A 288358-nucleotide genomic window follows, 5' to 3' on the forward strand; every position below is an offset into this window, starting at 1 on the left:
AAATTGGGCGTGAAAAATTATTCAGTCCCTTTACTTTCAATGCAGCAAACTCTCTCCAGAAGTTCAGTGAGGATCTCTGAATGATCCAATGTTGACCTAAATGACTAATGATGATAAATAGAATCCACCTGTGTGTAATCAAGTCTCCGTATAAATGCACCTGCACTGTGATAGTCTCAGAGGTCCGTTTAAAGCGCAGAGAGCATCATGAAGAACAAGGAACACACCAGGCAGGTCCGAGATACTGTTGTGGAGAAGTTTAAAGTCGGATTTGGATACAAAAAGATTTCCCAAGCTTTAAACATCCCAAGGAGCACTGTGCAAGCGATAATATTGAAATGGAAGGAGTATCAGACCACTGCAAATCTACGAAGACCTGGCCGTCCCTCAACTTTCAGCTCATACAAGGAGAAGACTGATCAGAGATGCAGCCAAGAGGCCCATGATCACTCTGGATGAACTGCAGAGATCTACAGCTGAGGTGGGAGACTCTGTCCATAGGACAACAATCAGTCGTATACTGCACAAATCTGGCCTTTATGGAAGAGTGGCAAGAAGAAAGCCATTTCTTAAAGATATTCATAAAAAGTGTCGTTTAAAGTTTGCCACAAGCCACCTGGGAGACACACCAAACATGTGGAAGAAGGTGCTCTGGTCAGATGAAACCAAAATCAAACTTTTTTGCAACAATGCAAAACGTTATGTTTGGCGTAAAAGCAACACAGCTCATCACCCTGAACACACCATCCCCACTGTCAAACATGGTGGTGGCAGCATCACGGTTTGGGCCTGCTTTTCTTCAGCAGGGACAGGGAAGATGGTTAAATTTGATGGGAAGATGGATGGAGCCAAATACAGGACCATTCTGGAAGAAAACCTGATGGAGTCTGCAAAAGACCTGAGACTGGGACGGAGATTTGTCTTCCAACAAGACAATAATCCAAAACATAAAGCAAAATCTACAATGGAATGGTTCACAAATAAACATATCCAGGTGTTAGAATGGCCAAATCAAAGCCCAGACCTAAATCCAATCAAGAATCTGTGGAAAGAACTGAAAACTGCTGTTCACAAACGCTCTCCATCCAACCTCACTGAGCTCGAGCTGTTTTGAAACGAGGAATGGGCAAAAATTTCAGTCTCTCAATGTGCAAAACTGATAGAGACATACCCCAAGTGACTTACAGCTGTAATCGCAGAAAAAGGTGGCGCTACAAAGTATTATCTTAAGGGGGCTGAATAATTTTGCACGCCCAATTTTTCAGTTTTTTATTTCTTAAAAAAGTTTGAAGTATCCAATAAATTTCGTTCCACTTCATGATTGTGTCCCACTTGTTGTTGATTCTTCACAAAAAATTACAGTTTTATATCTTTATGTTTGAAGCCTGAAATGTGGCAAAAGGTCGCAAAGTTCAAGGGGGCCAAATACTTTCGCAAGGCACTGTACTTCTTAAAAAGCTCTGGTGGCAGGCTATCTGGTCCTGGAGCTTTGGTGTTAGATAATGAGTTCATAGCCACTGTTAGTTCTTTTACATTTAACAGGGTATCTAGCATGTCCTGTTTGTGAAATGTATGTTGGCGAACTAAGACAAGATCTAGAAATGCAGATCACTGATCACAGTGGTCATAATGAGGCATAACTCTGGTGAAAGGATGAAAATAGCAGCAGTGGTATCCAGAGCTTGTCCTGAGGATTAATAGCTATGGACTATGAAAGTGGAGTCTCTATGATTTTGTACCATGGGCTAACAAGCAACATGTTTTTCAGCTTCTAGAATAGAATAGAAAAACCCAACTTCTCAGCTTTTATCAAGAAGGTGATTTTAAGAAAATCCTAGCTATCTATTCACCTAGTCTGGGTGGCTAGGTTAGGATCTGAGGTATATTGATATTTAGCTTCAGAGAAGAAACGCAATAGCTCAGTCTCCAAGTTCCTGGTGGTTGTTTTAATGCAAGAAATGTCTTAATCAGCAAGCACCGTAGGTATGCCTTGCAGGTGTCCCTGACTACACACAGGGGAGCAGACTCCCCATAAAGGAAAAGAATATCCATATGTAAAGAGACAAGCTAGAGGCATTTTGGTGGGGAAAGTAGGACACCTCACAAAGACTAGACATATAGAGGTGAATAGTCAGATAGAGAGATTCCTTGACACAGGCATGCAAGATTGTACAGTCATAACAACATAGTAATTCCCAAGAGCTAAATCAATTCTGGATAAGGACTTATGCTTTTTCGAGAGACCTAAGTATTCAAACTCTGCGTTGCATTGTGATCTCCAAATGTCTATTAATCCCAGCTCACTAAATTCAAGTTTCGGAAGTTTCAAACGGGATTTGATGATACCCCCGCAAATCAAACTTAGGCACATTCACCCATTCCTAGACAGAGGACTGCATTAACATTCAGCATTGCAATTAACAGTATAATAAAATTCCCAACTGTGTAATAATCTTTCACTTTTCCAGACCAGAGAATTGACCATTACCATCTAGATGTAAATGTCTTTATTTTTCCGGATGGTTCTGTCCATCTGAGTAATAGGAACACTATGAATAATGCATTTTTGAAAACAGAAATGTGCCTTACAAACATTGAGAAAAGGAAATACTCCTTTAGCCCCAGTTCACACTGCTGCGACTTGTCATGAGAATTGAGAGTTTAAAGTCGCGTGACAAGTCGGCATTGACGGCAATGAAACCCTTCTAATCGGTGCGACTCAAGTAGCTCTGACTTAGAAAAAGGTTACTGCACTAATTTGAGGCGACTTCAACACGACTTGCATTGACTTCTGTTAAAGAAGTCGTATGCAAGCTGCAATGTCGTCCTGCACGGATATCGGATTTAAAGTCACGCAGTGTGAACAAGGGCTCTTTTCATTGTTTGTGTTTAGATATGTACATGTAACAATGTAGTCTCTACATAACTGACATCTAAGACCCCGTTCAGACAGGGGCGACACGACTTGTTGGGGCGACCTGTGAAGTCGCGGTGCACCTCGGCGCGACTTGCACGGACTTCATATCATTGAAGTCAATGCAAATTGCCTCCAGGTCGCCCCAAAGTAGTACAGGACCCTTTTTCTAAGTCGGAGCGACTTGTGTCGCTCCTATTAGAATGGGTCCTGTGCTAATCAATGGCGAGGGACCCACCGCGACTTGTCAGATGACCAAGTTGTCTGACAAGTCGCGCTAGTGTGAATTGGGACTTAACTTAACTGTTTTTAAGAGGACAGAGTGACTGCAAAGTATGTGCTTGCTCCCTCTTTTGGATAGTCTAATAATCTCTATATCTAATAGAGTAGCAAAAATATGGAAAGGTAAGAATGTAAATATCTGGAAGTCACATTAAAACCTATGATTTGGCCATGCACTGCAATAAATAAGATTCATCCAATTTCCAAGTTAAGGGATACGGTGAAGTTCTCTCCCCACCCCCAGAATTCTGACTGAACAGTATTTGCTCCAGCAGGGGAAAAAACTCCTTCCTGATTCCCTGAGTGGCAATTGGATGTTCCCTGGATCAACTTTACCTATAAAGTACCCAGTTATATTATGTACATTTAGGAAAAAATACAGGCATTTTTTAAAGGAATCTACTGAGCTGGCCAGAACCATCTCTGAAGGGAGTCTATTACACATTTTCACAGCTCTTACTGTGAAGAAACCTTTCCGTATTTGGGAGATGAAATCTCTTTTCCCCTAGACGTAAAAAGTGCTCCCTTGTCCTCTGTGATTACCGTAATGGGAATAACTCAACACAATGTTCACTATATGGATCCCTTATGTATTTGCACATGTTGATCATATCCCCCCCCCCCTTAATCTCCTCTTCTCAAGAGAGAATACATTCAGTTCCTTTAATCTATCCTCATAGCTGAGCTCCTCCATGCCTCTTATCTGTTTTGTTGCCCTTCTCTTTCACCAGTTCCCCAATATCTTTTTTGAGAACTGGTGCCCAAAACTGAACTGCATATTCCAGATGAAGTCTTACTAATGATTTGTACAGGGGCAAAATTATATCTCTCTCTCTGGAGTCCATACAGTACCTCTCTTATCACAAGAAAGGACTTTGCTTGCTTTGGAAACTGCAGCTTGGCATTGCATGCTATTATTAAGCTTATGATCTACCAGAACACCCAGATCCTTCTCCACCATTGATTCCCCCAGTTGTACTCCCCCTAGTATTTATGATGCATGCATATTATTAACCCACTAAGTGCATAGCTTTACATTTATCAATATTAAACCTTATTTGCCCCATAGTCGCCCAATGAAACAGTGCAATGAGATCGGCTTGTAAGTTGGAGACATCCTGTAAGAAAGTTATTCCACTGCATAGCTTGGTGTCATCTGCAAAGACTGAAATGGTACTTTTAATCCCAGACCCTATATCATTTATAAAGATATTAAAAAGTAAGGGGCCCATCACTGAACCTTAGGGTACACAACTGATAACCTTAGACCATTCAGAGTAAGAATCATTAACCGCTACTCTCTGAATTCTGTCTTTTAGCCAGTTTTCTATCCATTTACAAACTGATCTTTCCAAGCCTGTAGACTTTACCTTACACATTAGCCGTGTGTGGGGAACTGTGTCAAACGCTTTTCCAAAATCCAAGTATACTACGTCCACAGCCACCCCTCTGTCCAAGGTTTTACTTACCTTCTCATAAAAAGTAATCATGTTTTCTCCAGAATGCTGACTGAACAGTATAGTAGCAGAAACAGACTGATGAGCTCATCTCTTGGCTCACACTGCTCTCTCTTCCAATCAGCATGTTCCCATTAAGCACGTATGCATACAGCACCCCCCCAGTGCTGATTCTCCCTCTCCCAGTCTAAGTGTTTCTGTACAGGCATCAAAATAAAATCAAGGTAAATCCACATGCTTATACTAGCTAAATAAAAAAAATGAATGTGTATATTGATAAATATAAAGCAGCATTCATTTCTATAATTTATGTCTCTCTGGAGTTCGGCTTAAAAAGAATTGTTCTCGTGAATCCACCATAAACTAGTGTAGGGCAGATATATTTACATTAGCTCACTCATATACTGTACTACTAGATGCCCAGTCAGGTCCAAACATATCAGCCTCAGTTAGAGTTGTACAGTGTAAATAAAGGTTATAACTTCGTTTTCAACAAAACTTGAAGTTCAACGTTACTAAAAATGATTTTCTGTGGCTCGAAAAAACTAAAAGGAACTTGCTGTGATTGACGGTAATTTTTACTAAGGAATAAGAAATGACCCCAGTAAAACACAGGTACTCCTAGACCTTGTAACCAGACATGGCATAAATTGCTCTTATAATGTTTTTGGTAAATTGAATTCTCTATGACACGCTGCAGCGAAAAGAAAACACATTTAACAAGTAAGCTTTGTGGCATTTTTCACACATGGTGAAATCACAAGACAAATCATACATTTGTCCTCAGGCTTATGCTAAAGAAATCATATTTAACTACATTTATAGGACATTCTGTCACTGTATCAGCTCACTTGAACTAACAAATAACATCTCCCTAGGGCACATTATACGCTGTCTGCTCAGTGGGGCTGTACAGAAATACCATCATAACACTGTTTTTTACAGTAATTATATATATATATATATATATATATATATATATATACACAGTATCTCACAAAAAAGAGTACAACCCTCACATTTTTGTAAAGATTTTATTATACCTTTTCATGTGACAACACTGAAGAAATTACACTTTGCTACAATGTAAAGTAGTGAGTGTACAGCTTGTATAACAGTGTAAATTTGCTGTTCACTCAAAATAACTCAACACACAGCCATTAATGTCTAAACCGCTGGCAACAAAAGTGAGTACACCCCTAAGTCAAAATGTCCAAATTGGGCCCAATTACCCATTTTCCTTCTCTGATGTCATGTGACTCGTTAGTGTTACAAGGCCTCAAGTGTGAATGGGGAGCAGGTGTGTAACATTTGGTGTTAACGCTCTCACTCTCTCATACTGGTGACTAGAAGTTCAACATGGCACCTCATGGCAAAGAACTCTCTGAGGATCTGAAAAAAAGAATTGTTGCTCTATATAAAGATGGCCTAGGCTATAAGAAGATGGCCAAGACCCTAAAACTGAGCTCCAGCAAGGTGGCCAAGACCATATAGAGGTTGAACAGGACAGGTTCCACTCAGAACAGGCCTCGCCATGGTTGACTAAAGAAGATGAGTGCATGTGCTTAGCGTCATATCCAGAGGTTGTCTTTGGGAAATATACGTATAAGTGCTGCCAGCATTGCTGCAGAGGTTGAAGGGGTGGGGGGTCAGCCTGTCAGTGCTCAGACCATATGACGCACACTCCATCAAATTGTTCTGCATGACTGTCATCCCCGAAGGAAGCCTCTTCTAAAGATGAAACACAAGAAAGCCTGCAGACAGTTTGCTGAAGACAAGCAGACTAAGGACATGGATTACTGGAGTAAAGTCCTGTGGTCTGATGAAACCAAGATAAACTTATTTGGTTCAGATGGTGTCAAGCGTATGTGGCAGCAACCAGGTCAGAAGTACAAAGACAAGTGTATCTTGCCTACAGTCAAGCATGGTGGTGGGAGTGTCATGGTCTGGGGCAGCATGAGCGCTACCAACACTGGGGAGCTACAGTTCAATGAGGGAACCATGAATGCCAACATGTACTGTGGCATACTGAAGCAGAGCATGATCCCCTCCCTTTGGAGACTGGGCCACAGGGAAGTATTCCAACATGATAATGACCCCAAACACACCTCCAAGATGACCACTGCCTTGCTAAAGAAGCTGAGGGTAAAGGTGATGGACTGGCCAAGCATGTCTTCAGACCTAAACCTTATTGAGCATCTGTGGGGCATTCTTAAACGAAAGTGGAGGAGCGCAAGGTCTATAACATCCACCAGCTCCGTGATGTCGTAATGGAGGAGTTGAAGAGGACTCCAGTGGCAACCTGTGAAGCTCTGGTGAACTCCATGCCCATGAGGGTTAAAGCAGTGCTGGAAAATAATGGTTGCCACACAAAATATTGACATTTTGGGCCCAATTTGGACATTTTAACTTAGGGGTATACTCACTTTTGTTGCCAGCGGTTTAGACATTATTGGCTGTGTGTTGAGTTATTTTGAGGGGACAGCAAATTTACACTGTTATACAAGCTGTACACTCACTACTTTACATTGTAAATAGTCAAATATTGAAACTGCGCTTATCCTTAGTAGATTAAAATTCAAATATTGCAAGTACAGTCAATAAATTTGTGACTCCTAAGCTGTAAACAAGGTGACAGTCTAAAGTGCTGGTAGTGCAACACAGTGCAGTATTGAGACTGCACATAAACAGAAAGATCCAATCAATGTGACTTCTGTGCTGTGAACAAAGTAACAATAAGGTGCTTAGAGTGCAACTAAGGTGCAAAGAAGATAAACTGATGCTTCGGTCTCAGTTAAGACGATGCAAGTGAGGGCAGAGATATAAAATATATATATTAATAAATAAATAAATAACAGATGTTAGGAGACCTCCTGAAGAAGTCACGTGACCGTGACGATACGCGTAGAGACATTAGACTGAATCAGGAAGTGCAGCATCGCAGACGGCTCAGGACTCACAGCCCCACCGCGTGTCATTGAAAACTTTACTGTAAGTTACTATATTTTTTTCAAATAAAGTGTTAAAATCACTACACCAGAAGGAGTTCTCTGTCTATCCACCCTTATTTACGAGTGTATAGGAACTGTGATGTCCCCCATCCCCCTGGAAGACTGAAAGAGTACACAGAATCCCATTTGCCAGCTGACCCTTGGTAGCTATACTACTGACACATCCACCTCCCCCCCCTCCAGCCTGAGATGATTACATGAACACAGTGGAACCCATCTGTAAATGCTGTAACCTTAAAGCAGTAAGGTAAGGGTGTAGCACACCCAGAAGAATTAGTTTGCTGGCTATTTTCACCGTTCACCACCTGGTGTTGTAATCACCCATTTGATCCCATCACTTGATTGCACATCACCCCCACTTTATGAAGACCTATTGCTGTTATTTATAATCTACTTGATATATGGATTCATGGCTAGATTTTCTTATAGTTCTAGCTTTCGCCTATTTACTTGATTTGATCCAGAAGGAGAAGGGTGAGGGAGATCATGTGGGAGTGTGATTTATATGAAGGGACATGCCCCAGAGTCCTGTAAATTTTCTCAGTATGTGGATGTAAAATTAGCAAGAGTTGGTAGGAGCAGTAAAAGGGAGAGGACAGAAGACGGGTGAATTATATACAGTGCCTTGCGAAAGTATTCACCCCCTTGAACTTTTCAACCTTTTGCCACATTTCAGGCTTCAAACATAAAGATATAAAACTGTAATTTTTTTTTGAAGAATCAACAACAAGTGGGACACAATCATGAAGTGGAACGAAATGTATTGGATATTTCAAATTTTGTTAACAAATAAAAAACTGAAAAATTGGGCGTACAAAATTATTCAGCCCCCTTAAGTTAATACTTTGTAGCGCCACCTTTTACTGCGATTACAGCTGTATGTCGCTTGGGGTATGTCTCTATCAGTTTTGCACATCGAGAGACTGAAATATTTGCCCATTCCTCCTTGCAAAACAGCTCGAGCTCAGTGAGGTTGGATGGAGAGCGTTTGTGAACAGCAGTTTTCAGTTCTTTCCACAGATTCTCGATTGGATTCAGGTCTGGACTTTGACTTTGCCATTCTAACACCTGGATATGTTTATTTGTGAACCATTCCATTGTAGATTTTGCTTTATGTTGTGGATCATTGTCTTGTTGGAAGACAAATCTCCGTCCCAGTCTCAGGTCTTTTGCAGACTCCATCAGGTTTTCTTCCAGAATGGTCCTGTATTTGGCTCCATCCATCTTCCCATCAATTTTAACTATCTTCCCGGTCCCTGCTGAAGAAAAGCAGGCCCAAACCATGATGCTGCCACCACCATGTTTGACAGTGGGGATGGTGTGTTCAGGGCGATGAGCTGTGTTGCTTTTACGCCAAACATAACGTTTTGCATTGTTGCCAAAAAGTTTGATTTTGGTTTCATCTGACCAGAGCACCTTCTTCCACATGTTTGGTGTGTCACCCAGGTGGCTTGTGGCAAACTTTAAAAGACACTTTTTATGGATATCTTTAAGAAATGGCTTTCTTCTTGCCACTCTTCCATAAAGGCCAAATTTGTGCAGTATACAACTGATTGTTGTCCTATGGACAGAGTCTCCCACCTTAGCTGTAGATCTCTGCAGTTCATCCAGAGTGATCATGGGCCTCTTGGCTGCATCTCTGATCAGTCTTCTCCTTGTATGAGCTGAAAGTTTAGAGCAGGGGTCTTCAAACTATGGCCCTCCAGTTGTTCAGGAACTACAATTCCCATCATGCTTTGTCATGTCTGTGAATGTCAGAGTTTTTCAATGCCTCATGGGATGTGTAGTTCTGCAACAGCTGGAGGGCCGTAGTTTGAGGATCCCTGGTTTAGAGGGACGGCCAGGTCTTCGTAGATTTGCTGTGGTCTGATACTCCTTCCATTTCAATATTATCGCTTGCACAGTGCTCCTTGGGATGTTTAAAGCTTGGGAAATCTTTTTGTATCCAAATCCGGCTTTAAACATCTCCACAACAGTATCTCGGACCTGCCTGGTGTGTTCCTTGTTCTTCATGATGCTCTCTGCGCTTTAAACGGACCTTTGAGACTATTACAGTGCAGGTGCATTTATACGGAGACTTGATTACACACAGGTGGATTCTATTTATCATCATTAGTCATTTAGGTCAACATTGGATCATTCAGAGATCCTCACTGAACTTCTGGAGAGAGTTTGCTGCACTGAAAGTAAATGGGCTGAATAATTTTGCACGCCCAATTTTTCAGTTTTTTATTTGTTAACAAAGTTTGAAATATCCAAAAAATGTTGTTCCACTTCATGATTGTGTCCCACTTGTTGTTGATTCTTCAAAAAACATAGTTCTATATCTTTATGTTTGAAGCCTGAAATGTGGCAAAAGGTCGAAAAGTTCAAGGGGGCCGAATACTTTCGCAAGGCACTGTAAGTTACATGATTTACTGTGACAAAGGTTTTTTTTAAACATGTATTTCAAAGAGAGAGCACAGAACACGTTGTTTCATTTTAAAGTCCCTGTCCCTGTTGTAAACTCCAGCCTTTAAAAAGAAATATAAATCCTCTGAAAGGCAATGGCATAATGTGCTGGTATGCATTGCCTACTAGAACATTATGAAATACTTACTGTGTCACAAAGCCCTCCTGCAGTGTGCTTCCACTGCTAACAGGGCTTCCAGCTTCCACAGGTGCTCCTTATGGGTTCACTGGTTCTGGTTTCGGTAAATGGATGACGTCACGGTTTATGGCACAGAGCTCTGAGAGTACGGCATGGATATGCCCTCCCTTCAGAGCGTTTGTGCCAGTGACGTCACCGTCTGCATGCAGTGTGAATATCTCCTAAACACCCCAAGTTTAGGGGATATGGACGGCACTTACAGGAAAGCCTTATTATAGGCTTACCTATAAGTACAATACCAAAAGTAGGGTTTACTGCAGTAAACTGTATACAGTACTGTACAGGGCAGCCATCAGGGGGGGGACAGCCCATACACTTGTAGGGGGCCCAGGGGTTCCAAGGGGCCCAGCCGCCCAGGCCACAACCAACAAGACCGAGATGTTGCTGCTGTAGTAACTAGCAATTGCTGAAGCATGGCAGCTGCAGAGTAAGCCGATGCAGCTGAAGGGATGTCTCTTTGCTGGAAATATGAGGCTGTCTCTTTGCTGGATTGTGATATCTCTTTGTTGAATATATGAGGCCGTCTCTTTACTGGATTGGGACGTCTCTTTGCTGAATATATGAGGATGTCTCTTTGATGGATTGGATTCATTTTCATTCATTAAGTTGTAAGAGTGTTAAAACAGAAGTGGGTGCACTGAAGGACTCAGTGGGATGGCCAGTGGGCAGATTCGGTGGGCGGCCAGAGGGCGGGCCCCGCAAAATGTTGGAGGTCAGGCTCAGAGGGGCCCAGGCCTAAAGCTGTGTAAGGGGCCCCAACATTTCTGATGGCTGCTCTGGTACTGTATGAACAGAGGAGAATTCAGGGAAGAGTCATTGATTTATTCACTTGTGTGTAAATGTATTACCTTAGCTATTGATCTCTTCGAACAATAGAAATGTTTAACAGATGAGCTAAGGAGTTTCTGGCAAGTGTAAAAAAGGAGCAGAGAGCTTCATCTATGTACTGCATATGAAACTACAAAGCATCCATATATACAATATACTTCCTACTGACCTGTTTAATAAACTGCCCTAACAGTAATAAATAATTAAAGAAAAAATAGACAAAACCATTATACATTCTTTTTAACAATAGTGATGAGGGAATTAGAATGGATTTGTTTTGTTGGCTGTTCATCCAACCCATCTTCCAAAAATGTGAACTTTAATCCAAACCCTACAGAAATCCGTTGGGGGCAAATCTTAAATAAATCCTGGGGTGGCTTAAAGAAGAAGTGTTGCTCTGTGTCTGCTGCAATTCACACCGAACAAAACTGATCTGACTTTCATAGGGAGGGAGCCGGCACACAATTATTTCCCCAAGCTTGGCCCTTCTAAGCCACCTGACCACAGTTCAGAGGCCAGGAAGTGCATTTTTGGCATGTGCTTGAACAGTGCAACGATAGTAAGGCATTTTCTCGAACTGTGAACCCTTTGGGTTTATCCCAAGATCATGCTCGACCTGCACCTGAATTTTATTCCTAATTATGATCACATTAATGATCATGATATGCAATATACTATAAATAAATTATGCTTAAATTAGATCTACAGTATAGTCACTGCATACACTTTTATTTTATAACATCAGCATTAATTATTGTTAACAATCTAATATACGCTTACTTTAACCACTTTACCACCAGAGGATTTTCCTGCTGTACGTCCAGGCCACTTTTTGCGATTCGGCACTGTGCAAATTTAACTGACAATTGCGCGGTCATGCAACGCCGTACCCAAACAAAATTTACGTCCGTTTTTTTCACAAACAGAGCTTTCTTTTGGTGGTATTTGATCCCCTGTGCGATTTTCATTTTTTGCGATATTAATAAAAAAAGCGACAGTTTTAAAAAATAACAATATTTTTCTACTTTGACAGTTAAAAAATATATTTAGGCCAAAATGTATTTAGCTACATGTCTTTGACAAAAAAATTCTCAATGATTGTATTTTTAACCGCTTTAAGACCGGAAGATTTTACCCCATTCCTGACCAGGCTATATTTTGCGATTCGGCACTGCGTTACTTTAACGGACAATTGCGCAGTCCTGCTGTACCCAAATTAAATGTATGTCCTTTTTCCCCCACAAATAGAGCTTTCTTTTGGTGGTATTTGATCACCTGTGCGATTTTTACTTTTTGCGCTATAAACAAAAAAGAGTGACAATTTTGAAAAAATAACAATATTTTTCACATTTTTTTATATGAAATTCCCCCCCAAAAATGTGAAAATCTAAATTTTTTAACATTTTAGGCCAATTTGTTTTCTGCTACATATTTTTGGTTAAAAAAAATCGCAATAAGCGTATTTTGATTGTTTTGCGCAAAAGTTATCGCAGCTACTAACTACGGGAAATTTATATCATTTTTATTGTTTTTTAGCGGCGATCTGCAATTTTTTTGCGGGACTGCGACATTGTGGCGGACAGATCGGACCCTTGACTGACATTTTTGACACTTTTGGGGGTACCAGTGACATTACTACAGTAATCAGTGATATAAATATGCACTGTTACTGTAAAAATGACACTGGCAGGGAATGGGGTTAACTTTTATTGGTGATCAAGGGGTTAATGTATGCCTGGTGCTTACTAACGTGTGTGGGGGGAGGGGACTGTGTGACACAGGCACAGATCGCAGGTTCAGCTATGCTGAATCCTGCAATCTGTCCCTCCCTGTCACTTAGGAGATCCGCCTGCTTTGTTTACACAAGCGGGTGGATCTCCACACTCGATCCCCGACGATCGGGGAAGAGTGGCGGTGATCACCGCCGCTCCTCCCCTGGCCCGACTCCCCCTGTGTCTATGTCTGAATATAGCAGGAGTGAGCCTCCGGCGGCGCGCACGCGCCGCCCACAAGGGGAGGAGTCCAGCGACGTAGGTCTAAGTCACTGGACAATATTGAGCCACTTTGCCGCAGTAGGGTCAACGTGACCAGTCGGCAAGTGGTTAAAAATCTCCTTTTATGTCATGAGTGCTGCCTGTCTGCTGACCATCTCTTTCCCCAACTTCCTGGATTCCCTGAATGGTTTGCAGTTTCTCCACTGCTCTTTACTTTTGATTTCTAAGGACTATATATCCCATGGTTCCTTGCTGTTCAGAGGCAGTGATTCCTGTACTGGTTCCGTCTCTGTAGTTCAGAAGGCAGACTCCGTGAATTCTGGGACAGTGCAGTGCCTATTTACAGGTCATAGTGAATACATGTCACAAATTTCAAAGAAATAAATGCATGGTGATCCTCACAAGATCATTCAGAATAACAGGAGTGGGCTTAAAATAATTGGAATACAATGTACATTTTACATTTTGACCATAGATACACTTTAATATTGGAGTTCCAGCTATCTCAATTTATATTTTGGCTTCCTTGTCCCAGATTTTCCCAACTGCCCACAAGTATGTCAAATTTTGAAATATTACTGTTTGAAGATTCAAAGTAGCCTACTTTTTTTAATGTAACCTTACACTGTTCTGTTAATACCAGTGAATGCTATTCTGTAATCCCTTTGCAGAAGAAGCTATACAGTAATCCCCATTTACATTAATGTATGTAAATAGATAGTGAAAGTAGGTTATCAGTACAAAAAAAGCTGGCTAATAATGCTAAGGAATACTAAACAATTCTAAAGAAAAAACAATACATTAAAGTTAATGTGTTTCCATAGTGGAAGTATGGTGTACAGATTTGATATTTCTGTATTTTTGTATGTGTAACTAACCCTTTTACTAATTTTCTGTTTTTTATTTTAACAATGGAATTCTATGTACACATTTATTTTGTAGAATCTCCCACCAATGTATGTATTGTTGGGCATACATGTAACTATAAATCAGGCATCACTAAATGGCAGACCACGGTCCGGATCCGGACCCAGTTAATGTCTCATCCGAACCCCTGCGGTCCCACCCTTTAGAGTCGTTCTGCCCACAGCTATCACCACTGCCAGTCTCACAGAGCCAAAAGCTGGACGCAGGACAGCTATAGACAGAGGGTGGGGGCTACCCCAGTTAGCAAGCAGGTGATTGGCAGACATGGGATTAAGTCACATATGTGTAAGTCACAAGCAAGTCTCATGTCTTAACCTTCAAGTCTCAAGCAAGTCCCAAGTTACCGTGGCGAAAAGCAAGCAAGTCAAGTCGAGTCCCTGCTAGAAGTCAAGCAAGTCAAGTCAAGTCATTTTTTTTGGTAAAGGTCACAAATCAAGTCAAAATACTGATCTACCCCAATTTTCACCTTTAAATCAGTTAAAAGTCAGTGGATAGGAAAGGTTTTTTTTTTATTTTCAACATTAACAAAACTGCTTAGTGCTTTTTTCTTGGCATATTAAAGAAACACTTTGAATGCCAAAAACAGCTCAAAATCCTTCATCCGGTCAAATTTTTTTTTTAATAAAAATACCCCTGGGACAGTTAGGGCTAGTGCATTTCAGCAATGATAGCCTCTGAACTGTTCCCGGGTTCACTTACCATTTAGCAGAAATACTTACCTTGAAAATGTCTTGTCCAGCGCTGCCATCTCAGGTGTGGGCAGCTGAAGCCAGAGCGTCCTCTTCGGTGTCCTCTTCGGTGTTCTCTTCGGTGATGTCGGAGTCCCAGAATGCCCTGCACCGGCCCTGCTTGTCACTTCCGGTGCAGGCGCGTCACCCCTGCACAGCTTCTGGGCATGCCCAGAAGCTGTTTAGCAGGGAATGACGCACCTGCCCCGGAAGTGACGAGCGGGGCCGGTGCAGGTGCATTGATTCCTGGGAGCGATGACGATCAGCTCCCAGAAGTCAATGCAAGCACATTCATTTTGCTTTTACACATCTTGAGAAAATGCAAATATTTAATAACTTAAAAAAGTAAAGTCATTTCGAGTCATATGTCTCAAGACAAAGTCAAGTTTCAAGTCATGAATACCAAGTCAAAGTCAAGTCGAGTCTTTTATTAATTTTAGTCAAGCAAGTCTCAAGTCCTCAAACTGGTGACTTAAGTCTGACTTAAGTCAAGTCATGTGACTCAAGTCCCCCACCTCTGGTGATTGGTTGCGAGGATACAGAGCAGTCATCGCACAAACATGCGATTCGGACCTCTGCTGGAAGAATATTTTACTGACTGGACCTTTGTAAATTTTAATTCAATACCCATGCTATAAATGATTGAATTCCCATAGATTTCATTGGGATAAATCATCAATCGCGATCTACCCGTCAACCTCAGGATGGTGACAGATAGATCGCCGTCCCTTCCTTGCTGACCCCTGAATCCTGGAAAACAGGGGTGGCAGGGGCAGCATTTCCTGAATTCCCCCTATTTTCCTCCTGAGGCAGCTGAAAGCTGGCTTCCCTTCCTATACCTCCCACCAGAATGCAGCTGCCACAGGAGGAAAATACAGGGGATTCAGTAAATGCTGCCCCCGCCACCCCTATTGTCCAGATTCCCCTTCTTTCCGCTGCTTGGGCCCCCAGTGTGCTCTCCTGATCCCCACTCCCTCCACAGCAATAAACTATGTTTACTATGATTCTGTTTGTGAATAAAGACGAAGGCTGTGCAGAATTCTTCCTGTCCATTCATTCTGTGCAGCTGAGGTTGCAGAGATGGAGATTGAGGACTGTGTCCTCAGTCTCATTTCTCTGTCTTAAAAGTGAGACACCATAGGTCTGTTTCGACCCCTGCTATTTCATCAAAGCCCCCCAACAAATTGTAAAAATCATAAAAATAAAAAAACTACTGAAAGTGTCCACTGCCTTACTAACACCAACCTATGCCCTACTGACACTATCCACTGTTTTACTGACACTGTCCTCTGCCCTACTGACATGTCCACTGCCCTACTGACACCATCTACTGCTCTACTGACTGATGCCATCCACTGCCTTACTAACACTGTCCACTGCTATACTGACTGATTTCATCCACTGCCCTACTGACACTAACCTCAGCCCTACCGAGACACTCACTGCTCTACTGACACTGTCCATTGCTCTACTGACACTGTTTACTACTCTACTGACACCGTCCACTGCCCTACTGATACTGTCTTCACACCATCTACTGCTCTACTGACTGACATTGTCCACTTTTAAGGTAGGCTAAGTTTACAATACAGTTTGCTGATGGATGTGCATTGCAGTTCAGCACAGTGCAACACAATAATGTGACGTGTGCTTGCAGCATACTGCCAAAAACTCTACAGGCCCCTCTTTTGGTGTGTCTTGGTGTGTTAGGCAACCCATTCAAATGAATAGGCTGCCTCAATGGAATGCACATAAATGTAAGGCATACCATGCCTTTGCAATCGTTCGCACACTGCAGTGATTTGAATGGGCCCTCAATGAATATTATTGTGTAGTGGTCCAATCACCCATCTAGTACAATCAGTTTTTTAAACTCACTTTTGTTGACAGCTTTTTAAAACATTAATGGCTGCGTGTTGAGTTATTTTGAGGGGACAGCAAATATACACTGTTATACAAGCTGTACACTCACTACTTTACATTGTAGCAAAGTGTCATTTCTTCAGTGTTGTCACATGAAAAGATATAATAAAATATTTACAAAAATGTGAGCGGTGTACTCACTTTTGTGAGATACTGTATAATCCTTCTTTAACCACTTTACCCCCAGCCACTGTGCTGCTACTGCGGCACAGTGGCTCGTTCCCGTCCAGCGACGTAGACCTACGTCGCTGGACTCCTCCCCCTGTAGGCGGCGCTCGCGCGCCGCCGGAGGCGCGCTCCCGCTGTTTTCATTCAGGGGAAACGTCGGGGAATCGAGTGAGGAGATCCGCCCGCCTGTGTAAACAGAGCGGGCGGATCTCCTAAGTGACAGGGACTGACAGATCGGAGTGTTCAGCATAGCTGAACATCCGATCTGTCCTTCTGTCACTCAGTCACCTCCCCCCCCACACGTCAGTAAGCACCAGGCATACTTTAACCCCTCCCTCTCCAATAAAATTAACCCCTTCACTGCCAGTGTCATTTTTACAGTAACAGTGCATATATATAGCAGTGATTACTGTAGTAATGTCACTGGTACCCCCAAAAGTGTCAAAAATGTCAGTCAGGGGTCCGATTTGTCCGCCGCAATGTCGCAGTCCCGCAAAAAAAATCGCAGATCGCCGCCATTACTCGTTAAAAAAAAAAACACCAAAAATGACAGAAATCTTTCCCTTAGTTAGCAAACGCAATAACTTTTGCGCAAACCAATCAAAATACGCTTATCATGATTTTTTTTTACCAAACATAGGTAGCAGAAAACAAATTGGCCAAAAATTTTAAAAAAATTTGATTTTTACATTTTATTTGGGGGGAATTTCATATAAAAAAATGTTAAAAATATTGTTATTTTTTCAAAATAAACGCTCTTTTTTTGTTTATAGCGCAAAAAGTAAAAATCGCACAGGTGATCAAATACCACCAAAAGAAAGCTCTGTTTGTGGGAAAAAAAGGATGTAAATTTCGTTTGGGTACGGCGTTGCACGACCGCGCAATTGTCAGTTAAAGTAGCACAGCGCCGAATCGCAAAAAGTGGCCTGGACGTAAGACAGCAAAATCCTCCGGTGGTAAAGTGGTTAATTTTGGTGATTATTATGTTGAACATGCACATTGTTACATGTGCATGGTCAGCACTAGGGATGAGCTAAAGTTCAGGCTGAATTGAGTTCAGCTCAGACTTGCGGGAAGCTGTCACATGATAGCAGATTGCAGGCCTAATTATCTGCAACCATGGAATTCCCCACTGCATGTAACAAAGGGGCAGATACACTGTTGGCATAATTGACTTGCAATGGTCACATTGGATATTGTCATTGACCAAATATGGCCATGTGGTTGTACATGGTCAATGATGTCACTAGCATGTGTACTTTTTTGTTACATGCGGCTGCATGGTGGGTAATTTCATGCAGCTGAGTGGGCTGGCCACCTGCTTTCATGTGACAGTTTCCCACAGGTTCAAGCAAAACTGAGCTTGGCCTGAACCTTTTAAATTCTCCATCATTACATTCAAAATTGGTAGATTTTGGCAAAATACAATGGGGTCAATTAGAAAGGCAAAGTTTAATTATTTTTGGTGACTTTTAAGGGTGCAAAAGGCTCATGAGGGTTACAGAAGTTCTTCCAACTATCCTGGACCTGCTCGTGTGATAAAAATGATCCCTTATTAGCCTATTTACAGAAAAAAGAGCAATGAAAGTAAAACAGAACATGTAAACCACACAAATAACAATCAAATAGATAGAAAGAAATCAAACACAAACAAAATTAAATTAACTGCCCTAAATACCCTAAATCATTCTTTAACAAATTTTGCCTAAGCATCTAAGCCAAACTGAAAGTTTACAATTTAGTGAAATTTCATCTAAACAGAAATTGGTAGATTTGCAGTTAAATTATTTCAGCTGAAATCACTTTCCTTATCCCTAGTCAGGATATTTTAAGTGCTCAACATCCCTGCTGTGGGATGTTTTTTAAAAAAAGGATAAGTCACATAGAGGTCAGTTCACTAAAGCATAATACATGTGATATTCTAATTACCGTGGGTTATTACCTTACTATATTGTTAATAATTAACAACACTCATTTTTTTCTAACCGTGTTTTGTATTTAACCAAGTCCAGCATTCTTGTTTCTTTGCCAAAACCTCTTCTCGGGAGTGGGGACCAGACTTGACTGCTGATCGGTCTTGTTGCCACTAGTCTTCAGGACATCATTATGTTGCTACAGTTTTCTGGACCAAGCCAATGAGAAGTGTCCATTCAAGTGACTATGTGGGCATATTTAGCTAGACCCTAATGCAGTGCATAAGGGGAGGGGGGGGAGTAAGTCAAAATCATTACAATTACAAGGAAAAAGAAACAGATAACACCAGAAAATCAAAGCAGTCTCAACTACTTTAAACATAACAACTGTCCGTAGCAAATTGTACATTTTTTATATAATTTATTAGTGTAGTAAAAAAGAAAGAAAAACATAGCAAATGTAAAATACTTTAAGCTAAACTCGAGGGAAAACTAAAGCTCTTCCCTTGCATTGGGGCTGTACCTGCAAAACTTAACTCTTCGTTTAGGTCTAGGGAATTTGTAAAACTTTTTACCTACCTGATCCTCCACTCCTGCAAGATCCTCTGCACTGCTAAGCAAGTCCCCACAGCCTCTTCTCCCCTGTACTCTGGCAGTCTAAAGGCTCGTACACGCTATACGAAAATCGGCCAAGAATTTCCATCCAAAGAACTTTTGTACGATTTTCGGATAGTGTGTGCACAACTTATAGCTGATTCCGACCTTCTGAACGAAAATTTCCAAAGGGACAAGCTCCAAAATTTTTCTAGTATGGAAACAGAACGAACGAATATCGTTTAACGTGTAACGAAACGAAAGACTGCACATGATCAGAAACAACCAAAAAAAAGCCTTTGTCGTACGAGAATTTTCGTACAAATTTTCTTTCATTGGTTCAGATTTGCTGTGAAACAATGGGGAAAATCAGACCATCGTTTGCCTGATTTTCTTATAGCGTGCACCCCACTTAGGGTTGTCATCAAGACCGATGAGGCAATAGCCCTGCACAAGACCTTAGGACACCAAGGAACAGTCTATTTCTGGAGCAAAGCCCCACTGCAAGGGAGACTTTTAATTTTATTGGAGCTAGGCTTTAAAATAATGTTGCTGTAAAAATGTAAAAAAGAATGATAATTAACATATTATTGATACAAAAACGTTTTGTAATTTAAAGTTACATTTTTTTTCATTGAAACCTGCTTATATGCACACCCTACAAGACCCTTTAAGACCAGATAGGCATATATGCAGACTCTCCCACTTACCAGGCAGTTTCAGAAAGGGCATGAGAATGCTTACATCAGTATCCCTAGACCAGATCCAATAAAGGAACTGCAATAAAATGATAAAATGTTTTCATACTTTACTTTACTTGAGGGTTAACTTTTTACAAGTAAATTTCAGACGTATCTTGCTGCATAGTGAGATATGAAAATTTTTTATCTATCTTTTAAATATATGATTTTTTCAGTTTCTACAACTGAACTCTTACACCGCACATAAAATTATTTGTTCTGTTTGTACATTTGCTGTGTTTTTTCTTAGCTTTAGTAGAGTTCTCCCAGGTGCTGACACACCCAGAAGAGAGGTGAAGAAATTTTGGGTGGCCAGCCTAAAGCAGAGAAAGAAAGGTACGCACAACGCCTTCACACAGGTGGTCTGTTAGTACTTGAAAACACACCCAATAATACGATTACGTAACATTAAGGTAAATTTCAAGCACAAATTAAAGTATTTTTTCACTGTCATAGTAGTTAAAGCTGGCCCTTGAGACCAATTCTACCCTTTTATTGGTTTAATTAAATTGATATTGCTGAATTTGTCCCTATAAGGCAAATTTCCCCACAAGTCCCCCTGTCCCTGTGACACCAGAATAGAATGTATGGGAAAATCCATCCAGTGAAGGCACATTTAATTTTTTGTTAGCGGTTTTAACCCTTTGTTTTGCTTGCGTATATCTAGCAAGGTTACTTTGCGGTATAAACAAGGAAGCTCAGACCTCTGCAGGGTATAATTGTACTTTTACTAAACAAAAGCATGCTGTACATACAAACTACTACAATATTAGGAACATATCACAAGACTGGCAGATATAACAATGCCTAACACATGAACAGCCTATAGTCTGTAAACAGCAGAAATACGCTTCTTAAACATACAACCCTTGTCCCAAGAATATCAAATAAATACTTAGCTCTGGTTAGCTTCCAATGGATTTCTGGAACAAACAAGCAAGGCATTGCGAAAATCCTGGCTGCATCATGGCTGTCCCCACAGCTGTTCATCCAGAGAGAGAGCGAAAGGCAAAAGGGGCCTTTTCTCATGCAAATCACTCCTTTACAGTCCTGTACACAAAAAGACCACCCACAGGATGTTGTCATATAACATTTGACCACTCCTAGGTCACTTTCCAGCAACACATGGCTGCATCATCCCCCACAACCACATAGCTCATTAAATATGCAGCAGCCATTTTAAAACTATCTGTGGGTGAGAGAGATTATTATTACACATGTATTGGGAACATTTGTAAAAAAATCCACAACTGATACAATCCACCTCTTGATCCCATACATTGGCAATAATTACCAACATTACAAACATTTCTACTTCTTCACAAAAAAATATGCCTACAACATGCACAAGCTAATTATCTTAAGCATGTACACTGTGTATGCAATAAAAACTTCAACATCTCTTAAAGCCTTTGCCAGGAAATAAACCCCCCGTTCAATGGGAGGAAAAGATTCCCTTTCGACCCCGGTATCATCTGAGCGGTCAGACTAAGTCCCTGGCAGCTACAACATTACTTTAAACAGGGTTAGCAATGTCCTTGGCAGTCTGTGGAAAGAAAATCCTAAATGATGAAAGTTCTTTGTCCTCCTCCTGGTAAATGCTCAGATGTAAGTTCACTCCAATTAAGCCACCATCAGGAAATATTCTGCATCTTCCTCAGGCTCTCATCTTCTGGTCTGTCCCATCCCACCCGGTTTGGTCATTTCCTCTGCCTGGTCCACCTCTCGGTGCTCGGTACCTTAAAGATTAAAGACAAATTAAAGACTGTTATAGGGTGCCCACTGTTGCCTGGTTACATTTTCACTGAAAGGCTTTGACTTCCAACGAAAGGAATAAACTTGCATGTCTCTCCGTGCTGTCCTGCGAATACTGGCCTGCTGTTGTCCAATCGTCACAGCATGGCAGTATCTAGCAAAATGCCCCATTCTATGACAGCAGAAACACTTAATGTGGCTGAATAAACCATTTCCATTCACTTGTTCCCACTTCTCAAACAAAGCTGGTGTGGGGATCCCATCTATTTCCTCTTTAGGAACCACCGCCTTAAGTAAATCAGTCCACATGTTTCTTCTGGAGACCATAGGCCATAAGCTGCTCCTTGGGCTCAATTTGGGTAGGCCCCTTTTCCACTTCATTCAGTTCATCACAAACACTATTCCACATTATTGGACTTGCATGAAACTCATTCAGATCATCACTATCATCAGAATAAGACACATAGTCATCATCTGAAACATCAAACTCTATCTCCTCATCCTCATTGGAGGAGACATCCTCACAATCCCAGTTTTGGGATGTGACAATGGCATGTACCCTGGCTTTACTAACAGGTTTATGTCCCTTTCTTTTCCTTAAGGCATTAATTGATTTGGTTATGAGGGCTGCACACCGCTCTTGCAAATCATCAGCCCTACTAGCAGTTGAACGCACACACACTCTGAAGCAAGTGCTAGCTGATCTTTCAATAACTTAACTTCTGCCTCTGCCTTCTCCCTTCTCTGTGATTCTGTATAGAGGGCATGTAGAAAATACCAACCCACTGTGGACACTGTCCTCTTCTCTGCTTTACTTAAACCAAACCCCTTAAGGCTAAAATCTACAAAATGATCTGAGACTTTATCACCCCAAGTCTTATTCAAGGGAGAAGCATACTTTGCAAATACTTTAGCAAGAGGCTCCTGCTCATTGTCTCTGGCCCAGATAGGTAAGCTGCACACTTCCTTCTGGACACCAGACCTCTCTGCAGCCTTACTTTTCCTAAACAGCTTACACAGCACTTTTACCTAGCACAAGCTACACAATACACCACAGATAAAAAGGTCTGCTTCAGTTGAATTTATAGCGCAATAGCGGCATGAGCCCCCAACTGTTTTGCTTGCTTATATCTAGCAAGGTTACTTTGCGGTATAAACAAAGAAGCTCAGACCTCTGCAGGTTATAAATGTACTTTTACTAAACAAAAGCATCCTGTACATACAAACTATTACAATGTTAGGAACATATCACAAGACTGGCAGATATAACAATGCCTAACACATGAACAGCCTATGGTCTGTAAACAGCAGAAATACGCTTCTTAAACATACAACCCTTGTCCCAAGAATATCAAATAAATACTTAGCTCTGGTCAGCTTCCAATGGACTTCTGGAATAAACAAGCAAGGCATTGCGAAAATCCTGGCTGCATCATGGCTGTCCCCACAGCTGTTCATCCAGTGAGAGAGAGAGCGAAAGGCAAAAGGGACCTTTTCTCATGCAAATCACTCCTTTATAGTCCTGTACACAAAAAGACCACCCACAGGATGTGGTCATATCTTTTGACCACTCCTAGGTCACTTTCCAGCAACACATGGCTGCATCATCCCCCACAACCACATAGCTCATTAAATATGCAGCAGCCATTTTAAAACTACCTGTGGGTGAGAGAGATTATTATTACACATGTATTGGGAACATTTGTAAAAAAATCCACAACTGATACACCCTTTCACAGAATAATGCCATATCACATCTGTACAACAAATAGGATATGTAGTTTTCACTAGGACAGGAAAGAACAGACAGCAATAAAAACCTTGTTTGAAGGTCTCATTCCACTAAACTGTGTTTTTCCTGACAGACTTCCAAGGCAGCATACAATTGGGTAGCCTCACTCCTACCCCATAGAACCCAACTCCAATACATTTTTAGGCTGAGCCAGTGGCTGTGTTTCTTTTTGTCCTCCTCACTCATAAGGTCCATTTTTTTATGAAGTATCCTAACTTTTGGAAGACATGGCAACTGGGGTCTCATGTGGAACAGCCGTGCATATATTGGTAGGGTCCTGTGGTGTCCAGAAGTTCCAGGATGGCTCCAGTAGTCACCAAATGCCCAGCTAACAGCAAGGTGGTGAATGGCACACATGCCTAGAAGATTGACACCTGTAATAATAGAAGCTCTGCCAAAGGCGAGCAGTTGCACTAGGTTGGATGCCCTGCTAAAAGCGGGTGACCTTTAAAGTGTGCCCAGCATGACAGTGTGCTCTGCTGTTTCTGGGATTCGAGTCGCCCTGCGGATGCATTGATTGCTCTGTGGACAAGGTCCAGCGTACATGAGTATGTTTGGCTTGAGGTCAGCAGAAGTGACCAGATGCCATGTGGGCTGCTAGGGAGTAACTCGACTTATGTTAGAAAAAAAAAAAATAAATAAATATTAACTAAAATGAAAACTTATGGATATGGCTATGCTCTAATGTGCATTGTAGCATTTTTTTTTTTTTTTTATCAAAGTTTGGTGCAGTCACTTTCTGTCCTTAACAGATATCTGTTTGTTTTAGCAAGGTTTTTCTTTCTGTGTTGAATGCTCTGTCTAATAAAATCACTTGTGTAGAGAAGTCTGCTGTGGTAGTATTCCTTTAGCAGTGGTTAACCCCTTAGGGGTTTTCTCTCACCTAGCAAACAAACAACTGTTACTTTAGGGGTTATTTATTAAAACTGGAGAGTGCAAAGTCTGGTGCAGCTCTGCATAGAAACCAATCAGCTTCCAGGTTTTATTGCCAAAGCCTAATTGAAGAAGCTGAAGTTAGAAACTGATTGGCTACCATACACAGCTGCACCAGATTCTGAGTGCACCAGGTTTAGTAAATCTCGCCCTTTGTCTCTCTGAACAACTTAAGAAACTTCAGCAGCTGTAGTTTGTATTGGGAAGGTTATTTAATAAATAACTGCATGGCTTATACCGCTATGCCTTGTCTGCTCTATGCAGGTTATAGCTGGAGGGGGGCAGTGTCTTCCTTACTGATACTGTTCCTGGATTGTCAGCCCTTCTGTGGGTCTAATAAAGCTATATGTATTATTCACACCGTAAACTTGGCCTTTGCTGCTCATGCCTTGGCTGGTTAAACCCTGTATGAATTTCCTGCCTTGTTCAGGCATCCAGGGAGCAAGATGACAGTGACCATCAGGTTGCCACGGGTAGTCAAGACACACTAAAGGAGTCTGTTACAACTCTCCCTGTGCAAGAATTCTCTACTCTGATAATGTCAAGATTTTCCTTGTAGGACCAGTCAAATGGACAATTTAACTCTCTTTAAACAATTCCTAAAAGGAATATGCAGCTGAAAAAGATCTTTGATCTCAAGTTTATATTACCTCCTTTTGTGGGCTGCTAGGATGCCTAAAATGGCAGCGGTACTTGCAATGCAAGTATTTAGCACTTCCAAAGGAGTGCATTGCCTTTTTTCCTATTATGTTTAAGCTACAAGATCGTTCTTGAAAAGGGGTGCAAATTGAACAGAAGGACAGAGCAGCAGAATGTCTTAGTGGTCAGCACCTTGCAGTACTGGGTTGCTCAAGTTCAAACCCCAACCAGGACACTTCTACTTGCACAGCAGGATGTGGGAATAAGGCACTTATGGGGAAGAAGTTTTCCAGCAAAATGAGTCACCTGTTTGGATGATAAGGGCTTAGCCGTATACATGGAGTTGTCATTGAAGGATGCTGTGTCCTTCAGGGGTATACTCAATCAGGATGATTGGGTGTGTCCTTGGGGGGGGGGGTGTAGCGTCTTCTGGTGATAGCCTTGTGTTGGACCTATTCCTAAGGGTTATATCTGTCTGCAGTTGCAGCCTGGGAACCTGCCTTAACCCTTGCCTCTCTTCCAATGCAATGGAAGTTGGGATGAAGAATATTCTATCCTAAATAATAATTCTGACAAGTGGGACAATCTGGTCTGCATTGCAAGAGTTTATTCTGCCTCTTCAAGGGCTAGCTTTATCTTGATGGCAAATAGCTGGAGATGATTCTACAAGTAGAACATTCTTGTCTGCATTGCAAGAGTCTAAACAATCCCCTTAAAAGCCTAGCTTTATTTGATAGCAAAACGCGAGGAATATTTCTACAAGTGGGACAATCTTGCCTGCATTGCGAGAATCTAGCAGTCACCTTAAAGGGCTAGCTTCATTTGATAGCAAATAGCTGGGAATAATTCTACAAGTGGGACAATCATGTCTTCATTATGAGAGTCTAAACAAAACAGTCCCCTTCAAGGGCTAGCTTAATTCGACAGCTAATAGCTGTTTTTAGTCTGGTCCTTCCCTCAGAGTATATGCCAGCTGAATGAAAGAGGACTGCAGTTCAAGAGTCAGTGTCTAACTCCAAAAAGGATTTCTCCTGCAGTTCCGGCCTGGAGTCCAGAAAGAATTGAAGAGAGAAAGGGTTCTCAATCAAGTAGTCAGCAAAGAGCTCCACTTCTGGGGGAGAGGTTGCTTACTGGCCTTTTTCATGTTTGTGCCACCCATTCTTATGGGTACCTGGTTGCTATTCTTCTGATAGGAAGATACATCTTTGGTCTCTGACGGTTGGACCTTCCGGTCAAGCACTTCAGGCCATGTTGGTCAATCAGCCACTTTCAAGATTCTGAGGAGGAATGCCAGGAGGAATCCTTTGCTCCAGCAACAATATGCAAGTTCTGCTAGCCAACGTGGTTCTTACTGTCTCCAGGAATGGCAATTCTAATTCCAGCAGATGTGTTTTTAAGAGGAGTACTATTGTTGCTCAGATGGATGCCAATTTCCAACTCCCAGAGCTGTCTTCTGACATACCTCTATTTCTACATGGATTAAGAGGTCATGCAGCATATATGTCTGCTGGTTGGGTTCTCAATCCACTCCTCCACTATACAGATATTCCTGTCAAGTGATCCTGGCTCTTTTTGGGGTGTAGCTAACTTCCTTATGCTGTCAATATCTATCCTTGGCTATGATTGAAAGTTTTGAAACCCTACTTTTCCAACATCATTCCCTTGTTTTTTGGGCTAGTTAGTTCCCAAACGTATGCTGCCATGGAGGTCTGTAAAGAAAACGAAAAATTTACTATCAAATACTTACCTTAGTTTTCTATTCCTGATGGACTCCATGTCATCAGGAGTTCCCTCTCAGAGTCATAAGTAGGCTAGTTACAGAACGCTGCCTCTGGCTCAGCCTGAAAATTTATGGGAGTGGGGCCTATGGGGTAGGAGGGAGAAAGGGACTACCCAAGCCTATGCTGCCATGGAGTCCATCAGGAAAGGAAAATTATGGTATTTGATAGTACATTTTCTATTTTTTATTTCTCTGTGTTTCATTTGCTGAAACTGTTGACATTTCTTCCTCTTGACATGAAGTGAGAGAAAAAATCCAAAATTAGGGACACAGATGAGTCTAAGGGCTTGTTCACACTTGACTTAATTTCTAACTCTATTGCGTTTAGTATGGGCGTTAGACTTACGGTAATGCACTTTAGTATAGGCATTATACTGGTGTTTATGCATTTTAGTATGGACGTTAGACTGGATTTCCCCAATCGCCCTATGCACAGTTTTGATGGATTTGATGCGCATTAAAACCACTCCACAAACACCTAGGGAAGTGACATTACAGTAAATAAACTATTTGAGGTGTGCCTTGTCATGGAGAATTTTTCCCGTGCATTCTATGTTAGTAGGTAAGGCAGCAGCATGGATTCCTTTACTATGTTTTTAATGTAATGTTTGGCTCCAGCAGATTATGCTGATGTATGAGCAATTGGCTGAGCAGAGGAAGAGATGAAGGGCATCCAGGCGCTATTGAGTACATCCAATTGTCTCTCAGAGATACTCTAAAGGGCACTGTCATGCCCTGTATCATGATTTATTTACCTACCCTCAGAAGTTGATGTCAATTGTCTTCAAGCTGCACAAACAGCAGGTGCACAGAAGGAAGTGACTGCAGGACACTCTATGCTCTCCTCTATCATTACAGTGCATTATTGTATTCCTCCTGCATGATTTTTTTTAAAATTTATTTTAATGCACCGAAACCCTGCTGCAAATGCGCTGCAAATGAGAACGCAAAAGTTGAGTAAAAAGCAACTATCGTTTGTTTTTTACTCAACTTTTTCCTCTTACATTGTGGACAATAAACTATACTGTTTTATCCATGGTTTGGTTTCACTTTTAATGGCTCATCCATCCACAGCTGATCCAGGCTACTGAGCGTTGTCTACTTGTCTTGTATGGTTTAATGCTGCACCTTCCAAATGTAAATTGCCAGCTGCACTAGTCCTGGATTATCATTAACTTTATCGCCCTGCCTACACAGGAGTTTGATCCACAGCTCTTAGTGCTTGGGGCACAGTATTTTGTAGGCTGATTTTAATGTTGTGGGTTTAGTAACATTTCAAATGCCTTAGCCAATGTGGTTGTGATTTGTTGCCAGTAAACAGAGAGCAGAGGGTAGCTCCACACTACATGATTTTTATCCCGTGCCCGTGGTAAATTGACATTTGTTGCAAAGCGGAGAAAGAGAAGTGGAAAAAATTCTATGTAAAATTTTCAATTGGACAAATTTATCCTTAGGGGATATAATCAATTTGGTATACTGGGCCACTATAACTTCCCACTCCTCTTCAGCAAGAGAAGAAATATAATTTTTGCATCTTTGAAAAAGGAGTAGGGTCTTAGCACTGTGGTAAGTTACAAGATAGGCAGAAGCCGAGGAAAGGGGTTTGTGACGTTTGTCAAGATCAAGAGTCCCTAGAAGAGATTCTAGTGAGCTTTGTTGGATAATAGGTGGTTGGAGGAATTGATTGGACATGCATGTCGTACTTGGAGATACCTAAAAAAATAACAATTAGGGAAAGACAAATCCTTACTTTAACACACTGAAGGAACAGAGTTCCCCTGAAGAGAAAATATGACTAAGAATGTGGATACCTACTCTTTTCCAAATCAGAGGGTAAGGGACACTGGAAAAATGAGGGAGAGTGGGATTCTCTGAAAGGGGAATATTGGAAGACCAGGGCACATGATTAGGGGACCACTTAAAGGAGATGTACAGCTAAAGCTCGTTTGGCTGTACTTTTTCTGTGGATCACAGGAGTGCACTCCTGTGGCCGTTTTCAGCAGACAGCAGGTTGAAGCCTGCCGTCGGCTGATGTGACGGAGCCAGGCCAGGCAGGGGAAAGATCATAACAATATGGTCAGGATCCAAGCACAACCATGGATTTGCACCTCGCTCAGCCTCCTAGTGAGCCACTGAGAGCCTGAGCCAGCTGCTACCGCCCCCCTCCACAGCCTTTTGCTCCAGTGAGTGTGCGGGGGGGGGGGGTGCAGAGCAGAGAGCATTGACTGACAGTCACCAGCTCTCTGCTCATGGAGCTCTGAGAACCCAGCGATCAGTGGTGTTTGATCGCTCGGTTCTCTTAGAGCCGGTGGGGGACAGATGCAGTATCGGACCGAGTAAGTATGATTCTTGGAAATAAATAAGAACTATACTTTTCTTTTAAGAACTGTCATTCAGGCCCTCACAGTCATCTTCATGGCTTGGGTACCGGCCAGGAAGGAGCAAGTTCCTCTGTGCACTATAGATTAAGGCAGTTGTGGGGATCCAACTATGGATATCTCAAAGTCTAAGGCAGGATTCCCATCGGGGAGGGTAAGTCACCAGTGTAAAGAGAGGACAGATGACAGGAATAAAGATTGGGGAGAGCTAGAATGGGTTCATCTACAGCAGGGATCCTCAAACTACGGCCCTCCAGCTGTTGCAGAACTACACATCCCATGAGACATTGTAAAACTCTGAAATTCACAGACGTGACTGACCAGGCATGATGGGAACTGTAGTTCCCGAACAACTGGAGGGCCATAGTTTGAAGACCCCTGATCTAGAGGAAGCTGTAATTTAGCTAGAGTTAATCTAGGTGGTCCACCTGCCCATATAAATGAGGTAAGCCTGGAGTCTATTGTAATATTCTTAAAGGAATCCAAACTGGGGATTGCCTAAATAGATATAAAAATTTTAGAAGGAAAAGGCATTTTAAATAAATTCATCCTACCTACCCAGCAAAGAGGAAGAGCAGCCCAAACCTTACATTTAGATTTAGATTGCATTATAAGAGGAGTGACATTAAGGTCTATAAAGGACTTTAGTTCAAGGAAGACATGGATGCCTAGTTACCTAAAGTGCTGAACCCATTGCAGGCAAGTAGGCTCAGCCACCTGGGATGCTCCACTATTCATGGGGAAGAGAATAGATTTAGACCTGTTTATTTTAATACCATACTAGGATACAGATTTGTAAAGGTCTGCAGGGTGTCATATATTTACACATTTGTAACTATTACTACCAGTGGTGAACATGACACTCCACAAATCATATGGTAATAAAAGGTACAATAAAGCCATTATTATCTGTTTTTTATTGTTAAGCTGTTGTATTGTATTGTACCATTATCCTCCAATAATTGTAGCAGGTTTTCCAGGCATTGGGCCTGATGTGGGTTTGCCATGTTACCGTTGACACCAACAGCACATTTAAGCTCATTGCCCAAGTGTGAATACTGAGACGATGACCAGTCCAGCATCTTTGGTTTTTAGTTTTATTTTAGGAACTTGGACAGGAGAAGGGAATAAGTGGGATACTCCTCTGGCTCAACTGGGTACAAGAATGGGACACTTGAGAAAAAATGCATTCTAACACTGACTTGACGACGGCGGAATGCCGACCAACGCTTACTGGCGCTTGTGAACACTGACTTGCTGTCACTGAACTGTAACTGACTTCTGACACCTGTTAGCTCAAAAGTCCTTTTTCACTGCTTCCTCCAGTCCTCCCTGACTGAGGTAGCCACTTGCAATTACTGCTGCAACACTTAACACTTTACACTTCAAATTTTGCGGGGTTGTACCGGGATGATGCCTCTAGCTAGAGGCACCATCCTGGTACCGTGGTTTAGAGCCAACAGTCGGCTTTCCGTCAGTAATGACCGATGCGGCTCGGGAGCTGCTCGATCGTTACCCGGGTGGGCAGGAGGGGACGTCCCCCCCCTCCCGCCGCCTTCCGTGACTTTGCCCGGGCCTCCCGTCCTACCGGCACGTCCCACCGAGCACCCAGCCGGTACGTCCGCCGGCTGGATGGAGTCTCCGATGATGTAACCCAGAGGCGGCGCCCATGACGTCACTTCCGGGTTACTCTGCTGCAAAAGGCGACAGATTTAAAAAACGGCTGTATGCAAAAATGCCACTTTTGCCGTTTTGTATACATGAAAGTGTAGTGGAGGGGTCGAGGATCTTTTAGACCCTCGATCCCTCCATAAAGAGTACCTGTCACTGCATATTGGTGTCACAAGGGATGTATACATTGCTTGTGACAGCAATAAAAGTGATCAGATTTTTTTTTTTTTTTTAAAACCTGTAATAAAGTTTAAAAAAAAATAAAATAAATAGGAAAAAAGAAAAAAAAATTTTAGCCGCCCCCGTCACCGTTAGCTCGCGCACGAAAGAAAACGTATACGGAGGTCGAGCCGCGAATTAAATCACTGTTCAAACCACACATGTGAAGTATCGCCGCGATTGCCAGAGTGTGAGCAATAATTAAAAAAAAAGAGCTACACTCTAACTATAAACTGGTAACCGTTAAATAAATGTAAATCGTTGCCTATTGAGATTTCTATTGACCGTAGTTTGTCGCCATTCCACGGGTGTGCGCAATTTTAAACCGTAACATGTTGGGTATCTATTTACTCGGTGTGACATCATCTTTCACAATATATAAAAAAATGGGCTAACTTTACTGTTTATTTTTTTTAAATGCAGTGAAATATGATTTTTTTGTAATTTTCCGAAAAAAATGGCGTTTTAAAGACCGCTGCGCAAATACCGCGTGACAAAAAATATTGCAATGACCGCCATTTGATTCTCCAGAGTCTTTGCTAAATATATATATATATATATATATATATATATATATATATATAATGTTTGGGGGTTCTAAGTAGTTTTCTAGGAAACAATACTGATTTTAACTTGTGAACAAAAAGTGTCCGAAATAGGGCTGGGGCTTAAGTGGTTAATTGCTATATAATATGATATAATATAATATGTTGGCAAACTAAACAAAATGTGTGAAATACACATGAGAATAGGCACAACAGGGATGCTGAAGCTGTAGTTTGTTGTAGTTATTACAACATCATGGATGATCAGCTTGATAACAGTACATGCATGACTCTGTCACATAGCAGGTACAACGGAGTTTAGGAATTGGCATTGCAAGGTTACATCAGTCTCTCCAGAAGAGGTGCAGGAAACTTTTATGTCAGTAAAAGTAACACCAACTAATGAAATGTGCCAGTTTTTAAACACTCAATCAAGGAAATCAGCAATAACTATATATTCTACCCCAAGACACCTGTGACATGTATCATATGCTCATTTGAGAAGACTTTTAATGACTTTGGTTATCTCTGTATACGTTTATGGTGAGTATACTGGAGTATGAGCTCAACAAACAATAAAAATTCTTAGCTGGGCACAAATTTGACAGAGGTGATTTCTCTTTTAAGTTCCTGGACAGCCGAAGAGACCTTTCAGGGGATTAGGAACCATGTCACTCCAAAAGAGAAATCTCTTCTAGATTGTGTTCCTCTATACAGGGCACGTCCAGTTTTATGGGCCCCACATATTACATAGCCAGTGTGTTACCAAGCACAAGTTAACATGCTTTTTTTCTGTAATAAAATAATATTAATAGCACAGAGCTATAATACTTATAATACTTCGTCATTCACTGCATGCGCTGCTAGTGATATGGAGTCATGTCAGAGGTTACTGAGTTTCAAAGAGGGGAAATTACCCCTGTACAAATCATTAGTAAGACCTCGTTTGGAATATGCAGTTCAGTTTTGGGCACCAGTTCACAAAAAGGATATCAGGGAACTAGGGAAAGTGTAGAGAAGGGCAATCAAACTGATAAGAGGCATGGAGGAGCTCAGCTATGAGGAAAGATTAGAGGAACTGAATTTATTCTCTTTTGAGAAGAGGAGATTAGGGAGATATGATCAACATGTATAAATACATACTGTAATTGGTTTATATAGTAAACTTGGTGTTTAGTTATTCTATTTAAGGCCATCACAGAGGACAAGGGGGCACTCTTTACATCTGAAGGAAAAGAGATTTAATCTCTAAATAAGGAAAGGTTTCTTCACAGTAAGAGCTATGAAAATGTGGAATAGCTCAGTAGATTGCTTTAAAAAAGGCCTGGATTATTTGCTAAATGTACATAATATAACTGGGTACTAACATTTATAGGTAAAGTTGATCCAGGGAATATCTGATTGCCTCTTTGGGGACCAGGAAGGATTTTTGTCCCCCGATGGAGCAAATTGGATCATGCTTTGCTGGGGTTTTTTTTTTTTACCTTCTTCTGGATCAACTGTGGGTATAGAATTGTGTAAATAAGATTGTATGATTTTTTTCTCCTTTTATTGGTTGAACTAGATCAGTGGTTCTCAATTCCGGTCCTCGGGACCCACTAACAGGCCAGATTTTAAGTATTACCTTGGGGGATGCAGACTAGAATACTGCAATCACTGAGCAGCAAATGAGATCACCTGTGATGTAATTTAGTTATCTTGCAAACCTGGCCTGTTGGTGGGTCCCGAGGACCGGAGTTGAGAACCACTGAACTAGATGGACTTGTGTCTTTTTTCAACCAGACTAACTAGGTAAATTGTTGGTGCCCGCTTAGCTGGTGCATCTGCGACTGAAGTTGCCAATTTATTTGCGATGTCGCCAGGTACAGTCTCAAAGGTTATGACGGCATTTACAGTTTCCGGGAAAACATTGTTTGATAAGCATAAGTGCGGTTAACATGGTCAACTGACTGAAAGAGACAAAAAGGACATTGTGCAGGATTGCTGGAATGATTTTTGCATGAAGAGTGGTACCAGATTCCTCTATCCAACATCCAAGACTTATATTTTTCAATTCCCAGGAGAATTCAGGCCACCTGGGATGCCACAGGCGCTCCAACACCATATTAGGTAATATTTTCATTCTTTTACCATACTTGTTTCCATAGTTTTGTCCATCTCCTGTACCTGTATATTTATGCTCAAAACATATAAATTCACAATATTCAAATTGCTATACAAAAAACAAAGTGCTAGTGCTGTGATAAAGTACTTAACAGTTTTCTTCACATGCATGTTATACAGTATGTACAAAATTAAATGTATTCAGTCTACATAAAATTCATCAATTCAGAGTATTTCTGCAAACTCCAGAAAGTGCTTAATGATCCTTCAAAGATACATTTCATATGCTAAACATAAAAGTACGCCACACACTTTTAACTATACAATTGTGATCACTTCCATGACTTATTGCACCACAACATTCCAGTAAAGGATCTTTAGAATGATAAATGAATAAATAACAGATTGTAAAATAGTCGACAACCAGTTCTACTTGTGCAATTCTCTTTATAAATGGTGTGCAATCCTTCTTCTGTTTTAAAACACCCTTCTGGGTTAATCACACTCCCCAAACAGAAGACAGCATCTCATCTTTCTTGATGGACCTCATAAATAAATACATTTTAAAATTGCTTTACACCACACACTGGTAAATGTTAGAAGGATAAACCACTTAATGTATATGGGTGTTCACTGTATTTCAGCTCCGAGAGGGAAAAATAACAAAAACCATTGTGCTTTCCTTAAAACAGCTTGCTTTATTAGAAACAATACAACTCTCACATTTTTGTATGCTTTCCTGTGCACTCAATATTAGGCATTCACTGTTAGAGACATTGGGTTCGGGTGCTTCCAATGCTGTTTACAGATGTCTGCTGTGACTTCTCCCACTAAGTGCGTTGACTTCATTATGATTTTTTTCGTATTTTATAATGCTCTTGCTAGGGTAGCTCATGCTCTTTGCAAGTAAGATCAGACATGATCCTTTTTTCCAGTGCAGCACACCACAATGTACAGATGGCATTCATCTGTGCAATGTGGTGCATTTAAACCCATGCCCATCGATGTGTGTTGGCTAGATCCATTGGTAAGGTGCATTCAAAAAGATTGGCGCTGGAACACACAGTGGATTGTGCTTTACCATATGTTGCACTAATGAACAGGAAAATATTATAGAATTACAAGGATGTGAAGTCAGCCTAAAAACTTCCAACAGCATCCTTGTCCTGCTGCTGTATACATTGCTTGGTGGTGTGACCCTTTAGACACAATGGTGTACACAGAGATTAGGGGATAATGTTTATCTGTCTTAGGGAGTTCTCTATCATGCCCTCTTTGTAATTGGTGGATTTCCCCAGTCAGGAAAGAGCACATCAGTGTGTGGCATTGTGTGGTGTAGTACCTTGGAGACCTGGATGGAAGTAGGTTATGTACTCTGTCTCTTGTATCTAGCAGTCTGATAATGGGCAGTGCCAAGTAGTTGGTGCCTGGGTTTCCCCAACCTAGGGAGAGTATGGTAACATTGGTTGTGCTTCCCTGGGGATGATTGAGCATGCTTCCTCTATAAAGTCAATTTGAGGAGGCAGGATCATCGATCTTGCATGCACAGTAGCCTACAAGAAAGTGTTCCTGAGGACACTGCAATCATAATGCAAAGCCAACATTTGAACTTTGAAATAAAGAATGCATGTTGTTCGATCTACACACAAAAACATTTAGTAAAAGAAAGTTAGAATGTAGACTATGGTTGTGCAAACATTAATCATTCCAGATCTGCATGTTATGAGAAAATCTTTAGTAGGAAAAGGGGGTTGACACAGACTACAGAGAGGATAGAGTGATTGAGAAAGCTTGAGTAGCAGCAACGACCAGATAGGATTGCATATTGAAGGTTCCCCCCAAAGAAGCCAAAAGAGAGATGAGTTACCTTCTTTTTGCTAGGGAGAGGCATCAGTGAAGCACTGATAAATATGTGCCCTAGTGATGCCCTGTCCATGGGAAGCTGGATAGGCACTAGTATGGTAATAAAAGCTAGAGAGACTTTTTGAGACTTATCAAGAGGAATGTGGGGCCCAGAGAGTTTCTGAGACCTACATGGAGAACTATGCTGGGAGGTTCTAGCAGTGAAGTATCTGAAAAAGAATTCCCACTGTGGTGCAGTTGTCACTAAAGGAGGCTTTTCCACTGGTGATATATGCTAAACACGCATTACAGTTATAAGTTATTGGTCATGCAACATGATCAGATTTCACAAGTAAGTAGCTCTATAGTTATAATCTAACTATATTTCTAGCCACAGTAAAATCCATGAACTGTGAGAAAGGAAAATAAGCTGTATATGTTTTGTTAATAAAATTCTTTTCTGCAGGAACATAGTACTTATTTGGTCAAAGTGTATTATTAGCATCCAGAATAAGTAGCTTGTGTGACGTTTCATTTAGCCTCTCGTCTTTTCCAGTGTCAGACATATGAGTCAGGATAATTTCCCTGAAGGGAATGTTGTTACAAGCCAAGCTTAGTACATGCATTTGCCTAGAAGCTGCCTGATTAGATTGTGAATATTTCTTCCACTATATCAGAGGAGAGGGATCATTTAAATAAAGTGGTCAAAAGAGATCAGGTTAAGTTTCTGATTATCTGATGATGTTTGCAGTTTTATCGTAGAATTAGGTCATGATGTAGCCAGGAGCCCTTCTGCCTCAACTAACTTAGCGGTCAGCCTCACATGTTTACTTAATTTTACTTTGATATTTGCGAATATGCTGAAGGTTCAAAGAGTGGTATCCTTAATTGTATGCTAAAAAAAACAGCCAATGGACTAGTTTTACACCAATTGACATTGGTCTAGTCAGTCAAGAGGGACTTAAAGGAGTTGTAAAGCAGAAGGTTTTTTTTATCTAAATGCATTCTCTGCATTTGGTAAAAAGCCTTCTGCGTGTAGCACCCCCCCCCCCCATACTTACCTGAGGTCCATCTCTGTCCAGGGATGTCCATGAGTCCCTCGGCAGTCTCTCCCTCCTGATTGGCTGAGACACAGCAGAGATGCCATTGGCTCCCGTGGCTGTCAATCAAAGTCAGTGAGCCAATCAGGAGAGAGAGGGTGGGGCCGATCGGCATGTCTGTGTCTGAATGGACACAAGGAGCTGCAGCTCGGCTCGGTGCCCCCATAGCAAGCTGTGTGCTGTGGGGGCACTTGAAAAAGGGAGGGGCCAGGAGCAGAGAAGAGGGACACGAGAAGAGGAGGATTCGGGCTGCTCTGTGCAAAACCAGCTGCACAGAGAAGGTAAGTATAACATGTTTGTTATTTAAATAAAAAATAGAAAAAAAATGAGACTTTACAATCACTTTAAAACTGATGATATAGGATGTTTCAGAAGAGATGGCTTCAAGTACACCTGACACCTTTGCTAAAGCTGCCTTTCAACTGTAGAGGGTATATTTGTAAAGCAGTAAATTGAACATTCACCAAATAACTGCGGGTAACTATTCCTGGTACATGTGTTTTGAATGGCAGTGATTGATTCACCATTAGTGAACGTCACATTCACTACTTTATAAATATGCCTCTAGGTTTTCCAATGTTGCTGCAGAATTTCAGATTCAAAAAAGAGCAATCACAATTCCTTTAGAAGCTTATCTAAATCAAAAACTAAAAATGTACTGTATATATTGCAGCTTTCCAGTCCCTAGATGCAATGGCTGTATTTGTTTTTTCTTTTTTCAACCTTTTTTTTTCCTTTTTTTTTTAACCTGGTAAGACTGCAAATAGCACATTTCCAGTGTCTTTATGGCTGAGCTTTTTCCTCTACTGCAGTGTTTCTCAACCTTATTCCAGTCAAGGCACCCTTTTAAATTCCACACAATCGCAAGGCACCCAATTCTAAAATGTAAAAACGAATACTTCTGCATAAAGTAGCAACATCCACATGCGTAGGACACCCAACATTAGTGGTGATTTATTCTTTCAAAGCAAATACATCTTTGCACATTGGTAATGATTAGTATGCCAGTGTTTCTCTTCTTGCTCGTTTCTCTCCCTCACTCAGCTAGCGTGACCCTGGTGCTAAAAGTGAGGGGCAGATGCTGATTGTCCACCTTATCAACTGATTACATCATTGGTTGTTAGGACACTGGTGGCTGGAAGGTTGTAATGGTGCACAATGTAAACCTTTGGCTTTGTGTAACTAATAGGCAGGCTTCTTCCACCCATTGGCTTGTTTCAAAGCCATTGTTTCTAATTTTTAGGGACTCGTTAATGACTGGAATAGTACCACTGGATTGGCGTAGGGCCAATGGGATGCCTATATTTACAAAGGGATCAAAGTCTCTACCAAGTAACTTTAGACCTGTTAGTTTAACTTCTATAGTCAGGAAGATACTGGAAAGTTTATTAAAAGACTACATAGATGAGTTCTTGCTGGAAAAAAATATTTTAAGCGACAGACAGCATGGATTCATGAAAAACAGAAGTTGTCAAAGAAACCTTCTTTTTATGAGGAGGTAAGTAAAACCTTGGACAGAGGGGTGGCTGTGGACGTAGTATACTTGGATTTTGCAAAAGTGTTTGACACAGTTCCTCACACAAGGCTAATGTGTAAGGTAAAGTCTAAAGGCTTGGAAAGATAGAAAACTCGCTAAAAAAGACAGAATTCAGAGAGTAGTGGTTAAGGTTTCTTACTCTAAATCAGGGGTCTTCAAACTATGGCCCTCCAGTTGTTCAGGAACTACAACTCCCATCATGCCTTGTCCTGTCTATGAATGTCAGAGTCTTACAATGCCTCATGGGATGTGTAGTTCCGCAACAGTTGAAGGGCCGTAGTTTGAGGATCCCTGCTCTAAATGGTCTAAGGTTATCAGTGGTGTACCCCAAGCTTCAGTGTTGAGACCCTTACTTTTTAATACCTTTATAAATGATATAGGGTCTAATTTCTAGGTACAGTTTCTGGGCACCCTGGTTGAAAAAGGCTGCTCTACTGTATCTATGGAAGGAGCCATGGGATGATTGTTGCTTAGGCTGAACTTTTAACATGTCTGCCCTTGTTCTTCTCCAATACATGGTGGTTCTATGGGGGCTAGTAGTTTACAATACACAATACAGATAAGGGTCAATGTGCTTCAGCGTCACAGGAAGTGCCAAGGACACTGATTGCTGACAAGACCAAAAGGCATTTTCTGTATTTGATGAAAATATTCTTAGCCTGGAAAATAAAAACATATGAAGCCATGTGTTGCTTGGCTATTTTTTTTTTTTTTTTTGGTGAATTTAATAGCTTGGATATGTGAATAGTTTGATTTTTAAGACCATGTGCTGTTTTAGAAGCTAAGTTGGGCACTATAGAGCTGTGCTCCAGATGCTAAGGACTTCAAACTGGCAATGATTATACCTAACCACAGAGCGGAGACGGATCTCTTATCTATCTTCTGTCTTATTAAATCTTTTTTATTTTATTTTTTCTTGTAGTAACTTTGTATGGTGACTTATTCTTACAATTTGCTGCACTATGTATGGCCTTGATCTATGCAAGTTAACGTTGTGCCATTATGTAATGTTACACTTTTGTTATCTTTCTCCTACTGAAACTTAAATAAAGATTAAATTAAAAAAAAAAGGAAGCTAAGCATTCCCTATTGATATGCTAACTAACACGTTTGGTTAGTTTGTGAAGCTCCTTACAGGATATGATGTAGCAGGAAATGGGGGGGGGGGGGGAATAGGAGGGGAGAAGAGGAGGGGAAGAGGAGGGGAAGAGGAGGGGAGGGGAAGACGAGGGGAGGGGAAGACGAGGGGAGGGGAAGACGAGGGGAGGAGGGGAATAGAACAAGCCATGCTATACTTTGCATGCTTTGAATTGTGTATCCTGCAGTTGTATTTGCAGCTTTTCTGTTTAGTAAAACCATTAATAAACTACAGAGTTTTAATAGCTTACTTGGCATTTACCAAAAGAACCGTTAATGGACACCAAAGCAAAATAAACCATCACACTGGTTAGCTGCAATATATCATATTATTTTTGTGTTTGGATATACTTTAATGAAACAAAAGGTAAAAAGGAATGCGCCTTTCCTGCTGTTCTGCTCTTTCCATTTAGGTAACCTATGGATATCACAGCGACATAAGCAAGGCTCGATGGAAATGAACTCACTCTTGTTCTTTTCAAGAGAAGGTGAGTGAAGGTGGGCTTTAGGTGGATCTGTGTTTGATGAGTAGGAGTGGGATCCTGAAGTCATAGAAGTCTTATGAGAAAAGAGACGAAACATTAAAACCTACATGAGTGACGCTAAAGGCCATCTAGAAAGATTAAAAGAAGAGGTATTTTCTTCTCTCTTTTTCTCTATTATCTTTTCTAAGTATCTCATTTTGGTGCAGATTTGCTGAGTTCATGTAATACTGCCATTGGCTTGGGCCATCTTTTGAAACTGTACATTTTTATTTATCCACTTAATAAACTGGACTTTTAATACACTGACTCATCTGGTTGTTGGATTTGGCCCATCTAACCTGGCAGTGAGCACTGGGATGGCTTGATTCAGCAAAGATTCACTGTGAATTGATTATAAATATACATATACATCCTTATCTCAGTATACACATACTGGTATTAAAAATTGACAATCCCTTTGCTAGGAAAATTAAATAAACTTTTTTTTTGAAGATTCATCCTATTCTCTGTTGTGAAGGAATTGTTTAAAGGCTAAGTTCACCTTTAAGAAAAAAAATAATGAAGTCATATTTTTGCAGGAACAATTATTATTAGTTTCTGATTAGCCTAGATCACAGGTGAAAAGTAAGGCTCTGGCAGATATTTCCCCCAGCTTGCCTGCATACAATATATCTCCATACAGACAGACAGTTTTAAAACTGGAGGAAGAGTCAAAAAGAATTACAAGAGCACTCACCAGCACCCACCCAGTTCACGGAGAACTGCAAACTGCCTGCCGTGATGGCTGTCAGTACTTCCTGGCTAGTAGAGTTAAGGACATACTCAGTATACTCATGTTGGAGCAGGTAGGAACAGACCTAACTGCTGGCTGGAGCAGAGATATAGTCCTACTGTAAAGTGTGTGGAACTCTAGTGTATGTGGCCTCAAGCCTGAAAGTGTTATTGCCCACATGAAAGAAGTGATTCAATTGTATAAGTATCTTAGCTTGCAGTATCTCTGGTAGGCCCTAGGGTGCACATGCATTCACATTCCAAAACGTGGATCTTTTTTGACCTGCCGCCATAATTGAAAGATGCAGTTGCAGCTCAAAGGACAGACTTACGGGCCAGAAACAGATTCCCAATCCCACATTTAATTGCTTTTAAAATAAATTTTGATATTGTTCCCAGAAGTAAATCCACCATCCATCACAGTGCTATCAAGCTGTAATCAGCATAGACAAATTGCACCAATGCCTACAATATGGGTGTCTCCTACGCCTGGTTCAATTAGACCCTACCAGGAAGATGAATCCACTTATCAAACTTCAAAGTGATCGCGCCACGGCACAATCTCCTGGAAGTGAAGACAGTCACCTGTCAAAAACAGGTACCCGCTTCACTCCTCTCCCCGAAAGGTGCCAAATGTGGCCCCCGGAGGAGGGGGTGGGGGTTTGGGGAGTCAGATAAGCAGAGCTTCCACTTTTGGGTGGAACTCCGCTTTAAGACTGGATCTGGTAAATTTAAAAACAGAACCAAGTTGCCACATCAGTTTTTTTTTTTTTAATAACATTTATTATTTTTATTTTGTTATCTCAGGGTTCAAACCCCTGCCAGGGTTTTTTTTTTTTTTAGTCTGTATCCCCCTAAAGAGATTCCCTGAAGACAACACTGGAAGTAATTGGAAATTTCTCCAAATTGAGAAGAAAAGGTTTCCCTATTGGAAGGTTTCCCCTTATTTCCTGTTTCAGTAATTAAATGGAAAATTTCGATTTTCCATCACTTTTTGTCCCGGTGACAAAAGACAAAAGAACAAATAAAGAAGGCGAATCCCTCCTGCGGGGACACAGATGGCGAATAGAACCTGACAAATGTTCCAACCCTTCCACAGTCTAGCCACAAATAAGAAAAATAATGTTTGGGATAGAGACACACTTTAACAACAAATTGACTCTGTGGGTAGGAAAATAATCACAGCACGTAGGAGAACGATGCTTGCCTAAGGGTCTATTTAGGTGTTTGCACAAACATTAAACAAGGTGTTTCAGTATTTCAGCCCTGAAACATGGAACATTAAAGCATTTTTTGTTGCACCGGTTATCAGTCTGAGTGTGTTTCACACACCACGGGCTTTAAAATCCAATTAAACAATTAAAGGCCTGTATATTCACTAACTGGGTGGATGTTTCATGAATTTGATAAGCAGAATGTGCAATCTGTTTCTGAATTAATTACATATAAATGTGACAGGTAAATTAATATATTTAGTTAAGCAACAATTATACACGTTATAGCCTGATAAGATATGTAAGAAATTTAGCATCAAAAGTACACACACATATTACAAGATGTATTGATATTCTAGTGGTTGGATACTACCCAACTACCATATTCTTTGTTCTTTGTTCCACCCTGTAATTTAAAGCGGAGTTCCACCCAAAAGTGGAACTTCCGCTTTAGGGAGTCCTGACCCCCCGACATGCCACATTTGGCATGTCATTTTTTGGGGGGGGGGAGCGGGTACCTAGTTTTGACAGGTACCCGCTCCCACTTCCGCTCGGAGCGCCGCGGCGCCCTGAGCGGAAGTTCTCCTCTCCCCCTCCCTCCCTGCAATCTTCTGGGACACGTCAGAGGTCCCAGAAGATTGCCGGCCAATCACGGCGCGCAGCGCGACTCGCGCATGCGCAGTGGGTACCCGGCTGTGAAGCCGCAAACTGTAACAGCCGGGTGCCCACAGCAGTGATGCCGGCGCCGAGGGAGAGGATCGAGGCTTCCGGCGGCCGCATCGCAGGACCGTTGGACAGGTGAGTAAATGGCTGGAACTCCGCTTTAAAGGAAACCAATCAGAGATGGACATTGGTAAGAACCTGAGTCTCTAACTGGTATCTCTTACCCACCAAGGGACCTGTGTCTGTGCAGTTATTGAATATCTTCTCTTTTGTTCAGAGCAGAAATTATAGCTCAGTGTTTGGCCATAAAGCCATCATGGAGGCCAACCTGTCTCCTACGTAAACCTAGGCCAGCGTTTCTCAACCTTTTTTCAGTCAAGGCACCCTTTAAAAATGATGGACAGTCTCGAGGTCCCCTTGAAAAACTATGGATGGTCTCGAGGCACCCCATTCTATAATGTAAAAACTATTTTAATAGTTTACATAATGCAGCAACATCCACACAAGTAGAACACCTAAAGTTAGAGGTGGTTTATTCTTTCAAAACAAATACACTTTTGCAAACTGGTACTGACAAATGTTCCAATGTTTCTCTTCTCCCTCAGTTTTTCTCCATCACTAAGCTAACTACAATAGTGGTATTCAGATGATTTTAGGTGATTATTGGTACATCAAAATGAATGCTACCCTATAAAAGAAGAGTAATAATACTTATCATTCTGCCAGACCTCCAGCTGCTAAAAAATATTTAGCATCTGACACTTCCAAGTGTGTCAGATACCTGATTCCCCTGCTGTATACTATGGTTCTATCCACTACAACACCTCTGCAAGGATTCTGTATTGGAAAAAGAGGAGAATAACCTCCTAAGGCCCTCAAGGGGTTATAAAAAGAGAAATTGATCATCTTGGTACCCACAGACTCCACATAAAATAAAATACAGAATATTTGTTTCTTAATACAGAAGTAAAAAATTAATATACACAGACACATTCATTCATAAAATTCATCTATCCAGACCTTTTTTCTCTCAGAGAATACTGTAGGTGCAGTTACTCCTTGTCTCTGCCCCCCTACCCACCTCTGTCCATGGTCCTTTGGTTCCACCCCCTACCCACCTCCTAGTTCAGAACCAAGTTTCATCTTGTGGTGCTAAATAATTTGTATGGGATTTGTTATTGATAACGAGAATAGTGGTAAAATAGATCCTATGCAGCCAGCAACAATAGACCACACCCCAGCAGTACTAGATACCCCCCAGCAGTAATAGATACCCCCCAGCAACTGCCTATTACAAAATACCACCTCAGCATCTAAAGATCCACCCCTGCAACAATAGACCCCCAACAACATCAACAGATTTCCCAGCAGCCAGCAACAATAGACCCTCCAGCAGCCAGCAGCAATATACCGTACCTCTCCTTGAACAATTACCCCCCCCCGCAACAATCGACCCCCACTCAAATATAGATTCCTGCTAGCATCAATAGACCCTCCAGCATACCCCATTACCCCTTGCCATTACATACATTCAGTGCTGAAGGTGCCGGAACTGCGTTCCCCCCACGTTTCTGTTGAAAAAAAGCTCTGCATCTATCACATATTGACAGAATGTTGCTTAAACAGTATAGAGATACATAGATCACTGATAGTATGACACCCCCTGAGACTGATGAAGGACATGAGGGTGATTACTCCTCTACTTGTTTCGAGGACAAATCTGCTTCTTCAGGAGGAAAGTACAAAAACTATCTGTAACAGAGCATAATACCAATCAAATACTCGTACATATTGAAGAATATAGAATAATAAATACGGTTACAGCATTAGTACATAGGGGTAGCTATATGGTTGCTTACCAACAAGGACCAGTAAGAATCCAGGCAGGGGCACCAACACACTCCCCAAGGCAGACACAGAGGGGCAAATAGCAGGGGCAAGGACAAGCACACCGCCCAATGGACTAAAGATGAAATATAAAATATATGCAAAAATATATATGTCAGCTGTTAGGGGCAAAAAGTCACTAGCTAAGGAAAATTAGAGGGACAAAGTAGAAAATAAAAATGGGGAGTAAAAATAAATAAAGGTGTAGGAGGGAACATGAAGGGGGGAGGGGGAATAAAAACAAAGATGGCCACAGGTAGAGGATTACCATGGCAAAATACTGGCCCTAAAAGGAAATGGTATGATGTAAATGGCAAAAAGTGCATACAATATATAAACACTATCCAGTACTTTATGAACATGGGTCACCAGCAGTTTAAATCATAACCAGTAATTATAAGATGTCCAGGCAATAGATATTTCCGCCCTAGGATAAGGCCCAAGAAAGGGGTGAAAACCCTTCAAACACAACAAACCAAAAAGGTAATAATTCCAGAGAAAAAAATATTCAGGGAGCAAAATGTTCCATATAAGAAATAGATCTAGCCCACTAGATGAAAGCAATATAAAATCAGCCAAACAAGCATTGAAAACAAGCATTGAATGGGACACTGGCTGTCATGCCTTCAGCTTAGGAGTAATTAATGTTATTGGAACTTGCAATACCAATATTGTCCACAAGATGCCACTGTGACAAATACGATTGTTGGACAGTACTTTATGGTATTTCCTGCTCTCTATTGCTGGATATTAGTTCCACCCCTCTGTGAGAAAATCTCCATTTTAGACTTACCTCATGGAAGAGCAGCTTCAGGAATGTGATAGACCAAACGGCACTGACACAAGGCACTAGTGCAGTTTAAATAGCCCGCCTGGCGCCCTTGTGCAGATGCACCCGCTATAGGTTGAAATGAATATGATAAGGAGTAAATAAAAATTCTCCGCTCCCCAAAACAACTCCCCAGAGCAGCATCAAAGTTCAAGCCAGATAGAACTACCAAGCCCAGCATACAATAAAGAGCTAGCAGGAGAGATGGCAGCAAAGGAAAACATAGAGATGTCAAATGATCCAAGAGCAATAGGTATAACGTCTGGCACCCACCTGAAAAGGATCATCTGCACAATATCCCCCCGGCACAGTCCACAGCAGAGGGCACTCCCTCCCTGCAATATATACCCCTGGTACGGCGCATGCATGACATCACTGGACCAGTTTCCCCAAATTATGCATGTGCGCATAACCCGCGCATTCGCACTAGCAAAGACGTGACTGTGACATTCCTGGCCATGGCAAAGTGAAGAAGGAGGCACGAGCCTGGACAGAACTACCAAGGAACCACCCCCTTGCACGGGAATCATATGTCTGCCAAAGGGAAAACCAGTCAAAGCACCATGCCAGGCCAATCAGATACCTGGTCCCCTTAAAGCAACAATAGCCATAATAAACATTAAATATGCATGGTATAAGCAACAACATAAATAAATGAAACAGAATTTAGGTAAGCAAAATGTATGCCATTGGGGACACAATTAGGACTCATTAATACATATAAATGGAGAAACAAAAGTATATCTAGTACAGCCCACACAGGGCCCATACCCAAAGAGCAGGTATTTACAGTCCAGAACATATGGTTGATACATATCAAGTTCCAACAATGCTATAGAAAGGGTTTGTATGTTAATACTTTATTAAGATCAGGAGGAACAGTGTCATTGAATCTCTCTCTATGAGGTGTCCTGTTGGAGGATCAAACAATCCCAATTAGGGTTGAACGAACACCTAGATGTCCGTGTTCGACGGGTTCGGCCGAACTTTAAAAAAAAGTCCGGGTCCGTGTCCCGGACTTTTACCGAACTTTTCCCGGACACCGAACCCCATTGAAGTCAATGGGGACCCGAACTTTAAGGCACTAAAATGGCTCTAAAACACCAAAGGAAAGGGCTAGAGTGCTGCAAATGGCAGCAAAACGTAATTAAGAGCATGGCAAGTGCTCTGCAAACAAATGTGGATAGGGAAATAACTTAAAACAACAAAAAAAAACAGAAAAATAAAACAATGTTCTTCTTCATCTCTGAAGGACGAGGCCCATATGGAGTAGGAGGGAGGTTGAGGTGGTGGTGGATGTGGCGGTGACTAGACATATGCCGGTTTTCGGTAATTCGATATATCGCGGTATTGCATAGCCACGGTATTGTTATTGTGGCATTTTTAAAATACCGAGTTTCTCTGTCAAGTCTGCCTGACTTGTGAATTGATACATTTCAGTGAGCTGGATGACTCATTCACTCACTCAGCTAACACCTTTCAGCATTAAGTCTCCTAACTATAAACAAAAATGATTACATTTGTATCTTTTCCTTCCCTCTGCCAGGGAGAAAGGAAGTTTAACCTCTTAAAGACTGGATCTTTTTCTGACACTTGCTGTTTGCAAGTTAAAATCAGTTTTTTTTTTGCTAGAAAAGTACTTAGAACCCCCAAACATTTTATATATTTTTTTAGCAGAGACCCTACAGAATAAAATGGCGATTGTTGTAATATTTTATGTCACACTGTATTTGCGCAGCAGTCTTTCAAACGCAATGATTAGACTTTAATGAATAAAAAAAAAAAAAAAAAACGTAACAGTAAAGTTATCCCAATTTTTTTTTTTTTTGTTACACAGAGAATCGTGAGAGAATCGTGATCTTTATTCCAAGCTAAAAAATCGTGATTCTCATTTTGGCCAGAATCGTGCAGCTCTAATAAATATATATATACACACACACACGCCTAGCAGCCCACATTACATTATTATATAGCCATCAAGCAGTGTCTGGCCTACCTGGTGATGACTGGTCCTGGCGCTCTGATCCGATGGCCTGGTCTTTAAAGGGGCAAATCCTTGCGATCCAGAAGTGGTTAAACCTGCAGGAGGACCGGTGTTTTTATCTATTAATGACTTTACTATTGCTTTAGGCCTGGTTCACATGTATGCGGGTTGGTGGTTCACATGTATGCGGGTTGGCGGTTCACATGTATGCGGGTTGGCGGCCCACATTTGCACAGGCATAGCAGCCCATTGATTTGAACGGGCTGCTATGCCCTCATTTTCCGCAGAAAAAAGGTGCATGCAGCATTTTTTTTAAATTCAGTGGCCTTGAAATCCATCCTGCTTTTGCACCATGCGACTAACCTGCAGTTCCTGCTCTGGCAAGCTTTCTGCATTTTTTGTATACGTGGGCACGGCATTTAAAAATAAACAGTTTGCGTGTGCAGCAACGGCAGGTAAGTCGCATGGTGCAAAAGAAGGATGGATTTCATGGCCACTGCATTTTTTTAAATTCTGCATGCACCTTTTTTCAGCTGAAAACGCAGGCATAGCAGCTCAAGCCCATTCACATCAATGGGCTGCTATGCCTGTGCAAATGTGGGCCCCCAACCCGCATACATGTGAACCAGGCCTAAAGCAATAGTAAAGTCATTAATAGATAAAAACACCGGTCCTCCTGCAGGTTTAACCAATTAATGACTTTACTATTGCTTTAGGCCTGGTTCACATGTATGCGGGTTGGGGGCCCACATTTGCACAGGCATAGCAGCCCATTGATGTGAATGGGCTTGAGCTGCTATGCCTGCGTTTTCAGCTGAAAAAAGGTGCATGCAGAATTTAAAAAAATGCAGTGGCCATGAAATCCATCCTTCTTTTGCACCATGCGACTTACCTGCCGTTGCTGCACACGCAAACTGTTTATTTTTAAATGCCGTGCCCACGTATACAAAAAATGCAGAAAGCTTGCCAGAGCAGGAACTGCAGGTTAGTCGCATGGTGCAAAAGCAGGATGGATTTCAAGGCCACTGAATTTTAAAAAAATGCTGCATGCACCTTTTTTCTGCGGAAAATGAGGGCATAGCAGCCCATTCAAATCAATGGGCTGCTATGCCTGTGCAAATGTGAACCACCAACCCGCATACATGTGAACCAGGCCTAAAGCAATAGTAAAGTAATTTATAAACAACACCTCCTTCAGGTTTAACCACTTCTTGACCACAAGGATTTGCCCTCTTAATGACCAGGCCATCGGATCGGAGCCGAGCGCCAGAACCAGTTATCACCAGTTAGGCCAGACACTGCTTGATGACCTATTTTAGGCCTGGTTCACAGAGTCTGTACTGACTGACTATATAATAATGTGCATAAGTGAACCAAAGCCCCTAAATTCAGCAATGAAATTGAAGTGAGGTGGAAATTTAATAATTTAAATTTAATAATAGAATACCGTGATAATACCGTATACCGTGGCAAAACCTTAATCAATTAATCGCAGCATGAAAATCTGATACCGTCACAAGCCTAGCGGTGACATAGGCGTGCGCACAGGGTGTGCTGGGTGTGCCTGGGCACACCCTAATCACCTAGGGCACATAGCATTGCCAGTGAGGAGATGGGAAAGATCTCCCTGGGACCTGCTCTGCTCTATTTCTCCTTGCCTACAGGTACATGGCCCCGATACATTACTCTCCCTGCTGGCAAACACATGCATGTGTATTTCAACTTTGGGGTGCACACCTTAATGCAATAGGCTGCGCACACCTATGGGCGGTGTAGGTGGAAGCGGCGGTGGAGGAGGACCAGGGCCGGATTAACAGCATCATGGGCTTGGTGCTGAGGATTTTGAAGGGCCTTAAGGGCCGTGCCTTGCCATGCACCCAGAGGAGGAAGGGTGCAGCCATGCATGCCTAATTCAACATGGGATGCTGTCTCTGAAGCCCATAAACACATCCATGCATCGCCAACTGTCCCTCCTTGTCCGGCCTTCACGCTGTGTGGGGAGGTTCTGAGGGTGCTGCCTGGGGAAGCGAGCATAGAAGCCAGACTTCTGTGTTTACAAGTGACAGAAGAGCGGTAACAGTGAATATGGCCAACCCGGGGCCTATATAAAAGGTAGGGGCCTGGAGCTGCAGCTCCAATAGCCCCTACATTAATCTGGCCCTGAGGAGGAGGACGAGGTAGCCAACACTGCTTCTTTTCAAAAATTTTAAATGAGGGTACACCCCAAAAGAGTGAGAAAGAGCAAAAATGGAACAATGGGTGGGTAAGGTCGGTATCCATTGCTATTCTGCATAAGGTACGGAAAAGTCCCGTGGGATCCATGCCTGGTTCATTTTAATGAACGTGAGCTTGTCCACATTGTCTCTGGACAGGCGGCTGCGCTTGTCTGTTATAACGCCCCCAGCCGTGCTAAATACCCGTTCAGATAATACACTGGCTGCAGGGCACGCCAGCACCTCCAAGGCGTAAAGGGCAAGCTCAAGCCATGTGCCCAATTTGGAGACCCAGAAGTTGAAGGGGGCAGACCCGTCATTCACTACATGTAGGCGTGTGCACACATACTGCTCCACCATGTTGGTAAAATGCTGCCTCCTGCTAAGACGTTCCATCTGAGCTGCTGGTGCTGCTGTTTGTTGTGGCGTGCTGACAAAGCTTTTCCACATTTCGGCCATGCTAACCCTGCCTTCTGAGGTGCTGGCGGTGCCCTGGTTGCGTTGGCGACCTCCTCCTCCTCCTCCTCTGCCTTGTGCTTCCACTGTGGCCCCGCTGTCAGATGGGAATGCCAGCAGCATGGCGTCTACCAGCGTGCGCTTGTACTCGCGCATCTTGCGATCGCGCTCCAGTGAGTGAATTAAGGACGGTACGTTGTCCTTGTAACGGGGATCCAGCAGCGTGGCCACCCAGTAATCAGCACAAGTTAGAATGTGGGCAACTCGGCGGTCGTTGTGGAGACACTGCAGCATGTAATCGCTCATGTGTGCCAGGCTGCCCAGAGGCAACGAAAGGCTGTCCTCTGTGGGAGGTGTATCGTCCGTGTCCTCTGTATCCCCCCAGCCACGCACCAGTGATGGCCATGAGCTGGCCTGGGTGCCACCCTGCTGTGAACATGGTTCCATCTCCTCCTCCAGCTCCTCCTCCTCCTCATCCTCCTCATCCTCCAGAACTGTGCCCCTGCTGGACAATTGCGTCCCTGGCGTTTGCGTGTGCAGGAACCCACCCTCGGAGCCCCTTGCGAATGACTGCCCTGAAAGCCTTGGAAATGTTACCTCTTCATCCTCCTCCTCCTCCTCATCCTGTGCCACATCCTCTTCCATCATCGCCCGAATTGTTTTTTCAAGGAGGCATGGAAGTGGGATAGTTAAGCTGAGAACGGCGTCATTGCCACTGGCCATGTTGGTGGAGTACTCAAAACAGCGCAACAAGGCACACAGGTCTCGCATGGAGGCCCAGTTAAATTAAATAGCGGAATAGAAAATATGATCCAAAAAAAGTGTATGTATATCACACGTACACAACCACACTGGGCCCCAATTACTATTGTTTGTACCCCTAAAAGGCTAGATGAGGAGTAGGGGGAGTATGGAACAGGCAGCACCCTCAAACCTTCAGAAGTATGAGATGAACCCCAACAACTTGGAAAGGTGGATCTCTCTCACACGTACCGACACAGACTATCCCGCAATTCAATTGATCCTCAAAGGTTTTTATTGAATAGCGGAATAGGAAATATGATCAAAAAAAGTGTATGTATCTCGCACGTACACAACCACACTAGGCCCCAATTACTATTGTTTGTACCCCTAAAAGGCTAGATGAGGAGTAGGGGGGGTATGGAACAGGCAGCACCCTCAAACCTTCAGAAGTATGAGATGAACCCCAACAACTTGGAAAGGTGGATCTCTCTCACACGTACCGACACAGACTATCCCCCAATTTAACTGATCCCCAAAGGTTTTTGATTAAATAGCGGAATAGAAAATATGATCCCAAAAAAGTGTATGTATATCACACGTACACAACCACACTGGGCCCCAATTACTATTGTTTGTACCCCTAAAAGGCTAGATGAGGAGTAGGGGGAGTATGGAACAGGCAGCACCCTCAAACCTTCAGAAGTATGAGATGAACCCCAACAACTTGGAAAGGTGGATCTCTCTCACACGTACCGACACAGACTATCCCGCAATTCAATTGATCCTCAAAGGTTTTTATTGAATAGCGGAGTAGGAAATATGATCAAAAAAAGTGTATGTATCTCGCACGTACACAACCACACTAGGCCCCAATTACTATTGTTTGTACCCCTAAAAGGCTAGATGAGGAGTAGGGGGGGTATGGAACAGGCAGCACCCTCAAACCTTCAGAAGTATGAGATGAACCCCAACAACTTGGAAAGGTGGATCTCTCTCACACGTACCGACACAGACTATCCCCCAATTTAACTGATCCCCAAAGGTTTTTGATTAAATAGCGGAATAGAAAATATGATCCCAAAAAAGTGTATGTATATCACACGTACACAACCACACTGGGCCCCAATTACTATTGTTTGTACCCCTAAAAGGCTAGATGAGGAGTAGGGGGAGTATGGAACAGGCAGCACCCTCAAACCTTCAGAAGTATGAGATGAACCCCAACAACTTGGAAAGGTGGATCTCTCTCACACGTACCAACACAGACTATCCCCCAATTTAACTGATCCCCAAAGGTTTTTGATTAAATAGCGGAATAGAAAATATGATCCAAAAAAAGTGTATGTATATCACACGTACACAACCACACTAGGCCCCAATTACTATTGTTTGTACCCCTAAAAGGCTAGATGAGGAGTAGGGGGAGTATGGAACAGGCAGCACCCTCAAACCTTCAGAAGTATGAGATGAACCCCAACAACTTGGAAAGGTGGATCTCTCTCACACGTACCGACACAGACTATCCCCCAATTTAACTGATCCCCAAAGGTTTTTGATTAAATAGCGGAATAGAAAATATGATCCAAAAAAAGTGTATGTATATCACACGTACACAACCACACTAGGCCCCAATTACTATTGTTTGTACCCCTAAAAGGCTAGATGAGGAGTAGGGGGGGTATGGAACAGGCAGCACCCTCAAACCTTCAGAAGTATGAGATGAACCCCAACAACTTGGAAAGGTGGATCTCTCTCACACGTACCAACACAGACTATCCCCCAATTTAACTGATCCCCAAAGGTTTTTGATTAAATAGCGGAATAGAAAATATGATCCCAAAAAAGTGTATGTATATCACACGTACACAACCACACTAGGCCCCAATTACTATTGTTTGTACCCCTAAAAGGCTAGGAGTAGGGGGAGTATGGAACAGGCAGCACCCTCAAACCTTCAGAAGTATGAGATGAACCCCAACAACTTGGAAAGGTGGATCTCTCTCACACGTACCGACACAGACTATCCCGCAATTCAATTGATCCTCAAAGGTTTTTATTGAATAGCGGAATAGGAAATATGATCAAAAAAAGTGTATGTATCTCGCACGTACACAACCACACTAGGCCCCAATTACTATTGTTTGTACCCCTAAAAGGCTAGATGAGGAGTAGGGGGGGTATGGAACAGGCAGCACCCTCAAACCTTCAGAAGTATGAGATGAACCCCAACAACTTGGAAAGGTGGATCTCTCTCACACGTACCGACACAGACTATCCCCCAATTTAACTGATCCCCAAAGGTTTTTGATTAAATAGCGGAATAGAAAATATGATCCCAAAAAAGTGTATGTATATCACACGTACACAACCACACTGGGCCCCAATTACTATTGTTTGTACCCCTAAAAGGCTAGATGAGGAGTAGGGGGAGTATGGAACAGGCAGCACCCTCAAACCTTCAGAAGTATGAGATGAACCCCAACAACTTGGAAAGGTGGATCTCTCTCACACGTACCGACACAGACTATCCCGCAATTCAATTGATCCTCAAAGGTTTTTATTGAATAGCGGAGTAGGAAATATGATCAAAAAAAGTGTATGTATCTCGCACGTACACAACCACACTAGGCCCCAATTACTATTGTTTGTACCCCTAAAAGGCTAGATGAGGAGTAGGGGGGGTATGGAACAGGCAGCACCCTCAAACCTTCAGAAGTATGAGATGAACCCCAACAACTTGGAAAGGTGGATCTCTCTCACACGTACCGACACAGACTATCCCCCAATTTAACTGATCCCCAAAGGTTTTTGATTAAATAGCGGAATAGAAAATATGATCCCAAAAAAGTGTATGTATATCACACGTACACAACCACACTGGGCCCCAATTACTATTGTTTGTACCCCTAAAAGGCTAGATGAGGAGTAGGGGGAGTATGGAACAGGCAGCACCCTCAAACCTTCAGAAGTATGAGATGAACCCCAACAACTTGGAAAGGTGGATCTCTCTCACACGTACCAACACAGACTATCCCCCAATTTAACTGATCCCCAAAGGTTTTTGATTAAATAGCGGAATAGAAAATATGATCCAAAAAAAGTGTATGTATATCACACGTACACAACCACACTAGGCCCCAATTACTATTGTTTGTACCCCTAAAAGGCTAGATGAGGAGTAGGGGGAGTATGGAACAGGCAGCACCCTCAAACCTTCAGAAGTATGAGATGAACCCCAACAACTTGGAAAGGTGGATCTCTCTCACACGTACCGACACAGACTATCCCCCAATTTAACTGATCCCCAAAGGTTTTTGATTAAATAGCGGAATAGAAAATATGATCCAAAAAAAGTGTATGTATATCACACGTACACAACCACACTAGGCCCCAATTACTATTGTTTGTACCCCTAAAAGGCTAGATGAGGAGTAGGGGGGGTATGGAACAGGCAGCACCCTCAAACCTTCAGAAGTATGAGATGAACCCCAACAACTTGGAAAGGTGGATCTCTCTCACACGTACCAACACAGACTATCCCCCAATTTAACTGATCCCCAAAGGTTTTTGATTAAATAGCGGAATAGAAAATATGATCCCAAAAAAGTGTATGTATATCACACGTACACAACCACACTAGGCCCCAATTACTATTGTTTGTACCCCTAAAAGGCTAGGAGTAGGGGGAGTATGGAACAGGCAGCACCCTCAAACCTTCAGAAGTATGAGATGAACCCCAACAACTTGGAAAGGTGGATCTCTCTCACACGTACCAACACAGACTATCCCCCAATTTAACTGATCCCCAGAGGTTTTTGATTAAATAGCGGAATAGAAAATATGATCCCAAAAAAGTGTATGTATATCACACGTACACAACCACACTAGGCCCCAATTACTATTGTTTGTACCCCTAAAAGGCTAGGAGTAGGGGGAGTATGGAACAGGCAGCACCCTCAAACCTTCAGAAGTATGAGATGAACCTCAACAACTTGGAAAGGTGGATCTCTCTCACACGTACCAACACAGACTATCCCCCAATTTAACTGATCCCCAAAGGTTTTTGATTAAATAGCGGAATAGAAAATATGATCCCAAAAAAGTGTATGTATATCACACGTACACAACCACACTAGGCCCCAATTACTATTGTTTGTACCCCTAAAAGGCTAGGAGTAGGGGGAGTATGGAACAGGCAGCACCCTCAAACCTTCAGAAGTATGAGATGAACCCCAACAACTTGGAAAGGTGGATCTCTCTCACACGTACCAACACAGACTATCCCCCAATTTAACTGATCCCCAAAGGTTTTTGATTAAATAGCGGAATAGAAAATATGATCCCAAAAAAGTGTATGTATATCACACGTACACAACCACACTAGGCCCCAATTACTATTGTTTGTACCCCTAAAAGGCTAGATGAGGAGTAGGGGGAGTATGGAACAGGCAGCACCCTCAAACCTTCAGTATGAGATTGTGTTCACTGTACCCCACAAAGATTGAGTTCACTGCACCCCACAATGATTGTGTTCACTGCACCCCACAAAGATTGTGTTCACTGCACCTCACAAAGATTGTGTTCACTGTACCCCCCAAAGATTGTGTTCACTGCACCCCACAAAGATTCTGTTCACTGTACCCCACAAAGATTGTGTTCACTGCACCCCAAAAAGATTGTGTTCACTGCACCCCAAAAAGGATGTTGTTCACTGCACCCCAAAAAGGATGTTGTTCACTCCACCCCAAAAAGATTGTGTTCACTGCACCCCACAAAGATTGTGTTCACTGCACCCCAAAAAGATTGTGTTCACTGCACCCCAAAAATGATTTTGTTCACTGCACCCCAAAAAGGATTTTGTTCACTGCACCCCAAAAAGGATGTTGTTCACTCCACCCCAAAAAGATTGTGTTCACTGCACCCCAAAAAGATTGTGTTCACTGCACCCCACAAAGGATTTTGTTCACTGCACCCCAAAAAGATTGTGTTCACTGCACCCCAAAAAGGATGTTGTTCACTGCACCCCAAAAAGGATTTTGTTCACTGCACCCCAAAAAGATTGTGTTCACTGCACCCCACAAAGGATTTTGTTCACTGCACCCCACAAAGATTGTGTTCACTGCACACCAAAAAGGATTGTGTTCACTGCACCCCAAAAAGATTTTGTTCACTGCACCCCAAAAAGATTGTGTTCACTGCAGCCCAAAAAGATTGTGTTCACTGCAGCCCAAAAAGATTGTGTTCACTGCAGCCCAAAAAGATTGTGTTCACTGCAGCCCAAAAAGATTGTGTTCACTGCAGCTCACACACAGAAAAATGGATGTGGATCACTGACACCTGCCTATCTCCAATCCCACACCACACAGCAATATCGATTGTAGTTTGTAGAACACAGTTTCCCTAAAATTCAGCAGACTCTGTCCCTAACAGGATTGAGAAGAGATCGTAGATCAGGATTGAGTGCAGACCCCACCCCCCACACAGCAATATCAATTGTAGTTTGTAGAAGACACTGACCCTATATAATTCAGCAGACTCTATCCCTAAAATGCCTACAACTCGCCCTGCCTAAACACTCCGACCTGTCCCTCAATTCTATCCGGACACAAATGGTTTTTTCCTGCCTATCTTTCCCTAATCAGCAGCCAGCACGTTGATGTGTGCTCTGTCCCTGAATCTAAGCAGCATAATGACGCCGCTGCGGCTGCCTCGAACTTATAAAGACTTGGTCACATGCTTCAGACGGCCAATCACAGCTACTGAGACATTTGCAGGCATGGCTGGGATGGCTTAAGGCACACCAGTTAAACGATTGTTGATTGGCTGTTGAAAGCCCGCCATGAAAAGAGCGCCAAAGCATGCAAAACCCGGAAATAAAACGACCGAACACGGATTTTTACCCGAACATACAGTAAAGTGTCCGTGTCCGTGTTCGGGTACAAAAAATCCAATTATTCGGTACGAACACGAATAATACAGTCCGTGTTCGCTCAACACTAATCCCAATCAGCACACCGCAGGTCTTCAAGGATTATATTAAGAAAGATAAATTTCACTACTCCAAAATTTAATCTGGGTTGTAAAATGTCGTAAAAAGCGTCCCACAGTAGTGAGTTTACCATTGAATGAGTTATATAGGTGGTCACCAATAAGTTGACAGAGTTCTCTAATTGTTTTGCCAACAAAAAAAGTGTTGCAAATGCATGTCATCAGGTAGATAACTCCTCTGGTCCCACAATCTGCAAATGTACGTGGTGAACAAAATTCACCATTTGGGAGGCTAAACTTGGTACCCTCTCGGATCCAAGGATACTGTATTGATGTAATAGGCAGTTGATGGTTGGTGATGGTGGCATCTGACTCACCAGGAAATGTCAGATGCTGAGGACCCTGCAGCCTGTGTTGAGCTACACGGGTATGAGAGCGGAGAGCTGTGGTATTGGTAGTTTAATACTTAATACTGTTAAGTATTATTCCTCTAATTTTATGGGGTAGCTTTTTTAAATGTGCACGTAAACACATCTTTATTCCATATCCTGACTGGTTCAATCCAAGTGTCGTCCAGTTGACTAATACAACTATCATCAAGGGCTGCAACAGATACACTGACATCAGGGACCTAGGAGAATATGAGGCTTTTGCTGAGACCACATAAGGTCATTTACCTTTCATCAATGCTGACTTACCTTTCAATGTCCTTCCACCATCATTGACAATGCTAATGTGACAGTTGTGAACATGTATAGGTAAAACCAGAAAATCTGTGAGAAAAAAAAAACTGGTTTCATTCTCAGAGATCTTGGACATCAATCCTAAGGTCCTGAGGTTCCACAAAATCTTACGGTCATATTTTGCCATTTTCAGGTATACTTAGATGGCATAAAATGATCTTACTTTATCCATGAATTGCCCAGTGCATTCAAAAGCTAAACCTGCACATGTAAATGACATTGCACAAATCTTCAGCTGACAGAGACCCACAATTCTTTTTATATTGTTTTCCAGTATGTAATAAAAATATGCTATAACAGTAGAAAAAAGCATCAAATTTAATGCTAAGAACCATTTGGGGAACGAAGACCAAAAGGTAAACTGTCTCTTAAAGCTATAAAAAAAAAAAAAATGCCAGCACTCGGGAAGCTAGAACTACGCCACAAAACGAAATACGTTGTTTCACTTACAACTTAAATATAAAAGAGAAAATATAGATTTATAGCATGGATTGCAGTACAATAGCATAACTGTAATAAGGAAATATTACTTCATGCTGAAAATAATTCTGTGATAATTTTAATCACGTGCCCAAGATTTTCTGTTACAGGAATGTCATCCCAATGCTCTATCTTCTTGGCCTAGGCCAACAAGGCCCAGGCCCAGGGCTCCCGCATGAAAAATACTTCTCCCGGCTTTTAGTGTAGCGCCATTCTTATGAGTTGGACTGGGCCAGGTGGCAGGGCCTATGAGGAAAATCGGTCAGGCGCCCCCATAAGCGTCCAATAGACTTGCATAGGTATGGAAAACCTACTTGAAGCAAGCAAAAGCCTCTCAACACAGCTTAGGGTCCATTCGCACCAGCCGCTGCACTGGTGAAGCCTAAAGAGTGGGGTTTGCAGATGGCAGGGGGGGGGGGTCTTAAACAGGAAGGGGTGTGGCTTTGGCAGGAAGGAGTGACTCATATTTAAATTAGGGGGTGCACAAGTTTAGTCAGACCTAGGGCAGCAAAAATCCTAAATACACCACTGCCAACAGACCGTAAGATTAACACATGGCAGCTCTGAAATATATTTTTTACTGTGCACTCATCTATAGTATTTCTATATACTACTGTTCTCCTATAACTGCATATAATATGCTGATAATAGAAAGACATACTTTATAGTAACACAGAGATGGAATGGCTCACAATTCTACAGTACACGGTGGACTACAAATATTTGCAAAAGAATATTTACATCCTTACTGAAACAATAGAAAAGATTTGCAAGATTTTTTTTTAACATACTCTCTAGGGACAATATGTAAACATGCTGCACTAATTCAGCTTAAAAGAGTTCTGAACAAAGCAGTCAGCTGGTAGTCTTGGCAAAAAAAAGTATATAATTAGATACTGGCCTCAAATTTGCATTCAAATTGCACTCCACAAGCCTCATTTATAAAAGCTGATGCAGAGCGTGTTATGGGGAAATTGCACCTTCCAGCCAATCTCATTACAGTTTTTTTTTTTAAGAAAGAGTATAAATATATCATAACTCTGATTGGCCACTGGATAAAACAAAAACATTATATTGTCAAAAGTATTGGGACGCCTGCCTTTACACACACATGAACTTTCAGGGTTCAATATTGAGTTGGCCCACCCTTTGCAGCTATAACAGCTTCAACTTTTCTGGGAAGGCTGTTCGCAAGGTTTAGGAGTGTGTCTATGGGAATGTTTGACCATTCTTCCTAAACCTTGTGGACAGCCTTCCTAGAAGAGTTGAAGCTGTTATAGCTGCAAAGGGTGGGCCAATTCACAATTGAACCCTATGGACTTAGACTGGGATACCATTAAAGTTAATGTGCGTGTAAAGGCAGACATCCCAATACTTTGGACAATATAGTGTACTTTTAGTTTAGGTTTCCAAATATTAATCCTTGGACACTTCATGGTAGCAAACCAATTAGTCAAATAAAAATATGATATTGCATTACCATGGTGGACCTTTAATTTGACACTGAGAGATCCTTTACTAATCCACAGGAAGCCTCTCGGCACATTGAACTGACCACCTATACAAGAGCTGGTCAATACCCAAATCCACTGCAGTAATAATATTTATTTGGAGCCAGTGATCAAATACCTTCTCCACTCTATTACTGACTAATCCAAAATAAAATAATAATGATAAGAACACCCCACCATTGGTCCAAGACATTTTTTAGTTACTTCATGCTGGGATAACACAAGCTGAAACAGCCATAATGGGAGCTCAACAGTGAAAGATCCAGTGCCTTACATCAAAACCTTTAAGCTGTTTTATCTCTTGTTGTTCTAGACTCTATCCATGGTGCCCATCCAGGCAGCGCTGGATTTATAAGGGGGCAAAAAGGGCTATGGAGCGGGGCCCCCTGGGTGTTAGGATATGGAGCAGTTAAGCCTGACTTTAGAGAAAGAAAAAGGAAAGGATGAGGGCTTCTGGCAGCTGTTATACGTTTCAACTTCTCTTATTTTTTTACTATTTGAGGTGTTTGTTTTAACATGACTGTGTCACAGAATTTATTGTCTAGTTTACAAGAGACAAGAGGGTGAGATAAGGAAAATGTTTGAAAAATGTTGGAAAGTGCCAAGCAATAGCCCTGACCACATCGCGTGGGAGTGAAGTTAATGACCAACATTGATTTATTGCAGTTAGAGAGAAGTTCACTCCCCCACTTGACCCTGATTGAATCAAGGGATGAATCTGACACTGCGATCTTGAATAGGGTAAAAATTTGTTTGCAAGTTTTACCCAAGATTTTGAGATTGTTTAAATTCAGGATAGGTGTGGGCAATGGCCAAACGACCAGGGTCGCAGAAGTCGCACTTGCATCCAGGCCCTGGAGTAACCATAGAGTGTTGCCACCCTCTCTCTTAGTGACAGTTTAAATTTAGAGACTGTTGGCTGCAGCTGAGCGGACACTGGTCTCACACAGCCCAGTGAGCACACCCAAACAACCCCTCCCCCCCCCCCCCGAGCACGGACAGGAAAGGAGAAAGAAAAACAGCTGCTCCTCCTACTCCTACTGCCCTGTTCCCCTTGTGTCTGCCCAGCCCGCCCACTCTCCTATTCCCAGTGTGCAGCTGTGCCTGAGGGAGAGGAGGGGGGGCATGTGGGCAGGAAATATGAAAATATCAGATAGAGATTCCTGGCTATGTAAAATATGCCACAGCTTGAGCCACCGGCTACCAGCCTGGGCCCTGGGGTGAGTGTGCGCTGCAGTACACCGTGAATACTAAACTGTCCCTATCCCCCCCATCTCACCCCTATCTGTCTCCTAGCCCCCCCGTTCTTTCAAGACCTTCACAAACTTTCATTTCCAGTTAGCACGTAGGCAGCCCATACATTAATCACTTTTTTTTCCTTCAACCATTAGGCTGAAGGGAAAAAAATAAGATCCAATATCCCCATCTACACATTCCAGGTGAATGGGGGAATCCTCCCACTATGGACCAGTGGCAGAACTATCAGGGTCACCAGTGGCCAAAGAACCTGTTACATAGTTAGTGAGGTTGAAAAAAGACTTAAGTCCATCCAGTTCAACCTATGATGTGTGTGTGTGTTTGCTTTTAACCGTACATTGTATACCCCTGTATGTTGTGGTCTTTAAGGTGTCCATCCAATAGTTTTTTGAAACGATCAATGCTCCCCGCTGATACGACTGCTTGTGGAAGAGAATTCCACATCCTTACCGCTCTTACAGTAAAGAACCCCTTACGCACTTTAAGGTTAAACCGCCTTTCCTCAAGTTTTAGTGAGTGGCCACGTGTCTTATTGTATCTCCTTTCTCTGAATAGTTTGTTCCTTATGCTAGGGTCGCCAGTACAGTATTTGTACATTGATATCATATCCCCCCTCAATCGTCTCTTCTCCAGAGAGAATAGGTTCAGTGCTTGTAGTCTTTCCTCATAGCTGACGTCCTCCATTCCCCTAATTATTTTTGTTGCCCTTCTCTGGACTTTCTCCAGTTCCAGCACATCCTTCCTGAGGACCGGTGCCCAGAACTGGACAGCATACTCCAGATGTGGCCGGACCAGAGTCTTGTAGAGTGGAAGAATAATCTCTTTATTTCTGGAGTGAATCCCCTTTTTTATACAATCCAGTATTCTGTTGGCTTTGCTTGCGGCGGCTTGGCATTGCATGCCACTGCCAAGCCTGTTGTCTACCAGTAATAGTTACATAGTTAGTGAGGTTGAAAAAAGACATAAGTCCTGTGCTGTGCTGTGCAGCTCCTGCTATTGACAGCGCTGGTCTCTGTCTCCACAGCAACGATGGCAGCACATTAGGGCCCAGTGCTGGTTACTTTATGGGGCTGATGGGCGCATGTATGGGAGGGCAAGCACAATTGCTTGTAGACAGCTGAGCTCCCTGCAGGTCGCTTAGCAGTGGTGGCACTGCATAGCTTTCTCTGACAAGCTGATCAGGATGCGATTCAGGTGATGCTCCCAGTTAGATCTAATATTAGATATGATAGTGGTTTTATTGATCAGAACCCCCGCCTTACTGGCATTGAGCCCACATGGCTGCTAAACATATGGTTGATCTATATATGATTGTATGGTATTCTTGATGCTAAAAAATGCGGTTTTATGAGATCTGACTGGGAGCATCACCTGGATCACATCCCTTGGTTATGAGTAAGCGATCAATAGAATCGTGAAACGCGTCAACCTGTCCCATGTCTGTGTGATTTGAGTTCATGGGAATAACCATCTCCAGTTCACTTACTCCAGAGTGCGGTCAATTTTTCTCTTCAAATACTTGATTCCTGGATGGCGGATCTGACCGGCACCGGAGTGTCTTACCTCACCTGAGCGGCTTTTTTCTGTTTGCTACAATTGTTCCTATCGGCATGTCAACAGGTAAGGATATGCAGGGTTACCGCTGCTAGGTGACCTGCAGGGGGGCTCAGCTCTCTACAACCAATAGTGCCAGCCCTCCCATCAGCCCCATGATGTAACCAGCACTGGGCCCTAATAGACTGCTGCCTCTGCCATGGGGACAGAGACGCCAGTCCAATGCTGTCAATAGCAGGGGCAGGACATCAAGAGGAGGCTGGAGATGCCCACGGTGGCAAAATGCCAGGGCCTGGTCGCAAGTGTGACCTTTTCAACCCTGGTAGTTCTGCCACTGTGTTGGACCCTTATATGGAGTTCCCTGATGTGCTGGTGACATATCTCTTGCTTTCTGCCTCCTTGTGGGGGGGGGGGGAGACCCAAGATGGTAGGAAGGGGCTCACTGCAGAACATGTGAAAGGGTCCCCCTGTGGGACTGTAATGAAGGGCTATGCAACAGGAGTAAAGGGCCCAGTATCAGTGTGGAGGGCCGTGGGACCAGAGAAAAGGGACCCTTCAAGGTTTATTACACTGGGGCCCTGAAGGTTGTAGTTATTCCTTTGGGCGTGGGGTTTATCATTAATTTCAGTTACATTTTTTATTTTTCATATAATTTACTTGCTATGTTGAAGGGCCCCCCATCTTGACATGCCCTGGGCCCGTCCAAAGTCGAAAGCATAGTACACACAGGCCGAATGTCGGTTCAATAAAAACCAACCAACATTCGGCCCACTGTGTATGGCACCTGGTCTGACAGAAGCCGACTGTTCGGCCGGAATCTGTCGGACGTGCATGTTGGAAAACCAGCGCTGATCAGAGTGTTCTAGCAGGGGAGGTGTGTGTCAGTTTTGTTTTTTTAAACCCCGTGTTTAAAAACTAGTGGTGTGTACTAGGCCTACACCTGCCACTGGGTCCAGGGGTTCCCTGGCTGATTAGAGCAGCCCTATCACAACCAGAGTGCTCAACCTATTGGATTTATAGAGAATATTAGATCATATCATTACTGGCATCAATATGATATTCCTTTATTATAAATCAGGCCAGGGTCAGGTTAACCAGTTGCCGACTGCCCCACGCAGATTTACTGTGGCAGGGCGGCTCGGCTGCGCATATTCACGTAGTACTACGTGATTATGTGCACGCGGTCTCGGCGCGGTGTCTGATTAGAGTCAGGCAGCGGGAGGAGCGCCGGCGATTGTCTCCACCTAGTCTATCTTATGCAAGGAAAGTCATGTCCCTACTGAAGCAAAACCCTACTACTTACTGACTGAACAAAAAATGACAGGGTTGTGTAGTGGCAGTGGTTTTTACAAGGACTGCCTCAGATTTTCATGGACTGCTTCCAGTAGTAAGATTGGCTGATATCTCGAATGTACAGACTGGCATAAACAATGAACTTGCAGTTTATCACTTTCTCATTGGTAATGACTGCCTTTAGAAGACAATAACACAAGCAAGCAATGAATCTTAAATGCGTGTGGTGATGGGGCTGACACTTTCTGTTCTCTGTTCTTTTATCATTCTGAGAAATGAATATGAGGAATGTTATATGCTTTAGGCCAACACCTCTATGAAAATCCTTCCCAAGCAAGATCTTCTATCTATGTCAATGTTGCTGAACATATTCCCCCATGAGGGCATTAGTGTTTTTCAACTTTGTTGCACCATTTCAAAAAAGTTTGCCAAGTACCCCTTTATGAGTGTCATGTGTAGCACCCTCCTAGTTAGGTGCTAGTCTGTCAGGCAAATGTAGTTCTTTTTGTGCACATCTGTAGTCAGTGGAGGAGTGGCTGATTGCTTTCGGCTGGTTTCTGGAAATAAAATAGGAATGGAATAGCATACCACCCAACTTTTTGAGATGGGAAAGGGGGACACCGATTAGCAAAAAAAAAAAAAATTACTAGTTAATCCCATAACTACTTTTTTATTAATTTTTTTTACACTACTATTCCTTTATATCAGGGGTGGGGAACCTACGTCCCGGGGGCCGTATGCGGCCCTCAAAGTTATTTGGTCCGGCCCTCCGTGCAGCTGAGTCTGTGTCTCTCAGCTGATCTGTCAGAACTGAGCCAATGCTTCCTGTATAGTTCCGGCTCCGTTCTGACAGTCTGAGTGAGTCACAGGCGGAGTGATATCAAATGCACTCTGCCTGTGAACAATAAAGGAAACATCGCCTCTTCCTCCAGCGTGGCGCCGCTGCTAGCCAGCATTTCCCGCCAGCAGCACACACAGCAGTACCAGCCAGAGCCAGCAGTACCAGTCAGAGCCAGCAGTACTCACAGCAGTATAAGCCAGAGCCAGCAGTACCAGCCAGAGCCAGCAGTACCCACAGCAGTACCAGCCAGAGCCAGTAGTACCTACAGCAGTACCAGCCAGAGTCAGCAGTACCAGTCAGCAGTACCTACAGCACAGTACCAGCCAGCAGTACCCACAGCAATACCAGCCAGCAGTACCCACAGCAGTACCAGCCTGAGCCAGCAGTACCAGCCAGCAATACTAGCCAGCAGTACCCACAGCACAGTACCAGCCTGAGCCAGCAGTACCCAAGGCAGTACCTACAGCACAGTACCAGCCTGAATCAGCAATACCCACAGCACAGTACAAGCCAGCAGTACCAGCCTGAGCTAGCAGTACCAGCCAGCTGTACCCACCAGCAGTACCAGCCAGCTATACCCACCAGCATTACCCGCCAGCAGTTCTTTTCAAAACTTACCACCACAAAGTCGACTGCGCTCCAGACTGACCGACGCAAACCTGGAAAACCAGTTGTGAGTAGCAACATCATCAATACCAGCTAACATCACACACCTCACTAAAGAGAAGCAGTTGCAGCCATCACATTAGGGGTAAGTTAATAACATATTGGACCAAATATAACAGGCACATTTTTAAGTTGATAATTTTGTACGGCCCCCGAATGATTTTATAAATACCCAAATGGCCCTTGGCAGAAAAAAGGTTCCCCACCCCTGCTTTATATACTGGCTTTTGAAATTTACAAATTCAGCAATTTAGAATTTGGATGAAAGATTTAGCACTGTGAAACACTGAAAGATAAAAATGGCATTTTATATCCAACTACAGTGCCTTGCGAAAGTATTCAGCCTCCTTGAACTTTGCGACCTTTTGTCACATTTCAGGCTTCAAACATAAAGATATAAAACTGTAATTTTTTGTGAAGAATCGACAACAAGTGGGACACAATCATGAAGTGGAACGAAATTTATTGGATATTTCAAACTTTTTCAACAAATAAAAAACAGAAAAATTGGGCGTGCAAAATTATTCAGCCCCTAATGTTAATACTTTGTGCTGCGATTACAGCTGTAAGTCACTTGGGGTATGTCTCTATCAGTTTTGCACATCGAGAGACTGACATTTTTGCCCATTCCTCCTTGCAAAACAGCTCGAGCTCAGTGAGGTTGGATGGAGAGCATTTGTGCACAGCAGTTTTCAGTTCTTTCCACAGATTCTCGATTGGATTCAGGTCTGGACTTTGACTTGGCCATTCTAACACCTGGATATGTTTATTTGTGAACCATTCCATTGTAGATTTGGCTTTATGTTTTGGATCATTGTCTTGTTGGAAGACAAATCTCCGTCCCAGTCTCAGGTCTTTTGCAGACTCCAGGTTTTCTTCCAAAATGGTCCTGTATTTGGCTCCATCCATCTTCCCATCAATTTTAACCGTCTTCCCTGTCCCTGCTGAAGAAAAGCAGGCCCAAACCATGATGCTGCCACCACCATGTTTGACATTGGGGATGGTGTGTTCAGGGTGATGAGCTGTGTTGCTTTTACGCCAAACATAACGTTTTGCATTGTTGCCAAAAAGTTCAATTTTGGTTTCACCTGACCAGAGCACCTTCTTCCACATGTTTGGTGTGTCTCCCAGGTGGCTTGTGGCAAACTTTAAATGACACTTTTTATGGATATCTTTAAGAAATGGCTTTCTTCTTGCCACTCTTCCATAAAGGCCAGATTTGTGCAGTATACGACTGATTGTTGTCCTATGGACAGAGTCTCCCACCTCAGCTGTAGATCTCTGCAGTTCATCCAGAGTGATCATGGGCCTCTTGGCTGCATCTCTGATCAGTCTTCTCCTTGTATGAGCTGAAAGTTTAGAGGGACGGCCAGGTCTTCGCAGATTTGCAGTGGTCTGATACTCCTTCCATTTCAATATTATCGCTTGCACAGTGCTCCTTGGCATGTTTAAAGCTTGGGAAATCTTTTTGTATCCAAATCCGGCTTTAAACTTCTCCACAACAGTATCTCGGACCTGCCTGGTGTGTTCCTTGTTCTTCATGATGCTCTCTGCGCTTTAAACGGACCTCTGAGACTATCACAGTGCAGGTGCATTTATACGGAGACTTGATTACACACAGGTGGATTCTATTTATCATCATTAGTCATTTAGGTCAACATTGGATCATTCAGAGATCCTCACTGAACTTCTGGAGAGAGTTTGCTGCACTAAAAGTAAAAGGGGCTGAATAATTTTGCACGCCCAATTTTTCAGTTATTTATTTGTTAACAAAGTTTGAAATATCCAATAAATGATTGTGTCCCACTTGTTGTTGATTCTTCACAAAAAATTACAGTTTTATATCTTTATGTTTGAAGCCTGAAATGTGGCAAAAGGTCGCAAAGTTCAAGGGGGCCGTATACTTTTGCAAGGCACTGTATATAGATCAGATCAAAATGAGGGACAAATGAGGAGGAAACATGGATAGAGGGATTTTGATCCACATCAGGGACAATCGCTCAACATCAGGGACAGTGTTGAGCTATGAAATAGGCTGAGTGAGCAGTTTGAATATTGATGAGGTCCTGGCCAATCCTTGCTCAGAAGATGACTGGTAAGAACATAAATAGCCTGGAGCTTGAGCAGTCAAAGTTCCTGTTTCAGGAGGAGAGGCACCCAGCCTGGAGGGCTATAGCCCTCGCAGGCTACTTAGCTGACACCTGCCAAGAAGTTCCATGAGGTTCCAGCAGTCATAAAGCTGGAGGGCCTATGCACGCAAAGAAATCTCTGAGGCTAAGGAAGATGAGGGAGTTTCCCCAAAGATTTGTCTGGAGAGTCCACTTTGCAAATGTCTGTCTGATGCAGGAGGAAGGCATCAAGCTACTCAAAGTGGAGTTCCTTCTGTTTTGGTGTTTATTAAAAGTCAGAAGCTGCAAAAAGTGTAGATTCTGTCTTTTAATAAGCACACACTCACCTGTCCCACGGTCCAGCGATACGGCCGGTGGGAGCCTCGCTTCTCTCCCTCTTCTCCCCAGGGCACTGGCATCTCTAGTCTGGGAACCCGGCTGTGACAGCTTCTGGCTTCACAACCGGTTGCGCACTGCGAATGCGCGAGTCGTGCTGCACGTCCTGAGTGGACGGGCAATCTTCTCGGACCTGTGACGTTTCCCATAAGATTGCAGGGAGGGAGGGAGAGAGGAGAACTTCCACTCGAGCCGCATAGGCAGCCCGAGCGGAAGTTAGAGAAGGTACCTTTAAAATCTAGGTACCCGCTCCCCCATCAAAAAAAAAAATGACATGCCAAATGTGGCATGTCAGGGGGTCAGAGGCCTTTAAGAGGAAGTTTCACTTTTGGGTGGAACTCCGCTTTAAGGACTTGTGAATACAGACCTAAGAGCAGAACCTGTGTGACTGTGTATACAAATGATTAATCAGCGCTGACCAGTAAACAACTGATAACCCCAATTAATTGCTGAATAGCTAGATAAGGGGACCAAAGGCTGCCAACAAAGTGCATTCACCTAACACTCAAAAATGTTCAAAAAAGTAAGGTATGTAGCGCCAAAAGATAATAAATTAAAACAGAGTGAATATCAAATATCAAAAAATCAGTCATATAAAAAATCCATAAATATATAAATGAATGTATGAATATATATCACAATCAAAAGTGCATGTGCTCTTAAATAATGTGATAAAAATAATCCAGGTGATAAAATTAATATCCGTGATAAATAAAACATAACTTAATGAATGATTATTATCATAGTAAAGTGCTCGTGCTAATAATATCTATTGATAAAACATTAGCATACACAAGTGGGAAAAAATATAGTGCAAAGTCCATAAACAGATAAATCAATAATTTCTTCCGTGCTATGCTGGTATCCAGTGACCAGGTGCTGGTGCTTAAATATTATAAAGTGACTTGGTGCATCAATAGTAATGATGGCCACTCACCTTCTGGTTTGGCTCACAAATTATAATGAGCCAAACCCGCTATTGCACACACAGGTGCTACAGTGCCTTGCGAAAGTATTCGGCCCCCTTGAACTTTGCGACCTTTTGCCACATTTCAGGCTTCAAACATTAAGATATAAAACTGTAATTTTTTGTGAAGAATCAACAACAAGTGGGACAAAATCATGAAGTGGAACGAAATTTATTGGATATTTCAAACTTTTAACAAATAAAAAACTGAAAAATTGGGCGTGCAAAATTATTCATCCCCTTTACTTTCAGTGCAGCAAACTCTCTCCAGAAGTTCACCTAAATGACTAATGATGATAAATAGAATCCACCTGTGTGTAATCAAGTCTCCGTATAAATGCACCTGCACTGTGATAGTCTCAGAGGTCCGTTTAAAGCGCAGAGAGCATCATGAAGAACAAGGAACACACCAGGCAGGTTTGAGATACTGTTGTGGAGAAGTTTAAAGCCAGATTTGGATACAAAAAGATTTCCAAAGCTTTAAACATCCCAAGGAGCACTGTGCAAGCGATAATATTGAAATGGAAGGAGTATCAGACCACTGCAAATCTACGAAGACCTGGCCGTCCCTCTAAACTTTCAGCTCATACAAGGAGAAGATCAGAGATGCAGCCAAGAGGCCCATGATCACTCTGGATGAACTGCAGAGATCTACAGCTGAGGTGGGAGACTCTGTCCATAGGACAACAATCAGTCGTATACTGCACAAATCTGGCCTTTATGGAAGAGTGGCAAGAAGAAAGCCATTTCTTAAAGATATCCATAAAAAGTGTTGTTTAAAGTTTGCCACAAGCCACCTGGGAGACACACCAAACATGTGGAAGAAGGTGCTCTGGTCAGATGAAACCAAAATCAAACTTTTTGGCAACAATGCAAAACGTTATGTTTGGCGTAAAAGCAACACAGCTCATCACCCTGAACACACCATCCCCACTGTCAAACATGGTGGTGGCAGCATCATGGTTTGGGCCTGCTTTTCTTCAGCAGGGACAGGGAAGATGGTTAAAATTGATGGGAAGATGGATGGAGCCAAATACAGGACCATTCTGGAAGAAAACCTGATGGAGTCTGCAAAAGACCTGAGACTGGGACGGAGATTTGTCTTCCAACAAGACAATGATCCAAAACATAAAGCCAAATCTACAATGGAATGGTTCACAAATAAACATATCCAGGTGTTAGAATGGCCAAGTCAAAGTCCAGACCTGAATCCAATCGAGAATCTGTGGAAAGAACTGAAAACTGCTGTTCACAAACGCTCTCCATCCAACCTCACTGAGCTTGAGCTGTTTTAAGGAGGAATGGGCAAAAATTTCAGTCTCTCGATGTGCAAAATGGATAGAGACATACCCCAAGCGACTTACAGCTGTAAACACCCCAAAAGGTGGAGCTACAAAGTGTTAACTTAAGGGGGCAGAATAAATTTAACACGCCAAATTTTTCAGTTTTTTATTTGCTAAAAAAGTTTGAAATATCCAATAAATTTCATTCCACTTCATGATTGTGTCCCACTTGTTGTTGATTCTTCACAAAAAATTACAGTTTTATATCTTTATGTTTGAAACCTGAAATGTGGCAGAAGGTCGAAAAGTTCAAGGGGGCCGAATACTTTCGCAAGGCACTGTATATAGTCACCTCATCATTTTCATCTCTCCACCGTCAGGTGAGGATGCATACAGTATGTAAAATAAACACAGCAATCTAATGCTCTCTGTAGCAACTGGTTTATTGGGGTAAAAAATACAATAAAAAATTCACATGAACTGGCACTCAGCCATTGCGGGCATGGACAGCAATAGTGGGTGCTACAGCGTGTGCAGGCTACTCCCCCATACGCGTTACATCAAAAACCACGACTTCCTCAGCAAGAAGTCCCTTGGTGCATTTTTGTTTAGGCTTAGGCCTGGCCTGGGACTTTGTCTGTAGTGCCACAGTGATGTCTATTTCCCTGGGAACTGACTGAGGGAATTGTTCTAAGAAGTAGTCGCAGAGGGGAAGCTGTGCTGTTGTTACTGTTTAGTATTCTTGAGTATCCCATGGCTTCCCATCCTATCCAAGTTACTCAGCAATAAACACAGAAAAAGCAACACGTGTTTATTGAGCCAAAGTACTAAAAGCTGTTGTGAGCTTGGCTATGATTGCACAGAGGCTTTTGCAGGAGAAGCTCTACACATGGTATCTCGATTATCACAGCGGAACTAAACTCTCTCAATCAACAGTAACTATTGTTAATCCTTATGCATTAGTAAATACATGGAAAATAATACATAAAATAATGGCGTTTGGACCGTCTAGATCAGGCATGTCCAACCTGCGGCCCAGAACCCCAGGCAATGTGGCCCACTGCCCCCTGATATTTTTTTTTTTGATGGGGAAGAAGGAATTCGGGTCGGGGGCATGGCCACAGCGGCTTCCAACTAACTGTAGGCAGAGGCTGCCTTGGAAGGGATCATCCTCTAGTTGTGTTAAATTAGTGCTGGGGGGGCGGGAAGGGCGTGGCGGCGTTTTATTACTTATATACCCAAACTATAGTATATATTTTATATGCGGCCCGAGAAAATTTCTCTACACTCAATGTGGCCCAGAGAAGCCAAAAGGTTGGACACCCATGGTCTAGATGCTGAAAGCTGCTAGCCCATTTGTTGGCCACAAACACAAAATATAAAGAATGCAGTACTTTGCTTATTAAACTAAAGTGCACAAAATGTCCTTTTTCCTTTAAAAGATAGACACTCAATCCTTAGCAGGGTGACTAGGAACAGAGATCCCGAGGAGAAACTGCCACCTCCACCATTAACACACACAGCCTCTTACCAGAAGCAGTTGACCACCCTATTACAGAGGGTCAAACACACATTGGTTATCTCCATGCGGCTCCAACCACGATCCCCTTCGTCAGCTATCCCGTCAGGCATTCAGGATTCCAATATTCACGCAGAGGAGTTTCAACTCTCAATCCCCAATCACCAAAATATATATCACAATAAAGCAGATACAACCTCTTCATAGCGTAATATGTTACTTAAAGATTTATTTCATATAAAAAAACCCACTTACATGGTTGTAGTATAAAAAAGCATTGATGGCCGCAGTCCGCTTCCTTTTAGAGCCGCGATGACGTCACACTCCAGGATCCACTGTAGTAATAGTAGTAATAGTAAATACATAAGAAGGTAAAGAAGGTATATTATATTTACTCGTTCTAAACTTTTTTTTTTTTTTTTTACATTTCTCCCGTTATTTTCTGGTTTCTGGCCTAGGCCAAAATGATGTGGCACATTTCAGGAGTCTTCATAAGCATTTTTTTTTCATCTTTTATATTGAGAAGTGGAGGAGGGTCTTTCTCACCTGACCCCATTCTGCCTGCATGCCTGGGCTTAGGGCAGATGGATTCTAAGAAGTAAATGTTACATGAATCATGGATTGATGGGTGAATTTGTTTTAAAATTAAAAATGAAATACTGTAGTGTTTTCAGTTTGAGGTGCTCAGATACAGTTAGGTTTTGCTTTAACAAGTGTACATTATTAAGACCCCTTAAAGTGATTGTAAAGTCTCGTTTTTTATTTTAAATAAAAAACATGTTATATTTACCTCCTCTGTGCAGTTGGTTTTGCACAGAGTGGCCCGGATCCTCCTCTTCTCGGGTCCCTCTGCTGCGCTCCTCACTCCTCTCTTCTGTTGAGTGCCCCCACAGCAAGCAGCTTTAGGGCGTCCCAGCCGAGTCACAGCTCCCTGTGTCCATGCAGGCACAGAGTCGTGACCCGGCCCGCCCCCTCTCTCTCCTTATTGGCTGACTGACTTTGATTGACAGCAGCCGGAGCCAATTGCGCCGCGCTGCTGTCTCTGCCAATGAGGAGGGGAGTCCCAGGCAGCTGAGACACTCCTGCAACATCGCTGGATAAAGATGGGCTCAGGTAAATATTAGGGGGGCTGAGGGGGGCTGAGGGGGGGGGGGGGGGGGGCTGCTGCACACAGGAGTTTTTTTTTTATCTTATGTCATAAAAAACCTTCTGCCTTTACAATCCCTTTAAGGCCTGGTTCACATCTATGCAGGTTGCGGTTTGCACATTTTAGGTGCATTTTGCGTTTTTCAATACACGTTTTTGATCCATTGAAGTCTATAGAACCAAAAAACCAGAAAAAAGTCCCTAGCCCTTTCCATAAAATGCACAGATGTGAACGTGACCCAAAGGAAACCATGTTAAATGGACTGTAGTGTGTTTCTGCAAAACTGAAAATGCACAATATAATGCATGTGTGTGAACCAGGCCTTATTATGCATAAGGCCTGGTTCACACCAGATGCAGTCCACTGTGTTTTTATTCTACATCAAAATGCATGGACAGTGTTTAACTTGAATTCCAATGGCCCTAGTTCACACTGCTGCAGTGCATTCCAGTGCAGTCAACAAAAGTAGAACACGTTGCATTTTTTCTGTATGGAACGCATGTGGAACATGGCAAAACGCATTAAAAACGCATATGTCCTAAATTCAGATTAAGAAAAAAAGTGCACTGCAATACATAATAAATGCATCATAAACATGCATGCAGAAACACATTATAATAATATTTTTCGTTATTAGGAATGATAAATGACCTTGTGATGCTGCCAGTTCTCTGCTTATAACCTTAGCTCTGGTGTGGGGCTGACAACGCTACTTAGCCACTTTTTAGGTGAATGATCCCTCAAAGCGTTGTCAGCTCCCAGAAGCTGTGCATCAATTCCCCATAGAACCATGTGTGGCTGGTTGATATGTAACCACTTGCCAACCAGCCGCCGCAGTTTTGCAGCGGCAGGTCGGCAGGTTCGTGTGAATCACCGTACATGTACGGCGGTTTGCGGGAGCGATCCTGGAGGCACAGGCCCGCCCACTCACCAGCGGGGAAGCCGATGCACAGGGCACCCACGACCGCTCCCTGTGAAAAGAGAATGGCGGTGTGCTGTCGTAAGCACAGCAGACCGTTGTTCTCTCAGGAATCAATACAGGGCTCCTGTGTTCCTCCTATTTAGGAACACAGGTCTCTGGATTGATTGATTTTACAAGCCCACCCTCACCCCACAGTTAGAAAACTCCCCCTAGGCTTACATTTAATCCTTTGATCGCCCCCCTGGTTTTAACCCCTTCCCTGCCAGTGTCATTATTTTTAATAATTATTATTATTATATTTTTAGCACTGCTTACTGTAGTAATGTCACTGGTCCCCCCAAAAGTGTCAAACATGTCAGTTAGGTGTCCGATCTGTCCGCCGCAATGTCACAGTCCCGCTAAAAATCACAGATCGCCACTATTAGTAATAAAAAAATAAAAAATAAATAAAAATTACATAAATCTTTCCCCTAGTTTATAGACGTGAAAACTTTTGCACAAACCAATCAAAATACGCTCATTTGGACTTTTTTTACCAAAAATAAGTAGCAGAATACAAATTGGCCTAAAATGATGAGAAAATTGATTTTTAATATTTTTTGGGAATGTTATATAGCAGAAAGTGAAAAATATATATATTTTTTTTTTTTTCAGAATTGCCGCTCTTTTTTGTTTATAGCGCAAAAAATAAAAATTGCACAGGTGATCAAATACCACCAAAAGAAAACGCTATTTGTGGGAAAAAAGGACATCAATTTTATTAGGGTACAGCATTGCACGACTGCGCAATTTTCAGTTAAAGTAACGCAGTGCTGAATCGCAAAAAATGGCCTGGTCATTAAGGGGCAAAATCTTCCGGTCCAGAAGTGGTTAAAATATGGGATCTTGCGTTCCTGACGACTGTGACATGTGTTTCCAAGACAACTAAATGGCAGCTCCTATACAATTACAGTGCATACACACCTCATGAAACGTCTGAAAGGCCCAGTGCTTTCTGTATGTACAATTCATTCTTTAGATGCTTTGTATGGTGCACATGTGCTGTCAATGTCAAGTATTCATTTTCCTTGGAAACACCAGGCACATCTGGCAGTGGTGCAAAGCTACTCCGATAAACATCCACCAGCCTCACATTGTTCTATGAATGAAAGGGAAATGCAGTCATGTGACAGGGTTCAAAATTCTTACAAAAAGGTAAAAATGTATCGATTTTTATTATTTTACACATTGCATTCTTTATAGAAATCCATTTGAGTTGCACTGATCTGTTTGTTAAGTTGAAGCATACAACTATTTTAAGCAGATGTAAAACTGTTTTTTTTTTGGACCTGCAAGGTAAAGGCATTATGTGCTAGTATGCATCGCATACTGGCACATTATGTGTTAACTTACCTGGAAACAAGCCCTCCAGGAATGCGACGTAATCGCTGGAGGCAGTGTCCATCTTCTCCTGGTCTTCGGCTGTGTGACAGGCCGAAGCCGCGATGACGTCATTCCCGCGCATGCGCAGGGGAGCCGTCGTTCATGGCACGGGTATCTGAAGGAACGGCACGGGTGGCCATTCCTTCAGAGCGCATGCGCCGATGATGTCATCGGCTGCATGTAATGTAAATATCTCCTAAATATGTATTTACAGTACCTATAGGTAAGCCATATTATAGGCTTACCTATAGGTACAAATTAGGCCTAAGGCCCCTTTCACACATACGGTCCGTTCAGTTCATCAGTTCAGTCACATCAAAATGTATCAGTTTTTCATCTGTTTTTCACCCATTTTTCATCAAATTTTCATCCGTTTTTCATCTGTTTTTCGTCCGTTTTAATCAATTTTTTTTACATCCGCTACCAATGTAAAAACGGATGAAAAATGGACCATTTGTCCATTTACATCAGTTTTTCGTCGGATCTGTTTTTTTGACGGATGAGAAATAGGGCATTCATCCATTCCAAAAAACAGACATTGACGTAAGCGGGTGAAAACGGATGTTAACGGATGATCATCCGTTGTCATCTGTTTTTACATAGAGATGCATTGATGTCCTTTTTTCATCCATCAACGGATGGATGACAAATGGACCGTATGTGTGAAAAGGGCCTTAGAGTATACTTCCTCTTTAGCCACTTTAAGACCGGTGTTCCGTGAGAATTACCTACCCCGTGAGAAAAACCTACCCTAGCAGTGCGCATGCTCACAGCCCCTAGTGCGCATGCGCACTAGTCTGAAATGATGACTCTTCCGTGGAAAAAACCTACCATCGCGGCGGGTACATTAAAACAGCTGTACTGCAATATGAGTAAGCTCCGCTCCTTGCCCTGTCACTTCCCTGATCTTGTCTACTAAATATAAAAGCGGCTGGCGGCTCCGTGATTTATGTTGTCATACAGCCGCCGCCGGTTTTATATTTAGTAGACAAGACCAGGGAAGTGTCAGGGATAGCAGTGGAGATCACATGATATTTCTGGCGAGCTGTTTTAATGTAATTCCGCGGCGTTACAGACACTTTCGTACACCGGAAGTGACGAGGGTAGGTTTTTCTCACGGGTAGGTAATTCTCACGGAACACCGGTCTATTCCTGACACTTGTTGTTTAAAAGTTAAAATCATTTTTTTTTTTTTACTAGAAAATTACTTAAATCCCCCTTAACATTATATATTTTTTTTTAGCAAGGACCCTAGAGAATAAAATGAAGATCGTTGCAATATTTTTTATCCCACCATATTTGCGCAGCGGTCTTACAAACGCAATTTTTTTGGAAATAATTTACTATTTTTTTAATTAAAAATGAGGAAAACAGTAAAGTTAGCCCAATTTTTTTCTATAAGTGAAAGATAATGTTACACCGAGTAATTAGATACCCAACATGTCATGCTTCAAAATTGCGCACGCTCGTGGAATGGCTACAAACATTGGTACTTAAAAATCCCCATAGGCAACACTTTAAAAATTTCTACAGGTTAATAATACAGAAAATGGTCACTTCCCCACCTATAACTGGTCTTGTCAGCAAGGAGCACTGGAAGGGCAAATGCTGATCAAAAAAGCCAGGGGGTTTCCAGTCACAACTTACCAACCAGCCTGCGAGTTACAGAGAGGGTCTAGGGACCAAATTATTGCTCTCGCTCTAGCGATCGCAGTGATATCTCACACGTGTGGTTTGAACACCGTTTACATATGTGGGCGGGACTTGCGTATGCATTCGATTCTGTGCGTGAGCTAACGGGGACAGGGTGCTTTAATTTTTATTTTCCTATTTATTTTATCTATTATTTTTTATTTTTACACTGTTTTTTTTTTTATTTTTGATCATTTTTATTTCTATTACAAGGAATGTAAACATCCCTTGTAATAGAAATAAGCATGACAGGACCTCTTTAATGTGAGATATGGGGTCAAAAAGACCTCAGATCTCACATTTACACTAAAAAAAAAAAAAAAAAAAAAGTCATTTTTTTTCATGATGAAAAAAATGGGCTTTTTAAATCCCTTGCTAGGAAACAATGTTTGACGTTGCTCCGGTCCTCCAAGGCCATAGAGTAGAGTGATGGCCATCTTGCCCTCACTCGACTTCCTGCCTGTGAGGAGATCGGACCGGATCGTTTTCCCCGCTACAGGCGGGGCCGGTAAGCGGGGAAAACAACCAGGAAGCGGCGGGAAGGGGGGTGCACCCTTTCCCACTGCCCATAAGGGTGATCCTGCGGTGAATCCGCTGCTGGGACTACCGTTATGTGAAAGAGGACCGCCCGCAGTTTAAAAAAATACCAGGGTTATGGCAGCTATCTTGCTGCCATAACCCCCGGTATTTAATGTCAAAGTACCAACAAAAAATTGTGGCGGGCGATCCACTTGCTGACCTCCAGCGGGACATATACTGCGGCAGGTCGGCTCTGTCCCACGAAATGAAGTAACTGTACGTTGTTTTGCAGGACCGCTATTGGGAGGCGCGCACATGCGCCAATTGGCTACAGGGAGAGCCAATCAGCCAGTCCGGCAGCCGCAATGTCCACCGGGCACCCACGATCGCTCCCCGTGGAGACAGAACGGCGGTCTGCTATTGTAAAGATGGCAGACCGCTGTTCTGTCGGTAATGAACACAGGGCTCCTGTGTTCCTCCTATTTAGTAACACAGGTCTCTGTGTTCATGCACCAAGCCCACCCCCCCCCCCACACACACACAGTTAGAAAGCACACCCTAGGGACACATTTAACCCTTTGATCGCCCTCTGGTGTTAACCCCTTCCTTGTCAGTGTCATTATTAGAGTAAGAGTGCATATTGTTAGCACTGATTACTGTAGTAATGTCACCGGTCCCCCCAAAAGTGTCAAAAATGTCAGTTAGGGGTCCGATCTGTCCGCCGCATTGTAGCAGATCGCCACCATTATTAGTAAAAAAACAACTGTTGCGCAAACCAATCAATTCACACTTATTGGGATTTTTTTAACCAAAAATATGTAGCAGAATACATATTGGCCTAAAATGATGAAACATTTTTGATTTTTATTTTTTTTTTTTTATTGGGAATGTTTTATAGCAGAAAGTAAAACATATAGTTTTTTTTCAGAATTGTGGCTTTTTATTTGTTTATAGCCCAAAAAATAAAAATCGCAGAGGTGATCAAATACCACAAAATACAATCTCTATTTGTGGGAAAAAAAGGACATCAATTTTATTTGGGTACAGCGTCGCACGACCGCGCAATGGTCAGTTAAAATAACGCAGTGCCGAATTGCAAAAAATGGCCTGGTCATTAGGGGGTGAAACCTTCCTGTCTGGAAGTGGTTAAAGGAGACCTTCAGGTGATATGTAGACTACCCATACCGGTAAGGCTTAGCTTTCTCTTTTTCCCCTACAAGAATTTATAAAATCTTGCAGTGCGATTTTTCTCTTTATAGACATTAATAGAAACTGACTTGAAATCGCATCTTGTGTTTAGATGTGTCTGAATACTGCTTTTTCTGTGTAGATTTTTACATATTTCCCCCTTGCAGAAATTGCAGCTGCACCCAATCCCATTTGAAAACACATTAAATTCACACTGTCTTTAGCACAAATCGCAGAGCAAAACTGCACTGAACTCCAGCAAAAATCTGCATGAGAATCACCCCCATTCGCATCACAGTGTGAACCCAGATGAACCATTGATGGCCCTATCAGTGAATATCCATGCTTACCTCCACCCATAGCCCTTTAGATTGACAGTGCAAAGCTCCATCTGCAGGAGCTTAGAGAAATGAGGTAAAAGCCCTGCTTAGTCCCTTCCACCCTTTTCAGTACTTAGGGGTGTCAAACTCAATTTCATCACAGGCCACATCAGCATTAAAGTTGCCCTCAAAGGGCCAGTTGTATCTGTACGACTAGATGTCCAGAGCACCCCATTCCCCTTTGTATCAGAGGTCAACAGCTCCCCCCTAACAGGAATCAAAAGTCTGCCACCCTCCCTTACATCACAGTGCATCCCCTTTACCTTGTGCTGCTGCCTAGAAGAAGCTGGGGATGGTGCTGGGAAGCAGAAAGTGCCGGATCTGGAGGAGGACCAGAGGAGGGCTGGAGACTAGGGGTGGCAGAGATGAGGGGATGTTGTAGCTGTACAGAAAGACACAGAATCTGTATGAGGACTTCTGTCCTCTTTTCTGTTGCCGACTGCTGAGACAAGGTGGAGACAGAGGTGAGGGAGTTTCCACAGCTGCAGGAGAGATGCAAGGACCTTTTAAAATGGCATAGAGGGCCATATTCGGCCCGCGGGCCTTGGTATGTCTAGAGCAGGCATGTCCAACCTGTGGCCCGAGGGCCGCATGCGGCTCGGAACCACAGGCAATGCGGCCCACTGCCCCCTGACAATTATTATTTTATTAAAATTTAATCTAATTTTTTTTTTAATTTAGTTGTGTTTTGTCATAATATGTCATGTCCTTGTTTATACATGTATGAATAAGGACATGACGGTTTCTGGCTGCCTAAGTCATATGTGCTAGGGGTGCAACTATCCCCCAGCACTGTAGACACTGATCTGTAGATGCTGATCACTTCAAATCATTGAAGTGGTCATGGTGGTTAGAGTGTTTCTTTAAAATCTCCCAGGAGACGTAAACCTCTGTATACTGATTGCATTTCATTTGATCATCCTCTAGTTGTGTTAAATTAGTGCAGGGGAGGGGGCATGGCATGGCGCGGCGCGGGAAGGGCGTGGCATGGCGCGGCGCGGGAAGGGCGTGGCAGCGTTTTATTGCTTATATACCTTAACTATAGTATAATGTTATATGCGGTCCGAGAAAATTTCTCTACACTCAATGTGGCCCAGAGAAGCCGAAAGGTTGGACACCCATGGTCTAGAGGGATGCTGGAAAAATCCAGCTTCCCAGCTGCATTTACCATTATATTTAAGAAATTTACCATATTTTAAGAAATTTACCATGCCACACTGCCCTACAATGCCTGTTTATTACTCGGAAAGGAAAAATACAAAAGACTTTAGATGGACTTTAGGTTTCAAATGTTCAGCTTTTGTTTTATAATTAGAATACAAGGACCATACAAATCAGTATGTTTAAGTTATGTTTCCAAAAGACATGGTGTCTACTACTTAATATTTTTGGTGCTGTATAATTTATGGTTTGTATGCTGGACTCAGAACCAAGCCAAACACTGTCCGGTTGATTTACTAAAAGAATAGAAGCCGTTTACCAAGGAAAGGGAATATCCATTTTGTAAAGTAAATCTTAGCAAATAATCAAAACATGACTACCATGTTTCTCCGAAAATAAGACCGGGTCTTATATTAATTCTGGCTACAAAAAACACACTAGGGCTTATTTTCAGGGGGTGTCTTATTTATGTACGGTACTATGTACAATAATTTACATTTATTCAAATACAGTTTGTCATCATAACGATCTTGTAACCCAAAAAAAAAAACGATCCTGATCCTTTAAACCATGATAAACAGCACAGTGCTTGTGTCATTTACCCCCCCCCCCCCCCATGTTCTAAAAAACCTGGAATAAAACAATAAAATGTTTTTAGCACTTTCCACCTGCCATATAGCAAAATGACGGCAGCAAAGCGTCATCTGACGTCCAGCAGGATAAGCCATTTGCCTGTGCCCACGAGGGCGGACAGCATGGTGATCAGTGGTGCAATGTGTCGCTCCTACATTTCCGATCTTGGTAAAGGAGAGCTGATCAGCAGCTCTCCTTACAGGAGGAGTCTGTGCTGATAATCAGGGCATTGATTATCAGTGCAGACCCACCAGGGATGCCCACTAGAGACCACCAGGGATGCCCACCTGTGCCCACCAGGAAAGCCCACCCATGCCTACCAGGGATGTAAATTAGTGCCCATTTGAGGTGCCAATCAGTGTCCATTAGAGATGCCAATCAGTGCCCATCAGTAATACCTGTTAGTGCCTCCTCATCAGTGCTGCCTATCAGTGCCCATCAGTGCCGCCTATCAGTGCCCATCATCAGTGCTGCCTATCAGTGCTCATCAGTGCCACCTATAAGTGCCCATCAGTGCGGCCTATCAGTGCTCATCAGTGCCACCTATTAGTGCCGCCTATGAGTGCCCATCGGTGCCGCCTATGAATGCCACCTATCAGTGCCCATCAGTGCTGCATATCAGTGCCACCTATCAGTGCTGCAAATTAGTGCCTCATTATCAGTGCCCATCCGTGCCGACTGATCAGTGCCCGTCAGTGCAGCCTCATCAGTGCCCATCAGTGAAGGAGAAAACATACTTATTTACAAAATGTTATCACAGAAACAAAGAAAAATGTTTGTGGTGGAATAGGAGATTCGCATCATGGATGTGCAGCCGACAAATCTGCAGCAACTAGGTGATGCTAGCATGTCAATATGGACCAAAATCCCAGAGGAATGTTTCCCACACCTTGTTGAATCTACGCCACAAAGAATTAAGGCAGTTGTGAAGAAAAAAGGGGGTCCCACCCAGTACTAGCAAGGTGTACCTAATAAAGTGGCCGGTGGGTGTATACATCATTGTTTCTAGGCTCTATAACTGTCACACAAAATCTGCTAAATAATACACACTGATTTGGGTTATTTTTGAGAAATGTAGCAGAGTACATGTTAACCTAAACTGGAGAAAGAACGATTGTTTGCAAAACTACAAAAGTGTAATAACGGAAACTAAGAAGTATCTGTTTTTTAATTTCACAATCTTCAGTATTTTTTGTTTATATAGCAGAAAAAAAAGTGGTGACTGAATACCACCAAAAGAACGCTCTATTTTTGTGAAAAAAAAATGGTATAAATTTCATATGCGTACAGTGTTGCATGACTGTGCAACGCCCAGTTAAAGTTGCACGGTGCTGAATAACATAAAATGCACTGGTTATGAAGGGAACAAAACCTTTTGGTGGTCAAGGAGTTAATGTAAAAGTTCTGTCCCGCCCTCATGCACCTCACTCGCCTAGGCAAATGACATGCATTATGCCCACTGTGCCTTCTGGGAAATGTCACGTATCCAAAAAGGCATAGCCCTTCATTAGGAAAGGAGTAGGGGGGAGGGCCTGAGGCCCAGCGGCTGAACCCGGAAGAGTTGGTGTGCCTCCCAATGATGTCATACAAGAGGATGGCAGCTCGGGCCTGAGCAGGGGCGGAATCCAGAGAGGATTCTGCAGAACATAGCTGGATCTGCTGAGCAGGTGAGTATCTGAAATGCTCGTGATGCATTGGGCAATACTGGGCCCCAGGGACCCTACTACACACATAACTTTATTAACCACTTGCTGCCAAATCACTTACTTGTACGTCATTAGGCTTCAAGTGGTTGTACCAGAGTGATGCCTGCAGCTGCAGTACCCTTTTATTTTAAAACTCTCTTGTAATAACAACCGATGTGGCTAAGCAGCTGCTTGGCTGTTATTACAAGCAACGAGAGGGGATGTCCAAACCCCCCTATCGCCACCTTCAGCTGCTAGCCTGGGCTCTCCTGTCCCACTGGGAGACCCGAGCAACCAGCTGGCACGTCTGACCGGAGACCCGAACAAAGCCGGAATCAGCTTTGATCAGGTCTCGGATATGGTAACCTGGAAGCGATGTCATGACATAATTTCTGGTTTACTCTGGAACAAACAGCGAAAGTTTTCAAAAATCAAAAGTATTCAAAAATGCCGATCTTGGCGTTTTGAATGCTTTCAAGTCCAGAGGAGGGGTTTGGGGTCTTATAGACCCCAGATCCCTCCATAAAGAGAACCTGTCACCAGTGTTAATTTTGTTGACTATAATTTTTTCATCGACTAAATTAACATTATTTTAGTCGACTAAAATACGACTAAAACTAAAACAATTCAGGTGACTAAAATACGATTAAAACTAAAATGACATTTTATTTAAAGAAAATTACTCAAAGTAAATCGAAAATTTTCATAAAAATGAACACTACTCTGCTGGCCATTTCTTAATCAGCAACACAATTCCATCCAGAGTCTGTAATAATAGCACATTAAAGTTTAAACATATATTGCACTACCACATAAGTATAAGTAAGTAATCTACTAAGCTGCTGAAAGAGGAAGAATTAAGAAAAAGGCTTTTCTTATATTTTTTCTGAATAATTAATGCTGGTAATATATTCAGGTAATATGTGCAATGACATTACAGCCAATAGAGGGTACAGCTTTTTTGTTTGTTTGTTTTGTTTTATAAAGTTGCACTTCTGTTTGTCAAAAAGCAATATTTTTATTTGTTTATGAAACTTGGTTTTATTTATAAAGATGTTATATTTCACAATGGCTACATCTATGTCTGTAGTGCATGTTTAACCACTTGCCGACCGCCGCAAGTACATATACTGCGGCGGTCAGCCCCTCCTGGGCAAAGTGACGTAGGGGTATGTCACTCGCCCACGAGCCTCTAGGGGGCGAGCGCGCGCCGCCGGAGGCGCGCTCCCACCCCCGCTCGTTCGCCGACTTCCCCGCGTGAGTGACCGGGGGCTCCGATGTCCGCCGGTCACTCACGATCTCCCGCTGGAGAGGGAGAAAGGCAGGCGGCTGATGTAAACACAGCCATCTGTCATTCTCCCTGATGTAACTGCAGAGACTGTACGATCCTGCTATGTAGGATCATATGTCTCTGTGGTTACATCACAAGCCACGCCCCCCCCCCACAGTTAGACTCACGCCCCTAGAGATACATTTAACCCCTTGATCACTAATAAAGTTAACCCCTTCCCTGCCAGTGTAATTTTTACAGTAACAGTGCATATTTATAGCACTGATTACTGTAGTAATGTCACTGGTACCACCAAAAGTGTCAAAAATGTCAGTCAGGGGTCCGATCTGTCCGCCGCAATGTCGCAGTCCCGCAAAAAAAAAATCGCAGATCGCCACCATTATTAGTTAAAAAAAAAAAACAATAAAAATGACAAAAATCTTTCCCGTAGTTAGTAAACGCAATAACTTTTGCGCAAACCAATCAAAATCCGCTTATTGTGATTTTTTTTACCAAAAATATGAGGCAGAAAACAAATTGGCCTGAAATGGTAAAAAATTTAGATTTTTACATTTTTTTTTTGAGAATTTCAAAAAAATGTGAAAAATATTGTTGTTTTTTCAAAATTGTCGCTCTTTTTTTGTTTATAGCGCAAAAAGTAAAAATCGCAGAGGTGATCAAATACCACCAAAAGAAAGCCCTGTTTGTGGGAAAAAAAAGGACGTCAATTTATTTGGGTAGAGCATCGCACGACCGCGCAATTGTCCGTTAAAGTCGCGCAGTGACGAATCGCAAAATAGGTCCTGGTCTTTGAGCAGCCAAATCCTCCGGGGCTTAAGTGGATAAACCTTAATACCATAAAAAAATAACATGTTAATAGATTTTTACACCAGGAGTATATAATTAGTTTGGAAATTCAAGAGAAACCTTTAAGGGTCCTTTCACATGGTCCGTTCTGTCGACGGAGTCCGTTCTGCTCAGTGGGGGGATCAATCCGCCGATCCTGGCTGAGTAGGTGGATGACAGCTCCGTCTCGGCTTTATGTGCAGAGACGGAGCTGTCAGATTCCCCGCTGTCCTCTATGGGGAGACCGGATGGGAACGGACCGCCTGTCCGTTCTCATCCGATCTGATCCGCTGGACGGATGGAAAATAGGGTTTCAATCTGTCCGGATTTCATGGACAGGATCGGATCGGATAGCAGCGGAGGTGTCTCCGCTGACATCCGCTGCCCCATAGGGATGCATGGAGCATCCGATCAGGTCCGCCTGAAAAACTGACAGGTGGAGCGGATCGGATTGCCTGTGTGAAAGGGCACTAAGGCCTCTTGCACACTGCAGCTTAAAAAAGCTCAGTACAACTTTCTTTTTTTTTCTGAGCTAAAATACAGCCCATTCATTGTAATGTGCCTATGCACACAGGGGCGTAAATGAGCGCCGTGCATTCTTCAGTAAGAACAAAATAGAAAAATCTGCATTTTTGGACAGTAATTTACGCCTAATGCGCGCAAATACATGCGATTGCGAACAAATGAACACATACGAACATACTGTTGATCTGAAAAATACTAATTTGCATATTTTACAAGAACACAAGAATGTATTTGTGTGCAAAGACAAAAATTTGCGCGAACGCATTTGCGCGAAAATGCACACGAATTTCAATAAGACAAATACGCCTGAAATTTACGGCTGAAAAAGGAGATGCTCAAACAGGAGTATGGTGTGTAAGAGGCCAAAATAATGCATTACAATTTACCTAAACCCATTCGATTTGTAGTTGACTAAAATGTATGAGATTTTAATCGACTACAATGTACTGGTGAATTTAGTCGACTGAAATATGACTAAAACTAAAACAATTCAGATGACTAAAATACGACAAAAACTAAAGTAGCATTTTAGTCAAAAGACTAAAATATAACTAATAGAGAACAATTAGCTTCAGGCAATATTTAAGGGTAAATTCCTTTAGGCTACATTCACACCTGAGCGTAGCGTTTTTCGCGCGTTTTTACAGCGATTTTACCACGATTTTTGCGGCGTTTTTTACCGCGATTTTACCGCGATTTTTACCGCGATTTTTGTGCAGGCGTTTTTAGATTGAATAGAGATCAATGGAAAACGCCTGTAATCTGCCCAAAAAGAAGCTCATGTACTTTTTTGAGCGTTGGGCGTTTTGTATACAGCGTCAAAACGCTCAGATGTGAACAGGGGCCATTGAAATGAATAGGATTTGTCTTGTTGGGCGTTTTGAGAGCTGATCCTAGAGCAGAAAAACGCCCCAAAAACGCCCCAAAACGCCTAGATGTGAACGGAGCCTAAAGGGATCTACATCCCAAATGAAATATTAAGCAAGCAAAGATGGGGGGCAAAGAGAGGGATTTTGATGGTACCATCACCGGACAGGTACTTAGACCAAAAACATTTATAAAATGTATATAAACAATTTATTACAAAAAAGCATTTGAATATACAATATCACAGAGGAGATATAGATATTGCTATTAAAAACATAGTAGAGCTCCATTGACATTGTACATATCCAGAGGGGGGAAAGGAACTTTCTTCTAAAGGCTGTCCCAATAGGGACAATGTCAATTGAGCTCTACTATCTATATCTCCTTTGTGATATTGTATATTCAAATGCTTTTTTTTGTAATAAATTGTTTATATAAATTTTATAAATGTTTTTGGTCTAAGTACCTGTCCGGTGACGGTACCATCAAAATCCCTTTCTTTGCCCCCCCTATCTTTGCTTGCTTAAAATATGACCAAAACTAAAATGGCATTTTAGTCAAAAGACTATGACTAAGCCCCAGTTCACATATATGCAATGACAGACATTGCATGTGATTCGGAGCGCACTGCTCTGAAAATCCCATGCGATGTCTGTGCAATGCGATTTCAGCCATACAAATTGTATGTTTGAATTTGCATCGGATTGGGACACAACATGCACAGGACCCTTTTATGGGTCCCCAGCAGAATCGGATCGCATGGTGGATCACAAATATGCGATCCGATTCATGTCCGAACTGACAGTTCGCACTGCGATATGCAAACTGATTTGGGGTGCGTCGTTAACTTTGTATTGACACCCCCCGCCATTCGCATATGACAGTGTGAACAGCCTGCGATTTTAATGCACAGGGTTCCCGCATCGCATATATGTGAACCGTCACTAAATCGAAATTTGCTGCCGAAATGAACACTGCCTGTCACTGCTTATTGCTGTCACAAGTCATTCCTTACATTCCTTGTCACAGCAAAAAAGTAATGACATTGTCTTTTAAAGGGACAGTGTAAAATTTAAAAGTAAAATAGGAAAAAAACAATTTAAAGCACCCCACCCATCCCTCTGCGCTCGCACGCAGAAGCGAATGCATATGTATGTTGCGCTCACATATGTAAACAGTGTTTAAACCATACATGTGAGGTATCACCGTGATTGTTAGAGCGAGAGCAATAATACTAGTGCAAGATCTTCTCTGTAACTCTAAACTGGTAGCCTGTAAAAATGTTTAAAACATCGCCTATGGAGATTTTTAACCACTTGCCGCCCGCCTATATACGGCGCCGGTCAGCCCCTCCCAGGCAAAGTGACGTACCGGTACGTCACTAGCCCGGGAGCGAATAGGGGGCGAGCGCGCGCCGCCGGAGGCGCGCTCCCGCCCCCGCTCGTACCCGAAGAAGCCGGCGCGTGTGACCAGCGGACCCGATGTCCGCCGGTCACTCCTGATCGTCGGGTAGAGAGGGAGAAAGGCAGGCTGCTAATGTAAACAAAGCCGCCTGTCACTCTCCCCTATGTAAAAGCACTGATCACTCGGTCCTGCTATGTAGGACCGTTGATCTGTGCTGTTACACACACAGCCACATCCAATGACAGTAAGAAACACGCCCCTAGGGACACACTTAACCCCTCCCTCTCCAATAAAGTTAACCCCTTCCCTCCCAGTGTCATTTTTACAGTAACAGTGCATATGTATAGCACTGATTACTGTAGTAATGTCACTGGTACCCCCAAAAGTGTCAAAAATGTCAGTCAAGGGTCCGATCTGTCCGCCGCAATGTCGCAGTCCCGCAAAAAAAAATCGCAGATCGCCGCCATTACTCGTTAAGAAAAACCAATAAAAATGACAAAAATCTTTCCCTTAGTAAATGCAATAACTTTTGCGCAAACCAATCAAAATACTCTTTTTGCGATTTTTTTTACCAAACATATGTAGCAGAAAACAAATTGGCCTAAAATGTTAAAAAATTTTGATTTTTACATTTTTTTTTGGGGGGGGGGGGGGAATTTCATATAAAAAAATGTGAAAAATATTGTTATTTTTGCAAAATTGTCGCTTTTTTTTGTTTATAGCGCATGATCAAAAAATTGCACAGGTGATCAAATACCACCAAAAGAAAGCTGTGTTTGTGGGAAAAAAAAAGGACGTCAAATTCGTTTAGGTACAGCGTCGCACGACCGCGCAATTGTCCGTACCCCCTGGTCAGGAAGGGGGTAAAATCTTCCGGGGCTTAAGTACCGTAGTTTGTCGCCATTCCACGAGCGTGCGCAATTTTAAAGCATGACATGTTAAGTATCAATTTACTCGGCATAACATCATCTTTCACATTATACAAAAAAAATTGGGCTTAGGCTCCATTCACACCAGAGCGACTTGTCAGCCTGAGAAGTCGCGCTCCCTCGCGGTCCATTGACCGCTACAGGACCAGTTCTAATAGGAGCGACTCAAGTCGCTCCGACTTAGAAAAAGGGTCCTGTACTACTTCCGGGCGACCTCGGAGCGACTTGCATAGACTTCCATTATGTGAAGTCCCCGCAAGTTGCTCCGAAGTCGTTGTGCATGGGAATGCACAAGTCTCCCCCGAAGTAGTAAGGAGTCGTGTCGCCTCAGTGTGAACCAAGCCTAACTTTACTGTTTAGTTTTTTTTTTTAATTCATTAAGGTGTAGTTTTTTTAAAAAAAAATTGCTTTTGAAAGAACGCTGCGCAAATACAATGTGACATAAAAGATTGCAACGACTGCCATTTTATTCTCTAGGGTCTCTGCTAAAAATATATATATATTTATAAATAAAAAATGTTTGGGGGTTCTAAGTAACTTTCTAGCAAAAAATACTGATTTTACCTTGTAAGCAACAAATGTCAGAAAAAGGCTTCTTCAAGTGTAAATAAAGTGGAGTACACGCTATAAGAAAATCGGGCGAACGATCGTCCAATTTTCCTCTTTGTTTCACAGCAATTTGGAACCGATGAACGAAAATTTGCACGAAAATTTAGAATCGGCCGTGGAAAGTTGTGAACACATAATACGAAAACCGTAGGAAAATTCTTGGGAGGAAAACGTTTGCCGATTTTCTTATAGTGTATACTAGTTATAAGACATCAGTAATCAGGAAGAATCGGCTGGACTATGATTGGTTGATATCTCTGACTCTCGCCCTAATAAACTGCCGCACAATTCAGCCCATTAGTCCAAACGTTACCCTGTCCTGAATGTAGCAATACACTGCTACCAATCACTGCTCATTGTCTACATCGTATTAATAAAGCTATTGAGGAAAAAAAAGGAACCTTGAACGATTCCACTACAAGAGGTTAGATATTGGCTGCTCTGTGGCCACGCCTTCTTCCTAGGTTTGCGACATACGGCAGCAGTGGTGCACGCCCATGTGGCCAGACGTCACCGAAAGGAGGGGCTGCGGTGTAGTGCGGCTGCGCTCCGGTGTCGCTCTTGTCTCTGCGGTCGCTCATAATAACAGCAGCTCCATGATGTTGGTGTGCAGTGTCAGTGCTGGAAACTACCGTACTATGGGGGGACAGCCAGGGCGCTGAGGACACCGCCGAGGGATTACTGCGGGCACCGCACAGCCTCCTCTACCACCTACAGCAGGAGGACGTGCCCGGGCACTGGGGGCAATCATCTGAGCAGCAGCTGGAGGGCTCTGCCTGGCCCGGCCTCCTTCCTTCTACACCCGCAGATGTAAGTGAATGGCATCCTCCCTCCTCCGCACCCACTGAGGGCAGCCGAACAACCGCTACTCTGTGCACCCCCACCCTATTCACCCTCCCTGGCCATTCAATGTGTGCCCACCAAGATATGTTATGTGCCTCATCCTTACTGTACAGTGTATGCATTCTGCAGTGTGTGCCAGGCTGTGCCCACCTCCTCCTTTACTGTCCATTCACCCTGCACTGTGCCCCTCATCCCTGGGCATTAAATGTGTGCCCACCAAGAGGTGTGATGTGCCCCCTCCTCCTGTACGGTGTATGCATTCTGCAGTGTGTACCAGGCTGTGCCCACCTCCTCCTTTACTGTCCATTCATCCTTCACTGTGCCCCTCCTCCCTGGGCATTAAATGTGTGCCCACCAAGAGGTGTGATGTGCCTCATCCTTACTGTACGGTGTATGCATTCTGCAGTGTGTGCCAGGTTGTGCCCACCTCCTCCTTTACTGTCCATTCACCCTGTACTGTGCCCCCTCCTCCCTGGGCATTCAATGTGTGCCCACCAAGAGATGTGATGTGCCTCTTCCTTACTGTACGGTGTATGCATTCTGCAGTGTGTGCCAGGCTGTGCCCACCTCCTCCTTTACTGTCTATTCACCCTGCACTGTGCCCCCCTCCTCCCTGGGCATTAAATGTGTGCCCACCAAGAGGTGTGATGTGCCCCCTCCTCCTGTAAGGTGTATGCATTCGGCAGTGTGTGCCAGGCTGTGCCCACCTCCTCCTTTACTGTCCATTCACACTGCACTGTGTCCGATACTCCCTGGGCATTCAGTGTGTGCCCATCAAGAGGTGTGATGTGCCCCCTCCTCCTGTAAGGTGTATGCATTCTGCAGTGTGTACCAGGCTGTGCCCACCTCCTTCTATACTGTCCACCCTGCACTGTGCTCCCTCCTCCCTGGGCATTAAATGCATTCCCACCAAGAGGTGTGATGTGCCTCCCCCCCCCCCCCTCCTGTAAGGTGTATGCATTCTGCAGTGCGTGCCAGGTTGTGCCCACCTCCTATACTGTTCACCCTGTAGTGTGCCCCCCTCCTCCCTGACCAATCAGTCTGTGCCCACCAAGAGGTGTGATGTGCCCCCCTCCTCCTTTAAGGTGTTTGCGTTCTGTAGTGTGTGCCACACTGTGCCCACTAAGATGTGCCCCCTTCTCTTATACTGTATGTTCACCCTGCAGTGTACCCCTTCCTCCCTGGCCATTCAGTGTTTGCCCACCAAGAGGTGTTGTGCCCCCTCCTCCCGTAAGGTGTATGCGCTCTGAAGTGTGTGCCAGGCTGTGCCCTCTAAGATGTGCCCACCTCCTCCTATACTGCCCATTCACCCTGCACTGTGCCCCCTCCTCCCTGGGCATTCAATGTATGCCCACCAAGAGGTGCGATGTGCCCCCTCCTCCTTTACTGTTGAGGCATTCTGCAGTGTGTGCCACACTGTGTCCACTAAGATGTGCCCACCTTCTCCTATACTGTCCATTCACCCTGCAGTGTGTCCCCTCCTCCCTAGGCATCCAATGTGTGCCCACCAAGAGGTGTGAATTGCCCAATCCTCCTGTACGATGTATGCATTCTGCATTGTGTACCAGGCTGTACCTAAGATGTGCCACCTACTCCTATACTGTCCATTCACCCTGCAGTTTGTGCTCACTAAGCCATTAAGATGTCTGTTGTGCCCCCTCCTCCTCGTGCTGTCCATCCATCTATTGTGTGCCCACTAAGCCATTTAGATGTGCTCCCTCCACCTATACTGTCCATTCACCCAGCAGAATGTGCCCCCACCTTGTCATTTCACTCTGAGCTGTGCCTCTTCCTTTACTGTCCATTCACTCTGCACCTTCCTTCCTATACTGTCCATTCACTCTGCTCCCTCCTCCTTGTCCATTCTGTGTATACTGTACACGCCAACATGTGCCCCCTCCTCCCTGACCATGCACGCAGCAGAATGTACCCACAAAGATATGCCACTCCTCCCTGTCAGTTCCCTGTGCCCGTTCCTTCCTATACTGTCCATTCACTCTGCACTGTGTCCCCTCCTCCCTGTCCATATAGTGTGTACACACCAATATGTGCCCCCTCCTACCTGGCTATTCACCCTGCAGAATGTGCCCACCAAGATATGCCCCTCCTCCTTGTCAGTTCACTCTGCACTGTGCCCCTTCCTCCATGACCATTCAGCGTGTATACACCAACATGTGCCCCCTCCTCCCTGATCATTCTCCTTGCAGTCCCCCCTCCTCCCTATAATGTCTATTCACCCTGCAGTGTGTGCCCACCAAGATGTGTGATGTTCCCCCCTACTTCCCGTACTGTCCATGCATCCTGCAGCTTTTGCCCACTAAGTCAGACGTTTGATGTGCCCCCTGCTTTATTTTATTCTCCATTCACCCTATATTGTGTGCCCACCAAGCCCCCTCCTCATCTACTGGCTATGTATCCTGCAGTGTGTGCCCATCAAGTTGTGGGATATGCCCCTTTTCTGCTGCCCATGCATTCTGCAGTATTTGCCAGGCTGTGCCCACCAGATTGTGTGATGTGCTTCCTTCTCCTGTATTGTTCATTCACACTGTAGGGTGCCCACCATGATATGCCACCTCCTCACTGTCCATTCACCCTGCAGTGCACCTTCCTCCCTATAATGTCCATTCACCATGAAGAGTGTGCCCCTATTAAAATGTTTGATATGCCCCCTCCTCCCCATACTATCCATGCATCCTGCAGTGTGTGCCCACTAGGCCAGTAAGATGTTTGATGTGCCCCTTCCTTATTTTATTCTCCATTCACCCTGCATTGTGTGCCCACCAAGTTCCCTCTCCCCTATACTGTCTGTGTATCCTGCAGTGCATGCCCACCAAAAGGTGTGATGTGCCCCCTCCTCCCTGTACTGCCCATGCATCCTGCAGTGTGTGCCCACTAAGCCAGTAATATGTGTCCCTCCTCGCTGTTTGCTCACCCTGCAGTGTATGCCCACTAAGCCATTAAGATTTCTGTTGCCCCCTCTCCTCCTTGTACTGTCCATCTTTCTTGCATGGTGTGCCCACTAAGCCTTTAAAATGTGCAATGTGTCTATTCTTTGTCCATTCAGCCTGCAGTGTTTGCCCACCAAGCCAGCAAGATGTGTGGCATTCTTCCCCCTTCCTGTACTGTCCATTCACCCTGCAGTGTGTGCCCACTAAAACAGTAAGGTGTTTGATGTGCCCACCTCCTCCTTGCACAGTCTATTTACTCTGCAGTGTGTGCCCACTTAGCCAGTAGAATTGTTTTTAATGTGTCAATCTTCCATATATTATCAATTCACCCTGCAGTGTGTGCCAGAGTATGTGCCCCCTAGTGCACTAAGAGGGGAAATGTTCACCTCCTCTATATATTATCCATTGAAACTGCTGCGTGTGCCAGACAAGGCACTGAGCGGCGTGATGTGCCCCCACCACCTTGTTCTTTACATTCACTCTGCAGCATTTGCTAGGCTGTATGTCCACTAAGGTACTGAGATGGATGATGCACCTATTCCCTTGTGTAATGTTATTATTACCTTGCAGAGCCCTGTGTGTGCCCAGTAGGGCACCAAGATAAGTTTTGTGATAATTTTCTGTATGTATGGCCCACTAGACCACTATGATGTGTGATGAACCCCATCCTCCATGTGCTGCTCATTCACTCTGTATAACCCAGTGCATGGCAGTGATATGCGCCCACTAGGACACAAATATCTGATTTGTACCCCTAGACCTACTCCATTTAATCTGCAGGACCTTTTCCATACTAGTGCTATGAGCCCACTAGGTCACTAAGATGTGTATTGTACTCCCTCCTGTGTATACTGTTTATTCAGTATGTAAATATCCATTGTGTGCCAGTGCTTTTTGCCCACTAGGCCATCTAATTTTGATTTACCCTACTTCCATGTACTCTCCATTCAGTTTACACAAACCAGTGTGTGCCCACTAGGCACTAAGTATTCCTCTACCGCTCCTACATGTGTTGTCCATTTTTAGTGCAGAATTCTGAGTGTGCCAGTGCTTTGCCCACTGGCTCACTGATTTGTGTGGTGTACCTTTCCTCCATGGACTGTCTATTCACAATTAAGAACCCATTCTCTTTGTCTACTAGGTCCTTAGGTTGTGTGGTGTACCCCATCCTAAATGGACTGTCCATTCACATTGCAGAATCCTTTGTGTGTGCCATGGCTTTGCCAACTAGGTCACTAAGATATTTGAGATACCCCTCCTCCATGGACTGCCCATTAACAATACGCAATCCTGTGAGTCTCAGTGCTGTGTGCCCCCTGGGGTATGAAGATGTGATGTTCTTCCTTCCTATATATCCATTCAGTCTGCAGAATCCAGCTGTGTGCCCCTGTGGGAGTAGCTGGGATGATATGTGTACCAGTGTTTGGGTAATTTTATTGCATAGCTTGTAGAACTGTACCCTCATATCACTGTACTGTCAGTTCACTTCAGTGATCCAAGTGTGGCTGCAGGGCGAGTGATGGCATTCCTAGTGGTGGATATTTGTATTGCCCAGTCTATAACATGATACCCGCTCCCTAGCACAGGGTATGCCCTGTGTACTGGTAATGTCTACCCGCTAAAGCCATGAGATTATATGAGGTTATATACCCCCGTGCTGCCCAATCCTTCTTGTAGACCCTAGTGTGTACCAGTGAAATGTACCCACTGATGCCTTGAGATCAATGATGGACCCTGTCCTGCCTGTGTTGCTCATTCCCAAGTATGTACCAGTGAAGTGTACCCACTAAAGATAGATGATGGAACCTATTCTCTGTGTTGCCCAATGCCCCAGTATGTACCAGAAAATTGTACCTTTTAAAGCCATGAGATGGCTAATGTACCCCCTCCTCCCTGTATTGCCCAATCCCCAGTATGTACCAGTGAAGTGTACTCCGTAAAGCTATGAGATGATTGATGGACTCTGTCCTCTGTGTTGCCCAGTATTTACCGGTGAAGTGTACCCACTAAAACCTTGAGATAGATAATGGACCCCGTCCTCTGTGTTGCCCATTCCCCAGCATGTACCAGTGAAGTGTACCCACTAAAGCCTTGAGATGGATAATGGACCCCATTCCTTGTGTTGCCCAGTATGTACTAGTGAAGTGTGCCCACTAAAGCCATGTGATGGATGATGGACCCCATCCTCTTGTGTTGTCCAGTCCCCAGTATGTACCAGTGAAGTGTACCCACTAAAGAATTTGTGATGGATAATAGGCTCCCTCCTCCCTGTGTTGCCCATTCCCCAGCATGTACCAGTGCAGTGTAGCCACTAAGGCCATTAGATGGATAAAGGCCCCCCTCTGTGTTGTCTGGTCCCCAGTATGTACCAGTCCCCAGTATGTACCAGTAAAGTGTACCCAGAAAAGACTTTGTGATGGATAATGGGCTCCCTCCTCCCTGTGTTGCCCATTCCCCAGTATGTACCAGTAAAGTGTTCTCAGAAAAGACTTTGTGATGGATAATGGGCTCCCTCCTCCCTGTGTTGCCCATGTACCAGTGCAGTGTAGCCACTAAGGCCATTAGATGGATGAAGCCCCCCCTCCTCTGTGTTGCCCATTCCCTCTGTAGACCCCAGTGTAAGAAGAGGGTGGGTGATCTGATCCCATGTGAGTAAAATGGGAAGCTGTGGTTGGTAAGGGCTGATTTGTATGTGAGGGGAGCCATCTCCATTCAGATAAGCCATTACACACCCATTCACACAGCAGATCTGAGTTCTTTCAGTGATCTCGGATTAGTATGTGTCATTTCATTCTAGATCTTGCAGGTAAGCCATGGCGTTGTCGGGAAAATCATGCCTGAGGTATGCACAGCCTGATTGTGATCTATGCAGGGAATGTGCCAATAATCTGTGCTATTCGCAGCCCTTCATTAGTCACACCTGTGACACATGTGTTGTATGGGTACATTCACAGGTTCCTGCTATGAATGGAATGCAGGCATGTATGGCTTTGTGTAGAGATAACAGGTTTTGGTATTACTGTATTGGTTGTATTGTATAGGAGAGGGGGAATGCAGCAGCAGTAGCTTGACATGTAGATGCTGACATTCATGCCTTTTATTTATTGTGTGCATATCTTTGCTTATTCTGCATGGCCAGGAGCATTTCATAGGTGTGGTGATCAGTGAATAGACGGATGTTTACCCTTTACACTGGGAACACATTTCTCTGCATACAGGTGGGATGGGTCAGATCATTTCTCTCCACATTTTTATTTTTATATTATTGCCTGGTAGCAGATTGTTGTCCTGCTTGAGGCTTTTGCCATTTCCCATGACTGCATATTTTCATTAAGACAGCCGAGCTGATGCAAGATCTCTGCTACTGTGTCTATATGGGCTGTAAATACCTGAGGATCGCTTTCTGTGCACAGCATTTCATTACATGACTTTTACACTGTGCTTCTGTGCAGATATACTGTACAAGTGTATGTTCATATGCATTCCAACCATTGACCACAGATGTCCCTGATCCCAGCTGGCACATGTACAGTAATATGCTATCTGAGTAGCTGCTGATCACTGCACTGTATAGATCATTGCTGCGACCATATGGATGGATTTGTAAAATATAGGTGCTAGTAGCTGTACAAACAAACTCTGTGTATGTATATAATCTGTAGTGAGTTTTTCAAATAATGTATTCGGTTATATTTTAAATAATTATATATATATATAATATATAATATATATATATATATATATATATATATATATATATATATATATATATATATATATATATTATCTATCTATTTATATATTATATGGTTCTGTACCATGAAAAGGAGAAATTTGCCTGAATATATTTACTCGTGTATAAAATTCCTTTGATAATATCTGTATGTGTTCTGTATTACATAAGGGATGAACCTGCCTGAATATGTTTGATATAAGATTCTTTTGATAATATGTATAGGTTTTGTATTTGAAGGAAGTGGATAAACATGCTTTTTTTTTTTTTTTATTCGCTATTACATTTTGTTCTTCTACTACAAAGCTTTGTTGGTTCATTCATGATTCAAGGCCTTTGTGTTTATTTGTAATGTTTACAGCAGTATTTGGTAAATGTGACAATAATACATTTTGTATAGAATTAAATCGAGGCAAAGCATTTTGGACGAAATTTGTTGTTGTTTATCACGTAAGTGCACAAAATTCAGCACCCTTTATCCGTTTTGATTTTCTTAAATGGGAATAAAAGAATACAGTAATAAGATTGTGTATGCTCAAGTATGTAGCCATTGTGAAATGTTCCCCGTCCCCTTGGACGCCTATAACTTGGGTTGGCTAAATGTTATTTACTGTAGGTTTACATGTAAAGAACATTAACTATATGTAGCAAGTTAATACTCTATTCCGTGGTCTCCAAGCCTTGGCACTGGGGCTTAGGCCCTTGGAACAGTATTCCTACCACAGACCCAAACATAGGAGCACTATTCCTGCCACTGACCCCAACAATGGAGCACTATTTCTCCTGCGGACATCAATGATGGGGCACTATTCCTTCTACAATAACATTTGAGCACTTTTCCTACCAATGACCCCAACAATGGAGCATTATTTCTCCTGCGGACATCAATGATGGGGCACTATTCCTTCTACAATAACATTTGAGCACTATTCCTAACACTGACCCCCAACAATGGAGCACTATTTCTCCCACTGATATCACTGATGGGGCACTTTTCCTTCTACACCAATATTTGGGCACTATTCCTACCACTGACCCCCAACAATGGAGCACTATTTCTCCTGCGGACATCAATGATGGGGGCGGGGCACTATTCCTTCCTTCTACACCAATATTTGGGCACTATTCCTACCACTGACCCCAACAATGGAGCACTATTCCTCCCACTGATATCACTGATGGGGCACTTTTCCTTTTACACGAACATTTGGGCACTTTTCCCTTCCACTGACCCCATTAATGGGCCACTTTCCCCCCCACTGACATCAATTATGGGGCATTATTTCTTCTACGTCAAAATTTGGGCACTATTCCTACCACTGACACCATCGATGGTGCACTATTCCTTCCCTTGATACCAACAATGGTGCACTATTCCTCCCAATGACATCAATGATGGGGCACGATTTCTTCCCCCAATACCAACAATGGGGCAATATTCTTCCCACTAATGCCAATGATGGGGCAGTTTTTATTCCCATTGACGCCAGGGAATTTTCTACTCGCGTTGGCCACAGTCCTGTCACCTTAAAGTCTAAAGGACCGTAAACTAGCTCCTTGTTTTGAAAATATGAAGATCCCTACTCTACATGTGTAAGCAAATTACAGTTCTAAAAAACCTTGCTCTTGAGTATAGTTTGTACTTGTATAAGGCCAGGTTCACACCAGTGCACTGCTGTTTGAGTGCAGGGTGATTGTATGCGTGTTTCACATGGTGGTTTTAGGTGTGATCCCATTTACTTCTATTAGACCGTACATCATGAAAGTGCATCAAAGATGAGGCATGCAGGGCTTTGATGCACTTTCAAGAAAAAAAATAGTCTAATAAAAGTCAATGGAATTGTACCAAAAAAACCAAATGTGTAAAACGCGCATGCAATCGTGCTGTGCCCAAACCGCAGTGCACTGGTGTGAACCTTCCCATGAGGGTATGGCAGCAGCCATATGGACTCAGTACATTAGTAGGTTTTATGTTACATTTTTTTATATCTTTTCATCCCATTGATTAGGTCTGATTATGACTAATAAACTTGCTTTAGTTTAGTCTCTAATGAAGGCAAACGCCCATGCCCAGAGTGCTTATGTTGGGTTATTATTATTATTATTATTATTATTGAAAAGTTGGTCCACTTGAAAGATCAGGCTTTCTAACCCAATATTTGTGTATGGCCATCATCTCTGTGAATTTCTAAGAAGTAGAGAGGATCCATAAGCAGTATGTTGACTGTAATTTTAGGGTTGGTGTGATGTGTTAATGGCACAGTTCAAGAAGTCGAACGATGTACAATGATTGGCAAGCTTAGGGAGGGCTCACTTTTGTGTTATAGGGCACACAGCCATCTGGCTTTTCTGAGCACGGATATAGTGCTAGAGCGACAGGAAAACTTTGCTTCCTGCTATTGTAATGATGCAGACTGTGTCTTAGCTCAGTGTGATTAATTTACATAAATTGGAAGGAAAGCGAGTTAGAAGGGTTGTCTATGACAACAAATAGTTTTCTATTCATTGTTTTACAATGCAAGTTGGATAATAAGCAACTAGAGCAGTGCTGATTTAGTGTGTGTGTATACAGATATGCTAGATTGTGCTGTAATGGCGCTTGTCCACTGCATGGAACCGAACGGTTCGGCGCGCTTTTGTGCTTTTCCACTGCTGGTACCGCATGGTATAGTGTAGGAACAGTTCGGTACGGTACGGCGGCGCTTTTCCACTTCCACTGCATGGAACCGAACAGTACGGCACGGTACGGCTCTGAAAAAACAGTACCTACTCGATCGTGGTTCCAACAGGTACCAAACCGGTACCATATCCCACAATCCTTTGCATGCAGTCACTACTAGCCACTGATTGGTCAGAGAATCCCGCCCACCCCGTTGTTATCCCACCCACTTAACTTTAGTACTACTTTAGTGGAAAAGCAAACAATACCGTACCGAACCGTTCCAACACCGTACCATGCGGTACCAGCAGTGGAAAAGCAAGCAGGGCCGAGTAGAGCCGAGCCGGTACTTGCAGTGGAAAAGTGCCATAAATGTCCTATTACTCACTACTAAATGTACCCAGTGATGGTATGCATATGGTGGCAACCTGCTGAGGCTGACCAGAAGATATTTGGTAACGTCCTACTATTTGTATAGGTGTGGCATTTATAGATGAACACCCTAACAAAACATGCTTGTAGCCCCCTGAGTGATCTTTGTCAATTGCTGGAATTGTAGCATGACCAATTATTAGTGCTAAGAACAGACTGATGAGGATCCGTTCCCCATCCGTCTGGCGGATTGGAAGACAGACGGATGCAAACTGGCAGACCCCATAGAGATGATCGGGCTGTGTCCATGTCCGCTCTGCAGACCTGTCATCCGCCTACTCAGTGGGGATCAGCGGACAGGTCCCTTGCTGAGCAGGGGGATCTGCTTGGTGGAGTCTGCAAGGGGTCTTTGGATGCAGAGGGTTTAGAGCCGGTTCACACTGAGGCGACACGACTCCTTACTACTTCGGGGGTGACTTGTGCATAACATTGCACCACGACTTTGGAGCGACTTGCAGGGACTTCACATAATGGAAGTCTATGCAAGTCGCTCTGAGGTCACCCCTGAAATAGAAAAAGGGTCCTGTACTAAGTCGGAGCGACTTGTGTTGCTCCTATTAGAACGGGTCCTGTAGCGGTCAGTGGACCGCGAGGGAGCACGACTTGTCAGGCTGACAAGTCGCGCTAATGTGAACCGGCTCTCAGTTGCTGGTAAAATAACAATATTATTCATAGCTACCTTTCAAACCATAACATACTAAACTTTTATTAAACATAGAAACAATTAGCCCCCGTTCACACTAAGGCGACCTGTGAGGCGACCTGGTCGCCTCACAGGTCGCCGCAGGTCGCCTCCCATAGGGAAGCTGCAGACCCGTTCTAATAGGAGCGACACAAGTCGCTCCGACTTAGAAAAAGGGTCTGGAGCTTCTTTGGGGCGACCAGGAGGCGACCGCCATAGACTTCAATGTTATGAAGTCCGTGGCGGCCGCTCCGAGGTCGCAGCGCGCTGCTCGCACCGCGATCTCGGAGGTCGCCCCGGGAAGTAGCGTCGCGGTAGTGTGAACCGGCGCTAAGAGCCGGTCCACACTAGCGCGACTTGTCAGCCTGACAAGTCGCGCTCCCTCTCGGTCCATTGACCGCTACAGGACCCGTTCTAATAGGAGCGACACAAGTCGCTCCGACTTAGAAAAAGGGTCCTGTACTACTTTGGGGCGACCTCGGAGCGACTTGCATAGACTTCCATTATGTGAAGTCCCTGCAAGTCGCTCCAAAGTCGTGGTGCATGGTAATAATGCACAAGTCGCCCCCGAAGTAGTAAGGAGTGGTGTCGCCTTAGTGTGAACCGACTCTAAAGGGAAAGCTTAAAAGTTTAAGAATCCAAAACATTTCAATACCATGGACAGCAGTAGTAGGTTATCCTGTTTTCATGATTGACCTTGGTTTTAAATACATTAAACTGTATGTAAACCCTTACAATGAACGTATCTTATTTGCTCTTTTCTTATCTGTAAAATAAATGTGTTTGGTTATATCTGTTCAATAAGACCCCTTTCACACTTGTGCGACTTGTTATGCAACTTTGGACATCAAAGCCGCATGACATGTCTTACCCCATGTTTTCCAATGATAACCATTCATATATGTGCAACTTAATGTTGCAGCAACTTCAAAGTGCACTACTTTGGTCCGACTTTCATGCAACACGTCAACTGTCATGCGACTTGAGGGCCCTAGACTTCAACAGTAACCTGCAAAAGTAGCATGAAAGTCGTACCTGAATGTTTTACATGCAACAGTGGGCCTGATTTTTGCAGGGGGACAAGAAGCCACATCCAAGTTGCGTCAAAGTTGCATTCCAAAGTCGTGCAAGTGTGAATGGAGCCGAAGTGCAAAAAGGCCTGTTGATCCTGCCAGACTTCTCTCTTCAATTGATAACTTTCTGTGTTCACTGCTTTTGCTGCGCTACTATCAATTACTGTTGGTTCCAGTTCTCTCTCTAGACTAAAGATCATTCCCCCTCCATGTTTTGGAGGAGAGGTGGATGGGGATCTGTAGTCCTAAAACGTATCCTGTCCCATTAAAAAAAAAAAAAAAAAAGACTGCAGCACCCACATTTAAGGACTGGTAAGCTGCAATATATTTTATGTTTGTTCTTGGGCTTACCTGTAGATATTCTTTAAAGAATAGTAAATTTACAATGGGGAAAATAATTATTTGATTCCCTGCACATTTTGTAAGTCTGCCCACTTCCTAAAAAATGAAGGGTCTATAATTCTCATGGGTGTATTTTAAATGATAGAGACAGAATATCAAAAAAAAAACACAATGTTAATTATAAATGGTATAAATTGAGTTCAGTGGGTAAAATATTTTGTTTCCCAAGCAAAATATGACTTATGCCTAGTACACACGCAACGATTGTTGGCCGTGAATTTTCGGCCAACGTCCGATCGGCCGATTTTCGGCTTGTTAGTATGATGCTTCCGACAACTAACTGCGACTTTTTGGCCGAACAAAATCTGGTGTGCATGCTATCAAATTTTTGTTGGCCGTCAACAGAACCGCCGATTGTTCGTCAGTCAGTACAGATTTCGGCAGACAAAAATCAGATGAGCAAGACTGGGCATGCTCAGAGAAGAAAAAACATATGGAAAGTAAACCATCACATGACATCACTTCTGAAGTTGGTTGTTGTTGGCCGAAAAAATTCGCGTGCAGTCTAGAGCACATTTCAACCAACACGACAACACTGGCCAAAAGACGGCCGATCGGTCGGCCAACAATCGGTGCGTGTGTACGAGGCTTTAGTACTTGGTGGAGGAACCCTTGTTGGTAAGGACAGAGGTAATACGTTTCTTGTAGTTGGTGACCAGATTTTCACATATCTCAGGAGGGATTTTGGTCCACTCTTCATTACACATCTTCTTCTTCTCTAAATCCTTTAGGTTTCTTGGCGGTTGCTTGGCAACTCGACGTTTCAGCTCTCTCCATAAATCTTTTATATTATTAAGGTCTGGAGACTGCCTAGGTTACTCCATGACCTTTAATGTGCTTCTTCTTGAGCCACTCCTTTGTTGACTTGGCGGCATGTTTTGGGTCATTTTCATGCTGGAAAACCCATCCATGACCCATCCTTGGTCTTCTGGCTGAGGGAAGAAGGTCCTCATGCAAGATTTTACAATACATGGCCTCGTCTATTGGCCCCTCAATGTGGCAAAGTTGGCTGTAACTTTGGTAGAGAAACAGACCCCAAGCATAATGTTTCCACCTCCGTGCTTGACTGTAGGAATATTGTTCATAGGGCCATAGTCAGCATTTTTCTTCCTCCAAACAAGGCGAGTTGAGTTAATGCCAAAGAGCTCACTTTTTTGTTTCATCTGACCACAGCACTTTCTCCCAATCCTTCTCTGATTCATTCAGATGTTCATTGGCAAACTTTAGAAGGGCCTGTACATGTGTCTTCTTGAGGAGGATCTTGAGGGCACTGCAGGATTTCAATCTATGTCGGCATATTGTGTTACCACAATGACTGTGGTCCCAGCTGCCTTGAGATCATTCACAAGCTCCTCCCGTGTAGTTCTGGGCTGATCACTCACTTTTCTCATGATTATCCTTACCCCATGAGGCAAAATCTTGCACGGAGCTCCAGACCGAGGGCCGTTGATGGGTATTTTGTATTTCTTTCATTATAATGCAAATAATCGCTCCAACAGTTGTCTCCGTCTCACCAAGCTTCTTGCTGATGGTCTTGTAGGCCATTCCAGCCTTGTGCAGGTCTATAATCTTGTCCCTGACGTCCTTTGACAGCACTTTGGTCTTGCCCATGATGGTGAGGTTTAAATGGAAGAAAGTAAGGTTCTGTGGACAGGTGTCTTTTTTTTTTTTTTTTTCTATACACATAACAAATTGTCGTTAGGAGCACCTTCTTAAATTGACAGGACTTATCTGTGTACCACATGAGAAAATACTGAAGCCAGTCTGTGGGAGACAGAATTACTGTTGGTTGGGATTCAAATACTTATTCTATTCACTGAACTGAAACTCAGTTTATAACATTTGTATCATGTTTTTTTTTTTTTTCTCGATTTTGGTTGATACTCTCTCTCATTTAAAACACGTCTATGATAATAATTCTAGACCCTTCATATCTTTGTAAGTGGGCAAACTTACAAAGACTGCAGAGGATCAAATAATTATTTTCCCCACTATATCTTTGGAGGTTATCATTTATTCAGGTCTATTGGCTAATAAATAAAAAAATTGGCAAAGCACAAAAATGCTGTATTAAAAACACGCAAGCCACGCATAAAAACGCACAAAGACGCTACGCTTAGGTATAAATGCAGCCTCAGAGCAAATTTGTCAAGCCCCGATAGATTTTTTTTATATACACGCGCACACGCACACGCGCACACACACACACCTCAAACAAAAATTAAAGGAACACTTTTAAATCAGAGTATAGCATCAAGTCAATTAAACTCCTGAGATATTGATCTGGTCAGTTAGGTAGCAGAGGGTGTTGTTGAAATTACCAACAGGTGCTAGATGGGCAACAATAAGACAACCTCCGTAACTGGAATGGTTTTACAGGTGGAGGTCACTAATTTATTCTTCCCTACTTATCTTTTCTGACTGCTTTTCGCTAGTTTTGCATTTGGTTAGGGTCAGTGTCCCTACTGGTAGCATGAGGCGATGCCTTGACCCTATTAAGGTTGCACAGGCAGTCCAACTCCTCCAGGATGGCACATCAATATGTGCCTTTGCTAGAAGGTTTGCTGTGTCTTCCAGCACAGTCTCAAGAGCATGGAGGGATTCAAGTAGACAGGCAGTTACTCTAGAAGAGCTGGACAGGGCCATAGAAGGTCCTTAACCCATCAGCAGGACCGGTATCTGCTCCTGTGCAAGGAGGAACAGGATGAGCACTGCCAGAGCCCTACAAAATGACCTCCAGCAGGCCACTGGTGTGAATGTCTGAAAAAAAAAAAAAAAAAAAAAATATATATATATATATATATATATATATATATATATATATAATGAGTAGTCCATCCAGTGACTGCTCACTGTTAGTTACTGGTCCCTAGTATGGCTCACCTCTCTCTATAAAAGATTCCCACGGCATCCCCCGGGATGATAATTATCACCATTTTTATGAATCATGAACTATTTTTTTTATATGTATTGTCTTTTTATATGGAACAATTTAATTTATCAGATCTTGATCCTTTTGCGGGTTCAATTGAGCGCTGCTTATGCTATATGTGTATTTTATGATTTTTAGCATCTCTTTAAATTGCATGTATGTGTGTGTGTGTGTGTGTGTGTGTGTGTGTGTGTGTGTGTGTGTGTGTGTGTGTGTGTGTGTGTGTGTGTGTGTGTATAATAATGTATATGTATGCCTTTCCATCAAGAACGTTGGTATGGGGGTCAGGTGACTCGCACCCCTTCATCTCATGTAATGAGGATTGGCCATTCAGACACCCAGCACTGTCTTGTGGGTTAAGGAGAGAGTCCCTGGACTTGTGTAAGCTCCAAGTCGCAATTTGAAGTTTACAAATGGCTTCCTCTCTTTGTTGTCAGAGGCCCAAGAAAAGGAAAGCTTCGTAAAAGGAGCTGGCGGGGATGCAAATAAATTGAAACCCTTTTTTATGTATGTTTATTTTTACTATTTTATTCCTTTTGTCATTCTAACTTGTAAGCCGAATCTAAGCACATATAGGCACAGTAAGGGCCTTTAGTTTTTGCTAATAAGATTATAGCAAAAGGTGTTAGATGAATGATTCTCCAGGGCTGGCATGGTCTGATCTGTAAGGACAAGTTCAGGAAGCTGCATGTCGCCTTCAGTGACTTGGAGTTGTCTTCCAGTTTCTAATCTTTAAAGACAGGGAAACGCAGCAAAGGGTCATAATGCAGAGCAGTAGTTTGCTTCTAATAAAAGCAACTTGCGGAGACATTGCTGCTGGGTGCAGAACTATCTATTAAACCGGCCTCCTGCTGGTCTTTTATTCTCTCTACCTTTACCTTCTCTGACATGACTCCTGGCAATAAATCCATGTAATTTAGCCTGTCAAACTATGCAGTCAAAACTAATCAACAGAAGTGTTTTTTAGCTTAAAAACAAAATGGCATGCTTTTCATATAGAAGAACCAATGTGAACAATTTTGTGTTTGTTCTTCATATACAGTAAACCTTCGGCAAAAAACTCACATTTTTTTGCTCCCAAAGACCATACCCCATGCATTGAGAACTGCACATGTATAAGAAACCACCTATAAAGAGGAATTGTGTAAATATATTTAGCTTGTATTTCTTTTTGAAGGAGTGTTTTTTTTTTTTTCTTTTTTTTTTTTTTTGGCTGGTTTGCTTAGATTTTTAGATCTGCAACCTACCTTCCCTGTTCTATTGGTCTTCACTGTGAATCGCTGCCTGCCTTCCCAGCGACTATCTTCTCTCTTCAATGGCTAAGATGCATTCCAGCCATTCAGCAAAATACAGCTTCCCCACAGGTGTCAATAGAACTACTGTGCGCATGTGCATTAGGAGGTGTCAGCAGGGATATTATTGCTGAGAAGGTTGTGTGGCGTCAGGCAGGGGGTTGCACGACTCCAGCCTCGTACACACGCAACGAATTTCCGCCGACCGGTCCGTCTTTTGTCCAGAGTGGTGTCGGTTGGTTGGAATGTGCTCTAGACTGCACACGAATTTTCCCGCACGACAGAATTCTACTTCAGAAGTGATGTCATGTGTTGGATTGCTTTCTTTGTGTTCTTTCATCTCTGAGCATGCCTAGTCTTGCTCATAAGATTTTTCCCCATCGAAATCTGTACTAATGAGACGAAAATCAGACGTGTTTTGATGGTCAACAAAAATTATATAGCCTGCACACCAGGATTTTTTCGGCCGAAAAGTCGGAGTCGGTTGTCGGAAGCACCATACTAACAAGCCGAAAATCGGCAGATCGGTCTTCGGACGAAATTTCCCGGCCGAATTTCTACACGTGTGTACGGGGCTTAAGATCACTGGAATGAGGTGGACTTAAGTGGAACTAAACTCACTAATTTTAATGGTTTCCAAAAAAACAGGTACATTGAAGACATGCCTTGAATGATAATAAAGTTACTAGCATGTTTGTTACCTTCCAGCCGAACTGTCAAGCCAACAATTACCTGATTACGTGTGCAACACTATGACAACTGCAGATCAGAGTGAGATGGCAACTTCCTCGGCTGTAATAGTGAGGAGGGTTTAGTTTCACTTTAACCACTTAAGCCCCGGAAGATTTTACCCCCTTCCTGACCAGGGGGTATTTTGCGATTCGGCACTGCGTGACTTTAACGGACAATTGCGTGGTCGTGCGACGCTGTACCTAAACGAATTTGACGTCCTTTTTTTCCCACAAACAGAGCTTTCTTTTGGTGGTATTTAAACACCTGTGCCATTTTTTGATCACGCGCTATAAACAAAAAAAGAGCGTCAATTTTGCAAAAATAACAATATTTTTCACATTTTTTTTATATGAAATTCCCCCCAAAAAAAAAGTAAAAATCAAATTTTTTTTAAAATTTTCGGCCAATTTGTTTTATGCTACATATGTTTGGTAAAAAAAATCGCAAAAAGCGTATTTTGATTGGTTTGCGCAAAAGTTATCGCGTTTACTAACAAAGGGAAAGATTTTTGTCATTTTTGGTGTTTTTTTTTTTAACGCGTAATGGCGGCGATCTGCGATTTTTTTTTTTTTTTTTTTTTTTTTTTTTTTGCGGTACTGCGACATTGGGGCGGACAGATCGGACCCTTGACTGACATTTGTGACACTTTTGGGGTTACCAGTGACATTTCTACAGTAATCAGTGCTATACATATGCACTGTTACTGTAAAAATACACTGGTTGTGAAGGGGTTAACTTTATTTGGAAGGGAGGGGCTGTGTGTATCCCTAGGGGCGTGCTTTCTACTGTGATTGGCTGTGGCTTGAGCTGTAAGGACACTGATCAACGGATCTACATACTAGATCCGTTTGATCAGTGTCTTTACAGCGAGGAGAATGACAGGCAGCTTGTTTACACAAGCTGCCTGACATTCTCCCTCTCCCCCGCCGATCGCCGGACATCGGGTCCGCTGGTCACACGCGCGGGGGGGTCCGTGACCACACCTCCGGGGGCGCGCGCTCGCTCCCTAGACCCTCACAAGCTAGTGACGTAGCCCTACGTCACTTTGCCTGTGAGGGGCTGACTGCCGACGTAGATCGGCGTTAGGCAGTCGGCAAGTGGTTAAAGTGGTTGTCAAGGCTGAAGGTTTTTTTTACCTTAACCATGCATAGAAACATGTAAAAAAACCTTCTGTTTGCAGTATTTCCCCCCCCCCCCGTCCTCCACCCATACTTACCCAAGCTCCATGTAGATCCAGAGATGTGCACAAGAGTAGCAGGTCTCCCGGGTCTCTCCATCCTCATTGGCTGAGACACAGCATTGGGCCCTTGATTCTCTTCTGTCCTGACATTTTCAGAATAGACTGGACACTACAGTTCTGCACCACCTACCTGCGTTTTGCTATTCAAACTGCACTGAGCAAACCCCTTCCTGTCCCCCTTTTGTCCTGCCGTTTGCACTAAGGACTGGAGAAAACTGTGTGCTCCTTAACGGCTGCAAAGGACTGTTCAAACTGCAGGAAAGTGCACTGTGCATGCATAAAGTTAATGACCTGAAGTGGCCACTAGCAACAGGAATTGTGGGCCAGTGTTTTGTGAGAGGCTCCCCACAGCTGCATGTGCAGGCACCATTTGAAAAGGGGGGAGCTGCGATATGTACTATTTGGAGGATATGGAATTGTGTAGGGTTTTTTCTTTTTAAAAAATGCTGCTGTAGTGAACTTTTACCTTTTTTTTTTAAAAGAGATGAATGTTTTTTTTTTTTTTTTGTTTTTTTTTAAAGAATTCTACTTACCTAGGTAGATGCGGCATCGGTCCCCTGGCACCTCTAACACTTAGAACTGAGGGATCGAAAACTGCCAATCGCTTAGTTCTCACAGGTCCGTGAGCAGAGATCTGCTGAGCTGGGTGCCGGTCCAGTCATGTGAGCGGATCCAGACTTCATTGTCGTGGTCTTGCCCCGAGCCTGGACCGGCTCCGCTGTCTGCTGAAAATGGGTTACAAACTGCACTCCTGTGATCCACAGGATAAGTACAACCAAATGAGCTTTGGGTGTTCTTCTCCTCCTTTTAACACCATTTTTAAATGCTGCCACATTGGCAAGAGCTTTGTAGAAAGCTACAACCATAAACGTTTCCTGTGTATTTCCTTTTACAATTTAATGTTTTTTTCCTCACTGAACTCCATCTTTTGCCATGTCCCTATATGTGGCCTAGTGAGTGTTGTCAGGAGTTGCAGACTGGCCTAGACTGCATTTTGTCTGGATATAGGACTTTTATATAGCACAAGTATGCCAGAGTACTCTACGGAAGAAAAGAAGCTTGCAGTCTAATGTGCTTACACAGTCAGGCACACTCTCTCTTTAGTTTTGGTGGAAGTCGGTCATCCACCCAACCAGAGACCCCATGTACAATTCATGCAGATCATGTCTGTGGTGGCATCTGAGCTTTGAAAGGCCACATTACTGCCTAAGGTCACAGAGTTCTGTGTTATTTTGTGTATCGCTCTACATTGCTATGCCAACTGCTCTAGCCTTGCACCTGTCGCACATGGTACTTTAATTCATAAGATCATTCCTAAAATGTTACTAATATTATGCTGGTAACAATATAATGATCAAGCACAGTCGTATGAGGATGTGGCTGTATGGAGGCTAAAGGGCCTTTTTTTGGGATGGAAACTATTGCAACTTCAGGCTGTTCCTGGGGGATTTCATGGCACTCCTAGGACAGCTGGCAATCCTGTAATCCTTTTAGCTTTTCTTTGGTCTACTCTGGGTTCTCTCCTTTTGTGGTTGTGCCTGGAATACAATGGAAGCTTTCCAGAGGTCATGCATACAACATATCAAAAAAACATTGTTTGCCTTGAATGTCACTTTGCAGTGTATCTGAACTCTACCAACTAATCATAATCTGTTACATTTGTTGATAAAATCAGTTCCTTAATTAGGAAGGAAACAAGATTATATTTAGGATTTTTAATTTTTAAATTCTGGTTTATAGCACATAACCCGTTTAAGGCCCGACTTTTTTTTTTTTTTTTTCTTTAAATGCCAGGGGTATTGAATTAAAATCCATGGAGGTCCAGCCAATAGCAGAAGTCCAGATCACATGTTTGTGTGATGACTTAGAGATGCACCGAAATTTTGGCAGCCGAAAAATATCGGCTGAAAATGGTGTTAGCATTTTGCCTATAATGGCGCCAAAAACCCACGTGATTTTACTGTGCTTATGGTTTGTTTTCCATAGGTCGTGTGACACAAAAACGTAACATCAAAAACATAACCTGGGTTTCGTTATTGATGCCTTCTTGCTGCGTTTTCAATGTATTTTAACTGGAAGTTGCATTTTTTTCTTAGCTGACAAAAAATGCAGCAAGCAGGATTTTTAACACCTCAATGAAGCACAACGGACCAGTGTGAAGACATACATAGAATTTTTAAAAGGATACATTTTTCTTGAGCTTTTCTTGCGCTAAAGGTGCCAATAATGGCTGACGATAAGTTCATAATTATTTCAATTCATGATATTAAAAAGTCAAATATAATCCAATTGTATATAAATGAAAATAAGAAAATGTTCATTTTCAGTTTTTGGCCACGTGCATCCTGCATTTTTGGTTTCGGCACCAAAATTTCTATGCAGTGCACCTCCTAGTGATGATTATGATCTTTCACATCCCAGCCTCCCTCTCCTCCTAGGCTAGTTTCCTATGTCTGCAGCTGGGGAACTCACTTGAAATCACGCATGTTCCCAGCCCGCAGATGAATGTGCTACACTTTAGCAGGGTTGCCATAAACTTATGGCGCCCCCACACGTCGGCACCTGTGGCACATTTTTGGGCACGCCAACCCGCATGTTGCCGTAGCACCATGCTCCCCCGTGCGGGAGTTTAAAAAAAGGGACAGGAATTATTTCCCCACCTTTCTCCCGGATAGTGCAACCTATTAAAATTAGTGAGCTGACCTACCCACAATGTGCGCATGCACAGATCTGAACCAAGCCTCATCACAATCCCATTCTTACATCCATGTTCTCAGTCTCCACTTCACATCACAGTTCCATCTCCTTCACATCAAGATCCCCCCCTTCACACCAGCATGCTCTGTGCCCCCTTCACACTCTTCCCCCACACCTTTTACAATAGTATTCTCACACTTCCTTGATATTAACCCTCCCAACAGTATTGCCCTCTGCCCCCCCCCCGCAATGTTCTCTTCCCTTTTTCATCACATCATACCCCACATTTTACTGTCCTCAGCTTCCCCTCACCTCTCTGCTCACAATATAATCCCCTCCCCCTTTTACTTTGCCCCTCACACTGTCCTACCTGGCACAGAAGGTCTGGACAGATGGCAGGAGCTGCAAGCTGGTGATTAGTGTCTAGGATCGCCCAGCATCCTACAAATCAACCAGCTGCTTGTTCATTCAGGCAGCTCCCACCCTCTGTCAAGAACTGTCCTGCCTCCCAATGTTGGCTTTGTGAGGATGACAGCAGTGATGGCTGAGGAAGTGCTGGCTCCTAAATAGCACACCTATGGCGGTCTGGATGGGACAGTGACTTGATCCAGATTTGGACCGCATTCTGTCATTTAGTGATGCCTGTTGTATGCTGTAGTTTGCTCAGTCCAGTGGTGCTTTTCTTGGGCCACATTTAGCTCTTTGGTGCAATAACTGCCCTTACAGTACTATATCTTGTGGACATCTTTGTAGCCATGTTAAAGAGGAAGTAAACCGGCTGAAAAAAAATGTGAAAAAAAAACAGTAAAGACAAAGGCATAATGAGCTAGTATGCATCGCATACTAGCTCATTATGAAGTATTTACCTAAAAACAAAGCCTCCGCAGTGCCGACATGTTTGGCCGTCTTGCTTCCTGGATCGCGTCCTCCGGCCATCTGATTGGCCGGAGGCACGATTACATCACTCCCGCGCAGGAGCCGCCATTCACGCCACTGGGCTCTGAAGGAACGGCATGGGTGGCAGTTCCTTCAGAGCGTATGCGCCAATGACGTCATTGGCTGCATGCACTGTAAATATCTCCTAAACGGTGCAAGTTTAGGAGATATTTATAGCACCTATAGGTAAGCCTTAATATAGACTTACCTATAGGTAAATGTCAACAAAGTGGGTTTTCAACCACTTTAACTGGTAAAGCATTGTGCCTCTTGTATGAAAATATTAACATGTGCAGCATTTTCAGCCACTTTTGCTATCAGCTCGATGCTTTTATTTAAAGGCCTAGTTCTCCTTTAAGAAATTTATAAATGTACATATAAAGGTAAAATGGCATTTATTTTTATTTTTTTACACCAGAGCCTAATTATGGGTGCCATGTCAGGCTCGCGCAGACACTTTCTTCAGCTCACTGTTCGAACCTCTGTATAGGCTTTTAGCTATGGTCTGTCTGCTGCGGTGGTAGACAGGAGTTGTAGTTTATTCATTCACAGATCTCCATTAATTAATGATGTGGCTGTGTGATGGGAGCTCTGCATAGCGGAGGCAATTTGTAAATGTTACAGCAGGTATGAGGAGAAGAACTCCCACCCACTCTCACAGGGGGTTAGCTCTGGGGTGCTTTGGAACATGTAGGTGGCAATATCCTTTTAATAGTACATTTTCAGGGAATGTTTTTTGCATTGCTTGTTGTGGTTCATAAATCAGTTATACTGTAATCAGGAGTTGCAGTATATTCCTGTGTGTTCCATTGCCCAAAGGCTTTTAATATTGCAAAACAGGTTCCAAAAATGTTCCACTGTCTATTATCCAGAAAGCATACTGTACTGTATAGCAGTGTTCTTCTCTTAAAGTGAACCTGTGCCTAGACTTTACAAACTAAACTATTTACATACTGTATTCTGAACAAGCTGTAAAACAAGCACTCATTAACCACTCTTACTCTTATCTTATTAAAAACAGGTTTGTGTGGACAATACTGTACATGAGGATGTGGAATGGTTTTCTACATACTGTATTTTCTTTTTATTATGGTCAAGGCAGAAAATATAAAAATATATTTTTTACATATTTTAGTCATGCGTTATTGCGTGTTCTATTTTCAGAGGCAGCCAACAGGTGGAACTTGACATTTTACCTACTGAAATCAGCCTGCTTACGGAGCTCAAAAGTTCAAGCTTAAATTTTACCCACTAAGGCCGTATGATCACGGGCAGAAAAAATGCCACTGTTCTATGTGTCTGGGGGTTTTTATGCCTCTAAATGCAGTTCTATGTTAGCCTATGTGGCCATGCATATCAGGTGTTTAGATCAGTATTATGAGCAGCATTCATAAGCATAAAAAAAAAATAAAAAAAATGCTATATTCAGAGAGGAGCTTATAATGTATGCGCGTACGAGCGTAAATGTATTCCAATCGCCAGAATAAACTAATATCCAGTTCTGCTCCAGAGCAGTTTTTTTTTCTTTGTTGCAAAAATGTAAAAATCCTAATTTTTGGCAATAAAATGACATAAACTCCCAGAAAAAATTTAATATTTTCTGAAAGCAGAGGCCCTCTAAAATAAAAAGGTAATACGAGCATTTTCATAACTCTAGTATCCTCTTTCTTTTACAATATGAGACTAGAATGAAAAAAAATAAAAAGGGACGATCATTCATCCGATATTCTCATCGTGTGAACAAGGCATAACTTTGACAAAGCATTAGAAAGTTGGACTCCTGAAACTGATGATGCTGTTTTCAGGTTTTAATTTTGGGTTTCAGTCTCTAAAATTAACTTTAATATAATTTGCGGAAATGCCCCCAAGGTAAATAATTGACAACTGGAGCTTTACATTGCTTGGTATCTCCTACAGGGCCGTTCATTTCATTAGCATGTAAGGCTTGCTGCATTGATGGATGTAAATTGGAGTGAAAGCTAGGCCATCTGTTGCAACGTTTTACAGTACTGCATTGGGTACTTGCATAATGTAAAACCTATTACATATTTTAAATAGGAACTTTTTATGTGTGCGTTTTTTTTATTTACATATTTAAATAATTATTTGTATAATTTTTATATATCAACTTTATACAAATAATCTCGTCAATGTGTGTTTATAGTGGTTGTAAAGGCTAAAGGTTTATTTATTTATTTATTTATTTTTCACCTTTAATGCATTCTCTGCATTAGCCCCTGTTCACATGCAAGCGACGCTACTTCGCACCGCGACCTCCGAATTTGCGGTGCGAGCAGCGCGCCGCGACCTCGGAGCGGCCGCCATGGACTTCATAACATTGAAGTCTATGGCGGTCGCCTCCTGGTCGCCCCAAAGAAGCTCAGGACCCTTTTTCTAAGTCGGAGCAACTTGTGTCCAGGTCGCCTCACAGGTCGCCTTAGTGTGAACGGGGGCTTAAGGTATAACAAACCTTTCATGTTCAGCTCAACCCACCCAGAATACTTGCCTGACCCCGACCTAGATCCAGCACTGTGCCCGAGAGCAGCTGCGCTCACACGCTCGGTCTCTCTTCCTCGCCAGCTGTGTACGTGTGTGTGTGTGTGTGTGTGTGTGTGTGTGTGTGTGTATATGTGTGTATGTATATATATATATATATATATATATATATATATATATTAGTAAAAAAAGATACTGTGTCAGTTTTTTTGTGGTGTATGTAGTCTACCAGTCTCTAGCTGGTGTCCATAGCAGCAACTACATGTAGTAAGATTTTTTTATTTTATTTTTTTTTCCACTGGATGGTGATTTAAAGTTTTTTTTATTTTTTTGGTGCCTTGAAATTGGTGTGTATGTATGTGTGTAAATATTCATGAATCTGGAAAGTATTCTCTTTTTCCACATTTTATGTTACAGCCTTATTCCAAAATTGATTACGTTAATTTTTTTCTCAACATCCTAAAAACCATACCCCATAATGACAATGTGAAAGAAGTTTGTTTGAAGTCTTTGCAACTTTATTAAAATAAAAAAATAAATAAAAAATTGTACATAAGTATGCACAGCATTTGCCATGACACTCAGGGTGCATCCTGATTGCACTGATCCTCTTTGCGATGTTTCTACAACTTGACTGGAGCCACCCTGTGGTAAATTCAGTTGATTGGACATGATTTGGAAAGGGACACACCTGTCCATATAAGGCCCCACAGTTAACAGGGCTTTTCAGAGCTAAAACCAAGCAATGAAGTCCAAGGAATTGTCTGTAGACCTCAGAGACCAGATTGTGACCAGGCACAGATCTGGGGAAGGGTACAGAAAAATGTTGGCAGCATTGAAGGTCCCAATGAGCACAATGCCCTCCAGTACCAATAAATGGGAAAAGTTTGGAACCACCAGGACTATTGCTAGAGTGGGCCACCCAGCCAAACTAAGTGTTCAGGGGAGAAGGGCTTTAATCAGGGAGATGACTAAGAGCCCAATGGTCATGACAGAGCTCCAGCGTTTCTCTGTGGAGAGAGGAGAACCTTCCAGAAGAACAACCATCTCTGCAGCACTCCACTAATCAGGCCTGTATGGTAGAGTGGTAAGATGGAAGCCACTCCTCAGTAAAAGGCACATGACAGACCGCCTGGAGTTTGCCAAAAGGCACCTGAAGGACTCTTAGACCATGAGAAGCAAAATTATCTGGTCTGATGTAAGAAAGATTGAACTTTTTGGCGTCATGTTTGGAGGAAACCATGCAACGCTCATCTCCTGGCCAATACCATCCCTACAGTGAAGCATGACGGTGGCAGCATCATGCTGTGGGGATGTTTTTCAGTGGCAGGAACTGAGAGATTGATCAGGATTGAAGAAACAATGAATGCAGCAATGTACAGAGACATCCTTGACGAAAACCTGCTCTAGAGCGCTCTGGACCTCAAACTGGGGCGAAGGTTCATCTTCTAACAGGACAATGACCCTAAGCACACAGCCAAGATGATAAAGGAGTGGCTACAGGGCAACTCTGAATGTCCTGGAGTGACCCAGCCAGAGCCCAGACTTGAACCCGATTGAGAGATCTGAAAATGGCTGTGCACCGACACTCCCCATTCAACCTGATGGAGATTTAGAGGTCCTGCAAAGAAGAATGGGATAAACTGCCCAGAAATGGGTGTGCCAAGCTGGTAGCATCATACTAAAAAAAAAAAAAAGTTGAGGCTGTAATTTGTGCCAAAGGTGCTTCAACAAAGTATTGAGCAAAGGCTGTGAATATTTATGTACATGTACATTTTTTTATTTTTTTTCACTGTGCATACTTATGTACAATTTTTATTTATTTTTATTTTTTTAATAAATTTGCAAAGATTTCAAACAAACTTCTTTCACGTTGTCATGGGGTATAGTTTGTAGAATATCACCATCTCGTCTCAACACCAGGCAGAATGTCACCAGCAATCCAGTGATCTTTAATTTTTTTTTCTTTAAATGTGTGTTTTTTTTCACATTGTATTTGTAGTCTTACAAACCAGTATATAGTAAACAAGAATAGACAAGAAAAGAATTGTGCCATTAGGTGTGTATAGCTGCCATTGCTGTGGCTAGGTTGTGAATAAGTTATATTTGTTCCAATATGTTGGTGATTATTATCAATGGACGGTGATCAACTGGCAAAGCAAATACAGTAAAACCTTGGATTGCGAGCATAATTCGTTCTGGAAACATGCTTGTAATCCAAAGCACTCTTATATCAAAGCAAATTTCCCCATAAGAAATAATGGAAACTCAGATGATTCGTTCCACAAGTCCTTCGGTTTATAGTCTATATACAAAGATTATAGCAATGTGATAGGTTGTGTAACCATAAAATGTCCATCCACAATATGCAGCCTTCCCAAGGGGATTAGAAGCAAAATCTAGCAGAGCTACAGAATATAAGAGAGATGAGAGGAGCCTCTAAGTGTAGCAATATGGTTACATTTAATAAAGGTTCAACATTTAGCAACTCACATGGTTGATGATTAAAAGAGGCACATCTAAGTATGCAGGCATCTGGGGTAAAGCTGTCCACATAGACCATCTTCTGAACCACCAGCTCTCACCACTGTCAGTCTGCAATTGTGACCGGGAAGAATAGCCTGCAGTAGAGTGATCTGAAAGTGAGGCTTTGAATCACTCGTGGAGTGCAGCGGGGAAGGGATGATGAAGATGGCTGTGCAGAAGATGGTCTATGTGGACAGCTTTACCCCGGATGCCTGCATACTTAGATGTGCCTGTTTTAATCATCAACCATGTGAGTTGCTAAATATTGAACCTTCATTAAATGTAACTATATTGCTACACTTTAGAGGCTCCTTTTTTTTTTTTTTTTTATACATGACGCTACTTGTATATCAAGACATCACTTGTATATCAAGTCAAAATTAATTTAAAAAATTTGCTTGTCTTGCAAAGCGCTCTCAAACCAAGTTACTCTCAAACCAAGGTTTTACTGTATTTTAAAGCAGGGGAGGGGAACCTTTTTTCTGCCAAGGGCCATTTGGGTATTTATAAAATCATTCGGGGGCCGTACAAAATTATCACCTTAAAAATTAGCCTGTTATATTTGGTCAAACATTTAATTAACTCACCCCTAATGTGATGGCTGCAACTGCTTCTCTTTGGTGAGGTGTGTGATGTTAGCTGGTATTGATGATGATGCTACTCGCAACAGGTTTTCCAGGTTTGCGTCGGTCAGTCTGGAGTGCAGTCGACTCTTTTTGGTGGTAAGTTTTGAAAAGAACTGCTGGCGGGTACTGCTGGTGGGTATAGCTGGCTGGTACTGCTGTGGATACTGCTGGTACTGCTGTGGGTACTGCTGGCTCAGGCTGATACTGCTGTGGGTACTGCTGGCTGGTACTGCTGTGGGTACTGCTGACTCAGGCTGGTACTGTGCTGTAGGTACTGCTGGCTGGTACTGTGCTATGGGTACTGCTGGCTCAGGCTGGTACTGTGCTGTGGGTACTGCTGGCTGGTACTGCTGGCTCAGGCGGGTACTGCTGTGGGTACTGCTGCCTCAGGCTGGTACTGCTGGCTGCTATTACTGTGGGTACTGCTGGCTGGTACTGTGCTGTAGGTACTGCTGGCTGGTACTGTTGTAGGTACTGCTGACTCTGGCTGGTACTGCTGGTTCTGCTGTGGGTAATGCTGGTTCTGGCTGGTACTGCTGGCTCTGGCTGGTACTGCTGTGTGTGCTGCTGGCGGGAAATGCTGGCTAGGAGAAGAGTAGCAGCGCCACGCTGGAGGAAGAGACAATGTTTTTCCTGTATTGGTCACAGGTGGAGTGCATTTGATATCACTCCGCCTGTGACTCACTCAGACTGTCATAACGGAGCAGGAGCTATACAGGAAGCATCGGCTCCATTCTGACAGATCAGCTGAGGGACACAGACTCAGCTGCACGGGGGGCCGGACCAAATGACTTCGGGGTCCGCATACGGCCCCCGAACCATAGGTTCCCCACCCCTGTTTTAAAGCCTTGTTTCGCGAACATAAATTTTTTATATGGGCCTCACCACCAGTTAGGATGCAGCTGTAATTCATGGAGCTTAATTTACTATGTTTTTATATCAAAATTGTGCGCCAATTAAATATGATACATTTTAAAACCATTTATATTAGCATTAAAGAAAATGGCACTCTGATTTTTTTTTTTTTTTTCTAGGAGTTAGGTTGACCTTTTGAAACTTTTAGCCATTTTAAGTCCTTAAGGCACTTGAGTTGGGTGGTGGTGGGGTGAATTGAATTTTTTAACCTTTGTCAGTTCTTAGGAACGTGTTGTGAAACAAACTGTAATGTAGGCCTGTTTAAAGTTTGTTATAATTGCTCTCCTGTCTGTTCCCAGTAGAAAGTAATTCCCCAAGCAAAGCAGAACTGCTATTTTTATTGCTGGAAATTTCCACTTGGCCACCTGGTTCAGGTGAGCAAAAGCCATGAAACTGTAAATTCAGTTAAATGAGTGCTTAAAATGAAAGCATGTATGTCTGTCTTTTAAGAAAAAAAAAAGGTTTAAATTCTTCTAAAGGCTTTTTTTTTTTTTTTTTTTTAAATATTTTTATATTAATATAAAAAAAGAGGTTATGCTTACCTACTCTGTGCAATGTATTGCACAGAGAGGTCCCATTGCCTCTTTTTTGGCAGTCTCTTGCCAGCACTGCCCTTTTTATTCCTGCAGATGCCCCCATAACCAAAAAAAGCTGTGTGCTATTGGGGCACCTCTGCGGGTGCGATCTCGAGCCGTGTGCATTCATAACCACGCTTCCCGCTCCCTCTAGTCAGTGGCGCATTCGCTCGAATGGTCCGGCGTACCGTGTTGGAACTCCAGAGCTTCTTGCCGGCACCAAGGGCTCATGCGTGGGAGTGATGTCATTGTGGCTTCAGCCACTCACAGCGCCGGAGCCTGTGATCCCTGGAGAAAGGATGGAGACAGATGTCAGCCCTCTCAGCAGTGACCGGGCGCCGCTGAGTGGGCTTTGTTCTAAAGAAAGTATTTAATTATGTGCTAGTATGTGATGCATACTAGCACATTATGCCTTTTTATCTTGCAGGTTTTTTTTTGTTAAGTGCAGTACGGCTTCTACGTTTAGCCAAGCTTTAAGGCTTTAATATAATATCCATTGATCCGCCATTACTCCATGACCACTAACGTGAATAACATTAACTGTCTCATGACAATGGCACCTGAAAGTGGGTGGGAAATATTGGGCAGCAAGTGAACATGTCGTCTCTGAAGAGAATAAGTAGGCAGCAGAGAATAATGGGCAAGCATAAGGAATGGAGTGACTTTGACAAGGGCCAAATTGTAACTCCAAAACTGCAGCTCTTGTGGAAAGTTCTCAGTCTGCAGTACTCTACAGGACCTACCAAAAGTGGTCAAGGGAAGGGAAACTGGTGACAGGGTCATGGCCAGCCAAGGCTCATTGATGCATGCTGGGCTAGCCTGTGTAGTCTAATCCAATAGGTCCCTATAGAAAGGTTTAAGAACACACCGTGCATCTCAGTTTGTTACGAATGGGGACTGCATAGTCGCAGACCAGTCAGGATACCCATGCTGACCCTTGTCCACAGACAGTAGTGCCAACAATGGGCATGTGAGCATCAGAACTGGACCACAAAGTAGTGGAAGAAGGTGGTTGGTTTTCTTTGACATCATGTGGATAGCTGGGTGCTTGGGGAAGAGATGGCACCAAGATGCACTATGGGAAGAAGACGGTAGGCCAGCAGAGGCAGTGATCTGCTACTAGTGGCTTGATGCCAGATACCACCGCATACCTTCATAGGTCTAGTGGAGTCCATGCCTACATTGGTCAGGGCTGCTTTGGCAGCAAAAGGGAGACCTACTTATTAGGTGGGTGGTTATAATGTTATGGCTGATCGGTTTATCTGTGGGCTCAACTGATCTAAACACCTCCCACACTGATGAGCAGTGCATCGGTTATGACTGAATTTACATAAGCTGATGTTACTCTGCCTTTTCTAATTTTTTGCAGGGGTATTGCAGGTAGGACGCACAGCATTTTCCAGTCAGTGTCTGGATGCTGATCTTAAAAACCCTTTGGTCAGTTCATCACCCAATATAACAGTCCAAAAAAATGTGTGTGGCCCTGGCTCATGTGTACTCAACTAGCAGAGGACTTTCTACAACCCTCTGGATGACATGGCAGTGTAGGTCAATCATTTGGGTTCTGTATGTAGGTGTGAGTTACATGATTTCACCAACAGAATTAAAAAAAAAAAAAAAGGAACTTTAGTCACTTTAATATATATTTTAATACATAGATTGTGCAAACGTTTTTAGGCAGGTGTGAAAAATGCTGTAAAATGTAGTGGTTGTAAAGGCTGAAGGTTTTTTACCCTCAAGCATTCCATGCATGAAGGTAAAAATCCTTCAATGTGCAGCTCCCCCCCCCCCTAATACTTAGGTAAGCCCAAACTCGATCCCACAATGTGCATGAGACCCGAGGCTCTCCCTCCTGATAGGCTGAGATGCCATTGGCTCCCGCTGCTGTTAGTCACAGCTAGTGATGCAAGAGCAAGGGGTGGGGGCTGAGCTGTGCTCTGTGTGTCTTATGGACGCAAAGGATTGGCTCAGGATCGAGCACTCAGGAGTGCCCCCACAGCAAGTGGCTTGTTATGGGGGCACTGTGCTAGGTTGGAGGGACCCCATAAGAGGAGGATCAGGACTTCTCTTTACAAAACCACTGCACAGAGCAGGTAAGTATGACAAGTTTATTTTATTTTTATTTTTTTAAATACATTTTTTTCCTTTACAATCATTTTAAGAATGCTTTCAGAAATAGAGGCGTTGATAGTTTATCAATTCACAAAATGAAAAGTAGACGAACAGAAGAGAAATTCAAATCAAATATTTGTTGTGATCATCCTTTGCCTTCAAAGAAGCCTCAATTCTTCTAGGTACACTTGCACACAGTTTTTGAAGGAACTCTGCAGATTTTTCCAAACCTCTTGGAGAACTGACCACAGATCTTCTGTGGATGTAGGTTGCCTAAAATCCTTCTGTCTCTTCATGTAATCCCTGACAGGCTCCATGTTGGGATCAGGGCTCTGTGGGGGCCAAACCATCAATTCCAGGACTCCTTGTTCTTCTTTACACTTAACCACTTAAGCCCCGGAGGATTTGGCTGCTAAACGACCAGGGGGCATTTTGCGATTCGGCACTGCATGACTTTAACGGACAATTGCGCGGTCGTGCGACGCTGTACCTAAACGAATTTGGCGTCCTTTTTTTCCCACAAACAGAGCTTTCTTTTGGCGGTATTTGATCACCTGTGCGATTTTGTTTTTTGATCACGCGCTATAAACAAAAAAAGAGCGTAAATTTTGCAAAAATAGCAATATTTTTCCCTTTTTTTTTTATATAAATTCCCCCCAAAAAAATGTAAAAATCAAAATTTTTTAACATTTTCGGCCAATTTGTTTTATGCTACCTATGTTTGGTAAAAAAAATCGCAAAAAGCGTATTTTGATTGGTTTGCGCAAAAGTTATCGCGTTTACTAACAAAGGGAAAGGTTTTTGTCATTTTTGTTGTTTTTTTTTTTTTTTAACGCGTAATGGCGGCGATCTGCGATTTTTTTTTTTTTTTTTTTTTTTTTTTGCGGTACTGCGACATTGCGGCGGACAGATCGGACCCTTGACTGACATTTTTGACACTTTTGGGGTTACCAGTGACATTTCTTCTACAGTAATCAGTGCTATATATATGCACTGTTACTGTAAAAATACACTGGTAGGGAAGGGGTTAACTTTATTTGAGAGGGAGGGGCTGTGTGTGTCCCTAGGGGCGTGATTCTAACTGTGATTGGCTGTGGCTTCAGCTGTATGCAGAGTGATCAACGGATCTACATAGTAGATCCATATGATCATCTCTCATACAGAGGGGAGAATGACAGGTGGCTTGTTTACACAAGCTGCCTGACTTTCTCCCTCTCCCCCGCCGATCGCAGAGTGGCCGGCGGACATCGGGTCCGCCGGTCACACGCGCGGGGGGGTCGTGACCAGGCGGGAGCGGGAGCGCGGCTCCGGCGGCGCGCGCTCGCTCCCTAGACCCTCACAAGCTAGTGACGTAGCCCTACGTCACTTTGCCTGTGAGGGGCGGACCGCCGCCGTAGATAGTCGTGCGGCGGTTGGCAAGTGGTTAAGATAGTTCTTAATGACATTGGCTGTATGTTTGGGGTTGATCTACTGCAGGATAAACTTTTAGGGCCAATCACACGCCTCCCTGATGGTATGACATGATGGATAAGTATCTGCCTGTATTTCTCAGCATTGAGAACACCATTGATCCTGACCAAATCTCCAATTCCATTTGCAGAAATGCAGCCCCAAACTTGCACGGAACCTCCACCATGCTTTACTATTGCCTGCAGACACTCATTATTGTACCGTTTTCCAGCCTTTCACCAACAAACTGCCTCCCGCTAAAGCCAAATATTTCACATTTTGACTCCTCAGTCCAGACCACCTGCTGCCATTTTTCTGCACCCCAGTTCCTATGTTTTAATGCATAGGAGGGGGAAACAAGGCTAAGCCACTAAACTGTGCGCGATAACAGGATCTGCGCCCACAAGCACTGTGTGTACCTAGAAGGATTGATGCTGATTTAAAGTCAAAGGGTGGTCACACCTGATGTTTTTTATTTTTGTCTTTTTTTCCTGTTCATTTACTTTTTATTTCGTTATTTGATAAAAGAAAAACTAACACTTCTATTTCTAAAGCTTTCTCAATTTACAGCATTTTTTCACACCTGCCTTAAACTTTTGCACAGTAAAGTATAAAAAAGGAAGTAAACTTCAATGGATTGTTTGTGCCTAAAGACAAGGCTATAATATGGCTTACCTATAGGTAGGGATGCACAGATCCGATATTCGGATCGGATATCGGCACCGATATGGCCATTTTAGATGGATCGGGGGATTGGTAACATTGACCGATCCACTGGCCGATCCGGTTTTTGCTTGGTAACGGCTCAGCATCCCTTACTAGGTGCTGTAGTATTATGGGATGGGAGCCGCTACTTCCTGCATAGGTCCGGCTCACAGGCGGAGTGATAGCAGATGCACTCTGTCTGTAAATGGAGGAGCCATACACATGAAGCAGCGGCTTTGCTCTGTACTGCAGCCGCTTGCTTTGTGTGTAGCTCCGGATCGGTTCCGGTATCGGGTATCAGCGATTTGGCAACACCAGATATCGGTATCGGCTCCAAAAAAGTCTGATCAGTGCATCCCTACCTATAGGTACTGTAAATGGCACGGTTGGGAGAGATTTACTGTATATGCCGAAATGATATTTGCGCATACGCTCTGAAGGAATGGCCACATGTGCTGCTTCTTCAGAGCTCTGTGCTGTGACCCGCTGCTCCCACGCGCATGAGTGGGGGTGATGTCACGTGGCTCTGCCAGTCACACAGCCAGAGTCCATGGACCCAAAAGGAAGACGGGTGAAGATGGTTGCGGCCTCCAGCGGTGACAACGAGGGCTTTGTTTGCATGCAAGTTTCACATAATGTGCTAGTATGCGATGCATACTAGCACATTATGCCTTTACTTTGCAGGTCAGGAAAAAAAGAGGCAGTCTTTACTTCCTCTTAAATATGTAATGGATATTTACATGCAAGCAGTCAACTTCTTGTACCCAAAATTATTAATGTGTTAAAGTGGAGTTCCACCCTATTTTTATACTTGCCTCCATCTTCTCGCTCCGGGTCACCTGAAAAAGAAATGGATAATCGCATATTTTTTTTTTTTTTTACTTACCTCATAGCGAAGAAAATATACTTACCTTACTTCCTTCTTCCTCCTTCCTCGGCCGCGGCCTGTCGTCACTTCCTGGCTCTGCAATGATTCCTGGGAGCTGGACGTCATAGCTCCCAGGAATCATTGCGCCTGCACCGGCCCCGACGTCAGTTCCGGGTCGCGCGCGTCATCCCCTTCTAAACAGCTTCTGGGCATGCCCAGAAGCTGTGGAGGGATGACGCGCGCGACCCGGAAGTGACGTCGGGGCCGGCGCAGAGCATCGTGGGACCAAAGAAGGCGGAAGAAGACGCTGAAGAGGACGCGCTGGCTTCAAGCTGCCCACATCTGAGATGGCAGCGCTGGACAAGACGTTTGCAAGGTAAGTATTTGTCCTAACAGGTAAGTGCAACCCGGGACAGATCAGAGGCTAGCCATTGTGGAATGCACTAGCCCTGACTGTCCCGGGGGTATTAAAAAAAAAAAAAAAAAATCCAGGGTGGAACTCCGCTTTAATGTACATCCTTGTTTCTTTGTATTATTGGCAATTGATACAGAAGGCAGATCTCAACATAACCGTCCAAAGTACGTGAAACCCTAATAACCAAAAAATACAAAGGGCAATTGCTATACTTCTTAATTGCCTTCTTTGTGTAGTGTTTTCTTCAACACTAATTGTGCCTTTTTTTTGTAGGTGCATATGGAGGGCCTCTTACTAGTTCATTTACTGTAGCATATATCTTTGCTGCCACTTTGCCAAAACAGCCCTGACTCATGTAGGCATGGACTCCGCTAGACCTATGAAGGTATGCTGCGTTATCTGGCACCAAAGCCGTTCGTAGCAGATCACTGCCTCTGCTGGCCTACCGTCTTCTTCCCATAGTGACTCTTGGTGCCATCTCTTCCCCAAGCACCCAGCTATCCACATGATGTCCAAGAAAACCAAGCCACCTTCTTCCACTACTCTGTGGTCCAGTTCTGATGCTCACATGCCCATTGTTGGCACTACTGTCTGTGGACAAGGGTCAGCATGGGTATCCTGACTGGTTTGCGACTATGCAGTCTCCATACGCAACAAACTGAGATGCACGGTGTGTTCTGAAACCTTTTTATAGGGACCTATTGGATTGGACTGCACAGGCTAGCCCAGCATGCATCAATGAGCCTTGGCTGCCCATGACTCTGTCGCCAGTTTCTCTTCCCTTGACCACTTTTGGTAGGTCCTGAGCACTGCAGACTGGGAACATCCCACAACAGCTGCAGTTTTTGGGTTACAATGTGGCACTTGTCAAAGTCACTCCATTCTTTATGCTTGCCCAATTTTCTGCCTACGTATTACCTTCAGAGACATCATTTTCACTTGCTGCCTAATATTTCCCACCCACTTTCAGGTGCCATTGTCATGATATAGGTAATGTTATTCACATGTTAGTGGTCATAGAGTAATGGATACTATTTTAAAGCCTCAGAGCTTGGCTAAAAGTAGAAGTTGTACTGCACTTGAGAAACATAAAAAAAACACAACTGATCTTCCTCAGAGGAAGAGGGTTCGCCCTGGAAACGCATCAGCCCAGCCATTACGGATGCCATCTAGTCTTCCTGCAGCATTGGATTAGTGTCCATGCACACTACCGCGACTTGTCAGCCTGACAAGTCGTGGTCCATGCAGTGCTACAGGACCCGTTCTAATAGGAGCGACACAAGTCGCTCCGACTTAGAAAAAGGGTCCTGTACTTCTTCGGGGCGATCTCGGAGCGACTTGCATAGACATTCATTATATGAAGTCCACGCAAGTCGCGCCGAAGTCGCGGTGCACGCGGCTTCACAGGTCGCCCCCGAAGTCGGAACGACCTAGTGTGAACCGGCACTTAGTCCATGTCCTGGAGGCTACCCGTCTATGCAGTATTTTGACATGCGCTTCTTCCTACTTTTGTGAGTATGATGTATGTTACCTTTTTATTCTTCAATAAATGTTTTAATAGTATTGCACTAGGTCGGTGCACCCTTCTCTTGTTTTGTTTTTGTCTGCTCTAAAAACCCCACAGTGGCTCTTACCTTGTCACTTTTTTTTTTTTACCTTGCCAGAAATGTATTCCTGTGGTATGTCAGCACATACAGTATATTTAATGCTGCTGGGCTTTCCAGATAAGATGGTGCAAAGAGCAGTACTAAATAGCTTGAAGCTTATTTCTGATTGCTTACTGTGGGTCACTGCACCCTATGGCTGTTTCATTATCTTATTTAGGCCACTTATATGAGAACAGTTAAGTCAGCTCAGTTTTCCTTTAGAGTATTAAAGGTCTTGTGGTTTGCCCGCTGGTTTTTTGGCCTTGAGCAGAATGAATCATGAGTAAACCAGCTGTGATGTTTTGTCTTTTTTTAATTTTGCATGCTTTGGGGTCACAGTTCGAACATGACTTTGTTGTTAAAAATCATACATAGCATGTTTTTTTTTTTTTTTTTTTTTTTTTTTTTTTTTTTTTTTTTTACTAGTTGACAGCAACTTCCAAAAAAAAGTTCTCTGCATGGATTTCGTTTTTTCCAGCAGTATTTGGGTTTTATACCACATCCCAAGATCATTCTAGTTGTTTGACATCTCACCAAATTGACCATAGCGTGTAGCTTGTAATCGTACCACCAAGGCCCAGGTGTCTGCCCTGGCAATCTTCCTTCAGCGACACCTAGATGCACTTTTTATATCGTACCTTCATTCAGGGGGTTCGGTCTCTTTTGTCGCTATGGGATTTAAAATTTTGTAGCTGACCTCAGATAACGGCTGATTGGCCGAAATGCATCAGGTGGCCCTCCTGCACATCCTGGGACACGCTATTTTGATCTTACACCGCGGTTTTCCTCTGTGCACCTGCTGTTTTATCAGTCTTACATGTAAGTGACTACAATAAATGTGAGCTTGTTTGTTTCTATGTACTGCACCATGAGCCTCTTTCCTCTTTTTGGGTATTGAAATTCATTGGTGACTAACCCCTCTGGTGGATCGGCTTATCTGGATATTGGATCACCCTTCATATGAGATCCCCTTTACCATTAAGAATCCACCTGGATCCCTGTAACCTGTATTCATGTCATCACATTAAGTCTGCATTCACACTGGTACGACTTGTCAGGCGACTTGGTCAGCCTGACAAGTCGTGCACCGTCGCGTCCCATTGTGTAGTACAGGACCGGTTCTAATAGGAGCGACACAAGTTGCTCCGACTTAGAAAAAGGGTCCTGTACTACTTCGGGGTGACCTGGAGCGACTTGCATAGACATTCATTTTATGAAGTCCGTGCAAGTCGTGCCGAAGTCGGATCGCCGTAGTGTGAACCGACGCTAAGTGTTTCTGGTAAGCAGCCCATTTATTTACATCCACAGGCGATTTCTTGTAGCTCACAGGAATCTTGGTGGTGGTTTCTCATTGGATGCTATCGTGGTGTCCAAACATACCACACTATGTAGATCTTTTTTTGTTTTGAGTTCATTTTACGCTTTTGAGACCTGATTTCTGGAGTTTGTCTGCTATTGGATGTGGAGAGGAGTTACAACCTGCGTACAACTGTGTACTTTCCATTAGAGTCTGGTAAGCAGCCTGTGTGACTATCACTGTTTGATCTTAAAGGGATCCTGGTGTCAGTCTTCTGTTGAACACATCACCAATGTTTATGCATTTCTGGTGAGCGACCTATTTAATCATTTGATAATGTGGCATCGTCAGAATTCTTGGTGGTGGGCATGTTCCGAAGTATTAAAAAGTTGGGACATACTGCACCATGAGATTTCTTTTTGTTTGTTTACATATATCTTGCTGTCTTCATTGAATTGACTGAGCCAAGTTGGAAAAGAGAGATTCAACGCCATCTTTACTTGCTGACAGGTTCATTTTGACTTTCCATCTGGTAAGCAGACTGGACTGTCCCTATCATTATGGACTGTTATTTGAGCGCCGCAACCCTACAACCCTACGTTTTTTTTTTTTTTTTTTTTGCTTGATCTGAGTTGTCTATATCAGAATTTGCTGGCAGCCCTACTTTGGACTTTAACATTTTACATTATTTGGAGCGCGGAAATTCTTTCATATATTTTATCTATTCCATTAACCACTTAAGCCCCGGAAGATTTTACCCCCATTCCGACCAGGGGGTATTTTGCGATTCGGCACTGCGTGACTTTAATGGACAATTGCGCGGTCGTGCGACGCTGTACCTAAACGAATTTGGTGTCCTTTTTTTCCCACAAACAGAGCTTTCTTCTGGTGGTATTTGATCACCTGTGCGATTTTTTTTTTTTTTTTTTTTTTTTTTTTTGATCACACGCTATAAACAAAAAAAGAGCGTCAATTTTGCAAAAATAGCAATATTTTTCACATTTTTTTATATGAAATTCCCCAAAAAAAAATGTAAAAATCAAAATTTTTTTACTTTTTCGGCCAATTTGTTTTATGCTACCTATGTTTGGTAAAAAAAAATCGCAAAAAGCGTATTTTGATTGGTTTGCGCAAACGTTATCGCGTTTACTAACAAAGGGAAAGATTTCTGTCATTTTTGTTGTTTTTTTTTTTTTAACGTGTAATGGCGGCGATCTGCGATTTTTTTTTTTTTTTTTTTTTTTTTTTTTTTTTTTTTGCGGTACTGCGACATTGGGGCGGACAGATCGGACCCTTGACTGACATTTTTGACACTTTTGGGGTTACCAGTGACATTTCTACAGTAATCAGTGCTATATATATGCACTGTTACTGTAAAAATACACTGGTAGTGAAGGGGTTAACTTTATTTGGGAGGGAGGGACTGTGTGTATCCCTAGGGGCGTGCTTTCTACTGTGATTGGCTGGGGCTTGAGCTGTATGGACACTGATCAACGGATCTAAATACTAGATCCGAGTGATCAGTATCCTAACAGCAAGGAGAATGACAGGCAGCTTGTTTACACAAGCTGCCTGACATTCTCCCTCTCCCCCGCCGATCGCCGAGTGACCGGCGGACATCGGGTCCGCCGGTCACACGCGCGGGGGGGTCCGTGACCACGCGGGAGCGGGAGCGCGCCCTCGCTCCCTAGACCCTCACAAGCTAGTGACGTAGCCCTACGTCACTTTGCCTGTGAGGGGCTGACTGCCGACGTAGATCGGCGTTAGGCAGTCGGCAAGTGGTTAAAGGTCAGGCTCCACCTTTCTTTATCATGGCGCATTCTGCTCGGGCACTGAGTGCTTCTTGGGCCTTCTGTCATCAGTCATCAATATCGCAAGTTTGCAAGGCAGCCATTTGGTCGTCAGTGCATACCTTTACAAAATGCTATAAGGTAGATGCTTTGGCATCCGCGGATGCTTCTTTTGGCCACAACGTTTTGGAGGCTGCTGTTTTAAGAGGGGCTGGTCTATCTGGAGGGGTGTTTTTTGTTAAACTTTTATTTTTCAGATGGGGCTCCTGTGTCCTGGTTAAGGACTCCAATGGTTAGTCTTTGGTTATTTCCCCCACCCCTCATTTTTCCTTTTGGCACTGCTTTTGGATGTCCCAGTAGGTATGATTTATTGAGCGCTGTGTCTGTCGATGAAGGAAAGAGAAAATGGGATTTTTGTACTTACCGTAAAATCCATTTCTCTGAGTTTCGACGGACACAGCACCCACCCCTCTATGTAGTTCTGATACTTCTAATACTGCTTGCTACTAAACTGATTACCTAGAGCAGAGAGGTTATATACCAAGCTTTATTTTCCAAATAAAGGATTTTCAAAAATGTTTAAAAGGCAATGAATACAAGAGGCTGAGAGTAGCTAGGGAGGATTATACAAATGGATCCTCTCCATTTGCGGCTGCAAGGTGTGATAGAGTGGGTATAACCACATTGAAAGGTTTCATTAAGGGCAAAGTCCTCCCAGTAGTAATGTCTCAGTTTTGGTAGAAGGTGGGGAGTTACACCACCTGACAAGTTCTCTTAGGGACACTGTTGGCCCACAGAAACATCTGCATATATTTTGTGGCTGTCATGAAGGTGTTCCACTTTCCTCCTGGGTTTATAGGGTTTGCAATAGATTGGAATTTCCTCTCGGGGATGCTGTAGGTCAGGGATCTTCAAGATACGGCCCTCCAGCTGTTAACTATATGTCCCATGAGGCATTGTAAAACTCTTAACATTCACAGACATGACTAGGCATGATGGGAATTGTAGTTCCTGGGGGGGCATAGTTTGGAGACCCCTGCTGTAGTACATAGATAGAGATATCTATCAGGTTTTATGGCAGTAGCACATATACTTGTTTTTGCTTTTCTGTACTGTTCTACAAATACATGCAGTGGGCGACATTCATCAAAGTGTCTGAAGTATGCATTGGTACCCACGACAAGTAATACAGTAACTGAATTCTCATTCTGCCTTTCTTAGACCTAAATCATTTTTGGGTTGATATAAGCAACACAGGCATTTCCTCACCCATACTCTACCCATTCCCATTCTGTTGGTTGAACCGGATGAACTTGTGTCTTTTTTGTCAACCATGCTAACTATGTAACATACAGAGGATGGTGGGTTCACATATGCTGTGAAAATAAAACCACCATTACTTGAATAATTGACTGGCCAAAGGGAATAAGGCAGTAAAGTGCAGGCTGGTAAAATTTTGGTAAAATTTAGCTATCAAATGTTTTTATTTCTCTTTTTTGAAGTAGTTGTTTATAGATGTATTTTTCCTGCATTTAATGCAAAAGTAATGGGATTGTATGTATGTAATACAATCTGTAGTTTACAACAAACTGGACATGCGTTAAATGCCAACACACAGATGTCTTTAGTCCACATACCTTAATTGTTAGACCCCTAAAAACACTGGTAGCCATGTATCTACAAATGACAACAGTTCGTAAAACTGCATTTGGTTCCATCCCCCACCAACAGCCAGGGCTTACTTTTGGTTGGTGAGGCTGTGATCATTGCATTTTGAACAGTAATGAGGTGCTAGAGACAAAGTAAAGTTGGTGTTTGCAAGCATGACTCACTCTGGTTTTTGGGTGTTGTGGAGCACTGTAACATCTACAGCTTGCTGACAGTTTAAAAAAGGGGTGACGTATAGTAGAGGTACTCCTTCCTTTGTTTATTACTTTTTATTCATTTTTTTTCATGCATGTTTTATTTGACAGTGGCTTTTTTATTTATTTTTTTTGGGTTTGGGGGGGTTGGTTTTTTTATTTTTTTTGTTTTGTTTTTTAATCAATGAGCGTATTTTACTGCAAAAAAAAAAAGTCTTCTTTATAGAAGATGAATTATTTTTCTTTCTAGAAAAGATGTATAGCTAAAAAAGAATGCCTACCTCTTCTTTGTGTAGGGAAATTGCTTTGGTTCCCTGTTGATCTGAGCAGCTTAAAGCCATTTAATCCAATTTAAGGTCAGGCAACCTTGCTGAGATCCATAGTATAAATGGGTCAAAGCTGCATTTGTGTGTCATTCATTGCAGACGGTTTCTGCATGCTGGGTGCATGGCAGTAAGTCGTTTTTGTTATCCGATTGGTGCACCTTAAATGATAAATGTGCTTCTCGGGGTTTGCAATGAAATGGATCTGAGTGAGATCAGCATTGTTGCCCTTTAGCTTTTCCTTCAGGTTTTACCAATTTAATTCTTTAACCAGCACTGGGAAATTAGACATGGACTCTTCGCCCTTTTGCTTTAAATGCAGTACCTTGTCTTTGCACATTACAGCAGAAGCACTAAGTTGGATTCTAGATCAAAATACTGCACATACATGGCAGTGCTACAGACGTAAACTTCAAGTTTTCAAGTACTGTATATCTGCCTGTTTACTTTTTTTGGTGAGGCAGGCAGGTTACCCTTTATAGGCATTGTAGACCTTTTCTGTATATTATTATTGATGTATGGATAAAAGTCTGCAATATTTTTTCATTTACATATCAAGGTTCTACTTCCTTCTCGGCAGTGCTACACAATGGTTGTGCTTTACTGCTCCTTGCATTCGAAGCCTGAGCCATTGACCCATTAGGGATGGTGCACTTTCTATGTGATTGATATCTCAACAGATGGTTGGATAGAGTGAGTAATTGCAGTAAACCATTAAAAGCTCCCGCTATTTGCTAATTTACATATCTCTAATGCAGTAACAAGACTATAAAAGAGCAAACTTCTATGATAAATCAAAAGAAATGCTCACTGAGCATATACTATTTTTTCATTTGTGAAAGATATCTGGTCCCCATGGGAAACATGAATTTTTTTTTTTCTTTGCGGTGGAGAAAATCTTTTCTGGTAATATAGCATGTATAGAAAACTTTTGCATAAGGATAGAAATATCCTAGCATTGTATAGAGAAATTTCAATAATTAAGCAGTGTTTGAAAAATCATTTCAAAGTGATGGCTGTTCTGCTTTCATCTCTGATGTCCAGACTGCTTCACTCCAATAGATCGGGCTTTTTTGTGAAAGGGATGTTTGTTACAATTTGCATTTGTAAAGTTGTAGTGAGGAGAGAGTTTACCCTAATATATGGGAAAAGGGATGTTGTCTATAATCCTTGTTGAGAAAACGTTTGATGTCATCTGGGTGTGATTGAAGACAGTGTTAGCCCATATAGCAGCCTTTCGCAACCAGTGTTTGGCTGAAACCTAGGGTTCCTCCAAAGGTTGCTAGAGGGTTGTTGAGCAGTGAGCAATTTCTGCTTCTGATATAGAGTTGCACAATTCTGGAAAAAAGTAGAACCACGATTTTTTTGCATAGAATAAAGATCATGGATTCTCACGATTCTGACAAACTTTTTATTTGAGAGATTTACAACATCTGAACATTAGGTCATCCAACAAGATAGCAATAATTTTATCCAGGTTTGCTACCTAATTAACCACTTAAGCCCCGGAGGATTTTCCTGCTAAACGACCAGGGGGTATTTTGCGATTCGGCACTGCGTGACTTTAACGGACAATTGCGCGGTCGTGCAACGCTGTACCGAAACTAATTTGACATCCTTTTTTTCCCACAAACAGAGCTTTCTTTTGGTGGTATTTGATCACCTGTGCGATTTTTACTTTTTGCGCTATAAACAAAAAAAGAGCGTAAATTTTGCAAAAATAACAATATTTTTCACATTTTTTTTTATACGAAATTCCCCCCCAAAAAAATGTAAAAATCAAAATTTTTTAACATTTTCAGCCAATTTGTTTTATCCTACCTATGTTTGGTAAAAAAAATTGCAAAAAGCGTATTTTTATTGGTTTGCGCGAAAGTTATCGCGTTTACTAACAAAGGGAAAGATTTTTGTCATTTTTGTTGTTTTTTTTTTTTTTTTTAACGCGTAATGGCGGCGATCTGCGATTTTTTTTTTTTTTTTTTTTTTTTTTTTTTTTTTCAGTACTGCGACATTGCGGCGGACAGATCGGACCCTTGACTGAAATTTTTGACACTTTTGGGGTTACCAGTGACATTTCTACAGTAATCAGTGCTATATATATGCACTGTTACTGTAAAATTACACTGGTAGTGAAGGGGTTAACTTTATTTGGGAGGGAGGGGCTGTGTGTGTCCCTAGGGGCGTGCTTTCTACTGTGATTGGCTGTGGCTTGAGGTGAAAGGACACTGATCAACAGATCTACATAGTAGATCTGTCTGATCAGTGTTTTAACACTGAGGAGAATGACAGGCAGCTTGTTTACACTAGCTGCCTGACTTTCTCCCTCTCCCCCGACGATCGCCGAGTGAGCGGCGGACATCGGGTCCGCCGGTCACGCGCGGGGGGGTCCGTGACCGCGCCTCCGGCGGCGCGCACTCGCTCCCCAGACCCTCCCAGGCTAGTGACGTTAATTAACTTCACTCTGCCTGGCAGGGGCTGACCGCCGCAGTAAATTTACTTGCGGCGGTCGGCAAGCGGTTAAATACCTATTTGCCCCCAAAAAAGGATGTGTTCTATGTTGCAGTAGAGTGCAAAACCTAAAACGTATAATTTGCGGACAATGCTGTGCTGAAATTAAAAAGTTGCTCTGGGACTCAAGGGGATTTTGGAAGAAAAAGGCCCAGTGACTGAAAGCGGTGTTCCAGCCTCCCCTCTCCCCCTCCAAAAATTAAGTCAGCAGCTACACATACTGTTAGGACACTTACCTGTCCTGGAGTCCAGGGATGTCGGGACCGCAGCTAATGTTTCCATCGGCTGTCGGGTGCTGCCGCCGCCATTGCCGGTGAGGGAACACGGCAGTGAAGCATTGCGGCTTCACGGGTGGGTCCCTAATGCGCATATGCATGCGTGAAGCGTGCTGCGCATTCAGATTGGCTCGGCGGCGGGTGAAGGAGGAGAGGGCCAAACTTCCAAGGGACAGCAGCGCTGCGCCGTCTCCCGGAAGTGGGGAAGGGTACCTGTGAAAACAGGTACCCATTCCCCCCTCCCCCCTGGAAGGTGCCAAATGTGGCACCGGAGGGGGGGGGGGAAGCAAATGAGCGGAAGTTCCACTTTTAGGTGAAACTCTGCTTTAATAGTAATAAAGAGCTATAGTTTGACTATTCTGGTAAACAAGTCCTTGGTGCAAATAACTCTTTCCATTAAAAAAAGTTCCTTGTTAGCAGGTGTACCCATTTAAATAAAAATAATTATGCAGTACTCCTCATTACCCACCCAGTAACATTATCATGAGAGTCTCTGCTGCTCTTTGCTATGATGAGCTAAGGTAATGGTAGCCTGGAGCAGAGGGACTGAAGGGGAAGCTGTCCGCCGTAGTGGAGCGAGCGTGGAACGTAAATGGCGCCGATATCGGAAATGTCAGCTGGAACTCCTGCTGGTGTCCGTTCCAGTTTCAGCGCTATTTGCGTTTCATGCTAGCTCCACCCCGGCCGACCGCTGTCCCTTTGCTCCAGGCTTTCTTTACCTTACCATCCGCCACAAGGTATATACTGATGAGAATAGCGCTGCATCGTACGGAAATTTCGGTGCCAAAGCCGAAAATTCAGGAAGCACTTAGCCGAAAACCAAAAATGACAGTTTTTAAACAAATATATATAATTTTGTATAATAATTTGACCTTTTACTTAACATCATGAATTTAAGTGAATACGAATTTGTCAGCTATTATCGGCACCTTTTTAGCACAAGAAAACCTCAAGAAAAAGGCATCCCTTTAAAGTCTATGTATGTCTTTACACTGGTCTGTTGTGGTGTTAAAAATCTTGCTTGCTGCATTTGTGGCCAGTTAAAAGGCATACCAAAAATGCACCTCCCCATTGAAATGCATTGAAAACATAGTAAGAATGCATTAATAATGCACAGTGTTAAGTTTTTGATGCAGTTTGTGAGCCACATGACCTATGAAAAACACCATAACCACAGTAAAATCGCAGTATTGTCTGCACCTTTTTTCTCTTTAGGCAAAATGCCAAAAACACTATTTTGAAATTTTGTTGCATTTCTAGAAAAAAAACCTTCTGCTTTTTAGCCCCCCCCAAAAAAAATACTTACCTGAGCCCTATCTCAATTTATCGAGCACAAGAGAAGTGGCTCTCTCCCTCATCGTTGGCTGAGAGACAGCGGTGGTAGTGATTAGCTCCTGCTGCTGGTAATCACAACCAGTGAGGAGGGAGCGGAGGCAAGGCCAAGCAGTGCGCCAAGGCAAGGCTGAGCCGCTCTCTGTGTGTTAATGGAGACACAGAGTGGGGCTTGGGAGCAAGCACACACGAGTGACCCCAGAGCAAGTGACTTGCTGTGGGGGCATCCAGTGGAGGGAGGGCGACATGAATGCTGGCAGGGGACCCGAGAAGAGGAGGATAGGGGTTGATTTTTTTTTTTTTTTTTGTTAAATTAATGTTCTACTTGCCTGCTTGCTCTATGCAGTGGTATTGTACAGAGAAGCCCTGAACCTCCTTTTTTGGGCCCCCCCCCCCACTGGTGATCTTGGCTCCTCCCCTTCTGTGTCTACCCCCATAGCAAGCGCTTGTGGGTGCAATCCAGAGCCAGGCTGTGTGTGTCCATTAGCAAAAAAGAACAAAAAAGGGCGCACCGACCTAGCGCATTATCCTCAATATAAGGCTTTATTAAATAACATAAAAATGGCTACTCACAGACGTAGATATAAGTAAGGCGTATCAAGCTAGATTGCTCGAGAGTCCGTGTTTAGTCCATATAATTGTCCATGATGAGATGACTGACGCGTTTCGAGGCCTAGCCTCTTCCTCAGAGTGTGTCCATTGACGCTCACACCACTGCTCGTCCCCCTGCTGCTCTCAGCCAAGCTTGCGAAAGCGAGCAGAGAGGAGAGTAGAACTGCAGATGGGCATAGAGCTGAATCGATACAGGACTGGGGTAAATATTTGGGGGGAGTGGGCACAGAAAGTGGCAAAATTATGTTTTACCCTAATGCAGGGAATATATTCAGGTAGAAAAATGTTTTAACTTTTAAGAACCATTTTTAATAAACCTGATCATAGGATTTTCAGTTTAAGCCTCCCAGGTAAATAATTTTTTTCAGTTTTTTAGCCAACTTTTCCACTTTTTATGTTTTAAGTGTTCAAATTTCCTTTGGGGCATGACTGTTTGCTTACCTTTTTTACTATGTATTTTCTTTTTACAATTTTTTTTTTCTATACTCCCTTGAAACATGTTGCCTCATAACAAATAAGTAATAGAAATGGCCTGAAGGTATCTGTGCATTGCTTTGAATGTTTTGCATCATTAAACAAGGTGTGGTGCCAAAAGGCATTTTCTGCATATGTTCTATGATAATCATTATCTCCCCAGGATAATATGATGTATACGTGATAAAACTGTTAAAACATGCAGAAGGATTGTTGCTGTTGGAGCTGCTGTTTGCTGTTCAGGCAGTCCTTTATGCATGTGAAACATGGAACAATACAAAAGCTTCCAGTGCTATGTTTATTGGCATCGATCATTATGGGTATTGGAGTGGGCTATTTTATGAGCGTGACTTTTGATGTTGCTGAGTAACTACTCTCCTGCCCTTGATTTTGGCATTTGAAGCAGATGTTAAGGAGCATGGCTTTGCTCTGCGGGCTCCAGAAGCCAATGATCATTTCCCAATGATGGCACAGTGACCGTTTTATAAAGTGGAGGCTTATCGCCACGCTAGGAACATTTCTCAAATGTCGCCCAACTTTTCGAGTTTGTCGAGGAGATTAGTAAAAAAAAAATTGACCTTGACATTTATGGGTTATTGCAGCAGTGCAGACTTAGCGCCAGTTCACACACATGCGGTGTCAGACATCGCATGTGATTCGCAGCGCACTGCTCTGCTAATCACATGCGATGTCTGTGCGTTGTGAATTCAGCCATACGGGTTGTATGGCTGAATTTGCATCGCATTCAGATCAAAGTCGCACAGGACCCTTTTTTTTTTGGTCCGCACCAGAATCTGATTGCATGGGTGTTCACACGTATGCGATCTGATTCCTGTCTGAACTGACAGTTCGCACTGCGATATGCGAACTGATCTGGGGGTGTCATTAACTTTGTATTGACACCCCCCAGGCGATTCGCATATGGCAAGTGTAAACTGCCTGCGAGTTGAGTTCAACCGTAGTGGATTTGCAGGGTTCTCGCATTGCATGTATGTGAACCGGGACTTACTGTAATGTATAAGTAGTCACCTGATGCAAGTAAGTGTAAAATTCACCCAATATTTATTTTTGTTCTTTGTGCTCTACATCGCCACTGGCTGTTGGTTATTATTAGGGATGCACCGATCCGACTTTTTTGGACCCAATACCGATATCTAGCGTTGTGAAATCGCCGATACCGGAAACGATCCGGAGCTACACAGAAAGCAAGCGGCTGCAGTACAGAGCAAAGCCGCTGCTTCATGTGTACGGCTCCTCCATTCAGGGGCGGAGTGCATCTGACATCACTCTGCCTGTGAGCCGGACCTATACAGGAAGTATTGGCTCCCATCCCATACTATTACTGCACCTAGTAAGGGATGGCTGAGCCGTTACCAAGCAAAAACCGGATCGGCCAGTGGATCGGTCAATGTTACCGATCCCCCGATCCATCTAAAATGACCATATTGGCGCCGATATCTATCTGATCTGAATATCGGATCGGTGCATCCCTAGTTATTATTGCTCCATCAGGTCTCAACCATGGAATCTATGACTTTGCTAATACTGGTAGGATCCCACAACCTTAAAGTAGAACTATAAGCAAAACTTTTTTTTTTTTGAATAGGAAAAAGGAGGGTGCCCCATTGCGGAGATTTCCCTTCACTTCCTGTCCAACAGCCAAACAGGATGGGAGAGGAATTCCCTGCAAATTGAGGGAATTCCTTGGGGACTCCCAGGTCACCACAACTAGTGTCCCTATTGGAAGATTTCCCCTCTATTACTATTCTGGGGACAGCCCAAAATGTTACTCTTACTTTCAATGATAATGGTAAACAGGACAAATAGAGAGGGTAAATCTCCTTACTGGGGGCACAGACCGCAATAAACCCAGACAAGCATTCTAGTTCCTCTCCACTCTATCCAAAACAAAAAAAGTTCTGCCTTTAATTATATTTAAAGCAACTGTGCACAAGTGAAATGACCTTTAGATTTTTTTTATACAACAGATTCCTCCAATGCTATGCAGCTGGAATGAACACATTTCCCATTAGAGCTATTGTACTCTGACAGCTGGTGCCAGTGGCTGTCAGAATACACAGAAATTGGCTGCCTCTGATTGGATGTAACCATTGTTTGGAGCTGGCTTTTTCCATGTTTCAGTTAAAGGATATTGGGAAGGAGGGGACCAAAAGAGCCCACCTACTAAGGGAGTTCATCAGGAATGGGATGAAATTCCAATGGTGTATGCCCAGCTTAAAGTTACTAAACTGACAACAGTAAAATCAGTGTGTATATGCAATAAAGCATGCTTGTTATACTCACTGTGGAACCTAAGGGGTTAATCCTTTGCATTGTGTATAAAGGCTATGTGATCAGGGCTTCTCTGTTCCTCCCCTTCTTCCACAGTCCCCAAACCATCTAATGACAGTACAGAGGCTAGGGGTCAAGCTGTGCATGCTCAGTTTGGTGTGTGATTTTTTTATTTTTATTTTTCTTGGGAGAGTGCATGTGATCTGCACAGGGCCAATCAGCACTGTCCAGACAGAAGGTCAGGGGTCCTGCAGCCTCATAGGACAGTCAGAGCAGAATGAAAACTCCTCCTACAAGCTTTAATCAGATACTGATAGAAGTCACAAGACTGCTATACTGATGATGAGAGGGTATTTAGCACTTTATATTTACTAAAATTATTGAATTTCCATGTTCTGTGTACTGTGGGAGACCAGATATGGTGAATGCAGAGTCCTGGGTTTAGTAACACTTTTAGGCCTCAGGCACACAAGGTGTTTTTTACAGCTGCTTTTAGGAGCTTGCAGCTTAGAAATGCCCCTCCATGTTATTCTATGGCCTCATGCACACACAGGCTTTTAGGAGCTGTAAGTGGCGCAGGCCTTTTCAAGCTGTAAAAAAAAAAAAAACCCAGGGCCAGCGCGTTCTAGAGCAGCAGCGTTGGGCTGTAAATACGCCTGACGTTGCCAAAGGCTGCATACAGCGTTAGACTACGTCCGATGTTTTTAGGCTGTAGTAGTTGGATTGGAGGTTGGAAAATAGAAGAGGGCAGAGAAAGGCTGCTAAACGTGTCTAAAATGTGCATTAATGACAATTCAAAACGCTTCTAAAAGCAAGTTTTTACAGCTGTTTTTTCCTGCTGTCAGAGCTGGCTTTGCAGCTCATTTTCTCTAACACCCCGTGTGCATGAGGCCTTAGGTTGTATCTGCAAAAGACACTGCATCCGCAAATCCCAAAAGCAAATCTAGTCTATTTTCTGTTGTCAAGATATACACATCTGTTCCCAGGCACCTGGAAAGTCTCTGTTTGGTTCCTAAAACCGACATGCTGGCACCTGAGTTTTCTTGTTAATACGTCAACAATTGCAATAAGGCCCTAAATTAGTTGCATGTTTATAGAATCTTCCCTTGGATTGTGTTTTACAGTGGAAGTGTTGTTGCTAGAGCTCACCACTAATAAACTAAATAGACCATAAAAAGAATAGATGAATGAAAGCATGGAATATTAGGATTTATCCTTAAGTACGGACAGTAGAGCCCTGTATTTCTGCCAAGATGGCCGCACATTTAATAGAACAGCCATCCTTGGTATATGTAAAATATCAGGAAAAATGTTTACACGTGCGAATGTGAGATACTGTTAAATCCCACCTCTTTAGGGTAGATAAAAAAATCAATGATTTTTTTTTTTTTTTTTTTTTTTTTAAACATTAATTGAAATTACGTTTTTTATTAAAATCGTATTTTTTTTTAATTTTTTATAATTTGTTTTAATAAAATGCTTTTGGAGTAAACTACTCTATCCAAAGATAGTTTTCTATATAAGATACATTAATAATTGTTTATTCAGTATTATTATTATACAGGATTTATATAGCGCCAACAGTTTGCGTAGCGCTTTACAATGTGAGGGAAGACAATACAGTTACAATACAATTCAATACAGGAGGAATTAGAGGACCCTGCTCGTTAGAGCTTACAATCTAGAACAGTATAAAATGGAGTTTAATTACGTAGCATGAGGCTGTATATCAGTGATGGCGAACCTTGGCACCCCAGATGTTTTGGAACTATATTTTCCATGATGCTCAACATCACTGCAGAATGCATGAGCATCATGGGAAATGTGGTTTCAAAACATCTGGGGAGCCAAGGCTTACCATCACTGCTGTTAATTATGCAATATTTACATTTTTGATAAACTCATTCAATGAATGAAAGCTGAGATACCATACACTGCATTGATGCATTCACACAATTTCACACTAACCATAAGCTAAAACAAAGTTCTGGAATATTCCTTTATTCCATTGTTTTGCAAATCTATGTACACTACAAACTGTATGATTGATGATGATGTTTCTGATATCACGGTTTTACAATCCTAACAGCTTGTTATTCTAAGTAGGAAACCTTCATTTTGTTTGTAAATTCTAAAGATTCTATCAGCAAGAATAAGGCCTTACATTTAAAGAGCACCTGTCATTTCGGATCCGTCATGACCGCACCTGTTAGCAGGCATCCACTCACCGGCTGCTGCCATGTCCCTTACCTTGTTCTGTCACTGCCACATCACCAGCTATCCCATTAAAATGAATAGGACTGTCGGTGAGTCAACAGCAGGTCAGAGGAGGAGCAGCGGCGGTACAGAGATGACAGTTGCTCGTTAGAAATTATGATTTCAATTGAATTGATTTAAATCAAGCCTTTTTACTAGTGATTGAAATCATGCACCCTGCACCTCTCCCTGCTATACCCCACACACCCTTTTACTGCTTTGTCACTATTGGTGGAGAGGGCCTCCCTGACCTAAATAGTGTGAGTGTAGAGACGGTCATTCTGACCTCCTGATATTAGAAATGACGGTGCATACGTTTTCTAAGAACAGACTCCAATAAGTAGAAGTGACAAGGTGCACTTTGAATGTGGAATGGTCTTCTGGCATTTGCCAGGCATAGATGCATCATCCTGTAAACGCAAATGCCTACAGTTCCCTTGAGCCCAATGGGCACTTCAAATGCCTTTTATATCTTAAAGCAGAACTTTACCGATAACAACTTGATAAAAAAAAAAAAAAATAATGTTCTTTAGCCCAGACCATACATTAAACATGAATAGTTATGCTAGCAAATTTATTGTGTGCTGTAAATTGCCTCCAGCATTGCTCCTGTTTCTTCTTGCTGGAGGTTGCCATTTTGCCAAAGCCCAGAGCCCCTGAACAGCAGTAAATCCTAAAGCAGAACTAAACCCATCAATTTTAACGGTTTCAAAAAACCACTGCATTCCTGGAATGCAGAGATTGCTAACTGTCACATTTGCTTGTGTCCTCCACCAAACTGTCAAACCATCAAATGGCTGGTGTCATAACTGATCACATGTGCAGCACCATGGCAGTTGCAGATCAAACAGAAGCAGCTTCCTTAGCTGTAAAGGATAGGCGGGGTTAATTCTGCTTTAGCAGATCAGCCTCTACAAATTTGACACAGATCCTAAAAATGGAGAGCAACTGGGCATGTGCAGAACAGGGTGAGACAGTGTATTACTGGAGTTTAAACCATATAGGCACTTATAGCTATGTAAAACATTAATAATACCTGCAAAAGGGGCCAGCCTGAAGAGCTTTTTTATTTATTTTTTTGACAGCCTCGCATTATAGTAATTAATGTGGAAACTTTTTTATTTTTTCACTGTGTCAGACTCTACTGTACAGCTGATTATAAGACCTCTTGCACATGCTACCTATGTTTGAGCATCTGCTTTTTTTAAATAACTTCAGGCATTTGTTCCTGCTCGCACAATACATTCATGGGGAAAATTTAATTTAATATATATGCTCATATGCACATTTGCGTATACTGACTTGGAACGCAGAGTTTTTCTTTTTTTTCTTTTTTCCTCAAGAATACGCAGCACTTATTTACGTGCATGTGTGCACAGGAACATTGTAAACTATGGGTTGCATTTTATATCCGTAAAAAAAAAAAAAAAGCGCTGTACTGAACTTTTTCAAGCTGCAAGGAGTTTTTAAAATCTCTTGTTTCCTTATCAAGCTTTTTTTTATATATTATGTTTTTACTTGCATGTACCATTTACTGTAGTACTGTATACATTTTGATGATGTAAATTAGTTTTCACATGATATCATCAAAATGTAATCAATTGACAGTGAACAGAGTAAACTGTGATGTTCTGTCTGTACTGTGTGTACAGTTTGTGTATTAAAGCGGAATTAAGCCCATCGATTAGAACTGCTTCCCAAAACAGTTGCATTCAAAGGCATGCCGTGATGGGCAGTATTAACCCAATAAATAAAGAGAACAAAGTAGAAAACCCACTGAATCAAATAAACAAGTAAAAGCAGGTTACACCTGGCAGCAAAGGAACAATACATTATATTTTAATTAAAGTTTATACCTTCATAACATGACCTTATAGGCGGAGGGCAAGTAGCAAATAAGTGTGTATGTATATGTATATGTATGTATGTATGTATATATATATATATATATATATATATATATATATGTATGTATGTATGTGTGTGTGTGTGTGTGTGTGTGTGTGTGTGTGTATATATATATATATATATATATATATATAATATTACATATATATATACACACACACGAATATATATATATATATATATATATATATATATATATATATATATATATATATATATATATATATATATATATATATATATATATATATATATATATATATATATACACACACACACACACACACACACACACACACACACACACACACACACACACACACACACACACACACACACACACACACGTATGTGTGTGTGTATATATACATACATACTAATATATATATATATATTTTTCCCAAAATTCCCCATAATGGCGGCAACGTGAAAAAAATTCTATTTGAAATCTTTGCCAAGTATTCACAGCCTTTGATTAATACTTTGTTAAAGCACTTTTGACACCAATTACAGCCTCAAGTCTTTTTGAGTATGATGCTACAAGCTTAGCACACCTATCTTTGAGCAGTTTCTCCCATTCTTCTTTGCAGGACCTCTCAAGCTCCATCAGGTTGGATGGGGAGCATCGGTGCACAGCCATTTGCACTCTCCAGAAATGTTCAAGTCTGGGCTCTGGCTGGACCACTCAAGGACATTCACAGAGTTGTCCTGTAGAAACTCCTTTGTTGTCTTGGCAGTGTGCTTAGGGTCGTTGTCCTGTTAGAAGATGAATCTTCGCCTCAGTCTGAGGTTCAGAGCGCTCTGTAGCAGCTTTTCATCAAAAGAGGTCTCTGTACATTGCCACATTAATCTTTCCCTTGATCCTGATTAGTCTACCAGTTCCTGCCGCTGAAAAACATCCCCACAGCATGATGCTGCCACCACCATGCTTCACTGTAGGGATGGTTTTATCCAGGTGAAAAGTGGTGCCTGGTTTCCTCCAGACATGATGCTTGCCAGTCAGGCCAAAGAGTATAATCTTTGCTTTATCAGACCAGAGAATTTGGTTTCTCATGGTCTGAGATTCTTTCAGGTGCCTTTTGGCAAACTCCAGGCAGGCTGTCATGTGTCTTTTTTTTACTGAGTAGTGTCTCCTGTCTGGCCACTCTACCATACAGGCCTGATTGGTTGAGTGCTGCAGAAATGGTGGTTCTCTCTCCATGGAAAAATTCTGGAGCTCTGTCGAAGTGACCATCGGGTTCTTGGTCCTTCTCCCCCAATCGCTCAGTTTGGCCTGGTGGTTCCATCTTCCATTTATGGATAATGAAGGCCACTGTGCTCATTGGGACCTTCAATGCTGCAGAATTTTTTCTGAGCCTCAATACAATCCTGTCCCGGAGATCTACAGACAATTCCTTGGAATTCATGGCTTGGTTTGTGCACTGATATGCATTAACTGTGGGGCCTTCTATAGACAGGTTTGTGCCCTTCCAAATCATGTCCGATCAACTGATTGTACCACAGAGATGATCCTTGAGATGTTTCTGCAACTTGATTAGTGGAAATAGGATTCACCTGAGCTCAATTTTGAGTGTCATGGCAAAGGCTGTGATGTACATGGGATTTTCTTTATTTTTTATAAATTTGTAAGATTTCAAAAAAACTTCTTTCATGTTGTCATTATGGGGTATTGTTGTTTTTAGAATTTTCAGGACATAATGATGAATTTAATCCATTTTGGAATAAGGCTGTAACATAACAAAATGTGGAAAAAAAGTGAAGCACTGTGAATACTTTCTGGATGCACTGTATACTGTCAAAATCGAGGTAGCCATATACATGATGTGTGTATGTGTATGGGTTACAAGTGAATCTAGTAAAGAACATCTGCTAGCTTGTATGCTAACCTTTGTACCAGACTTTTACCAGTTTTTAATTCATTGGATTAATATCATCAAGATCTTGTGTGGTATGGTGTTTTTCCAAAACAAACCAAAAATATATGTGCAATTGTATATATACAAAAGTACACCCCCCCCCCCCCAATATGCGTAATAAGTACTTTTTTTTAATGCTACTATCTGTTCTCGTGTTTGGTTTATCTTGGCCAGTTTTTCATTTTATTTACTGCAACAATGACATCTGCTGTCCCCACCCCATCTGAAAAAACACGAGTGTTTGAAGGAATGTTTTTGTGGTTGTTTCTAGACCAAAAGAACTGAATGTATGTTGCAAAACCTCCGTTTTCATGTACTATGTACTTTTGGTTCCAAATCCGAAGAATTCTCTAGAGCCCATAAATCTACATAGAGCCCTGGTGACATTTAGGGTTAATAGCTGATGATGGATTTAAACATGGCCAAATGTAAAGCTTGAAGTATTATAGATAAAATACATCCTTCCTGTAGACTGTTTTCTTTTTAGCTTGACATGCTACATGCGATAATATAGCAATTATTTCCTTTGCTTGCTGTAACAATTGTTCTGTTTGTAGTTTTTTTTTTCTTTTTTTAAATTGTACACATGGCCTTTATGAGATTGAGAATTGCGCCTTTTCTTTATCCACGGCATAGGCCTTTATTTACCCATGCACAACCTCCGTTCCAAAAAAGTTAGGAAGCCATTTAAAATTTAAACAGAAACAAAATGCAATGATTCGCAAATCTCAAACTCATCATTTATTGAGAATAGAAAACAGATCAAATGTTTAAATTGAGAAAATGTACCATTTTAAGAACAAATTAAGGTCATTGTAAAATTGATGGCGGCAACAGGTCTCAAAGTTGGGAAAGGGCCATGTTTACCACGGACGGGGTTCGGTCCCCTTTATTAAGAACACTCTGTAAATGTCTGGGAACTGAGCAGACCAGTGGCTGGAGTTTTGAGAGAGAAATGTTGTTCCATTCTTGCCTCATTTTAGGATTTCAACTGCTCAATATTCCTGGGTTGTCTTTTGTCATATTTTTTTGCTTCAAGATGCACCAAATATTTTCATTGGTGAAAAGTCTGGACTGCATGAAGGCCAGTTAAGCACTCGGACTCCTACTGCAAAGCCATGCTGTTGTCATAGATGCAGCATGCAGTTTAGCATTGTCCTGCTGAAATATGCAAGGCCTTCCCTGAAAAAGACATCTGGATGGGAGCATATGCTGCTCTAAAACTTTAACCACTTCCGGACTGCCCATCACATATATACTGCGGCAGGGCGGCCCGGCTGCCCGAAATCACGTATAGGTACTTGATTTGTGAAGGGGTTCTCGGGGATGCGCACGCTCCGCTCCCACTGTGATTAGACACAGCAGGAGCCAATCGAGGCGGGTCCAGAGGCCACAATGTCCGCCGTCCACCCGGCGATCATGCAGGAGAATGAAAGAACGGCTGTCTGCCTATGTAAACAAGGCAGATGGCTGTTCTGTCACAGAGGAAGACTGAGATCTTGTGTTTCAGCTAAGCTGAAATGCATATCTCTTTTCCTCTAGCACATTTGTCCCCCATACAGTTAGAAAGCACTCCCTAGGACCACACTTAACCCCCTTGGTCACCCCTAGTGTTCCTTCCCTGCCAGTGTAATTTATACAGTAACAGTGCATTTTTTTTTTTTTAGCACTGATCACTGTATTGTCACTGGTCCCCAAAAAGTGTCAGGGAAGGCTGCCCTGGGACTTTGATTGAAGTGGACACACAGGGGCCAAAACAGGTTTATAATGTAAGTCAGTTTATTAAAAGTAGAACAAATTGTCAAGTGTGGCCACATGTAGTGATACAGTGACCACATGTAGTGATGCAGTGACAAAGGGCATAGTCCGGGAGCTGGAGGTGTGGGGTGAAAAGGCATCCCAATGGGAAACCGATGGAGAAAAATAGAGCCAAACAAAGTGAAAAGAGATCCTAGAATGTCCATGTATGCTGCACATAGTGTTGTGTAGACGGAGATGTATATGTGTTGTCCTTCACGTGAATGGAGTGCTCTAGAGTGAAGAAATCCAGAGGAATGTCTGCCCAAATTAAGTCCATGTGGGGCACAGTCAGACCAACCTCTGCACGCCATGTCCGGTGGCTAAAAGGGCAGACAAACACCAGATCGGCGCCTGATGCCTCCGACACCCACCAGCCACTGAGGATAGACGTACTGCAAAGATGCCTCAGGATTACAGTGCCTTTTTGTTCATCACGGCTCACTATACTTACCCGCCATAGCATCCACTCCTGAAGAAGTGAGATACTCTCACGAAACGCGTTGAGCTTAAGATGCCTCAGTTTTCTCATGCACTGCCTTCGACTGCACTTGCAAGCATGTATATGCATATGTATTTATGTGTTACTTTATGTACATGTGGCCACACTAGACGATTTGTTCTACTTTTAATAAATTGACTTACGTTATAAACCTGTTTTGGCCCCTGTGTGTCCACTGCAATCAAAGTCCCAGGGCAGCCTCCCCCTTTTTGTAACTAACTTAAATAGTTGGAAAATCTTCCAGCTCTTCCTTGTTAGTACCATTTTACCTTGCCAGCTATTTGTTGCCCTGTCCCAACTTTTTTGAGATGTTTTGCTGCTGTCGTTCTCAAACTCCTCTTATTTTTTTTTATTTTTTAACATTTGATATGTTTTCTATTGTGGATAAAATGTGGTTTTATGAGATTTTCAAATCATTCCAATTTTATGTACCTTTTACATTTTACATTTTTATTGCTAACTATGGTGTTAGCATTTTATAAGGGTGGAAGGAAAAATACAAACCTATACAATTGCTGCTACTTTTTTATTTTTTTATTTCTCTGCCAATGGTCTCTAATGATTAAGTTCCTGCTTATGGATTGCTGGACCTACACACCTGGCATGGCCAATAAGGGGGTGTTATGTTATTGAGAATGCAGTTCGTATTGTACTTATGGACATATCTACAGCAAGCATTTAGCAGCTTAGTTGAATCCTATTAAGCATCCTTCATCTGTTCCAGCTCCATTGCGGACTGACACTTTAAACCAGCAGCTAAATTCTTCATTAATCTTCAGCACGCTCCGACGTTCGTCATTTCCTGTTATCATCTATGTATAACATTCCCAAACTGGAGGCTTGCTTTAAAGTGTATGTAAATGAAAAACCTTCTTTTACGTTTTTTATTGCGGTCTGTATCCCCACTGGATTCATCCCAGTGACCCTTTTCACCGATCTAGAAAGTAAGGGATAATCCAAAATGTTGGAGTTGTCACCTGAACAAGAGATGGGGGAAAGTCCTTTTCCGAAGACCACTGTATAAAAGGAAAATCCCCCTCACTTTGGGGAGACTTCGTCTTACTTTGTTGTGTCCTTGGGATAGGAATTGAAGGCACACAAGCAGAAAAAAATATCTGACAAGGTTTTAACCCTTCCCTTTTATATATGGGGTGTTTGTCTTATTCTGCTGTTTCCTTTTTAGATTTATATCTGTGCTTCTCCTGATGAAGCGAATTTTAGATTTTGTGAAACGCGTTGAGATCGATACAGAACAGAGTGTCTGGAATAAATGAAGTCCCACCTTTCATGAATTTGTATTGTATGTTCTGTACTGGTTCTACCAATTTTAAATTATATTGTAATTATTGTTCATGATTTGATTTGATTTTATATGATTTGATTTTATATGTACATATCTCTATGTAATAAATGTTATACATTTTTATTATTGGTTATGTGCCTCTTAAAAGTCCCATGGGCCGTTATTTTTGTTTTTACCTTTTCCCTTCTCTTTTCAACACGAAGGTAACCCTATTTTTTGAGCCATTCATTCACTCTCATTCTTCCCCCAAAACCTATATTTTATGAAAGCAGACACCCTGGAGAATAAAATTAGTAGTTCCAATTTTTATGTCACAAGATATTTAACAGTTTAGCACAAAATTTCAGAAAAAATGCACTATAGTTACTTTTAGAACACTGTAATATCCTCCTTTTTTATTTGAAATATAGAAAGATGAGGTTGCTCCAAGTAAATAGATACTCAGAATGTTAAGCTTAACCATTTTCCAACCACAATACATGTGAATGTCTTTTTGACCCAAGAGTGCTCTATAAAGAGGACCTGTCATCCTTCTATTACATTCCTTGTAATAGGAATAAAAGTGATCCATAAAAATAAGAGGACAGTGTAAAAAATAAAAAGATAAATAAAAAATGTAAAGCGCCCTATCCCTCCTTGCTCGCGCGCAGAAGCGAACACATATGTAAGTCGTACACTCATATGTAAATCGTGTTCGCACCACATATGTGAGGTTTCTCTTTAAACGTTGGAGCGAGAGCAATAATTCTTGCCCTAGACCCCCCTCTGTGGCTTTAAACGGGTAACCTGTAAAAGCATTTTAAACGTGCCCCTATGCAGATTTTTAAACACCAAAGTTTGTCGCCATTCCACTTGCATGCACAATTTTAAAGCGTGACCTGTAAGGTTTCCGTTTTCTCTGTGTAACATCTTTCACATTTTGCAAAAAAAATAGGGTATCCCCCCCCCCCCCCCCAAAAAAAAAACTTGCGCCTGAAAAACCGCTGTGCAAATACCGTGTGATATAAAAAATTGCAATGATCGCCATATTATTATTTAATATTATTATACAGGATTTATATATTGCCAACCGTTTGCACAGCTCTTTATAGCATGGTTCTCTGCTAAAAAAAAAAAAAAAAAAAGTTTGGAGGTTCTAAGTAATTTTCTAGCAAAAAAATTATTTAAACTTGAAATGGCAACAATACCCTTAATTTTTCATTTGTGATTTATTTTAAAAGCCCCTACTTGTTAAACTGTAAACAATGGGCCTGGGATTATTGCTCTTACTGCAGCATGCACGGCGATATGTATTGTGTAGCACAATTGATGTTTTATTGCGTAGGCGCCCCCAATGTGTGTGTTTTTTGTTCGTTTGTATGTGAGGGTGGTGGCTCACTTATGGCATGCATTGATGCCAGTATAAGGGTTAAATGGTTCAAAAAAGTTGCTTGCAGTATTTCTAAATGCCTCTGCACACTTTTGGGGGGGGGGGGGGGGGGATTTACTGCAACTAAGGCTCGATTTCACACCTATGCATGTTGCTGTTAAGCTTTTCTGTATTTTGTTGTGCTTTCCACGTTTTTAATGCTTTTTTTTGCGGGGAAATTTGTTGTTTGGCAGAACAGAAAATTGGGGTAAAAACTCGCTACATGCTTTTCTGCAGCTTCTCCATTGAAGTCTATTGAACCAAAAAAGCACCACTTTGCGTTTTTAAAGTCCCTTTCCAAAAACAGAGGCACAAAAATGCATTGATGTAAACATGTTCCGTAGGAAGCCATGTTGAAAAAAATGTCCTGCATTTCTGCAAAAAGCCTGAAAAAACGCATTGGTGTGAATGGAGCCTGAAGCAGGTATACGCTAGCCAGCTGTTCATAGTAACAAATCAGTTTCTAAATTCAGCTAGTTTAGGTAAAGCATAACTAAACCCATTGATTTTAACTGCTTCCCAATACTGTTAAATACAAGGCATGTCATTAATAACTGTCAACAGTTGCTTGTGCTTTCAAGCAGACTGTGAAGACCTCGGATGGCTGGTGTCCTAATCGATCACTGGTAGCACTATGGCAACTGCAGATCAAACCAAGGCTAAGGCCCCTTTCACACATATGGTCCATTCAGTTCATCAGTTCAGTCACTCAAAATGTATCGGTTTTCCATCCGTTTTTCGTCAGTTGTCGTCCGTTTTTCGCCAGTTGTCATCTGTTTTTCATCCTCTGTCATCTGTTTTTCATCCGTTGTCATACATTTTTTTATCCGATCCGTTTTTTTTGACGGATGAAAAATAGGGCATTCATCCGTTCAAAAAAAACGGACATTGACGGAAGTGGATGAAAACGGATGTTAACTGATGTTAATCCGTTGTCATCCATTTTTACACAGAGATACATTGATGTCCATTTTTCATCCGTCAACTGATGGATGAAAAATGGACAGCATGTGTGAAAGGGGCCTAAGATGGCAGCTTCCTTGGCTGTAAAGGATAGAAGGTTTTAGTTCCACTTAAAACTTTGAAAATGAAGGATATTAGCTGATCGGTTGCCACGCACAGCTGCTCCAACTTCTCTCTGATGGTATTGGTTGATATTATTGACTATTGCATTTTGCACATCATCATGTTTTGCACTATTAACATGGACAAATGGGGTAGGGAAATGGTGAAGGTTTACTTTTTTTTTTTTTTTTTTTTTCACCTAAAAAAAAAAAAAAAAAAAATGTATTTTATATATTCATTAAGTGTTAAAGCCTGTACACACGATACGAAAATCGTAAGTAAAATTTCATCCGACAAACGATCTGCCGATTTTCGGATTGTTAGTATGGTGCTTTCAAAAGCCGATTACGAATTTTCGGACGACAAAATCTGCATGTGCAGGCTATAAAATTTTTATCGTACGTCAACACAATGTCTGATTTCTGTTTTAATTAGTAGTTTTCGTCCAAAAAAAAATTGTAAGAGCAAGACTAGGCATGCTCAGAAACGAAAGGACACATACAAAACCATTCAACACATGACATCACTTCTGAAGTTGAATTCTGTCGTACGGGAATTTTCATATGAAAGTAACCTCTTCACTTTCCATATGAGATTAGCATGCAACAAAAATCGTACGCAAGATTGTTCGATAATCTGAGACTTTTTTCTTTTAATCTTCTGCTAAATAAGTGTATAATTTTGCTCTCATAGGAATATTGGCTGAACGGATGTTAACCACTTAAGCCCCGGAAGATTTTACCCCCTTCCTGACCAGGGGGTTTTTCGCGATTTTTTTTTTTTTACTGCGTGACTTTAACGGACAATTGCGCGGTCGTGCGACGCTGTACCTAAACGAATTTCACGTCCTTTTTTTCCCACAAACAGAGCTTTCTTTTGGTGGTATTTGATCACCTGTGCGATTTTTTGATCACGTTCTATAAACAAAAAAAAGAGCGTAATTTTTGCAAAAATAACAATATTTTTCACTTTTTTTTATATGAAATTCCCCCCCAAAAAAATGTAAAAATCAAAATTTTTTTAACATTTTCGGCCAATTTGTTTTACGCTACCTGTTTGGTAAAAAAAACGCAAAAAGCGTATTTTGATTGGTTTGCGCAAAATTTATCGCGTTTACTAACAAAGGGAAAGATTTTTGTCATTTTTGGTGTTTTTTTTTTTTTTTTTTTTTTTAACGAGTAATGGCGGCGATCTGCGATTTTTTTTTTTTTTTTTTTTTTTTTTTTTTTTTTTTTTTTTTTTTGCGGTATTGCGGCGGACCGATCGGACCCTTGACTGACATTTTTGACACTTTTGGGGTTACCAGTGACATTACTGCAGTAATCAGTGCTATATATTTGCACTGTTACTGCAAAAATGACACTGGCAGGGAAGGGGTTAACTTTATTGGACAGGGAGGGGTTAAGTGTGTCCTAGGGGCGTGCTTCTAACTGTGCAGGGACATTCCTATTGGTGTAAAAAAAAGATCAACGGTTCTACATAGTAGAACCGTCTGATCTTCATTTTTACACAGGGAGAACTGACAGGCGGCTTGTTTACATAAGCCGCTCTGTCTTTCTCCCGCTGTACCGGCGATCGTAGTGTGACCGGCGGACATCGGGTCCGCCAGTCACACTCCCGCACTCCTCCGTGAACGAGCCGAGGCAGGCGTGCGCCTCGGCGGGCGCGCGCCCGCCCGCTATAGGCTCTAGAAGGAGTGACAGGCGAGCGACGTAGACCTACGTCACTCTGCCTGGCCGGGGCTGACTGCCGCAGTAAATATACTGTGCGCAGTCAGCAAGCGGTTAAAAGTATACTTTGTGTGACATGTTTGAGAATGACATAATGTAATGCTTTAGCTGTTTGACGTCTCGATTTTGTGTTTTTTTTTTTTTTTTTTAATAGCTTTTGAAGTATACTGTACAATTTTTAAATTGCACATGGAAACAACTAAATATATACATTAGTACTTCCTGTGAATGTTTGATCACCCACTCTTGGCACAGATAGAGTGACTCTTGAAGAATGAAGCAAATGTAAAAATAGCAGTTAAACAGGATGATATGAATCCTTAAGTCAGTTGCCGTTATGTGTCAGCAGTCTGCAAACATTCTCCCGGTTCTGCAGCTAGTAAAAGTTAACCCACGTTGTTCCAAAGGTTCACTCAATAATGGAATCACTCAGATGGAAAGTCTGTACTGCTATATGGGTTTTTAGGTTTTCTCATTAATATTCCTACATTAGTTAAATTTTCAGTGATCAGATTTTATGGAAATCTGCAGCAGTTTGTTGAAATATTAAATAAAAGGTAACTGGATGGAAGAATGTGTTTTTTTTTTTCTTTTTTCAACCTGCTTTTCTTGTGACAAAGTAATGTGAATCCGAATAGAGCAACTGTGATTCATCAGCAAGGAAGATCCTTATTCGCATCAGGCCCAGTGCACCGCTAGCATCAGCGTGGAGAGTTCTTTATTAGCATTAGGCCTGGGCACAACCAGTACGGAGGATAATAATTAGTGCTAGGTCAGTACACCACCAGCAATAGGGTATCTTCATTAGTGTCAGGCCTGTATACCACCATGGGGGAACTTTATTGACATTTTGCCTGTGCATAAAAAAAAAAAAAAAAAAAAAACAGCAGCACTGTAGAGAAACCTTAGCGAATGTTACACCTATACCTTTTTTTTTTTTTTTTTTTTTTTTTTTTTAGGGGTGGGGTGTTTAATACATATATTGGTCCTAAAATAGACTGACCTACTAAAACTAAGACTTTTTTTAAGATTAGGACAGTTTAGGAGGAATTGGGAAAGCAAAAAGAAACACTATTTTTTAGGACAAACCTGAGTTATGTCAGATGAGCACATGCAGACCATCACTGTGGCAATAATTATTATTAAAATACAGGATTTATATAGCACCAACAGTTTGCGCATCACTTTACAATATGAGGGAAGACAATATAGTTACAATTCAATACAGGAGGAATTGAAGCCGGTTCACACTGCCGCGACCAGAAAGTCGCCCCATGAAGGAGCGACTTTTTAGCGCGACTTTGAAGAGACTTGCAAGAGACTTAAATGATAGGCGACTTTGTCTGTGGGGAATGCCTGGCTAATCTTTTTCTTCTTCCTGGAAAGTCTGATCACAGTCGCTTGAAAATAGATAATGATCCGACTTAGAGGCGACTCCCATTGAAGTCTATGTGCACAAGTCGGATAGAGGTCGCCTTGAAGTAGTACAGGAACCTTTTCTGAAGTCGGAGCGACTTCATTAGTGCATATTAAGACGGCTCTCATTCATTTACATTGAATTTGTAATGACAAGAGACTTAGGGCGACTTGAGGGCACACAAGTCGCGTCCCAAGTCGGAGTAGTGTGAACCGGCTCTTAGAGGGCCCTGCTAATTAGAGCTACAATCTAAAAATGGTTTAGGTACTCGTAAATATTGAAACCGTGTGGTGTGTGTTTTTTTGTTATTACTTTAGGCAGAGATCCATGAGTACTTGCATTTATAACCATAATTACTTTATTACTAGAACACAGGATATTCGTGCATAATGGCATCTCCTCTTGAATGCCCAAACCTGCTTATTATAGAACAGAGAGACATTGATGGAAATAGAAGCTCTCCTTTTGTCTTCATGGCTGGTACAGATTTGTACATTTTTTTTTTTGATGGTCTCTTTATAAAAAAAAAAAAACTTATTTGTATAAACTGTATTTTCTTCTCCTGTGTGTTTTTTTTTTTTTTTTTCCAACCTGGGTTTTGGGAAATTACTTTTGTTGATGATCATAGAGGTTTTTTTTTTTTTTTTTTTCCCGGCATATTAAGTGTTGAATTATTTTTATCACATGAATATTCAGAGGTTAATTAAATACATTTCCCTACCAAGTGAAATGAGTAGAAAATAATGTTGCATTTGCATGGTATAATTGAGTAATTTAAATAAATATCCATAGTTATTAGGTGAAGGCGCAAGGTTTGCAGCGATCCCAGTGGTGACTAAGCCCCAGGGATGGGGGACTATGGTATTCTGCTTCCTTAACTGTTGCTCTGACTGCCGAATATGCTGCCACCATTAGTTAGATGATGTGAAACATCCTCCTCCAGTTGTATTTCATTTTTAATGAAAGAGTAAACATTCTCAAAGCCTTCTACGCATCAATGGTCAAAACGTCTGGATTTATCCAGTAGCTCTGTTCCTATAGGTAAGAGAAGCAAAAAGCCAGATTGTCTCTTTATAGTTATTGGCTTCAGTTTTTTTTTTCCTATCACATGCAGAAATATAGTTCTCTCATAAATGTAAGGCTCGGTTCACACTATTGCGATGCGGGAAGGCTGCGAATTCGCAGCCTGTTCCCGCATCGCACACGCACCCCCGGCAGTTCACACTGCCATATGCGATCCGCTGGGGGTGGCAATGTAATCTTAACGACACCCCCAGTTTGATCGCATATCGCAGTGCGATCGTGCAGTTCGCAGAGGATTGGATCACACAAGTGTGAACCGCTGTGCGATCCGATCCTGATGCGGCAGCAAAAATGCCTCCTGTGCGTCTTTGCTGCGGGTGCGGTGCGAATTTAGCCATACAAACTGTATGGCTAAACTCGCACCGCACAGCTGATCGCATGTCATGTCGGAGCAGTGCGCTCCGACATGACATGCGAACCCGGCACACGCAGTAGTGTGAACCGGGTCTAATACACAGTCACAATGTTCCAAAGCAATACCAACAATTGTCCTGTGTTTAAAAACACCCTAGCATGGGGGGGGGGGGATATTGCTTGGTGGCAGCAAAACCACTTGCTGTCTGCCCCTTAGCATATTTACTGCTACAGGGAAGCTCTCCTGTGCAGAATCTCACACACACACATATGTGTGTGTATGTGTGTGTGTATATATATATAATAAATATATATATATTGTTATGTGAAAAGTGCGCTGGATACAATGTGGTAAAGCTGCAACCTAAAATAATAAGTAATGACAGTGTGGGGGTGGAAGGTGCGCTAAACTCTTGTGGGGGTATTCCCTAAAGGGGTAAACCAAATTATGATGGAGTTATACAAGTGATAACGTATATTGAAAATTAAAATAGAACTGAACATAACGTGTCACGATAAAAAATTGTGATAAACAAATAATGCAACAAAATGCAGATATAGAGACGAGTGCAAAGTGAAGTGAATAGAGTCCAATCCAAATAAAAGTCCTTGTGTGTAGTAAATAAAATGAACTTCTTAGGTGACGCATCCACAGCAATTAGCATGCAAGTGTTCCCACCACCATATCCGGATTGGCTCCTTACCAAAAGCAATATAGTATATTGAATTGCATGCATTGGGGCTGATCTGAGGTCTGAATTGCAGGCATTGGGGCTGATCTGAGATAAGAAGAAGGGAGGCGGCTATTACATAGAATAAGCAGTAAGAAAGAGGCACCCTCATCCCAATTTTCTTCAGAAAGCAGCCACAACCTGAGTAGAAAAGCCTATCTCCTGCCTGCAGGACACTTGCTCTTTGCGGAAGCAGTGGTCTCTCTGCAGAGATCCAACAGACCTCCTGCACTAGAGGAGATACACCCAGACCCAGGGACCAAGGGAAGGATACCAACTGAGTACCGGGAGAGTGTGTGATTGGCCCTAATACAGGAGTTTTTCTGGTAAGAGGCATATCCTTTCTTTGAGTGTAGTTATCACTGGGATCCATCGTGGTTACCTTTATCTGGATCTGGGTACCTTTACACCCTTATACTATCTTGCTTTTGGTAAGGAGCCAATCCGGATATGGTGGTGGGAACACTTGCACGCTAATTGCTGTGGATGCGTCACCTAAGAAGTTCATTTTATTTACTACACACAAGGACTTTTGTTTGGATTGGACTCTATTCACTTCACTTTGCACTCGTCTCTATATCTGCATTTTGTTGCATTATTTGTGTATCACGATTTTTTATCGTGACACGTTATGTTCAGTTCTATTTAACTATTCAATATACGTTATCACTTGTATAACTCCATCATAATTTGGTTTACCCCTTTAGGGAATACCCCCACAAGAGTTTAGCGCACCTTCCACCCCCACACTATATATATATATATATATATATATATATATATATATATATATATATATATATATATATATATATATATATATATATATATATATATATATATATATATATATATATATTCTGCACTTCCACCTGAGGGGCATGCGTGCGCCGCTGGCGGCCCGTTTCTACTATAAGTAATCGCAGCAGAAGCAATCTGTGGGTGTCGGGCACTGGATGTCCACTGGCACCCGCCGATCGTGTGTGTAATCACAGAATGGAGATCTGCCTATGTAAACAAGGCATCTCTCCTTTCTGACGGGGGGGGGGGGGGAGGAGAAGAAGTGGAATGTTATGTCCCTGCAAAGCAGGAAGTTAAATCCATCTCTTCCCATAGTAAAAGCAGCACATACAGTACACAAAAATACTCCCCTTCCCAGCCAGTGTCCCATTTTTAACACTGATCACTGCATTAGTGTCACTGGTTCCCCAAAAGTGTTAGTGTCCAATTTCTGCTGCAATTTTGCAGTCCAGGTATAAATCGCTGATCGCCGCCATTACTAGTATAACGAAAAATTAAATATTCCATAAATATTCCATAGTTTTGTAGACGGTAGAACGTTCCTGTAAACCAAATAATATACGCTTTTTGGTCTTTTTTTTTTTTTTTTTACCAAAAATATGTAACAGAATACATATTTCCCTAAATTTATTCTAACTTTTTTTTTTTGGTTTGTTTTATAGCAGAAATAAAATAAAAAACGCAGTGGTGATCAAATACCACCAAAATAGCTTTATTTGTGGGAAAAAAATTACTTACATTTTATTTTTTTACAACGTTGGATGACCGCGCAGTTGTCTGTAAAAAGTAATGCAGTGCCGTATCGCAAAAAAATTGACTGGTCATAAGGGGGGGGGGGGGTAAATCTTCCAGAGGCCAAGTGGTTAAGAAGCAGCGTTGCAGATTGCACTGATGTAATGCTGACAAAGCAGGGATGGCATGTTGGACCGGGCAGCCTGCTGACCTTGTGGAATTTTCACACTACTCCATGGATAGCAAAAAATAGAAACGCTAGCAATACACAACTGAGCTGAATGGAAAATGATTTGGTATAACAGTGACTGCATCCAATCAGATGCTTAGGGATTTAGTATTCGGGCAGCCGCGGCTGCTTTAATACAGTAGCGGGAAAGGAGATTCCTCCATCCATGCTGTTTAGCAAAAATGAGGCAATCAATTGGTTTCTCTGGTTTAGCACTCCAGGCTGAAGAGAAACCTGTGCATGGCTTGACTTGTCCATTTGAATGTTTGGCTTACTAGTAAATATTTTTTTGTAATTTCTGGCGAAATTTCAATTGGGCTTTTGTTTTTCCTGGTTCGCAGCATAGCAGGGGTGTGTCTTTCGCCTCTATTTTGTGTTGTAAAGGTTTTTTTTTGTTTTTCTCCTAAAGTTGGGAGGTGTGTAAAAACACTAAAAACGGGATATGAAATGCTTTGTGCTCCCTAAGGTCCAAAAAGTGAGAGTTGTAATTTTACATAGTTGTTGCAAGTATTATAAATGGGTGTAAAAATACCAGCTTGTAAATGGGTCTTCCAATGCAGTACTGGTTTTCACAGCTTGCTAATTTTACTGATTTAACATGCATTTAGTGTTGATTTTGCTGTAACTTCTTTTCTTTTTTTCTCTCTCTCTTTCAGATGTGCCTAGCGGCAATAAAAATGCATTCCTTGTTGGCATCAGATATTCTTTTATGAAAGTCATCTAACGGTTACAACCTGAGGACCTAGCTGCCTTTAACAGCATGGCTGGTTTCAAAAGAGGATATGATGGGAAGATTGCTGGACTTTATGATCTTGATAAGACCTTGGGACGAGGACATTTTGCAGTTGTCAAACTTGCTCGTCATGTCTTTACAGGTGAAAAGGTAGCCGTGAAAGTCATCGACAAGACCAAATTAGACTCCTTAGCTACTGGGCATCTCTTTCAAGAAGTCCGATGCATGAAACTGGTGCAACACCCCAACATAGTTCGTCTGTATGAAGTGATTGACACGCAAACCAAATTGTATCTCATTCTAGAACTTGGCGATGGAGGCGATATGTATGATTACATAATGAAGCACGAGGAAGGCCTCAGTGAGGATCTGGCTAAGAAATACTTTGCTCAGATTGTGCATGCGATATCATACTGCCATAAGTTACACGTGGTGCACAGGGACCTCAAGCCAGAGAATGTTGTGTTCTTTGAGAAGCAGGGCCTTGTGAAACTGACCGATTTTGGCTTTAGCAACAAGTTTCAGCCGGGAAAAAAGCTAACCACAAGCTGCGGATCATTAGCCTACTCTGCTCCAGAGATACTTCTTGGGGATGAATATGATGCTCCTGCAGTAGGTAGGCATTTTACACAATTTCAATTTTTTACTTGATGCTTGTATTGTAATAGTTTTTCATATAAACAGAATTCCATTAAAAAAATAAGAGGGAAAAAAGGAGCATTTATGCCAATATTTAGCTTCAGTACAGGAAGTTGCCCCCCTTGGTACTTTTTTCTCTGATTCTAGATGTTCTTGGCCAGAATCATGAAACCCAGGTCACTCTGGACCTGTCCCAGCCTGTTACTCAGCAGTGAAAAGAGAAGCCGATCTCCCTGTTACTTTGCTTTCTCCTCCTATAAGCATGCTTCTTGTCAGTACATTACCTGGTTGGCTTATACTTCTTCCACTCCCAGTCCACCTCTGATATACAGGGACTGCAATAGGCTGATACCAGGTCAAATTCATGTATGTACACTGCTTGAATTTCAAGTGCTACTAAACCCAGGACCCTATATTTACTGTATTTGGTCATACACAGTACATGGAAATGCAATAGTTTTTTTAGTAAATATAAACTGCTAAATACCTTTTTCTCATCAGCAGTTAGAGCAGTCTTGTGACTTTGATCAGTGTCGGGTTAAAGCTTGTAGGAGGAATTTTCATTTTCCAATGATTGTTCTATGAGGATGCTGGACCCCTGACCCTTTGTCTGGACAGTGCTGATTGGCCCTGTGCTGGTCACATGCACTCTCCCACGAAAAAATAAAAACTCTATAACAATACATACCAAACTGAGCATGTGCAGCTTGTCCCCTAGCCTTTATACTATCTGGAGATGGTCTGGGGACTCTGGAAGGATCAAACAGCCTTTTTACACAATGCAGAGGATTAACCCCTTAGGTTCCACAGTGATTAGAACAAGCATGCTTTACTGCATATACATACATATACTGCATATTACTGTTGTGGGTTTAGTATCACTTTACACAATACATTGTATGGTGTATTAATTATTACATAGCTGCATTACTTCTTTTAGGTCTACCTAACGTTCAGCTATATAGGCCTCTATGTGAACCTTTTTTTTCCCCATTTTAAGTATACCTTTCTGCACTTCCCCAGCTATGTAATGGCCTCTTCTGTACATCATCAGTAAATGGTTTGTGATGCTTTTATTAAATTGAAGTCAACCATTGTCTTTGGACAGAATGGTGTGAACCGTCATGGTATTTTGTTTACAGTAAGTGAGTGTTCCTGTCACAATCACTCCTACTCTTTTTTTCTACACTTGGCAAATGGGTTCTGTGTTTGGGTGTCAACACATCTCCCCTGAATTTCTCACCTGTAAACTAATGGCAGGCAGGAGCAATGGCTTCCACTAGGTTACAGAACAATGCTTATGGACATATTTGATGCAACATTGCAAGACTTTTTTTCAACATTCATTGCAGGCTCTTACCAGATCCTTCCCTGTAGATACTGACAAATGCATTGTAATCAGTTCCAATTATTTCTATAGTCCTACCAGTGAGGGTGTACTTACTAAAACCATATGGCCAGTCCCATTGTTGTAATGGGGAAAAAACAAACTTGGAAAATGTGAGCAGGAAATTACATTTCTGGGAACAACCAATCCTAGCTGGCTGCAGACTGGTATGGGTAGGAAAATTGTAAATCTCCTTACATTGCATAATGTGTGTACCAGTTAATATATGGTGTGTGTTGACAAATGAATATTTTATTTTTTTCTTTCTTGGAATGATAATGGAGTATTTCTTTTTTTGAGCAAAACATTCTATTTTAATTGTTTTTAACTTGAAACTGGATTATGATGTTTTAAATATCCAAAGAAAGGTCTTTTTTAATGACATTCAATTACAAAATAATGCACGCCACAATTATGTTTTCCTTTTTAATGAGAGGAATTTTTTTTTTTTTAAACTTTCCGACGCAACATCTTAGTCTTTACTGCATTGCTCCAAGTTGGTAGGCCAGGTTCTTATCTACCCTTTTAAAGGAGAACAGCAGGAATTATTTTTGTAAAGGAGGTAAATGTATTGTGTTAATTACATGTAACCTCTTGCTCTCCTATCTGAGAAAAGGCCTGCCGAAAACTTTGGCGGTACTGTTGGCTCACAGTCCAAAGCGACAATATACTTTTCCTGCGGCCTGTGCATTGAAACCCCACTGCTTTGTCTCTTCCTAGGTGCTGCAAAACTTCCTGGTGTGTAACACTTGCTCCCCAGCCACATATTATTTTGGTTCCTTTTACTGGTTCATACTTCAGTACATAAAGTACATGCTAACAGAGCCATAGTGTGGGGCAGGGAGAGCAGGAATTCAATGGACCTGTAAAGATTAAAGTGGCTGTAAACTTCTGAAATCACCATCACTAGACCATAGCAGGAGATGGCCCTAACACCCCCCCAGCATAAAGCAAGTGATGGACATCTTTAGCTGTGCATGTTTCCCTGTAAAATTTTGTAGCGGGGATGAGTTAATTCTCTCCACTTAAGTTTCAGATTACTCTGGGCTCCCTGTTCTATGACGTGCAATGTGTTTTGTCTGATCCCTGCCCACTGCTTACTCGAGCTGAGAAAAAGCCTTTGCTCTGTGTGTTTTAAAAGGCTGTAGATAAGCGAGGGCTGCAGGTAAACAGGCACAACCTATGTAGGAGGAGTTTGTTCATCTTTGTATTGTCTAAAACTTGTCACTTCAGTGGGTCTATGTAATCGTTTACAACAGCTTTAAATGTCTGCAGTGGATGGACTGGGAGCAAAGGGTTGGTGTTGCAATGCATGTGGGCTGCTGCAAAAGTAAGTATTTTATCTCTTCTTAGGGGTTCCCATTGTGTACCTTTTTGGAGCTTGTGTTGACAGCCACGTTAACCATTTGCTGTAACCATTTATTTTATTTTTTTTAGTTGCCTTGTTGGGATAGAGTAGATAAGGAGAAAATCCTTTGTAAACTTGTTATTGTTTTCTATGTCCCAGCTAGGTAATTTTACCATCTGTATTTGAGCTGGGTACCATTTGTTACTGAGACACAAAGGAATGGCATACACAAAGTATTTGACACCAGAACAAGAGGCAAGGGTAAAACCTTCCAGTGGGGATACCTGTTCCAGTGACAACAATGTGAAAGGAATTACACAAATTTTGCAGAGGTCTCCTCCCACTTCCTGTTGGTTCTCCAGGGCACTAAAGGCCCTATTTTTTTTGGAAAATAACCTGAGTAGTCAAGGGCCCCTGTAGGTAATAAACTGTGCACAGCTTTGGAAAATGTTAATTGTTATTGTTGTACCTGTAGGCCATATCCTGTTTTGTTGCTAAGACATGAAAATTGTTGAATGCTCACTTCCAACATTAGTTTTCACATTCTAGCAAAAAGGTAGGGCATGGGGATTGCTAACTGGGAGTCTTCAGTAAGGGCTCTTTCACACGGTCCGCCTCCGTAGGCGGATCCGTGTTGCTCAGCGGGGATCGATCCGCGATCCCCGCTGAGCCGGCGGGTGACAGCTCCGTCTCCGCTTGCAGTGCGGAGAGGGAGGTGTCTCAGCACCCGCTGCCCTCTATGGGGGATCGGATGAGAGCGGACCGCTTGTCCGCTCTCATCAGATCCGCTCCGCTCCAATTACTGAACGGATGGAAAAATAGAGTTTCCATCCGTCCAGATTTCACACACAGGATCGGATGCGGATGGCAGCGGGTGTCAGCGGAGGTGTCTCCGCTGACATCCGCTGCCCCATAGAGCTGCATGGAGGATCCGATCAGATCCGCCTAAAAAACTGACAGGCGGATCTGATCGGATCGCACATGTGAAAGAGCCCTAAGGCTTCAGGGGAGGGTCAAATTGGTCTACAGCTATGACAATAAAATGAATGCACATTAATACAAAGCTGCAAAGTCATTCATTACCTAATGGGGCCCCTTGACTGCATACTCTGTTTTCTGGAAAAGGTGAACTTGGGTTTTAAGAGAAGGAAAACTTCCCTAATAGCACACACCACAAACAATAGACAGTGGTATTATTACTAAAAAAACAAAAAAAAAAAATGGCTAAACATTTTAAGTATGTGTGACAAGTACAGAAAAGGCTGTTTGCGTTTCCAGTCGGGAATGTTTAAAGTCTTTCCTTGTGGAAAACAAAAGTCCTCCCTTGCAGTAGAGCTGCCAATGCACCACAAAGGTTAAAGTAGAATTTCACCCTTTAACTAAAATCTGTAAATCTACTTGCGTCCACAATCTAAGCCTAACCTATCTAGCCCTGTAAAGAGGAAATTGTCATACATACCTTTTCTGAAGCCGCACCACTCCAGTCTGATACCATGCTGAGCTCTCAGCAGCGGATGCAGAAGAGGCAGCCGACAACGAAAGCCCCATGGTAACTCTATGGGTGATGGCCCTTCCCAGGCATTTCACAGCCGTTGTTGGCTGTGTCCTGCAGGCTGGTTCCGCCACTGGAGACCAGACCGGATCGGCTTCAGAAAAGGTATGTGTAGCGATTACAGATTTTAGTTTTAGGGTAAACTTCTACTTTAAATGATTGAATTCTTGTTTATGTCCAGGGTACCAGAAGAAGCCCTTTTACCTACCTAATGCAAGCAGGCTCTCCCCACGTGCAGCCGCCGTTCTTCTCCCCTACCCTCAAACTTGTGCACTACAGGGTAAAAGGCCCTGCAATGTACTTGATAATGTCTGAGTGCAGGCGACCACTGGAATGTAGAAGAGGATGTGGGCACAGGTCCCAGCCTAGCGGGAATCGGGGGAATATTATTTTTCTGGTACCCTGGACATAAATATGCAATTAACCCTTGCAGTGTGGGGGGCAACCCCACTCCAAGGGGAGGATTTTTTTCTGTTTTTCCCTTCAATTCAGCATTAAGAGAGGAAATCCTCCTAGATGAGTTATCATAGCATTGTGAAATCACCTATTGATCACCATAGCTTACCAATGTATATCACAAGTGATATTGCATTGTATAATGTTACATGTTCAAAGTAAATTATTGACTGCTTTATGAAAATAAAGAATGCACATGGATCCGCCAGCTAAGCTGTCTCCTATGCGGCATTAAGTAGAATATTATCAATATTGTATGTCGTTGTATAAAAGAAAAATGTAAGTAAACTTTACAGTTTTTGAAATTCCAATAAAAAAAAAAACCTGTAATGACATTATAGCCAGTTTTTGTTCTGTTTTCTGCAGATCAATATTGAGGAGTTCATGAATGCATGTAGATTGATATAGTTGCACACTTTGCCACACCACTGTGTTTTGGTGATACCACAGTACTACTATTTGTTCATAGCTTGACCTTATCATTCTCATGAGTATTTTTCAGTCCATAAAATTGATTCTAGTGTTAATTTTTTTCTCTTTTGAATGTAACATACTATTGGCCTTTGCAGATTTCTAACTCCTTAAAAGTGGATCTTCACCCCCTGTGTTGACTTCCCTCCTCTCGACCCCTCCTCTATATAGCAATAGTGTTTTTTTTTTTTTGTTTTTTTTTTTTTGCAAATAATGCTGCACTGCCCCTCCATGCATAGTGCTTGCGTGGCCACCATGGATATGCACGTCACATATCCCAGGAGGCCTTTAGTCTTTCAGCAAGTAGGAGGGGGTCAGGCCTAGTAGAGCATCATAACAAGGCCCTGGCGGCTGAACCCGGAAGAGCCAGCGGGCCTCTGGATGACATCAGAATTAAGATGGCAGTGCGAGACCGAGCGGTGTCTGATGACAGAATGATGTCAACAGGGCAACGCTGGATCTGGTGGCTGGGTGAGTATCCAAACTGTGCAGGCATCGCCTCCCTGTAAGCAGGTATATCATAAAAAAAAAATGGGTGGGCTCAGGCTGAAGGTCCTCTTTAATTCAATGCATATTGGTTACTATTGAAACTGTGCTTGCAAAGATTCTGAAACTTGCTTACTTTCCTGTATAAAGAACAATATTATATTTAAAAAAAAAAAACCTTTTAATAAATGCCTTTCATTACGTTGTATTTTCTGTCATTGTTGCTTGCAGGCTGCTTGCCCATTGTGTCAGCCAACTTCCAAATAATACAGTAATCATGCAATCTAAACACTTTCATATGAATATAATGAACATTTTGTTGGCTTTATGGCGTAAAGATTATATTTAATCTTCATTTATGTATCACTTATTAGAGCCCCTTCAAATGTAATTGGTTTTTTTGGCTTTCTGTTTAACAATTGCAGTTTGTTGTGTATTGGAGCAGAGCCTAGCTAGATAAGGAAATGCAGAAAAGCCAGTGCAGTGCATTCATATTTTTAATTCGGCTTTGCATGACTTTTCTGTGCTCACTGCTAATGTAGGGAGAGTGACATCATTTGTTGCCATGACAACAGCTGCTGCATGTGCTACATTAGCTGATATCATCTGAAATGATCACATTGGTGTGTGTGTGTGCGTGCGCGCGCGCGCTTTGTTCTGGAAACGGTGTTTAAACATTTGCATTCAGGCTCATAGCTTTGCTAAGCAGGTTTTAAAATTTTGTGACTTTTAAAACTGTAAGATAGAAGCACATAATACGGCTAATTAATGGAGATGTCCCCACATAGTATTCAGTAGAATGGGGTGAGCTTATGATGTGTGGTTTTCCTCCCCTACCATACATCCTTTCCCTGGTCTCGTCCCAAAGTCCTTCACTTTAAACGTTCCATAGGCATGTCCTCTGCCTTGGTGCTGACGTCAATTGGGTATGTGTTAATCTATCATCGAATTGAAGAAAAGACCATCAAGTTGATGGAACCAGATGGAATTCCAGGGGTATTCATGTCTCTCCCATGTCAGCCTTTTTTCAACCAGGGTGCCTTCTGGGTTCTTCAAGGGTGCCTTGGCAAATTGCCCAAAAACGGTCCCTAAGCCACAAAGTGGATCGAGTAAACTGTTTTTATTGTGAAGCATTACAACCAACCAGTATCCTAAAGAAGTGATGATGTCATTGGTTGATAAGTAGCAGGTCGGGTGCTCCTTGTTTCGCTCCTGCCCCTCTCCATCAGCATTGGAGTCAAGTTAGCAGAGTGAAGGGGAGAAGAGAAACACTGGAATTACTAGTCAGAACCAGTGTGCAAAGGTATATTTTCTTTGTAAGAATAAATCTCTTATAATTTTGGGGGTCCTACATATAACCACATCATTTCTCATCATTTCAGAAAAAAATGAATGCATTAATGAATGTCCCCCCCCCTCCCAAATTATTACCAATTATTAGAATGTACCCTTCTAATAAGTCCCTTGGTTTCCTTTTAGACTTTATCTAAATTGCATTTTTTACATTCTGCGAACAGATGTGAAGAATTAGGTGCTATATTTAGAATGGGAACATTAGAGTCTATCATTGAGAGAGCCATTCTTCTAAAGCTTTCTGGCTATACATATTCATTAATTTTAAATTAATCTTTTTGTGCTGGCTTCTCTGAGAGCCATACATTTTATAGCTTTGTGGCTATTTATACAAGCCAGTGAATGAGCTTTATAGGTGGTTTGTATGAATTTTGTGGAGATACTAGTTTCTAGGGCTTTACAAATTATAAACTGCACTATGTGTTGTACACAATGGAAAGTTGCAGAGCAGTAACATCCCCTCTCCTTAGACACCCCTACCCTTGATTTGTCAAGTCAATCCCTGTTCTTCCCTAATCTTGCCCTCTTGAACATTAATGATATGTCTTGGAGCGGAGCCACTTCTTACTGTTTATATAATGACTAACTACTTTTTCTTTCTCTACCTCCATTGCGAAGCAATTAAGAGGGCAAAGTGGGTGGGGTGGGGGTGAAATTAATAAAACTCTTGAAGTTTTGTTTGGGGCATTGCAGCATAAAATGGACCCCCCTAAGTCACACCACTGGCACAGTCTACTCTCCTTGGACTTGTAAGTCTGCCTGTGCCACATTGATTCAATTTCCAGCCTGTACAGGCTCGCCCAGAGTCTGTCTTTGGGGTCTTGTAGCATTTCCAGGTATGGGAACATTTTGTAGTCACTTTAGTGACTGGTAAGAAATTTGTTTCTTGAAGTTTCTTTCAATTCTGTATTCTGTGACCTATTCTTCTTTTTTGGAACTGTGTTCCTTTATTTTAGACTTGGTAAGGCCACATTGGTGGGAGTTTGTAGATGTACAGAGTGTTGATGCATGGTTAGCTGCATGATTTGGCTTGTCCTTGTTGGTCAGTAAGGTGGTCCCAATACAATGGTGCCGGTTTCTCTGCTGCAAGCAGTAAGGGTAGTTTGCTCAGCAAGCATTGTAGGACTGGCTTCGATCCACTTTGAGTAGTTGCTTGCAGAATTCCATAGCGAATATTTCTGTTTGGCCAAAGCCCATTTGTGGTGGTCTTGGTAGGTTATAGAGTCCCATACTTCATTGCCATGAAGGAGGCATGACCAAGATTTTAGGCCAAACCCTTATCGATTTGATTTTAGTTGGTATAGCTGTCTCTTGATGGCATAGAAGGTTCTGCATGCTTTGTGTCTCATGTCCCTAAGGCTGGCTTGAAACTTTCCGATTGGCAAAGGTACAATATGTGTAGCTGTTAGATGAATCAAGAGTGCAGTTCTTCAAACTCTTTGGAGTGCTTTTTTTTTTTTGGAGTTTATAGGTAGAGTCCATGTCACATAATTTTTCGACAGCTCTTCCAGGCTTTGTAGGCCTCTCTCTGTTAGTGACAGTATTAGATCAACTGCATACAGCAGGAACTTCACCTCGTTGTCCTAGAGTTATGCCTCGTACACACGCAACGATTATCGGCCGACCGATCGGCCGTCTTTTGTCCAGTGTTGTGTTGGTTGGAATGTGCTCTAGACTGCTCACGAATTTTCTCGCCAACAAAAACCAACTTCAGAAGTCATGTCATGTGCTGGTTTACTTTCCGTGTGTTTTTTCTTCTCTGAGCATGCCCAGTCTTGCTCATCTGATTTTTGTCTGCCGAAATCTGTACTGACTGACGGAAAATCGGCCGTTCTGTTGACGGCCAACAAAAATTTTATAGCATGCACGGCAGATTTTATTCGGCCGAAAAGTCACAGTTGGTTGTCGAAAGCATCATACTAACAAGCCGAAAATCGGCCGATCGGACGTTGGCCGAAAATTCACGGCCAACTATCGATGCGTGTGTACGAGGCATTAGTCTTAGTGCTCAAGCGAATTCTAGGGCTGAAGGCAGTTAATTGATATATATGTTATCCCCTTCCCACCAAGCGTACGCATGCGACATCACAGATGCGTATCGTGTGTGTGTGTGTGTCTGGCAGCACAGACCGAGTGGTAATCGACTGCTCCATGTCTAAGGCTATGTTCACATGTAGGCGTTTTGGGGCGTTTTTGAGGCTTTTTTCTGCTTTACGATCAGCTCAAAAAACACCCAACAAGACCAATCCTATTCATTTCAATGGCCCCTGTTCACATGTGAGCATTTTGACGTTTTAAGCAAAACGCCCAACGCTCAAAAATGTACATGAGCTTCTTTTTTGGCAGATTACAGGCGTTTGTTATTTTTTTTCCATTGGTCACTTGTCAACCTAAAAACGCCTGAAAAAACACCTGTAAATGGCAACGCCAAGATGTGAACGTAGCCTAATATGAATGATTGGGAGTCTGGAGAACTAGCTCTCGATCACTGTGGTAGGCTATCAGTGATTGGTCACTGTATAGCCTGCCCCTGTGTTTCTCCTCTTGAATAAAGAAAAATATACATTGTATCTTCTCCTTGATTGTTGTGTAAAATAAGTAAAGCTACGTTCACAGATCTGCGAATGTGGAGCATGCATAAAATTGTGCACGTTCCTGACCTGAAGAAAAACGTTCTGCACTTTACCTTGGAACACCATGGGACAACCCCATGCATCGCCAACCATGGCGTATTTTGCAGGGGCGATAAACTGCATGGTGCCACTGCATCCTGCGATTCATTGTGGCGTGCTTTAAAAAAAAAATAGGGTCTTGGTACTCTTTCACCCATGTTTCTTTCTGTAGGTAGGGCAGCCCATTGAAATGAATAGACTGCCTACACACAGAACACAGATCTGAACAGAACCTTAATAAAGGTAAAATAGCCAGATCAGAGTCAAAGGTTGGGGTCCATATGTGTTGGGTAGGATTAAAAAAAAAGATTGTGAAATGTGCACCATTGTGTCTGGGCCCTGCTACGGGTATAAACCCTCAAATAACATACACGTGTGGTGTTACTGCGATTGACAGCAGGATAATGTTTTGGATTGTTTTTAGTGGTAGGTCATGGTAATAGCAAGAAATATACAGCTACATTTTACAAAATATTTATTTACAATTGTTGGCCAGTTTTCCTTTTTTTAATATCCGAGAGATTCCCATTTTCCCCCAAATGAAAACCCAATTATCTTAAAAAAAAAAAAAAGCCCTAATTCAGTTGGATACACTAAGCAGTTATAATTAGGGATGCACCGAAATGAAATTCTTGGCCGAAGCCGAATGATAATGAAATGCTTGGCCGAAGGCCGAATACCGAACGCGGTGTTTCGCATTTTTTAACATAAAATATGCCCATTAGCGTGCCCCTTAACATAAAATATGCCCATCAGAGTGCCCCTTAACATAAAATATGCTCATCAGCATGTCCCTTAGCATAAAAAAAGGGGCACGCTGATGGGCACATTTTATGTTAGGGGGCACTCTGATGGGCACATTTTATGTTAGGGGGCACGCTGATGGGCACATTTTTTGTTAGGGGGCACTCTGATGGGCAAAACAAAACATTTAAATCAGCGTTGCTCTTAACATAAAATATGCCCATTAGCGTTCCCCTTAACATAAAATATGCCCATCAGAGTGCCCCTTAACATAAAATATGCTCATCAGAGTGCCCCTTAACATAAAATATGCTCATCAGCATGTCCCTTAGCATAAAATAAGGGGCACGCTGATGGGCACATTTTATGTTAGGGGGCACTCTGATGGGCACATTTTATGTCAGGGGGCACGCTGATGGGCACATTTTATGTTAGGGGGCACGCTGATGGGCAAAACAAAACATTTAAATCCGCATTGCTCTTAACATAAAATATGCCCATTAGCGTGCCCCTTAAAATGAAATATGCCCATCAGAGTGCCCCTTAACATAAAATATGCTCATCAGCATGTCCCTTAGCATAAAATAAGGGGCACGCTGATGGCCACATTTTATGTCAAGGGGCACTTTATAGGGCACTCTAATATAATTAGCATGGCAAGTGGCAACAACATATGGCAGTCTGCACACTAATGCTTGTGCAGCTGCCAGCTACCGTATTCTTCTCCCCCAAATGTGCTCAGCTCCACATCACATACCTCAACTGCAGCCAGAGCCAAAAGCCGCGAACAGGGGGGCGGGGCGTGGACCTAGTGTGAAGGAGCCGCCAGTCAGGAGCAGGGGGCGGGACGCGCGCGTGACGTCACACCCCCTACTCGCGGCCGGACAGGACACCGGCGGCGTGTGAGAAGGGAGCCGCGAGCCGCAATGAGGAAGGTGAGCGGTCAGGGCGGAAGCTACAGAGGATCATTGCATACATTATCAGAGGGTTACTTACTGCAGAGGACATTTTTTACATAGATCATAATAGAGGACCGCGAGCCGCAATGAGGAAGGTGAGACCTTGTTCGGCTCAAAATTATTCGGCCTTTTGATTTATTCGGCCGAACGCCGAAAGTGCCATTTTCTCTATTTTCGGCCGAATAATGTTCGGCCGCCGAATATTCGTTGCATCCCTAGTTATAATGCTATGTACGGTTTTAGTAACAAATGCCAGAGTTGGAAAACTGGGTTCAGATGTTCAGATTTATTTTATGGTTCTTGATGAGACTATGCAGGGTATACATGTGATCTGTGGTGTGATGGTTTGGCATGAACCTTGCTTGGCTTCTCTTATGGTCATTATGCTGTGGTAAGATAGGTGAGGGTTCTTGTTCAGAATACTGTTGAAGTTTTCCCAGAATGCTGCTGACAAAAATCCAGTACTTTGCTGGATCAAGCTGGTCTCCATTTTTTTTTTTTGGGGGGGGGGGGGTTGGTTTTATGAAAGTATAGCTCTATCCTTAAGGGTAGTAACCAACCCTTTTGACCAAGTTGAAGACTTCCCACATTGCAGCATGTGTATCTGGGGGATTGTGTTGATTCATCTCTGGCAAAATTCAGTCGATACTGTTGGCTTTTTGCTTTGCAGGAATAGAATATTTCCAGTTTATTTTTTAGATTTATGTAATTGATATGTCTTGTGAGCTTTAAAAGAATGTTACCCCAACATTTCATATTCCTGATATGTGCTTGCTGTACCATATATTTGTATACAAAGGTATCCTGTTCTCTTTGTATTGCTTTCTTTGTGTGAAATACCTGGTGATCCTGCCAGTCTCTCTACGTTCTTACTAAAAACTGTCCGCCGGGCATGAGAGCACAGGGGGGTCAGTTTTCTGGCTGTGCTGGGAATTCAGCCTGCTTTTCTCTAAGGATTAGACTTGTACTGACACGCCCCCACACATAGCCATTCATTAGGAAGACCAGTGTACTGCTGTTTCTCCTCCTGTAGCTCTCTGAGCTCCTTTATGCTGCTGAGAACAAAGATTATGTGATCACTTCTAAAAATGGGGGGAAAAAAGAATTTGCAGTTTAGTTTTTACTTTTTATGATGTGTTTGTATTTTGTTTGTGGGATACCATTAGCTAATCTTTGATCAGTGCTGTTGGGGTCTCTAGCTGTATTTAAGACTGTAAGGTGTCTTAGCGCCTTGCGTTCGCTGTTAAACTATTTCTTGGGTTGTCTATTGTGTGATTTCTTGTAGTTTATTTATTTTTTTCATTTGGGATGTGTTTGCAATAGTGTAATTTGTGTGGTGTTTTGGAAGTTTTCTTGATCACTGGTCTTTATTGAAAATGTTCTCAGTACAAAAAAAACCAAAGGAGGTGCATCTTGAAAGGGTCGTACACAATTTTCAGCACCACAAAAACAAGTTCTGCTAAAGGTACAGACAGTATACATGTGTCATTTGACCTTTAAATCCCATCCCACAGTTCTATGTGTTCTGGTGGAGTGAAAAAAAAAAAACGAAATGGAACTCGCCCTCTGATCTTTGTGCAAGTATTATAGGGATTGGTTTATACACTGAACAAAATTATAAACGCAACACTTGTTTTTGCCCCCATTTTTCATGAGCTGAACTCAAAGATCTAAGACTTTTTCTATGTACACAAAAGGCCTATTTCTCTCAAATATTGTTCACAAGTCTGTGTAAACCTGTGTTAGTGAGCACTTCTCCTTTGCCGAGATAATCCATCCACCTCACAGGTGTGGCATATCAAGATGCTGATTAGACAGCATGATTATTGTACAGGTGTGCCTTAGGCTGACCACGATAATAGGCCACCCTAAAATGTGCAGTTTTATCACACAACACAATGCCACAGATGTCACAAGTTATGATGGAGCGTGCAATTGGCATGTTGACTGCAGGAATGTCCACCAGAGCCGTTGCCCGTGAATTGAATGTTCATTTCTCTACCATAAGCCGTCTCCAAAGGCGTTTGAGAAAATTGGCAGTACATCCAACCGGCCTCACAACCGCAGACCACGTGTAACCACACCAACCCAGGACCTCCACACCCAGCATCTTCACCTTCAAGATTGTCTGAGGCCAGCCACCCGGACAGCTGCTACAACAATCGGTTTGCATAACCAAAGAATTTCTGCACAAACTGTCAGAAACCATCTCAGGGAAGCTCATCTGCATGCTCGTCATCCTCATTGGGGTCTCGATCTGACTGAAGTTCGTCGTAGCCGACTTGAGTGGGCAAATGCTCAAATTCAATGGTATGTGGCACTTTTGGAGAGGTGTTCTCTTCACAAATCCGGATTTTCACTGTACAGGGCAGATGGCAGACAGCATGTATGGCGTTGTGTGGGTGAGCGGTTTGCTGATGTCAACGTTGTGGATGGAGTGGCCCATGGTGGCGGTGGGATTATGGTATGTTATGGACAACAAACACAGGTCCATTTTATTGATGGCATTTTGAATGCACAGAGGAACCATGACGAGATCCTGAGGCCCATTGTTGTGCAATTTATCCACGACCATCACCTCATGTTGCAACATAATTCACAGCCCCATGTTGCAAGGATCTGTACACAATTCCTGGAAGCTAAAAAACATTCCAGTTCTTGCATGGCCAGCATACTCACCGGACATGTCACCCATTGAGCATGTTTGGGATGCTCTGTATCGGTGTATACCACAGCGTGTTCCAGGTCCTGCCAATATCCAGCAACTTTGAACAGCCATTGAAGAGGAGTGGACCAACATTTCACAGACCACAATCAACAACCTAATCAACTCTATGTGAAGGAGATGTGTTGCACTGTGTGAGGCAAATGGTGGTCACACCAGATACTGACTGGTTTTCAGACCACCCCAATACAGTAAAACTGCACATTTTTGAGTGGCCTTTAGGGCTCTTTCACACATGGAGTCCGTCGGACGGACTCCGTTTTTATCAGCGGGGGATCGATCCTCTGATCCCCTGCTGAGCAGGAGGATGACAGCTGTTCTCAGTGCTGTGTGCGGAGACACAGCTGTCAGGTCCCCATGCATCTCTATAGGGGAATCGGATGGGAACGGACCGTTTGTTCGTTCTCATCCGATCCCATCCGATCTGCTGGACGGATGGAAAATAGGGTTTCCATCCGTCCAGATTTGACGGAACGCATCGGATGTCAGCGGACATGTCTCCGCTGAAATCTGATGCCCCATAGAGATGCATGGGGTGACCGCTCAGATCCACCAAAAAACTGACAGGCGGATCTGAACGGTCCGCCTGTGTGAAAGGGGCCTAATTGTGGCCAGCCTAAGGTACACCTGTGCAGTAATCATGCTTTCTAATCAGCATCTTGATATGCCACACCTGTGAGGTGGATGGATTATCTCAGCAAAGGAGAAGTGCTCACTAACACAGATTTAGCCAGATTTGTGAACAATATTTGAGAGAAATAGGCCTTTTGTGTACACAGAAAAAGTTTTAGCTTATGAAAAATGGGGCAAAAGTGTGGCATTTTTATAATTTTATTCAGGGTATATAATTAAAAATCACTCTTCACCTGCAGTTCTTTGCTCATTTATCCTGATCCAAATGTCCTGGTATACTGTATCTGCTCTATGTACAACCAAAAGCCAGTATTGTTGATTACAAACTTTCTCTGTTACTTAGAGGAGCTCCAGTCTGGGGAAAAAAATTAAATCGGCAGCTACAAATACTATAGTTGCTGACTTTTAATAAAAGAAAATTTGCCTGTCCAGGGATCCTGCGTTGTCGGCACCCTACGCCGATTCGTCAATCGGCTTCGGGTGCAGACATCGGCATTGTAAGTAAGGGAAACTGGCAGTGAAGCCTTCAGGCATCACAGCCGGTTTCCTACTGTGCATACGCGAGTCACGCTGCACTTTCTGAATGGTCCCGCAGTCTTCTGGTGACCTGTGTGTCCTAGAAGGCAGCGGGGGAAGGAGGAGGGACCAGAGACGCACGTAGATCTGCGATATTACCCTGAAGTGGGAGCAGGTACCTGTCAAAATGGGAACAAATGGAGCTTTCCCTTTTGGGTGGTGCTCCGCTTTAAGCGGGCCCATGCACTGGACGCATTTTGGATGATTCCTGACAAACCAGTCTATATTCGCTCAGTGGATAACTCTGTCGACTGCCATCCACCCAACATCTCTTGATTGAAATTTTGAAGGAGCCGAGCGTAAAATGGTCAGCTGAAAAAGCATCTGTATCCAGTCATATGCATCTGCGGTTTGGGTATTTTGATAGCTGGTGGGGCTGACTGTCAAAATACAGTTGGGGAATTCGCCCAACTTTGCCGAATAGGCTGAAATATCAAGACTATTGTATTTGACAAGTGAACATTTCCAACTGAGTCATTTTAGATCTAATTTGCTGAAAATTGTCACTTGAACCTCTATCTCATTTATCGAGTGATGAAATATCCAGAAGTTAGGGCTGAATGAAAACCTCAATTGCACGATGACTAGTGATGTGCAGCCACTCCTGTTGTACCTGCTCAGTGTCCAGAAGATTGGCTGGTATGCCTAAACGTTTGATTGGCAACATTTTTGTTGCAATTTTTTTTATTGTTTTTGGAATAATATAATGAAGATTGTGTCATAGTTATCGGAAGCATCACATCAACAATTCTTCCAGTCAACATATGGCGCTTTTCCACTGCATGGAACCGAACGGTTCGGCTCACTTTTGTGCTTTTCCACTGCATGGTACCACATGGTACGGTGTTGGAACGGTTCGGTTCGGTACGGTACTGCGGCACTTTTCCACTACATGGAACCGAACGGTATGGCTCACTTAAACAGTACCACCTCAGTTGTGGTTCCAAGAGGGCCGTACAAGTACCATATCCCACAATCCTTTGCATGCAGCCTTGACTGTTTGTCACTACTAGCCACTGATTGGTCAGAGAATCATTGTTATCCCACCCACTTTACTTTAGTGGAAAAGCAAACCGTACCGAACTGTTCCAACACCGTACCATGCAGTGGAAAACCAAACAGAGCCAAGCAGGGCAGAGTGGAGCCGAGCCGGTACTTGCAGGGGAAAAGTGCCTATAGTAGCACTATATCATAGTTTTTGTATTTTTTCCATTATATTCCTTCAATAAAGTTCCCTATCAATCCAGAATATAGCTTAACCACTTCAATACTGGGCACTTTTACCCCATCCTGCCTAGGGCAATTTTCAGCTTTCAGCACTGTCACAATTTGAATGACAATAGCGAGGTCGTGTAACACTGTACGCAAACTGAATTTTTATCATTTTGTTCACACAAATAGACATTTCTTTTGGTGGTATTAAATCATCACTGGGTTTTTATTTTATAGCTAAATAAACAAGAAAAATGTTAAACACATTTTCTTTCTTTTTGTTATAAAATTTTGCAAATTTGTTCTTCATACATTTAGGCAAAAATGTGTTCTGTACATTTCTTTGGTGAAAATAACCCAAATCTGTGTATATTTATTTCGTCTTTAGGAACGGTATAGAGTCCACAAACGATGGTGTATATATCTGAAAATCAATCAATTCTATCTCCTTTCTTGAAGCCCAATAATGTCAGGACGGTACAAAAAGCCCCTAAATTACCCCTTTTTAAAAAGTAGACCGTACAAGGTATTTAGTAAGAGGCATGGCGAGTTTTTTGAAATTGCAAATTCCTCAATTTTTTAAGAATTTAAGAAATTAAAAAATCACACATTTTTATATTTATTTATTTATATATATATTTGGCATGAAAGGAAGCCATTTATGGCTTACAACTGTCATGTGATCTCCTGTGATTGGTCACAGCAATCACAAGGTACCGGCATCAAGCCGGTACACTAATTTAGTCATCGGCTGTGCCCGCAAGCAACCCACCCCGCATGCACAAAACCATCTGTACTGATGGATTATAAAAAGAAAGATATCCAATCCCTCCGGGGGCCCTCTGCCTCTATGCTGGATATTTTCTTTCAGGCTTCCCATGTCTGTCCAAAGAAATCAATTTTATTATTATTATTAAAAATGCCAGCTTATTTTTCTTGTATCATGATTAAGAATAACTACTTTTTTTTCAAAAATTTAGGGCTTCTCACAGAAGTTTTCCATGCCTTGGTGATGGCTATTTTGGCATCTAGGACGTAAGGATACCAGGGATAGATTAATTCAGTAAGGCGATCGCAGATATTTTCTGGACATTTGTTCCATTACTGTGTGTATAAGGGTATAAGTTTGGGTCTAAAGTACCTTCACCTTAGGGCAACGTCACTATGCATGAAAATGATCTCCTATTTGACCACAGAGCCAGAAAGAAATTGGGTGAAGAATCAGGGACTCTCATTGGTTCCAAGTGCCCTCTGGGGAATGCTTTACAGTTTGCTTCCACCAGACTAATTTAGGACACCATGATTTTATAAAATTTGATCATAGTCTTTTACATATTAAACATCTGTTCCCTAAGCGGGCTGGACAGTAATATGGTTAAATATGTGACCACACAGCCAGCAAACAAAATCCCACAGGAGAATTGTCTGCTGCAGAAAAGAAATCTGGAGTTTAGCTGACTTTAGCTAGATGAATTCAGCTAGCTAGACAGGAAATTATTTCATGTGATGCTAATTTTGGTTGGCGTATATATATAAATGTATGCTTGTGCGAAAGAGAATGACCTAAGCTAAGCCTAATTGGCAAAACCTCGACCACAATAATACTCTGTACTGTGAAGTGTAGTGCTTACTGAAATGCAAAAAGTCTAAACAACTCCTCTTTCTTGCCTTTTTAGACTTCTGGATTTTTGCTCACGACTGCAGTGGGCCCTGGACTTCAAACTAAGGTCTACAACAGAGTTATGCTTCATGTGCAAGCTTTTGAAATTTCTGTACGCAATATGTGTTGTATTAAATGTTCTACATTGGGACTCTTGTGATCTGTAGCTAGGGCCATAGCAAAAGGGCTCTTCTTCTGAGCCTGAAAAGTTGCTGTTTCATAGGATTTAATAAAGGAAAAAAATCAACTAGCACAAAGTGTGAACCTTTTTTCCATGAATCAGACTACACCATAGCTAAGGCACCTGAAATTCTAGTTGTGTCCACAGAGGGTATTTCTGCAGGATGGCCTGATGTGATACTATTTTAAGAGTGCAAGCTTCAGGAAGAGCAACCTTAGTTCGTTCGAAGAAGTGTTTGGAATGTTGCTGTGGTTGGCTATAAAGTATCACTAAGTGCATGTATAGTAATTTTATTTTATTTTTATTTGTTTGTAGTATAGAAGGGTTAAAGCCTCTGTCAATGTGTGTTTTTTTTTTCTTTTACTCTTACTCATTGGGGAGATTTCACTTCCTATTCTGGCGATGCAGGAAGTAAGCGTAAATCTCTACTAAGTGTGAGAATTCCTCTCTTAGACAGTTGTCATTTGAAAAGGTGTCCCTATTAGAAGATCCATGCTTGCCTCTTGTTCTAGTGACAGGATATTACTGTCCGGCAGATAATCATCTTCGGGATAAAAAGAAATTCTACACAGTGGGGATACATACAGTGAGAAAAACCTAAAACTAAACCATTTTATACATACAGCTTAAGTCAAAATGTTGACGTCAGCATGGTTTACATTGTGTTCAGGATAGCGTTAGGAGTTTGCTGGGTGGTTTTACCAGTTGCTTGTAGTTCTATTAGGTCTAGTTGTCATATTTGCAATGCTAACTGTTGCGTATCAGCTTTCTTTGTACATTTTTCTTTTTTTTTTTCTGCGTGTGTTTAATATTTCTGCCATTATATGCATGACCGTTTGTGTGGAATGAAGGCTTCTCATTTGTAAAGCACTGTTTTCTGCCTTGGATGAAGCTGTGGTGTTTCCTTAAGGGAAAATAATTTTTGTGAGACTATAAAGTTCATGTCCACTAAAGTTTATGAACTCACTGAAAATGTCTGCAGACTTGCCTTTGCTGTATTCTTTCTCATTATACTAGCTCCCCAACTGGCATGTTAACCCAGTGGCTTCGATACGTCAGTTAACTGCCGTGGAACAACTAAGAAGAGTCTCAACTCTACTCTTGTTCTCCTGATTGGCATGCTTATTTTGGGTTAGGGCTCCTCCACATCAGCTGGCGGTGTTGGTGTCATGGTTGCTGATGTTCTACTTACTGCAGCAGCGTTGTAATGCGGTGGTTCACGTCACAAAGTACTGCTGTCGTATGAACGGACAAAACTTAAAATAAAAAAAGCGAAGGCTTTTTACATTAACGTATAGCTTCCAGTGTGGTCCCAATGCATCTGGTGTGAACGAGCTTTTGATATCGGAGAAGATTGAAACCAGACAGTCCCATTTTTTTTTTTCCCTTTTTAAAGGTAACTACTGGCCACAGTGACAGTGCTAATTGGCAGCTGATTTTCAAGTCCAGAGCAGCAGAGGGTGGGAAATAAAATATATGTAAACTCTGAACATAAACTTCTCTTATAGGCTGCCTTTTGAACTGTTGAATATACCAATAAATTTAAGTTGAGGAGGTGTTTGGCCACCTGGGACAAATATCTCTGATCCTCCCCAGAAACTGATTTGAAGGCAAGCTCTGGTGCTTGTAGGATCACTTTAGAAATAATGGTGGTTATGCAATTTGGTGGACAAACCAGGTTCACCAAAAAAAACTATTTGCAAAAATGTATGACGTCTAAAAGATGCTGATACAGACTTATGAAAATCTATGTTGGAAAGGAAACTGTTCCTAAAGATTTGTGCCAACTATTTCAGTTAGATTTGTGAGAAAATATTAGAGGTTTTATTTAGTTTTGTGCTGATTAAGCAACAGTAAGCTGACACAGCTCCATGGGGAGTTTGCACGCTCTGCACTCTTTGCTGGATATGTGTGTCAGGTAAAAACCTGTCTAAAATAACAATCGCTTGTGTATTGTAACTCATAAAACATACCTCATAACTCAAAACCAAAAATGTAATCTAGTGCAGCTTCATCTTTAGATGTGGTGCATTAGTTTTCTGTTTGCAGGCCTTTTGCCTTTGTCACCTGGTAATCCTGTGACTACTACAATTCTTGTCCTTGGGTGGCTACGCTCACTTCCTCCACTATATTTTTGCAGGGAGCCAGTGTTTGCTTTCCTAATTTAAATTGCAAACAAGTCTTCCTTTCTATCTCCATTACATATACAGTGCTTTGCGAAAGTATTCGGCCCCCTTGAACGTTTCGACCTTTTGCCATATTTCAGGCTTCAAACATAAAGATATAAAACTTATTTTTTGTGAAGAATCAGAGCCCATTCACACTAGCACGACTTGTGAGGCGACTTGTGTAGCCCCAGGTCGCTTGACATAACAAAAGCAATGTTAATCAATCAGTGCCGTCTTAATTGGCACTACTGAAGTCGCTCCGACTTCAGAAAAGGGTCCTGTACTACTTTGAGGCGACCTGTGATCCGACTGTCCCATATACTTCAATGGGAGACGCCTCCTTATCTTAATTGAAGCGACTTGTTATCAGACTTTCCAGGAAGAAGAAAGAGATTAGCCAGGCATTCCCCACAGACAAAGTCGCCTGTCTCTTCAAAGTAGTGCACAAGTCTCTTCCAAGTCTCTAAACAAGTCTCTTCAAGTCACGGGGCGACTTTCTGGTTGTGGTAGTGTGAACCGGCTCTCAACAAGTGGGACACAATCATGAAGTGGAATGAAATTTATTGGATATTTCAAACTTTTTTAACAAATAAAAAAACTGAAAAATTGGACGTGCAAAATTACTCAGCCCCCTTAAGTTAATACTTTGTAGCGCTACCTTTTGCTGCGATTACAGCTGTAAGTTGCTTGGGGTATGTCTCTATCAGTTTTGCACATCGAGAGACTGAAATGTTTGTCCATTCCTCCTTGCAAAACAGCTCGAGCTCAGCGAGGTTGGATGGAGAGCGTTTGTGAACAGCAGTTTTCAGTTCTTTCCACAGATTCTCGATCCATTGTAGATTTTGCTTTTATGTTTTGGATCATTGTCTTGTTGGAAGACAAATCTCCTCCCCAGTCTCAGGTCTTTTGCAGACTCCATCAGGTTTTCTTACAGAATGGTCCTGTATTTGGCTCCATCCATCTTCCCATCAATTTTAACCATCTTCCCTGTCCCTGCTGAAGAAAAGCAGGCCCAAACCATGATGCTGCCACCACCATGTTTGACAGATGGGATGGTGTGTTCAGGGTGATGAGCTGTGTTGCTTTTACGCCAAACATAACGTTTTGCATTGTTGCCAAAAAGTTCGATTTTGGTTTCACCTGACCAGAGCACCTTCTTCCACATGTTTGGTGTGTCTCCCAGGTGGCTTGTGGCAAACTTTAAACGACACTTTTTATGGATATCTTTAAGAAATGGCTTTCTTCTTGCCACTCTTCCATAAAGGCCAGATTTGTGCAGTATACGACTGATTGTTGTCCTATGGACAGAGTCTCCCACCTCAGCTGTAGATCTCTGCAGTTCATCCAGAGTGATCATGGGCCTCTTGGCTGCATCTCTGATCAGTCTTCTCCTTGTATGAGCTGAAAGTTTAGAGGGACAGCCAGGTCTTTGTAGATTTGCAGTGGTCTGATACTCCTTCCATTTCAATATTATCGCTTGCACAGTGCTCCTTGGGATGTTTAAAAGCTTGGGAAATCTTTTTGTATCCAAATCCGGCTTTAAACTTCTCCACAACAGTATCTTGGACCTGCCTGGTGTGTTCCTTGTTCTTCACGATGCTCTCTGCGCTTTAAACGGACCTCTGAAACTATCACAGTGCAGGTGCATTTATACGGAGACTTGATTACACACAGATGGATTCTATTTATCATCATTAGTCATTTAAGTCAACATTGGATCATTCAGAGATCCTCACTGAACCTCTGGAGAGAGTTTGCTGCACTGAAAGTAAAGGGGCTGAATAATTTTGCATGCCCAATTTTTCAGTTTTTTATTTAACAAAGTTTGAAATATCCAATAAATTTCGTTCCACTTCATGATTGTGTCCCACTTGTTGTTGATTCTTCACAAAAAATAACAGTTTTATATCTTTATGTTTGAAGCTTGAAATGTGGCAAAAGGTCGCAAAGTTCAAGGGGGCCGAATACTTTCGCAAGGCACTGTACTGCTGAAGATATGTCAAAAGACTTACTAGTGTCTCGAGCTACTTGCAGCACTAGTAGTTGGAGGCAGGCAATGTTGTGCTGGCAACAGCACTCCAACAATGCCACATAACTGTTAGAATATTGAGCTGCCTTTTGCCTAGATGCTCAGGATGCTGATAGTGGTTTTGCATTGTTTGAGCAGTTTTGCCAACTTGCCTCCCTCTGTCTCTCCAAGTCCTGGAGGATAACAGTGGGCTAAAGCATTAATAAATCCAAATGCAAACATTTTATTATATGGCAGCTTACCAATTCTTAGATGTGGTGGCTACATTGGTTTGCTTTTTTAGGCTTTAGTTTCCTTTTTTTTCACCTGGTGGTTCAGCCAGTAAATCTGTTGCTTTTCAACAGAATAAGCTGTCCTGTAGATGTAGCAGTTTTTATAGTGTTGAGACAAACCATTTACCACTGATAGGGGTGCTCACAATAATCAACATTTATAAATGTAAAACCTTTATCCCAAAAGGAACAAAACTCAATTCAATCAAGCAATCAACTTCTGTTGAGTGGAGGCAGCCACACACTAGCAATCTTAAGTTTGTGTCTTGTATGGAGATGTGTGTTCACATGTGTAGGGTGCTTTGGCTATGTACCTTGGATGTTGACAATACACCAAAGGAGCATCTCATTTACTGGCCTTTTAAAGTGGAGTTCCACCCATTTTTAATAACTTTGGATTACATAGATGTATGTAATCCCCTTAAAAACTACTTTTACCAATGGAAACTTTTTTTTTTTTGCTAGTAAATACTTTTATTTTCTTCTTTATTCATCCAATCCTCACTTCCGGGTCCGGCTGTCGATCGGCGAATACATCATTCTGCGTTTCGCAGGGGGTGCTGGGATATATCTCATGGCATGAAATCTCGCATTATTACACAGGAGTCCTAAGGTGTAGTGTTTGTATTGAGGCCATGCTCTGCCCCGCCTCCGCCCCCTCTCAGCAGGCTGTACTGTATGTATTGTATTGAGGCCATGCTCTGCCCCGCCTCCTCTCAGTGAGCTCAGTGAGGATATAATGCTTTCAGTCCTTGCTCACTGAGAGGAGGTGGGGCGGAGGTCGGGGCAGAGCACGGCCTCAATACAAACACTACACCTTAGGACTCCTGTGTAATAATGCGAGATTTCATGCCATGAGATACATCCCAGCACCCCCTGCGAAACGCCGAATGACGTAATCGCCGATCGGCGGCCGGACCCGGAAGTCAAGAGAGGTTAAATAAAGAAGAAAATAAGGTATTTACTAGTAAAAAAAAAAAAAAAGTTTCCATTGGTAAAAGTAGTTTTAAAGGGGATTACATAGATCTAAAGTTACTAAAATGGGTGGAACTCCACTTTAAGGAAAGGTGCATTTATGGATCTATCCTTGCCAGTGTCATTCCCATTACAATAGTGGTCAAGCGTGTGCACCTGACTCATTGTAGTAGATCTGTCAATGGCATTGAGAAACCCCATCCTTCATCTGCTGTAACAGTAGTGCCTCGTATAGAATTCGTTTACCTTTCACTCAAGGTGAAGATCTGGAGGCTAGAAGTTCTCTGTCTCATCTGCTCAGCTCTCTGCATGAAGGTGTGCCCCCACTTTTAAAGGTGAAGATATCTTTGTTTATCCTACTAACTCCCTTATTAGTTTACCGCTTCACAGTTTGGATGCTCAGGCTACCCCTTGTGGCTTCTATTCTAGATTCTGAGGCACCTTTTTTCAGCTGCCCCTCCTTACCTTTCTGGTATTACTTTGTAAATTTTCCTCAGTTTGTTTGGGTTCCCTGTACCCTGGGATCTGATTCTTTTTCTGGTAAGGCACTGTTTTGGGAATGATATCCTATTTGATCTTGCACTCCTTTTTGCAGGGGCCAACTCTTCAGCGTTCTCCAGTAATTCTGGACCCTGCCCGCAGCATGGCCCCTTATGTCCACCCTAGTGCCTTCATCTGGAAATCCCATTGCGGAACGCTTGGGAGACCTTCCCTGATGAGTCAATTTCCCTTTTGTGGTTTTTGCACCGGAGTGTGCCTCTTTTTTATCCTTGGAAGGGAGTATAGATCACTGTAAGGTTCTGCACTTCTTGTGGCTCTGCAGGCAGGAAAGTCTAAGTGGGATAGTGCAAGCCTGCAGTTTTTTTGTGGGCGAATATTCTCTTTGTACGTAGTAGGATTCCTACATCCTCAGGAGAATATTCTGCCCTTTTACTAGGGTAGGTTGAATGATTCCTAAAATCATATATCCTTACTGTAATCAAAATGGGGAATAAAAAAAAAAGTTTTGCCTTTTTGATACTACTTTTAACTGTATTTTTCTTAAAGTGATGTTACACCTTCCATTTTTAGGTGCTTTCAGCAGCCGATTTAATCACTGTCCCAGGTTTTAGGGTGGTTTATTTTTCTTGCAGTATCCTAGTCCTAGCATGCAAGACTAGGGTTGCGCCCCCTACACTGTCTGCATCAATAGAAACACACAGACCTGCAGCGTGACTTAGTAAGTCACTCCCCTGTTCCTCCTGCTCCCACCTCCATTCTCCAAAGCAACAGGCTCGAGACTGCCCTGTCCACTGTTAACTTTCTATACTTTTTATAAAATATTTTGACCATCAAGGGACACTGGTCCCTCTGTTGTTGGCCTTCTGTACTGCTTGCTTACAAAACTTGTCCCAACTTCCTAAGATTTTTGTCCCTCAATGTGGAAGGATTTGTAGTAAATACAACCCCAATATTACTTTTACTGTACATGAACAAAAGTCTGTGTTTTTTTTTTTTTTTTTTGCTCAATTGTTTTGTAGGCAGTGTATTCATTGTATTTGAACATGTCAATGCAAATGTCTAGGAATTGCGGAAAATGCTTGTAACTGCACACGAACAATAAATAACGCACACATAGAAAACCTAAAAAAGCCATAAGCGCTTGGATTAAGGTGGTCTGTGGGTTGTCTGGCCAGTGAAGTGCCTGTAAGCTGTTGGGAACATGTGATTTCTTTGTCACATTTGAGTATAATTAACATTTTAAAATCCTAATGTATTTTTCATCTAACAGATTACATTGTCAAACTGCGTATTTAACTTCCTCTTTAAAGATAAAAAATATGCATGCAAGGCTTTAGCAATAGGAATGTTACGAAGATGTAAGAAGAAATTGGTAATCTGCTATCGTCGTCATAAGCCATCTGCCTAAACCACACCAAGTTATGCCCACTTAAATGCAGCAATACTAACTTGCTGACAAATGATTTCCCAGCAAGTATATTTCTCTATTAAATGACCTCTTTTGCTACAAGGTCTTTTCACCACTGTTGTTTTTGAATGTAATTATTCTGAAAAAAGGGTTTCCAGAATTATACAGTGGGACACTTAAGTGGGGTACGTCAAAAGTTACGGAATTTATATTGAAATATTTTAATAGAACTGTTTCTTTTTCAGATATTTGGAGTCTTGGTGTAATCCTCTTCATGCTGGTGTGTGGGACTCCTCCATTCCAAGAAGCAAATGACAGCGAGACGTTGACTATGATAATGGACTGTAAATATACTGTACCCAAGCATGTGTCCAAGGAGTGTAAAGAGTAAGTGAAAATATCAGAGACTTGTTTACAGCTTGATTTTTCTGACCTTCCAATATAAATCTCAGTACCAAAGCAAAGTCCCATCCACTATTAGGTTAAAGCAGTGGTGGTCAACTGTCATGATATAAGGGCTGCACGTAATATTCATTGAATGTAATGCTACAGAGGGTTGTCAAAGACTGTAGGCATGATGGTCAGGGACTACAGGCATGTCATAAGAGATGATAGTAGACTACAAACTTGCTGTACGAGTTGATGGGGGGACATGCTTTACAAGTCACTCATAGGCTAGCAACATTTTGCTCAGACAGTCAGAGATCTGGAAAAAAAAAAAAAATTACATGACTTCCAGAGATCACTGCTATCATTGCCTCTTTACAAATTGGTGCTTTCTCTTTCGTTCATTGATGGACACAGCTCCTGATCTTCTTAACTATTGGGTTATACTGCCCCCTACAGGAGTAGGACACTGGCAGAAAAAGTCTGGCTACGCCTTTGGGCAGTCCCAGGGGGTATACTTCCTCTCTCTGCTATAGGTACTCAGTTATTTTCTGCCTAGTTTCTTGCTGGAATCTCTGGTCTTGGAATTTTTATTTTTTTTTAGAATTTATTTATTTATTTATTTTCTCTTATGATATCTACTATCAACTGGCGGACTGGGCAACAGGCTGGATAATCTAGATCCAGTGTTCACCCCACTCTGGCCACCGAGCGTGTGCAGACCTCGGCTCCGGGCTAAGTCAGCCGCGACATAGCCCCACTGGACAGGGGCTGGCCTGCGAGTTAAACGCATTGCAAAATCGCATATGACCGGGCCTCAGCCCGAGTCGCAGCCTTCCTCCTGCCTGACAGCTCCCCATTTTGATGGAGAGGAGGTTCTGGTAACTGTCTGCTAACCCCTCCATGGGACGGTCAGACCCCTGAGTTCCCCTCCTTTCCGTTTGGCATCTCCCTCATTGGTCTAGTGAGCCATTGGGCTGTGGGGTGGCCTGGTCCACCGCCTAGGGTAGGGGCAGGGTGCTGTACTGGCAATGGGGGCTGAGGGGTGTGCCGTCTGGGATCGGCTGGGGGGGGGGCTGTACCTGGTGGGTGCCCCTGCCAGGGCCCCCCCCCCCCTTCCTGCCTGTGCCATTTTCTTAGGCCTAGTGATTCCCTCCTGGTGCTGGGCGGGGCTGCCATTTTCTTGTAGCCTGTGTGCTTAACCACTTGACGACTGCCCACCGCATGTTTACTGCGGCAGGCAAACCGCTCCTGGGCAAACCGACGTAGTACTACATCGCTCGCTTAGACTCAAGGGGGCGAGTGCGCGCCCCTGCCCCCGCTCGTCAGTCAGGGAGCGAGTGCGTGTGACAGGCGGCTCCGATGGCCACCGGCCCCTCGCGATCTCCCCCATTGACAGAGAAGGACAGACGGCTGATGTAAACACAGCTGTCTGTCATCCTCCCTGAAGTGGTCACAGAGGCTATGTGATCCTGCTATATAGGATCGCATGTCTCTGTGATGACTTAACAAGCCACGCCCCCTCAGATTCACTCCCCTAGGGACACATTTAACCCCTTGATCACCCATACTGTTAACCCCTTCCTTGCCAGTGTCATTTTTGCATTAAATTTTTACCGCCATTACTAGTGAAAAAAATAAAAATGACATAAATCTTTCCCGTAGTTGGTAAACGCATTAACTTTTGCGCAAACCTATCAAAATGCGCTTATTGCGATTTTTTTTTTTTTTTTTTTTTTTTTTGTACCAAAAATATGTAGCAGAAAACAAATTGGCCTAAAATGTTACATTTTGATTTTTACATTTTTTTTTTTTTTTTTTGAGAATTTCATATAAAAGAATGTGAAAAATATTGTAATTTTTTCAAAATTGTCGCTTTTTTTGTTTATAGCGCAAAAAATAAAAATCAATACCACCAAAAGAAAGCTCTATTTGTGGGGAAAAAAAGGACATAAATTTCGTTTGGGTACAGCGTCGCACGACAGCGCAATTGTACGTTAAAATCACGCAGTGCCGAATCGTAAAATAGGGCCTGGTCATTGAGCAGCCAAATCCTCCGGGGCTAAAGTGGTTAATGCACGGCAGCCATGTTTGTGTAGTCCGGTGGCCATTTTTCAGTGGTTTGCCATTGAAAATAGCGGCAGCCATGACAGTGGAGCCCTCTGGGCTGTAATTTTGACGATAGGACCCCTCCTCATCTCCTGGTGCTGATCTTTTCATTCTCATCGCCGTTCGTGCAGTGCAGATTCTCCTGGTAGCTGTGGTGCATGGTTTCTGTGGAGGGGTGAGTCTGGTGGGTTCCTCTCCCTCTCCACCGAGGATTGATTGATGCTCTGTGGCTGGCAACTGGATGGGCTGCCAGATCGGTGGGGGTTGTTCCTTAGCAGCGTTTTTACACTTTTTTGTGGGGCCCCCGTGGTGATTTAGAGCACATCCCCCCCCCCACCTGATCCCCTCTCTGAGGCTAAGGAGCCCTCCGGGTCCCATCCATCGATGCACTAACGGCGGTCCTGGAGCCCTTGGTGTCCCGGGTGGAGGTGGCTTTTGGGCGACGGGCTGGCAAAAATAACCCCCTGCCTTCCCCTGCCTCATCAGATCCTGAATCTGATTTGGCCACCGTGGACGTGGGTCACCCTGCTTTGCCTGGGACCACGCACCCCAAATCCTCAGATAGTGAGGAGGATTCCGCCACCTCTGCCAACCGCATATGTTTGACCCTCCAGTTTCCAGATTAAACAAGGCAACCATGATTCTGGTTGAAGTGTCCCCGGCCTTTAAGGACCCGGCTTACAGGAAGGCGGAGGCTGTGGCCTGCAATATGTACACCCTGGCTGGTTCGGCACTGAGGCCGATATTCACCATTGCCCTGGTGTCTGACTCTGACCGAATGGGCTAGGCTTTTTCGCCATGACTTAGGGGGGGTTAACAGCTCCCTCCTGCCTTTTGTTGAGCTGGCAGACCAGCTGGTCCAGAGGCGGCAGTTTATCTGTGATGTCTCTTTGGAATGTGGCTCCTAGTGGCTCAGCTCTGTTTCTGCAGTGGTCCTTCGGTGTGTCTTTTGGCTCAAATACTGGTCTGCCGACCAGACTTCTAAAAAGGACTTTACTGATCTTCCGTTTCAGGGAGATCGCCAGTTTGGTGCTACCCTGGATGACATCATTAAAGGTCTCACGGGGGGGGGGGTTACCTTTCTTCCGCAGGCTGCTAAGGGCAAGGACCCTCGTCATAGACGTGGGCCCTCCCTTCTCGGCTCATTTTTTTTTTCGTCCCTCAGGTCGACTTACAAGGGATCAGAGCCCTTCAGGACAAACTTGGTCTGGCAAGTCGAGAGCGGGTTTCTCCAGACCTGCGGACAAGGCCCCTCACTTTATCTGGGGTAGGGGGTTGTCTTCGCTGGTTCCCGGACCCGTTAACTCTACTGGTACAAGTAAGGTGGGTCCACTAGGTAATTCAGTCCTGCTACAAGATCGAGTTTCGTTCTTACCCTCCGGTAAGGTTCTTCCTTCCAACGTGCGAATGTTCCCAGTCTACTTACAGGCTCTTTTTGGGGTGGTGCAAGACCTTTTACCTTGAAGGGTGATGGTACGGGCTCCGACTTTGGAACGTTTTTTTGGGATTTTACTCAAACCTGTTTACAGCCCCCAGGAATAAAGGCAAGGTGCATCCAATTCTGGTCCTCAAGGTGCTGAACTGCTTTGTACGGATGCAGAAGTTCAGAATGGAGTCTGTTCGCACAGTGGTGGCTTCCCTGTATTAGGGGGATTTTTCTTGCCTCCATTCTTACCTTCACATTCCCATATGTGTTGGTCTCAAGCACTTCCTCTGCTATGCCCTAGGAGAGGAGCATTATCAGTTTGTGGCGTTACCCTTTGGTCTCGCTTCTTCTCATCCTGTCTGCACGAAAGTGTTGGCCCCGGTGCTTGCATTGTTACGCCAATGGGGAATCGCAGTACTGGGCTACTTGGACGACCACCTCCTGCGAGCAGAGTCTCCTACTGCTCTGGTGAAGAACCTGAAAATCACCATAAATCACCATATGAAGCTTGAGGGCACATACTCCAGAAACTGCAGGCTGTAATTCGTCTCCTGCTGTCCAGCAGATGGTAATCCCTCCGGACTTGCATACGGGTGCTGGGCCTGATGGTGCCTACTTTCGAGGCGATTCCGTTTGCACAGTTCCATGCGAGGTCCCTGGACAGTCCAATCAGATCCGGCTGAGCCGGGGAATGAAAGAGTCACTGATATGGCGACTTCGTGCTTCAGCTGAGCAGCTTTCCTCCTCTTGTATTGGACAGTGGTCACCACGGATGCCAGCCTTTCCGGCTGTGGAGGAGTCCTTGGCAAAATTTCTGCTCAGGGGGTCTGGACACTTAAGAGTCCAGATTATTGATCCATGTCTTGGTACTCCGAGCAATCAGACTGTGCCTGGAACATTGGATGGATCATCTCCGGAGATGTCCAGTGCGCATTCAATCGACAGTGCCACAGCCATGGCTTATATCAATTGCCAGATGGGCACAGGAAGTGTTCCACTTCCGGCTCTGAGGTAGCCAGCATTCTAAGGTGGGAAGAACTGTTTGTTCCAGCCCTCTCCGCCGTACACATTCCCGGAGTGGAAAACTGGCAGGTGGATTACCTCAGCCGGCAAGCGTTAGACCAAGGGGAGTGATTCCCCTCATCCGGAGGTGTTTCATCAGTTGTGTCTCCGGTGGGGCATCCCTGAGGGGGATCTCTTGGCATCCCGGCTCAACAGAAAGGTGAAGATTTGTGGCTCGGTTACGGGATCCTCTGGCAGACGCCACAGATGCGCTGGTGGCACCGTGGGGGTCAGTATCATCTGATTTACTCCTTCCCCCCTCTCAAGCTTCTGCCAAGACTTTGTACGTAGGATTGAGGCAGAAGGGATTCCGGCCCCCTTAGTGGCCCTGGACTGGCCGCGCCGGGCTTGGTACGCCGATCTGCTGCGGCTGGTCGCCGACGTTCCTTGGAAGCTTCCTCTCAGGGGAGGGTCTGCTGTCCCAAGGACCAATCTTCCATTCTGTTTTATAGTCGCTGGCTTTGATGCCTTGGCTGATGACTGCTGATGGATAGAAGTTTGTCTGAGTTGGTGATTTCCAACACTGTTAAAAGCTAGGAAATCTACTTCTAGGAAGATCTACCATCATACATGGAAGACGTACATTGCGTGGTGTGAGTCTGTTGGGGTTCATCCTCGCTATTTTTTTCGGTAGCTCGGATCTTGACCTTCCTTCAACGGGGGTTGAGCAGAAACTGGCCTTAAATACTATCAAGGGTCAGGTGTCGGCTTTAGTGGTCTTCTTTTAACAGCCCTTGGCCACATACTCCTTGGTGCATACTTTTCTTCAGGGAGTTAGGCAGTTGACCCCTCCAGTGCGGCCTCTGTTTCTGCCTTGGGACTTTAATTTGGGGCTCTCAGTCCTCCAGAAGCCTCCTTTTGAGGATCTTTGGAGATTCCCCTGCTTACGCTGTCTCAGCAGGTGGCCTTTTTGGTGGCTTTCACCTCTCTGCGCATGGTGTTGGAATTGGTGATTCACAGTGATAAGGTGGTTCTTCACCCCTGTCCATTGTTCCTTCCTCAGGTTGTATCTTATTTTCATTTGAATGAAGACATTGTGTTGCCTTCCCTGTGTCCCAGGCCAAAACATCTGAAGGAAACTGCTTTGCATGCCTTGGATGTGGTCCTGGCGATTAGAGTATACCTAAGAGCTACAGAGTCTTTTAGGAAATCAGACTCACTATTTGTGCCTACAGATGGGCCTCAGAAACCTGGTTGGCTATAGTTAGCCTTGGGAATTTATTTTTCGCTGCCCCCCCCCCCTTTATGTTTAACAATGCTTTGGTTGAGAATGGTTAAGAAGATCAGGAGCTGTGTCGGTCAATGAACAAACAAAACGGAGTACCTATAGCAGAGAGAGAGATAGTATACCCCCTGGGACTGCCCATAGGTGTAGCCAGACTTTTTTTCTGCCTAGTGTCCTACTCCTGTAGGGGGCAGTATAACCCAATGGTTAAGAAGATCAGGAGCTGTGTCCGTCAATAAAAATCAGAGGAAATGGATTTCACGGTAAGTCGAAAATCACATTTTTACGTTTGTACTTCCTACAAAACCGTTATACTTCTGCCACATTTGAGATTTCTCTTAGAAAGATCTATTATATAGGATCAGAGAAAAAAAACGGAACACCCAGAAAAAGTAAGCCATTTAAAAAATTAGAAGCTAGTCTAAATCTAAAGTATATTTTCCTTCATGGCATGAGCAACCACTTGGGTAAGGAAAACAGACTACAATAATTGCCAAAGGGCTGCATGTTGGGCACCAGGGGTTTAGAAGCTTGGCAGCCAATGGTGGCTGAGAACTTGAACTCAAGACCTTACTAAGCTTGGGCATCTCCAGGCGCACAGAACAGTGTTTTAAGTTTTTTGGTCCATGGTAGCTGATAGCTTTCAATAGCTTGAACATTACAGGGTGCAAGGTATAATGCTGGACTCTGAAACCTCTAGCCCCACATCCACTCATTGTCTAAATCTTGCCTCATCAACCTTTACAACATCTCCAAATTCTTAACCAAAGACTCCACAAAGCTTCCAATTCAATTCCTGGTTATCTCTCATTTCGACTACTGCAAGTTCCTCCTCATTGGATTAACTTTACCTAGGCTACCCCCTTCAATCCATCATGAATGCTGCTGCCAGACTCATCTGCCATCTTTAGTGTCTGCTACCCCTCTCTACTAATCTCCATCGCCTTTGCTTAACCAATAAATACATTTCAAAATAATATAAACCACTTACAAAGCCCCCCATCACTAACCTTGTCCCAAGACCTCCTTCGCTCTAGCTCCCTTGTCACCTCCTCCCATTCTTTCCTTCAGGACTTCTCCCGAGCCTCTCCTATCCCCTAGCACTCCCTACCTCATCTGTCCAACTCTTTCTCTGCCCACTTACATGATCCCTAAAAACCCCTTCTCTTTAAGGAAGCCCTCCTCCACCCAATAACTGCACTTTTATTTTCTCCATCAGCTCTTCCCCTACAGGTATTACCTTTTTTGTATTACTTGACTCTCCCTTTTAGATTGTATTTTGTAATGAGAAGGGCCCTCTGATTCCTCGTACGTAATTGTTTTGTAACTGTACTTTCTGCTCATGTTTTAAAGCACTGTGTAAACTTTTGGCTATCTATAAATCCTGTATTATAATAATAATCCTGTGCATCCCAGAGTTCTGCAGTAGTGTACGATTGTCACTGGTCTGTGCATGCTCAGTGTAGGTGTCGTCAGTCTTTCTTTCTTAATTATACATTTCCGTCATCAATTACATAAGAGCATATATTACATTTTCTACTAAATTTTCTACTAGAAAGTTGTGAAATTTTTGTGGCTGAAATATAGAAAAAAGCTGCAGCAATTGATCTTGTTTATGTTCCTCTTGTATTCAGCTGTAATAGCATGGTGATCTTGAACTGGCATTTGCTTAAAGTGATTACAAAAAAGTCAAAGATTTGTGGAGCTATATTGGCAGTATCACAAAATAAGATTACCATTTTTTTTTAGGGTAAATTAGTTTGTTGGGAGAGGGACTGGTACGGTTAGAAGGAATGGCTAAAAAAATGTCACACAGGTACTGATCATATGCAATTAAATACCACGGCACTTGACCATTTCCATTTGTTAGGACCTGGAAGTGCAAATTTTGGACCATTCGATTTCCCTGCTCTGCCTCTGATTGGGCACCACCTCTTGTGGTATAGTGCAGTCAGCGTTGCATTTCATATCACTGATTTGTATGCAATCAGAGCTCTTCTTGACTATCTTTTCTCAGGGCAGAACGAGTGACCACTTCAAAACGGGCAAAAAACTAAAAGTGTGGAAAAACGAACATTTTAGGTAGAGACTTTCCTGCTTGTTTAAATGTTTAACAGGAGAACTTAAGTAGAAACTGCTAAATGCTTTAAAGAAATTACAAATATTTAAAACTGGCTTTTTACTGGTCAAAGCCTTCTTTTATTACCATTTCTTTCATAGAAGGAACATAAATGTACTGTACAGCTCATATTTTGGTGCATATGTAATAGATCTATAAATTTGGAAGAAAAATTAAGCGGTTGTAAAGCTTCCTTGTTTATTATTAAAAAAAAAAAATGTTTTACTTACCTGCTTGTGCACTAGTTTGGCACAGAATGGCCCAAACCACCTTTCCTGGAGTTCCCGTCAGTGATTTTGGCTGCTCCTCTTCTCCGAAGGCCCCCATAGCAAGCCACTAGCTTGCTTTGGGGCACTCATGAGGACGCTATCCTGAGCCAAGCTGTGCGCATCCATAGACGCACACAGCATAACTCTGCACCGCCCACTGCTCCCTTCTCACTGGATTTGACTGACAGCAGCAGGAGCCAATGGCTCACACTCCTGCCGACTGTCCTGTGAGAAGAAAGAGAGGCGAAGAGCTGCTGCAGACGAGCGCAGCGCTGGCTTGAGATCAGACTCTGGTAAGTGTTTTAAGGGTGGACTGGGGGAGCAGCTTTTAAAAAGTGATTTTACATGAATACAGAGAGTGCATTAATGTAAATACCGTTTGCCTTTATAACCACTTTAAAATACCATTCTTGTGTTAAACTGTTTCACTAGTTGTAACTTATATTAGATATTCTGCTAGTCTGTTTTATATATATTTGTCAAAACATGACATTTTTAAATAGCTCAAAGGTACAAAGATATTTGATAAATGAGTCACTGGATTGTCATGTTCCTTTTTGCTGTCATGTAGAATCCTGTAGCATGTCAGGCACTCGCAGGTTATCTGTACTATGGAACAAAAATTGGCAGGACAGGTAAAGATATGTACAGACCTAAGAGAAATTTGGCCCAATCCATCCATCCATCCATTGTGGGTCATACTTTGGAATATTTGTATGACTGTAGGCTTTTCTTATGCCCAAGTCTACTCAAGGACAAGCAGTTTATCCTCTGTCCATTGCGGTTTTTCTTTAGCAGCCACTTGATGTATCTCACTAATCATGTCCTTTCTGCAGGCATAAGCATGCAAGTTTATCTGATTCAAAAGTTTGCATAGCTGGATCTTAAGCAATTTTCTGTTGCCAAAAATTAGGTTCCTTTAAATGAATTAGGTCTCCAATCTATCTGTTTTTTGTAATAGGGATTTGTTTTTCAAACTAATATGCTGAGTGCGTCAGTTTTATATAGATTAAAAAAAAAAAAAACGCCATCTCTAACATGGCAGCAGTCTCTTGTAATACTCTTCAATGGGACAGTGGTAAAGGTAGGTATTTGGGTACCAGCAGTTTGAGGGTCACAGAAAGTCTACAAAAACAGACTTGTGCAGATCTGTAAACTGGTGTATCTCCTACAGGGCTTTCTTATGTCACAATTCTTGGCCTTTACCTGTATGGTGCTCAGGATTTGTGTTTTGTATTCCCAGTCTGATCACTCGGATGCTACAGCGAGATCCTAAGAGAAGAGCATCTTTGGAGGAAATTGAAAACCATCCTTGGCTCCAAGGAGTTGACCCTTCTCCTGCAACAAAGTACAACATTCCTCTAGTGTCCTACAAGAATCTCTCTGAGGAAGAGCATAACAGCATCATACAGCGGATGGTTCTCGGTGACATAGCAGATCGCGATGCCATTGTAGAGTAAGTTGTTGCTTTGCTGCCGTTCGTGGGTTTGTTCCAGCTGATGTGCTTACTGTGGGTGATCTGATTTTTTTCTGAGCTATCTAGAAAGCCTCACAGAAGCTGTATACCATACTTGTAGAGTCCTTTATTCCTTAAAGTGGAGTTCCACCCTATTTTTATACTTACCTCCATCTTCTCGCTCCGGGTCACCTGAAAAAGAAATGGATAATCGCATATTTTTTTTTTTTTTACTTACCTCGTAGCGAAGAAAATATACTTACCTTACTTCCTTCTTCCTCCTTCCTCGGCCGCGGCCCGTCGTCACTTCCTGGCTCTGCAATGATTCCTGGGAGCTGGACGTCATAGCTCCCAGGAATCATTGCGCCTGCACCGGCCCCGACGTCAGTTCCGGGTCGCGCGCGTCATCCCCTTCTAAACAGCTTCTGGGCATGCCCAGAAGCTGTGGAGGGATGACGCGCGCGACCCGGAAGTGACGTCGGGGCCGGCGCAGAGCATCGTGGGACCAAAGAAGGCGGAAGAAGACGCCGAAGAGGACGCGCTGGCTTCAAGCTGCCCACATCTGAGATGGCAGCGCTGGACAAGACGTTTGCAAGGTAAGTATTTGTCCTAACAGGTAAGTGCAACCCGGGACAGATCAGAGGCTAGCCATTGTGGAATGCACTAGCCCTGACTGTCCCGGGGGTATTAAAAAAAAAAAAAAAAATCCAGGGTGGAACTCCGCTTTAACTGTTACACTTAAATGTGTTATACAGCTATGATTGGCCACTGTTACAAATGCTGTCTTGGATGATTTCTAGAGGAAAGAACCAGGCATCTTACATGCACTGACTGATCTATGCTTATTTTGGTCAGATACTATAAGTGATCGTGGATTATGATACAGTTTCTCACAAAAGTGAGTACACTCCTCACATTTTTGTTAATATTTTATTATAGCTTTTCATGTGACAACACTGTGTAAATTTGCTGTCCCCTCAAAATTACTTAATACACAACCATTAATGTCGAAACCGCTGGCAACAAAAGTGAGTACACCCCTAAATGAAAATTTCCAAATTGGACCCAAAGTGTCAATATTTTGTGTGGCCACCCTTATTTCTCTTACGTCCTCCGACAGTCGCCGCCTCTTCATATTCGTCACATATGGGGTATTAGACTTTGCTCCGAAGGAGTAGCTAGGCAACAGAATATGTTAACATTAAAGCTTTTAACATATCCCACCCTCAAGGGGTGGTCCCCTCAGTCAATACCCTCCTACTTCCTGCAACCATATCTCAGTTTTAATGTCTAGCTTGTCAGGAGTGGCTGGCTTTTTCTGTGCTGGGGCTTTCTGCCCCAGACTCTTTCTTCTTTTTGAAATTTTGTTTGAGTTTTCTCTCTACCTTTACTTAGCTGTTATTTTTGTCAGCGTTAGTTAGTTCTTCTGATGAAGAGGATCATGCGGGCTGGGTCTCGGGCTGATCCCCCTGGTCGCAGGTCAGTGGCTTCCCAGCCTGCCATCGAGCGTTCAGCCAGGTAACGCTCCTGGCACAGTGAACGACCCATCCCTGTTCGGTGCAGGGATGATTGGTGAGGTGGCTACCTCACTGGACGCTGTGCGGTTTCTTAACCCCCATTTTGTGCGTCTTTAATTGCGACTCTCCCTGCCTCATGTGCAGCGGCTTGTTCGCCTGTGCGGGTCCCCCACGCCATTGTGAGGTAAGTGTATCTATGTGGGGGCCTGTCTGTCTGGGGGGGTGTCAGTCTGGGACTGTGTAACCTGCCTCTATTCACACTGCTTGTCTCCCTATCTCTCGGCTGCATGCTGTGGGCTGCAAGGGGGGGGGGGGGAGCTGTGTGACACTGTGTGTGTCAGTCTGATCAGTGTGTGAAGCTGTGTGCTGTGGGGCATGTTTTTTTGGCATGTTTGGGCATATACAGCGATCGCTGCGGCGATCTGACATGTATTCTTATACAGGGATGTCATGTGTGCATTACTGCACTGTGGAGCGGCGGTTTCGGCGCCAAACGGCGCCATTTTGCCTACACTCGCTCCGGCCGCATGTTTTACATGCATGGCGGCCATTTTCTTGTAGCCTCCATAGGCTTTCATAGAGCGCCCTGGCAGCATCACTTCCTCTTCCCAGGAACACCGATCGAGGCAGCAGCAGCGGCGAGGGTCTCCTCAGGTTTTATCCTTCTGTTCTTGCTATCCATTGCCTGTGTTCAGTTTGCATATTCCCTGTGCTTGAGTGTGGTGCGGTGGGCTGCGCTTGCCGCGCTTGCTTAAAGGGGCAGTTAACCCTTTATTGTACAGCATTACAGGGGCAATGGATTCTCAGGAGGGCAAATTTCCTACCGCTTTGGTGGAAAGCCAGGGGACCGCTGTTTCCCCCCCAGGGGGGGATTTAGCCACTATTGTGGCTGGCCTTGCTGCTCAGGTACAGATGCTGGTGGCTGCTCAATCTACTAAAAGGCCCAGAGTTGCTCTTTCCTCTGATTCTGAGGGTGAAGGTGATGGGGCTGTTATGGCGGGGGCCTCCTTATCGGGGTCCCGCTCCTCCCTAGATCTAGTGGGGTCCGAGGTGGAGGCTGAGGTTGAGGGGGTTGATAATTCTCCCCCTGGCTCGCCTGAAGAGCTTGCAATCATGGATGAGTTGATTGCTTCCATAAAGCAAACGCTGCGTTTGCAGGATGAAGTGTCCCCCCGCCGCCTTGGCGGCTTATGGGACGCAGAGAAAACGCAGGACGCCGCAGGTTTTTCCCTGCAATGATGAGTTTCAGCGCGCTGTTAAGGAACAATGGCGCAATCTGCGCAAACCTTTTGCTGTACCAAGTAGATTCAAGCTGCGTTATCCTTTCTCCCCTTCCACTGATGAAAGGTGGTGTGTGCCTCCCCCAGTGGATCACGCAATTGCGGTTTTAAACAAAGCCACTGCGATTCCTGCAGAGGATTCCCCTGTGTTCCGTGATGCCACGGATAGGAGATTGGAGTCTCTTGCCCGTCATACTTATTCTGTTACGGGTTCTATGCTTAAGGCTCTGTTTGCTTCTCTCATGGCGGCCCAGGCGATCGCAAGTTGGAAGCAGATGCTTAGGCGCGTCCTAGTGGCCGATTCGGCCTCGCCGGCGACCCTGGATATGGTGGATCAAATCCACCAGGGTGTCATGTATCTGTGTGATGCGGACCTGGACCTGGTTCCGTTGGCTGCACGTGTGCACAGCGTGGCGGTGTTGTCTCGCCGCCTGGTTTGGTTAAAATGTTGGTCGGTGGACCAGTCCTCATGTAAGACCTTAGCCAATCTACCTTATGATGGGTCTCGCCTTTTTGGGGAGTCCTTGGATGTGTTGATTAAGGGGATCACCGGGGGTAAGGGCACTCTCTTGCCCCATTTCCCCAAGGCTAAGGGGGCTTCTGGGAAGAAGCATGCTAATTTTCGGCCCCCTCAGGGGTCCTTTCGTGCCTTTCCGGCCGCACTACAAGGGCAAGCCGTTCAAAGGTCAAGGCTCTCAGAAGAAGCCCTGGTCTGGGAAACAGAAGTCCGGTCAATCCGGATCTGCAGCCCATAACAGTTCGGCCTGAAGGGGCGCCCTCACCCAGTTTTGGGGTGGGGGGACGCTTGCTCGGTTTTCTTCAGCCCTGGTTGGTCCGTGTGCGGGACAGATGGGTTCAGGAAATCGTTCGGTCTTGTTACAAGATCGAGTTTCTCTCTCGGCCGGAGAGCAGATTTTTTCCCTCAAATCTTCAACTGTCTCCAGAGCGTTTGCGGGACCTGCACCTGGCGGTGCGGGACCTGAGGGCTCAGGGAGTGGTGGTTCCGGTGCCTCATCGGGACAGATTTCGGGGGTTTTATTCCAATCTGTTCACCGTGCCCAGAAAGGAGGGCAAGGTTCGTCCAATTCTGGACTTGAAGGCTCTGAACCGGGTTCGCAAGTTCCGCATGGAATCCCTGCGGTCGGTGGTGGCTGCCCTGGTTCCGGGGGAATTCATGGCCTCCATCGATTTGAAGGATGCGTATCTTCACATCCCCATTTTCGAGGGTCACCAGAGGTTCCTTCGATTTGCCATTGCGGAGGATCACTACCAGTTCGTGGCGTTGCCTTTTGGTCTCGCCTCGGCTCCGCGGGTCTTCACCAAGGTGCTTGCACCGGTTCTGGCATTATTGAGGGCCCAGGGCATTTCTGTCCTGGGGTATCTGGACGACATTCTGGTTCGGTCTGCGACCAGCCAGGGTCTGGAGAAGGACCTGTCTGTCACGATGCAAACTCTGCAGGAGTTTGGTTGGACGATAAATTTTCCAAAGTCGACACTGAGTCCGTCGGTTCGTCTTCCCTACCTGGGAATGATTCTGGACTCGGTGCAGGCGAAGGTCTTCCTGCCGGAAGACAAACTCAGAACTCTTCAGGAGGAAGTCAGGTCCCTCAGGGACGTTCCGCACTCGTCTCTGCGGACGTGCATGAGATGTCTGGGATTGATGGTCTCGGCCTTCGAGGCGATTCCCTTCGCCCAGTTTCACACGCGGGGTCTCCAAGCGGAGATCCTGTCCAGGTGGGACGGGCGGCCTCAATCCCTGGATCTTCAAATCTCGTTGAGTCATCGCACCAGAAGAAACCTTCTGTGGTGGCTCCAGTCCCCGTTGGTGTCCGGGGGCAAGTCGTTTCGTCCTGTCTCGTGGACGGTGATCACCACGGATGCCAGCCTGTCGGGCTGGGGTGGTGTTCTGGGCGTTCTGTCCGCCCAGGGAACTTGGTCGGAGGGGGAGTCTTCCCTTCCGATCAACATTCTGGAATTGCGTGCGATAAGTCTCTGTCTTCATCGCTGGACGGACCGGCTGCAGGGCTGCCCGGTTCGGGTGCAGACAGACAATGCCACGGCGGTGGCCTACATCAACCACCAAGGGGGCACCAGGAGTGCCCGAGCGGCTCGAGAAGTGGCCGACATTCTGTCTTGGGCCGAGACTCATGTCCCGGCGATAACGGCGGTTCACATTCCGGGGATGGAGAACTGGCAGGCGGACTATCTGAGTCGCCAGACCCTGGATCAGGGGGAATGGTCTCTCCACCCGGCTGTCTTCCAGATGTTGTGCGCGAAGTGGGGTCTTCCAGATGTGGACCTGTTCGCGTCTCGTCTCGACAACAAGGTGAAAAGGTTCGTGGCGAGGACGCGCGACCCTCGGGCAGACGCGTCGGACGCGTTAGTGGCCCCGTGGCATCGGTACAGGCTGATGTATGCGTTTCCACCGATTCAGTTGCTGTCCAGGTTCCTTCGCAGGTTACACTCGGAACGCAGCACGGTGATTCTGGTGGCACCGGACTGGCCTCGCCGGTCCTGGTACGCAGACCTCGTGAATCTGGCGGTCGACGCCCCGTGGCGTCTGCCTCTTCGAGACGATCTCCTGTCTCAAGGACCGATATACCATCCTGCTTTACAGTCGCTGGCTTTGACGGCCTGGCTGTTGAGACCGAGGTCCTGAAGGAGAAGGGTCTCTCTCCGGAGGTCGTTCATACTTTGATCAACGCGAGGAAGTCTTCCTCGGGGAAGGTTTATTACCGTACTTGGAAGGCCTATTTTGCCTGGTGTGAGTCCAGGGGGTTTTCACCCCGCACGTAATCGGTTTCCCGTGTGCTGTCTTTCCTTCAAACGGGAGTTGATCAGCGTTTGGCGCTGGCTACGATAAAGGGTCAGGTGTCTGCACTGGCCGTTCTGTTTCAACGTCCCGTGGCTTCCAACTCCTTGGTTGGCACTTTTTGTTCAGGGTGTGCGGCATCTGGTTCCTCCTAGGAGGGATCCCTTGCCCCCTTGGGACTTGAATCTCGTTCTGTCTGTGTTGCAACATGCTCCTTTTGAACAGATCAGGGAGATCTCGTTGTCTATGTTGTCCGAAAAGGTCGCCTTTTTGGTGGCGATCACTTCGGCTCGCAGAGTGTCGGAGCTGGCAGCTTTGTCCTGCAAGTCTCCGTACCTGGTTGTTCATTTGGATAAGGTGGTCTTGCGACCTAATCCTTCTTTTCTTCCGAAACGAGTTTCGGAATTCCATCTTAATGAGGATATTGTCTTACCTTCGCTGTGCGCGAAGCCTAAACATCCAAAGGAGGTGAGATTGCATTCTCTGGATGTTGTTCGGGCGATTAGGGTTTACCTTAAATCGACTGAGTCTTTTCGAAAGACGGACTCCTTGTTTGTTCTTCCAGAGGGTCCTCGGAAGGGCATGGCGGCTTCGGCCTCTACCATTGCCAAATGGATCAGGCAGACCATTGAACAGGCCTATGCCTTGCAGGGGAAGGTTCCCCCTGTGCCTGTGAAGGCGCACTCTACTAGATCTTTGAGTACGTCTTGGGCCTGTCGTCATGGGGCTTCTGTAGCCCAGGTGTGTAAGGCGGCGACTTGGTCGACCGTACACACGTTCACAAGATTCTACAAAGTAGATGTTCAGGCATCGGCGGATGCTTCCTTTGGCCGCAAGGTTCTTAGTGCGGCAATTTCCTAGGGTCCCTTGTTGGGGACCTCTGGCTGTTGGGATAAGTTTTACATTCCCTGGTTTTTTGTCTTTTTCTGGGTTGTTGCTCCTGTTGAGCACTTGTTTTTTCCTGTTGCCCAGCTGGTTTCCTTCCTTTGGTAAGGTTCCTTTCTTTGATGCGGAGACTGCGTTGCCTTTTCGGCGTGGATGCGTTTCCCACCCCTCATGTTTGCACTGCTTTGGGACGTCCCCATATGTGACGAATATGAAGAGGCGGCGACTGTCGGAGGACGTAAGAGAAAACTGAATTTTTGTAAAATCTTACCTGTAAAATTCCTTTCTCTGAGTCCTCCGACAGTCGCCGACCCCGCCCCTCTTTTGGGGTTTGGTTGTATACTCTACTGCTATTCCACTAAAACTGAGATATGGTTGCAGGAAGTAGGAGGGTATTGACTGAGGGGACCACCCCTTGAGGGTGGGATATGTTAAAAGCTTTAATGTTAACATATTCTGTTGCCTAGCTACTCCTTCGGAGCAAAGTCTAATACCCCATATGTGACGAATATGAAGAGGCGGCGACTGTCGGAGGACTCGGAGAAAGGAATTTTACAGGTAAGATTTTACAAAAATTCCGTTTTTTCAGCACTGCCTTAAACCTCTTGGGCATGGAGTTCACCAAAGCTTCACAGGTTGCCACTGGAGCCTTTTTCCACTCCTCCATGACGACATCACGGAGCTGGTGGATGTTGGAGACCTTGAGCTCCTCCACCTTCCATTTGAGGATGCCCCACAGATGCTCAATAGGGTTTAGGTCTGGAGATATGCTTGGCCAGTCCATCACCTTTACCCTCACCTTCTTTAATAAGGCAGTGGTTGTCTTGGAGGTGTGTTTGGGGTTGTTATTATGTTGGAATGCTGCCCTGCGGCCCAGTCTCTGAAGTGAGGGGATCATGCTCCGCTTCAGTATGTCACAGTACATGTTGGCATTCATGGTTCCCTCAATGAACTGTAGCTCCCCAGTGCCGGCAGCACTCATGCAGCCCCAGACAATGACACTCCCACCACCATGCTTGACTGTAGGCAAGACACACTTGTCTTTGTACTCCTCACCTGGCTGCTGCCACACACGCTTGACATCATCTGAACCGAATAGGTTTATCTTGGTCTCATCAGACCACAGGACATGGTTCCAGTAATCCATGTCCTTAGTCTGCCTGTGTTCAGCAAACGGTTTGCGGGCTTTCTTGTGTATCATCTTTAGAAGTGGCTTCCTTTTGGGACGACAGCTATGCAGACCAATTTGATGCAGTGTGCGGCGTATGGTCTGAGCACTGACAGGCTGACCCTCCCACCCCTTAATCCTCTGCAGCAATGCTGGCAGTACTCATACGTCTATTTCCCAAAGACAACCTCTGAATATGATGCTGAGCACGTGCACTCAACTTCTTTGGTCAACCATGGTGAGGCCTGTTCTGAGTGCAACCTGTCCTGTTAAACCACTGTTTGGTCTTGGCCTCCGTGCTGCAGCTCAGTTTCAGGGTCTTGGCAAACTTCTTATAGCCTAGGGCTAGGCCATCTTTATGTAGAGCAACAATTCTTTTTTTTTTTCAGATCCTCAGAGAGTTCTTTGCCACCAGGTGCCATGTTGAACTTCCAGTGAGAGAGTGAGAGCGATAACACCAAATTTAACAAAACTGCTCCCCATTCACACCTGAGACCTTGTAACGCTAACAAGTCACATGACAGTGGGGAGGGAAAACGGCTAATTGGGCCCAATTTGGACATTTTCACTTAGAGATGTACTCACTTTTGTTGTCAGCGGTTTAGACATTAATGGCTGTGTGTTGATTTATTTTGAGGGGACAGCAAATCTTCACTGTTATACAAGCTGTACACTCACTACTTTTACATTGTAACAAAGTCTAACTTCTTCAGTGTTGTCACATGAAAAGATATAATAAAATATTTATAAAAATGTGGGGGGTGTACTCACTTTTGTGAGATACTGTATGTATGAACTGTACATTTGTTGGGCAGTTTTTTTTTTTGTTTTTTTTACTCTGTAATTTAAACCCCTGATAATATGCGGGAATGTACTTTTATTTTACATTTTAATTTATTAGGTTGTTTAAAGAAATTTACATTTAAGAATAATACTTGAAGTTAGGAATTTTTGGCACAATCTGTGTGTGTGTATATGTATGTATATATATATATATATATATATATATATATATATATATAATATATGTGTGTGTATGTATGTATGTACATACATACATACATACATACAATTTTTTTTTTTTTTTGTCATTGTATTTACTTTATGATATTTTATTTCAAATTGGAAAAAGCTAGAGCTGCATCAAAATTTCGGCAGCCCAAAAATTGTGTTTTTGTCATTTTGCCAATAGAGAAAAAGGTGCTGATGGTGCAATTTTACCACGATTTTACTGTGTAGTGTTTTTTTATAGGTCATGTGACTCAAAAACTTAACACGGGCGCGTTACTGATACGTTTTGCTGCATTTTCAATGCATTTCAGTGGGGAGATGCGTTTTTGGTGCATTTTATGTAACTGACCTAAAATGCAGCAAGCAAGATTTTTAACACCACAACAAAAGCGCAATGGATCAGTGTGAAGAAATACATAAAATTTAAAGGGTTGCACTTTTCTTGAGATTTTCTGGTGTTAAAGGGGCCGATATTGGCCGACAATATATTCATTCATGATATTAATTAAAAAGTCAAATATAATACAATTTTATATATTACATTTTTTTTTTTTTTTTAAACTTCCAGTTTTGGTTTTGGCCAAGTGCATCCTGAATTTTTGGTTTCGGCAACCAAAGCTTTCATTCAGTGCACCGCTAGAAAACACAGCCATTACAGGAATATTATTTCCAATGCATGTTTTTCACAGCTAGTGTTCTCAACCTATCATAAAGCATGCCTTTATTTTGATATTGGGCTGTGTGCATGACAGCCGAATTAGTTTCACGTGTGTGTGTGTTTAGATATATACCTATGTCCTGGTTTGGCTTCCTAAGGAAAATTTTCTTGAGGGAAGCATGGGGAGTTGCCTGGCTGCGATGCTGACCCCAGCCTCAAATTAGTCAGTAGCCCAGAATAAGTTTGCAGATGGGCTTTATCCTGCATATGTGCTTATGGTAAACAACTGAAAATATTGAGGTCAGTGGGTGAGCAGGCAGGTAACTGGATTTTCAGATATAAATGCACAATATTTAGATCTTAATGGAAGAATAAAGTATAGTTGCACTTTTTGTATACTTATCTTGCCCAGATCCCCTTCTTTCCCCAGCATGTGTGTGATATAATGTGCTCGAAGCAGTTTATAGTGGTGTCCTAATCTTGGAGGTGCATGTCTTCAGCACAGTACTTGTATGCTGTTAGTACAGAGGTTTCCAGCACAAGAGAAGTACATTTTCAGCATAAAAAGGGTTCATCTGTAGTAGGGCTTGTTTTAGGGGTTAGGTAGTGCTCAGGTAAAAAAGAGTTAAGGTTCCCCGGGTGCTATAATTTTCATTCAACATTTAAGCATTTTTTTTTTCTGTTCTGTGTGCGACAACAAGAGTATTTTACTTAAAGTAGAAGTCCACCCTATCACTAAAATCCGGGCATCTACAGACCTCCACGATCTAACACTATCCCTGTAAAGAAGAAATCTGTATACTTACCTTTTTTTAAACCGATCCGACTTGATCCCACTCCTAGCTGTCAGCCGCAGCTTTGCTATGGAGGCGGGTGCAGAAGACACAGCCGACAGCGGAAGCTTCATGGTAAGTCTATGGGTGATGTCACTCCCCATTCATTTCACAGCTGTTGTCGGCGGTTTCCTCTGCAGAGCTTTTGCCAGAGGCCAGATTCGAACGGTTTCAAGAAAGGTATGTACACAGATTTCGTCTTTAGTATTGGATTGTGGATGTAAATAGATGCAGGAATGTTGGTATTAGGGTGGACTTGCACTTTAACTTACCTAAAATAAACTCCCTGATGACTTTTCTGTGTTTCCCACTCGGCACTGTGCCTCTTCAAAAATATCCCAAGTCCTGCACCTCATTCCCAACACGTGCATGCCCCCCCCCCCCCCCCCCAAAAAAAAACTTCTTCATTGATTTACATTGATGGGCTGCAGACAGCCTTTCAATTTTTCTATTGAGTGTCCTTTTATAACTTTGTCGTGTGGAGGATACAGGGCAAGGTGATGTTTAAAGGGCAGTTCTACTGGTGTGAAGGGCTCAAAAGAGGTGTACACGAATAATTTTTCAACATGTTTTTCATGTGCATTCAATAAACGTTTTCCCCTATACCAGCTTTTTAACTCTCGTTCTTGAGGAGTGATAGGAAGAACTGTTGCCCCTATTTCAATGTCCAACATAGGTGCCCATTCTTTTTCTCTGGACACTGCTTACAGTGAAGCATGTTCTTCACTTGGCATACCCATGTATTCAGCCATTTGGCTGAATGCAAGTTAATGGCCATGGCCAAATAGAAGTGTGCATGTCTGTATTGTTACAGCGGGTTTACACCCCATCCCTCTCTTTGTAGACTAATTTCAAACTATAGAAATCCCTTAAAAAGGCCATGTCAAGCATCTCCTGAATTGGGAAAGAATCATTTTATTTTATATACTGGAAGGCTGTATGCATGGCTGTCAGATATTGTTTACCCTTCTACAGAAATGAAGTAAATTCTGCTCTGTGGGGCACTGGCTGGCACAGAGACACAGCTGTGTGCACCTTGTGACCGATGAAACGAGCCTAGATTTCTGCAACCTCCCTTTCTACATACGATTTACTCTACCATAGTACAGCTGGGTACATGTAGCCTAAAGTAGGTAGATTTTATTTAGTATAAAGTATAAGCCAACTGAAACCACATGAATTCCATGTATACTTCTCAACAGTTGCGTGTTCGGATATATGGTATAAGCTAATCCTACTTGTAGAATTTTGTGTGTGGATGAAACTGTTCCAGCTCTTTTAGCAATCTCATGTTTCCTGTTTTCTTTTTCTTGTTCAGTGCCTTGGAAACAAATAAATACAACCACATAACCGCTACTTACTTCTTGTTGGCCGAGAGGATACTGCGAGAGAAACAGGAAAAGGAGATACAGGCGCGCTCTGCCAGTCCCAGCAACATCAAAGCCCAGTTTAGGTACTAATTTATGTATACCTTTATCAGTGAGACTGCTGAGTGGGTGAATAAGGAACGTGCTAAAATATGTTCCTTCTTAGCCATTTTCTAAATTAGCTGTGAATGAAGTTGTTTTAGCAGATGTGACTTGTAACATTTGTCATTTGATTTATACATTCTCTTGCATTTCGATCTAAACCACCGAATGGCTATTTACATAAATTTTTGGGTTTTTAATATTCAGATCCTTTTTTTTTTTTTTTGTTTTGTTTTGTTTTACACCACATATACCTGTGTAGCATGATTTTTATTATTTTTGCAAAGTTTCAAGCTGTCATGGAGTTCCACGTTGCACTCTTTTTTTTTTACTTTATTTTTTTTTTTACTTTATTATAATAACGTATTTATATAGCACCAACAGTTTACGAAGCACTTTACAACATAAGGGCAGACTGTACAATTACAATACAATAGGAATAAGAGGGCCCTGCTCGTTAGAGCTTACTATTTAAGATGTTTAAAGGGTAACTCCACTTCTGTGGGAAAAAAATAGCAATGGTTTTCCCAGAAGTCTGCACTAAGATACAAGTCAGATTTCCGGCATCCCCTTCAACTAAAATGGTTTTTGGTGAGATACTCCCAATTGGAAATTACGTCTAAAAGGATGCAAACCCAGCAATTTTCCTCATTAGAGACCTGCAAGTGCAGCAGCTGATGTATAATTATGAAACCACTCCCATTAGATACACTTTTCACATGGACACACATGGATTACTTCAGACTAACAAAAGGTAGGAATCTGCAACGTTTGTTAAAATCCTTGTAATGTACATGGATCACCCATAGGGGATTTTTTTTCTCTCAACAGAAGTGGGGTTACTCTTTAAAATTTGGACATGAAGTGCATGGAAACCCTCACAATGAACTTCTATTATTCGCTTCCTTAAATCTATTAGTAAAAGCACTGTATAACATGTCCTTACTCAGATCTGTAGCTTTAGGCTTTGTCAGGTGGTTCATGTTCAAATTTCACAACAGAGGCACAGAAATATTGTTATCTGAATCGTACAGTACAGAACACAGGAATTGTTTTAGACCATGTGGTTTTTTTTGCCACTACTTGTGATTGGACTGGCAAAAGCTTTTCTGGGACCACCCTCCCGGTGTCCATATAACCCTTCCCAATGCATGAGGCTCCATTTTTTTTCTTGCTGTTGTCCTTAGGTGACGGACCCCTTCCTCTGTAGGAAAATATTTATTTTCCCATTTTTCAGTAGGTTTCCTTTTCTCCTTCGTCTGACACTTCCATCGTCCCTCCCCTCTTTTAAGTTTGTAATCTCCTTACTGCTTGCTAAAAAAAAAAAAAAACTGGAGCCCCACTTAGTGGGTGAGGTTATGAGGATACACTATGGTTTGTTCCAGCAATGCTTTTGTTAGTGTCCAGTCACTTGAAGGTAGCGGCATATAACCCCATTGTCTAAGAATTGATTTTGGTGTCCTATACCGCAGTGGTCCTCAACCCTGGCCCTCAGGGCCCACTAACAGGCCAGGTTTGCAAGATAACTGATATACATCCCAGGTGATATCATTTGCTTCTCAGTGATTGCAGTACTCTAGTCTGCATCTCTCCAAGGTGATACTTAAAATATGGCCTGTTAGTGGGCCCTGAGGACCGGAGTTGAGAACCACTGCTATACCGTATTCCAATATCTGGAATTTACAGGTACCTCCAAATTCTTTTTTTCATCATTATTTCTATTGCACCAAAATCTTGGCAGCCTGTCAGCCTTCTAATGTAAATACACAGCATTAGTTTTTACAGACTGAAACCTGACTTTAGAGTATTTGTTGTGACCTATGAGAATAAATTGCTTCACAATAAATTCAGCTTGTTTGTCAGCTCCTTGCTTATTAAGTGTCTTGGATGACAGCAAGACCTCTTCTCGATTCTGTTCCTCCCAACCTGTGATTTTTTTTTTTTTTCGGTGTTTCTGCCCAGCTTTTGTCTAATGCCTCCTGCTGCATTCTCCATACAATACAGCACATAAACAATCAGAGTTGAAGCCCTTCATGACTGCACTACAGCATCCAGCAATAACTGAAATCTACATTTTGGGAAGACTGACCTTTTAGGCAACTGAAAAATGCAGCAGGCTTTTATCATGTTGTAATTGTCTTTAGATTAAGGGCTCTTTCACACGGTCCGCCTCCGCAGGCGGATCCGTGTTGCTCAGCGGGGATCGATCCGCGATCCCCGCTGAGCCGGGCGGATGACAGCTCCGTCTCCGCTTGCAGAGCGGAGAGGGAGGTGTCTCAGCACCCGCTGCCCTCTATGGGGGATTGGAGGAGAGCGGACCGCTTGTCCGCTCTCATCAGATCCGCTCCGATTACTGAACGGATGGAAAAATAGGGTTTCCATCCGTCCAGATTTCAGCACAGGATCGGATGCGGATGGCAGCGGGTGTCAGCGGAGGTGACCTCCGCTGACACCCGCTGCCCCATAGAGCTGCATGGAGGATCCGATCAGATCCGCCTAAAAAACTGATAGGCGGATCTGATCGGACCGCCCGTGTGAAAGAGCCCTAACTCTTCAGTGCTATGAGTGGAAGTATTTGATGTGAGACTCTACTAGTTGCAACCTTCACCATTAGTGTTATTCTGCTGGGTCTACATTAAATCTTTGAAATGCAGATGAATCTGTGCTTGCCAAGTCTCTGTAGTGCTTGTTTGTATCATAGCAACTAGACATGGCAATGCATGGCCTAGAGACGGGCCAGGCTCTCAAGACTGTTCATATTTTGCTCAATGAGAAAGATATAACAGAAAGTTTAAACAGAAGGCATACAAAAATCAAACGCAGGCCTTCAATTGTATAACCGTTTAGGAAAACATTATTTGTTTAAATGTCCACTTATTATACTTTGATTATTTTAAATGATTTACTTACAATTTAGTTGACAGTTTTTACATGTATGAAAGCTGTAGAAAAGGTGAATCATAATTGCTTGTACAAACTAATCAGAACTGAAACATGAAAAAAGCCGCTCAAATCCAAATACTATAGGCAACATGCATCTCCCTATTCCTCCAGTATTTGTACTTTTCTTTTTAAATATTTTTAATATAACTTTTTCTGTCAAAATTGGAGATGAATTTGGGCTTGTGTTGACAGACTTGCATTTCACATCAGTATGGAGAAACTTCTGAGATCATATGGAATTAAAGATGCGTTTGACCTGCATTTGACCTCCATCTGACCTGCTTTAAGTGTCTCTTGCATTCCCATAGACTTCGTTTGGGGAGAAAAGCAGTTTGGAAGTGTAAAATGCCTGTCAACCATGGCCCTTGTAACAGTCTGACATATAATACTTTGTCTTGAATTTTTTCACAACTTTGCTTTTTTTTTTGTTTTTGTGTAGGCAGTCCTGGCCCACAAAGATTGATGTTCCTCAAGACTTAGAGGATGATCTAACAGCTTCTCCAATAGCCCATGTGGCTGTTGCACCTTCTCCAGCTCGCAGCACAGAGAGTGTTCTTAATGGCCATAGAAACAAAGGTCTTGTGGAACCCCTGAAAAAAGAGGATGTACCAGATTTTGCTGGTCCAGCAGCCTCAGGAATTCCTCCTGTGAATCTAAACCCATCAACTAGTGGTAGAAAATGCCTTTTCAGAGTGGAAGAGGACGAAGAGGAAGATGAAGAAGATAAGAAACCCATTCCCCTTGCCACACAAGTTGTTTTACGACGCAAACCTTCTGTTACAAACCGACTAACATCAAGAAAGAGTGCTCCAGTGCTGAACCAGATTTTTGAGGAAGGCGAATCTGACGATGAGTTTGATATGGACGAGAATCTTCCTCCAAAGCTTAGTAGATTAAAAATGAATATTGCATCTCCTGGCACTGTACACAAAAGATACCATAGGAGGAAAAGCCAAGGTCGGGGCTCGAGTTGCAGCAGTTCAGAAACAAGTGATGATGACTCTGAGAGCCGAAGGCGGCTAGATAAAGATAGCGGGTTTACCTATTCTTGGCATAGACGAGACAGCAGTGAAGGTCCACCTGGAAATCAAGGGGATGGGGGAGGTCAAAGTAAACCAAGCAATGGAAGTGGAGGTGTTGACAAAACCAGTCCAAGCGATAACAAAGGAGGGGGTAGCCCCTCCAATACTTCTAGTGGTAACAACAACAACTCATCTGGAAACAGCCGCACCTGCTCTGGTTCTGGTAACCCAGTGCAGCAGTCACCAAGAAGTGCAGGAGAACTTGTAGAGAGCCTGAAATTAATGGGTCTATGCTTAGGTTCCCAACTGCATAATGGGGCCAAGTATATAATTGACCCCCAAAATAACCTGTCCTTCTCAAGTGTCAAAGTGCAAGAGAAGTCCACTTGGAAGATGTGCATAAGCTCAAATAGTAGTGCCAGTAAAGCTGCCCCACCTAGCGGTATAAAGTTATTCTCTGATCAAATGTCAGACACCACTAATGAACTGGAACGTCTCAAGAACAAGAACTTTAAGAATAATGTATTACAGCTACCTCTGTGTGAAAAAACGATTTCTGTGAATATCCAGCGGAATCCCAAGGATGGACTTCTATGTACCGCTAGTCAAACCAGTTGCTGCCATGTCATATAACAATGGCTTAATGTACAGAGCAGTAAAATGCCATTGTTTATGGCTGAGGACATTTGCTGTTTGTGTATTCCATTTTGTTGTCTTCGTTTTTTAAAGTGGGCTTCATGGGCAATTATTTATTTTTTTTCCCCAGGTAAATCAGCAGCATGTTTTATTTTGTGCAGGCTGCTAGACAGCACTATCTCTTCTGCCGACTTTTTATTATTTTTTTTATTGTGTAACTTTAACTTGTTTCAAGAAAATCATGTTGAGTGTGACCTACAAGCATACAGTGTGAGGAGCACTTAAGTCTCATTTTCAGCACTTAAGCTAAGGAGACCTTCCTGGATTTCCTTATTCTCATAATTCCAGTCCTTACTCATGTGATCGTGGTGTATTTGTGTGTCTGAGAGAGAACCAAAGCAATAATGTTTTGTCATTGAATCTGCCCCTTGGGGTGGATTGGCATATTCCAAGGCTTGCACAAATTAAAGATGCACTGAAAACAGTGTTCCAGCTGTAATTTCCAATAGCTGGCTTAGAAATATTGGAACATGTCTCAGACCAGTCCCAATTTAAACTAGTGTCTAAAAACATTAAAGCAGATTTATTTTTTTACATTAAATAAGACCATCTTTATTTCTTTCCACCATTTTGTATATTTTAACAGTCATGTAAAGTGGTGAGTGCAGGTTTAATCCACCAGTTTTCCTGATTCATTGGGGTAAACAATGAAACCATGTCCTGTATAAAGCTGAACAGTGGTCTAGATACAAAGCGAACCACATTGGTGTGGTTGTTTACATAGCCAGTTTCCACAATCCTTGGTGCACATTTTGCATTAATGTCATATTTTGCATTTCTTTAGATATTTAATGTTCTACTGTAAAATGTATATTTTCTTTTTAAAATACCGTATATCAAACTTGTGTAGGTTCGTTTAGAGTTACATATAGTAAATTATATATTTCTGGATATCCTGTAAAGATTGAAAAATATAATTTATTAGATTCTGAAACAAAAAAAGGATTTATATAAAAAAAAAAAAAAAAAGCTGTCATCCAGTATAAATGGCAGTATATTTATTTTCCCATTAAGTGACATGTAGTAAAAAAAATCTATTTGTTCATACATCAGTTTTGTTAGTGAGTGGTTTTAAAGTTAGCCCTGTATGTAGCATCTGGATGACTGATCCAGCTAATGCTCAGGAGCTGGTGGCAAGGCCTTTAGCAGATCTAGATATTCAAACCTGTAGTAAAATCTTACAGATCTGGACAGTGACGCAGATCTGAGTAGCCAGACCTCAAATACCACACATGCAGTCCTTTTTGTAACGAGGAGCTCCATCGCATTCAGTTTTCTTGATAAGTACATTGGTTGGCCAGATCTTGAATAGATCTAAGATTTGCATGGGCATAATAAAATGGGCAAAGGTCTGAATATTTGGCACCCAGTTCAAATTTTATTATTGCAGAGCAGATAATACAACCAGTTATGCAATGTCTGTACACAGAGACAGAAGTGTTCATCAAACAATTAACATCACACCCACTTGATAATCTTTTTGGCTTTCATTGGCAGTGGAAGTGCTTTTTTTGGCAGTAACTTTAGATTAATATATGAACGTTTGTTCTTTAACCATAATTAGTAGTGGACAGCTGACTACTTTCACCATGGGCATTCACAATTATGTGGCTCTTGTAAGGAGTTCCATATTTACAGTATCAGTGAACGTAGAACCATTGTGGTTCAACTACTTTATATCGATCCATAATATATATATACGTTTTTTTTTTGTTTTTTTTTCTTCTCCCTCTTAGATCTGTAAACTGACTGTTTAAATGGTCCAGCGACCTCTGTTAAACAGCAACATGGGTGCAGTGTTTAGTCCTTTTTACTCTTCTGCTGAAGCTAGTGATTGACTTTACATAACACGTGGGGCACAATCTGACTGGAAAATTGTTTTTCCTTCTCATTCCATTATTTAAATGCTTGGTTACGGATAAAAAAAGGAGAGATGACATAGCCTCATCTCAGGGACACAGTAAGAGCCCATTCACATTAGCGCGACTTGTCAGCCTGACAAGTCGCGCTCCCTCACGGTCCATTGACCACTACAGGACCCATTCTAATAGGAGCGACAAAAGTCGCTCCGACTTAGAAAAAGGATCCTGTACTACTTAGGGGTGACCTCGGAGTGACTTGCATAGACTTCCATTATGTGAAGTCCCTGCAAGTCGCTCCGAAGTCGTGGTGCAATGTAATGCACAAGTCACCCCCGAAGTAGTAAGGAGTCGTGTCGCGCTAATGTGAACCGGCTCTGAAAGGTACACACAAACTATCAGACTGTTCAGTGGGGACTGGCCAAATGCGAACTGTGTGTACCCCTTCCAGTTCTGCAGAAGCTGATAATTACATCAGATTCTGTTATATGGTCCTGCTGGAAAACCTGCATTTAATTAGCTGCTGCATCCAATGGCGCTTAATTAGCAGCTTTTAGCCTATCTGTGTATACCGACAGCGGAGAAGTTCCACTGTCAGAATACAATAGCATATTGGGGAAGATTCCTGCATCCACCTCACTTGTGTTAAAGCTGGTTGAAGGAATAAAAACTGTCTACCGAGTTTAACAGCAGAAACTTAAGAAGCCACAGAAAACATAAGTAGCTTAGGGCTTTCTAATATATGTGGCCAAATTGAGCTGCCCAGACTGTGCTCCTTGATTTTGGAGCACTCACCCAGACTCGACTAAAGCTCTATAAACACAATTTCCTTACTACACATGGCTTTCCATTGCAAAAAATGGTGCTCGCAGTGTAGCAGGCATGTAGCACCATTTATTTTTTTGGACAAACCTTGCTGAGATCTCAAAGCCATTTGAAAACATCAGGAGCCAGCGTAGTATACTACAGCTGTGGTCACCATAGAGACTGGTATTTCCCAGTATTGTTTTACTGACCTATTCACAAAAACTAAGGTGGTTCTAAAAATATCTGTAAAACAGACCCAGAAACGTTCTGGTTTTTACTACACACGCACAGAATACTGACCTATATGGTTTGTCACTCTACTGACCCATAATGCTTTCTCACTCTTACAACAACAACAGTGAGACCTGAGTCATATTGTACTATTGAGCCCAATAGTAGAAATCTTCTGCAACAATATACTGCCCCTTTTCTTCCTGCCCCTTTTCTTCCTAAGTCACATGCATTGTTAATTGTCTCACGTGAGGCGAATGGTTGAGGAAATCCCTTTTCTACTAGATGCCATCTAGTTGGCGCCTGGTGGAACTGCAATCAAGGAAATGGCATAAAGGATGCTCAAATACCTGATTGTAACATTTTATAATGTTTTTTTGTTGCTGTGGCAACATGATTTGCCCAGCCTGGTCTTAGTATTATCCACTGTTTTTTCAAAAAATGAGGCCTGGGGGTGCACTTACCATCCTTCCTTGATCATCAAGTTGTGTATAATCCGTTTTCTACCTGAAATCTACTTTTGTTGGGGCTGTGATAACTGATGCACAGATAAATGTTATATACCATACAGTGACCAGATGTCTGATAAAATTAATTGGCTGTGCCGCTTTACTTTACCTCCTTGAATTGATCCATTGTGATGGGAACCCTTACTGTGCCAGACGGACAAGTTTTAAATGGTTCTGTGGTACATAGATGTTGCCTCTAAATTAAATGATGGTGTGCTCCGCTTTGCAAGCATTCCTGTATTTCAAACAGAACCAAATAACCACTGGTGTATTTGTTTCAGTTCACAAAAAGGGTGCCACTAATACTGTTTACATTTACTTTTTAATATTGAGGCGAGTGTACTGGACTCAGCAGTCCTTAGTGATTGTACATATCATTAAATTTTATTTCTAAGCAGAGTTTTGCTCAGTCAATAATACTATACTAATATGCTCTTTTTTACCCCCTGTGCCCCCTGCACACAGGCAGGGTGTTGCACATATTGTCAATGCATTCCACCAGTTGGGAATGGAACAAAATGCTTCTCTCAGTATTCCCTGCCTAAGATACCGGTTTGCATTTCTCCTCCTGTGTTCCCTGTAATTGAAATAAAAGTAATGTAAATACATGTAATATATCCTATAGGGAGAATAAAGCAGGGTAAACTCAAAAATCACCACGTCCACACAAGTGATCTGGGTGTAGGAATCTTCCCCGCTGCGCTCTTGTATTCTAACAGCAGGGACTTAACCCCCCAATCCCATCTGCTTCCTTTCCCCTATCACAATACCCTGATCAGCACTGCAGCGGCTAATCAGATGCTGATTTTTCAGCAGGACCACTTGACAGAAGCCAGACTAACAACCAGCTTCTGTTGAACAGACAGGGCTACGCACATACAAAAATTCGGCTGGTTCCTGCTGAACCAGATGAATTTCGTATGAGTATACCCAGCTTAAGACTGTGTCAAGGCAGGTGGGTGTGCCAGGAAATTCAAGCCACCAGGATGGTGAATTCAACCATCGTAGTCTTGTCCATTCGTTTTGGGTAAACTGACCTTTAAACAGTGGGTAACTTTCTACACAGTAGTTGTATTTTTTCTTTAGCAATGATGATGTCTTTGAGTCATAACCCCCAAACAAAGTTTAAGCTACCCATAGATGGACTGAAATTCATCCAGTTCAGCAGGGACCAGCCGAATTTCAGTCCATGTATTGGTGCTGTGATTGTTCAGAAGTTAATCTGCTGATCAATTTCTGTACAAACGCCGTCTTACAATTTCTGCCCTATCAGTGTATACTGAAGGCAGAACACAATTACACCTCTAATACAACTATCTTGAATGTGTGGATGGGGGAATCGGGCTAAATTTGGTTTTTTTTCAACTCGCTGGCTGAACAAGAAAAATTGAATTGATTGATTCCACTTAGAACTATGCCATGGGCTGCATAGTTGAGATCTAAGTTACAAATGGACTCCCTTAATTAGATTTTTTACAGGTAAAAACTGAAGTTTTAAGTGAAGGTTTCCTTTTAAGAATATGTTCAAAATATGAATTGGGTTGATGCAGCGATTTTATTGTGCAATAATGCAGTCAAGGCAAGGTGGCTTGAAGTTATAAAATGAATATCACTGCAGTGCCAACCGTGCATGAACATGTGTTGAAGTATTTTACTGCGCATTATTCCAGTTCATCACCAAAACGATATGGGGTGACTAAATAGTGTCACATTTATGGTCTAATTATCTGTAGCCGTGTTTTTACTACTCCTCAAGAACCACTAATTGCATGTTTTACCGGATTGGCAAATTAAATAAATACATTGGTTCTTTGTGTTTCTCTAACCAAAATTATTTAACTTTTTGATAGAGTAGTTTGAACCACTGTCGTCTTTTTTTTTTTCTGATGTCAGAGGCCCATTTTGGGAGATTTTCTCATTGTCCTGGTGACCAGAAAGCAAGGTGGGAATTACCGGGACACAATCACCATGAAACCAGAATTTACTAATTAGATGAGTAAAGGTTATAACCTTGGTTGGAGGTTCATTGGCGAGTCACCTTTGCTTCTTGCCACTTTGACAGCTTTTTTACTAGAACGAAATAAGGGAAACTCTTCACCAAAATAGAGACCGTGGCAAAAACTGGTTTTCAGGTTCCAGCTGTTTCTACTGTATCCAAAACTATATTGTTTAGAGATCCACTTTATTGTAACCATGCTCATACCTGAAATATTAGAAAAAGTACTTCAAAGTGATCTTGTCCGCACAGAATCACTTTGTAAATAAAAGCATACCTGTAACAAGAGACCATATGCTTACCTTTATGGTGGCAAATTTGTTGGACTGCTGCTGCTGCTGCTAGTTTTCCCCACTTCTAGGGGTACGAACTTGCCTACTTCCTCCATCACTCTCAGTGGTTTCTGTTGCCTGCTAGTACATCACTAAAGTACATATGAGTTGTCAGGAAGAACCATTGGAAGTGGCAGGGGAGACAAGTGTTTGACCCACCTGCAGCAAAGAGGCATCAACAATTGGCTAGCGGAAAGGTATGTTATTTCTGCCTTTTGTTATGACAGGTATGCTTTTTTTTTTTTACAAATTGACCCTGTATTGCCTTTTTCACTTTAATAGTAATCTGGAAGGGCCCTAGGGTATAGCCACTGAACCTTTTTTCTTACCGTGTCTGAGAGAACAATTATCGTAGTCAGTCTTGCTTGCTGTGAGCATGAAATTCTTCATATCCAAAGAAAAACTGTTTCAAACTGAAAACCAGGCAGTGACTGTACTTTGTATATGCTTTTAGATACTGCATGTTATTTTATCATGTGCACGTTTGCTATCCTGTGAGGTAGTGAATGTTATATATTTAACATAGCACATACATTGCCTAGCTTTCAGCCTGTGCTAGTTTTATACATGTACCCCAGTGCATTATCCTCCAATGCCCCAGCAGCTGCACAACCAACCAAAGACCTACAAAGTGGGCATGAATTCTGTAGCATCACACTGGCATACCACCCTCCTCCCTCCACCTATCCTTTTCTGTGTATTTTTCCTTTGGCTGTTATTAACCTGTATAGGTCTACATTTAGTTTTAGCTCTAGTTTTATTACTGCATATTAGTTTAGACATTTTAGAAATTATTTATTATCTTTTAACATGGTGAAGCCATAGAGCAGGTTTTGCTGAGAAACCCTCAAGCAGGGATTTTGTAAATGAATAGAGAAGGCTATAACTTGTAACATGAAAAAACCTGTTATGTACAAAATGGCCATATTTTTTCCTAAGGGGCATTGGCAATAAATTATTTTGCAGCTATTTTTTTCCAAGCTTTGTAAATATGTTTGATTTTTTTTATGTGCAGCCTTGGAATGGCACTTTTTAATTATTCCCATGTGTCTGCTGTTTCAAATTGTTTATATATTATATATATATACATATGTATATACGGTGCTGACTTATGAATGGCTGTGTTGACAGTTTATGCTGCATATAGCTGTATTATAATAGCCTTATTATATATGTATGATTGAGCCTGAGGTTGTACAGCAGTTAATCTGTTTATACAATTGTCTATAGGTGAGCGTGTGCATGTCATGTCCGTCATGTTTCCATGTTCTCTAATCGGGAGGGAGACAGTAAGCACTACATTAAGATAATCTTGGACCAAACTGTTAGCGTGCTCTGAACCTTTCTTGTACCCTTGATTTGTCTTCAGAAGTTGCATTTAGTTACATTAGTGTACAGATTAATAATTGTGGAAATCAATAAGTCTTGTATTTTTTCCTGTATATGTATATGATGTAACTAGCAACAATATGTAGCTGAAGATCTAAAATCTTATGTAGATGTAAGGTTATAGCACTGCAATGAAGTCTTGTTGAATTATCAGTGTGTCTATACATATGGTGAGAACCAACCAACCGTGTGTACAAGGATTTATAGAGTAGAGTAGAGACTCTAGCCTTTACCTGTGTTAGACAAAATGAATAAAGATGCCGTGGAACAAACCAGTCTTTTATTTCAAAATCCTTTTTTTTTTTTTTTTCCCTGTGAATAACGCAGTATGTATGTACTTGTTAGCCAACTTTAATGGGCAAAGTGCTCTTCTAAAATAAAACAAAATTGTATGTTCGACATATAGAATCCTGCAGAATGTGTGAAACTTTTTTTTTTTTTAAATTGGAGAATGAATGTATGTTTTACACCATTTGGTTATAAGTAGAATACTCCAATGTATATTTGCAGGTCATCAGATTTAAAGGCATACCAATATACAGAAAGGTATGTAAACACAATGGAATCAGTTTCTTAACTTTGTGTTTCTTGCACAGGCTAGAATAATAAAACTCGAATCTCTTCGGGCCACTTTATACAAACGAGTAGTGTTGGCCACAGGAAGAACAGTTTTTCTTGTTTATTTTTTAGCCAATCTAAAGTAGGTGAAAATTATTTGCATCTTTAGAAATACCAAAGCAGTTTGCTTACTCCTCCAGTGGTCAGTAGAGGAATGGATAAATGTCTGACTTTTTGTCAGATGTAAATTAAAAGCTGGTCATACGCGACTAGGTTGGGCTGCTTTTTACATATGATAGAACTATAATAGATTTTGTCTATATGTTTCTATTACAAAGTCTCTAAGCTATTTGTTTATTTAGTATTGACTCATGTAGTCAGCATTTGTATGATAACTGAATGCACAGGCAGATTAGAATATCATGCATTTGGATTGTTAGTTATTTAGTATCCATGTGGATAAGAAATGGCCTTAGAAAGTCTTGGGTACTTCATGTGCAGGCTATTGACTGCAGATTAGATCTAAAATGACAGTTTTTTGTTCTTCAAGTTATCAGCCAGTATATGGCTAAAGCCTTTTCTTTCGTTCATTGATGGACACAGCTCCTGGTCTTCTTAACCACTGGGTTATACTGCCCCCTACAGGAGTAGGACACTAGGCAGAAAAAATCTGGCTACGCCTATGGGCAGTCCCAGGTGGTATACTCCCTCTCTGTTTTTTTTCCTGCCTAGTCAGAAGTAAGGACCTAGTTCCTTGCTGGGATCACTGGTCCTGGCAATTTTTGCTTTTTAGGTAGAATTTTTTTTCCTGTGAGATCTACAGTCAACTGCCGGACTGGGCGATGGGCTGGATAATCTAGATCCAGTGATCACCCCAGTCTGGCCAGCGAGTGCACGCAGACATCAGTTCTGCGCTAGGTCAGCCACGACATAGCCCCATTGGACAGGGGCTGGCCTGTGAGTTAAATGCCTCATGAGGTCGCATACGACTGAGTCTCAGCCCAAGTCGCAGCCCCATCCCCATTTATATGGAGAGGAGGTTCTGTCTGGAGCCATGCCTGCATGGTTCCTGGTATGGTAAGTGACAACCATGATTCCGGTTGAAGAGTCCCCGGCCTTTAAGGACCCGGCTGACAGGAAGGCGGAGGCTATGGCCTGCAATATGTACACCCGGGCTGGTTTGGCACTAAGGCCGATATTCACCATTGCCCTGGTGTCGCAGACTCTGACCGAATAGACTAGACTTTTGCGTTGTGACCTGGAGGGGCAGTAACTCCCCCCTGCCTTTGCTGAGCTGGCGGAGCAGCTGGTCCAGGGGCTGTAGTTTATCTGTAAAGTCTCTTTGGATGTGGCTCCCCTGGTGGCTCGGCTCTCTGTTTTCAGCAGTGGTCCTTCGGCGTGTCTTTTGGCTCAAATGCGGACCAGACTTCTAAAAAGGCCTTGACTGATCTTCTCTTTCAAGGAGATTGCCTGTTTGGTGCTACAATAGATGACATCATTAAAGGTCTCACAGGGCGAAAGAGTACCTTTCTTCCGTAGGCTACCAATTGCAAGGACCCTGGTCAGACGTTGGCCCTCCACCTCGGCTCATAAGCAGTTTTTTCATCCCTCAGGGTCACCTGACAAGGGATCTGAGCCCTTCAGGGCCTCCTCTGGAGGATCCAAGCAAACTTGGTCTGGCAAGTCAAGAGCGGGCTTCTCCAGACCAGCGAACAAGGCCCTTTTAGTATGAAGGTGCGCCCTTACCCATATCTGGGGTGAAGGGACGTCTTCGCTGGTTCCCAGACCCATAGACTCCCCTGGTACAAATCAGTAGGTCCATGAGGTCATTCGGTCCAGGTACAAGATCAAGTTTCGTTCTTACCCCACCGGTAAGGTTCTTCCTTCCAACGTGCGACTGTCCCCGGTCCGCACAGTCACTTTTTAGGGTGGTGCAAGACCTTTTACTTTAAAGGGTGGTGGTCCCGGTTCTGACTTTCAGGAGCTTTTACTCAAACCTGTTTATAGTCCCCAGGAAAGAAGGTAAGGTGCGTTCAATTCTGGACCTCAAGGTGCTGGACTGCTTTGTTCGGGTGCAGAAGTTCAGAATGGAGTCTGTTCGCACGGTGGTGGCTTCCCTGCATCCGGGGGTTTTTTTTGCCTATATCGACATCAAGGATGCTTACCTTCACATTCCAATATGTGGCGGTCTCCACGCTTCCTCCACTTTGCCGTGGGAGAGGCGCATTATCAGTTTGTGGTGTTACCCTTTGATCTCACTTCTGCTCCTTGGGTCTTCACGAAAGTGTTGGACCCGGTGCTAACATTGATACGCCAATGGGGGATCGTGGAACTGGGCTACTGGGACGACCACCTTCTGTGAGCGGAGTCTTCTACTGCTCTAGTGGAAAACCTGGAAATCACCATATGAGCTTGAGTGTGCTTGGCTGGATTCTGAATTTTCAGAAGTCTGCTCTGGTTCCGCCCACAAGGCTGGACTATCTAGGCCTGTCTCAGTGGCCCTGGACTGGCCTGGCTAGGCAAGCCGATCTGGTGCGGCTGGTCGCCTACGTTCCTTGGAAGCTTCCTCTCAGGTAGGATCTGCTGTCCCAAGAACCAATCGTTCATCCTGCTTTACAGTCGCTGGCTTTGATGGCTTGGCTGTTGAACGTCAGGTGCTGATGGATAGTCAATGATTCCAACTCTGTTAAAAGCTAGGAAATCTACTTCTAGGAAGCTCTACCATCAAACGTGGAAAACGTACATTGCGTGGTGTAAGTGTCTTGGGGATCATCCTTTTTTTTGGTGGCTTGGATCTTGACCTTCGTTCAACGGAGGGTTGAGCAGAGACTGGCCTTGAGTAGTATCAAGGGTCAGGTGTCGGCCTTGGAGGTCTTCTTTAAAAGGCCCTTGGCCGCATACTACTTGATGCATACTTTTCTTCAGGGAGTTAGGCACTTGACCTTTCCAGTGCTGTCCCTTTTGCCACCTTGGGACCTCAATTTGGTGCTCTCAATCATCCAGAAGACTCCTTTTGAGAATCTTTGGGAGATTTCCCTGCTTATGCTGTCCCAGAAGGTGGCCTTTTTTGGTGGCTTTCACCTCTGTACGCAGGGTGTCGGAATTGGCGGTGTTAGCTGGCGTACACCTTACTTGGTGGTTCACCGTGCTAAGGTGGTTCTTCCCCCAACCCCCCCGCATCCATTGTTCCTCCTTCAGGTTGTCTCTGTTTTTAATTTGAAAACATCCGAAGGAAGCATGCCTTGGATGTGGTCTGGGCGATTTAAGGGTGTACCTGGCAGCTTCAGGGTCTTTAAGAAAATCACTCTCTATTTGTGCTTGCGGATGGGCCTCAGAAAGGGTTGTCTGCTTCCTCCTGTGACCATTTCCACATGGTTCAGACAGACGGTGATTCAGGCCTATTCCATCAAAGGTCAGGTTCCTCCTTACCCTGTCAAGGCGCACTCTACTCAGGCGCTCAGTACCTCCTGGGCCTTCCATCATCAGGCATCAGTGACGCAGGTTTGCAAGGTGGCCACCTGGTCGTCGGTGCACAATTTCAAAGTTCTATAATGCGGATCTGCGGATGCCTCTTTTGGCCACAAGGTTTTGCAGGCTGCTGTTTAGAGGACCTGGTCCTCTTTGAGGGTGTATTTTTTTTTTTTTTTTCAGGTAATCTCCAGTTGTTTTGGTTGAGCTCCTGTTTGCCTGTTTGGCTATAGTTAACCTTAGGAATTTCTTTATCGCTGTTCCCACCCCTCGTGTTTAACAATGCTTTGGGACGTCCCAATGGTTAAGAGGAATCAGAAGCTGGGTCTGTCAATGAACAAAAGAGAAAATTAGATTTTTGACTTACCGTAAAATCCATTCTCTGATGTTCATTGACTGACACAGCCCCCACCCCTCTGTGGAGTTGTAATTTTTCTGACACTGCTTGTAACAAAACTGAGTACTTATAGCAGAGAAAGGCAGTGTATCCCCTGGGACTGCCCATAGACTTTTTTTCTGCTTAGTTCCCTACTCCTGTAGGGGGCAGTATAACCCAATGGTTAAGAAGATGAGCTGTGTTTGTCAATGAAAATCAGAGAAATGGATTTTACGGTAAGTAAAAATTCCCATTTTTCTGATTCACTCAAGAAAATAATTACTCTGCCCTATGCAAGTTTGCATTGATCCTCATTTCTTTAAGCATAGCGGTCAGTACAGACCTGTAATTATTTGGTTAGGTCTTCAAGGCTCATTTTGAGGCCCATGGTATCCAACCTTCCTCTGTCCTCTCCTCGCTTCTGATCCTAACATCAAAACCAAGAACTAGCTGACACCAGTACTTTTTTTCCCGTTTAAAGTCAAGGTTGCATAGGAGCCACATCAACTAGCTTCTGCCTGAGTAATCCCACCTTGCCGTTTAAAATGAGGCACTACGGCTGTCGGTAAACCTTCCATAATCCTAGTTTTTACTGTTACTGCTTGACATACAAGACTGTTTTTTAGGAATGATCCATGCATGGGTATAATTTTGAAGCTCAATTCTCTAAAGTGAACACAAAATAAATGATGGTCTGTTGGTAAATGTTCTACAAAAAAATGAAGCACCAACTTTTTCAACTCAACTATTAACTCTGGTACAGCTCTAGACATGTAAGCATGTGTGTCTCTCTTGAAATCCACAGTGAGTCAGTTGATCTTTATTTTCTAATAGGAGGAAAGCACTTTAGTGTAAGCACTAAAAGTGATTATTTACCAGGTTCCCCTAAAATACTGAAACATAAAAGAAATCTCTAATCACAATGTATTTAGCTGCAGTTCTTGGTGACTGTTGGGCCTTTCAGGCAGTGATAAGGTTAAGCTTATTAAAACGCTTCGGGGAAGTTAATTAGGATAAATGAATAGCATTGACACCTAATTGTTCCTAAGCTTGGAAGCAGTGCCAGTTTGGTGGTATTATGATGGCTATAAGAACAAGCAGCTGTTTCTCAAGACTGTTATTTCACAGCAAAAAAAAAGAAAAAAAAAAAGTAATTTTAAATTAAAGTAAATGTATGGATGAGAGGTGAATGAGAGGTGTAATTTTAATACTATAGTTTACTTGATCAATTGCTAAATACTTAATCCGCCGTTGTAAATTGATTTGTAATCTGCTTTTTACAGTTTCCCATCAGTGATGCAACATGTTCTTCTATGTACAGTGTAGAACTGTAGCATTTTATGTATTGACTATTCACTGGAAAAATTTGTGGAACATGAAGTCATATGGGTAGCAGTAAGATGACGTCTGGTTCTTGCAGTTTGTTAGATTTACTGGTTAAGCGTCAAGTGGCACTTTTGCAGCTGCATCAGTAAGCTTCCATGAATGACCAAAATCACGATTTTAATAAAAGTTACAAAATAAATTCTGTGTGCTCTTTCTTTATCAGCAGCAAATGAAACCTGTTGGTTACAAAGTACAACTTTCGAAAATGAGTGTGTTACCTTGGCTTTTGCCTTCCAAAAAACAATTTACACCTATAAAAAATGCTTATTTAGTGGCATGCTTTATTTGGAGAACACAAATATTATGCAGCCCTGTACACTGTAAAATCAGAGTGCCACATTAAAAAAAAAAAAAAAAAAAAAATACCATTTTGGGTAGTTATGCCCTATGCAACTTCTAGGTTGCATGAAGCATTGCACTTCAGTGTATTCTGAGGATTTTCCTTTAGATCATTTTTTGTTTGTAAATTTAAGATCATAAGTTTTCATTAAATTTATAATTTTTTAAGTGCCTCTTCTCTTTTGGCACTGACCATTTTAAAATAACAATGCATGTACTGAAATACCTACAAGTGGCACCAATTCATCTGTTCTACAGCAGCCTCATCCTTCTTGACTGCTTCTGATTTACAGATGTGACCAAGGGCTGGATTTCTGTTGGATAGAGGCACTACTAAAGCCCCGTACACACGCGTCAAAAATTGGCAGGGAATTATCGGCCAACGTCCGATCTGCTGATTTTCGGCTTGTTAGTATGATGCTTCCGACTTTTCGGCCAAAAAAAATCTGGTGTGCAGACTATAAAATTTTCATTGGCCGTCAAAACACGGCCGATTTTCGTTCAGTCAGTACAGCTTTCGACAGGGAAAAATCTGATGAGCAAGTCTGGGCATGCTCAGAGAAGAAAGAGAATACAAAGAAATCAAACCAACACATGACATCACTTCTGAAGTAGATTTTTGTTGGGCGAGAAAATTCGTGTGCAGTCTAGGCACATTCCAACCAACAAAAAACCACTCTGGACAAAAGTCGGACGATCGGTCGGCCGATAATCGTTGCGTGTGTATGGGGCTTTATTGACTGCACATGCAGCCACCTATAGATTAACTTCAGGTCTGCTTTATTCATTTGTCCTAGGTGCCACATCAGAGCCCAGTGGCTCCTGCAGGTGCTGTCTGAGTTTAGAGCCAAAAAATCACTGGCTAGGAGTGTCAGCAGGGGTCCAGTGTAGAAACTGCAAATGTAATTCAGAACAATGCTTCCTTATGTGTACATAGAGAGAAATTGGTCGTCATGTGTGTCCGGACAGTAGGGCAGAGCTGAAGTAGCTGCATTCTTTCTCGAAGCAGCAATAGATCACTGTTGCAGTGATTTATTGCAGGCCAGTTTTAGCCACCAATAAATCATTATTACAACTGATCTTTTGTAGAAGAGCTGCATGAAAAATATTTGCTCCCCCCGGTCTCTACACATACAGTGGATGATCTGGATTACATTTGCGCTTACTGCATTAGCATCAAACTGTAAGTGCAATGTTATTTGGAAGATTGGCAATCACAGACCTGTAAACATGTTGCCTCAAAGCTCATTTCTGTCCTCGTAAGCATGCCACTAACAGACTTTTGGTCTTTGTATTTTAATTTAGGAGATAAAAATGGTAAAACTTTTTCACTTTAGCCATTACCCTTCTGCTACGTTGCATAACAATAACACTTATGTGATATCAGTTTAATATGCAGATTTTGTTGGTTACAATTTGGGGTAAATATCCAACCAAAAAAAAAAAAAACCAAAGTCTTGCATTTTTCAAATTTTTCACTGTCTTTCCAATTAAATAAAAATATATGCATCCAAATCAGCTACCAAATTAAAGCTCTCTCTATCCTTAAAAAAAATGTAAATGATGTAAGGGTAAGCTACAAAAGCTAAAAGGTATAAGTGGTGGAACAGCGTTCTCTTTAAAAAGCAAAGAGACTCTAGGACCTTAAGCGGATTAAAGGGAGGCAAAGGTGCAGGGACTTAAGTTAGATCTATCTATTGGAGCTATTACTCTGACCAGAGGGTTCTAGGCCATCACGTCATGTCAACATTATGAATACCCAAGTTGTATGTCTACAGGAAGGCTGCAAAGGTAAAGAAACAGCACAACTGCAGAAATTTCCCTTAAAATAAGTTTGCCTATAAATTATAAGGTGAGTGCATCAAAATGTGCTCGATGTGGAAGGTCTACCGTATGTACAACCCCAATACAGAATAGCATTGTGAGATGCATGTAGGTTGCCATTGCTGATCTCTCCTGAAAATGATTTTTGCCGAGTGCCATGTAGGTGGCCCTTGGTCAGTGATTGATTGAGACAGAAACAAAACCTGGTCTCTGGAAAAGGCAGCTAGCTTATTCAGAAGCCAGCATGGCAGCAATTAATTACGTTTTGAAAGTGCTCTCTCCTTCCCCTTTCAGGACTTTATGAAAACGCCAGTAGCTTTAGCTGTACAATGCCGCATTAAACACCGCGTTGTTGAATTAGCGTTTGATTTTTTTTTTTACCAAAACTATACTCCCACAAAAAATGCCAAAAAAACGCTCATAAAGGCCAAATAGACATGTTTTTTAAAATTAGAGCATTTTTACAGTGGAAAAACACCTCTCAAAACCCACAAGTTTTTTTTTTTGGGGGGGGGGGTGTTTCTAGCCAGAAAACACCCCTGCCAAAAAAAGCTTATAAAAGCCTACAGTGGATATAAAAAGTCTACACACCCCTGTTAATGTCAGGTTTCTGTGATGTAAAAAAAAATGAGGCAAAGATAAGTCACTTCGGCACTTTTTCCACCTTTAATGTGACCTATAAACTGTACAACTCCATTGAAAAACAAACTGAAATCTATTGGGGGGGGGGGGGGAGTAAGAATAAAGATGGTGGTTGCATAAGTGTGCACACCCTCTTATAAAGGGGGCTTAACCAATTCACATCACAACTCATGTTAAATAGCAGTCAGTACACACCTGTCATTTAAAGTGTCTCTGATTAACCCCAAATAAAGTTCAGCTGTTCTACTAGGTCTTTTCTGGCATTTTCTTTGTGGACCATGGCTTTTGCTGTACGATGCGACTGAGCGCTTCCAAAGCATCAGAGGGATCTCATTGCTAAAAGGTATCAGGAGATGGGTACAACAGAATTTCCAAGGCATTAAATATACCATGGAACACAAATGGAATATGGCAAAACAGTGACATTACCAAAAACTGGACGTCCCTCCAAAATTGATGCAAAGACGAGAAGAAAACTGGTCAGGGAGACTGCCAAGAGGCCTACAGAAACAATAAAGGAGCTGCAGGAATATCTGGCAAGTACTGGCTGTGTGGTACATGTGACATCGATCTCCCGTATTCTTCATATGTCTGAGCTATGGGGTACAGTGGCAAGACGGAAGTCTTTTCTTACGAAGAAAAACATCCAAGCCTGGCTAAATTTTGCAAAAAAACACATCTGAAGTCTCCCAAAAGCATGTGGGAAAATGTGTTCTGGTGTGATGAAACCAAGATTGAACTTTTTGGCCATAATTCCAAAAGATATGTTTGGTGCAAAAACAACACTGCACATCACCAAAAGAACACCATACCCACAGTGAAGCATGGTGGAGGCAGCATCATGCTTTGGGGCTGTTTTTATTCAGCTGGAACAGGGGTCATAGTCAAGGTAGAGTGAATTATCAACAGTCCCAAATACCAGTCAATATTGGGACTAAACCTTCAGGATTTTGCAAGAAAGCTGAACATGAAGAGGAACTTCATCTTCCAGCATGACAATGACCCAAAGCATACATCCAAATCCACAAAGGAATGGCTTCACCAGAAGAAGATTAAAGTTTTGGAATGGCCCAGACAGAGCCAAGACCTGAATCCAATTGAAAATCTGTGGGGTGATCTGAAGAAGGCTGTCCACGGGAGATGCCCTTGCAATCTGACAAATTTGGAGTGTTTTTGCAAAAAACACTCCAAATTTTGCCAAGTCAAGATGTGCCATGCTGATACTCATACCAAATAGGCTGAGTGCTGCAATAAAAACAAAAAGTGCTTCGTCAAAGTATTAGTTTAAGGGTGTATGCAACCATATTATTTTATTTTACATCCCCCCACCTAAAAGATTTCAGTTTGTTGTTCAACTGAGTTGTACAGTTTTGGGGTCACATTAAAGGTGGAAACATTTCTGAAATTATTTATCTTTGTCTCATTTTTTTATATCACAGAAACCTGATTATTAACCGGGGTGTTTAGACTTTTTATATCCACTGTACATGTGCATGGACACATAGGATAACATGCGGGGGAGTTTACTGGCTGTTGACAAAAACAAAAAATGCCTGAAGCCAAAAAGAGCTTCTGTAAAAACATTCAGCGTGCATAAGGGCTTTATTATGCCCTTGTACATTTTATAGAAATGTTGCTTCTTAGTAGCCAAATGGTTCGTTGCCCACAAAAGCACCTGCGATGTTAGATGCCCTATGCAGTTTCTGTAGTCTGAACAGAGTGCACAGTCTGTGCTGTATAATGACCAGTGCGATCGGTGAAAATCTGATGCCAACAACCCGAATTTAACCAGTTGCAGACTCTGGATGTACTGGACATGTCCCAACAAAAAAAGTCATCATTGTACACAGGGCATGTCCAGTATGTCCCGTCCTTCTTCCCTGCTGCCGGGTTCCCTCCTGTCCCAGTACCTGGCAATTCAGCTCTGAATAATCACAGCTGCATTGCTGAGTGCACAGAGTAGATCCCGACAGCAGTAGCTATGAAAAAAAAAAACAGCCTGGCAATGTTTATCAACAACATTGCTCAGCTGTAAATACAGAAAGCTGTAATGAAACATTGAGGTTGATTTACTAAAGGAAAATATACTGTGCACTGCAAGTGCAGTTCTAAATCTGAGGGACCGTTCTGAAATGAGGAGAAACTCTGCTGATTTCTATCATCCAATCATGTACTAGCAAAAAATGCAGTTTCTCTTACGTCCTCCGACAGTCGCCGCCCCTCATATAGTCTTCACCAATGGGTATTGACTTCCTCTCCGCAGGAGTAGCTAGGCATAAGACTTGTTAAAAACAAAAGCATTTAACATAGACACACCCGTGGGGGCTATCCCACTGGTCAATACCCCCCTGCAGTAAGCCATCCCAACTCAGTTTGGTAGCATAGCAGTAAGTGTACAAGAAAACCCCAAAAGCGGGGAGGGGGTGGCGACTGTCGGAGGACTCGGAGAAAGGAATTTTACGGTAAGATTTTGCAAAAATTCAGTTTTTTAGTTTTCCTTGCATGTTCCCCTCAGATCTAGCGTACACAAACTATTTACCTTTTAGTAAATCAACCTCATTGTTTCATTTTGCAACTTTTTGTGTTTTTCATCTACAGATCAATGGGATGAACTTCAATCTGCAGATGAAGAGAGTTAAAGCAACCTAACAAATTAAAAAAAAAAAAAAATTAAATAAAATGTTACTCTGTTGAACCCCTAATTAACCCTAATTTTCTAAAATCAGCACTAATTAAAGATGCACTTTTTTTTTTACACACGTGCAAGGCAAAGGCATAATGTGCTAGTATGCGTTGCATACTAGCACATTATGCTAAACTTACCTAAAAACGAACTGTTCCAACAATGCGACACCATCGCTGGGGATGGCATCCATCTATACCTGGTCTTCCTTCTGGGTTCATGGCCCCCGGCTCTGTGACTGCATGTGCAGGGGAGCCGTCAGTTACGACAGGCTGCTCTGAAGAAACAGCACGGGCGCCAGTGATATAACTGGCTGCTAGGTCAGTAAATATTTCCTAAACGGTGCAAGTTTAGGAGATATTTACACTACCCATAGGTAAGCCTTAATAAAGGCTTACCTATAGGTAACCCTAAAGATAGAAGTTTACTTCCTCTTTAACTTCTTATTCTCTATTCAATTCTAATTTTCCTGGTGATTTTGTTTTTCTATTTTTATTAACTAATATTTTACCTTTTTTTTTGTTTGCTTTGTTCATCAATATTTTTACACCTTTTACATATATTTACATGTATTACACTGAAAAAAGTGCAAGATTGCAAAAAAACCTACTTGACTTCGTTTGTAAATAACTTTGCAATGATTGTACCAAAATCATAATTTTGGTGTTTTAAACAGGACAAATTACAGAAATAAATGCACACTTTTTATGTGCAATAACACTATTTTTAACCAGTTCTGGACGGAAAGGATTTGCCCCCTAATGACCAGGCCATTTTTTGCAATTCGGCACTGCGTTACTTTAACGGAAAATTGTGCGGTCATGCGACGCTGTACCTAATAAGATTGACGTCCTTTTTTCCCCACAAATAGAGCTTTCTTATCGTGGTATTTTATCACCTCCTGTGATTTTTATTTTTTGCACTATGAACAAAAAAAGCGACAATTCTGAAAAAAAGATTTTTCACATTCTGCTATATAAAATCCCCCCCCCCCCAAAAAAAAATTAAAAATCTATTTTTTTTAACATCTTAGGCCAATTTGTTTTCTGCTACATATTTTTGGTAAAAAAAAAAAAAAAATCGCAATAAACGTATTTTGATTGGTTTGCGCTAAATTTATCACATCTACAAACAAGGGGAAAGATTTCTTTTTTTTTCTTTACGAGTAATGGCGGCGATCTGTGATTTTTAGTGGGACTGCAACATTGCGGCGGACAGATTGGACCCCTAACTGACATTTTTTACACTTTTGTGGGGACCAGTGACATTACTATAGTAATCAGTGCTAAAAATATGCACGGTAACTGTAATAATGACACTGGCAGGGAAGGTGTTAACACAGTTGGTGATCAAATGGGGTTAAATGTAAGTCTAGGGGAGTGTTTCTAATTGTGAGAGGGATGGGCTTTTGAAATGGTCATAGAGACCTGTGATCCTATATAGAAGGTCGGCTGTGTTTACAATAGCTGACCGTCCTTCTCTCTCAGCAGGGAGCGATCGCGGGTGCCAGCTCCATGCATCGGCGTCCCCGCTGCCAGGTGGGGGGTGAAAGTGTGTCGCCGGCGGTGCGCACTCGCCCCCTAGCAGCAGGCGCATGACCGACGTAGGGCTACGTCGGTTCGCGCAGGAGGGGCTGCCTGCCACAGTAAAACTGCAGCGGGCAGTCCTTAAGTGGTTAAACTAACACTGCTCAGAAAAAGAGTGCCCTTTGCTTAGTTTTATTACGTTTAATTGTCTTAAGGATTGCGAGAAAAAAAAAATTGTTGCAGGAAAATATTCACAAAAAGAAAGCCTTGTTTGTTTTGCCGCCCATCGGCTCCGGGTGCAGGCGCCGGCATTACTAGTAAGGCTCCTTTCACACTTGTGCAACTTGTCCTGTGACTTGGGACTGACAAGTCTCGTACTCGTACTGTGATTTCCAATGAGTAACGTTCATATCTGTGCAACTTCAAAGTAGTCCCTGCACTACTTTGGTCCGACTTTGATGTGTTTTGAGGTCCATTGCCCTCAAGATTAGTCCAGTCAAAATCATGCTACTTTTAGGTTGCATAAGTGTGAAAGGGGCCTAAGGGAAACCGGCAGTGAAGCCTTCAGGCTTCACCACCAGTTTACTACTGCGCATGTGCGAGTTGCGCAGCGCTTTCTGAATGGCCCTGCTTTCTTCTGGGACATATACAGATCCCAGAAGGCAGGGTGGAAGGAGGGCGCAAATCACTCAGGGAAATATACCTCACCGCAGCAACATAGTATGGAAGTCCAAAAGAAAAAAATGCTGAAAAGGTACTAAAAAGGCCCCCGTCCAAATAAAAGGAAAAAAAATATATATCTATATATATCGGATTGCTATTCCTGATTAAGGATCTAAATGGATCCGAAATGTGGACATTTGTTGTTATTTTGATGTTTCCTTTGTGAGTATTTTACTTTCTTAATAAATATACAAGGTGCTGCAGATTGGATCCATTTTGTCTATATATATATATATATATATATAATGTTTTCAAAAACGAGTGGTGGGGTGTGTACCATTGCTTAAGACTGAGCTGTGCCTGACATTTTGCCTGGAACTCCGCTTTAAGGCCCCTTTCACACTGTAGAGTCCGTTGGCGGACTCCGTTTTTCTCAGCGGGGGATCGATCCCCCGCTGAGCAGGCAGATGGCAGCTCTGTCTCCGCGCTGTGTGCGGAGACAGAGCTGTCAGGTCCCCGATGTTCTCTATGGGGGAATCAAATCCATTCTCATCCGATCCCATCCACTGGACGGATGGAAAATAGGGTTTCCATCTGTCCAGATTTGACAGATCAGATCAGATGTCAGCGGACATGTCTCCCCTTACATCTGATGCCCCATTGAGACGCATGGGGCATCCGTTCAGATCCGACAAAAAAGCAGACCGGTGGATCTGAACGGTCCGCCTGTGTGAAAGGGGCCTAAGTAAAGACAAAATGATCACCTAATAAACAGGCTCATCGCAGAAATGTTTAAAATTGCACAGGTCATAAGGGTGTGGGAGTTGAAGTGGTTAAAGTTTGGGGCTTTTTTAATTTTTGGCTAGAAAAATAGATATACAGGGTGTCCTATTAGTCACCATACATGTGAAAATGTGAAATTGTAGCTAAATGTACCTTTATTTACAAAATAATCATAATAAAATTTTACAAAATGCTAGCAATTAAAAATAAGTTACATTTTTCCCTATGTGTGTAGGCTTTTGGGACATTGTATTGTCATGCCATTTTAACATGGTCACTTGGGAACAAAGGGGTTAAGGTGTCTGTTCTGTGTAAAGAGATATACTTAGTGGCGTGCTAACTCGAAAAGAAAAGTACGGTGTAGTTTCCGTTGCTTGAGGAAAGGAACACCGCATTCAGGAAGGCTGTGTCAAGGTTATCTTTTAGGCTTTGTACTTTAGAGTGTACAAACCGTTCTGTAGTAGCAATGGTTTGTTTTCAAACCCAAAAGTGACAACAGCTCAAAAATGTCTCCACTGTGCAGTGTCCTGTTCACACTTCAATTTTGTGCAGCACAGTTGAGCTTTTGCTGAATTTATGGAAAAGCTCAAACATGTCTGCCTCAGTATTTTGACCCACATTAGTAAAGCATGGAAATAATTGTAAACCTTTACTTTCCCTGAGAAGTGACTGGCTTTAGGTGATACACAGATGGAACAAATCCTCCTCCCATAATTGGTACCTGTTTATCTGCAGTCTTCTATTCTCTACAGTCATTCAAAGTGCAGAATTTATAAAGCTTGTTTAAGATTTCTAAAAGAGGAGGGCGGGGAACTGAAGTTACATCCTGCAGAGCTCAGTGAGAGCTGATTGGAGGAAAGGGACACATCCCCTTCACACATTACACAAGAGCAGAGCTGAGGCTTTCAATCACAGGGTGTGTGCTGGAGCTCCCTCCCCTGTCACTTTTTTTTAGTTTTTGGTGTCAGGAAGACTTGGCAGAAGTGATTGACACTGACATTGGGAATAAAAGGATATAAATGTAGCAAGGTTTCCAGGCCTGTGGCCTGATGTGTGTCTGCCATTAGTACCGGAATCCTCTCCAGCCCATGTGAGCTGAGTCCCCAGGTGTGACAATTGAAATAGTGACAACTCCGACATCTTTGTGGTTTTTATTATAAGTTAAGGGAATGGGAGAAGGGAATGAGTGGGATACTCCTCTCGGCTTGAACTAATTACAATTGGGACTTTGAACCTGGAAAAATGCCCGTTGGCGCTTCCTTGACCCTAGCCAGCGCCAGCCAACGCTCACGGACTCTGAGAACACTCTGTAAAAGAGGAAGTGTTGAATCCCCGACCCATAGTCCAGTAGATCCAAGACTGAGAACTGTAGAACTCCTGACACTGCTTCATTGTGTAAGTCTTTGAATACTTTTCCCCCGCCTGGCACAGCTTGAGCTAGTATTTTGTACAACTCCAAATAGTTAACACTAACTGGCACACGCAATACAATTCAGGGCCCAGACTGCAGGTGCTCCCTTTGCTCCTTGAACTCTTCAGGGTCCACTGACTATGTACCCCCTTTACACTTCAGGGTCCTCAACCTAGGTACCCCCTTTACAGCTAGCGAACCTCTTCCGGAGTGGTCCCCTCTGACTCTAGGCAGACCCTCAGGGGCAATCCTCAGTACTCACGACCTGTGTAGGCTTTTCCTTGGACTGGACCCCTCTCTCTCTCCGCAGGCTCTCAGCACACCGGATCCTCTCAGCTCAACTCAGTGCTCTCTGGACTCTCAGGCGACACCCACGAGACAGCCACCTTCCTCAGACAGGAGGAGAGACCGCCGCACTCTCCCTCCTGTCCACGCCAAAGACACCGTGCCATGCACTTCCCCCCCCCCCCCAAGCTTATACCCACTCCCAGAATCCCTTGCAGCATAATCTGCCTTCTGGGGTAGTTACAAGCTGGGATGTGTCCCCTGATTGGCCTTCCCTATGAGAAGAGGGAGACGGAGCGCCTCTAAGTGCAGTATGTTTTAATCCAAGAATACAAACAAGATTTAAAAACTCACATGGGGTACATTAATGTAAGGCTCAAAAGATGGTGACGGCAGATGGTAGTGGAATCCAGTGACCGAAGATGGAATGCAAATGGAAGCTGATGGATAAGGCAGGAGGACAAACTAAGCCGGCCGTTGTCTTCCGGGATCCGGTACTTACGCGTGTTGGGCTGGAACGCAGTGTGAAGCCTCGTGACGTCACCAAAGTCAGATGGAAAACACAACACGTTTCAGAGCATGCGTGCTCTTTTTTCAAGTGTGAATGCAGATGGATCGGAAGAAGCCTATTATATAGCGTCAGGAATGAATGGGGAGTATACATAACAATCTGCATTCACACTTGAAAAAAGAGCGCGCATGCCCGCTGGGAGCTTGGAGCATGCTCTGAAACGCTTTGTGTTTTCCATCTGACTTTGGTGACGTCACGCAGCTTCACACTGCATTCCAGCCCGACACGCGGAAGTACCGGATCCCAGAAGACAGCGGCCGGCTTAGGGTAGGCAATCAGGCGAAGCACACAAATCTCCTCCGATCAATAGCAGCAGCTGATTGTGTCTTTCCTTGTAGCTTGTCACTAATGCCCCATACACACGTGCAGATTATCTGCAGACTTTTGTCTGCAGACTTACCTTTTCTATGTAGTGCAAGGGCCTGCCGGATTGCATACAAATTGAAAGTGTTTAGGTTTGACCTCATATTATATGGTTTTGGTAAGTCTGCAGACAAAAGTCTGCAGATAATCTGCACGTGTGTATGGGGCATTAGGCATTTCCTCTCCTCAAAATAAAGCTCCCATTCACCAATTTGGAAAGACAAGAAAGGGAAACCGCACTAGCGTGATATTGTTTTGAAAATCCACACTTTTATTCACTAAATCCCCAATAGAATGTACTCACAAACAAAGAGCATAAAATAAGCCTTCAATCTCCTATGGATAGTATCACGGATGCACCGATCGGTACTGTCGGTCTGGCTCACCCTCTCCACGCTGATGCTCCGGACCGCACCAGCCTCCGTGGGTGTCACCCGATCACTTCCGGTCGCCGTAAGGTTTACTCCCTGACATGTTTCGTCATATCCGACTTTTTCAAAAGGGCGTAAACCTTACAGCACGGCGTTACACTTAAATAACACAGGATGCTGACTCCTCCAATAGCGCCAAACAGGCACGCCCCTGTTTATGCTAATTCCCGCCTAGTAACTGGGTCTGCATAGGAACCTCCCGCATTAGAACGACTGAATGGTGGAGAGGTTTATCAACCCACCACCCACATTACGATCATCCAAATCCAGGAAACACCGGATTTGTAATGATACACCCTCCGCGGGGTTAGAATCAATGGTTCTAAGGTATTAACCCCTCATTGTTAATAGCCTCACTATGTCAGCATTCCTGTGTTAAGTGTTGTCAAATGCTAAGATCGGCATCCGCAAAGTGATCTGCCAATCACATTATTCAAAAAAGATTATACATTCCATATATATGTGTGGATTTCGCACACAAACACGAATATATATATCCATAAAACCATAAATATCCCTCTCTAAAAAACTTTTATAATAAATATTTTTAGATTGGAAAGAGCATTTACTCGAATAAATTGTTAATCAACAGACAAAGACACATCTCAATATATCATAAAACAGAATAAGATTCGCACATGGCGGACACATGGATTCCATGCTCCAGATAATAGATATTATAAAATTGATTAAAACCATAATAAAAAAATATAATAAAAAATTTATGAAATTAATTGTTAAAATATCCTCTTAAACCAAAAAGTTAAAAAATTATTTTCAAGATAATTAGAATCATAGGTCACTGATGAAACAGTTCAGGTCTAGGTCAATATTTAGACCTTTGGGATCAAGGGCCTGGGTGAGGAAAATCCACTTGGTTTCGCATTTGGACAATTCCCTCACCCAGTTCGCCCCCCTCCAAGAGGGGGTGACCCTTTCTATACCCCAAAAGTGCAGACTGCGGGGATCTCGATTATGGTGCCTTCTGAAGTGCTCAGAGACACTATGATCTTTAAAACCGTTTAAAATATTAGTGATATGTTCCCCTACTCGTTTCTTCACCGTTCGTTTTGTTCGACCAATATAGATCCGATTGCACGGGCACATCAGGCCATAAACCACATGAGTGGTATCACAAGTGATTAAATTTTGAATTTTAAAATGTTTATCAATTGCTGGTACATAAAATTCCATCCTCTTCTTCAAATTTGTGTTTGCAAAAAAGCATGCACGATAACGTCCACACGTGTGAAAACCCTTCCTCCCAGGGAAAAAGGTCACATTAGGGGGGGTCTAAAATCTTCTTGACCACCCTGTCGCCGAAATTGGGTGCTTTGCGGTAAATGAAAGAGGGGTTGGTCGGTATTACAGGACCTAATGTACGATCTTTCAGCAATAATGGCCAGTGTTTTCTAAATATGGCTTCAACATTTTTATAGTCGCTGGAAAAATCGGATAAAAAACTCTATTCTTTTTTGTTATCCGTAGTTTTAATTTTATGTTGTAAACAATCTGACCTGGGTTGATCCAAGATCCTTTTGATCTCATGATCTAAACCCTCTTCACTGTACCCTTTTTGCAAAAATCTCTCCTTAATTATTTCGGATTGGGATAAAAAATCTTGATCGAGCGTACAGTTTCTACGGACCCTCATGAATTGGCCCCTTTGTATGTTCTTTAACCACGTAGGGTGGTGGCCACTCATGATGGACAGATAACTGTTCCGGTCTGTCTGCTTAAAGAAAACTTTTGTTGCAAAACCGTTCATGTGTCTAAAAATCGTTACATCCAAAAATTGGATGCTATTTCTGTTCCACTGAAACTCCAACCGGATATTGTTGTGGTTCGAGTTCAAGTGGGTCATAAATGTTAAAAGGGATTCTTCAGAACCTTACCAAATAAATAAAATATCATCAATAAAACGTTTATAAAATCGCAATTTTTGTTTGCGCTGATTAAAAATAAACTTGTCCTCCCACTCAGCCATAAAAATGTTCGCCAGGCTGGGCGCAAACTTAGCCCCCATGGCAACACCTGTCTTTTGGTTGTAAAAACAATTATTGAACCAAAAATAGTTGTGGGAGAGACAAAAATCAAGGGATCTCTGAATGAATCTGGATTTGGATGATCGTAATGTGGGTGGTGGGTTGATAAACCTCTCCACCATTCAGCCGTTCTAATGCGGGAGGTTCCTATGCAGACCCAGTTACTAGCCGGGAATTAGCATAAACAGGGGCGTGCCCGTTTGGCGCTATTAGAGGAGTCAGCATCCTGTGTTATTTAAGTGTAACGCTGTGCCGTAAGGTTTACGCCCTTTTGAAAAAGTCGGATATGACGAAACATGTCAGGGAGTAAACCTTACGGCGACCGGAAGTGATCGGGTGACACCCACGGAGGCTGGCGCGGTCCGGAGCATCAGCATGGAGAGGGTGAGCCAGACCGACAGTACCGATCGGTGCATCCATGATACTATCCATAGGAGATAGAAGGCTTATTTTATGCTCTTTGTTTGTGAGTACATTCTATTGGGGATTTGGTGAATAAAAGTGTGGATTTTCAAAACAATATCACGCTAGTGCGGTTTCCCTTTCTTGTCTTTCCAAATTGGTGAATGGGAGCTTTATTTTGAGGAGAGGAAACGCCTTAGTGACAAGCTACAAGGAAAGACACAATCAGCTGCTGCTCTTGATCGGAGGAGATTTGTGTGCTTCGCCTGACTGCCTACCCTATGAGAATTGGTGGGCCACGCTGTCTGGTGAGTTGCCACCCCCCTTTTTAGCACAAAGGTGGAGGATGTGTGGTGTGGTGACCCCGTAAATTCACTGTGGATCCCAATTGGTGGAGAGGAATCTTAAAGAGACTCTGCATAGGAATTTGAAAGGACATAAATATTTGGGTAGAACGTCACACTAACGCGCAATTGTCAGTTAAAGTAAAACCATTACTTTACAACACCGTTACAAAGTGCCGTATTGCAAAAAATGGCCTGGTCATAAGGGAGTAAACCTTCCGGAGGTCAAGTGCTTAAACCCAAAAATAAACATTTATTATATTTTATCTTAAATGTGATGGCTGCATTACCTTTTTAAGCTTTCTTTCCTTTATATTCACCTGGTGATCCAGCCAGTGAGTCTGTTATTTTTCACCAGAACCAACTTTCCTGCAAATGTATCAGTTAAGTGTTGAGACAAACCACTTACCACTGACAGGGGTGCTTGCAATGATCAGCTTTTTTTTTACTTCCCAAAAGAAAAATAAAATCTGTTGCTTTAGCTTCATGTGTAACTGCAGTGTGAGATTGGCTTCAATTTGTTAGTGTATTTAAATCTGCTAGTACATTTAACACTCTTCTCCCTTCAGATCAAGAAGGCAGCTGTCTGCTGTGCCCCCCGTGCTCCTTCATTCAAAGTGGGGGCACTCCAATACAGAAGGTGGGTTACTGGCCAGATCCTCAGGAGAAAAAAAAAGAAAACGAATGCAGCCAACACGTTTAATGACTGGTAAGCTGTACCATACGATGGTTTTGTTTTTTATATCCTAGCAAAATCCTTGGAGTTTTTAGGACAGGCTTCATAAAATATATAAATGGCCTATATTATAGCAAATATAATCAAGGAATATAGCAAGGGCAATATTTAATTTTGCTCAGAACTGCACAGTTGGTTTTTATCTAGATACGTCCCATATCTGCATAGGCAGTTTTTTGCTAAAGGTGAGCTATGCCTTTAAAGCATAAAACAATATTTTAAAAAATCCTACTAGAGTGTAAACTCCTTGTATATTTGGAGCAAGTAGGCAAGGTTGGAATGTACAGCATGGTAATTCATGCCATCAATATCCGTTTTTTTGTTTTTTTTTTTTAATTCTAGATCATTTTGATAAAGGTTTTTTTTTTCTGCAACATGTCAAATTTTTATACGCACAAGATAATCTTGGAGAACTAAAAATATTGCAGCTCTGTCCAAACATTTACATGAAAAGGACCAAATATGTTTGTGAGTACATGACTCTGAGCTGGAAACTATTGAAAAAAAATGTCTGGGGATGGTTTGTTAAGGCTGTACAAGGGGAATGGATTATGAAGAAGCCTTGGACCTGTTCCAGTTAAACAGTCCTAAAATAGAAAATGAACTTCAGTGAAATAACCAGAAGAGCAAATCCAAGCAAAAACTATGGATGGTGCTTATTTTATATACCATTGTATGGAAATATTTGTGAATCCTTACAAGCACTTTGGATTGGCGCCTAAAATATGAACTAATTTAGGACTTTAGAATTTAGGACTGCTTTCGTGGGAATAAAATATAGCAAATATATACCTATAGTATATACAACTGCTATGCAAGCCATATTGAAATTTGAGGGTATTCATTTTTTTTTAAATATATAAAATTCTGTAGTGTGGCACTCTGGCGTGTTACAATAATACATAATCATATATAACCTGTACAAAAAAATTGAAATATTGCAATGAAAAAGATAAATATGCATAAAGAAACATGTATAGAAATTTCCAGCACATAAATAAATTTCTGAGTGGTGCCAACACCATTTGTTATATTCCAAATATTCCACCAGTAATCTTCAGTGATATTCTCCACCCAAAACTTCAAATTCTTTCTGCATTCTCCACCATGAGCTCATTGCAAAAAACACCTAAGGTCTACTCTTACCTTAACCAATTCAATACTGGGCACTTTCACCCTCTTCCTGCCCAGGAAAATGTTCAACTTTTAGCACTGTCACACTTTGAATGACAATTGCGTGGTCATGCAACACTGTACACAAACAAGGTTTTTTTTTATTTTTTTGAGACAAAGCTTTCTTTTGCTGGTATTTAATCACCACTGGGTTTTAATTTTTTGCTAAACAAACGAAAGAAGACCAAAAATTTTGAAAAGGATTTTTTTTCTTACTTTCGGTTATAAAATTTTGTATATGAGTAATTTTTTTCCTTCACTGATGTGAGCTGATGAGGCTCCACTGACAGGCTGCACTGATAAGGTGGCACTGATAGGCAGCACTGATGAGGCGGCAATAATGAGGTGGCACTGATTAGGAGGCACTAATGGGCACTGATTGGCGACACTGATGAGGCGGCACTAATAGGCGGCACTGATGAGGAGGCACTGATAGGCAGCACTGATGAGGTGGCACTGATGAGGCGGCACTGATAGGCAGCACTGATGAGGCGACCCTGATAGACAGCACTGATGAGGTGGCACTGAGGCAGCACTGATAGGCAGTTCTGATTAGGAGGCACTAATGGGCACTGATTGACAGCACTGATGAGGACTGACAGGCATCACTGATGGGAACTAAAGGGCAGCACTGATAGGCAGCACTGATGAGGAGGCACTGACAGGCATCACTGATAGGCACTGAAGGGCAGCACTGATAATTAGGGCACTGATTATGAGTACAGATGTCCCCACTAAGGAATGCCACTTATCGGCTCTTCTCATGCGCTACCAGCATGAAGAGAGGAATGCTGATAACCGGCATTTCCTATAATGTGATCAGCTGTGATTGGATACAGCTTATCACATGGTAAAGAGCCTACGTTATAGGTACACAGTTCAGCTCTGATCGATGCTCTGCGCGCCCCCAGGGGCATGTACTAGCAGCCCGTTCCGAAGGACGTCATATGATTGATGTCCAGTCCGAATGGTAAAGCCATTGCCCAGCTTTCAATCCACTATAGGCGGGGTGGGAAGGTGTTAAAGGGTAAGTTCCCCTTTTTTTGCAAGTTAAAAAAAAATGTGTTTTTTTTTTTTTTTTTTGGAGCCTGGAAAGTATTGAACCCTCACTCAGCAGAACACGAGTGCCATGCAAGACTCATGCAAACTTGTCTGTGTATTCGTCTGCTCATAACCTGTATGGACAGGCAGATACACACTGACAGAAAGACACTATGAACTACCGGAGCGCCTAACAGCGCCATGGTAGTTCATGGAGAACTACAAGCCGACAGCTGCAGAGGAAGTTGGTACTTGTAGTTTCCTATTCACAGAACACTGTAAATAAATGCTGTCACTAGAGGCAGCAGAGCAGGCAGCAGCTGCAGGAGTGGGAGCGTGTTGCATGTTCCACCCTAAAAATGTGTAAAATGTGTTCCCAAAGGTGAACTTCTCCTTTAAAGAATGGGACCTACTGACAGGTCCAAAGAGTGCTCTTTGCCACCTGGGGTTAATTACCAAGTCCTTCATATCCATGGTGCAATGATCCTGATGAAGTCACATGACGTAGCATGGAGCTACTGGTGATGTCACAACACTACCCATTGTGCCTCTCGGAAGTGATTCGGGAGAGAAGAGTGACAAACGATCAAAGCAAGTAGCGGCAATAATATTTTCCTTTTGAGCTTTGTTGGATTCCTTCTAAGTGCTTTTAGTCTTGTGTTTTATTAAATGCTTGTCAAACAGAAAGCACTGTAAGTATCTCAGCTGTTTATTTTGGTCAATTGCACTAATATGATGTTGCATGAAAGGAGTTGATGATTAACCTCAGGTGGGAAAAAGCACTCATTGCGGCACAGGAGCAAAAATATATTCCTATTAGAAATTGCCTTTCCTTTTTAATCTGCAGCACTGTAATTTTCTGTATTATTCGATGCAATATTTCTACCTGGAGGGCTTCTGTACACAGTACAGAAATGCAATTTCCTGCTTGTGTGATTGGCTCACTGGTTTTCCCAGAAGTCTGCACTAGGATACAAGTCAGATTTTATGCATCCTCTGCAACAATGATGTCATTTTTGGTGAGATACTCCCAAAGGGTTAATCACTTCTAAAGGGATGCATAGACTGCAGCTTTCCTCAACACTGCATGTGCATCAGCTGATAAATAATGAAAAAGTCAATGCTATTCAGATTCACTCTGTACATTGACGTAATAAAACAAAGAGCTTTTTCTTCAGAGCAGACACAGGTAGGGATCTGCAACAAAGTTTGTTAAAATCCTTGCAATGTACATTGATGACCCAGAGGAAATAACTTTTACTAACAAATGTGGAGTTACTCTTTAAATATAGAGTATATATAAAAAGACCTAACACGCACAATATTTTAGTGGTATAGTAACCAAAATGTTCATGCAAATAAGGTAATGTATTGGTAAAATGTAAAAAATGCATTTAAACCTAATTTTGACCAAGTAATTTCCCGGCGGTTCCTGCACCCGCAAACGCACTGCGTTTTTACATTTGTGGGATTGCCATTCAGAATGAATGGCTGCCCCGCATATTTTCTCACAGCAGCGGGTTTTCATTGTGGGTGCAGGAATCGCAGCGATTCCCGCGCCTGCAACTGCCCACATAGTTGTAACCCGAGCGTAAGAGAGTTTTTCGTAAATGGGTATCCTGCTAAATGGATAAATATGTTCCAGTCAATTTAATCTATAGGTTTTACTTGACCTGCTCTGCCATATAAAAAAAAATTACAATTTTTTTTAGCCATTCTTCACAAAATAATCTAGGTGAATTGCAGAAAAATTCAGAGATACTCAGAAAAAAAGTGCAGATTTTCGAAGCATTAAAAAAGTCCACATATAAGATTTGTCCCACAATCAGTCCATACTAGGGGCAAGTAGTTTACCCTGCAAGGCCAAGCCATACAATATTCAAAGGGGTGCCAAATGCCCTAAATTGAGAGCTACAAATGTGTAGAAATCACTTGTATGTTATAACATTTGTGATTATGATTCAATAAGAAAATGACTGAAATGGAGCAGTGATGATTGGATGTTACAATGAAGCAAACACGTGCTCATATGAAAATCCCTCTCTCAAGTCTTTCACATGAAAAATACAGCCAAAGCTCATTTGGCTGTAGTTCTATGGATCACAGGAGTGCAGTTTTTTGTGCAATCCTATGACCCGCTTTCAACAGACAGCAGGCTGAAGTCCGCTGTCTATTGACGTCCCAGAGCCAGTCCAGGCTCGGGAAAGACCGTGACCATGTGGTCTGGATTGGCCCACATGCCTGGACGGCCATCGGACGAGCTGCTGAAAGCCTGAGGTCCTCCTAATCACTAGTAGCAAGAAGGTGTACAGTATATAGACCTTATTACACTGTAACTCAATTAGAATAATAATATGTAAAACCCATTTCTCAGCATTTTGAGATCTTATAATAATTGAAAAAACATTTTTGGAATCAGTGCGGTCGGTACTAAACAGTACTGAGAACTAGGGATAGACCGATATGTTTTTTTCAGGGCCGATACCGATATTTTTGTCACTAAGTATCGGTATTGGCCGATATTTTGTACATTTAAAGTTTTGAAAAATAAAGACAATTTTTGACACAAATCTGGTACTGAACATGTGGGGTAGGTCTTTTAGCTGTAATGTGCGGTCTTCCCTTCCCTCCTGCCAGGAGTCCCGTGTGAACCTAGTTTAGTGTAATTAAAATCCTAGAATCTACTTTATCAGTGTTTAATATAATGTCCAGTGCGTGGTTTTGTAATAGAATAGTTGGAAATACCTTCATTACTTCGCTGCTCCGGGCTCTCCTCACTAATCTCCCACTCTGCTGTTTTCTCCTCTCATTGCTGTCAGAGGAGGATCTCAGCCCCTCCCCTCTGCAGTGTACACAGAAGCGCCGGCTATTAGATTAGAATAGTGTGAAATACCATTCATTACATCGCCGCTCCAGGCTCAGCTAATCTCCCGCTCTGCTGTCCTTCTCTCCTCCCCCACTGACAGCTGGGGGTCATGGAAGGGCTGAGTGGCGAGGTAATGAAGGTATTTGACACTATTAGATTACAAAAACACACACTGGACATTATATAAAACACTAATAAAGTGGATGCTAGGATATTACATACACTAATATCGTATCCACGCCCAGACGACGTCTTTTGATGACGAAACGTTGGCGACTCCAGACGCAACGTCCACACGCCCCTTCTATGAGCTGGCTATTACTGTTCATGCTGACTGGATACATGCGGGACGCCGCGATTGAATCCCCAGCCACCATTTTCTATGTGCCTGTTTGTACTTCATCTATGTGAGTAGTTCTTTGAATAAACTTCACTATTGTTTTTATACGGGATTACGCTATGGTCTTGTGTACTATTTTTCATACTCCCATCTGATTATTATGGAGCTTCCTTGAGGAATTTATCATTCCACGGCGCTACCTATGGTCTCTTGGAGTTCCTGAGATTTATGCTTTGTCTCATTCATTTGAGTAGCCACTGCTTTCTGGTAAGCTGCTTCTCTCACTAGTGCACTGAGGTGTCCCCACTCTGCACATTTCCCGGGTGTCACAGGAAGGAAGGATTGCTATCACATTTACATTCCTGGATTTGTTTCATATTGGACTTTCCTTTGGGATCCTTAGTCACTTCCTTATTTTTCACGTCTTTCTTAATGCTTTTTGAATGAACTTTTTTTCATTGTATTTATCATTATTTATATTTAGCGCTGCACTTTTTGTTATTACTGATATTCTTTGATCACTGTCTGTGGATCATGTGCTAGCTGCTTTGTACACATTGTCACTCTTTAATATTCATCTCAATTTTTAGCGCAGAAATATCCCCATTTTCTCCATACACTAATATCGGTAATATCGGCCAGTTCCAGGGCCGATACCGATATATCGGTAAAAAAAAAAAGTGAATATCGGTCGATCCCTACTGAGAACCAGGGCCCCAAATTAAAAAAAAATCTATGTGGACAGCCCCTAAGTTGAAATATTAAAATGTTCCTTGGTAAATGAAAATTCACTTGGCTCTTCCGTTCAAAAAGTTGGTGGGTTTAAGGGACAGCCATTTTTGTGCTATCACAAGGGAAGTACTTTCAAAATGAAGCTGAAATCAAGAACACAGGGGCATTTATTGAAAGAGTGACTTCCAGCCGAGGGTAGTGCGTCATTCAACAGCAACTGGATTTAAAGGAGAAGTATAGCCAAAGTACATAGTAGAACCGTATGATCAGTGTCTCTACACAGGGAGAACTGACAGGCAGCTTGTTTACACAAGCTGCCTGCCTTTCTCCCTCTCCCCCGACGATCGCAGAGTGACCGGCGGACATCGGGTCCGCCGGTCACACGCGCGGGGGGGTGCGTGACCGCGCAGGAGCGCGCCGCTAGCGGCGCGCGCTTGCTCCCCAGACCCTCCCAGGCTAGTGACATACCGATACGTCACTCTGCCTGTGAGGGGCTGACCGCCGCAGTATATGTTCGTGCGGCGGTCGGCAAGCGGTTAACTACTTCCCACAAACCGACGTACCATAACGTGACGTTATAGGCTGGACTCCTCCCTCCTTTACGCGTATCACCATCAGATAGGATTCTGACTGGAGAAGCCAATCTGATAGCGATACGCATATAGGAGAGAGGACCCCAGCCTATAACGTCACAGAGCTACTAATTGCTTGTTTTTATTGCCTGTCTTGTAAATGTATTTTTTAAGGGGCCATTTTAATAAAGATATCCAAACAGAGAACAGTATGGAGATGCTTTTTTGATTCATGTGGTGAAATAACGTTGATAAGGAGCGATCTATCCCAGAGGTGAAAGGAGGAGACCAGCAGGAAAGATAGAGAACAGCTCTGAGTCTTTGTGGTGAGGAGCGATTTATTCCAGGAGGAGAAGGAGGAGATCGACCTAATGAGAACAGCAGAATAGATAATGAAAGTCTTTTGACTAACTGTTGTGAGGTGAGCGGGTATTTTACCTGTGGGGGAATTGCACTTGGATTTATTAGGAAGATTCAAAAGCACGATGGTTGAAACATATATTGTTTTATCTTTATTTTTGTTTCAGTTTTATTTCACATGTTGTATGGTGGATTTTTTTGTATCACTGTATAAGTCACAAAATAAAAATTTTTCACATAGTGATTGGGTTATTAACCACTCGCCGACCGCCCACCGCATATATACTGCGGCAGGCTGGCTCAGCTGCTCGAATCAGTTACCTGTACGGTGATCTGTGGGAGCGATCCTGGGGGAACGAGCACGCCCTCATTCACCAGCAGGGAAGCTGATTCACGGGGTCGGCGGCCACGATTGCTGCTGGGCACCCGCGATCACTCCCCGTGGAGAGAGAGCGGCGGTCTGCTGTTGTAAACACGGCAGACCGTTGTTCTCTCTGGTATCAATACAGAGCGCCCGTGTTCCTCCTATTTAGAAACACAGGTCTCTGTGTTCACGCAGCAAGCCCACCCCCCTCACAGTTAGAAAACACACCCTAGGCATACATTTAACCCTTTCATTGTCCCTGGGTTAATCCCTTCCCTGCCAGTGTCGTTATTTCAGTAACAGTGCATATTTTTAACACTGATTACTGTAGTAATGTCACTGGTTCCCCCAGAAATGTCAGTTAGGGGTCCAATCTGTCCTCTGCAATGTCGCAGCCCCGCTAAAAATTGCAGATCGCCGCCATTACTAGTAAAAAACAAAATAAATAAAAATTACATAAATCTTTCCCTTAGTTTGTAGATGCGATACCTGTTGCACAAACCAATCAAAATACACTTATTGGGATTTTTTTAACAAAAATATGTAGCAGAATACAAATTGGCCTAAAATTATAAAAAATATAAGATTTTTACTTTTTTTTTTTATTGGAAATGTTATATAGCAGAATGTGAAAAATATTGTTTTTTTTATTTTTCAGAATTGTCACTCTTTTTTTGTTTATAGCGCATAAAAATCACACTGGTGATCAAATACCACCAAAAGAAAGTTCTATTTCTGGGAAAAAAGGGCAACAATTTTATTTGGATACAGCGCAATTGTCCATTAAAAAAACGCAGTGCCGAATCGCAAAAAATGGCCTGGTCATTAAGGGGGAAAATCTTCCGGTCCAGAAGTGATTAAATGTTTGATATTTAAAAGTTGAAAAGAGCACTTTTTTGGAGGTAGTGCTGATTACTATTCTTCAGTTATGAATGAACACATTGAGTTAATGTGTTCATTTAGAAAAGGAAAGGGCCGGTAAATAACATATTTACTAGCACCTTCCTCTTTTCTCCATACTGAAACATCCCCCACAGCAGCTTAGGGAAGGGAGAGGAGAAGAGAGGAGGGAAGCCAGCAGCACTGCGGGGTGGGGGGGGGCACGGGGGGGAAACCTGGGAAGTAGGGAGAATCAGCACTGCACGTAGTGCTTAGGGTGTGCCCAGGCACACCTGGCACAACCCCCATGCACGCCTTTGCCTAGCAGTCTAGCACCTATCATTCAACAGAATAGACAGGTGCTAGACTGCACTTCACCACACACATATATACAGTACTGTAGTGTGCAATGGAATGCCTGGAACAAACATCAAAAGGAGTTTTGCTGGGATTATCCTCTACTGGCTATAGGATCAGAGAGAATATAGAGACTGCTTGTAGCACCTCCTGATTCATTGTGGAGCTGATACAGGCATTTTCTATGTTGTGCTATCCAGAAGAAAGTATATGTCCGGTTCAGCAGATTAACTCTGCAGGAAGCAACAGCTGACTATGTCAGTCTATGGCAAAGCTAAATGCTAGGATATAGATATAGAATCCTATGCGCTACCACTTATTATAGGAAACAGAAGCAGCTGCTCACAACTTAACAATGTGTCCCCACATCAAAAATACAATTCTTTACAAATATGAAGTGGTGCTATGCTACAAAAAAATAAAACAATAATGAAACTATATAAAGAATTGCAAATAGTAATATTACATGTGTCTTATTTCTCAAGGCAGATATTGAATAATGTGAATAATGTGATCCCTGATGAAGCCACGCGGGCTGTGACGCAACCAGTCGGGAAGGAGTTGGGTACAGTGCATCCTGAAAGAATTCACAGCTCTTCACCTTTTCCACATTTTGTTATGTTACAGCCTTATTCCAAAATGGATTCAATTCCTTTGCAAACAGTAATATTACATGTGTCTGATCTCTCAAGGCAGATATTGAATAATGTGAATAATGTGATCCCTGATGAAGCCACGAGGGCTGTGACACAACTAGTCGGGAAGGAGTTGGGTACAGTGCATCCTAAAAGTATTCACAGTGCTTCACTTTTTCCACATTTTGTTATGTTACAGCCTTATTCCAAAAAGGATTAAATTAATTTGCAAATAGTAATATTACATGTGTCTGATCTCTCAAGGTAGATATTCAATAATGTGAATAATAATAATATTGTGCACAGTGCCAGTGCTGTGCAATGAACTTCTCATCAAGATGTGCAAATAAAAATAAAATGATTTAGTCTGATCACAATCCAGCATTAAAATAGTACCCCTACTGGGTATTGTAACCAAAAACACTAGTGCTGCAACTAATACAAAAATGTGCAAATAAGCAAAAATAGGTCAAACATTAATCAATACAGTGATAAAGTGAGAAAAACAATACAATAGGGTGGCTTGATTTATATATAATAGTGTCCGTTATAGAACAAAATCAATGTGTCCAGTGATATATGGTGTGCAAATTCCTCAGTGATGTTATCACTCTCCTATGCACCTCAATCCACACTGTGTGTGCTAGCGGCTCACCTCATTCCCTAGACCGGAAGGTCTAAGAGCATTTTGGGTGTAGGCAATTCCTCTCTGTGGGTGGCTATATCATATCCTTTCTTCTAATCAGCAATGCGATGGTACATGTGTCTGTCCTCCCTCCCCCCCCCACTATTCACTCTCCTCTCCTCCAGTGGGTGATATGGTTATACAAGAAAGCAAATCCTCTTTGTGTAGTATTCCAATTAAAATTTATTATATTAAAAAACGTAGTAACTCACATTTAAAATCCATTTTGGAATAAGGCTGTAAAATAACAAAATGTGGAAAAAGTGAAACGCTGTGAATACTTTCCGGATGGAAAATAGTGTTTTTTTTTTTTTTTTTCAGAATTGTAGCTCTTATTTTGTTTATAATGCTAAAAATAAAAATTACACAGGTGTTTAAATACCACCAAAAGAAAGCTCTATTTGTGGGAAAAAGGACATCAATTTTATTTGGGTACAGTGTCGCACGACCGCACAATTGTCCGTTAAAGTAACGGAGTGGCGAATCGCAAAAAATGGCCTGGTCATTCAGGGGGAAAATATCTGGTCCAGAAGTGGTTAATTGTTTAATATTTATAGGTTGAAAGAGCACTTTTTTGGAGGTAGTGCTGACATTTTTCAGAATTATTGCTCTTATTTTGTTTATAGAGCAAAAAATTAAAATCGCACAGGGGATCAAATACCACAGAAAGAAAGCTCAGTTTGTTGGCAAAAAAGGACATCAATTTTATTTGGGTACAGCGTCGCATGACTACGCAATTGTCCGGTAAATAATCGCATAAAATGGCCTGGTCATTAAGGGGGTAAAACCTTCCGGGGCTAAAGTGGTTAAAATAAAAAAAATCAGGAGATATCCTTTACCATTTACCACCAAATGAAAGCCCAACTTGTCGTAAAAAAAAAAAACAAGATAAAATCCACCTGGATGCACAAAGTAATTGTGATGATATGTGCGGTTTTACTAACACATGTCAATGTATCAAATAGGCATTTGTTTTACCCTTAGGCGTGAAGGGGTTCAAAATTATAACTGCTCCAAACAAAATAAGGTGAATGAACCACCTTTCTCCTGCGCTCAGACAACAAGGCTCCCCGACTGCTCTTCCCACGGGACTTTACAAATGGCGTCTCGCTCGGATGGCTACGGTCTTGCTGCCCTAAAGGACTTGGGCAGTCCAACAGTACTGCAAATAAAAAACACAAAAAAAGGGTGCACCGACTTAGCGCATTATGCTCAATATTGGCTTTATTGTAAAAACATAAAAATGGCTACTCACAAACACAGGTGAAAATCGATCATATCGAACTCAAGAACTTGAGTATCAGGAGTAGTCCATACGACTGTCCATTGTCCTATTTGGATGACGGCTGACGTGTTTCAATGCATACACCTCTTCCTCAGAGCCTCAGGAAGAGGCTTATGCCTCAAAACGCGTCAGCCGTCATCCAAATAGGACAATGGACAATCGTATGGACTACACCTGATACTCAAGTTCTTGAGTTCGATATGATCGATTTTCACCTGTGTTTGTGAGTAGCCATTTTTATGTTTTTACAATAAAACCAATATTGAGGATAATGCGCTAGGTTGGTGCGCCCTTTTTTGTGTTTTTTATTTGCGTTAAAAATGATAAGCTGTTTGGTGTAAAATGCATTTTTGAAACATTTTTATCCATTTATTTTAGAATAAAAACATAAGCAATTTAAAGCGGTGCACCAAATAATTATAATAATCATACCACAAATTAAAGCAGTGTACCAAATAATATCTTTATATATCTTTACAAACAATGCAAAACTATTTAAAAGGATATTAGTAGTAAATAGGAAGGTAAAAACAGGCACCGGTGTCTAAATTTCAATGACCTCTGATCAAAAAAAGAATGTGAGAAAACTTTATTCTTTTTTTAAAATATAAAAGCCTTAATTACTGGGGGAACTAAGAGCAATGTTTACAGTACGTTCTCTATCTGCCTTCCTTACCATGTACATACACTACTAGTACATCACTAAAGAGCTCACCAAGAGTACATAAGCAATCATTTTCCTGTAACAAGAGGAGGATTTATGCTGTCAGTTGTGCTGGCTCAGCAACAGTCGTCTATATTTTACTCATGGAAACGTAAACTCTGCAGTGTTGATTTTAACTAACAAGCTATGGATTTGTTCTGGTCAGCACAGACCAAGTTATTCATTTCCTACAGCTCAATCACCTGATGTCACCTTGGGTTTCTCCAAACTTAGTATGCTGAAGGGCACTTAAGTCACTGCTACATTGATAGCTTGTTGGATGAACTCACGTGTATACTTGTTGGCGTTCGGATTTTTCCAACAGTCTAGGCAGACTTACTTTAAACACCTAAAATAAACTACACAGGCATCAGCAAAAAACAATCTGATCACATACAGTAAATCGAGGGTCTCCAAACTTTTCAGTATAAGGGCCACATGGTATATTTAAAACATTTTTGCAAACTGAAAAACAAAATCATTTTTTAAAAACTAACAAATCAAACGTAAATGAATGAATATGGTTTATATGGATCAGCATAAATGATTAAAAACAACAGGAAAAAAAAATGCAGCATGAGTTAAAGGAGTTGTAAAGTCAGAAGGTTTTTTATCTTAATGCATTCTATGCATTAAGATAAAAAGCCTTCTGTGTGTAGCAGCCCCCCCAGCACCCCCTAATACTTACCTGAGCCCCCTCTCTGACCAGCGATGTCCACGAGTCCCTCGGCCTTCCTGGGACTCTCCCTCCTGATTGGCTGAGATACAGCTGCGGCGCCTTTGGCTCTCGTGGCTGTCAATCAAAGTCAGTAAGCCAATCAGGAGAGAGGGGGTGGGGCCGAATGGCAGCTCCGTGTCTGAATGGACACAGGGAGCTGCAGCTTGGCTCGGGTGCCCCCATAGCAAGCTGCTTGCTGTGGGAGCACTCAATCGGAGGGAGGGGCCAGGAGCAGGAACGAGGGACCCGAGAAGAGAAGGATCCGGTGTTCTGCTGAAAAAAAACAACTTGCCGAGTTCTCCAACCACGTTATTTCCGGTGAGTGTACACCAGGAAAAATTGGAGATTTCGCCCACTTGGTGTTTTCACACAACACCGGCAGCCTTTACACTCCGGTAGATGCTATAATTAGTGCAGATTGTTTTCAACAGAACACTGGGCTGCTCTGTGCAAAACCAACTGCACAGACGAGGTAAGTATAACATGTTTGTTATATATATATATATATATATATATACAGGGCTCAAAATTTCAAGTCCTGAGCTACTAGCCAGGCCTTAAGGGTTACTCGCCACCAGTTGCCCCACCCAACTCCTAACCTGCCCCGCCCCTAATTCTGCCCCTAAACACGCCCTCTTAAATTATCTCATACAATTACACTGTTAAATGTTTTTGCATTACAAAGTTACAAAAATAGATATTAATAACAACGTTTTCAGTGCCCATCAGTGCAGCCTTATCAATGCCCATCAAGGGTCTGGAGGGCGAGGGGCTGAAGAGCACTAAGGGGCTTGAGGGGGAGGCTGAAGAACACTGGGGGGCTGGAGGGGGGGGGCTGAAGAGCACTGGGAGGGCTAAAGAGCACTGGGGGGGCTGGAGGGGGGGCTGAAGAGCACTGGGAGGGCTGGAGTGGGGGGGCTGAAGAGCACTGGAGGGCTGGAGTGGGGGGCTGAAGAGCACTGGGGGGCTGGAGAGCACTGGGGGGGGCTGGAGAGGGGGGGCTGAAGAGCACTAAGGGGCTGGAGAGGGGGGGCTGTACAGCACTGGGGGGTCAGCAAAAGAAAAAAAGAAGTTGGATAGGAGGGGGGTGGGGCGGCTGCATATAGAGGAATTGATCTTTCCATATTCTTCCTGCAACATATGAATGCCTGCAGAGAATCAGGCATCCAGCAGCTGCAGGAGGAATATGCAAAGATCAATTCCTCTATATGCAGCCGCCCCACTGCTCCTCCTATCCAGTCACACAGTTAGGCTGCTCAATCCTTGGGCACTCACCTTCTTACCACCCCTCCGAGCAGCGCAGCACAGACCGAGGGAGCAGCTGATGACTGAGAGGAGATGATCAGCGCGAGTACAGGCTTGACACCCCCCATTGGTATGCCACTGCTGGCTAAATAATGTCAGAGCGCGGATCATCCCACTGTAACAGCTTTAATTGTAATTGCCGGGTGCTCACCGACACACACAGTCCCGCTTCCTAGCCCGGCTTCTTCAATAGACGTCACACGTCCTGGTTGGCCAGGTGTTCTGTCTATCAAAGAAGCCGGGCTAGGAGGCGGGACTGTGTGTGTTGGCGAGCACCCGACAAATACAATTAAAGCTGTTACAGTGGGATGATCCGCGCTCTGACATTATCGGCCAGCTTTCCTAATTTTTTTTTTTTAACCACTTAAGCCCCGGAAGATTTTACCCCCATTCCGACCAGGGGGTATTTTGCGATTCGGCACTGCGTGACTTTAACGGACAATTGCGCGGTCGTGCGACGCTGTACCTAAACGAATTTGGCGTCCTTTTTTTCCCACAAACAGAGCTTTCTTTTGGTGGTATTTGATCACCTGTGCGATTTTTTGATCACGCGCTATAAACAAAAAAAGAGCGTCAATTTTGCAAAAATAGCAATATTTTTCACATTTTTTTATATGAAATTCCCCAAAAAAAAATTTAAAAATCAAAATTTTTTTACTTTTTCGGCCAATTTGTTTTATGCTACCTATGTTTGGTAAAAAAAATCTCAAAAAGCGTATTTTGATTGGTTTGCGCAAAAGTTATCGCGTTTACTAACAAAGGGAAAGATTTCTGTCATTTTTGTTGTTTTTTTTTTTACGTGTAATGGCGGCGATCTGCGATTTTTTTTGCGGTACTGCGACATTGGGGCGGACAGATCGGACCCTTGACTGACATTTTTGACACTTTTGGGGTTACCAGTGACATTTCTACAGTAATCAGTGCTATATATATGCACTGTTACTGTAAAAATACACTGGTAGTGAAGGGGTTAACTTTATTTGGGAGGGAGGGGCTGTGTGTATCCCTAGGGGCGTGCTTTCTACTGTGATTGGCTGGGGCTTGAGCTGTATGGACACTGATCAACGGATCTACATACTAGATCCGAGTGATCAGTATCCTAACAGCAAGGAGAATGACAGGCAGCTTGTTTACACAAGCTGCCTGACATTCTCCCTCTCCCCCGCCGATCGCCGAGTGACCGGCGGACATCGGGTCCGCTGGTCACATGCGCGGGGGGGTCCGTGACCACGCGGGAGCGCGCCTCCGGGGGCGCGCGCTCGCTCCCTAGACCCTCACAAGCTAGTGACGTAGCCCTACGTCACTTTGCCTGTGAGGGGCTGACTGCCGACGTAGATCGGCGTTAGGCAGTCGGCAAGTGGTTAAACAAGACTTTACGATCACTTTAAAAATATCTTGGTTGCGGCATGTAAACACCCCTGTCAGGCTGTAGTGTTATTATTTGGGTGAGCAGTCGGGGAACATAAAACCACGGCTCAGGGACCTGTTTTTATGGACCCTGCTGCCTATGTGAAGGAGCCCTTGGAGTTATCTCCAGAAAAAGTCTATCATTAACCACTTCAATACCAGGCACTTTTACCCCCTTCCTGCCCAGGCCAATGTTTAGCTTTCAGCGCTGTCACACTTTGAATGACAATTGCGCGGTCATGCAACACTGTACCCATAGGAAATTTTTATCATTTTTTTTCACACAAATAGAGATTTCTTTTGGTGGTATTTAACCACCACTAGGTTGTTTATTTTTTGCTAAATAAATGAAAAACGTCAGAAAATATTGAAAACACACATTTTTCTTAGTTTCTGTTATAACATTTTGCAAATAAATAATCTTTCTTTATAAATTTAGGTCAAAACCTATACTGCTACATTTCTTTGGTGAAAATAACCCAAATCTGTGTATATTATTTAGTCTGTAGGAAAGTTACACAAACTATATCTGAAAATTGATCAATCCTAATGTACTGACACCCTCATTTCTTAAAGCCTGAAAATGGCAAAACAGTACAAATAATCCCTTTTTGTAAAGTAAACAGTCAGAGGTATGTAGTAAGAGGCATGGCAAGTTTTTTGACATTATCATTTTTTGTCACAATTATTTGGATAATGAAGGCAATAAAAAAAATGTTTTTTACAATTTATTTTTATTTTTACATACTGTCACCAGTGCAGTACAGCATTATCATATAACTGGTGTGGTGGTGATCAAGGACACTGACTGGTGACAGTAGGTACAATAAAACATGTAATAATTGTTTTATTTATTTTTTTATTTTTTATTACATTTCTTTATTTTTTTATGATTTTTCTTTTCTAACACATTGTGACCAGAGCAATACAGTGTTACTATGGTAACACTGTACTACTCTAGGGAAGTGATCAAGATTTTTTTTTAACACATTATATGTTGCATATACCAATGAATTTCAGTGGTATAAGCAACCATTTTACTGAATGAAATTTGTTCATTCTGTGTATTTTGTTGTGATTAGCTGTGATAAGTCAAAGCTAATCACATGGTACAGATGGGCTGTGATTGGCCTGTCTGTACCATGTGTTCACTGTAACCAATCACAGCTAGCAACACAATTGTATACAATGGATGGCATGAAAGGAAGCCATCCATTGTTCTCAATTGTCATGTGATCTGCTGGGATTGGTCACAGCGATCACATGACACTGGCAGCGAGCCGGTGCAATGATCAGGCATGTTCTGTCAGAATGTCATGTGACGGCGATGTTTTCTGACAGTGGCTGCAGTCGCTGATCAAAAAAAGTTTTCCAGCGTGTGCTTTGTACAGGAGTAGATCAAATGATAGACTTCTGTTGAGCAGGGATAGTGATATGCTGATTGCATTTTGGCTGATGCAACAATTTCAATCAGTGTACAGCCAGTTTTAGACCCATCCTTAGGATTAAAGGATGGATTGTATTAAAATGGGAGGAAGAAACTAACTAACCCAAGGGCCTATTCACACTGGAGCAATCCCTTATGGAAGAATCTCCTGAGAAAATAAATGGTGCGTTGGTCCTGAACAAGCATGGAGGTTTTGGAATTTCTTGACATCTGAAGCACAGAATCCAACAGAATAATAAAGAAGATTATTTAAAATGTATCCAAAACCAAAGCCGTTTATTTTTCTTTTTTATGGATAGAGTGGAGATGAGTTGGGAGATCCATGTTCCCAATTTTGTATTTTGTCCAACTTTCCCTTAGACAAAATGCAACATTTTGGTTATCACAAGAACAGGAATAGAAGAGGAAATCTGCCAACGATCACACTTAATCTGGACACAACTGACACCTTTCAGATTTACTCTTACATTTTGTTGTGCACTGAATATTGCAGATTCCATACTCGTAAATGTTGGGGCCTTCTCTTCCTGGACACATGAACCCCATACCCCGTGCGTGTGCTCCACGTTTACAGCAGACAGTGATCAGAATAGTTTGGCTGCACAGATACTAAATGCAGATCATAATTAGTTACTATGGAAATGTGAATGTAGAGAAAGGTTCTTCAGCAGGTCACCAATTCAATTGTGCTGTTTTGATGAAAAGACAAGGGAAACCTAAGTTACATTAAAGCCATGTGACTGGGGGCTCAGTAGCAGTGCTATCACAAGATGTTGATGCAAATAGAGGGATTGTAATCATCACCCCAGCATTCTAAGGTTCTTATTTTGGTTTTCCAGCAATGAGAGAGAATTTAAAGTGTTATCTGGATTGCAGTGGAACAAGGCAAAAAGAAATAAAATGAGATCTATAGTCATAGCATACATTTGTATTGACAATCTGGTATACACTAACTTTCTTTCCCCTTTAATATTATTAGTTCTGTCTGTCTGCTGGCCATCTCTTTCTACAACTTCCCAGATTCCCTTCATGCTTAATGCTTCTCCTCTACTGTTTACTTTAAATTTCCAAGGACTATATATCCCATGGTACCTTGCTGCTAGCAAGCAGTGATGCCTGTGCTGACTCTACTTCCTGAAACTCCTCCTCTCAGTACCTCTGTAAAGCCGGCCATACATTATACAATTTTCTATTCAATGTCCTTTACATTTACCTTCAACTATATAGTGCAAGGACCTGCCTGATTGCATACAAATTGAAAGTGTTTCGGTTTGTCCTAATTTTACATGGTATTGGTAAATCTAAAGGAAAATTGTATAATGTATGGCGTGCTCTGTAAAACGTTTGACATGGCAGTGCTTACGCACAGGGCATAGTAGTTATGAGTCACAGACTTCAAAGATTTAAATGTGTAAAATTCTTCACAAACATTAAGATTGTTCAGATGAACCACTTCCTGCCCGCGCTATAGCCGAAAGATGGCTACAACGCAGACTTAGCTTGCCTGGAGGGCGTCCATGGATGTCCTCCCTGTGGCAGGTGGGCGTGCATGCTGTGTGACCACCGAGTCCTTCAGACTCAGATTATCAGAGATTAGGGTAAAGGGCCAATGACAGTGGCAAAAAAAGCCAAAGAATTTCCAAGCTCAAATTACCAACCAGCCTGCGACCAACCGAATTAACCTAACAGTCTAACAGTATGCGTTAAAAACCGGGGTTTAGTTGCACACATTTGCAAATACATGCATAAGCTGCAAGCCCTGGCAAGGCACCCTGTTACCTGCAGTCCTCAACTCTACTTTTTAAGGGTCTCCACAATGGGAGCACATGTATTCTAATGGATAGAGGAGGACAAAGACTGGAGGGAGCCCATCCCTCTTAAAGCCGCAGGAACACACTGAACACCCAGCACATTGCACTATGGCAGCAAAGGTGTCAGTGCGTTACCTGACCAACATAACAACAATGCAAAAATTGGTCACTTCCCCCACCTATAACTGGTCTTTACAGCAAAGAGCACAAAGGGCCAATCACAGTGGCCCTTTACCACGTGATCAGCTGTGCCCAATAACAGCTGATCAGAGTATGCAAACAGAAGCCGGTTACTGGCTTTTCTTTCATCATGCTGACATTGTGAGGAGAAAAGATGAGAATCTATAACCAGCTTGTGTTAAAGGGACATCGACACTGATAATCAGGGCACTGATTATCAGTGCAGTCCCACCAGTGCTGCCAATCAGTACTCATCAGTGTCACCTATCAGTGCTGCCTATCAGTGCAGCCTCATCAGTGCCTCCTCATCAGTGCCCATCAGTGCAGCCTCATCAGCGCACAAAAGCGTAGGAGAAAAATGACCTGTTTGCAAAATTTTATAACAAGCTATAAAACATTTTTTTTTTTTTTTTTAGATGTTCTTTTTTTTTTCATATGTTTAGGAGAAAAAAAAAAAAAACCTAGTGGTAATTAAATACCCCCAAAAGAAAGCTCTATCTGTGTGAAAAAAAGATAAAAATTTCATATGAGTACAGTGTTGCATGACCGCGCAACTGTCATTCAAAATGTTGACAGTGCTGAAAGCTGAAAAATGGCCTGGGCAGGAAGGGGGTAAAGTTGCCCAGTAGGCAAATGGTTAATAACAGTAGACTAAATATACATTAAATCCAATATGGTCATGAATAAATGATTTTTCATTTTGACCATAGACACGCTTTACGACAACATTCATGCCATCCCCTACTCTACAATATACGTAGATTAATTTTGTACACACATTAGTGTGAAGTCTGACATTACCAGAGAGCCTACACATTTAGGATCCACGTACTCAGGTGTCAAACTTTGCTTTATGTCAAATGCAGTATGGTATCAAAGGAAAATGGTTGTCGTTTGTGTTGCTTGCTTCTGAGTTGCTCAAAATGTGCCTGTAAGTTGCTTTGAGGTTCTTATGAAATACATTGAGTTGTTTTTGCATGCACCATGTCTCGTATGAAAAAAAAGCAGTTCAGATGCAAACACTTTGTATGCAATAGTGTTGTAATGAATGGGTTAAAATACGGACCAAATATATATACCAAATCCACTGGTATTTGATTTATGCTGATTCTTTTTAAGCCTTCTAAAGGCTCTACAGTAGTAATAACACACACTGAAAAGGAATAATTGATGTTTTCCTGATTTATAAAGTCTTTGTTACAGAAATGGAATTGTTGCTTTTGGTTACAAATGTAGCAATTTAACATAAATCCAATCTAGTCAGGGAGCCCCATGGCTGTAGGCATGTTATGGACTGACAACCCATGAATTGATGATCATATGGCATCTTTATATCAATAAAGTGAGGTGCAGGAATCATGTGTTTACTGCAGTAATATTGAGGCTACTGGACAAATCAGCTTAGACATAAGTAAACCCCCCTCTATTGCGGGGGTTACGTTCCGGACCCACCCGCGAAAAGTGAAAATCCACGAAATAGAAAAACCCTATTAAAATGCATTGTAGACATGTTTTTTTTTACTGTCACTGTACGTGTAAAAGCATTTACGCACACTTTTAAAACAATAGAAACTAATTTAAACACATAAAAGATACTGAGAGACATAGCAAGAGCTATGGAAAACACAAAAATATTCCATTTTTAATGATTTATATAGTAAAATAACATTACAAAAAAAAACGCAATATACCGGGACCGCAAAAACTGAACCGCGATGGAGCGGAGGTTTACTGTAAATGCATGGACATATGTAGCACAATACAATACAGAGAAATAGAAAAGTAATAAAAAGACACTAACTTTTTAAAATGTTAGGAGATATTTATAAACTTTAAAATAGTTTGGAAGATTGTATATCTAAATTAACATTTTTAAAATTTTTCACTAAAAGGTTGCATGCACACTTGAGCTCAAAAACACCTGTTTAACATGGGTTTTACTTTTTTTTCAGCCTCTAAAAGCCCCCCCATGTTAGCCTGTGTATCCATGCACACCTAGGTGCATATTGGAGTTTAGAGACAGAAAAAAAAAAAAAACAATCATCACTTATGCATTCAAGAGAGGAGCGTTTTGGCTGAAAATAATGCCTAAATGTGTCTAAGCGCTAGGTACATTCAGCACATGAGCATTTATTTATTTCAGTGGCCTGAAAAATAATATTAAAACGCCTAAATGCATTTGCAAAAACATAGCCTAGGCGTGTTTTTGAAGCTGTTTTCTCCTGCCAGGGATGTGCTTTGAGATCCGAGTAGGTCCAAGCAGGTGAGTGCTTGTCATTGAATTGAACAGGCTGCCTGTATGTGGCTGCATAGGTCACCAGTGCATCCCATGTGTAGTGAAAAAGCCTTCACACAGGCATATGGCTGAAGACAAGCAAATCCTGGAATACAGTTCGAGTAACACTGGGCTTCTCGATGCAGTTCTCGAACAAGAGAAATGCACATTTCTGCCACTAGAGGGCACTGCAGGGGAAAGGCTCCAGTTTAGTTTGCTTGTGGGCTCCATCTTGTATCTCCTATAGTTGGGTAATTGTTGGGATACAGTAGATTATAGTTTCTGTCCTCTGAGGCCTTAATTGACAGGTAAGAGGGTAAATTTGTCTGACAAATGAGTTTACCTTTTTTTAACCTTTAAATGATTCCTATTAAGGTTCTCTACCATCACAGCATAATGTTTACCTTTAGTCTGGTCAGTAAATTGGTGTGTCTTTTCCTCCACTCAGTAAATTCTGCTGAGCGCAAAGCTGCAATTCGCAAAAATTGTGAGAAGAAATATTCTTTTCCACATGCTACAAGGATGACAAAACACGCCAGAGGTGCCCCAAAGACAATAAAAAATGCTTTATGGAATGAAATGACGAGGATCAGAAAGAAAGAGTTAGTAGCTTTTCCCTCCAGAGTTCTCTTTCCAGAAACACTCATTCTGCTGCTTCTGGATCATCACAAAGTGTTCCTTTATCAACAGCATCTTCAAGTAAGGAAGCGTTACAAACCACAGCCTCCCAAAAATACAGCAATCCCTTTATCTATAAATAAAATGACACCAGAAAATCAGGAGACCATTCATCAAGCTCTTGCAAGAGCAATATATTCTTCTGGCTTAGCATTGTCAATAGCTGTAAATGCATATTGGCTGGAAGCTTTAACATTTTTACAAGGGAAAGGGGGGTGGTTACCTGTTCTCATGTATAGGTGAAATGTTCTTATTATACAGTGCCTTGAAAAAGTATTCATACCCTTTGAGATTTTCCACATTTTGTCATGTTCCCTGTCCCTGCTGAAGAAAAGCATCCCCACAAAATGATGCTGTCACCACCATGTCTCAGGGTGGGGATGGTTTGCTCAGGGTAATGTGCAGTATTAGTTTTCCACTACACTTAGCGTTTTGCTTTAAGGCCAAAAAGTTCAATTTTGGTCTCATCTGACCAGAGCACCTTCTTCCATATGTTTGCTGTGTCCCCCACATGACTTCCTGCAAACGGCAAATGGGACTTCCTATGGCTTTCTTTCAACAATGATTTTCTTCTTGCCACTCTTCCATAAAGGCCAGATTTGTGGAGTGCACAACTAATAATTGTCCTGTGGACAGATTCTCCCACCTGAGCTGTGGATCTCTACAGCTCCTCAAGAGTTACCATGGGCCTCTTGGTTGCTTCTCTGATTAATGCTCTCCTTGCCTGACCTGTCAGTTTAGGTAGACGGCCATGTCTTGGAAGGTTTGCAGTTGTGCCATACTCTTTCTATTTTCGGATGATGGATTGAACAGTGCTCCGTGAGATGTTCAAAGCTTGGGATATTTATTTATAACCTAACCCTGCTTTAAACTTCTCCACAACTTTATCCCTGACCTGTCTGGTGTGTTTCTTGAGGCCCGTACACATAAGAAATTCTGAAGGGAAATTTCGTCCGACGACCGATCTGACGAATTGGATCTATTGTTAGTATGGTGCTTTCGACAGCCGATTCCGACTTTTCGGCCGACAAAATCCTGATGTGCAGGCTATAAAATTTTTGTCGTCCGTAATACAACGTCCGATTTTCGTCTCATTAGTACAGATTTAGACGAAAAAAAAATCTTAAGAGTAAGACTAGGCATGCTCAGAGACGAAAGAACACATACAAAACAATCCAACACATGACAACACTACGGGAAACTTCGTATGAAAATAACCTCTTCACTTTCCACATCAGACTAGCATGCCACAAAAAACAGATGACAGATCGTTCGATAATCTGATTGTGTGTACGGGGCTTTGGTCTTTATAATGCTGTTTGTTCACTAAGGTCCTTTAACACACCTCTGAGGGCTTCACAGAACAGCTGTATTTACACACAGGTGTACTCTATTTATTAAATAGGTGACTTCTGAAGGCAATTGGTTCCACTAGATTTTAGTTAGGGGAATCAGAGTAAAGGGGGCTGAATACAAATGCACGCCACACTTTCAGATATTTATTTCTAAAACATTCTGAAAAGCATTTTCCTTCCACTTCACAATTATGTGCCACATTGTGTTGGTCTATCACATAAAATCCCAATAAAATACATTTACTTTCTTGGTTGTAACATGACAAAATATAGAAAATGTCAAGGGGTACGAATATTTTTTCAAGGCACTGTATACGGGCCTTGTTATTCAATTTGTAATAAAAAAATACATTTTTAAGAAGCAAGTTTAGTTTATTTACTGAAAGCTTTAGTTTTATTTCAAGCATAATACTTTTATATACACTGATTTTCACCTTTCCAGTGTAACAAAATGACTCTCAATTTGTAAAACTGCTCCACACTGGATATTTTTTTAATTTTTCCAAAATTTAAAAAAAAAAACAACGGAAAAACGTTTTTTCCCCTAAAGCTTGAAAAAAAAATCCAGAAATTGCACATATCTAGGCTCTGCTGCAGTTTAGAAATGTTTAGAAATGCCTCTTACTCTGCTCTGTCCTCCTACCAGTATGTTCCTTGCATTTCACAAGTGATTGGCTCCTTGTGCTATTTCCTGAAAAGTCCTGAGGATTGGAATTTTAGACTTAAATACAGCAGAAGTGTTTCACGATTTTGCTCTTGAAAGAAATAGAAATTATTATATTGGGAAGAACCAGTTGCAGCAGTAGACATTCTGAAAGATTTTTTTCACTGTACGCTTAGTGTTGGGGAGAGACAACGAGTTAATAGACATACAGTACTACAGCTTCCAATTCCTATTTTATTCCTCCCACACCAAGCCATGCTCAAAGAAATAGAGGTCAGCGTGAAAGAGAGGGCCATTCATGGCCACAAACTGAATTGGATATATCTCAATAAAAACTAAAAATTCCCTTTAATGTGAAAGTTTGACCAGTCATGTAAAGATCATGTGAATAAAGCCATTAACAGATTTGAGCAACAGTTGCAGGAAAATAAACCCACTAGGATGGAAGCACCTGAATACAGAATTAGACAAAGTGACGTGCTAAATAGCAATCTAAATGAACAGTAATTGTAGTTATTCACATACAGGAATTTCCGGAGACTGTGCTCATTGTGCTGCATTCGTTCTTTATGGGAAACTTGTTTTACTATCTCCTTCCTTTTAGGTGCTTTGAAGCTTCCTGTATCCTTTCAACACCAGACATGATGTACTGGCAGACTTTTTTTAGTTCTTTTTTTTAGCTTTTCCATGAGAGAACTGAAATACAAGTGGTGCAAGCTGATAACTAGCATAGCAACATGGAGGAAAAAAAATAAAAATAAAATGAAACGTATTGGTCATTACAAGCTCTATAGAAAATAATTGGAGATTTATAAGGAGAATAAGGTGTGAAGTCCCTAATAAGCCTAATGAGTGGTATAGCCCTATCAATTAAAGCGTAAATCCAAAAACCTTTAAAAAAAAAAGCGTAAATCCACTTTTGTTGAGAAAAAAAAAAAAACATTCCCCTCTGGGTGATCTCTGTACATTACAAGGACCTTAACAAGCTTTGTTGCAGATTCCTACCTTTTGTTATTCTGAAGAAATCCCTGTTTGTTCCTCTGTGCTGAGTGGGTCTAATGGGAGTGGTTTCATAATTATCATTCAGCTGTGCAGCTGAAGGGCTCTAATGAGGAAATCTGCTGGGCCTGCATCCCTTTAGACGTGTTCCTGTTGGGAATATCTCACCAAAAATGAAATTTTTTTGCAAGGGATGCCAGAAATCTGACTTGTATCTTAACCGGTTTCTGACCAGCCGCCGTCAATTTACTGTGGCAGTGCGGGTCTCCAGCGCAAACCGACGTAGTCCTACGTCAGTCACACGCCTGCAGCTAGGGGGCGAGCACGCACCGCTACCGTCGCGCCCCCGGCCCCATTTGGCGGCAGGGACTGCAATGCACGGGGCAGGCAGCTCTGATTGCCGCCTGACACCGTTGATCGTTCCCCGCTGAGAGAGAAGGACGGGCAGCTGTTGTAAACACAGCTGACCGTTCTTCTCTCTGGAATGATCACAGAGCCCCTGTGATCCTTCTATATAGGAACACATGTCTCTGTGATCATTTCACAAGCCACGCCCCCCCCCCCACAGTTCGAATCACTCCCCTAGGTTCACATTTAACCTCTTAAACACCCACATTGTTGACCACTTCCCTGCCAACATCATTATTACAGTATCAGTGCATATTTTTAGCACTGATTACTGTAGTAATGTCACTGGTCCCCCCAAAAGTGTCAAAAATGTCAGTTAGGGGTCCGATCTGTCCGCAGCAAAAGAACGCAGATCATCGTCATTATTAGTAAAAAAAAAACAATAAAAATGACAAATCTTTCCCGTAGTTAGAAGACGCGATAACTTTTGCGCAAACCAATCAAAATACGCTTATTGCAATTTTTTTGCCAAAAATATGTAGCAGAAAACAAATTGGCCTAAAATGTTAAAAAACATTTGATTTTTAAACTTTTTTTGAGAATGTTATATAGCAGAATGTGAAAAATATTGTTTTTTTCTTTCAGAATTGTCGCTCTTTTTTTTAAAGTGCAAAAAATAAAAAGCACAGAGGTGATCAAATGCCACCAAAAAAAAGCTCTATTTGTGGGAAAAAAGGAAATCAATTTTATTTTTGCACAGTGTCTCACGACCGCACAATTTTTTCCGTTAAAGTAACGCAGTGCTGAATCGCAAAATATGGCCTGGTCATTAAGGGGGGAAATCTTCTGGTCCAGAAGTGGTTAAGCAGACTTCTGGGAAAATTGGTGAGCCAATCACACAATCAGGAAATGATTTTTCTGGGGATGTGGTCAGTACACATTCTGTGTACAGAACACCTCCAGGCAGCCATTTTGCATTGCAGTTTCAGAAAATTACAACAGCTGCAGATTGAAAAGGAAAGGTAATTTTTAATAATATTCAATTACAATATGATTTGTGTCGCAATTGTATACACTATATTGTTTTTTTTCTTGATTTGCTATTTTTTTTCCCCACAAAAGTGGAGTTACCCTTTTAAGTTTTACTAGAGAGCTGGGTTTTCTGGTAGAAAACTCCAAGAAAAGAATTTGTGTACACAAATCCAATTTTAATGGAGTCAATTGAAGAACACAGGGGTCTGATTTACTAAAACATGACAGTGCAAAATCCGGTGCAGCTTTGCATGGTAGCCAATCGGCTTCTAACTTTAGCTTGTTCAATATGCTTTGACAACAACAAAAAAAACTGGAAGCTGATTGTAATGAAACACGGTATCAGACCCCTGCCTTTCTAAGCAACTTGTGACAAAGTACTGACCAATCTCATACTGAGCTTTTACTTACGTAACAATGCTACACTCAGCACAAAGATTTTCCAGCTTGTGGGACCACAATCTTAGTGTCAACAGACTGAGAGCGATTGTCACTGGGTTAAGCTAACTAAGCAATTAACACTTTAAATTGCTACCACCTTTTTCGAGAAGGAGGAAACTTACAATCTTAGCAATAACAACTATGATTTTAGAATAAACGTTTGTAACACACACTGTCACCGCAGACAGGTATGTTCAAAGATTTAAGCTGCAGTAGTACTCTTTAAGAGACAGGCATTCCTTTTGTTTAAGTATGAAATGGGTGAATTGGTGCTAATCCCTTGAAAATAATAGAATAAAACCAAAAAATATAAAATATAAAAATTTATAAAATAATGATGATCAACTTCAATCAAATAGTGTGGAAAACTGTTAAAGAAGTGTGGGAAATGTTGCGTGATGATAGTGAATAAAACCGTGAAAATAAAGTGCTAGTGCCTATAAATACACAAATGATACGTGGCCACACAATATATAAAATCCTTAAAATGATCAAACAATGTGATCAAGTGCACAAAGTGTTAAATAATCTTGTGGGTAAAATGGACAAATAAAGTCAAAATTTATGCTTCAGAAATGTCCCAGTGCAACAAATAATATAACGTGGCTTGAAAGTGATATCTTGAAATATAAAATTGGTGACTTTTCTTTTGTGCGATCCAAAATGGTGTCATGCAGAGTGAGCAAGGTATCCAAAAATCAGGTGCAATGGCTGCTCACCTCACATTACACCAATAAAGGCATTATCTGTATTAACTTGTTGCCATCCGCACTATAGCCGAAGTACGGCTGCAGCGCGGACTCATATTTCCGGGAGGCCGTCTTTAAACGGCCTCCCAGAAACAGGCTCCCCGCGTGCTCCCGCGAGCATGCAGCGGGGAAAATCTGTGTTGGCCGTGTCCCTTGGACACAGCCAATCACAGATCGTGGTAAATGGCCAATCACAGCGGCCATTTACCACGTGATCGGCCCATGCAATGAGAGATGATCTCATATGTAAACATATGAGATCATCGCTCATCGCCAGCGCTCCTTCCTCACACAGAGACTGCAGTGTGAGGAAGGAGGAGAGCCGATCAGCCATCGGGGACACAGTGGAATGTAATCAGGGCACTGATCACCAGTGCCCTGATTACTACAGAGGTAAATAAAATACAATGTGCCCACCATCAGTGCCCCCCCATCAGTGCCCACAATCAGTGCCCATAGTGCTGCCAGTCAGTGCCCATCAGTGCCTGCTCATCTAGGCACTGATGAGCACTGACTGGCAGCACTATGGGCACTGAGTGTGGGCACTGATGGTGCTGCTCATCAGTGCCGCCTGTCAGTGTCCATCAGTGCCACCCGTCAGTGTCAATCAGTGCCACCTGCCAGTGCCCATCAGTGCCGCCTATCAGTGCTGCCCGTCAGTGCCGCCTCTCAGTGCCCAGCAGTGCCACCTCTGTGCCCAGCAGTGCCACCTCTCAGTGCCCAGCAGTGCCACCTATCAGTGCTCATCAGTGCCGCCTATCAGTGCTCATCAGTGCCGCCTATCAGTGCTCATCAGTGCGGCATATTAGTACCTCATCACCAGTGCCACCTCATCAGTGCCCATAAGTGCCACCTCATCAGTGCCCATCAGTTCAGCCTATCAGTGCCCATCAGTGCCGCCTCATCAGCGCACATCAGTGAAGGAGAAAAATGTATTTATTTTCAAAATTTACTCGCAGAAAATAAGAAAAACTTTTTTTTTTTTTCAAAATTTTCTGTCTTTTTTCTTTTTTTTTTGAAAGATGATTAAATACCACCAAAAGAAAGCTCTATTTGTGTGAAAAAATGATAAAAATTTCATATGGGCACAGTGTAGCATGACCGCGCAATTGTCATTCAAAGCGTGAGAGCGCTGAAAGCTGAAAATTGGCCTGGATGGGAAGGGGGTGAAAGTGCCTGGTAGGCAAGTGGTTAAGCTGATGGTTCTCAGATCCAGGGAATGGATTCCACCTTTGGAATTGAATATAGGGGGGTGCACCTCACTGGCCACTCTTTAATAGTATGGACTCGCTGTGAGAACAGATCACTGTTCTAGATCCCAGTTAGGCTCAAAAAGACAAGATAGGGGCTCCCATAGTGAAGCATATCACATTTATTTCACATATAAACACGTAGAAACTTACAGTTGAGGCAGAGGACAATCGGCAGCCGCACACAGCGGTGTATTGTGGGTACTTCCATTTTACGGCCGTAACCGGAAGTGACGTCACCTGGTTCCTCCCGACGCATTGCGTCACTAAATCACGTGACTTTCTCAAGGGGCCAAATCATTTGGTGGAGGGAGGGTTATGGTGTGTGGTTGTTTTTCAGGGGTTTGGCTTGGTTCCTTAGTTCTAGTGAAGGGAACTCTTAAGGTGTCAGCATACCAAGACATTTTGGACATTTTCATGCTCCCAACTTTGTGGGAAAAGTTTGGGGATGGCCCCTTCCTGTTCCAACATTACTGTGCACCAGTGCACAAACAAGGTCCATAAACACATGGATGAGCGAGTTAGGGGTGGAGGAACTTGACTGGCCTGCACAGAGTCCTGACCTCAACCTGATTTGACACATTTGGGATGAATTAGAGTGGAGACTGTGAGCCAGGCCTTCTCGTTCACATCAGTGCCTGACCTCACAAATCTGCTTCTAGAAGAATGGTCAAAAATTCCCATAGACACATTCCTTAACCTTGTAGGCAGCCTTCCCAGATGAGTTAAAGCTGTTATAGCTGTAAAGGGTGGGCCAACTCAATATTGAACCCCAAGGAATAAGACTGGAATTCCATTAAAGTTCATGTGTGTGTAAAGGCAGGTGTCCCAATACTTTTGGTAATATAGTGTATGTCTTTCTGATTTGCTACATAACGCGTTTTTATGCTTTTCCCTTCACTCAGCAACATCCTATACATTGTATTTTCTTTTCAATGTAATCTCTAGGGAAGGAGTAACATAAAGTTGGAATTATTTTTTAAAGCAGTTAGAAGAACCAAGGGTGTATGTATATGTAGCACAACAGTATCTGGGATATTATCTTATATCGAGACAGGCTACATGGTAGAGCAGGGGAAAATAATGATCAGATATCAAAGGACAAACCCAAAGCAACCACGGCTGCATGTTAAATAAAAAATTACAAGAAAATCTATTGATGGCTTAAAGAGAGAAAGAATGAAAAACCACTAGCCACAATCTGATCTCCTTGAATCACATTTGATAAATCAATGGTCAGGTATCTCTAGACTGTCAATTAACTCCATTGGAAACATGCTTGATGCAGTGCGGCTTCAGCATTAGCTAACAGCTGGTGCGAAGGCAGGAAATCGATCCTTGTGCTTTCAGGCCATGCCATTGATTACATTTTATACATTTCAGCTGACTTTGGGATTAAGAGGAGCTCAAAACATTACAGTTTAACTTCTCTAAAGCACACAAAGAGCTATCAGCACAGAATGGCAGTGTTACTCTGGTGATAAGGGGCTCTAGGCAACATTTGGAATAACGCTACTGTCTAAAATAGATCCCAGTATCTATTTGCTGAATAAAAAAAAAGTGGCCTTCCAGGAATTCTGAATACAAGCATTTCTTTCTTACACTATGATGGGTGGACTCACTGAAAAGAATAGTGGTGTGGGAGAGGTTGCAAGGTGAAAGTTTGTTTAGGCACAAGGAGATGTACCATCCAAGTGATATATAGTAACATTACTATATATCATTATACTATATAAGAATACACAATAATAATACTATTTAATATACCTGCTATATCTTAATATGTTGAACAAAAATGTGCTGCGCTAGAATATAGTGAATAATAAAATCACCAAAAGGATGCAAAAAAATTCACACTATATGTGTATGAAGAAAAAATGACCAGAAATTAATCAGTATTCCTTAAAGTGTTATTGCCATAAATATAAATCAATATTCACATATATTGTAAATCATCCAGTGTAAATTATAATAAAGTGCAAAAAAAGGATAGGATATTATAAATCCCAGTTAGATCCCGGTAAAGTCCGTACATAAAAACATAGAGGAAAATCCAAGAGGGTGTGCCACAAAGTCAAAAAAGTGCATCCACACAATTCCTTGTGAAAATATGATAGACACCGATGTGCGAATCACCCAGGGAAATCAAATGGCTGCTTACCAGAACGGGTAGGTCTCTCAAGCTAATGAGTAGACCACAGAAGTGTAATATCTTAATATACCACAAAAGAAGTTGGGGTGTTAGTGTTGAAGAATCGTATCCCCCTGCTTTTGTTTAGTCATCTTACTGGAGAACAATTTTCAATATTTTTTTACCTCCTTGTACGTTATATGAGGCTCCATTCACAAAGTGATATCTTACAGCATCCAAGTATGCAGTAAGATACCACACGGCATTTTTCAAAAAATGTTTCGGGGCATTCTCTAAAAAACACTACTAAAATAGCACATGCACCGGCGTCCTTAACAAACAGTGTAAATAACTGTTTTTTAAGGAGCGGGAGTCTGCTGGCATTCTTTAAACAACATGGTTGTTAAGGAATGGGCAGTCGCATCCTTAACAACCAGTGAGTCATCAGTTGTCAGTGAGGTTTCCCGCTGACAGCTGAATGTAAAGAAAAGAATTGCCAGCATTGAAAAAATAAAGAAAAAAACAAAAAACGCTTGGAGTCCCCCTCAAATCCATACCAGCCTCTTTTCTCAGCAACCCAGCATGTCACGAAAGGGAGGGGGGAGCTTGCCCTCCTGAACCATACCAGGCCGCATGTCCTCAACGTAAAGGGGGGGTTTGAGAAAGCCTCTTGTGCCCATGTTAATGTTAAACACCCTGGCCGTGTTTGGGGGGGTCTGTGGGCAGGAGGTTTATCAGAATCTTAAAGCCCCCTTTAACAAGGGAGCCCCCAGATCCCAGTCCCCCCCACACATGAGAATGAGTATATATCCCATACTTATTCACCTAAAAAGTGCTCAAAAGTAAAAAGGCAGACACAATTTTTGACAAGTCATTAAAAAAAAAAAAAATGTCCCCCAGTGTAGTTCCATGGTCAATTACAATGCCCGGCACCACCGCCGACCCGAAAAGAAAAAACTCTTACAACTAAGGGGTGGAACTACCCAATGATGTCACCCTTGTGATATCACTGACCGGGGTTATGCTGGGTCGATGACATGCTCTTGCTGAAATACTCACCTTCTCTCAGGAGCTGTTTCCAAAAGTAATTTATTCTTGCCACTAGATGTCTGTTGGGCTTCTTTAAACCTGAAAGACTGAGGAGATTCTGTTATTACAGAGTGTTATGGACCCTCCTCAAGAGGGGCATCACCTTATGTGCTAACGTGGAGCATGTTGATAAGAGGGGAGAGCAGAGTGACAGATAGATGAGCTTCTCAGTTTGCTGCTCCTCCTTTCACAGTCCAGTCACAGGCTGAGCTGGAAAGGAGACCTGTCTGTGTTGCTTAAAGCGGAGTTCCGGCCTCCGGGGTCAAACTTAGATAAAAATACCCCCAGGACAGTCAGGGCTAGTACATTCCACAATGGATAGCCTCTGAACTGTCCCGGGTCGCACTTACCTGTAAGAAGAAATACTTGCCTTGAAATGTTCTTCCCCTAGTGCTGCCATCTCAGGTGTGGGCAGCTGAAGCCAGCGCGTCCTCTTCTGCGGCCTCTTCGATGACGTCGGAGTCCCACAATGCACTGCACTGGCCCCGCTCGTCACTTCCGGTGCAGGCATCCCTGCACAGCTTCTGGGCATGCCCAGAAGCTGTTTAGCAGGGAATGCCGCGCCTGCACCGGAGGTGACGAGCGGGGCCGGTGCAGGCACATTGACTCCTGGGAGCGATGACGTTCATCTCACTGGAGTCATCGCAAGCTGAAAGAGACGGCGCGGCCCGCGGCCGCAGAGGGAGGAAGTGGAAGGAAGGTGAGTATATTTTCTTCAATAACAAGGTAAGTGACCAAAAAAAAATGGGAGCATCCATTTCTTTTTCAGGTGGCCCTCAGCAAACGGATGGCCCAAAATCGATTTTTTCGATTTTGAGGCCGGAACTCCGCTTTAACTGTAGAGAGAAAAATTAGGTCTCTTCCCCTGCCAGACTGGGATGTTCTGTGTGGCAGAGCTGTGTAATCTGGGGACAGGACCAAATCCTTTGTATGTACGAATGTAGAAAAGCTTCCATATATGTATTTCCCCTGTGTATTTAGCTGTTTGTTTAGAGTTCTGCTTTATTTAGTAGATGATAATGCAGACAGCATTCCAACTTTGGTATATCTTTATAAATTAGGATATAAAGGCACTCTAAAAACCTGGCTTAAAATCCTTTGACCTAAAAGAAATGTTAAATATAATATATAATATATAATATAATAAATGTTATTACTCTGCCATTTAGGATTTAATTAAATGGAGAAGTTGATGAAGCATTACACACAAGTCCTATGTCATTTCGTTCATGCACTATTAGTGTCTTTAAACATAGCTCAATATTTATCACAGACAATTCCAGGTTTTGATTTACCTTCCTTGGGGGAGCATTAAAATATGTTTGTACAGCTTGTCTATGGCTGAGGTCTGTAGTAAATCATTACAGTACATTGCTGAAGAGCCTCACAACTCTAAGCGGATACACATTCATGACCTGTAACGTGTGCCATGTTACAGCAAACTGAATTTTTATTTGTGCATAAATAATTCATGGATCCATTTGGTGGAAGTTTGGAATTTAAACTGAGAAACGTTTCTAGACCCTGCTATTGCTGAAAAGATACAATCTATCTGATTGATAGTTAGAACAATAAGCCACTTAAACAACCCATGACTTTAGCCTTCTAAGGACATAGGTCAGTAGGCTTAATTTATCAAGCTGTCTAGAGTAACAGCTTGACACTCAACCAAACTGTTAAATGCTAAGCATCCAACTGTACTATCACAATGCAGTACAGTAAACCCCCCTCCATTGTGGGGGTTACGTTCCGGACCCAGCCGCAAAAAGTGAAAATCCGCGAAATAGAAAAACCCTATTAAAATGCATTGTAGGCATGTTTTTTTTACTGTCACTGTACGTGTAAAAGCATTTTAAGGTCTTTAAACACACTTTTAAAACAATAGAAACTCATTTAAACACATAAAAGATACTGAGAGACAGAGCAAGAGCTAAGGAAAACACAAAAATATTTCATTTTTAATGATTTATATAGTAAAATAACATTACAAAAAAAAACGCAATATACCGGGACCGCAAAAACTTAACCGCGATGGAGCGGGGGTTTACTGTACTCCATTTGTTTTGGCTCAAAAGACACAATCCATTGGGATGATAGATCCTACTTAATTTTATTTTTCCAATGGTACTAAACAGTGAACAGTTTTGAAATAAAAAAACTTTAATTAAACGTTAATTTTTATTTTTCATGAAAGAAGTCACTAGGTACATGTTTTGTATAAAAACAGCTCACACTTTGTTGAGGAAAAGAGATACAAAAAGCAAATGATATATTGCAGTGGTATAAATATTGAGTAGAATACCATATTGTATGCTTACATATATAAGATAATAATCCATGGTTGGTTAACCACAATAGCCATACCATTTGGTCATGTCTCACTCAACATATACATTACAAGCAAGGGATATAAATACCACTTTACTGAATAATATAAATGGATTATATTACATTCATTTGTGACCTTGTGGCCAATGTGTTAATGGCCCCATCACATTGGAGGAACTGGGAACTTTGTGTGAGCACTGAGAATTGTAAACCTCACACTAAAATATGCCCTGGTATTGTCAGACACATTGGCCAATCACAGTTATCAGTATGTGCATGAGTTGAGTACTCCTATGAGAGATTCCCTGCTGTGAGCAATGAATAAGAAGCACATCTTAGAGTCAAGGATACACTGTAAAACGATTTGCTGAGACTTTAATACCATTAATATACTGACATAGACAGAAATAAAAACTCTACACGCCTGTAAAAAGAAAGGAAATCTAAATAACCATAAGACCATACCCAGCTATCCTTTATTTGGATGGATTGTCTCTATTTTGGAGCCACATCCATCTTTCTCCTATTTCTCCTCATTTGCCCCTTCTTTGGTCTGATCTATAGACATTTATTAAAAAAATACACTATTAATCTACCAAAAGTTCTATATTACATGAAACCTTTCTTCCACATCTAAGTTATAAATAATTGAATTTGTTATTTTAAAAGGCCAGTATAATAGAAATGTAATGGTGAAAAAATAAATAAAAAAATAAAAGCATTTGTGGCTTTACCAAAGTGTTTTTTGCATATTAAGGCCACATTCACATGGGTGGCCAGGAATGGTACAATCTCTATTGTTAAAGTATAATAATGTTCATAGGGCACCATCATATAGGAATGGCTTCACAACACCTAAAGAGCACTAAAAAATGGATTGGCTGCAGACGTGTGCATACACATATATATATACAGCTGCAAGAATAAGTATGTGAACCCTTTGGAATGATATGGATTTCTGCACAAATTGGTCATAAAATGTGATCTGATCATCATCTAAGTCACAACAATAGACAATCACAATCTGCTTAAACTAATAGCACACAAAGAATGAAATGTTGCCATGTTTTTTTTTTTTTTTAACACACCATGTAAACATTCACAGTGCAGGTGGAAAAAGTATGTGAACCTCTAGACTAATGACATCTCCAAGAGCTAATTGCAGTGAGATGTCAGCCAACTGGAGTCCAATCAATGAGATAAGATTGGCGGTGTTGGTTACTGCTGCCCTGCCCTATAAAAAACACACACCAGTTCTGGGTTTGCTTTTCACAAGAAGCATTGCCTAATGTGAATGATGCCTCGCACAAAAGAGCTCTCAGAAGACCTACTATTAAGAATGGTTGACTTGCATAAAGCTGGAAAGGGTTATAAAAGTATCTCCAAAAGCCATGCTATTCATCAGTCCACGGTAAGACAAATTTTCTATAAATGGAGAAAGTTCAGCACTGCTGCTACTCTCCCTAGGAGTGGCTGTCCTGTAAAGATGACTGCAAGAGCACAGCGCAGACTATTCTTCAATGAGGTGAAGAAGAATCCTAGAGTGTCAGCTAAAGACTTACAAAAGTCACTGGCAAATGCTAACATCCCTGTTAGCGAATCTACAATACGTAAAACACTAAACAAGAATGGATTTCATGGGAGGATACCACAGAGGAAGCCACTGCTATCCAAACAAAACATTGCTGCACGTTTACAGTTTGCACAAGAGCACCTGGATATTCCACAGCAGTACTGGCAAAATATTCTGTGGACAGATGAAATCAAAGTTGAGTTGTTTGGAAGAAACATACAACACTATGTGTGACTAAAAAGAGGCACAGCACACCAACATCAAAACCTCACCCCAACTGTGAAGTATGGTGGTGGGGGCATCATGGTTTGGGGCTGCTTTGCTGCGTCAGGCCGTGGACGGATTGCTATCATCGAAGGAAAAATGAATTCCCAAGTTTATCAAGACATTTTGCAGGAGAACTTAAGGCCATCTGTCTACCAGCTGAAGCTCAACAGAAGATGGGTGTTGCAACAGGACAATGACCCAAAGCATAGAAGTAAATCAACAACAGAATGGCTTAAACAGATGAAAATATGCCTTCTGAAGTGGCCCAGTCAGAGTTCTGACCTCAACCCGATTGAGATGCTGTGGCATTACCTCAAGAAAGCGATTCACACCAGACATCCCAAGAATATTGCTGAACTGGAACAGTTCTGTAAAGAGGAATGGTCAAGAATTACTCCTGACCATTGTGCACGTCAGATCTGCAACTACAGGAAACGTTTGATTGAAGTTATTGCTGCCAAAGGAGGTTCAACCAGTTATTAAATCCAAGGGTTCACATACTTTTTCCACCTACACTGTGAATGTTTACATGGTGTGTTCAATAAAAACATGGCAACATTTCATTCTTTGTGTGTTATTAGTTTAAGCAGACTGTGATTGTCTATTGTTGTGACTTAGATGATGATCAGATCACATTTTATGACCAATTTGTGCAGAAGTCCATATCATTCCAAAGGGTTCACATACTTTTTCTTGCAGCTGTACATGGATGTACACATCAATGTGCCTTTTGGTGTCTGCATGTTGCATCTTTATTTCCTCAGCCACAGAGTTCGGTAGGGTTGCTATCTCATATGCTATCTCAGTAGTATTTGAAGTAAGAACATTTTTATATGGCACCTTATGATTGGGGAACGCAGCTATAGCCTTCTCAATTTCTTCTTCCGTAAAAGATAACTCAAGCAAATCTCTATAGGTTTCAATCAATTTTGCCAGATTATAATCTTACTTACATAGGCCAAAATATCAGCGCATGACAGACATTCTAGACTCATAAACAATCTGTTAATAGTGTGCTAACTTCGTCAAAACAGTGATCAGATCAATAAGATGATATTGATGATCAAAGGTGATCAAAGGGTTAAGTGTGAGCCTAGGGGAGTGTTTTCTAACTGTGGGGGGGGGGGGGGTTTCTGAAATGACTACAGAGACCTGTGATCATATATAGAAGGATCACAGGCGCTCTGTGATCATTTCAGAGAGAACAACGGTCAGCTGTGTTTACAACAATTGACTGTTCTTCTCTCTCAGCGGGGAGCGATCAAGGGTGCCTGGCTACAATCACTGCCGCCGGCCCCAAGCATCGGCATCCCTGCTGCCTAGTAGCGGCAGGAGCAAAAAAATATTTGTTCTTCATAGACTTAGCCCTAAATGTATTCTGCTACATTTCTTTGGTGAAAATAACCCAAAACAGTGTATAATATTTTGTCTGTGTGAAAGTTATAGTGTCCACAAACTATGATATGTAACTGGAAATTGATCAATCCTGATGTATTGGTGGACTCATTTCTTGAGGCCCTAAAATGTCAGGACAGTAGAAATCCCCCCCAAATGACCCCTTTTTGAAAAGTAGACAGTCCAAGGTATTTACCAGGAGGCACGTGGGTTTTTTGAAGTTGTAATTTTTTTGTCATATTTTTTTTGGAAAATGAATTAAAAAATCTTTTTTACATACTGTCACCAGTGCAGTACAGCGTCATCATATAACTGGTGTGGTGGTGATTGGGGACACTGACTGGTGAAAGTAAGGGAAAAAAAAAAAGATGTTATAATTTTTATTTTTTCGTTAATTTTTTTTCTTTTTTTTACTATTTCTTTTTTAACACACTGTGACTAAAGCAATATAATCTTACCATAGTAACATTGTACTGCTCTGGGGAAGTGATAAGAATTATTATTTTTTTTTTTTACACATTATGTTTGCTTATAGCAGTGCATTACATTGCTATAAGCAAGCATTTTAGTGAATAAAACTGATTCAGTCTGTTTTGTTATGATTAGCTGTGATTGATCAAAGCTAATCACATGGTACAGATGGGCTGTGGTTGGTCCTGTTTGTACCATCTGATCAAATTGACCAATCATATTTAGCAACACAGTTGTACACATTGGATGGCATAAAAGATAGCCATATATTGTGTACAACTGTCATGTGACCTGCTGTGATTCCTTACAGTGGTCACATGGTGCCACTGTGGTGACTAAAATAATAGACGGTGGAGGTGCAGTAGACATTGCATATCTAGATTTTAGTAAGGCTTTTGACACTGTCCCACATAGAAGACTTATCAATAAACTACAGTCATTGAGCATGGACTCCCATATTGTTGAGTGGATTAGGCAGTGGCTGAGTGACAGACAACAGAGGGTTGTAGTCAAAGGAGAACATTCAGAACAAGGTCATGTTACCAGTGGGGTACCTCAGGGATCTGTACTGGGACCAATTTTGTTTAATATCTTCATAAGTGATATTGCAAAAGGCCTCGATGGTAAGGTTTGTCTTTTTGCTGATGACACAAAGATATGTAACAGGGTTGATGTTCCTGGAGGGAAATGCCAAATGGAAAAGGATTTAGGAAAACTAGAAGAATGGTCAGAACTCTGGCAACTGAAATTTAATGTGGATAAGTGCAAGATAATGCACCTGGGGCGTAAAAACCCAAGGGCAGAATATAGAATATTTGACACAGTCCTGACCTCAGTATCTGAGGAAAGGGATTTAGGAGTAATTATTTCAGAAGACTTAAAGGTGGGAGGACAATGTAATAGAGCAGCACGAAATGCCAGCAGAATGCTTGGATGTATAGGGAGAGGTATAAGCAGTAGAAAGAGGGAAGTGCTTATGCCGCTGTACAGAACACTGGTGAGACCTCACTTGGAGTATTGTGCGCAGTACTGGAGGCCATATCTCCAGAAGGATATAGATACTCTAGAGAGAGTTCAGAGAAGAGCTACTAAATTAGTACATGGATTACAGGAAAAACTTACCAGGAAAGGTTAAAGGACCTTAACATGTATAGCTTGGAAGAAAGAAGAGACAGAGGGGATATGATAGAAACCTTTAAATACATAAAGGGAATCAACTCGGTAAAGGAGGAGAGCATATTTAAAAGAAGAAATACTACCACAAGAGGACACCGTTTTAAACTAGAGGGGCAAAGGTTTAAAAGTAATATGAGGAAGTATTACTTTACTGAGAGAGTAGTGGATGCATGGAATAACCTTCCTGCAGAAGTGGTAGCTGCAAATACAGTGAAGGAGTTTAAGCATGCATGGGATAGGCATAAGGCTATCCTTCATATAAGATAGGGCCAAGGACTATTCATAGGATTCAGATATATTGGGCAGACTAGATGGGCCAAATGGTTCTTATCTGCCGACACATTCTATGTTTCTATGTTTCTATGGAAATGAGCTGGTACACTGATCAGTCATCGGCCATGTCCCATCGACACAGCTTGTGGCAGATCGTGCCATGAGCAGGGAGCGTTTCAGGAGGACGTCATATGATGTCCACTTGGATCAACGGTGCTTCATCTGACCATAGGCCCGGCGGGAAACGGTTAAAAATCTTTCTTTATCTGTCAGCAGCACAGAGAAGAGGGCAGAGAGACTGCAGTTTCACTGTGTGAGAGCTGATTGGAGGAAAGAAACACACCCACCTTCACACAGCAGAAGAAAATTGAAATCATATGTCAGCAAAACTTCTCAGAAGTGACGCCTGCTGATAACAGAGGAACGAAGCACCAGAGAGAAACCACACTTAGAGCTTTGGAGAAAGATAAGTAAACTCTACAGATATATGTGCTTTGCTCAAATTTTATGACTCCGGCTTATAACCATTTTAATGCAGAGAATGCATTAAAATAGAAAAATTTAAGACTTTACAACCACTTTGAGGATTAAACCCCAGTACGAGCCAGTATGAATAGCCCCAATATCTGAAGGGGACTGCTGTACTCTGGCAATAGTGCATTCCCCTTCCTCACAGAGCATCAGTTTACAGAAAAAGATTTTATGCTCTGCTTTACAAAACGACAAATATTTTAGTCCATCCTACGCTGCTAGTCATACAGCTTAGTGTGCTGGTTTGGAGAGGCAACGTAGTTCTGCAAGTCTGACTTATCTGCTGAGAGAACAACTCCTCCCAAGCCCTAGTAACATCATTGTTTCTGCATGTAAAATCTAAAGTTTTTATACAAAATGATTGTACTATATAAATCCTTAATATTAGTAATAAATAATAGAAAAGAATCATTAATATATAATATTGAATTCAGATACCTTTATATAGTAGATGGCAGAAATATAAAATGGTTTAAAATAAAAATCTTCAGTGATTTTTATCCTTTAAGTCTACATGTGCAGTCATTATGACTAGTTTATCAATGTCTGGGGTTTCCTTAGGGCTGATTAGGAATCACTATAGTATTGATCCAGAAAGATACTAAGAAATCTTTTTTCAGGCTATATCCAAAAGGAAGGGGGGCTCCTTCTGATACTAAATCTGGCAATTTGTTCTCTGGATATACTTGTAATAGTAATGTTCTTCTCTTTTGCCCCAAGTCATTCTTCCATCTATAGATTTCTTGGACTTAATTTTAATGACATTTCTCTTTAATATGTGAATTGACACATAGGCCTCTTTCACACGGCCGCTCCGGTGTTTGGCTCCGCTGCGGGCCTTTTTTTTTTTTCACGGAGCGGATGACATTTGTGTCATCCGCTCCGTATGTCCGCATATCATCCCATCCGTTTGTGGATGATATGCGGACATAATGTAAGTCTATGGGCATTGCGGATGTCAGCGGATGACACCGCTGATATCCGATTTTCCTTCCTTTCCGTTTTTTTGAACGGAGCAAAAATAGGGTTCTGTTCCGTTCCAAAAAACGGAACAGAACTGAAAGGAAGAAAATCGGATGTCAGCGGATGGTATTCCGCTGACATCCGCAATGCCATAGACTTACATTATGTCCGCAAATCATCCGCAAAAAAATTGGATGATTTGCGGACATATGGAGCGCCCGTGTGAAAGGGCCCTTACTCACCACTTTCAGTAATACACAACATGTTTATCTAATGTTGGTAATCCCACTCATTTTGGATTACAGTCTAATATAACATGGATGTTCCTTCTCATAACAAAGTCCTATTCTTTTGGAAATAAGGTCTCTTATTCTTTTTACCTTATTTAAAACCATTGAAAAACATATATTACGGTATATCTAAAACTCAAAGTACATTTGTGTGATCAGTATAGTATAACTATAGCAACTTTAATAATAAAAAAAACATTGTGGCTGTGCAATACCTAGAGTAATTCCAGGCCAAGATTTTCTTTTAAAAAACTCTTCTTCTCTATACAACAAAATAATCCTGATAATTAAAAAAGTAATAACGCTTACTAGAAAAGAAACACAAATTGGTGGCCCCTTACATTGGTGGTCAGTGATAAAATGTCCACTTACACTGGTAATAATGGAGTGCCATTTTACATAAGTGGTCCGTGGAGAAAAGCTCCTTTGCATTGACAGTCAGTGGAGAAGGACCTCCTTAAACAGTTGGTCAGTAAAGAAAGGGACACTTACATTGGGGGAGGGTGTAGTACCCCTTGTATTGGTAGTCAGTATACTGTCTACTTACTTTGGTGGTAAGTAAAGAAGTACCCTCTTACATTGGTAGTCATTGGAAAAGTGTCTCATTGTTTTGGTGGTTATGAAAAAAGTGCCCTCTTACTTTGGTGGTCATTGAGAGAAGGGCCCCTTACAATGGTAGTCAGTGGGACCATTACTTTGGTGGTCAATGGAAAGAATGTCTTTTGCATTACAGGTAATTGGGAAGAAAACCCCACTAAAGCCAATGATACCCACTGCTATCGATCTGCCTTGTGAGGAGGGAGAGAGCGGGGAAAGCCGCACAGTGTTGGATAGAAATCTTTTTACATTTTTTTATTTAGTCAGAATGGCTCACCATTACATCAAATAACCAATAGGGATACAAATAAATATACCCCAAAACAGTGCTCGCAATAATAATAGGTAATATATAATAAGTTATAAATAAGAATAAATGACATCAATTCCTATACATTTTGACTCCAACAGTGCTATAGTACTCAAATATGTGCATAAAGTGCTCTGTGCTAAAAAAAATTAAGATCCAATAATCATATAAAAGTGCATAAGTGGATACAGAATAAAAAGGTATGTAATAATTACAGAAACATGCCCTACAAGGTGCAAAGGTGCCAACAATACTCAAAGTCCACAATAATGGCCCAAATAATTGGTTTCTTTTCACAACTATGATCGTGCTCATATAAAATGCTGAATGTCAAAGGTGTCAATTTTTAAGGTGCAATGGTGCTCCACACAGTGAACGGTGCTTCCAGCCCCCCTGGGGGAATCCACTCACCAGAGCTCAAAGGTAAATGAGCCTTCAAAATAATATGGATCAATGCTTCTCCAACCCAGGAATACACAGACTTCCCCTTCGGTGTCTCCGGTATCACTCAAAAAAGGGATGAGCCAAACATAGTGAAGCCCGTAATATAAATTTATTGATAATAAAATAAATACTACTCACAATAAAGCATAAGATAATCGGCAGAAGAATAATCCCATTTACCGCAAAACACACAGCTCCACTCCTGGAACGCAGCTGGCATGCGTTCCACGGGATTAAGGAAGTGACGTAATACGTTCACCGGAAGTGCGTCAATGCGTTTCACCCGCCTACAAGGGGCGTTCTCAAAGACGGTCTTTAACAACGACCCTTGTGGGCGGGCGAAACGTATGATCATAGTTGTGAAAAGAAACCAATTATTTGGGCCATTTTTGTGGACTTTGAGTATTGTTGGCACCTTTGCACCTTGTAGGGCATGTTTCTGTAATTATTACATACGTTTTTATTCTGTATCCAGCACGTTAATATTTTATGCGCTTTTATATGATTATTGGATCTTAATTTTTTTAGCACAGAGCACTTTATGCACATATTTGAGTACTATAGCACTTCTGGAGTCAAAATGTATAGGAATTGATGTCAATTATTCTTATTTATCACTTATTATTTATTACCTATTATTATTGCGAGCGCTGTTTTTGGGTATATTCATTTTTCTACGTTTTTACTTAGTGGGCAGCAGCTGCAATACACATTATTGTGAGTTTAACACACATTAAATCCTAGCGCGTGTTTTAATTTAATTTTATCAGGGATACAAATAAAGTCATAAGCTATAACAACATAGACATTCATATAACACGTGTGTCAAGCATTTTCGAATACAGATCTTATATGAAAAAAGAATATAGACAGCAGTGGGCCTCCAATGAAACCCTTCAAGTTTTTCCAGATTATTTATAACAGAGAATATATACCTACTATGATTTTGGAGGGGATAAAGACAATTAGAGTAGGTGGGGGAAGAGAGAGAGAAGAAGGGAAGAGAGCTCCACCCAGAGAAAGGGAGAATGAACAAAAGGGGGGGACCTCTCACTTAGTTGCATTGTTTGTATTGAGAAGAGCTTTTAAATTCCCTTCCCAGTAGAACCATTCCTAAATCAAGCCATAGATTATGTGATTTTTTTATCCTGCAACCACGGTTTGCCAAAAAAAAAAAAAAAGAGCTCAATGTTGATGGGGGATTCTCTCCCATTGAGCTACTGTCTTCTCTGTCCGAAGCGATGCTGGGAGCTGCCCCTGGCCAGGAGAACACAGTGATTACTGCTAGGGGCTAAAGCCAATGGCAATAATCAAATGCTAAAAATTCTTCATGCTAGTTGTACCCAAGTCAATTGATGGATCAACTTGGGTGGAATCAGCTTGCTCGAAGATTAATCGAATCTCGGCTGGTCCCTGGTGAACCAACTGAGATTTAATCCATCTATGGCCAGCTTTAGTCTGCTCTTGGTCTTTGTCTCTGAGGTCTGCTGTAAGGTCTTCAATAGCCTGAATATCATATATCATGATAAATCATTGCTTGCCCTGTCGGGGCGGGGGGGGGGTGGGGTGGGGTCAATTTTTTCCATGCTTTAGCTTTGGAGACATGGGTGTTAGATGAGGAAGAAGGACAGCAGGGTCTGGCAAAGTTTGGAATGCAGGTCAGTTCCAAAGAGGAGGGAGCCCGGATGGGTGCCGCAAGGCCACCAATTAGGGCTTGGCACGGAAGATTTTTTTTAACCTTAATGCATACAATAAAACCTTAGAGCTTTAGCACTACTTTAAGGAGCAGTGCAGTATTGTTGGCACTCCTTCACAGGAAGCTGCATTAGGTGGTCTTCACTGGCAGAATCAAAATGTATTTGTGTGACTCTGCAGGGGGACTAAGTACTGCAGCACATTTTTAATGGAAGGCCATTGTTCTACTTTACACCAAATGTGGGTGCAAAAAAAGATGAGGCTCCCACGTGGCCCAAAATACACCTGTTTGACATGCCTCCTTTAGGGACCTATGTGGTAGCACAGATTGCAAAGTATTGCTCCTGCCACCAAGACAGGTGAAACAACAGTGAGTCAAAACCAACAATGTAACCTAAAGAAAAGGATGTGGGAGAAGGGCAAAAAGGATTCTATGGATCTTTTCCTACTCAGTTTTGACATATGTATAAAAAAATCAATCAGTGGTCAGACAGAAAAGGTGCACTAAATATATATTTTATTAACTTTGTTATTACAAAATATCTTTCATCAGGTAGCAAATCTTTAAATATGCAGGAGTTACATCATCTGCTATTGTTATGGGAAGCTGGAATTAGAACCAGGAAATGAAATAAGCATTTTATTGCTGCCTCTGTGTTCCCTGAACGTCAGAGCACTTGGAACCCTGGTGGCCATTTATAAAGCCCCACAGACGTCACCTCTTCATCTGCTGAGGTTAGGAAACTGAGAATGTGCGCCCAGGGAAGCAGAAGGATATCCTTTTTTTTTAACTCTGGTTGTTACTGTACAAAGGAAAAGGATATGCTTTTTAGTTTCTGTTGCTTTATTCTAAATGGTTAAATAAGGGCTTCAAACAACCATTTTCAAGTCAATGCACAAATAGCATTGTTAGCATTAACACTACTACATTTTTAAAGGACAATAATCAAGGATTTGGATCAATTTTATTTATTTTTAATCCTAAATTTCGAATCTGCTATGTATTTTCTAAAAAAAAGCAACAGAACTGATTTACTTTTAGGATGTGCCTCTATATGTATTTAATCCTATAAGGCAGTAGAGCCCAGTGTCCAGTCCAATATTCTCCAGCCTCCTCCTTTGTATTCACTTACAGTAAGTGACCCTTTAAATGAGTTCTTGATCTCAACATCTCTGGTTGATCTCTGCAGTGTTTAGGGTTGCAACTGTCAACTGTTGGCAATAGCCACACTTGTTTAAAGTACTCAAAACCCATACTTGAGTAAAAGTACAAGTGCTCGATCAAAAAGTGACTTGAGTAGAAGTACTAAAGTATTCAACATTTTTTGTACTTAAGTATTGCAAGTAGTTTTTTTTTTAAATTTTGCTACTCAAGTACTGAAAGTAAAAGTACAAGTACTGTGTTATGTAGTTATTAAAGAAAGAAGTCAAAAGTTTGAACATCATATTGTTTTTTATTATTTCAAATGATTAACCTAAAGGACAATCACAATTCCTTTGGCTGTAACTTTTTGTAAACAAAAACAGATAAAGTATGTCCCTCCCTTTCCCCTTTAAAGCATCCCTCCTTCTCTTCCCTGCATGTTTTTTTTTCTACACAGCTTATTGGTGCACAAAATCATATATAAATCATTGTGATATACAACAATATATTCCAATAATGAAATAAAGGAAGAGTGTATGAAATCAGAGTCAATAAAAAGTGCATATATATATAATGCCATAATGCCATAATACCATATATATGTGACAAAACAAGATGAATATATTTTTAAAGGTGCAGGAATCAAACAGGTGCTATTCCAAATAACAGGTACAGACTCCCACCACCTTGTGGATTTCCCCCTTACCCGGCAGATGAAGGTAAGTGCAAACTAATATCCAAATAGACTCTTCCAGTGAAACAAAACTGCAAAACCTGTGCTCTCAACTTCCAGTGAAAAAAGCAAAATCAGCCTCTTACCAGAAAAAAGGTCTATGTACGCTTGTGACTCTCCTTGGTTGGGAGAGGTTCTCTTTCCCCTTAACAGCAGATATGTAGACCATTTTATTTATGCATACAGTAGCATTTATTTTCCTATGCGCTGATTTACACCTGACATTATACACATTTTTTTGAACTTCATGAAACCTGCCATCTACTGTTCTGGCAGTGGTAATTTTTATAATTGTAACGAGTAACTATGCAGCACAAAAAAAAAATATCGGAGTAGAAGTATTGAAATCATCGAAAAAATGTAGTGAAGTAAAAGTGGAAGTAGGAGAAAAAAATTCTACTCCAGGAAAGTACAGATACCGCCTTTCAGTACTTAAGTACAGTAGTGAAGTAGTTCTACTTAGTTACTATACATCGCTGGCAATAGCCTGATCCAGTACTAAACCTAGGAGCTGAATCATGCTGTAGAATGCTCCATAAGTGGATCCCATAGCAGCACAATGCAACAAAGCACTTCCACACTGTGGTTAAAGGGAAATGCTGTGACATCATCTGTGACATCACAGGAAAACCCTCTACCAATTAATCTCAATGTCCTACATAATAGTTTGGGTGCTCTAGATGCCCTTTGTGCCTACTGTAAGTACAGAATTATTCAGAATTTTAACAACTACAAACCTGTAAAAATGTCAGTTTTAGCCCAGTCATCTTATCTTAATATTACATTGAAGATTTATGCAAATTGTTTTCCTTTGTGCACCACAATGAAACATCAAAAGATAAATATTTTGCTTTAAATATCTGTGGCTGTGCAAATTATGTAAAAATAAAGGAAAGCGCATTTTTTCCCCCAAAATTTTCCCTATTTTAACCTAATTAAAACCTATAAAAAGAATACATCAAAATTGGCTATCAGTTTAAAGTCTTGCAGGTCCCTAAAAAATAATGTATGAAATGTTAGGGTAAATTTCAAAATCTAAAACCCAACTACTGTCCCTCAATCCCCTTGGAGGTCCCCCCAGCATGCATTTTATACTTTGTATTTTTATAGAATAACAAAATAGTTATCTGTGCACTTAATACAGTGAGGGGAAAAAGTATTTGATCCCCTGCTGATTTTGTCTGTTTGCCCACTGACAAAGAAATGATCAGTCTATAATTTTAATGGTAGGTTTATTTTAATAGTGAGAGACAGAATAACAACAAAAATATCCAAAAAAACGCATTTCAAAAAAGTTATAAATTGATTTGCATTTTAATGAGTGAAATAAGTAATTGACCCCTTTGCAAAACATGACTTAGTACTTGGTGGCAAAACCCTTGTTGGAAATCACAGAGGTTAGACGTTTTCTTGTAGTTGGCTACCAGGTTTGCACACATCTCAGGAGGGATTTTGTCCCACTCCTCTTTGCAGATCCTCTCCAAGTCATTAATGTTTTGAGGCTGATGTTTGGTAGCTCGAACCTTCAGCTCCCTCCACATATTTTCTATCGGATTAGGGTCTGGAGACTGGCTAGGCCACTCAAGAACCTTCATGTGCTTCTTCTTGAGACACTCTTTTGTTGCCTTAACCATGTGTTTTGGGTCATTGCCATGCTGGAATACCCATCCACAACCCGTTTCAATGCCCTTGGCGAGGGAAGGAGGTTCTCACCCAAGATTTGACGGTACATGGCCTCGTCCATCGTCCCTTTGATGCAGTGAAGTTGTCCTGTCCCCTTGGCAGAAAAACACCCTTAAAGAATTATTTCCACCTCCATATTTGACATTGGGGATGGTGTTCTTGGGGTCACAGGCAGCATTCCTCCTCCAAACACAGCGAGTTGAGTGGATGCCAAGAAGCTTGATTTTGGTCTCATCTGACCACAGCACTTTCACCCATGTTCATTAGAAAACTTCATATAGGCCTGTACATGTGCCCTTTTGAGCAGGGGGACCTAGCAGGCACTGCAGGTGTGTTACGAATTGTTTCTTGGTGACTTTGATCCCAGCTGCCTTGAGATCATTGACAAGACTCAGCGGTGATTCCTCACCGTTCTCATATTTATTGAAACTCCACAAAGTGAGATCTTGCATGGAGCCCCAGACCAAGGGAGATTGACAGTTATTTTGTGTTTCTTCCATTTGTGAATAATCGCACCAACTGTTGTCACCTTTCACCAAGCTGCTTGGTGATGGTCTTGTAGCCCATTCCAGCCTTGTGTAGGTCTACAATCTTGTCCCTGGATTATTGAATTATTGCTTCTGTGGACAGGTATCTATTATACAGGTAACAAGCTGAGATTAGGAGCACTCCTTTTAAGAAAGTGCTCCTAATCTCAGCTCGTTACCTGTATAGAAGAAACCTGGGAGCTAGAAATCCTCCTAAATGATAGGGTATCTAATACTTATTTCACTCATTAAAATCAATAAATCAATAAGTTTTTTTAAATGTGTTTTTCTGGATATTTTTGTTGTTATTCTGTCTCTCACTGTTAAAATAAACCTACCATTAAAATTATACACTGATCATTTCTTTGTCAGTGGGCAAACGTACAAAATCAGAAGGGGATCAAATACTTTTTTCTCTCACTGTAATGTGCACTATCGCTTCAAACTAAAGTGCTATATTTAAAAGCGTCCATGCTCCTGAGGCTTCTTAAACAATTAACATCTTATATACATGCACTATATTGTCAAAAGTATTGGGACACCTAAAATTAAAATGATAAATCCTACGAGCAACCAATTAACAATATAATTACTGCAAACAATCCACTATCTCATACAGCGTAAATAATATAAATAAATAAAATTGCTGCACAAAAATATCATGTAACCGTCATGTGATCAATATCCCATCAGTTTGTACTCATATATAGGTAAAAATCACATATATAAAAATTAAGTATTATCCGATTGGTGCCAAAATAAATCTAGACAAGTGCCAATATATAGTGACCTCTTGTAAAGTGCCAATGGCATCCAAGTCTTAGTCCGTAGAGTTCAATATTGAGTTGGCCCACCCTTTGCAGCTATAACAGCTTCAACTCTTCTGGGAAGGCTGTCCACAAGGTTTAGGAGTGTGTCTATGGGAATGTTTGACTATTCTTCCAGAAGCGCATTTGTGAGGTCAGGCACTGATGTTGGATGAGAAGGCCTGGCTTAGCAGTTTCGCCATAACTTATCCCAAAGGTTGAGGTCAGGACTCTGCGCAGGCTAGTCCAGTTCCTCTGCCCCAAACTCGCTCATCCTTGTCTTTTTGGACCTT

The 288358-nt window shown here is 42.3% G+C and overlaps 1 protein-coding gene across 1 annotated transcript; it reads left to right on the plus strand.

Moving 5' to 3' along the window:
* Positions 1–89126: 89126 nt before the first annotated feature.
* On the plus strand, positions 89127–211846 carry SNRK (SNF related kinase). The gene is made up of 6 exons (XM_082259709.1): positions 89127–89421; positions 158199–158891; positions 184928–185069; positions 194523–194735; positions 206218–206352; positions 209751–211846. The coding sequence occupies exons 2-6, from the start codon at positions 158303–158305 to the stop codon at positions 210964–210966; spliced, it is 2295 nt and encodes a 764-aa protein (XP_082115835.1). The 5' UTR covers positions 89127–89421; positions 158199–158302; the 3' UTR covers positions 210967–211846.
* The last annotated feature ends 76512 nt before the right edge of the window (positions 211847–288358 follow it).

The sequence above is a fragment of the Pelophylax lessonae genome, assembly GCF_965119305.1.
Source record: "Pelophylax lessonae genome assembly, chromosome: 5".
Lineage (NCBI taxonomy): Eukaryota > Metazoa > Chordata > Amphibia > Anura > Ranidae > Pelophylax > Pelophylax lessonae.

Bases quoted from the DNA above. Each gene is read 5' to 3' on its own strand.
- SNRK (XM_082259709.1), top strand. From the start codon at position 158,303: ATGGCTGGTTTCAAAAGAGGATATGATGGGAAGATTGCTGGACTTTAT. The intron at 158,892-184,927 runs GTAGGCATTTTA...TTTCTTTTTCAG, and splicing joins ATATGATGCTCCTGCAGTAG to ATATTTGGAGTCTTGGTGTA. The intron at 206,353-209,750 runs GTACTAATTTAT...GTTTTTGTGTAG, and splicing joins AACATCAAAGCCCAGTTTAG to GCAGTCCTGGCCCACAAAGA.